This window comes from Erithacus rubecula, assembly GCF_903797595.1.
Source record: "Erithacus rubecula genome assembly, chromosome: 12".
Taxonomy (NCBI): domain Eukaryota; kingdom Metazoa; phylum Chordata; class Aves; order Passeriformes; family Muscicapidae; genus Erithacus; species Erithacus rubecula.
Genome location: NC_136664.1, coordinates 4,238,456 through 4,469,734, shown reverse-complemented (window position 1 = coordinate 4,469,734; position 231,279 = coordinate 4,238,456). Strand labels below are relative to the sequence as shown.

At 41.8% G+C, this 231,279-nt stretch overlaps 2 protein-coding genes across 5 annotated transcripts; both read left to right on the top strand.

The window, feature by feature from the left end:
* Nucleotides 1-14,637: 14,637 nt before the first annotated feature.
* On the top strand, nucleotides 14,638-142,504 carry CMIP (c-Maf inducing protein). Of its 2 annotated transcripts, none has more exons than XM_079315854.1 (21): nucleotides 14,638-15,085; nucleotides 82,296-82,421; nucleotides 90,712-90,762; nucleotides 108,601-108,762; nucleotides 109,927-109,968; nucleotides 112,579-112,641; nucleotides 114,004-114,084; nucleotides 117,292-117,395; nucleotides 117,929-118,033; nucleotides 118,803-119,156; nucleotides 126,522-126,587; nucleotides 127,674-127,700; nucleotides 128,150-128,198; nucleotides 129,650-129,757; nucleotides 132,178-132,294; nucleotides 133,711-133,851; nucleotides 134,760-134,807; nucleotides 135,542-135,688; nucleotides 137,348-137,453; nucleotides 138,480-138,550; nucleotides 141,388-142,504. In XM_079315854.1, the coding sequence occupies exons 1-21, from the start codon at nucleotides 14,798-14,800 to the stop codon at nucleotides 141,439-141,441; spliced, it is 2,310 nt and encodes a 769-aa protein (XP_079171980.1). In that variant the 5' UTR covers nucleotides 14,638-14,797; the 3' UTR covers nucleotides 141,442-142,504. The 2 variants fall into 2 exon arrangements, with proteins under 2 accessions (XP_079171980.1, XP_079171981.1); XM_079315855.1 differs by lacking the exon at nucleotides 14,638-15,085 and adding an exon at nucleotides 54,307-54,336 and having other exon boundaries at nucleotides 141,388-141,580.
* A 22,990-nt stretch (nucleotides 142,505-165,494) lies between these two features.
* PLCG2 (phospholipase C gamma 2) lies at nucleotides 165,495-228,951 on the top strand. 3 transcript variants are annotated; one of them, XM_079316529.1, is made up of 33 exons: nucleotides 165,495-165,588; nucleotides 175,389-175,622; nucleotides 187,413-187,553; nucleotides 189,930-190,023; nucleotides 191,158-191,205; nucleotides 193,774-193,858; nucleotides 194,600-194,683; nucleotides 196,060-196,103; nucleotides 197,212-197,284; nucleotides 198,152-198,253; nucleotides 198,401-198,519; nucleotides 199,416-199,501; nucleotides 200,421-200,541; nucleotides 201,599-201,767; nucleotides 203,576-203,680; nucleotides 203,874-203,963; nucleotides 204,518-204,696; nucleotides 205,077-205,277; nucleotides 206,516-206,635; nucleotides 207,665-207,845; nucleotides 210,179-210,247; nucleotides 211,384-211,493; nucleotides 212,291-212,387; nucleotides 213,294-213,360; nucleotides 213,613-213,770; nucleotides 216,404-216,506; nucleotides 217,463-217,672; nucleotides 218,245-218,390; nucleotides 219,390-219,504; nucleotides 220,669-220,836; nucleotides 221,137-221,225; nucleotides 224,557-224,741; nucleotides 225,435-228,949. In XM_079316529.1, exons 2-33 carry the CDS (start codon nucleotides 175,427-175,429, stop codon nucleotides 225,475-225,477), a joined length of 3,798 nt encoding a protein of 1,265 aa, XP_079172655.1. In that variant the 5' UTR covers nucleotides 165,495-165,588; nucleotides 175,389-175,426; the 3' UTR covers nucleotides 225,478-228,949. The 3 variants fall into 3 exon arrangements, with proteins under 3 accessions (XP_079172655.1, XP_079172656.1, XP_079172657.1); XM_079316530.1 differs by lacking the exon at nucleotides 165,495-165,588 and adding an exon at nucleotides 173,204-173,225; XM_079316531.1 differs by lacking the exon at nucleotides 165,495-165,588 and adding an exon at nucleotides 182,246-182,365 and having other exon boundaries at nucleotides 175,485-175,622; nucleotides 225,435-228,951.
* Nucleotides 228,952-231,279: the final 2,328 nt, after the last annotated feature.

Sequence of the window (231,279 nt, the reverse complement as noted above, 5' to 3'; positions counted from 1 at the left end):
AGCCCTCCCCTGTGGCAGTGGAGTTGTTCTGCCACATCAGCATCACTGTGACTCTGTCCAGCAGGAGCTGCCTGCACTCACAGGGAAACAAGCCTGCAGAAGCTACTCAGTGCAGAAAATTCTGTATGTAGCTGCTGTTACAGGCAGAAATGGCCTGGCTCCCAAAATGGGATGGTGATGGTGCTTGGGAGGGCAGTGCAGGTGAATCCCATGTCACTTCCCTCTGGTGCTGGCAGGTGATGCTGGCCTAGCCTAGCCTGGATACAGAGCTAACACAGCCAGAGCCACAGCTTCCCAGGGGTGCCAGGGTGCTTAAAATACACATGGACTTGGTCATGTACTATGGAGTGAGCATATCCTGCTCTCCTCTGCTTGCACATGGTGCCAAATCCCACTTCCTCTGGTGCTCTTTCAGTATTAGCAAGTCAGGTCATACGTCTGATGGGTCAGGGACAGGGAAGTCTGATCAGGGCCTTTAGCTCTGTGTACATCTGGTGGGGTCTGCTCCCTTTCTGTGGCTCCTCCTGGGCTCTATTCTTTTCTTCCTTTCTTTCTTTTCCCTCTTAAAAGGGAGTTGTACCTACAAACAGTAAGCAACCCTGGGACTGCCTCTGTCTTTGCTTTCCCCGAGATCACCACTGTTTGTGTTGCCATGCTGGAGAAGGAGACTGGAGTGTCATCCAGACATGTGACTTTTGGGAATGAAGACTCTTCATTGTTGTGATTTGTGTGGTTGGTTGTGATTTATAACCTGAGCCCTAAATAATAGGAGCTGAATCCATACTTCATTTGCCCCTGGTAGCTTACACTGGGAGATCTGTGCAGGCTACTTTGTCTTGCATTTTCATCCCAACTTTGGTGCAGCTTTCACATCACTGCATGTAATTATGCCAGCAAAGAGGGGCTGGGGGGTTTGAAGAGCTGAGGAAGGTTGCCTTGTCCAGCTCCTGTTACAGAGGCAGTAACTTCTGCAATGAGTGAGGGAGCAGGCAACTCTCCAGTCACTGTGCAAAGCCAGGGTGTCAGGCCACAGGCAGAAGAAAGAAGCAGCTGTGTCAGCTCCCCAGGTATTTGGGGATCTCTGCTCTGGTGCCACCAAAAAAATTACAGGCATTTTTCATGCACTACCCAGAGAACAACTGGACTGTTTATACCACTGTTTTCTGGAATGGGTTTACATGCCATGCATTCAAACTTTAGTTTCCTTTGTCCCAACGTCCCTATGCAGGCAATCCCTAAGTAACCACGTTGCCCAAAATTACTTGCCCACTTGAATTTGGATAAGTACATGCTTTCCCAGCTGGCTCATTGTTCTGCTGCTAAATATTGCTCAGATATCCTAGCCGTGCCAAGCCTGATTTTTATCTGTGGATTCTGCAAGGCAAGCTGTGCAATGCAAATTATTCCAGTGTATTTGCAGGTCTGTGCTGAGGAGGAGATCCCTGGAGCTTGATCTTTCTGTTTCCCAGTGAGTCATCATTGGTATGTAGGTTGTATTGCCCCACCACTGAGATATGAAATGCTGGGGTTTTGCAGGTCACTTGTCTTTTGTAAAAGAACACAAGGTCACAAAATTTCTGTGTGTGTCTAGCAGGAAACCAGCATTCCAGTGGTGATCACATTGCTACTTGTATGCAAACCATTCTTCCAAAATCTCACCCAAAATCTATCTCTAGGCAAAGGCGGTGTGCCCTCAAGGCTTCACACAGTGCTCAAGTGCTTAAGGAAGGAACTCTGACTGCAGACAGTGAGTGTTAGCATAGCAAAGTCTAAGGACAGGCAGCAGCTTTCTGCAGGCTCTTTTGTCTCAGGTGAGCACTTCAAACCTTTACTTTCACTTAATAACCCAAACAACCAAGGCAAGATGGGGAAATCTTTTGATAATTATAGATTCATTTGATAGGGTGCACACAAATGATTACTTGCAAATTTGATTAACTCTTGAAGTTGTTACATTCCAGTTGCTCTGGTCAAGTGTGCTTTCTAGATAGAGGAGGCAACTTTATCAGCTGCCTCTATGTGAGAGAGTTTGTGGCTTCCTTACACAGAGAAAGGCAAGAATAGGTTAAAAAAAATCTTCCCCCACATGGAACTGCTTCCCAAACAGGCGGCTATCTCTCTGCAGTCAGGCTGGGTGGATTAGCTGCTGTGCCAGGAAAGAATGATGATCCTCCTGCACCCACTCGCCTGTGGGGAGGGCTGACCCAGAAGGGAGCTGTGAGAGGGTAGGGAGTGCTCAGTGAGAGGAGGCACTTCTGCCTTGGGAGCAAATCAGAGCATGTTTGATCACTGGATGGATCTAGGACATCCCCACAAAGCTCAGTTCTGCATGAGAAGTCTTATGGATTAAATGAATGTCTGGATCCAGGGATCTGAATGCTTATGCTGTCTCTTGCTTGGAGTTTCCTCTGAGCTAATACACAGTGATGTCTAGGCCTGTTTTGTCACAGGCTTGGGTTTTAGCAAGGAAACTGCCGAGTTTCCTCTGTTTGCCCCTGCTTCATGCAACCTGTCCTATCCACAGCTGCTGCAGTGGGGAATGGTGTGGACACTTGTCCCTGCTAAGGCACAGAAGGACCTGTGTGGAGCCACAGCAGCTGTGACCTGGCAGGACAATGGACACGGGTTTAGAGCTTGCCACTGATGATTCTCTGCATAGAGTGAGGAGTTTTCAGACTGTTCTGGAGACCCAAACCAGGCAGTTTAGGTCATTTCAGCAGAATGCAGGTCAGGATTTGACTTCAAGTCCTTTCCATGTATTCACAACTAGTTTAAAAAAAATGCTGGCAATAAACAACAAAATGTTGCTCACTTTAGCAAATGCAAGAATAGACTCTTCTATTTTCATGCTTTATTTGACAGTGGTTTTTGACCAACTTCCAGAAAGGCAATAGTCAACCTAACTAGTATTTGTGACCTCCTATGAGCTAAATATAATTTGGATTTTATTTACCTCATAGTATTTCTTTAACAAGATGTGTAACTCACTCTCTGATGTGAGCTTTTCCTGGAAAAAAAGAACTCCCCACATTGCTGTCCTTCCGCAAAATAAATAAAACCTTTCTGTCCTCTTGCCACATTTAGATCTATATATATCCCTGGTACACAGAGGAGATATCAGCTTGGGAATTGGCTCACTGGGGGAAAATAAATGAATTTACAGTAAAGCCTGGTTATTGTTTTTAAAGACCTATTGAAAGGAGAAGACTGTTCTTAATTTTCTCTCATAATCTCATTTCAAGATGTTTAGCTCATAAAGTTCTGTTAGAACATGGGGCCTGGACTTTTATCTTTGCTCTCCAGTTGAAAGCCTGGAGGACACTCTGGTTTTTCACTCCTGGCTGTGGTCACGAGGAGAAGCCAATATAGGACAGGATTCTGTGGGCCACCCTGCACCAATTCCTTGTCCAGAAGTGAAAAGAGCTGTTAGTCCTGCCTTGTTTGCTTTGCACACCACACCCCTGCTTATTGCCTACAATCTAAATTACAGAGGCGGCCAAACTTGCTTCCTGTTCCAAACAATAGCCCTGGCTGACACATCCCCTCGTAATGCACGGAGCAAAGTGCTGGAATGGCCCTGGGTTTGATGAGCTGGAGCTGGCTGCAGAAGGGTCACCACTGCACCCCAGACAGGATGGAGAAAAACCTAGGGGCTGCAGAAAAATGTAGGGCTGTTGGTAGTGTGCTGTGGAAAGAAATTACTCTGTGGAAGATGTTAATTAGAGGGAAGATGTCTGGAAATATGGGGAAAACTTCCTGAAAAGAGCAAGTGTGAACAAGGTCATCAAAAGCTTATGATTTTAGTAGGAATACTATAGGGAATCTGGTTTGTAAGGTGTCTCAAGGTCTGAGTCATCCTTTTCTCTGTAAGAAAGATATTATTTTGTTGCAGAAAATATGTTCATTTGGTAGTTTTCATTTGAAGGATCGTACATGGTAATATAAGTTCTAATTTCCTCAGTTTGTTCTACCTCTTCTAGGAAATGTAGGCAATAATCAGAGCTGATGTTACTCATGTTAAGGAGCACCATAGGGAAGAGTTGTGCTATGTGAGAGTCCCTCTGCAAAGGATATCTAAAAAACTTCCCAGGTATTTCTCAGGAACTGTACTGGATTGCAGCCAGATGTCATGGAGGGTGTGGGTAACAAGCCCAGCATTTTCATGTACAGAAGTGTTGTGCTTGCAGTGTCTGCCTGACAAAGGCCACTCCAAAGTGGCATGGGCACCTTGCTGTCCTCAGAATACCTGGCTCCCAACGCTGGAAACTTCTCATTCTGGTATATCATGAATATCTGGTATCTGTGGTCTTGGGGTGTGTAACAGCTTCCAAAATGGGAATTACCTTCCTCTTGTTTGAAACACAGAATGTCACAGTGGGTGGACAGGGCCACTGCTGCTTCCCTGTGTTTCCCCTGGTGAGGTGCTGCTGGTTCAGTTGCTTACGCTGCAGCTGAACTGGGAGAATAGTGAATAGTGCAGAGAAGGGGTGGTGAGTCAGGCCCATGATTGAGTGCAGGAAAACAAGCTGTGTGTGCAAAGTGATCTGGGCACTGGAGCTGGAAAATCCATCCAACCCCTTGTGCTGCTGGTTTGAGGAGACTCGTGTTGTGAAAGTGTTCCTGGGCCTTTATTCACACTTATTTTTCAGGGGATGCTGGCATGTTGGGAAACTTTGCATTTACTTCCATTTTAACGTTCTTTTGTTCTGCATTCTGACTCAGAATAATACCTTTCCCTGTGAGCCAGAATTGCAGCTGGAACCAGGGTACCAGGATACCAGATATCTTAATCTGGTATCTTAGAAATCTACCTCACTTGACAGCAGTTAGAAATCATTTTCCCTATCTGTACCTTCAGTTGCTCAGGGAATCCTGGGCATATCTTGTGAAGGTTCTCTCTCCCTGTTTTTATCCTTGCTTTGGGATCAGATGACGTCTGGCTCCATTGCTTTCTGAGCCTTTGGGTAATTTACTCTTTCCATTTCTCTTCCAGCATGATCTATATGATCCTCCCCTGAGACATTTTAATGCCTGGAATGAAGTCCCCCATCTCCTCCGGAGAAGACTGAGGCAGATGATTAACTGTAGCCAATTCTACCCCTGTTTCTCTCTAAATTATCCCTTACTGTCTCCTCCTTCCTTCCCTTGGCTTTAACGAACAACCTCATGAAACATCTGACTTCTTGTTTTTTCTAGGGAAAAATTTTAAACAAAACCACATTCAGACACACAGACATACACACACAAGGCAGACAATGAATGCTCAGAGACAACCAGCAGCATGCTCACAGAGGCAGGATTATATACAGATACAATGACGTAAATCAACACCCAGAAGCATTTATTAAATTACCCAGATATATACACAGAGGGACAGGCAGATGGGTTAAGGCTGTATTTTTATTGGTGGATAAATGAAAACATCACTTTAATACCCACAGGAGAGTATTTTGGAAAAGCAGTGGCAGCAGCAGATATTAAAGGTGATAATATCTCTTTATTCACTCTTGGAGACTAATTGGCTTGTCCTAGGAAAGGTCAACTGCTGCTGCATAGCAAGTGCAAACCCATACACATTCAAAACCAAAAATCAGTGTGAAAACAGCATAGCAGTCAGTCCCAAAATCATCTCCTGTTCCCAGGCAAGGACTGGTTCCTGGAACTTGCATCCCCAAACTCCTACTTTTGATTGCTCTGGACAGCCATGTCTTCCTTTTCTCTTGCTCAAAGATGTGAGAGCAAACTGAATTCCTGTGTACAGTCACAGGAATAATTATTCCCAGAACACAGCTTCACAATTCTTACTGTATCAAATACACTTTTCCATGAATGCCCATCATCCTCAAAGTATGGAGCATTAGCTCCCACACCCAATTAAGGAGGCATTTTAGCCATAGATGTAAGTTAACTTCACAACTGAATGAATTGAAGTGGACAAATACCTGTCTTTTCAGGGTCACATGCAGTATTTCTTATCAGAAGCTACTGCTAAGCTAACTGTAATTTCCTTAGATGACTTTGAACCATGGGACTCACCTGTATCTTCATTATGGTTACAGTGAGGTGTAAGTTGTATACTATGAGGCCTCTAAACATGACAACTCAGCCCCATCACCCCTGCTTACACCTTCCTGCCCACTGCCCCACTCCTGCTAACTTCACCCAACATTTTCTTTGGTTCTTGTTTCACTATTTAATTCAGACAGTGTTAAGGACTGTAATGATCTTTGCTCTTGACTGCAGGACAAACAAGAGGCCAAACCCCAGCTGCCTGCACTCACAAACAAGGTCTGGAACACACAGAAAGTCTTTATTCTCCTGCTGTTGATAATGATAACCCAACCCTCCACACTGCCCACGTTCCATCCACTCCCTTTGCTCCCATCACCTGTGTGGCTGTGGTAAACAGATGTAAATTGATATCTGCCTTGGTGCAATTTGCTGGTGGAGTTAACCAATCCACAAGATGATTTGCAGCAATAGCTGTACCATCCCTAATGCTCTCAAGGTCTTACTAGAGGCTCAAGAGCTGGTGCTGGATAGCTAGTGCTTTCCTGCAGTGTCTCATTCTGCATTTTTATCTTCAAGCTTTCTATAGCATTAGTGAAGAGCTTAATCCAAATGTCCTTTTTCAGCTTCTGAAAAAATAGCCTTATATACTAGAAGAAATTTAGATATCATAGAAAACACCTCCATTTGGCAATGTTGTAGTAGCTCAGAAACTCTGATTTTGATGGTCAGCTGCAGCCTTTAGCACTATTAAAGATACAGGCATAAATTATTTGTTTTTCTTAATTTTTTTTTTTTTTGCTTATGATGTGTGATGCATTTCTCTTGTGTATATGGTACAGTCTTTCTATTGCTGATCATCTGTTCTTTTCAGAGAATTTTCTGGATTCATCTTCTTGCTCTGTTGCATTTCACCTGGGGACTGCAACTGCTCTAAGCAAATGACTGTTCTTACTCTGTTTTCTGTTGCCTTTTGGATTGTAAGGCCATCAAGTATATTATACTTTCAAGAAATAATCTATGCTCTGCTGAAGGGCAGGTAAAAATGACAAGGTATGTAATGACCAAAGTGTTCCTTTAGCTGGATCTGTGAATCTATAACCATGAAAGATAACCACATTAAATTGATGCACCTCTCTGTCCTTTGTATTTGTTTGCTTAGAGTTCTTAGGCCAGGGTCTGTGTTGGATGTATTTACAATGTTCTTAGCACAACAAAGCCTCCAGCACTGGATGATGTGCACTGTCATCAGATGGGAGTTTATACTTTATAGCCCAGCTCATATTGAGGTAAGGAAAGAACTGTGGAAAAGTGGGAGAGATTCAGCTGCCTTTTGTGTACCATTGTTTTGAAGGGATTGTAGCACAGGAAATTTCATTATAAAAATAGCAATTAAGGATGTTTTATCTTCTCTTTCTATGACACTGCTTCACCAGAGAACCTGTGATACTAATCCTGCTAATACCTGAAGCTTTTTCTATATTCTGCTTTTTTTCTTCCCCTTGGTCTTTAAAAAAATAATCCAAGTCTTTCAGAAGTTCATCCACTTCTAATTTCACTTCCCCATTTGTTGGTTCAGTGAGAAAAGCTACACTTCCTTAATCTGGGGACTACTTTTTTCTTTCTTAGCTGTTCTTCCTCTGTTTTGGGGAAACTTCACCTTATTGTGGCAAGCTCAGAGCTCTGCATCCTACCTCATACTTCCCTTTGACTTTTTATGCTTGGTTGTGTTACAGTGATGTTTTCTATGTGTCAAGAGCTAATAGAGCATTTCAAACTGATTAGCACTTGCAGCTTGGAATGACTGGTAGGATGTAATCTATTGATGAAATAGGAAATATGAGCTGGAGGTGGGAATAACAATGCAGCCAGTATAATGGAAATGGTGACTTTCCAGTGTGTCCTGCCAAATGATAATTTTTTACATACATCCTGATGGCAGTAAGCATGAAAGTAAATGGAGATGACAGCCTGAGGACAGCTCACCTTTTCCAGGGTTTTTTCATGCCTGGGTACGTGGGTGGCCCTGGAGGAAGGCCATAAAGAAGTTTAGGACTGTTGTAAACTGTTGGAGGGGTGAAGGTGAGGGATACCTTAGATGGTTGGAAGAAGCAAAGCAAAAAAAACAAATTCAGGCTCTTCCCTCTCTGTATCTTCTGCTTATCTCTTTCCTGCTGACTAATTTTTTTTTTTTTTTTTAGTTACCTCTTTATTTCTATTTGTCCAATTCAGATTTAGAACTGATGTTGTAACAGTTCCTGTTTCCACTTAAATAATCCCTTTACCACTGAAACTCAGTAAATTTTGCTTAATTTCAGATACATTCAACCTACTTTATACAGTGCTTCATCCCACTAAGTCAGATCTGGGAAAAGTCAGACTGGAGTGCTGCTCAGATCAGCAGATGGCAGGCTCCTTCTAGCAATTGGTACCACCAGCTTCATCCTACATCCCCCTACATTAGAGCATCTGATGATGACAGGCAGAAAAAAAAGTATTTCTGCATCATGCACTCAAGAGTGTGCATTATGTCAGTGAGGAATCAAAGATATATTTGTCCCCAGGGTCTGCACAGCTCGCAGTCAGCCTGTGCTGTAATGTGCATCAGCTGGGAAAGCAAGAACACAGAAACTGAGTAATTTTGAGAAGAGTACAAATTTGAATGCCAGAGATGTCAGAGAATTGCAAGCTCACAGCAGAGTCTGATTTCCCACTTACTACTCCTCTGTGAGGTGTCTTTCAGAATTATTGTTAGTCTCAGGAGTGGTTAATGAGAAATTTGAGAAAAAGGAAAAGCTCATTGCAAACCCAATCTTTATTTTATGTGCTTGTCATCAACGGTGCCCTAATCAAGGCCTTCCTTTCCTCAAGGGCAGCTACTTCTTACAGGGTGGGTTCCTTTAATCTTTATCTATTTAGGTTTAAATGTCCTGTCACCCCTTTTGGGAAGCAATTCAGTTGCCCAAGGTTTTATGACTTACTGAATCCTCTTAACACCATCACACTGATTAATTTAAACACACTTCAAATGCAGGACTTTTACTGAGAGTACATCTCTTTGATGTTATAGGTGTTTGCTTGAATGTGTTGTATCCCTCAGTTTCTCTAAAAAGTGGTTTAAAAGTATTTTTTAACAATACAGCATTGTTATGAAAATGAGCTGACTAGTGAGTCTGATAGCAGGAATTTGCTCTGAGTCAACAGTGGCAATTTGCAAGCATTGACTAATGAATTCCATAATCCAGGCAGCACCTCTGTGAATAAGGGAAGAAAGCTCCATTATCTCTAATATGCATCGAGGATCCAAACATGAGAGGAGCAGCTGCTGTGTAAGAGTCAGAATGGATATTGAATACAATTTGGGAATTCCTGGTCCTTGTTGCTCTGCTTGGAAAAACCATATGTATCTCACATCTCTGAGCAGACAACTCCCAGGGATGTGCTGAGCAGACAAGAGAAGTGTTTTGGTTTTGGTTGGTTTTTTTTTTGTTGTTTTTTGGGTTTTTTTTTGTTACAGAAAGCATGACTGTGGTAGGCCCTTACATTTTCTTAAGAGAAAATTTCAGTGAGAGGCAGTAAATGGAGATTTATCTTTTCTTCCCTCTTTGATTGATTGGGAAAAGAGTTTGCCAAGTCATGTGTTAATGTTGTAACACTGTAAAATGAACCAGGAGTAATTAATAGTGTAGTAAGTGATTATTATTCTTTTTCTTGTTTTCTCTTTTAAAGCATACAACAAGTCCTGCAAAGCCCCTGTGGGGACAGTGGTCAGCACATCCCCTGTTGGGGCATCTAATAATCTGTATCTGGCCCTTGCCACAGCTGCTCTGTATGGGGTTACACTCAGACAAGGTGACTTTAGCCAATATTTTTTTTTCCTACTTGGGTTTTGACATCTCAAGTGTTTTCTCATGGGTGTTCCAAGCCCCTCACCACTATGAAACCTGTGCTAGTGGCACTGAGCACTTGACACAAATTGCTGCTTTCTTTGCCTTCAGAATATCACATTTCTTTTAAGACATGGTTGTAGGTGGGTGTTACTAAGCTTAAGAAGGTATGTCAGGAGACTGCTTCTGTTTCAGCACCAGAAATGACCTCTGCAGAACACCTGATGGAACTGAATACAGATCTCCAAGAGACCAAATGCTGGAAATGCATAAAAAGTGGCAGTTTTTTCTTAAGACTGGAATCCCAGGTATTTACAAGTGTGAATACTCTTTCCTGGTTTTACAGACATACAACTGAGCAGATGAATATTCTGAATAATATACATCACAACAGAATTGGATTTGGAAAAGGGGAAAAATTCTGTTGCTGACCCAGAAGTCTTACCTGCTTTAAACTGGTAGGTTTATCTCCAGTGGGTGTATCCATGGTGGGTATATCCCAGGTTTCCAGGCTACAGTGTCTTTCAGGAAGCGATGCTTCTGTTTACAAAGCCTATTATGAAATGGCAGTGAATAATAAAAAGAGGGCAAGATACAAAGAAGTGCAAATGAAAGAGCAGAGTCCAGGAATAGGGTGCAGAACTGGCAGGTGGGTCTGAATTGCCCTTCTGTCAATGTCCTCTCTTCTGGAGAAAACATCTTTATCCCTGCTCATTTCCCTGCCAGCTGCACTTTTTAGTTTTGGTCCAATTGCACTGATAGTTCTGCTGAATAGAACAAATCTATCTCCTTCCTTCTTCAAATTTGACCTGTACCTACAGGCCCTGACTTAAAGTAGCTTCTACTTGACAGTAGTATCAACAATGAGTAAATTATTCAATTTTCACTTTCAGAGGTTGTGTTTCTCTTCTAGCACAGAAATGAAGTATTTCATAGAAAACCTCACAAATTCTTGAATTATTCAAAACTGGTATCATGCCCAGAAGCACCTTGTGAGTAGCTAGAGGTATATTTTCACTGATGTGCTTTTCATTGTGAATTATTTGCTCAGTGCTTATTATTTAAATGAATGATTGTCTCATATTCACAATAAATTTCTGGTTGGATTTGTTCATTTGGGGGGAAAAAAGAAAACATGCAGCAATTCCCCAAACACCACCTTGAAATACTGCCAAGCATGTATACCTGAGATGTCTGTTGTGCTGCATGGAGCCAGAAGAGGAAGTCTGGGAGAACAAAAAAGCCAGGATTGCAACTGATCCAACTTCTGTTTGCTATAATTGATAGGAGATATGAGGAAGGGTGTTAATTTTAATGTGTTCAGCCCTGGGTCACACACGGGCTATTTATTGTGGGTTGGATGGCTAATGTGCATTTTGGTGAGCTGGGCAGCCAGCAGCCTGTTTCAATTTCACTTGTCTAGACAGGGTTTTGGGTTGCCCTGTTCTGGCAGGCAATGTGAGATTTCATGCCTTGATCTTATCGTGCTATGCTGAGTTTACTTCAGAGAGAAGAACACCTGCAGCCTGAGAGTGGGGATTCAGGGGGAGCTGCAAATGCACAGCACATCTGAGGATTTGGACCTCTGTCCTTGACAGGCATTGCTAGGAGTGGCTTTTGCAGTGTCTCAGTGGATTTCAACATTTTGGAATGGTGGATTTCCAGACTTGGATCCTTCCAGGTAACCCATGGGTTGATGACTATAGACCAGCCTTGATTTTTTGCTGCTTTCTGTGGAACACAAGTGGAAAACAACTGCTCTAATTTGCCAGGAAATTCACTTGAGGACACTAGACTCTTACATAATGTCCTCCTCGTTGTCGAGCAGCTCTCAGAGAGGACAACTGTGGTACATTTAAAGCAGTGGTTTGAGCAGGTGGCTCATTCCTGGGTTGGACTTGATGATCCTGGAGGTCTCTTCCAATCTAGTGATTTTGTGGAATCACTTTCACTGGAATAGTCCCACTGGTTGTATTTCTGAGTGAAGTGCTGGTGCAGGTGAGTGTATGTGAATAGTCCTGCTATCGACACGATTATCATTTGTACCAGAACAGTGCCTCAGGTCAAACAACAACAGGTCTCCCTTGTACCAGGCACCCTGTGAACTGGAAACAGACAGTTCCTGCAGCGAAAACTTGCATCTAAACAAAGCTGTCCTTCTCTGTGTTGGTTTGCAAGTATTTTTTATTACTATTTTTATTGCAGTTCCATCCATATTTATAGGTATGAGTAGATCTGGGTTTGTCTCAGGGTAAATGCCTGCATCACTCACCACTGTATCTGGTGTACAAAGCTCTGTGGGAACTGCCTATGTTTACTGCACAATGACCAGTCACTTTGCTGAAGTTCAGGAGGTAAGTGATTACCAGCACCATGAGATACTGACAGTTTGAACCTCTATAAAATGGATTTTTGTCTTCCTGTTGGTTGTATTATTTATGTCATTAAATGAGTGGCTTTCTTCTAACCTTTGTCAAGTTCCATAATTCTGCATTGTTTTATCAATTGGTACTTGGGAGTACTCTGGAGACTTCCTTGCTTTTTAGAAATAGTTTTGATGCTGACATGCAACAAAAGCATCCTCAATTTTGCTAGTAATTGATAGGTTAAAAAACCTTCCTTTCTGAAAGTGTTTAGACAGCAATTCTCCTGTCAGATGCAAGCCTATTTCAACAGAACAGCACTGTAACAACACACGTGATGGACATGCTCGCTGTAATTGTGGTCCAGCCGCTCATGTATTGTCTTTGACAGCAGCGACTACAAAAGGCTTTATGGCAAAGGCTCCCAAGCCCTTCCAGTAGCAGCTTGCCTCTCCAAAAGATAATCTGTGTGTGACTCGTGATGCGAATAGATCAGATGAAAGAGCTTTCTCTACAGCAGCTGGTGACGCTGCCCACAACTGCTGGCACCTCTCTTGGCATGGTGACCTATGAGATGTCACCAGAAACCAAGTCAGGGCACACACTCTGCAATAATCGGCTCACCACAGAGCAGACCCTCTCCCAGCCTCCCTCAATCAGAGGGGAACTTACACTGTTTAAGTATTTCAAGTATAAAGCTTTATACTTTCTCTGAATATGTTGCAAGCACAATCTAAAACAGCCCTGTAAATTTCTTCTAAATTCTGGTTCCTGGTAATACCCACAGTTCAATGACACGTGCATGTATTAGATAAAATATATTTTCTTTAATTGGTCCTAACCTTGTTGCACAAATGAGGAAATTGGAAACAAGACCTGAGTTCTACCACTGAGAAAAAAGCAAATATCGATGGTATCATTTCTTTGGGCATGGCATCCCTGTTGCACACAGCATCCCCTCAGCTGTTAGAGGGCTTAGAAGGGAGTTGGCTTTTTCATTACTTTTTTTTTTTTGTTTTTTTTTTTTTCTCTAAGAAAGGATTGTGCTGCTTTATGGACGATCAGAGGACATTCCACACCCTGCTCATGGTGTGAGAAGGTGCAGCTCTCCCTGGGCTTCCAAGGGCTGGCGCACTGGGAGCGCAGCCGTTCCCAGTTTCCCCATAAAGGCAGAGCAAAGGGAATATCGCTACTGAAGCGCCAGCAGCCTGGCACGGGCTTCCTCTGCCATTCTCTGCAGGGGGTGTAAAAGAGCTTAACGCTGGAGTGAGGATGCTCAACACTCACCCTGCGATGATCTGTCACCTACAAGGAGAGGTGGCCACAGCCCGGGCTCCGGCCAGCGCAGGGCTGCCAGAAGGGGACACTGACCGCAGAGTCTCCGCCTTCCCTCAGGTTCCACCGGGGCTTCTCCTCATGGTGGAGGGGCCTGGCGGTGCCCGCGCGCCTCCAGCCCTGCCCTGCCCCGATGAGCCGCGCTGGGCGAGGTTTAGGCTGGACGTTAAGAGGGATTTCTTTACAAAAAGGGCGATTAGACATCGGAAAGGGGTGCCCGGGGAGGTGCTGGAACCACCGTCCCTGGAGGTGTTTAAGGAAAAGACAGGACACGGCACTGGGTGCCGCGGTCTGCTCGACGAGGCGGCGTTCGCTCGCAGGTCGGACCCGAGCATCTCAGAGGTCTTTTCCAGCCCGAACGATCCCGGGGCTCCGTGAGGGGCGCGGCGCTCCCCGCGCACCTCCCGCGGCCGCCGCTGCCCGGAGCGGCTCCGCGGCCATTGACGTCAGGCTGGGCGGCACGTGACGGCGGCGGGGCCAATCGCGGCGCGCGGAGCCGCTCCGGCAGAGGGGCTGTGTCGGCAGCGCCCGCCGCTCCCGCCGCCTCCTCCTCCTGCCGCGGCGGCGGCGGCGCGCGTGGGGACCCGCACACACAGACACGCACACACAGAGGCGGGCACGCTCACACACACACTCACACCCGCACCCGCTCCCACGGGCGCGCACCCGCACCCACATACATGCACGCGCGCCGCCGCACGCTCCCGCGCACACGCCCCGGGGGGAAGGAAGGAGCCGCGGCCGGACGCCCCGCAGCCCCCGACGCCACCGCCGCCGCCGTCAGGAGCCCCCCGCGCCGCCACCGCCGCCACCACCGCCGGCTTTTGTCCGCCGCCCCCGCGGGAGCCGACCCTCCGCTCGGCCGGCGCCCGCCCGGCAGCATGGACGCGGCGCTGTGACCCGCCGGGGGCGGATTGGGAAGTTTGAATAAGGATTTTATCGCTTCCCTTTCCCTCTTCTTCCCTCGGTGCGGCTCAGTCCCTACCCCCATCTTCCCCGACAGATTTTGTTGTTATTTTTTATTTTCTCTTCAGCGCGTAATTTTTTTTTTTTTTTAATTGCCGCGTGGGGTTGGATTTTTGTTTTTGTTATAGTTTTTATTTTGAATTTTATTTTGTTTGGTTGTACCCGTCTCTACCCGCCGTAGAGACCGGTCCCCGCGGGCTGCCGAGCGCCACCCCCGAGCCGGCCCGCGGGGCTGCCATGGATCGCTCCGGCGGGGGCAGCGACCGCAGGCAGCCCGAGGAGAGCAAGCCGCTGCTGGGCGAGATGTCCGCTCCCGAGGGGAATAAAATGGGTGCCGCGCCGTGCCGGAGAGCCCTGCTCCACTGCAACGGCATGAGGTACAAGCTGCTGCAGGAGGGGGACATCCAGGTGTGTGTCATCCGGCACCCCCGGACGTTTCTCAGCAAGATCCTCACCTCCAAGTTCCTGCGGCGGTGGGAGCCGCACCACTTGACCCTGGCGGACAACAGCGTCGCCTCGGCCACGGTAAGAGCCCGGCCGGTGCGGCGGGGGCGGCCGCGGGGCACGGGCGGTGCGCGGGGCCGGGATGCCCGCGCCCTCTGTCCCCGAGCGCCGGACCCGCCGGTGGGCGAGGGGGGATCGGCTCCGCTGGGTGCCGGAATGCCGGCGGAAATCCTCAAAGGATTTTTTTTTTTTCCTCCTTGTTCGTAATCCTGTGGATGTTTATTTTTGCAGTTTCGGTGTTGTTTTTTTAAAAATAATTTCCTATCAAAGGTACTATTTCTGTTATTGTTGTTTTTGAATCTTTTTCTCCTTTTTTAAAAAAATTAAAAATTCCTTTTCCCTCAACACGACATACAATCACCATACTGAGCCCTTTCTATCCGAAACCGAAGTCGGCAGATACCTGCTGGCAGCTTGGCCAAGTTGGAGGTGAGGGAGGTGGAGGATGCTTTTAAATCGAGAGCCAGGGCTCGGCTTGTGCGCGGACTTTGCTGTGATTCAGGCCTGCTCTGGGGGCTCCGTCACATAACCTGCCCAGATACAAGCGATGTGATTGGAAAATATGGAGATTCCTTCAGGGTTTTTCTTCCTGCTGGAAAATGATGCAAGAGAAAAATGCGAGGTGGTGATATCAGCGTTACAGAAGATGTACAATAGGCGGATACAGCCTTGAAAAATATGATCTATGTGTTCGTATCCAACTTAAAATTTAATGGCCAATATTGCGTGAATATTTGTGGAGTATACAGAGTGATTACACAGATTTTATCTAATAGGCGATTAACAAAACATATTTTACACTAATCAGTCGGTACTTGGATCCTGTCTTTTTTTTTTTTTTTATTTATATGTAAATGTCTCATTTTTCTCAATGGCTTCATTCTGGCCTTCCTATAGGACACCGATAGGAGAGAGTGGATTGGCTTTTGTGTAGATTTCTGTTAATGGTGTATTTCAATGGATTTCACCCAGCCTGTGGATTTCACCCAGGCACAGTGTGTGTAAATTTCTCTCCTGCATCACGCTCTGCTCTGCTCTGGAGTATTCAGAGCAGGTTTTTCAGTGGGAGCTACTTTAACCTTCAGGTAGGCCAGCTGCCTGTTCTCACAGAGCTCTTTTTTGTGCCACTATGACATCTCTGCTCGCCGTTTCCATTGGGCTCTCAAGGATGTTTCCAAGGGAATATTTTCTTTCTTTGGTAGAACTACTCCTTAAAGGGAGAAGGAAGATTTGGTTGAGCACTGCTGGAGAAAGCTCCTGAAAGACACAAGCACGAGGAGTTTTTGCAGTTCTTCATTTTGTTAAGATACCATCACTGAAGAGGGGGAGTTGAATATTAGTGGGGATGAGGCATTTCCCTGGCTCTATCCATAGCTGATTATTTCTAAGCCGAGGAGGAGGATATGGGTAGAGAGAGGCACGATCACGCTTCAGATGTTGTTCTCTGCAATGTGGCAATGCCAGGCATGAAGTTGGATTTTTACAGGACACGTCAAACTCTTCTGGCTGGCAAAGCTGTCACCAGAGAAACCATTTCTGAAAAGATTTCTGAAGTCCTATGGGGCTGTACTTTAATTAACGTTGAGGTGTTCTCATTCCTAATTATTTTATGTGTATAAATAGCAAGAAGATACTAGAGCATTGTGCGTAGCATTGCAGGCTCCATTTTGTTCAGCAGTGCTCTTCGTGCTTGGTCTTGTGCCTTATCATTTTTACCAATGCTAACTCACCCTACAAGTACCGTTGTACACAGAAATATCTGTGCTTATTGTTTCAAGTAGTGTCTTTGGTTTCCAGGGGGTAATTAGGGCACAAGGATAAGATCTGCATTCACTTGTTGCCTGACTGTGGCTAGGTTTAGCAGGTATTGGTTCTATGATACCTTCATTTTAGTCTTTTTCATTTTGAGCTGGAAAGGTGTGATTTAAGCAATATCCGTGGTAGTTTAACCTCCATCCCCTACAGAAATGGGGTATAGGCACTGTGCCAAAACCTCCTCAAACTGGAGGTAGATATTTGAATGCAACTAATTTGGTTTTCAAGAGCTAAAGAAAAATATCCATTCTGTCCATTGAAAGTGGCCGTTGGGTGCACTCAACAGCTTTGATAACAAGGTCGTTTTTACACATGGGGCTTTCGACAGGCAGGATGCTTTATGAGCAGCCAGTAATTAACCTTCACATCATCCCTTTGCAAATCCTCTGGCATGACGAGTTTTACTGCATTCTATAGAACATGAATAAAATTGAACGGGAAAATAACATCACTTTGTTTTGCATTTGAAAGCAAAAGTTGTAATGACAGCTAAATCCAGATCTGGCAAATTATGTCCCTGAGTAGAGAGGGTAAGTTATTTGTTGATTCTAAGCACTTTTTATTCTTTTTATTGTCACTTGAGACATATATTTCAATTAAATTCTTCTCCCCACAAGCTCTTACTTGTCAGTCCCTGGGCTGCAATATAGAAGTTAGCATTAGTTTGTGTATGGATTATTCATCTATAGTTTATTCCATGTGAGTCTGAACACAGAGACTCTACCTGCATTTTTTTGAGAAATAACTGGTTTTGTTGTTTATTTAGGCAGCTATGATTTTTGTGCTGACAAGATAGTTTTTGGTAGCAGAAGGCCTATGCAAGAATGCAGTGGAGCTACTGTTAGGCCATCTTATTTTAGCATAGTTCAGGGAGGAAAAAAAAATGTTCTCGATAAAGTGCATTTTTTGATATTATGACAAGTGACTGTTTCAATTAAAATAAGTCCACGTTAATAAAAAAAATAATAATAAGTGTATTCTGAATTGGTATATGCACCACAGATGTGGAAATACACTAATTTGTGGACAGTCCCATAACTGTAGGTGTTAGGGCTTAATCTGATTTATGTGTGTTTCCATTGTTTGCTTCATGTGATTATTTCTCAAAGAATTGCTTAAATATAGCACAGTGTCACCATTACAGTTTCACTCGCATCATGTCCAGGGTTTCATTCTGGTTAAGGGTTTTTTGGAGAAAGTGAATACAGATCTGTAGCTTTTTTTTTCTGTTTTGTTTTCTTACTGTGAATGCTAAAGTCCCAGTAGGAAATTTTGACACTTAGAAACTTTGTTTGTCAGACAGCAGCTTGCCTGGGGATGAATTTGACTTTCTCCCCCATGGGAAGAATAATGTTTATTTTAAAAACACCTACCAAACTCACATGTAGCACCCTTACTAATTTTTTTTCACCAGTGAGATCTGTCCTTGCACAGCTTGAGGAGCAGTGATAGTAAAAACAAATACAGAAGTAAAGTCCAATTTAATATTTCTTACTTTTTTTGGAGGGGTAGGGTTGGAGGTGGGGTTAGGAGTAACCCTTTCTTCGAGAGAAATGTACAATTTGATTTTCAGTAGTTCAAACATAGGTGTCATGATTGTTCTGTGTCTTTAATCTCCTTTTGCATTGTCTATTTCATGTCCATGTGCTGCTTTTCTCTTTCATTCTTTCCCTTGCACCAGTAGCTGTTGAGGACAATCAGTTTTAAAGTCCTGGGTTGCAGGGAAGAGTTGTGATACATATGTATGTGCAGCAGACAAGGAAAGAATAAATAAGTGATTCATTGTCTCTGGCTGGGGATGACCTCTCTAATTCCCATCTGAGAAGATAAGGCTTTATTGAAACCATGAAGTTACTCATTAATATCCCTCAAGGAGGTGGAAACTTTGGCTTTTCCTGCCCATTTCACGTTTCTGGATTTTGCCTTGGCAGGTGGGTTGGCTGTAATGTAAATGTTTTGTTCAGAGCTGATGACAATCCTGAAAAGATTTGAGTTTCTTTTAAACATTTTGCTGTACAGACATGATGTGTGAGGACAATAGTTTATTGACAGGCTGGCTAATTGTAAATGCATTTGCAACAAGAATGTAAGTGGATTAGGGAACTGCATTTGTGTTTTCTTCTAGAGACAAGAGCATACCCAATTAATATTAAATGAGGCAGGGCAGGATGATCTGTTTCAAGCAGGAGAAGTGGAGTAGAAAATTGTCTTCTAATTGTTTTTTAAAATTCAACAATTCTGGTACTGCATGTGTTTCAGCATGCTATTACATGTCTTTCCTTCCTTGTTTTGGTAAAGATAGAGCAAAAATTCCTATCAAGCTGGACTCATTGTTTACTTTAGCACAGATTCCCATTAGTTAGAAAAACACACTTAAAAATTAAATTTCCCTTTAAAAACAATTAGCTCAAGTGGGAAGTATAATGCAGAGCTTAAAAGTTTCAAAGCAGTCTTACAAGAAGAATTTTTTTAAAGCTTTCCTGGAAATGAAATATTGTAGTATTTTCCAGATTGCAAGTAGAATTGGTTTGAATTTATTATAATAACAATAAGAATAATAATCTGTTTAGAAAACCAAGTGCTGTGTTTAAGTCCTGCTCTGTTGATGAGGCTCTACAAATGTGACTTTAGATTGGTGTGTCTGCCATCATTACATGTATAAATAAATATGAACACATAAATAACAAAGCAATTTAAGATTTTTTATTGTTTATTACAATAATGGAAAGATAAATTTCTGTTTATATTTAATAATTCTTGTGGTTTACTGTTGCAGAGGATGGCTTTCATTTGATGAGAAGTGGTACCTGCAGGTTTTGGGTCTATGTATATTTGCCTGTTGTGGGTTGTTGCTGTCTCCCAGGCATTTGGTTCAGGTGCATCAGAAAGAACACTGAATGTCATAATTTGCATAAAAGCCATGACAATTTGTAATTCTCTGCAAGTTGAGAACAAATTACTCCATGTTATCTGTACTGATGAAATTGATTCTCTTTCACAAGTGAAGGCAGGTATGTGCCTGTATTAAAACAACCCTAATTTTTCTGAAGACCTGGTGATTTAATGGAATGTTGCTCTGCTGTGACAAACTTATTTTATTGCTGTATTAGTTAGTAGTTTGACATAAGAAAACCTAAAATGATATTTCTTTAAACTTGTTTAATGCCTATCAAACATACCTTTGCATATATAGTTCCTGCAGTGGTTAAAAAGCATATTTATAAGTCAGTAGTGTTAAGGTATGTGTTTATATGTCACAGAGCTTATATAAAATATGAAAACAGAAGCTATATTCATTGACAGAGTGAGAGCTCTCAAGGCTATTAGTGTTAGCACCCAGCCAGTAAATTTTACATGTTCAGGAACATAAATAAAAAGGATACTCAGAAATACTTGTGCCTCATTTTTCCTTTTGGCTGAGGAGTAAAGATGTGGTGCTAGTAACGACGTGGTGGTAATAGTCCCCATGGGAGAGACTGTAAATTGCCTCTGGTCCTCAGTGGGAGCTGATCCTGCATCTTGGAAGAGCCCAGCATCCCTCACAGGGATGGGCCTTTGTGGAGCTATGAGGTAATACTTTATTTTTTATTTTTTATCAGTGGAACATTATAACTGTGATTATAATAGTGATGGGCAGAGTCTGATAGATCATCCAGAGTGGGGTGTAGTCCTGCCAGGAAAGGATGTGCTGCCCAGAGCAGCTGTGGCTGCCCTGGAAGTGTCCAAGGCCAGGTTGGACAGGGCTTGGAGCAGCCTGGGGTAGTGGAAAGTGTTTCTGCCCATGGCAGGGGGTGCACCAAGCAGATCCTTAAAGGTCCTTTCTGTGAAACTCAACAAGAATGTTTGGTTTTTCGGAGCTGAGAGGCTTTGCTGAGGGCCCCATCTGTGTCGATGTTCCAGTGTAAGAGGCTGGATTTGCTTTGTTAGCAGCTGTGGCAGAACAGAGGCTGAAGCCTTGTTCCCACCAAAATCATTCACAGAACTGTGGGCACTGAGGCACCTTTTTGGAGGAAAAAGGTGGTAGGTTTAGTGCATAGAAAAGAGTGATTTTTTGGGAACTGTTCAATTTATTGTGTATAATTTGTTGGTACTTTTGAGGTTCCTAGGTAACAGATGAGTTTAACATGATAAAATTTCCTTCTATGTTAATAAGCATGGCTAACCTAATAGGGTTTAACTCATCTCCTCATATAGGATACATGAGAAAAGAGACCTACCTCAAATAGTTCAAGTCTTTTGGAGTCTTTAGAAGTAATTAGCTTGTGGGTTGCATGGGTGGATTGTGGCTTATTTATTGGTGTTTTGAGCAATGCTAGTTGCATCAGTTTTGTTCTGTCTCTTCATAGATAACATAGTGCTCAATTCCACAAGCAGCCAGGTGTGTGAAGATGATTGATACTTCAGCACATATAATCCATTCAGAGAGCTTGTGCATGTATGTGCACTCAGTAAAATAACTTTTTTTTGCACCATCTGCCGGTGCAGTGTCATTGGCAGCAGTGCTGGCTGAGTCAGCCCTGGCCTGTGCCATTCGTTTCTGCATCTGTGCCATACCCTGTCAATCCATCTTTTGTAAGCACTTAACAGTTTGCAGGGTCAGGTTGAGAAAAATCTCTGTGAGCTGGCTTGGGAATACTCTCTCTGTTTGAGCCTTTTGCAGATTTGTTGTCTGTCTTTTCACTGGATCAGGGAGGTATTTCAGTGCATAGTCCACCAGACTGTTGAGGAAGAGGAGAGCGGGAAACATGGTAGGCTGGAATTGGTGCCAAAAAAAATGTATTATTAAATCATTGCGTAAAATTTTCCTGTTTTGCACAGTATTTAAGAATGCAGGGACAACACCAGGAAAGGGAAAAGACAATTGAAAAGCATACATTATAACTGAGCACGTCAGTGGTGAGTGAAGCTTTAGCTCTTGTGGTTGTGGAGGAAAACACAAAAGTCAGAATCAGATGCTAATTTTAAAGGCCTTTACTTCATAGGCTTAAAAATGAGGAGAACTTAAAGTACTCTCCAGGTTTTGGAAAAAGGTACCCATGTTCTAGGATTTGTGGACATTTTTTGTTATTAGTGCTGTCATTTCCAGTACTTAAAGTGATTTGTTGACTTTGTCCTTTGGGCTGTCCCATGACTGATGGGACAGGGCCAGTAGAATGGGAAATACAAGCAGGTAACCTGCCAGGTCACAGTCTGTGGTGTCCAGGGCATGAGGGTATGGTGTTGGCTGTTCTTCTACTTTAATCTGAGTTTTTATTAAGCTTTTAAATAATAATAAATATCTTTCCTTTTTTTGAGAAACTTAATAAAAAGGTGTATGTTTTTTCTGGATTTCAGTGTTTCTGCTAGATGTGTGCCATTGCAAACTGAGCTTAAGAAACTCGTCGAGTTGCAATTACTCAAATCTGAACTGGAAGTACACTCAGTCACGTACATTCTTGGTCTCGCTCTGTTGAAATCAGGAGGGTAATTTGAGGAGAGGGATTACCATTCATTGCCTGTAAGGTGAATGGCAGGATGTGCTGTTCAGCAGGAGAGTTCAGTGAGGGATCAGCGTGCAGCTCACACTTGGCTGGGGCTCATGGCTGACTCCTCTCTTAGCCTGCACAGCTCTCAGAGCCCTGTTTTCTCCCTCTGCTTGGCAAATCTCGAGGTGCCAATGACCTGCAGTGGCTGGAATGGCTCTTCCATGAGCAAGAGGGTTGCTGGAGCATTCCCTGTTAGGCAGAACTGGTGTTGCTCTGTCACTCTGGTGCCAACACTTGTCCTGGTGGAAAGTGAGTTTGTGACATTCAGCTATGGGGAAAACCTCACTCAGAATCTTCCACTGAATCCAATCACTGCTGCTTTGTGGGATGTGTGCCAGCTCTGTCCTGTCTGCCTTCCTCAGACAATAGAATTTTATTAAGGAAAAAATGCTGCTTGCAGCAAGTAGCTCTCTTTTCCCCCATTTGGTCTCGAAATTTGCTGAAATGCTGCTGTGGTATGTGGTTGTGGCTGAAGTTTGCAGGGGGTGGATCCTCTACAGGGGCAGCTGCTCCCAATTCCTTGAAGGCTTAGGAAGATGGTGCTGCTGCTTCTGCTGTTATCTTGCTTGATATTTGCACCTGTGGCCATTTTCACTTCTGAGGCTGTGGCAAAGTGAGAGGTTTAAAATGGACTAAGGCTCTCCTGGAGCACCTCTCTGCCATGTCTGCTCAGAGTATCTGCTTGTTTCAGGGGTAAGAGCTCTTGCACTTTTCAAAGTATGCTGCACTTCCCTAAAGTTCTTGTTCTATGACTGAGGGATTGTGTGATTTTCTCACTGGATGAAAAATTTAAAAGGAATAATTGCTTTCATTGATTAAAAGAGTAATTACCAGGGCTTCAAAAAAGATGACTGAAAATGGTTATCTAATGCTTCTTAAACTCCAGATTGCTAATTTCTTGATATTAAGAATGAGAATTTTGAATACTTGGCGTTGTCACTAAAGAACTTTTCCTTCTTGGATTTCTAGTGCTTAAAGAAAGGCTAAATAAAATGAATTTTTTTTTTCCTTTTGAAATATTTTAAACTCAGACCTTATTAGCACACAGCAATGGATTTAGGTTTTGTAAGATTTTGTTTTCAGAGATGCCACATATAGTACATTAAGTGTTGCCTGAAGAAAGCTGAGATTAAGCTGTATCAAAGGGCTTTGTGGAGAATAGATAATTGTATTCCCAAATGCCATTCTTTTACATTTAAATTTTGCTTAATGTCATTCTTAGACCTAAAGAGAAACTGTATTAGCAGATGAGAATGAGAAATAGTATTTATTTCTTAGAAATAAGTTGTACTTATTTTGAAGTGTATGAATGTCCATGCATATTTTATGGATGAGATTTCTGATGATGTAAATCCAAAGGTAAGGCAAGAATTTTGTAATCAAAAAAGTAGCCTCGTTTTTTATTTATGTATGGACAATTAGCATCAACTGAGCAACATTAGGTAATTGCATTTGAAGTGAGACAGCTCCAACAGTTTTTAAAAGAACATCTTTTCCCCCTAAATCTCCTAAGTTACCCCATGGTGTGTTCTCTGCAGTACATTTCAAACAACACTGAGCAGGTATTTCTCAGTGGTAGAGCTGAGATATTGTTTGTTTTGTTTTTGTTTTTTTCCCTCAGACTTTATCTGTTTTGGCTATTTGAATATAAGTGGTTGGGATTGGCAGGTGCCTGTTACCATGGCTGGTTCCTACTGTAATGGGATTCTGTTGTACCACAAGAGTTTCTGGTTTGCTACTGTAATGAAATTAGTGAGTATTGTGAGCAGGCTGTTTTGGCTGTGTAGAATAAAACTGAATGACTTAGTTATCCATTTCCAGGGATGGGCATTATTTATAGTAAAGTAGAGACTGCTTTAAAAAAAAAAAAAAAATTGAAACTTGCCAAATGGACTCCAGCTTTTAAAATCAAAATACTAAGGGTGTGTAGGTTTTTTCCATAAATATGATTCTCTGTTTGACCTGTGAACAAAAAAGAAGAGGGATTATTTTTGGCCTGTAAAACAGGGAAAAAAAGATTTTTGGATGAAGGTATAATATCTTCATTCTAGTAATCCTTGGGTTTCAACTTCACTGTGCTTTATGGTCAGTGTTTTTAAATGCAGGGAAAATGAAGACTCAGATACATGTAGATCAGAGATGTTTGCCACTGTTGGTTCTTGCTTAGTTTGCAGTTCCTTCTTAGTTGGTGTGTGCATCTGGAGATTGGACACCAAGGATCAGTAGAGCCTTGCCCTACTGCTCCTGATAAATCAGTGCTGGGAGCTGGAGCAGAAATGATTTTCCTTTGCATTGTCTGCTAGGCTGCCTCTTCCCTCCTGATTTTTGATGGCTATTCATTTCCTTAATGGTTGTAAATGTCATTAAAAATCAGTGGAAGCGTGGGAGAGTGACTGACAGCAGAATGTGGCCCAGAGTGTCATGCTCCTCTCACTACCCTTCAGTCTTCCTGCAAGGAAATATCTGCTGGGAGCCAGGTGCCAATCAGTTCAAGTCTTTGCTTTCTGCAGCGTGTGTGCTTTGTGTATTCTCCTAATAGTCACTTCTGACAACCTACCACTTTGCTCTTGCTTCAGAGGCTGTTAAGACTGAATTCAGAAATAAAGAGTAAGTCAGGGAAACCTTGACTGCACTGAAATTTTCAGGATGAGAATGAGCTTGCAAAATTGTTAAAGAAGCAGGGTGTTGTGATTCTTTTTTGTGAAAAGATTGGCAGTTCTCTCCTTTCTCAAACCTTGAATTTACTGTACAAACTTCTTGATGTTGAGCTCATAAATTTAGCAATCTCTTGGGAAGAATATGATTGCAGAGGCATCTTAAAACACCGTATTTCTCTCTGGTACAATGTAAGCTGTAAGAAGGTAGGAAACTGAAAGTAGAACTTTATGTGGACTCTTAAATAGAAGATCTGTGTAAGATAATGCAGTTCTGCAGATCTTTCTTCTGGTGGCCATGCAGTTCTTTTGCTGAGGATGTGATGTTGCATTGTTCCTGGCAGCTCGAGGGGGTGCTTGCACAAGGAGAGGTTTCTTTGCCTGGGCTGTTGATGCCAGGCAGGGCATGGGATGTCAGTGAGATTGTGTGCCTGCCTCGAATGCTCTGATGATTGTGCTGTGCTGTCATCTCAGCAGCTTGCTCAGTACCCTGCCTCTGAGAAAGAGGCTGGGAGGGGGGATGAAACCATGAAAGGCCCAGTGATTCTTGAAGAACATCATTTACTTTTGCAGCAGAGATTTCCATCTCCTTCAATGGACTGTGTTGAATGAGATCCATCTGTGCCCTTGTCTTGCTGCTCAGTGAAACACCCATGGTTTGAGTACCTGTTGATTCCTTGTGGAAGCTTAATCATGTTCAATGAAGCAGTTGTGTTCCTTGTGCACAGGAATGTAGAACAGAGAGGTTTATTTGGGTGTCTGGAGGAAGAGAAAACAATGTCATGTCACAGATGTCATTCAGTCATTGTTCAAACCAGAAGAAAATCTATGACACTGCCTTTAGTAAATAGTTATAGTATCACAATTACTGAATTGGAAAAGGAGTTTTAGCTTATTCTTTCAATGCAGGAACACTGGTAATTCTTCAGATAATCATTACTGAAGGAATAGCCACTCCAGCTGTGTAATAAGGGCTTGAAGTAGTATTCCCTATCATGTTTGGAATGAAATGCAGCCTCTATATGGAAGAGTGCAAATAGATACTGCACAAGTGCGAATTATTCAGCATTAGTTTTTCTTTCTACTCTTCATGTTCTTTCATATCCTCTAGGTTTTTTCTTTCTTGAATTTTTTTTTTTTTGTTTTTGGGTCAATGCTGTTATGGTTACTTTTGAGGAAAGATTTTTAATTTTAAACTGAAAATTAGCAGGAGCCATGGAACAGACTCTTCCCCTCCCAGAGGAGCAAATGGTTTGAGTGGAGTCCTGGCACTGAAAAATCTCATCTACTTTGCAATCAAATAATGTGGACATTGAAGCAAGCATAAAACTTGTGTTGGCACAGACCTTTGTTACTGAAGGTGAAAGTGGGGACATGGTCAACATGTCTTGTCTGACTGAAAACATTTCCTAAGGTTGGGTAATTAATCTTTTGTGATTGCTGTGAATGAAACAGGAAATAAGGCTGGAAAAGCTTGAAATTAAATGAAATGTGCAGGGCCAGACATGCACTTTGGTATTCAGCATTGACATGACCCTTCCAGGTCACCACTTTGCCTTTGCGGCCCAGCATTTGCCCTGAAGACTGCAACATCTTCTTTCTGTGGAGTTTATAGTGAAATATTTGTTGACAGTGAGACATATTTCTAGTGGCTTCTTGCTTAACACTAGTGTGCACTTCTTTTGGTGCTATATGTCACTGCCTCCTTTGAAATGAATCTCCTGATTTATTGTAAATCATTTCAAATATCCCTGGTGACTTAGATTGACTAATGTACTTTAAATATGGTGAAATCATATAATCTGTTGTGGGAGTTGACTGTGATCAGATAGACAGCAGGGAGAAGTACTGAGCCCTTGCTGGTGCTTACCCAAATGCAGGAGCAGGTCCTCTGTGATCTGTGCCTGTGGATTGGAGTGTGGGTTGGCCAGTTTTAAACCTGGGATGAGTTGGGATTGAGGCAACACTAAATGTACATTATCTATGTGTTGTGTTCAGGGTGCTATAGCATGGCCTGAGTGGGCTTGAGGGAGGAAGGGAAAGAATTAAAGCAGGAGGCTGGATGGAGCTGTGTGCTCCAACTGGAAAGGGAAGTCTGGGTCTGTGGTTGCTTGTGACTGGAAGGTTTTGACTCATCTCTTAGGGATGCTGTCCACAGTGCAGCTTCTTCTGGTGGGGCAGCAATAGCCCACAGTGCCATTGTACCTTCCCTTTTGAACACGGTTAAAAAATGAAGGGAATGTTTACGTTTGGTGGGTTCTGTGTTTCCTAATGCCTCTTCTTTTATCATACCCACTTTAATTGAGATAAAGATGTAGTGCTGAGTAACATTATCTAGGTTTAACGTCAAGGGTTGGGGAGGTTGTGTCTCTACTTGTCAGATTTTCTTAGCAGAAATAAGAGAACAAACTTACCCTGTGCATCTTCTTGACTGTACAGTCTGTACCTGGAGATCTTGAGTGCTGCTGTCTTGAGACCTTTGTGTCTGATCTAAGGCTCTTGCTGTGCTCAGATTTCATGTTACCCGTTTTTTTATTTTGGAATTGTAAGAGAAACGTGTACAAACAATGCTCTGCTGTTTCCAAACACTATGAAGTTTCCCCCTTTGCTTCCTGTTTTTGTGGTGTGTTTGTGAAAAGACCTTGTCTGCTTTGCACTGGAGTTAAGTTTAATGTAAATGCATTCTGCATCAGCTACTGTGTGTTCCAGCATGCAGGGACCTGAGCTGCTCTGCAGCAAGCGTCATTACTCTTTATTTATGGTAAGACTAGATTAAAAAAGACTGCTGCATGCAAAAGTGAAAGCAGAGGCAGTGTTAAATTGTGCAGTCATGAGCTTATTTCCCTTCCCCCCAGTATGCAATTCAGTTAGTAACCTAGTGATCTATACATGAGGCTTTAATTGGATATATGCCCAGAGTGCAGATTAATATGGAAAAGCTATAAAGGCATGGGTTCACAAACTTTATTTGACCACATGAGGACTGTCTGTGTGATCCCATGTGGAATGTGAGGGATTCTCAAAACAAAGAAATACCTTCATGTATTTGGGCAGATCTCTGTGTGAACCACAGGAGAGAGAGGTGATGTCTCTGCCTAAAAGCCAATAGCCTGTTCATTAAATAGGATTTTTTCAGCCTTAGGTGGGACTTGGGTGCATCTGTGGCCTCTGTGTAATTGACTTGACTTCTTAAAGTTTAGTTTTGATAATTGCTGGAGGTTTCTCTTTACAATTGAATATAATCTTGGCTGCCTTTGGAGATAAGGGGGGAGTGTGAATCTCTCTGTAGTGAAGTAAAAACAAGCAGATGTCTGACTGCAGCTGGCTAGAGATAAATCATTTCATATAAACTTGCCTGGAGAACATGATTTTACTCTTCTGTAAACCTACACTCCAGAGGGAGGGGAGAACCCCCATTAGTCAATGACACCCTCCTGGCCTAAAATTCCAGTTATTCTAGTTTGCAAATCACATGAAACACAGACTACTAGCTGTATTCAGCAAAGGCTTTCTCAGTTTTGAAACCACTTGTAACACAGATTTTGTGTCTTTTCTGGGGATTTTTTTATTTTTAATTAAAAATGCAGTATTCCTAAATGTGTAAAATCAGCCACAGTCATGTCCCTATATTCTCCAGGCTAGTTTAATATTGGCAAAATCTCTTTTAAATTGGCATGGTATTAGGATAAATAGTTTGGTGGCTTGGGAGGGCCCAGTTGCAGACAAAGCTGATCTTCCTGACCCATTATATCATGGAGAGCAGTAAGGCATTCCCCTATCAGAACTGCTTTTTCCTCCTTACCCTCTTCTGCATAGTTGTTTGGCACATGATTCAGATTCCCTGAAGGTGGTGGGATGGAAATGTTACCTCCTATAGCATAAGCCCTAATCAACATGAAGAGTGGGGAGCTGATGGTAAATATACTCTCATGGTTTCAGAAAATAAGGTAACCTTAATTAAAGTTCTGTGCAAGTAGTTTTAGTGTTTGATTCCATTTGCCTGACAAAGGCAGGGAATAGTCCTTAGCTCTCTGCCTGCAGCAAGAATATGGGAATTGGAGTGACTCATTCTCAGGGACACAGCAATGGGAATGAGGCACTGCTGTGGTTGCAGATAATTCCCTGGAAGTCTCCGTTGTGCAGAATGCATTAATTGAAGAGATTCATGAGCTGCTTAATGTCACATCACTCCATTTCCTCATCAGGGAAGTCTCATCTGTATAGGAAAAAGCCAGGATCTCTCTGGTAGCAAGTACATCTTGACCTTTGAAAGAGGTTGTGTGTGTTGTCCATCACATTTGCCCTGCATTAAACCTCTCGAATTTTCACTTGCCCTACTCTCTGTCAGCTGTGGGGACAAAGTCAGCTGTGTAAAGATGTGCATTTCTGAGTGCCAGAAATGTGAGCAGTGGAGATGAGGAGGGAGCTGTTTGCTGTGGGTTCTTCAGTGCAGTGCAGCAGGAGGAGAGTGGTTCCTGTTTGGAATTGATCAGCACCTGCACCCATTGCATTGACCACAGCAGTAGAAGCACATTTTTATGTTCTAGAGAGAGGATGTGGCATGGGATACCCCTGCAGAGACCTGGAAATGCAATGATACTTCCACTGGAGTGGATGGGTGCTTGTCTCCTGCAGACAGTAATGTGTTCCTGGTGGGTAGATCTGATGCCATGTGTAGGCAGCAGAACATAAACACTGCAGCCCACCATTTGCAGATTTCAACTGGAGAAGAGAATGTGCTACACTTATGGAAATCAGTCTTGCTGTGTGTGATATCACAGTTTTCAGAGTTAGATGTATTCTGGTTTTGCCCAAGTGCCTGTTTTTCTTCCTTTTTCCCACTGCAGGCTTAGGTGAGGGCTAGTTCAGAGTGGGTCTTGTGGCATTTGCCATGTGACCTCTTAGGCTGTGCTTCAGACTGAGTTTTTGTTAGTTTTAGGGCATGGCAAACATTGCACAGAAAAATACAGTTTACCACTTACATAGTTGCTTGTTAAAAAAAAAAAAAAGATACACTTTTCTTTTGACTAGAAATTAACCAAAATCTAGACTCCTGCATCTTGATTGAATTTTTGGGTGTAAAGTTTGTATCTTACATCTTTTGATTTGGTCAAGCAGAGCTGGTCAGTGAAAGGAAATGCCCTTTCCTGTGGCTTCATGTGCAGCTATCTAGAGTTTTGGTAGTATCAGTGATGCCTTAGGGCTGGACTTAGACACTTTTTGTCTTTCTACCATCTGATTCCACCAGGAGGTCCCAGTGGTTTCAGTTGTGTGACTCGAGCTCACACTTGCCATGAACAGCCATTACATGTTAGCTGTGCTCTTCATCTGTGGCAGGCTGGTTAAGAAATAAGAAGTACCTTTTATATCCACTGGTAACTGAATTTTCCTTCATCTGTGCCTTTGGGAACATTTCATTACTTTGCCTGGCAGTGTATCACTACTTTGAACTGTGTGTGGAAAAATGTCTGAAGCAAATTAAACAAGATGACTTGTGAGTAAAAGATCAAGTCAAAACACTGAAGAGATGAAAATCATTGAGTTGATGAGTGCAGTCTATCTGTGACTGGGAAACCTTTAATGATGCCTGGAGAAAGGATTGACCATAGTAGACAAAGTTGCACTTGAGGTTTGACTTTAAAAAAAAAAAAAAAAAATCAGTCTCTTTATTCCTGTGATTTATTATTTCTGTGGGCACATGGCTCGAGGTGTTGCAAGCATATGGGGTCTTAGTGGAAGCCACAAAAGGTTGCCTATCTCAACAAAGTCCAGCTTGAGACTGAATCTCAGAAAATTAGGGTGGAGAGAAGGGGAGAAAAAATATTTTTTTGGCATTTTATTTGTGGCTTGGCATGTCTAGATCCTGGGAGTCTGTTCTATTGTTTTTACTCATAGCATTTTTCTCTCTTGTTGGGAATCACTAAGAGTGATTTGGCATCTGTGCCATACTAGTAAAAACAATCCTAACTACTTACAATTAATGAATTGTGAAAGCTGCAAGTGAGTGATTTGAGGGGATGGAATAACAACCATAAAGACAATATGAATTCTGCATTGACTGGCAGTGTATGCCAGAGAAAGTGCTGCTTTACTTTTCTGACACTGAGTTGGTTTAGTGTGTGGACTTCTAAATAAGTAGTGCTTTAACAGAGTGTATCAGTTGCTTGAGCTGAAGCCCATGTCTAGGATGGCTTGGTGTTAAAGCAAAAAGCCATATTGAGATCCAGCAAGGGAAAAGAGGATATGAAAATGGTACTTTAATTTTTCTTATCAACAGTTAACCCACAACAAGATATTTAAACAAAACAAATTACTTGGACTCATTATTAAAGACATTTTTTTGGGGGGGGAGGGAAAACAGTTTTTTGAGTTTTTAGGCCAGTCTTTGAACTTTTTCTTTGGGATGTATATGTATGTCTAGTTTAGTTGAGGACTGATAGCACAGGACTTCCTTTGCTTTGATTCTTTTATTGGTTGTCATAGAAATGTGCCAGCCCCTGTCTCTCACAGATGAGCTCACTAAGTGAAGGGCTGTGCAGGGTGAGTCTGGTTTCAATGAAGATGTTTATACTTGAAGAACACAGATGGACTTAAACCACAGCCCAGAATCTAAACACCCCTGAGCTCCTGGGGGAGGGGAGTGATAGGAAATTAAATCTGGATTTTATAGCTCAGGCCTGCATCTGTCCTCCTTGATTTGGCTTTATGAGTTATTATGGGGAAGTAGGAGAGGAATATTATCTGCTGTAAAAAGGGTTTGTTTGTTTGTTGTTGGATGATGGGGGAAGATGATTTTGTATTTGGCCCAACTCTATTGGGTTGGAAAGAACTTTCTGCCTTGGTGTTGTTGCATGACCATCACAGCTGAGGTTAACTGGTAGCAGAGATACTACTCTAAAGTACAGTCTTTAGCAGGTATTTTTTTCCTGTTGTTTCTATACTCCTGTACTCTTTGTCTTTTGAAATAAAATATTTTGAATGAGAGCTGACAGTCTGTCTCCTGCAACTGCACGTGAAATGCTGTGATACAGGTTTGGTAGAAGTTTAGAAGTTGGTGCAAATGACTGCAGTCAGACCCATGAAATACCAAAGAATTTGCAGATGACACAACTAATAATCTTCAGTGAGGTGTGTCACTGAGCACTGAACAAATGTAGTGTAGTCAACAGAGAACGGGGGAGTGTTCAGTGCAGGAAAAACGTTCTTTGCAGGATTTAGTCTCTGGATTGTTTGCTTTGCTTACGAGCATAATTTTGTGAATTCTTTTTGCTTCCAAGAAGCCCATTAATTCTTTACTTTCATCTACATTTGGCACTGTCAGAATGTCTCAGAGGAGCTTAGGTGTAAAATGACAATAGCTACAGTATCTCCAGGGTTTTCAGGTATCCAGATGATTTGTTTATCTGCCTGTCTTGCTTTCCTTGGTTTTCTATTCCTGGAGCTGGGCTGCCGGAAATGATGCATGTTGCTGAATGCAGAATAGTCCTTGCTGTGCCAAGGCATGTACTTGGAAGAATGGGATACTATGTCCTATTAATTGGTATAAATAATCAAGGGTATGGAATAAATGAAGTACTGGCTTTTAAAAAGATTTTTTTAAAGTGTATTCCTGGCAAGTGGTAGGTAATATGTTTTCAGATGAAATCCACTCTTACCAGAAGTTTTCACTGTTGGAAAATAATTTAAGGACCTGCCACTCAAAGCTGCTTGAGTATATTTGAGCCTCAGCTTTGGTCATAGTTGAATTCCACACTCCTCTCCTAGTACTCTGGTTTTGCTTATTTGCTCATAACTTTCCTGCTTGAACTTGTATTGGAAGACAGGTTAGGCTAGAATTGCCTTGCCTTTTAAGGAAAATTATTTTTTTAAGCTAAAATGGATTCTTCACATGGTACAAGCTTTGGGAAATGCAGTTTCTGACCAGAGGAATTCCTTTTCTGCTAGCCTCACCTGTGTTTTGTGGGATCTTAAAAGGTCTTTTAAAGACTTTGCTCTGTCAAGTCATCCTCAGAAAGGGACTCTGTGGTGAGTGGAGATGCAGTTTGTGTGTGTTGTGTGCTGTGGACCCCAGCCCTTCACTGGCATCTGCTGTCAGGCAGCTCCACTTGGGAAAGCTGGAGGTGAGGAAAGTGTTGAACAAAAGCAAAATGGTTGATTTCCCCGAGGGCTGCAGGGTCCTTCCCCAGCAGGGCCAGGGCTCCTGTGCTCCTCCAGCTCTGCCACTGACTCACAGCCCACCAGGCAGAGCCTGGGGAGCCCTGCCTGCTCCCCTCCCAGAGATTTGTTTCAATTTTGCTTAATCAATTAGGCAGCATCAATTGGAATTTTTGAGACAAATTTGTTTGTGAAAGTACTTGGCTTTCTGAGAGAGCTCTGTGAATAATTTGTCCTGTTTTTCTCCTACTACCAAACATTGACCATAGCTGTTTCTTTTCCTAAATTCATCTCCTTCCATTTATTTTTGTAAGGGCCTTTCTGGACATGGAGTGCACAACTGATTGCATTGCATTTAAGGAACTGTGAAGTGATCAGCATGACTTCTGCCAAATGCATGGAATTAAGATGGAAACAATTAAATGACCATTTAAAAATATTTTTTCCAGTTACATTCTAGGACCCAGACCACAAGAAGATTTTTTGGTAGTGCCACTGTTTTCAGTGTGCCTTGGATAGGCTAAAGCATTGTCAAAGCAGAAATATTAAATGATCAGAGAGGCTGTGTTTTTATAGGACACATTTGCTGTCCTGCTTGCGTGAGAAGTTTGCAGTGATGCAATAATATTGAAAATTATCACTTTCACTGTAGGAGCATTGATGCACTGCTATTGGGAATTACTGCTTTCACTGTAGGAGTGTTCATTTTTCTTCTGAGGTAATTAAAATAATCTTGTTTTTACTTTTGTAACTGGCTTAGGTTGCTCTTCTTGGGGGAGGGGAGGCTTTGGGTTTTTGTTGGTGTTGGGTTTTTTTTCCCCACTTTTAATTTGAAACACAGTTTTAACATTTGGATTGTTTGAAACAAAAACAAGAGAAGTCCCAACATGAGCAGCGAATATTTTTAAAGGACTTTATGGCTCTAAGTTTCTAACACAGTCCAGATGTCTCCTATCTCTGCTCTTTCTGTAGCATTTTCTGGCACAGTGTCATTGGATTTTGAGCGTGGTCCAAGCTGTGTGCCAAGTCCTGAAATAAAGTAAATCAGTGAGTTGTTCTTGGACGTTTCTCCTTAATCCAAACCAACCCAAATCAAACTTCAGCTGTGACCTCAGGACTGCACATTCAAATATTTTCCTTTGCCTCCTCAGTTTCAAAGTAGCAAAAGCAGGAGATTACCACTTTGCAGTATTTAAACAGAGGCTTGTGTGACATCCGTGCAGCTGAAGCAACTGCTTTCCTTGGGACCTGATGCTTGTTAAAACAGCAGAGATGTTCTCCAGCACTGGGATTCTTCACTGGGATTCCTTTTGTTGGGTCAGGATGCAGGACCACACTGGAGCAGGATTTATTTGCAGGCATACATTGTGTCAACAATTAGGTAGCAACCAAAGGAAATACTCCATGGTGCTCTTCTGCAAATACTTCTGCCTAGATGTCTTGGAGAAATTATTGATAGAAGACAAACCTGGTAGCACCCAACACAGCATCAGAGCTAAGTTTTGGGATAAAGGACTGTCTTTTGTCTTTCCTTATGCAAGCATGGTCTCCTTTGGAGCACTCCAGTGAAGCTGGAGTCCCATGCAAACAGACTGTGGCTGAATGGGCAACCTGCCTCTTGTCATTGAACATTCTGATGGCACTACAGTCTAGGTGGGGAAAAAAGTATTGTCAAGGTGGTGTTCTTTTTAACAACATTTTTTTTGCTGGACCAAAGGAGACTCAACAGTACATGGCACAAATTCTTTGTAGAGTATCAGTGTGTTTGGGGCCTGCTGGTTGAATTTTTTTTCTGACTGGCCAAGTTTAGGTAAGTTTAATTAAATTGTATCTGTCGTCCAACCCTTCTTTAGACCTATCTTTCACTGAAATTGATATGAAGCTTTCCTTTGGCTTATCAGGATTTGCACTGGGCCCTCAAAATGTGTGTGATCTGGGTGTTTTGGTGTAGTTGATGATCTTTGGCACAGACAGTGATTAAAGCAGGCAGGATGCAGGGGTCTGGAGGCATTTCAGAGAGTACTGCCTTACAGAGGGGAATGAGAGTTTCTAGCATGCTCTGTCTTGGCCTCAGTTCAGGATTTTGGGGTCCTCACTGCAATTGTATATACATATTTAGCCACTCAGGGAATACTTTTCTGTAAGTAAAAGCTCCTTTTGAAACTAGGGAGTAGTATATTGTGTGTTATCAAGGCTGGTAGGATTACTTTATTTTCATTTATCAGTTTTGTTTCCCTCTGGTCTTATAGCTAGTGTTTGTCCTTCTGTCTGGATTCTCTATAAACATGAAATGGGTAACTAATGAATCCTACCTTGGGGCCAGAGAGCACAAAATTTACCTTTCAGAAGTAACCAAAGCAGCCATATGCATTAAAATAACTTCAATTTTCTGAAATACTGAATTCTCTCACTTGAGCTAGTTGTTTACCAGTACATTTGTATGCTCTGGTAGCAGTGGGACATGAGATTACCAAGTTGTTATACAGCAGTGAATACCAGGGGCATCAAGTAAATGAGTTAATGAGCTCTTTTGCAGAGAAATGCCATTAAATAAAGATTTCAGCCCTTGTAATTCTTTCATTGCTTAACAGCTTTGGTCTACAGATGACTGATGCTTCCTGTGAGAGGCTGTGTTTGGTGCTCCCCTCGTGGATGCTCAGGACTGTTTTGCTCTCTATGTGGAACATCAGGCAAGGACTGAGCAGTCACCCTAAGCTTCCCTTGCTTGTGCACTGGGCAGGAATGTTTTCCCCAAGTGTGGACCTTGTCTGAGCTCCAAGGCAGAGTCTCCCAGCTCTGTCTCTTGGCTCCTTGCACAAGGGCTGGACCTGATTGTTTTATAGAGTGACCTTTCCATCAGGGCTGACCTGCTGAGCTAGCTGGCATGGGATCAGGAAACCAATTTCTGACTCACTCTGAACTTCTGCTAAATTGTTGTAATACCATCACCCTTAAACATAGAGATCTCCACCATATTTCTCCCTTTAGAAATCACCTGGATATAACAAACTAGGCTCCCTTCTTTGTCGTGTCAGGAAGGACATGAAGTTGTTCTTCCCTAGAGGAACTGGGAGTGAATTTGCCAGAGCAGGAGGTATGTGGGAGGTTTTCTTTCTATCAGTGCTACTCAGAGCTTTTCACTGGAAACAGTTTAGCCAAGATGCTGGGAGAAAGGCTGCAGTGGCACAGCCTTCATATGTGTGTTTGCAGATAGATAAAACTGCTCAGGAGATCTTAGAGCTTTCACAAAGGGATGATTTGAGATAAAGCCCTGTCAGGGAATATGATAAAAGAACTGAAGCTGAAAATGAAAGAGCTGTTGGGTGATAAGAGGAAACTCCTGTGTTTTGAGAGCTGGACTTCAGCTAGATAAAAATCTTAAAAGCCCTATGCAGATCAGCAGAGTATTGGTCTTGCCTAGGTTTCACTTAATTTTCTGTCTGCCACCCAGCCTGGAGGAAGCAGTTTTCATGCTTCCCTGGCAGCAAGATTTTTGAATGTGGGAAACCTGATAGTGTGTCTGCTTAACTACCAGACTTTGGCCTGGTGCCCTTTCTGGTTTCCTTATGGGGTAAGTGCAGTGATGGGAAGAATGTGCTTCTTACACATGTAGTCATCTCGATGATAGTAAACTGTGACACTGATACCCTGTTAGCCTCCCCTGCCTGCACAGCCACTGCCACGGGCTGGGGGTCACTGGCAGCATAGCAAGAACTCTTCTTGAGGTTTGGAGTGCCAAAGGAAAACTAGAAGTGATTTTTTTTTTTTTTTTGGTCTGATTTGTTTTTTTTGAGAAACTGTAGATGTTCGTTCTAAACTGTCAAACTAATGTATGTTAATCTAATTTGCTCCATTGAGACTTTAGCAGTGGCTGCTAATGTGCAAACAGAAAGTCTCCACTGTGTGCTAGCAGCAGTTTTATCAAATTAGTCCATTTTAGCTGTTCTTAATACAGCCAGTTTGCCTGTAAAATATTTGCTTGGGTGTTTAAAAAGCTCTGCTACAACCATTTGAATGTCTTGGAGTAGATACAAAGAGACCCCCATGAATTCTGGATGGTTCTCTTTACAATTTTACATTTGCAAAATTGCTTTAGTATCATTTTGTGTGATGTTCAGGTCAATGGAAGGGAATTTAAGTAATGCAAGTAAGAACAGCCACCCGCTAGGAAGCCCCAGCCTGGATGTGACTGATGGTTTACTGAAATAGATGTGTAAAGCTTGCCAGACAACAACATGTTTTGAATTATAAAAATATAAACTGAAAATATTAAGGCCATTAATTTGTCCTGCAGACAAAAGGCTCCTAAGATTGAGAGAAAATAGTTCTATTAGTTTATTTGAATTATAATGTTTGCATTGTTTGTTTTTATTTGGGGTATGTGTTTAGAAAATCAGCTTGATGGGGATGTTGCTGGTTTCAGACTTTCCTTTCTGGCAGTCCCAAGTGGAAATGAAACTGTAGGTGTCAAGCATATTAAAATTTAATTTAAGATCCTGGGAAATCAACAGCCAGGACTTGTAGATCTTGATACTGCAAAATGCTGCATGCTGGGAATGGAGTGCTCTGCAGTGGGCAGGGTGGGAGCCAAAAAGCAATCAGGGCAGGTAGATGTGCACTGGGAAGTGATTTGGCAAACACTCATTTCATCATGACAGTGCTGTCTGTGATGGTAAATGCTTACAGGATCCTTAGGAGCTGGTCCTGAGCTCCAGCCACAACTGCAGTGTAGAGCTGGATGCAAAGCCTAATTCAAGTGGGGGATGTTTGAATTGGCTGCAGTGTCCTTTGGATTAAATCTTAAGACTTCAGGACTTGTACTTCGTGTGTAAGTAATGTATACACTGAGGAGCATGATTTCTAACAGTTGTTATTATTGGAGAGTGCTTTGTTTTTCTGCTGGAAGAGTAATTTACAAGAAAGAATAGTTCTGAAGTATTTTGGAAGTTTTGTATATATTGCATGTCAAATGGCAGATTGTTTATTGATATGGGATCACACAAAGGGACACTTACTAGCACTCATTAAAACTGGTACAGTTCTGCCACTCCTTCAGTTACCTGTTATCCCAGTGAAGCTGATAAATCATGACATTGTTTCTCATGACACACTTTTTAATTGGTAAGTATTATCTGTGTATCTTTGGTGGGGAAGTGGAGCCATGTACTGTTATCCAAAACCAAATCCAAAGTCTCTGTCAGAGGAATAACAACTTCAGAAGTTCAAGTTAAACAAAGGAACTGAATGAATATTGGGAAAAAAAAAGATTGTTTTGAATAGAGACATTTCTAACCCTGATACAACTTCTCTTAAAATAGCAAGGTAGAGAGGTCTGTTATTACAGACACTTTTGGCAATTTAAGGGTTTTTGAGCCAAATTGTGTTCAAATCATACAAAGATTTAAAAAAAAGGTAACTGATGAGCTGTTCTTAAAGGCATATTCCCTCCTGGAAGTGCTCAAGAAATTGGACACCCCCTACATCATTAAGGTTTTTTGAGAAATAATGTTTCTAATACTTGGTGACAGGTTTATATCTTCAGATCCTTGTACAAACATGGAATAAAGCATTTAACTATGTGCTACTGGAAAATAAAGTTTAATGTTCAACTGTAGTGCCTCATTCAGCCTTTTCTCTTTTCAGTTTCATTCACCAAGAAATTTTCAATGAAAGGATATTTCTTAAGTCAGGGGTGAAGATGTTTTCCTCTGTCTTACATGTTGCTAATCTGTTTTCCCAGTCACATGTATGAATGGATAATAGAGGCCAGGAAAATAATAGGCCAGCATCAGTCAGTATCTTTATTTCCAAAACCCCTCACTTGTCAGATCTTATATTTTGCTACTTGTTTGTAGTCTATCTTTGAGTTTTTTGAGAATTTTAGAAAGCAGGTTTTCACCTTATCTGGTGAGTATGTTGTTAATAATTTCCATGTGGTACCAGAAAAGTGTCTCTCCCATTTCATTAGCATTGTTGTTGGCAGTTTCCTAAAGGGTTCTATTGGTAGGTCTCCATTTCTGCAGGGGAGTGACTTGGAAACCCCCTAGTTACAGCTATGGAGAAATTAATATTGAACCTTCCCAATGTCAGAGGGAGGCTAAGAAAACAAGTGTTGCAGATTTACCTGAAATTACTTGGTTAGGAAGAACCTCTGCTAAGAATGAGAGAGAGGAAAAAAAAAAAAAAAAAGTGAGCAATTCTGGTTGGAAAAGTTCCTTTAACTCACAGGATGAATATGATGTCAAGTGTGATGTTTTCTCCATTTCACTGAGACAGGTTTTTTTTCTGTTTCTCTGTATTTTTGCAAACAGCAGTAGAGGAGTAAAACCACTGGGGCTGGAACCTTCTGAAAATGAAGACATTTTTTCCTCACTAGGAGTTGCACTGCACATGAGGAACTGGCTCTGGCCAGAATTTCAGACATTCATTGGCACTGTATTATTTAAAGAATTGCGGGCATTCATTCTCTTTCACCCTGAACAGGCTTTTGCTGTACTTGTGGTCATCCTGAGCAAATCCTTCTGCCTTTATTTGTGTGAGTTTTTTACTGTATTAGGCCAGTAGCATTCAATAAACAATGTTAACTCTATGTAGCTGTTAAGTACACTGACCTTTAGTATTGGTTTGCACAAGCCGTGCACAATGAGAGTCCCACTGAAATACCACAGCTGATTTAAGCAAATTGCTGTCCTGCAATCAAAATATGGCATTTCTAATACTGAACAAATGCCTCATCAGTTAGAGGGCTGCTATTTCCCAGAGCTAGTTCTCTCTTTCTGTCTTTTGATGCTTTTTCAGTCTTGGTTTCCTCACCTGAAAAACAGAAATAAAAGTTGTGTCCTCGGGAATAACCAGGTTAATATTTGCTGAGCGTGTTGGAGCTGCATGGTCCCATGATACGGGGTCAACGTGACTATTGCTAAATCGCACTCCAGTCAGAATTACAGTCATTAATAGCCCGAGTCTGGGGAAAGAGTCACTGCAAATACTGTAACAGCTACTTTAACTGTTTCCTTTTAAGCAAACAAAACCTCTTGACGTTTCTGCTGAGCAAGTCATAATGGCTTAACTTATTAAAATGCTGCAGAGTGTCTTGTTCCTCACTGGCCACAGTAGCCTTTTTTTCTTTTCACTGAACCAACTGATTAGAGAAATTCCACCAAAAATGATGGCAGTTCTTCAGCTCAGTGGATTTAGAGAATGGCTTTCTTGCTGTTCCTCCACTTTGTGTCCTGAGAACGTGCAAGCTACAGCAGTTGAGCAGCAAGAGAAAAGGGGAACCCAGAATCACTGACGCATGTTCTGTAATTCTACTTCCCATTCTCAGTGTCTTGGCTTTGGGTTTTCAGCACATGAATCAGCTTTGTCAAGGGGAATGCCTTGTTTTAACTTTAAAAATAAATTAACTCTCTGTTTTCTGGTGAGTTGTTGCTACTGTAGCAGATATCCTTTGAGAGATGAGGAGCAGGAAGAGGCTGCTCTGTGCACATATTCAGGCAGCTATTCTGGGTGCTCACACTTTCACCATGACAAATCCTGTAGAAGAACTTGGGGTTTTTTTTTTGGCTTCCAGACATCCCTGTGCAATATGCATTAAGATGAAAAGAGTGAGACTACATGTGCATTAACCTTATTCAAGGTGATTGAAAAAAATGGGAGGGGGAATATCCACAAGATCCAAAGAGGTCTTGGCTATAAAATCAGTATAAAATAAATTTTTTAGTATCTTGGATTTACCATCTGTAAAATGAAAGGAATATCTCCATGCTTAATCCCCAAATAAATAGTGATCAAATAACAGAAGAACAAAAGCAAATCCATCACTGGAAAGAAATAGTAGAGCAAAGTAAAGTTGGAGAAGCTGTTAAACTTCTCAGGTATGATCTGGTGAGAAATTCATCTGTCAATTCTTTCCTTTGTTTCTTTCACAAAACAGAAAGTGTTTCCATAGGGGAAATGAAATGGGAGTGTAAATATTGCAAATGAAAAGCACCAGGAGAGAGAAGTGAAATATTCTAATATGGTTAAGAAATACTCTAATATAGTTAAAATCTGTATGAAAGCATGAGATTATATTCTTCTCTGTGGACAGCTAAGAAAAGGAGGCTGATTGCCAGCTGAATGCATGTTTTTGGATGAGTGTGTGCTTGCAGGTGACAGATGTTGGGAGAGGGGAAGTGGGGTTAGTCCTTTCATGTGACTCTCATTTTGTGGGTCTTGGCTTTCTGCTTCATGAACTCTTGTGAGAGATGTGCAGGGTGAAAGGTTTATTAGTCAAAAGATTCAGGAAGTAGGTTCAAACTGAAAGATTACCACTAACCTTATTCACAGCCATCTCTTTTCACTGACTTTAAAAAAAAAAAGGAAGAAAAAACCCCCATCAGCCACACCTCCTACTTAGTCTTCCCTGGAATGGACTGCAGTAGGCAGCTCTGTTGTGTTTTGCTTTTTCTCTCAATTGGAGCTCTGATGTTGCTCAGGCCTTTAATTAGGAGGGCTTCTCTCCAGATTGACACTGGGACCAAGATGAGCTTGGAACAGAGGGGTGAATCTTATCTCATTAATTTCAGTCGTTGACCATAACCAGCCCCAAATACATTATTTCTAGGATCAGTGCTGCCTTTATTTTTTATTCTATCTTATTTTGTCCTGTTGTGAGGATTCTGACTCAATAGGCAAGCAAAAATAACCAGAAACATCAAAGAGGGAGTTACTGGTACCAGGCTGAGATTTACAGCTAAGGTTGGGTTTCTTTCACATGTTGTCAAGGACTGAGAACCTGGGGATTTCATGGTTTGTTTTAAGCTTATTACTCTGTACTGTGAACAACAGAGTTATATCCCCCCAAAATTACCAGCCAGTCCCATCACTCTTCTACACCTGCTTGATTTGTGCAGCTGCACATTTTGATTAAGCATGTGATCAATCTGCAGATCTTTCATAAAATAATTTTATTTACTGTATGGTTAATTTTAGCTCTTGGTTCTCAGTTTAAATTGCAAAATTTATGCTTCTCATATTCCCTTGTGAATGGGTAGGAGTTGAGGGTGCTCAGCCTTTATGGGAAGCCTCTGCAGTTCGCAGGATTAGACCACAAAGTGCTGTGGTGCTTAGCACAGTGTATATAATTAGAATCGCCCTGAGATATTTTGGGTGGAAGATTATTTGGGGAAAAACTGGGGGAGTTTCTGCTTTTCTGGTGCAGAGAAAAAAAGAAAAAGAAAAAATCCTTATAACTTCAGGCTGTGAAGGTTTTGTTTTAGCAGTTGGCCTGTGATGGGTGTATCCTGTGAGGAAAGAAATGGTGTTTATCTAAGATGTGAGGCAGTGAATGACAGGACAAAGGTTAGGTGTGTGTTTAGAAGGCTGGGCATTGATTTCCTAAAGATGTTTTTTCCAAGCTGTAGCTATCAGGGAGCAGGGACCTCCCTCTACACAGACATGTTTTGATCAAAAGTCACTGAAAAAGATATGTCAGTCTCACTCTTAATCTCTTATGCAGAAGTGATAATGCTGTCATCTCTCTCATACTTCACTGGAAAAAGGTTATGTTGATGTCTGGCTCAGTGATTTTGCATGGACTTCACCCTGCATTTAAGATAATTGCTGCAATACATTTCTGCCTGAGAATAAATTGATTTCTGAATGGCATAATTATTTCTTCACTGCTTATCAAACTGGTCTCTCCAGGCAGTTTGTTTAAAGATCAGATTCTTTATGCTCATGGGGGCACTGCAGGAAGGTTTGTTAATGGATTGGCAAACAATTAAAAAAAATCCCAAATCAGAAGACACAAGGCTTCATGAAACAGATCCTGGTAGCTATTTGACTATCATGTTCAATTAAGCTTCACATTCCCTCAATTTTTAATGATAATGCATGGTCTTAAATGGTAACTTCAGAGGGGATAACATGTCTTTATCAGTTCTGTTCTCAGCACTGCTGAGCCAGTCCCTACTGGCTGTGGGAAAAGTGATGCTTCATTCTTGCAGAAAGCCCCAGTATCCCTTTGCTCAGTCCTTTCAGCCTTGCTGAGCTGCCTTAGATAAAAACAAAAGCAAGAGAGAAGCAAGAAGTGGATCTGTTGACAGCTATGACAGAGATCAAATTCCAAACCAGGCCATGGGATTCCTGAGAAGGGGCTACTTAAACAGAACTCTCCTTTGATTAATTGGAGATAGGGTGACACCTTGGACGTCAGAACTGTATTTGAGCTTGGAATCAGACACAGAGGGTCAAAGAGATGAGATGCTTAAGGGCTGAAATGTGATCCCTGCTGCTTCCCTCCCTCCTTTCTCCCTCTCTGGCTGCGGTACAAATCTGCAGGTCCTGCTCATGTGGCTTTGTTTTACATTCAGCACTAGCTCTGCTAACCACGAGTTCAGAACCTTGCAGCTGAATTGGTGCCTCTTCTGCACTGCATGGACTTCTCTAGCACTGACACCCTAGAAATCAAACATTTTAACAACATTGCAGCACTCTTAGTTCAGGCTTTGGAAACTTCCTCCCATTGCCCAACTTAGTCTCTGAAAATTGGCTTATTTTGCCTCAAGCATGTTTCTCAACAAGGACAATGTTTTTTCAATGGTTAATCACTTTTCTTTATCTTCTCTGATAGTAGCTCTTCTACTTGTGGGGTTTTATTTTGGTTGGTGGGTTTTTTTGTTTTTGTTTTTTTTTGGTTTTTTAGCAAGTGTAGATATTAAAAAGACAACAAAGCAAGGTCTTGAAACTCAAGATTTACTGCCTTGTTAGTGGATGCTGTGAAGCAATAATGCAAGGACATATCCCAGAATATATGTAAAACTAGCTTAAAAGTAAAGATTCCCTCCTCAGCAGACATAACTTGTCTGATGAATTTTCCCCTGGGCAGATCTGAGAGATGTTGATAGGGGCACTGTGGGATGATGACAGTCCTTTGGCAGGTGTTTATCCCTGTGGGTTCTGGTTGGGTTCCTTTTTGAGTGCTGTTTTTGTAAAGTTCAAATTAGTAATATCTACAACATCCTATAGAATTTCTCATAAGCAAACATTGGAAAGCTGGCTGTTGGGAGAGCATAAATTATTACATGGTATGTTTTGGAGCAGTGTCCTGGGAGTCTTGGCTATGTTTTTGTTAACAGAAGAATTATAAATGCAGTTCTACCCTAAACTTTGTCAAAATGCTGGGAAGTGATTTAGTGAAGTGAATTAGTGCTGCTCCCATAACACAGGGCCATTAAACGAGGGGTGCTTGCAGTACATACCAGTGTCCTTGCTTTTATAGCTTCTTTTCTTATTTGAGGTGATCCTGCATTGAAAACTATCAAAGAGGAACCACCTCTTTGGAAAAAAGAGGCAAAAATGGTGTTTGTGTTATGGCCAGAAGGGCTCTCTGTGTTAGTGTTGTCTTTACCAAAGAAATAATTATGCAAAAACACATGCTAAGAATAACATGGTTGAGGCATTTGATTTACTATCTGAGCATAGTGACCAAAGTTTGAACCCAACATGCAACTGAGAGGCCATTTAAAACAATTAAGTAGTTTAAATGGGGAGACATAAAAGGCAGCAGAAGTGTAACTTGCCTTGTAGTTTACCTGTGGCCAAAGACCTTTTCACCTTTCTGTGTGCTGTAAATGGGGGATCTCCCACAGGGTTCTCCCAGTCCCTGCCTATCTTTGAAAGCCTGTTCCAAACCCCTGGGTTTTATCTGCCAGTTTACAGTCTGCATTTCAGTAGGGTTTGAATCTGAGCAGCAGAAGAATTCAGTCCTGCCTCGTGTGTGATGTGAGTTTCCTGCTGCTGGTGCTCAGGTGTGTGAGCAGGACCTTAGCAGGAGCTCTATTTGTGTGTATTGACCACAAGAAGAGATTAACTCTAAAGGTTTGCTTGTTGTTAAGCTAACTAAAAGTTTGTTAGTTCTTACAGTTTTCACTGGTGATGCCAAACAATATAAAGTTGTCTGGTCCTGGACTTAGCTGGTTTTCTTTTGCTCTTTTTTTTTTTTCCTTTCTTTTCCTTCATGGCTTTTGAGACTGGCCTTAGCATAAGCCTTGCTCTTCTTGTGGCTTTTGGATCATTCTTTGTAAAAATGAGAAGAACTGAAGAGTTACCATGGAAGCCATGCAAATGGGATTTTTGGAGCACAAGTCAAAATGACAGGGAGACAGGACTTTTTAAGAATAAAAACCTCTTTTTAGCTGCTCTTGTTTGTTTATAGACAACACATGTTTTTGTTTACATACATGGTCTCCATAAATAATCCATTTTTGTATGTTCTGTACATTGAGCAATCTATTTTACAGACAATTGAAAAATCTAACATTCATTACATGGTTTTTTTTGGACTGTTGGGAAGATCTCAAAACTGGAGTGGTTTCATAATCCCACGGCCTCCCACAAAATTATTTTGCTAAAACTTTGGCTTTCTCTAATGTGTGGTGTTCAGGTTTGGCAGCACAGTGGTGCTTTTGTTGTCCAACTCATGCAACAGTAGATTAAAGTGAGGCAGACCTGTGTGCTAGAAATAACTAATTCATTTGTCCCTGGAGCCTTTGAGGTTTTCATACACTTCTGAAGTAGGGTCACTTGTCTTCAGCCCAGTACAGTAAATGAGAATGTTTCAGCAGTTTCTGTTTGTATTCCCTGTATCACAGTGTGAGCCCCAGTCCTGGAGCTGCTGGCTACAGGTGCAAGCACCAAGATCCCTCTGCCAGGATTTTTGCAGGCAGTGGGGAAAGTGATACCCTGGTCAGTTCAGGCCAAGGGTTGCACTGAGGTTTCTTCCTTAATCCCTTGTGATGGGTCTGATACAATAGTCTTGTACTGTTTCTCTATTATTTTAATCCTACTTCTCACTGCACATTTTGGAGCTATTGAGCCCAGCTTTTCTCCAGCTGCTCACACTCCCTTCCAGGCCTAGTCTGAATGCACATTCTTTGTTTTAGGTGTTGTATTTATGGTAAGACATGAGAAAACTGAAGGATGGTAGTGCTGTGGAGGAATATGCTGCCCTTTTCTTCCCTTCATCTTGGAGCAGTGAGAGACCTTGGGTGGGCATCTTCCCAGACTTAGGTGAGGTGTTGTGGCAATTGCACAATTTAGGTGTCTCCCAGATGAAAATACTGCATTACCTAATTTAGAACAGGTCAGGAAACAATATGATGCTGACATTGCATTTTTTCCACTTGTGTTTTGACGTTGGTTGTTTCCTTCTAGAAGAATATGTATCCTTGGATAAGGTTGTTTGTGCCACATAAATAACTGTGTTTCAACTTCTTGGGCAGGTCTCTGATCAGAATAGAAGATAGTCCAGATTATTCCTATTTTACTGGAAAAGCCACACTAATTTAGTATCTCTGTAGGATACAGTTATAATTAGTAAACTGCCAAAAAATGAAAACACAGTAGGGATTCTTTTTTGTGTATGAGAATTGAACACAAACTTGTTCAGTCCTTTTCAGGCATACTGTATTCATTCCTGTATTATATTGATTACTGGCCATGTTTTTCCTGACATCTCAGAATATGATTCATTGCTATTGATCTGCACGGAAACTTGGCAGGAGGTTGAAAAGCAAACAAGCAACGTGACCTGGGCCCCACCCTCATGTACTGTCTCAGATTTGACTCTGCCACCCAAATCCTGACTTCTTCATGGGTCTGGCACTCACTGAAGATTGTTGTTTCCTCTTAAATTAGCCTTTTGTACAAGTGATGTTCATAGAGGGTGGAATTGGATCCCCAAAAGCTCCAACCTTGGTGATTGCTTTTAACTGCAGCTGGTGCTGCTCAGGCACTGGAGGGTCTGTTACAGACACACATGTTAATTATTTCCTGTTTGATTTAATTTTAGGTGAACCAGAAGTGGGGTATGATTTCAATAAAAAACAATGCCAGAGGGGTGAAGAAGGATTTGTTGAGATGCACAAGGAAATATCAAGTCCTCAAAACGTAAGAGGAATTAGTCATGGTTCCTCAAAGATAGGCAGGAAGTCACTTCACCTTTCTAATTAATCAGTATTAGGTTAATCAGTTATTCTTCTCCATCAGGAAACCTTTGAGTGGGTGTTTACTTTTGGTCCTTGCAGTTGATCTCTCAGGACATAAGTCATGTTTGCATGTCTTATGGTTATAACTGTGCATAGCTGAGTGATAGGCCAGGAATTTCTGATTTGCAGCTGACCTGTGCATAGTTGTCAGAATGGTATTTATTTTCTCTTTCCACTTTTATTTCATCTCCTGTAAAACAGTATTAATCTTTAACTCTTTGCACAATAGATTATGGAAGGATTACTCATCCAGTGTTGTTGCACTGGGCTTATCTTCAGTGCAGTAGTCACTTAAATGAGCACACACATGTCATAGAACTGGGATGGAGAAAGGAGTGACTGTGCTCTGAGACATCAGGAGCCATGTGAGGGGACTGGCTGAGCACAGGCTGGTTCAGCAGGAAGTGGTTGATGAGTTACTGGTGTTACAGGGTGAGGATGAAACCTGAGTTACAGTTTGTGCTCAAAACTATCATAAAGTCTTTACAGGTGGAACCTGTAACACTATTTATTTTTACTATGGAATCTGGTTTGTTCCTGTGTCCAAAAAGAGACTTTACCTAAAATGTAACAATGCAGTCAGCAGAAATTTTAAGGAGAAAAAGCTAATTAAAAAAAAAAAAAGGCAAAAAGGCAAAAAAAAAACCCCACACCAATTAATAATACCTTGTATTAAATCCAGGTCAGTATTGACATACTAATTTGAAATCTTCCACATCAAACACCAAGCCCCGTGCTGAGTGTGGAAATATAAAGCAAAATGGTCCTTTTCCAAGTCCTTCAATAACTGTAGCCTATTCTTTGAATATGTTGGTACACAGATTCCAGGTTGTGTCTGGACAGGGTTAATGTAGTTCTAGCATTGAAAATAATTTTGGAACAGAAGGAGGAATAAGACAACTTACAACTAGAGTGTGATAAAAGTTTCTTCAAAGCTGAAAGCTTACTTTTTGGGCCTTGGATTTTATTGCCTAGTTTGTTTTTTGAATTTTATTTTTATTCCAATGTAGTTTATGGGGTTTTTTTGTGGAACTAACCTACATGGTATTTCTTTCTCCCCAGAGGAGCTGTGAATTGCTGGAGGCTGGAAAATTATTACAGGGGCAATGACTGTGTGATTAAAAAATTATTTCAGGGGCAATCACTGTGTTTGCCTGTTCTGAGATGCTTTGCTAGAGGTGCACTGGTGGACAGTGCTGGATGTTTGAGCTCACCAGTAGCAGTTTCTTCTATTCCCCCTCTGCCAGAGGGCGAGTCTAGCAGTGGATGTTGGGAAAAATGTCATCTAAAAAAACGTGTTTAGTTTGGTCAGGGTATTCCTGTGGACTGAGGGAGGCTGGGTGTGGAGTCTGTGCATGAAGACATTTCTGCATAGCTACGTTATTGCAAGGTAAGCAGCAGAGAGAAAGTACAGTTAATTTGTTCCTCCTGCATGATCTCATTTGTACACTGGTAAGAACTTCATAAAAAGTAGGAAATGGGACAGAGCAAAGCTTGGACCAGAAGCTCCATGTTTAAAATTAAAAAACCTGGCTTTACAGCTATGCAGGGCTTGCTTTTGTTCTTTTCACCTCTGTCTGGTTTGAGGGTAACCTATGTTTGCGTGTTTGTTTGCTTTCCTTTTTATCTTATTTTATTTATATTTATTTGGAACACTAAAAGGTTACCACAGAGTAGTTTAAAAATGAAAAGTGGGATGGTTTGCGGTGAAATTAATATTACTTGTGCCTCTGAGTTAAATTTCTTTGTCGAATCAAAATTTTCCTGCAGGATAAGAACAAGAAACAAACAAACAAAAAAATCTTTGGTTAAGTGCTGTGGTTGTACAGGAAGGAGAAAGGAGAATTACAGGGAGGTACTGGCTCCTAACTCAAAGTTCATTTTAAACTTGGAGATTCTTCTGCTAGTGAAGCAGTGGCCAAACTTCTGATCCAGATGGAGTCCTGACAGTAATTACTTGTATGTGTGCTCCAGTCATCACTGCTGCTCTCCCAGCTATTCTGGGAGAGACTTGGGTGGTTTTGTCTTAGATATCCCTTCCTGCTCCCTCTGCTTTCTAGGCATAGCATGGCACTATTTTGTGGGAGTATTGATCTTTGCTGGCATCGATACTGCCTGTCTGGTGTATCCTAGAACCCAGTAAAGTTAGGGTTTATTTTTGTATTTCTTTGGAAATGTTTTTCTTATTTTTAGCCTCCCCTGTAAATACCCAGAAAATGTTAAAAAATCAAGTGAATTCACTGATTTCACAGGTCATTGTGTTATCACATCTTTGTGGCTCAGGTTGCATCTCTCTGGAAATGCCTCTTCTTTTCACAAGCACCTTTTGGTGAGGGGTGACTGCTGTGACCAGGTGTCAAAGTCCTGGCCTGGCCCTGGGTGTATTTTATGGGGAGCTGTGTGCCTGGAAGTTAAATACTGAGCAGTTGTATCACCTCTGTCCCTTTGTGAGTGTGTCCCCAAGTATTTGTGTCATCTAAAAATTCAAACAGAACATCAGATAACCACGGTAATTATCAATATTCTTGGAGGACTTAGATCAGAGGCCAAAGAACAAACTGGTGATGGAGGTTCAAATATCACTCCTGGGATGCAAGATTGAATGCAGATGGGACTGGGGACGTCAGCTGGATTTTCTGTAGGCAGGGGCTGCCCTGTGGTGAAATAGGGTGGTGACCTCATCGTGACGCCTTTCACCTGCTCATATCTCTTCAAGTTCACCTTTGAAACAAGTCACCAGTCTAAATTCTGTTGTGACAACCAGAGTGCAAGCAGGCTTTGTTAATCTGTGTTCCACAGGGATGCCAGGCGGCTCTTTGATGTCAAAAGTGATTGTTTAACAGCTTTTCTCTTACTTTGTCACAGTGTGGCACAGGTCGAACAAAGTTAATGAGTAGTTCAGCAGCTGAGGAGAGCAGTGCAAGTGCCCATGTGACAAGTGTGGCAAGTGTCTCAGATGCCCTCCATGCCCAGTATCACCCAGGGCTTGTCCTGTGGAGAGGGTACCAAGCTTGGGACTGTGGGTGAGCGTTTGAGCTGCTAATGCTCTGGTACTCTCTATCAAAGGTGGGGATGTGGCAGTGCAAGCCAGAGAAAGTGAAAGAAAAGCAGTAGTTAGGGGAAAAAAAATTAATTCCAGAAATAGAGAGCTCTTCCCTTTCCTCCCCCTTTCTTGGCCTCAGAGAAGAAACAACCAGAGTTTATATAACCATGTGACAAAAGAGTTACCTGAAAATGCAGTTTAGAAAAACCTGTCATTAATTTTAAATTTATTTAATGCTGTGCTGAGTAGTGTGCTGAAATCTAGACATTTTGATCAGAACTACAAAATACTAGAATTATACATGGACCTATAAAAAAACCTGTGTGTTATAGATGTTCAAGTGATGCCAAACTGTGGCAGCCTGTCACTTTTGCTTGCCACTGAAATTGATTGCAGAAGTTCCTTTAAATTTCATTGAAAGTCCTGACACACAAAATTTTATGAGGATATCAAACTTGCCACACTCCATGCAGTTATCCATATTCTGCTTATTCTCTGCCTTCCAGCAACCTCCCCTTCAGCTTGTGGGCTGCAAAGTCTTTTACTATCTTGAGCTCAAAATTCAATATTGGAGTTAATTTTACAGCTGGGGCTCAAATATACAGAACTCTGCATCCATTGCCAGTTTATCTTGGTCATCATAAACAGTAAAATGTGTGCAAATGTGTGCCCTCTGACAGCTCTTTATATATATGAGGTTCATGCCTGTAAGTGCTGCCACTGAAGTCAAGCACATCCTTTTTAATATCTCAGGTCCCCATTGCTTTGGGTTGATTTGCCCAGCATGACTACTGCAATGTTTTATTCTTTAGTTTCTTTACATTGTAGGCTTGCAGTGGATATCACATTTCTGATATCTGAGTATTGTGGAAACAGAGTTTTCTTCTACTACTACATATTTATTCTTTTATTGTTGGATATAAAAATGTGAAACTGATAATTGCAATAGCAATTGATCTTATAGTTCAGATTTAAAATATTTGATTTAAAAAATACTCCTAATCTGTCCCTCATCCTGTTTAAGTATCAGTATCTGATTTATACTGTGGAGAGGTTACTTGTTTTAAATCTGTTCATTGAACTCAGTTTATAGAGTTATATGCCAGCAGAAATTGAAACTGCTGCTGTGGTATTGGCAGCTAATTGAATTGTGGATACTAAGAAATGAGTAGCTCAGCTTGACTTCTTGGCACTGCAGAATTTTTATCCTGGTTAGTAATTTTGAAGACTTGCTTTCAAACAATGGTTCAATGGGCGCCCTCACAAAATTGTGTGGGTAGTGATGTCAGAAAAATTTACCAGCTGCATGTTACCCAAAATCCTAAATCTTCTGCCTCAGAAATGTAAAGAGAATGAGAATGAGAACTGATCTATGGGCTTTGTAAGAATGCCAGTTAGCAGAAACTGAAGGAAATACTCATTTGACTTCTTGGTAGCAAAAAGCTAATGATAGAAAATGGAGTGGTGTGATGGATTTTTAATAGTTCTTTAAATCTTGACCAGTACATTATATTCCATGAAAGGAACATATGACATTATTTGGCTTGCCATTATATCCTATAAATTTGAGTAAATATACTAGCAGTTAGCTAACACAAATAAAATGGATAAGAGTGGTCTAGTAAAAGCATTGCCAGAGGAAAAAGAGAAGAAAAAGGGAAAATTGCAAGTAAATATATTTAAAGGCACTAGGAGCTATTATCTTCAAACTTCATTAACTGCTTTCTTTTCCCCCCTATTTAAAAGTATGTTACCTCAAAGGTAATTTGTTTCATTCTCATCTAACATTAATGGTATTAATTTTTAATTAATCTAACAGTAGCATTGTCCATCTGTCAGTGCAGACCTAATCTGTTAAACAGATAAAATCAACATGTCTACAAGTTCATTGTAGGTTGGCAGGCAATAGTTGCATGTGTGCATTCAAGGTTCTCTATTAAATAATGCAAAGACTTTATACAAATACACAAGTGCAGAGACTTTTAAAACCAAATGTGGTAGTACAGAACAATTGATAAAGTGTCCCAGCTTGTGGTTCCAGTGTGCTAAAGCTGGTGATCTTCTTGGCCAAAAGCTGAAGTTGTCGTCCCAAAAACACCCATTTTTTCGTGGTGTGGAGCCCTTGGGAGATGCTGATGAGCAGAATGCTTGATGTTTCTCAAATTTGGCTTCTATTTTGACATCCTTATTTGGAAACCTCATCTCCTCCATGTGCACCACCCCCAAATTTGGATCACAAAAGGCATTTTGAATGGAAACAATTGCTGGATATGCTTTGCTTTCACACTCTTTAAATTTGGCTGGGTGATTGTGAACAGAGCAACATTTATTTGTGTCTGTGGGAGCACTGAGCAGCTTATGGAAATGTTACTTGTGCTACTAGGGGCTGAGAACTGCACTCTGTTAAAAGAAGCAAGTAAGACAACTATTCCGGTTTTCTGTTTGGATGCTAAAATGTGCTTTTGAACAACAGTTGGATTTAACACTGTGTTTTTGGTTTGGACAGAGATAAGCATCGGTAACAGGAGGAGAGCAGCTCCCTTGGCCACAGTTGAAACAGTGTGTAAATGGCCTTTATGAAATATGAGATGATGTGTCTGCTTTGTACACAGGTACCTGTCTGGTGGGAGCCAGAGCAGTGCTGTCTCTAAAAAGCAGGCAGGTGTGGGTTTAGGTTCCTCTGGAATTTTTAGTTTTGCAATGAGCTGCTCCAGCTCCTAAGCAGGCTCTTACATCCACACTGCTCCAGGTTTGAACTGGGTTGACTAACCCAACAATACTTCAGTACTTTTATGCTTGAGTAACTCAGGTCCTGTGTTCTCAGCTGTTGTTGGGTTTGGAGAGGACAAACCACTGAAACTGGTCATTGCTGCTTGAAATTGTTTGCAGCCAGGCTTGACCATAGAGGAAGTGAACTGCTTTTCCATGTTGTGTATGGAGGTTTATGGTTGGACTCAATGATCTTAGAGGTGTTTCCCAACCTAAATGGTTCTGTGATTCTGTACTCTTGATTTCAGCTTTAGCTTCCTTTTCATCATCTGCTTAAGCAAAGCTCTTCACAGTTGTGCAAAGGAGCACACTGCCAATGCTGAATCAGATTTTAGGAAAGAAAATGTGTGTTTCAAGGTATTTCTGAGCTGGTGGAAAAGGCCATTGCTGCAGTGGCAAAGGCTGTCAGCTGGGAAGTGTCTGTGTAAGAGCTGGCTGGAGCTCCCCAGACCTCCTGTCCTGTCATTCCCACTCCCACACCATCCTTTGCTTGGGTGGTCCAGCTGTTTACAGGCAGCCTGGTGAGAGAGGTCAAGAAACTCATCAGTGCTGGAAAAAATGAGGAGGGGGGATTATTTTTGGCCTGGATCAGTTCCCTGATCATCTTTACCTTCCAGGCCTGCAAATGGTTGAAGCAGCCCAGCTGAGGGTCAGTGGTAAAGCAGAAATGGGTTAGATCACAGCTTTGCCTGAGAGAAGCAGTCCATTTTCAGTGGCTGTAGGTTAAATAAAGAGCTCAAGGTTGGCTTCTCAGCCAGAGGTTTATTTTTTGTTGTGCTGGCTCACATAAGCTACAGAAAAGGACCTTACCACATTCATTTTCCAAGCACCAAATTCTCTTTAAAAATAAACCTCATTTGATAGCTCAGTGAATCTCAGTGCTAAGCTTTTTGGCAGGGATGGGGGCTTGGGTTACCTCATGTTCATCCAGTTCTGACTGCATTAGGACAAATTCAGCCACATGAACTTCATTATAGGTGCATGTTCTTGCCACACTGTTCCTGTAAAGATTATAGATTAACTAGAGTTCTTTGATAACTACAGTTTATTATTGGGAATTTTTAGAACTAAAGTTTTGCTTGAATTCTCTTCTTGAAAAAAAAAAAAAGGAAACAAGTTTAACCAAGGATGACTGGAAACTGAAACAGAGGGTTTCTGCTCTTTGCTCTGTCACTTCTCCATTGGTACCCAAATAGCAAGGAAAGATGAGGAACTGCCAAACCAGCTCCCAGTCTGCTCCAGAAAGACAGGACTCTTCAATTGCATGCTGAAATGCCAGGTACATTAAAATGCTCATCTCCTCCCAGCTGCTGGGAAAGGTGTGGTGCAATCTGTGTGTGTGTGAGAAGGCTTGTTGTTTTTTGGTTGTTGGGTTTTTTTTTTTCCTTCATCATATATTAAAATTTGAAGGCAACACTGCAATTAGAGAAGATTAACTTGTTGATGTCAGATCTGCTTTCAGGGTTGCTGTTCTGTCAAGCCTTGAGTTATGAAAGTAAAATGTAAAGGTGGGTCCATGACCTTGTATCCCAGGGAGCATCTCCCTGAGCTCTTGTCAGACTAAGGATTTTTCTCTGGGCTGGAGTAGAGAAAAGCAGATCCTGGCAGCCCCTGTAGCTACAAGTCATAATGACAGTTGTAGACTCACCAAATACCCTACACAATGCCCAGGACCACCTGGCATGTTGTATTAGCTTTTTAGAGAAAAAGCTAAAATTTTGGATTTTAAATCTAAATTTTTCTTCACAAGGTTATTGTCAGACGTTGCTAACCAGCTCTACTTCTTTGCAAAAGAGAAATGTGCTTGCAGTTTCTGGACTGGTGATAACTGTTACAGAACTAACTTCTGGGGAGGAGTTGCTTCCCCCAGTTCATTGGAAACTAATTGTTAATTGTTGCAAACTCCAGTGAGAGCACCTACCCTGAGATCACAAAAGTTTCACTAATATGTGAGTCTGAAACAAATAATACCATATTTGAGCTCACTGATTTGCTGACATGGATGCTGCATTGCATTTCCAAGCCTGGTGCCATGTACCACACAAGGGATTTTACCATAAATAAGTAAATGATTGGCCAGTAAAAGCACATTGAAAAGGGAGTTGTTGTTTTGTTGCCTTTCCCCAAATGACTGTTCTGAGACATTTGGGAAGAATTAGCAGACATTTACCCAAGTTTAGACCCCAAATACTCTTCATCAGCCAATACAAATATCTGCAGCCGTGTGGATATGGAATGTGTGGTGGATCTCTCCCTGCTTGAGTGTCTGTGATGAGGCAATATTATAAAGTTTATGCCAGAGAATAATTTATTTATTTTCTAGATGGGCTCTGCTGAGGTGAAGTAGTTTGCCTGGTGGCAGCAGACCTGTGGTGGTAAGAGACCTTGCAGGGGAACATCCAGAGAAAGCTCAATTTATCTGGCTGTCTCACTGTCTTTCACTGAGCTGAGAAATTGGCATCTGTGTTATTTGCTTTCAGTGCCAGCACTGGCTGCCAGGAACTGCTGCCTGGCTGGGTAGGGCTCTCTGATGAGTGGAAAACCAAAGGAGCACAGAAGAGCTGTTAATTACTGCAGATAGACAGATCAGCTTCTCAAGGGCCACCCATGGCCTGGGCACACCAGTAAAAAGTGCTTGGGCAGCAAGTACTTCACTGTCTTTGCCCTGATCTAGGTGCACAAGCAAACTTTTTGGGCTGTTTTGATGCAGTAGTGAACATGTCTGATTGTGTCACCATCTACAGGAATGGCCAGAAAGAGGACTGGGGGAACTCCTGGCCTGTCAGCCTGACCTTGGTGCCAGGGAAGCTCATGGAGCAGCCCATCCTGAGTGCCATCACACAGGACAGCAGGTGAATGGAGATAAATCCAGTTGGGGCTGGTCACTAATGGTGTTCTCCAGGGCTCAGTATTGGGCCAGGTCTCTTTAGTGTTTTTATCCATCATCTGCATGGGGGAATCAAGTACACCCTCAGTAAGCTGGACAGGTGCTGGTCAGTCTCCCAGTTAACAAACCATAGGACAAGAGGAAATGGCCTCAAGTTGTGCCAGGGGAGGTTTGGATTTGAAATTAGGAAAGATTTTTTTTGGCTGGAAGAGTTGTCAAGCGCTGGAAAAGACTGCTCAGGGCAATGGTGAAGCCATCATTGCTGGAGGGATTTGAATGATGTGTTGATGTAGTAGCTGAGCACATGGGTTAGTGGTGGCATTGGCAGTGCTGGGTTGATGGGTTTACTCAATGAATTTAGAGGTCTCTGCCAACCTAAATGATTCTGTGATTCTGTCTTCTGGGAACTCTGGGAACCTTTTCCTGGAAATAGAAACAAAAAATTTGTTTTCTGTGTTCCAATGTGTGCTGGACTATAGTTGTATGGATAATCTTTTCAGCACTGTCTGAAGTTTCAGTTTTTGAGAGAGTGGAGTGGTAGAGACCAGACTCGATGTGAATGCTGCAATGTGGTGTGGCACTCTGACATTCTCATAGAATGGTTTTCGATAAAAGTCCAGGCTGATGAAGGTCACAACCTGTGTAATAGATCCCAGCAAACTCCTGTCCTGGGACTGTTCAACTCCTCAGTCAGCTACATTCAAAATATGCATCACTCCCAGTCCAGCCCTTTCCTCCTGCTCTGCTCACTCCATGTCACACACCTTTCAGCAGTTCAGGGCAGATGGAGATGAATTTGGCCATTGCACCGTGTGCCCGTGTCTAGGGAAGGTTCTTGGATTGGCACAAAGATTATACAAAGACTATATGATACCTCTGTTTTGCTGTGTAGATTATGTTTGATTCCAGAAAATGGTGTGAATAATCTGCAAATCACCAAGCAAGGAGTAGGGAGGATTTAAGGGCATGAACACAAATGCACGGTGTTCTCTACAGTTGCCAAAGATGTAATTTGCTCAAATTTATCAGGAAATGTGGGGATTGTAACTTCTGTTGGTCATTAAAAGAAAGTGTTAGTGTTTTAGAAGTAGGTATGTTTTCCAGCAAATGTAATGGTAAAGTAAATTTGCTGTGGGAGAAAAAATATTTCATGATAGTTGGGAGTATACTGAATTGAGTCCTTTGAAGTCCTTTGAACAAATTGTCATGACATGTCATTACAAAGTTAGATTTATTTAATAGTTTTTTTTCACATAACTCTCCAGTGGTGAGTTTTGTAAATTACACTTTGTATGCATCTGATTCAAACGAACGTCCATATTTATACCATTTCCATTAACTTTTATCCAGTTCTGAGAATTGACTCTGGATGAAGTATAGTAGAAATAAATTTGAGGAAGAGTTATTTGCTGTTTCTCACACACCTGGGGTGTGTGGCCTTTATTATGACGTGCTTTACCAGTACAGGAGTTGGGTGGAGGCTATAATCATTTTACTGTTTGGTGTGGAACTTGAACATCTAGTCATTTCTAACAATATTTGACTAAGAGTAATCTGTGCTTTTATGACTGCAAGGATGCAAATCGTGAAGAAGATCCTTTCTTATTTCAGAATCCTTTGTGTACATACATTTGTGCATATATATATGTGAGTATATATATGCATGAGTACTTGGCCTGTGTAAATAGGAGGGAATTGCTTGCTGAGGTCTAATCTTGTATTCTCGATGTAAATATTCTCATATGCTCTATTCCCTCATTGTTTTTCTAACAGCTGCTATCCTCTGAAAAGAGGCACTGGAGCATGAAGGGAGGGGGGATCTCCCATGCTGTGTGCTAATGTACCATAATTGTTCATGTTCATTTTTGGTTTGGTTGTGAACGCAAAGCTTGTAACTCTTCACATCTGTTTTGGGCATTTTCATCCAAGGATGTGACAAAACTTTAATGAATAGCTCCTTTTACAGTTAAGTTTTAATGGCCTGGTTTAATTGAGGGGAAACTGATAGTCTGGAAGATAAGCACTGAAAGTGCCACGGGCTGGTTGGGTGACTCCAGTGTTGGATCACTGGGTTAAGATACTTAGGAGTTGTTTTCAGAGGAGCCACTGTGATGGGGATTTCAGGAGTCTGTGTCCTGGATGGCTGGGTCCTGTTGGCTGGAATGAGCATGAATGTCTAGTCACCAAGAAGTAGTGGAAAATTCCAAAAATGTTTGACTGCAAGAAACTTGGTCATATCTCAAGTATTTGATAGATCTGAGTGGAACTTGGCTCTGTGCATTAAGTACAAATGAGTCTCTTGCTTTCTTTTTGACTTTTTAGTCTTTGTTTGACAAGATTGAATGAACAAGGGACTCTATTTAACTGTCTGTTAGCATGATTTAACTTCCTAATTCTTCTCTACTTCCCTTTTATCCCCCTTTTATTCTTTTACAAGCTGCAAGGTAGTTTTTCAGACCAAAGTTGATTTAGGAATTGTGATGAGGTTTTGGTTAATTGCAGGCCTTAGAAATCTGAGATCCTGAAATGTCTTACCTGTTACACTTGTTGCTCATTTGATTGTTTTTTGTCAACATCTTGCTGTTTCTACCAGGATTTTTGACACATAGAATTTGAACTTGTTTATCTTTTGCACAGAAAAGTAAACATTTTGCTGGAGGCTGTCAGCAAGGACAACAACACCAATCTCCAATCAACAACTTTTACCACAGGTTGGGCAGGAAGCAACACCCATGCTGTGCATTTTACTGCCTGGCCCTGAGAGCAGGCACGTGGCAGTTTCCAATCACACAGCAATCGATTTTTGTTAGAGGCAGCAGCTGTGTGTGAGTGGGAACCCTGAGGTGTCTCTTCCTCCTGCTCTGGGTCTCTCTGCCTTTGTTTGCTCACCAGCAGTGCTGACCTTCAGATCATTTCTCTCATCTTGGCGCTGACCTCTTGAGACAGCAGCAGTTCATAACACAAGCATCCCAAAAATGTAGAGCTATATGGAAAAGTGAATCACCCCATGTTGCCATTGCTGGGAAAATTGGTCATTTCTTAGGGGATCAGTGGGATTTGATGGCTCACCTGCCCATCTCTGTTCCACACACACTGCAGTGCCTGTTTTTATAGTGGAAGTGAAAGACTCCTCCTTGGTGAGCCTTCTCTTTAGGTTTCTGTTTATTTATTTAATTTATCTTCGCTCTGTTGCTTCTCTCTGCAGGTACTTCGTACTTTTAAAAACAGAAGCAAACATGTCGTGTTAGCCACAGCAGATAAAGCAACTGTGTAAATATACTGTGACCACACTTTGGAGCCCCTTTGTTGGAACAGCCACTTTATGAGTGATTCCAGTGTTCCTCAGCAACCAGCCTTGGTGCAGGAGTTCTGCTTTTCAATTCTCTGTGTGGGCTCACCTTTTTGGCTCAGCTGGAGGAGAAAATGTGTCTGCCATCAGATTTTTTTTTTCCTTCTTTTTCAGATAAAATTATTTAAGATAATCTTATCAGTGACTGATATTTATAGATCAGGACTGGACAAAAGGGAAGTGCTCATCTTTGTTGTATTCACCACTGAACCTGCTAATTCAGGTGTGTGTGGTGATGGTCAGCTGTGGGCTCAAATGCTGGTGAGCTGGGAACAGTTTTGTAGATTTGCATTCCAGACTTGCCATTTTGGTACAGCAGTAAAGGTCTGGCTGAGACAGGAGTCCTGGGTGTGGGCTCTGCTGTGAGGATTTGCATGAATGCAAGAAGCCTTTTACTGGTATATCCTTTTCCTTGAATTAAAATCAACATTCAGGACATCAGGTGGCTTTCTTAAGTTATGAATCAGGGTGTGACCACAGGATTCCTGCAGCCTTCCCTGATACCCTCCTGATGCTGTGCCATCCAGTTGCTGGTGGAGATGGCAGCAGATCAATTATCCCTTGCCTTGCCCTGCCCTGAGTCAAGACTGAGACACTGAGAGCCCTGTTTTGGCTGTGTGAGAGGCAGAGTACCTTCATTGCCTGCTGGCTCCTGGCTCCAAGCCACAGCAGGCTGCCCACAGGCTCCAGCGCTCAGGGAAGCTGCTGGGACTGCAGAGACTTCTTGATGTTGGTGCTCCTCAGAGTAGCTGGTCTTACGTGGTGCTTTTGGCAGCCTGGTGCCCTTTCATCTCCTCCAGAAGGAATGTGGAAGTGCACCACAGTTGCACACATGATAATGTGTGGGTTACCCTTGTTTGCAAGAGCTGCAAATTTTTTGTTGTTCTTTCTCATATAAATACTAGCAGATGTAACCAGCGGTCTCCATGAAAGATTGGCATGAGGAAGGGAGCCTTTGCATTTAAAACTCATCTAAATATATAAATTCAAATAAACATTTTAACAAGAGACAGGCAAACAGTCCTGGGGGAGTGTTCTGTCCTTTAAAGACTGAGCTTTTTTTATTTTCCCCATTTTATTCTCTGACAGATGCCAAACACGCAAAAGGAGGATTTCAATGATGGCATGTGGAGCTGGTGTATATGACTGCTTCTCAAGCAGGTTGTTTTTCATTTCCCCAGTGCCAGCCCTTTGGGGAATACCTTGTTCTGTCACTCTTTAATGGTGTTGAAATAGCGGGCAAAAATGAGTGGAGTGCAGTCTTAATCAATTGCAAAACTTTTTCTAGAGCAGTTGTAACAAAGGATACAGTTCAGTTACCTGTAGGTAAGAGTGACCATTTATGTACTTAGAGATACCATGGGCACACACAGGTTGACAGATACAGCAACCTCTTGCAGATCTGAGCCTTCTGCAAAGGCCACAGTATCCTGTTGTGTCCCAAATGGAGCTGGACATCTGGGCTCTTGAGGACAAAGCATTTTGGGAAGTGCTCTTGGGGACCTGTGGGCAAGCCATTTATTTAACCTTCTTAATGGTTTGCTCTGTAAGAAGAGATGATTTATTTCATGCCTTAGCTTTGCTGCAAAAGAAATGATGATGATGCCATAACCCATTTGAGCTGCTACCAGGAACACTAATGTGGATCAAAAGCAAAACAGGCCTTTTCAGTTTCTTCTAGATTTATATACTCTTTGTCCTTCCAGGGAGGAGAAATTTGGTTTGATTTGATTGTTTAAAGTGGTTGGCAGGATTTGCACCTCATTGCAAATCATAAAATAAATTCCCTTGTGGTTATGTTGCTGCTTCTTACTTAAATGGTTTCTGTGGCCATTTAACCAATAAATTTCAGTAACAGCTGACATATTTGAGATAGAGGAGGAAAAAAAACCCCTTAACATTTAGGGCTCCATCAGAGACTTTTACATTACCTTTTCATTTTGAGTATCTCATCTTGATGCAATTGTAGGTTATCCAGACTAGCATTAACCCTTTGGGTAGAAGGAAACGTGATGCCATTACCTGTGTCTTTTTCCTATATTTTTATCACATTGCCAGTCTGTAAAATGTCCCTTATCTATGTTTTTCTCTGTATAACAGACATGATAAAAGAGCTCTGGCTGGGTGTTGCTTTACAATTTGGTGTGTATATTTCACCCAGTAAATTCAACCTACTGGAATTAATAATTTCTGAGAGGATTCACTGAGATTTACTTACCTTCTTTGTGTTTTAAATTGTTGTCTAGAAACACAGTTTGTACTATGCCTCAAGTACTATGACCAGCTTTACAAAAAGATAGTAACATCAATTTCTGCTCCATTTGTTGTGTCCTGTCCTTCTGCAATCTGGGGAGCTGGGGGGAGGAACAGATGGGGAGACCATCTCTTCTGCAGAAGCGTGGGTGAAGGAACATTTCCCTCTGTGAGCGGCCACGTTTCTTGGCCACTTCCTGGAGAGGAGCTGCCAGCCCCTTGCCAATGAGCAACCAGAGCCCTCAGTAAACACACCAGCTCCTGTGTGCAAAGGGATGCAAGAAGGGGAGACCTCAGCTGAGCTGAATCAAACATCAGACCTCCCCAGCCGTGCATTGCTTCCCTCATTCCTCTCCCCTCTTCCAGGAAACCAAGGCTGCCTCTGTTTATCCGCACCCTCATCACACAGTCAGAAAGCCCTGGGCTTCAGTTTCCACTTCAAAGGCAGTGTTGGCTGCTGTGCTGGAGATGGAGCCTGATAATTTTGGTTGTGAGTGGCTGGTGTGTTCCAGGGGCTGGAATTCCCGCAGGCAGCCTTGCCGGGTGAGGTCATCGGCGCGCAGCGAGGGCACGGCGCTGGAAAAAAGGTTTCCTTGCAGTGCTCTGCCCTTGTGGTGAGACCACCTCTAAGAGATCCCGTGCCAGTCATTTCTGGGCTTTTCCACAGATGCTCTTTGAAAAGGTGCCAGCTGCTGCCAACTGCGATGGTGGTTTTTGTGCTGTGTCTACTAGTAATTGAAATCAGGGAAACCCTGTGGGATTTGGTTCTATAAGGAAAGGAAGAAGTGTGTATGTTGCATTACACTACACACCCCAGTAAAGCCAATAGATTGTGTGTGTGTGTCTTTCAAGAGAAAGCATTTGGCGTGGTCTAACTGGTACGTGCAACCATATTTTTAGATTTACAGCAAGGTAGCACTGGAAGAAACCAACAGCTTAGGATTTAGGTTTTGGGTGCTGTGTGCAGTGGCTTGTGCAATAGTACAGCTACTCAGAGGATCTCTTGAAGTGTAACTGTGCTTGCTCATTCAGTGGTCAGAGTACAGGAAGTTCATGTTGGTGTGTGGTGGATTTTTTTTAAAAGGTTTTGGTAAAGTAATAGATACATCATAGGAAATGACGTGGCTTCTAGCTAATCCCTGGATTTGTCCTCTACTTTCTTCTGAAATGCAGCATTTACTTTAAAGCTGTTATGCAGCTATATAAACCAAAGTGCAAATGTATGTGTTATACTTTGGAATCAAACCCATCCTGTCTTATTTTGAGCTTTTGAGAAAAGTGATGCAGAGTTTTAATTACACTTCCCAGCCATGTAAATTGTGGAGTTAATTGTATACATCAGCATTGTCTGACCTAGTTCTGCTACTGTGACTTTCATCTGTGGATATCCAAGTGCCTTGCAAAGAAAATTCCTTCGTTTGAGGAGATGGGGGACCTGGGACACAGAGAAGCAAAGCAAATAACCAGCCTGACAGTGACTGAACCCCAAGGGGCAGCAAGGGTTTCTGAGTCTCAGTGGGCTAAGTAGTCCTTACCTTTTGTAAAAGTGCCCACCACTACTGACTACTTGCCTGCCCTTGCTCTACGTTGCTGTGTAGCTGTATATCCATCTTTTTCTAGAAAGATGGATTTTTTTTCTTAGCCTAACTGAATGGGTATTGTATGTAGTTTCCTTCTAAGCCATTCAGATTTTGTTATAATTTGTAGTTCTGGAGATTGCTGTTGCATGTAAGGTTTGTGTTTTCTGTTGGGTTTTATATTTCCTTTGATACCTCTGACACCTCTCGTTTTCCCTAGGGCTGGCAGTAGGATAGTAGGGAAACAGAGAGGAGTCATAATGCATTTCATTTTTGGCCTTTTTTTTTCTGAAATTGATTGGTGAAATAGTGGCTTTGTTGACATACAGACCCGTGACGTAGGTAAATAATTTCACATATGGTTAGCCAAGGCTTTGCTTGTCTAAGTGGAGGGTGGTTTTTACTGTTTTGCAATGTGTAAGCTGATCTTTTCTCTGAAATTGAAATCAAAAGGTAACTTTCTGATAAGGATCAGTGGCAGTTGCACATTGCTCTGAAATATATCTGTTTTAGCCCTAATGAAAGATGTTTGCTTATCTGCTTCCAGAATCAAATGTTTCTGTTTATCTACAGAGCTAGAGTATCAACAATTCAGACTTCCACTACTACACATCCTATCCCTTGCTCACTGGGGACAGCCTGTGAGGTCAGAGGTGCTTCAACACTCCTGACCCAATTTTTCCTTTGGCCTTCATTCTGACTTTGCTCATGTCAGTCTGTGCCAAGCATGATTGTGCTAGACAGTGGTTTTTACCAGCCTTTTTTCATACAGAAGCAAATAGAAAGCTTTGCTTTCTATTTGTTGTGTTCCAAGATTTTAGAATAAAGAAATTAAGTGGGATAGACGGCAAGATTTTGAGGCTGAATGACGTTGCTTTCCTTCTGTTTGTTGATAACCAGCTGTCACTTTGCAAAGCCCCAGTGCTGTGTTCCTAACAAGAGTTTTCATATCAAGAGCAGGAGTGTGAATGCTGTCCCCTGGCCTAGGGGAGATGTTCCTCCTGAATTGGTCCACATGGTGTAATGCACAGTGATATATCCTGCATACTCTTGCTGTGTGAAGCACCCACAGTCAGTACTGATGGGCACGATGGTGCTTGGGATGTGCATCTTCTATGATGCCAGGGTGTTGCCTGTGCTTTGTCAAAAGCTGACACCAGTAAAATTTATGGACTGGTTAAGCTAAATGAACTATTAGTTGTGTTTCAAGTAATTTGCATTTTAAACTGGCCAAAACAAGGGGTTCTGCTTGCTGGTGCAAGTGACCTACAGGAATATTTGCAGCAGTGGAGTGCAGGGTGTGTGTGAGAGCTGGCTGCCCTATGTTCAGGATAGTGGTGGTATCTGCACTTTACTACCCTGGCTGTGTGTGACAGCATCCCAGGAGCCCTTGTGATTTATTAGATGTTTTCTTTGTGCTAAGGAGGCAATGTTGGTTGAGAAACCTAGGCTTGGTTGTGCCTTCAAGGATGTGGAAGTCACAGGCTGGGTGGTTGCTTTGTAAAACGGGCACGTAGTGTAAGCCTGAACCACACCACGTTGTGAGTGCTGCTGTCCTTGCTTTTGCCAAGTTAATTTAGGCAGTTTGAGAAAATAAGCTCAGCTGTTGTGTGCTACTTTGTGATAAGGCATCTTATGTGTGAGATTATTTTAGTTTGACAGATTCTTTGGGGCTGTGCCTTTTTTGCTGTTCTATAGAAAATGAAGCAGCTAGTTCTCTGTGGTGGCGAACGGGTTTGGGTCATTAATTTTTTAATTTTTTTTTTTTTTTAATTTGACATACTTTGTTTCCTTTGGCCAAAAACAAGAGAAACTCTTTGGTGACAGAAGACAGTCTTGAGATATTTCAAAATGAGCTAAGCAAGAAATTCTGCAGGTGATACATTACTAGGCCTAAGGCACGGCCTAAAGGAGGATGTATGAAACCTAGAAACCCTCAAGAGCCTTAAAGGTCAAAGCAGCCTGTTAAAATCATCAGAACAGATTTCTGGAAGCTGGGGCAAAGTTGCTAGAAGGGCATTAACATGCTGGTCAGCTTGGGAGCTGATGAGCTCCCCTCCCTTGTGCAATGAGAACAGTTGTGATTTTCCAGTTTGGATTGTTTGGAAGGTCTGCCTCCCTCGCTGGCTTCAGTGCAGATGTCAGTGAGGTTACAGGAGCACTGTGCTCGCTCTGCTTGCTGCAGTCAGCCTGGCTGAGCACAGCTCGGAGCTCGGGTCAGCCTCATCTCCCCGGCACGGCTGGCCGAAACCGGGCTTGGAAACCGGGCTTGGAAACCGGGCTTTAACACCGAGCCCGCCGCCCCAGGCCTGCTCTCTGCACACTGCTCTCCGCTTTCTCAGAGAATAAGGAGCAGAAAGTCCGGTTGCTGACGTCTTCGAGCTGCTGCTGAAGCAATCAGGGAGCGCTGGCGGCGGAGTTGAGCTGTCCCTCGCCGGGGAGGGAAGGGAAGGCCGTGTGAGGGAGGAAGCTCCGAGCGCTTTCATAATCGGCGCTGGGCAGGCAGCGCGTCACTGCGGACAAACGGCTTCAAGCGGCGCGCACGCTGCGCTGATAGGCAGCGGTAAATACGAGTCTCCCTCCGCCCTGCGCTGCTTTGTTGCTGGCCAGGAGCTGATACTGCTGGAATGTGGAGAGCTGGTGGTGGGTGTGAGAGAAGCCGTGGCCGGAGGCCCTGGCTGCTGTGATGCTGTGCAGTGACAGCTCTCTCCTCTTGGGCAGTGGTTCCCTGGCACCTGAGCTTGCTTTGGCTTTTCAGAGCCAAAAGCTGAATGAACACAGCTGCTGTGAACACAGAAGGGTCTCTTGTCCCCAACCAGAACATCAGCCATATAGGCGTCATCTGTTGTCCAGGCTTTGTCTGATGTTCAGTGGATAATGAAAAAACTCGTCTTGCCTGCAGGAGATGGATTGCAGCCATATATAGAAATTATCTGACTTATTTTTTTATCCCCCTCAACAAAAGAATTGGGGAAAAGTGGTTCTTTTTGATTACGTATTGTTATATATTTGGTTACGTTTTATGGTCTTTATTTGGTTACGTGTTCCTTATCTTTTTTTCTTTGTAGTTTGGAGTCTCCAACATATATATGTCATAAGAGCTTACAATTCAAAAATTAACATTATGCTGCCTGCTGTCATTGCTTTTGTGACAGCACAAAAAGCTGTGGAATAACATGAATGAAAGTTAGTGAATCAAAGTGGTAAAGACAAGATATTATTCCCAAGAATGATTTGTGTCAGTTCTAAAAAATAATTTTTCCCTCAGGCTGAAAAGGAGAAATAGATGTCAGAATTCAGAAAAAAAAAGCTTTTATTTAACAAAAATAAAGCTACTGTTTAAGTGTTAGTTTTAAATGGGAAGCAAAGCATGAAACCACAGGCAATTTGTGTGTGCTCAGTGTTGCAAAAGACACAAAAGAAACTGCCAAGCACAGCAGAGCCGAGCTTGAGGGGCGAGTGTTCAGAAAGGGTGTCCAGAAATGCACAGCAAAATCTGAAAAGAATGCTGTGCTTTTCTCCTTGTTCTTCTAAAGCATAGAGAGTGGATGTTAAACTCCCCTTGTGTGTATTTAAGGTCACTATCTCTAACTCACACCCTTGTGTACAGGCACATTCTGGTTAGGAGTGGAAGCATTTGCTGGAACACATTCAGAGAGCCCAGATCCTAACTGGGTGTTGCTGAAATTTCCATGCTGATTTTTAAATAGTTTCTCATCTGCACAAATTAAGTTCTGTCATTATTTGTCTTTTGACATCGTAGACATCAAACTTCAAAGACTTTCTTGACTGCCAGATAAAATATTGGCATCCTCTAATTTCTAATCATTGCTAAAATGAAAGAGTGTTACAGGTTCTGAGCTGGAAGGAGTAATTCTTGATCATGTTAGAATACAACTGGAATGAGAAATCTCGTTTGCTCTTTGAGAATAATTTACAAAGAATTTGAGTAGAGCAGGAAGACTTGAGTTTTCTGTCAGTATTTAAATAATTGGCTCATAATTGGAAAAGGAGCCTGATTCTGTAGACACATAATTTGTTATTTAGCATTATAGAAACACATTATTTTCACAAAAGGGGATTAAAACACAGAGAATGAGAGAAACCATTTTCAATTCTGCTCCTTCTCACCATATGGTGATTTTACTCTTAGGTTTCTGTGAATGAGTTATGCACAAATTATGAAGTGCAGTGCTATAGAGTGAGAGCACAGAAGACCTGCCATTATGTTTGCCAGATCAGTGCTTTCAGTTTTTCAGTATTCCTTCCCTATTCAGAAATTTAAGGCTTATATTTGAACAGTGGCTATAGAAAGTTGTCCTAGATTTCCTTCTTCCTGTAGCAGAGATATTGTTGCGTGTTGATGAATTCTTACCAGCATTTGAGAAGATGCAATTTCTGATCAGTTTCACTGGGTTTGCAAATTTACTGTTCTGTTTGCTGGAGATTTTTGCTAGAAAGAAAAAGAACAACATAGCAATTTTTTTATTTGACTGGGGGAGTTTGTGCTTTTTTCAGCCTCTGCTTTTACCATTTCTGATGGATGGTGGTAAACTCATCTCTAAATATTGTTTTAGATAAACAGTAGTGAAAGCAGAGACTTGTAAAAAACTGTCAGATTCATGTAGTAAGTTTTTGTGTTTGGAAATCTACAGAGCTTTGGTGAGAGCAGCAGTGGCTGTGTCCCCTCAGCTGTGATTGCCATTAGCTTTGGGTCCCTGGTGCATTATACAGCACTAATTAATACTAAAAAGCAAACAAAAAAAAACATGCAGAAAACCTCCTAAGAAAAACCTATAAGGATTCCATAGGGTAATTTCTAACAGTTTATAAATACAGACTTTAGCATGGAGTTAGCTTTGTCTCAGGCACTCCAGTGAATCTGGGTTGTGGGGAGAGAGCAGGACTCCTGTTAACACTGGAAGAGATGATTTATGTCACTGTCTGCCAGTTCTGTAATCCCCATTTTAAATTCTGTTAAAACCCACTTGATGTCAACACTCTGAGATGCTGGATTCTCAAAACTTTTTCTGATAGAATCAAAATCTGAGCATAGAGGAACCTGGGCCTGGGTGACATTGAATGTTTGCAGGATGAGCATGAGCCTGGCCAGATGAGCAGGTTAGATCAGAAGTGCAGTTTTTGCCACATGGGTGTCTGCTTCTGGGCAGTGAACTGTCTGGGTTTGGCTCTGATGTCATGCTGAAATGCCAGGAATGGAATACAGTATAGAAAACAGGACACCTGATTTGAGTCTTAGCATTTGATTCACTGAGAGCTGGATTTTCCTGGGCTTGATTTAATTGTTCATTGGAACTGGAAAAGCAAAGACTCAGATTTATAAAATTCGTTGGTTTCATGTTTAATGATATCCCTAGAGCATTTTATGGCCATTCAGAAGAAAAAAAAAGAGATGTAGGAGTGTGTACTTCTTATTTTCCATAGTGCAGTTGCATATGGCTGTATTACATTTACTTGAGTTTTTTTCATAACTCAGAGGGACATCTTTAGCCTCTTGAATTCTGTCTGTAGGCTGAATTCACACCTTTGAGGCTTTCCTTTTTGGAGAGCATTAGGCTTGGTTATAGATCAAGACAAAAGTGTCATAGAGCATCACCTGAATCATCTCCATCCGCAGCCTGGTTCAGTCTCAACTTTCTTAAAGATGTGCTGATAGTTCAGCTGCTGATTTCTGTCTCTAGATAATGTCAGTCATACTAATGAATGTCATTAATTGATTAAAATGGCTCATGAGATGACTGAGGTTTCAAGAGTCCAAACTTCATGTATAATGGCAGAGGAGCTGCTGATCGCCCGTGTCTGACTGGGCTGGAGTAATCTCTGGGAATGGTCTCATAACTTGCATCCAAGATTCCTGTGGAACTGTCATTTTGAAGGCATTTTAATTAGATGTTGTGGAGACCAATTGATGTGGATTATTAGGGAGAAAAGTGAATTCCATGAAGCTTTAGTCACCATTGATTTCCTTTTTTTCTCTAGACCTTCAGCACCTGTGAACTGCAGATGCTCAGAGCAGGTTTGAATGCTGCAAAGAGGACCAATAGAATCAAGAGTGGTATTCATCCTGCAGCAGCTAGTGAAATGGATGAATTTTTGCACCTGTGTATATGCCTTAAACATTTTTTGGCACGAAAAGTGTCATCTTCAGCTCTTCTCATCCAACATTTTAATGGTCTGCCACGGCTATTTATGCTTTTGTAAGGTTGATGGACAGTTCTCATAACGTGCCTTGTCAATAGCTCTGTTTATTTGTCGTGGCAGTGTTGCAAGCCTGCACTACTTCATTCTCAGCAAGGACAATACAGTTGCCATTCTTCTTTGTTCTAGTATGATTTTTTTCCAGCTAGGAAAAGTGAATGGGTGCAGCATTAGTCAGGGACCGTAGTTTTTAACGCCTGAGAAGAAACATTGTGATTGTCTAATCTGACGTCTTCAAAACCTCATCCAGCAAGTTTGGCATTGACTTGTAATTTGCAGCTCACAAGCTTTTCATTCTGTTCATGAATGTGTGAGGGAATAAATGGCAAGTTTAGGGGTTGAATCTCGGTTCTTTATTCATGTGATAAAGGTTGTTGCAGCCACTGGTTGCTTGTCTCAAAGTGTGTCTGCAGTACCTGGGCTTCTACGTTAAGTGCACCAACAATTTTCCTAATGACTTGCCCAAGGTGCTTTTAGTTAATGAAGGACAGAGTTATGTTTCCCTTTCTTCACGTGAGTAAAACCCAGTGCAGCTACTGAAATAACCAGTTTGAGTCTTCATGATGAAGCCTTTATTCTTGAAAGTACCAGGACTTGTATTCATCCTGAAGACAGTTTTCTCTCTGCAGTGTTGTAGACTCTTGGGTGCATCTGCAGCTGTATATTTAGATCCAGATGTAATATTTCTAGAGACAATAATATACTTAATCTAGTGCTAGATTACTGCCAGGATTAGACATAAGGGCTGTGTTTTAAGAAGTGCTGGTAGAATTCAGTGGTATTTCCAGTGCATGTGCTGCCACTGAGGCACTGCTGCTGCATCACTGCCTCTTGCAGAGGTCACATCATCAGGCTGGAACATTGTGTGTCCAGCTCTGTGTCACAACCTCAAAAATGAACAATATACTGGAAAGAATTGGAGAAAAAATTCATTAAAATATTAATAAAAATAAATGAATAGGGAGGTGATGACTGGGGATATCTTCCTTATGAGCGGGCATGTAGAGACAGTGAGCTTAGATGAGATAAAAAAGAAAATGGGAGACAAGACAAGAATTTCAGGGGTGTGGTTTGTTCTGGCACTGGTTTTTGTGGCTGAGCTGCAATGCTCTGATATGCACTAGATACACTCACAGGCAGTTGCATCTTTGAAAATAAGACTCTCCTTCTTCATGCCTAATCCTTGCATCACAGGAATGGCTCCAAATGTGCAGTCAAGTCTTTGATCTGTGCTTCGAGAGTGGGACTGGCAGCAGATTGTTAGGATGGGCTGTGGAGGTGTTAGGATGTGGGTCAAACTAAAACTTGCTATCAGGACTTTGGATCTGAGTCTTTCTTTTTTGCTTTCCAAAGAACAAGATTTGAGGTTAAGGTTCTGAAATTAAATCTGAAGCAGAGAGGTATTTTCCTCAGTTGTTCTCTGAACTTTTGAGTTGAATTTAGGGATCCAAAATCTTGAAAATGTTGGAGTATTTGGAAATCATTTGCTATGCTGTTTACAGTGTTGAATTTGGTTTTGGTTTCTGTTTTATTCATTTCCAGTAAAGCCTGGTCATCTGTTGCATGAAAACAAGAACAGAATCTCGTTAGATATTCAAATATCTATATTTTAAAATTATATTTTTTCAGAAACAGAAAGCAAAAATCAGCAGGATAGAGAAAGAGACAGAGGTTACTTTATTTTGTAAGCTTTGCATTTCCTTTCCAATAATAATACTTCCCTAAAATGACTTGATAACATCTAGATTAGGCTTGCTGAGCACTTGAGCCTTTTTCAGAATTTAAACATGGATGCTGTGCCTTATTTTAGGAGGCTTTTTATTTATTTGACCTGTTTCTTTGTCTCTGGGGGAACTAATAAATGCTATATAAAATATATATACATATATATAAATATAAATAAATGCTATATAAAGCATTCTTCTGTAAAAGATATCTGGATAGATGTAAGTAGGAAAATGATGCTAATTACTCCTGATTTTCAGCCCTTCATACTCACTCTGCTCAGGTTGATTTGCTGGTAAGCCTCATTTTTCAACATGGTAGTGCCATGAGAGTCTGTTAGTGCTGTAGTAACATGTAGGCAAGGCAATAATTCCTAGGTCACTGTTAAGATTATGAGCTGTGCAGCAGTGGTGTCATGCAGTGACGTGGTGGCATTTGTGGATTTTAATTACATAGAGGAAGGCAGGAACACTTATCCGTGTTTTCCATTCCTGCTTTGAGTAAAGCTGATGCAAGCAGTAGTGAGCAAAATGCAGGATGTGTGTTCAGGTGTGGAGTTCAACCATATATCTAATTTGGGAGCTTTTGTATTCTGCTGAAACCAAAATGTGACTAAGGGGAAGCAGCTCAAGTTTTCATCAGTGTTTAGAGTCCACATCATAACACTCACTGGTGGCTGCATGAAAGACTGATGGATTGAATTCAGATTTACCATTAAATGCTAATGTACTTCAGGAGTAGTGGCTTTCTGTTAGCTTTCTGTTGGAAAATCTGTGGCCAGTTTAACTTTGGGCAAGCAGTTCACTAATGGCATTCAGATTTCCTTGGTGGAAATTTTTTTGACTAGTAGTAGTAACTGTTCATTGAGGTCAAAGTCATGAACAAGAGCACTTTCTTCCCTGACTGGAAAACTCAGTCTTAAAAATTTGTGTTTTTAATATTTAAGGTTTTATAGAAATTAGGTATTTCCTTTAGAGATAATAAATAAATTAATACAGTAATCCTGACAGAAGACAAGGATGTTGCTGCATAATTATGCACAGACCTGAAAATGTAATTGATCTTGAAAACTAAAACATAATTGCCAAAGGTGGGAGTGAAACTTGAAGCCATTGTGCTGACACAACCTGAAAGTTCAGCTTGTCTTAAAGGCTGGAGTTATTTTAAAACAGCTTTTTGATCTGGAAAGGGGGCTGAGGGAAGTCACTCTAATCTAGTATGCAAAGATGCTGTTTTGGGAGGGTATTTTTTCACTGGCTGTGTAACTCTGAAGTGTATAAGCCATCTCTGTGTTGGTTGATTGTGTGCTACACAATTTTTCCCAACGTCATTGTGGCTTCTTTATGGTCTGGGAATATATAAGTAGGGGCAAGTAGACAGGCAGAAGAAATCCAGAAAGCTGATTTTATTCCTGCAGCCTGGGAAGGACTTGTATTTGTTTCACCTTCAGATGTGCATTATTGGCTGCTGGCTGTGTAAGTGACTGGGCTTTTCCAGAATGGTATCACCCACGAATGCATCTGGATGGTCTGGTGTGTTGGGGAGCCCCTGGCTCGTCTCTCAGGCAGCAGCAGGCAGGGCAGCTTCATCTGTTTCTTTGCCCACGCCTGAGCCCTGTGTCAGAGCACGCAGAGGAAACAAGTGAGTGTGTCTCGTTGAGGGCTGAATCATCCCGTTGGAACAGAAAATGCTGTTGGAGGACTAAGGTGGCTTAGTTCTTAGTTTTTCAAAACACCCTGTGAGACAGAAGAGCAGTGGGTGATGCATTAGCTCCTGATAAACAGGGATTCTCTGGGAGGCATCTCTTCAAAGCTGTGTGCACTGGGATCCCTGGGGGAACTATTGCAATTCCTTGGAATTCTTCTCCAGCCTTTCGGGAGCCACCCAGATGAAAGGGTTCACCAGTTTCACAGTGCCTAATTGTAGGGCTGTTCTCTGTTCTGCTTTTCAAAGTGTGTCTGTGGAGATGATGATAAGGATACATTTCTTGCAAAAATAACTTGCTAGACTATTAAATGTTGTATTGAAACAAAAAGTTTGCTGGTTGGGTATTCCAGTTTCATACCACTTCATTCTCCATGAGCACAATGCCTTTGTGATTTCAGCTAAATATTTAATTACTTTTTTCTTAAACCAAAGTGTCACTTTCCTTTGCATTGTATCCTTTTGCATAGTAAGAGAACTTGCAAAGGTAATTTAGGTTCTAACTGGTGTTCTGTGTCCTCTCCATTATGCATTTCCCAGTTAACTGACACTTTTCTCCAATATTTACTGTGCTATTTCACTGCAGTTGCCCTCTCCTTCTCCATTCCCTCACTGTCTCCCTCCCTCAGAGGTATTGCACATACTTCAGTGAGCTCTATTTAAATAGCAGCACTCCCTCCCAGTACAAACAGCCAGTCAGATGTTAAACAATGAGGGAGACCAAGAGTGGAGGAGGTACCGGGTTGTTCCAGGCTCTGCAGGGGAGTTCCTGCTGGAGGGAAGGAAAGGGCACTTTCCATTGGTGTCATTCTGTAGTGTTGAGACAGAGTCAGGGAAAATCACTGCTGCAGACATGAGAGATGAATCTCATTTAAAATTAAGTAGATGTATCCAAGTTATTGTAGAAGGTAAGACAGGTCAGACAAAGCACTGTCACTTTAAGCACATTTTCCCACCTCCTCCTGTAGCAGAAGGTGATTCCAAATGGCTCTGACTCATCTCCAGGAGGTGCCTGTAGTTTTTTTTTCATAATAACAGTGTGAGTTTAGTGAGACTGTCATTAGCAGGATATCTATAGCTTTTTTGAAGGCTCTGCTGCATGTCCTGTCTCTTCTCTATGTACAGCACAGAGCTGTGTTAATATTTTTCCTGGGAACTCAAAACCTGCTCATATTTTCTCCAAAAACAGTGAGATTAGAGCATTCCCTATTGGGAATCCAGAAGCTTAGTTGGGTTACTGCACTCCCTGTTCTGTACTTCTTCATCAAATTGAGATTGGATGTGGTTTCCTGGGAGCTGCAGGGTTAGGGATGCATTAAAAAGAAAAGGGAAAATTTGTTAATGGAAATTGTTTGACTATTACAATGTCTAAGGGGTTCACTATTCTACAGGTAAAAGCTATAGGCATAAGTAATGTTGGAGAATGCATCTGGAAATGAAAACCAGAACTTAATGTATATTTTATTTATGCTAGGTTTAATTTCGCAACAACTTAATTTCTTGTAAATAAATTGTAGTAAGAAATGAGCTGGTGTGAGCATTGAGGAGGTGGTGAGAACTGTCAGTATTGCAGAGCCCATGATTCAGATTCTGTATTTCTAATGGGACCTGAGATCCTGGATAGCTCAGCTTCTTACAAATCCAGTAATTTAAATTCGGATGGCCTTTCAGGTTTGACGTCATATTCCCAGGTGACAGAGGTGAATGTGTTGCTTCCCTCACAGCTGCCTTCAGCCTTTTTGGGTTTGTAAAACCCTGAAATTTTCCATGGGAGGAGCAGATCCTTGCACAGCGGATGTGACCCTACTGATAACAAATGTGGTTTCTTTCTTCACCTTTGTTGACCTAACAGAGATACTGAACAGCAGACCTTTGTGGATCTCTAAACCAGAAATAAAAACCACTGCAAGTGTGAGGATGATCTGCAGTAGGAACATGCTCTTGTCTGTACCTAAACCAGTTGTGGAAAACCCAGCTGCACAGAGGTCTCCTGTTCACAGTACACAGCAGCTCCAGTTATTCAACAGACTGATTATCCAGGTGCCACCTTTGTATTTGAAACCAACTGATGACCTTTCATTCCCAGCTCCCAGGGCTGCCCCTGGTTAAAGCAGTCATTAAAGAGTGGCATTTTAATCTAGCATACATTGTGTCTGCTTGGGCTGTAATCCTTGCACGTAACCCTCTCTCCTCTCTCATTTAGCAGCACTTGATGCATTTCATGGAGTGTGACACAGCTGATTTGTTGAAAGAGAATTGATAATAGAGAGCAGCCTTGAACAAGGATGTGGTTTTGTTTTCTGTTAAATCATTGTTGCTATAGTGACCTGAGATCTGTTTAGCACTCAGTAGATATATCATATTCTGGGCAAAAGTTAGGGATTTTTCAATATTCCTCTAACAACTGTCTTACAGAAGTAGGTGTGTGTGTAGTCTTTCTGCCAGAAGTCCCTGGTTCTCTTGCTGCTGCTCTTGTTAGTACCTGCTGTATTTTGGCTGGTGGTGTCCCTTCTTTGCTGAAGTAATTTCAAAGAAATTGAGTTAATAGCATATCCATCTTATCAAGGTTGGGGAGTATTTCTTCCCAGAGGAGAGTTTCATGGGGTGCAGTCATAAATGCAAAAATATGAAGGACATGAACCATACTAAGGAGTGGTCATTCTTATGAAGTGATGACCCAGTTTTGGAGGAGGAGGATGTTTTTGAAGCTGATTCACATGGTTGGAGTCAGGAAGTCTTGAGTTCTTCTCCCACATCTCTCAGGCTTCTCAAGTTCCCTCAGGTGTGATCAAGAGTATGCTGCAGCTACAACCTTAACTGAGATTTTCTCCTCAGTTGGAAAGTGTGGGAGAGTAATTCTGCTCTTTGAGTTCTTTACATTCCTTAGGAGGTGTTGAAGTCTTCAGTGCTCATTAGGGAGTTGCTGCTCCAAGCAGAGATGCTCCACCTGGCAGGGCAGTCAGGCCAGTGTCTGTCAAAGTCTCACTGTGTCTGGCATGCTGTGTCAAACACAACTTCTCCCTTTCCACTCCTGATTTCCTGCCTGGGATCAATTCCTGCCCCTTGGCAATGACCTGGCAGATTTGGCCACTCTCTCAGTGGCAATCTGTGGTTTCTTAGATGGCCTTGACCTTAGAGCTTTTTTTTGGACCCCAGCATGGCAACCAATTTAACATTCAGTGCTACTGGAACTCTATGGAGGAATTCCCTTTGTTGTGTTAAGCTGGCCAGAGAGAAAGGATTGGTTTCTTAGTTTAGACAAAGCCATCTTGATAATTGGCCTCTTTGGAAAGTCTTCAAGATATGTCTTATTTTACTCTCAGAAATTCCAATAAGTGAACCTTCAGAAGTGCTCTTCACCTGGGTTTGACAGTGATATAGTAGAATGTCCTTTTTAAAAAAAACAACAAACCTAATCTATAGGAATTTCGGCTAAATAATAATTTTTTTCTACTTATTTGGCTCTCCCGTCATGGTACATATTTCATTACATGGCCTTATTTTCCCTTTTTCTTAATGAACTTCTATTCTGTGCTTTTAACTTGATTCAGATCTGAATTAATTTGAAGTTCTTCCCACTGCTGGTGTCTGCCACACAGATTTTGCATATTTTAAGCTGATATGTCCTAATGTTGAGACCAGTTTTTTCTTGTCAGCTCTTTGATGGACAGTTTTGGCCTGTCCCTTTGCTAAAGCTCCACAGAACTGATATTTCAGCCCCACTGCAGATTGGAAAGTTTTTTTTCCTGCACAGTGTGGGGTAAGCTGTTTCTTACTGGCAGTTCTTACATTTTTATCAGTTTTGTAAGGTTAATTAATGCAAAAGCCTCCAGTCTTGGTTGTCTTAAATATTTAGAGGAAAGAAAGAAATTTATGCACATTTTTGCTGCTGAGCTAGATTTGGTTGAACTTCTGTTGGATTTCTGAATTAAGATTCCCAGCTGGTGTAAATCAGTGAAGTTCCACTGATTTATTTTGGATGACCAGCTCTGTGGAGGATCTGGTCTTCCTCAATTAAATCTTGTCACTGAATTTGCACAACTTTGCACTAAGCATATGACAATTGCTGCTGTATTTTTGTGTAGAGAACATGGGATCTATTTCTGCTACTTTTTATCTCTGTGTAGCTATAAAGACATACAGGTATCTATGTATATTTGCACACACACATACATGCATGCATGTTTATACACACAGTCACCTACAGAATTGTGAAAAAACCCCCTCCCTCTTTTTCCTGTCATCACTACTGAACTAATACACCCTTGACTGACTGACATGGAGCCTCACTGAAGATTTGGGTCACAGTGCCCAAATTTGTTTCCATGTACCAGAAGATTTCAGACATAACCAACCAAAACCCTGCCAAGCATCAATATCCAACTTGGAGATGCTTAGGAATAATGAAGCTCCAAGCAGAAATAATTTAGATCTACCCCCTGGGGAGACCCCATGGTTCCATGGATTGAGCACCCATTTCACTACACAGACCAGGTGGAATAATTTATTGAAAATCCACATACTTACCTTGAGGAGTGGGGAGGGAATGGTGATGATGGTCAGGTTGGGAGGCTGGGAAATCTGATGGATTGGATGAGAATGTTGTTCCAAGAAAGCTCAGAATTACCTTTGTGCAGCTTTGGGGCAGAGTTGGGTGTCTCCTTGCTGTTAGTCTTTTTGTCTGTTTTGTTATCAGGTTAATCTCTGGGAGATTAACATCAACTCTCTCAAGTCATTATGACTAGTGAGCGTGGCAGTAAATTCTTCCATGTCAAGAAAAAGACAAATTGTACTGTACTGCATATTGTGGCATAGTACTACTAATTGCTGAACTTGATAAATGTCTTCTGATAGGTTCTGTAATAATGAGCAAAGATGTTAGTTGCCCTTATCTGAAATATCTCTATTGGTAGGGGCATTCTCTGGAGCCATGGATGTCTTCTAACAGAGATTTATTTCAAATCAGCCATTGTTTTCAGCAGTTTCAGAGTCCATTGCCCTGCAGTATCAACTGAATAGTCTCTACCCCCATCAAAGTTTTGAGAGCAATCAGCTCTTCTTATGTGTTATTTAGCAGGTCTGAATCTTATTTGTGTATGGCAAACTTTGATGTGATACAGCATGCTCAGCATCCTGGGCTGCAGCAGGAACATGGCTCATTCTTAAGAGCAGCCAAGAGAGAAATAAGCACCTGACAGCAGGATAGAGAGGGTCTGGAATAGCCCCATTTCCCCCCACCATCTGGAGTATTTAATTGGGAAAATCATTCTCTGTTGTTGTTGTGTTGGTGGGAGTTGTCAGTCTAAATATGCTTTAATGCAAATAACCATCTCTATTTGGAGAATTCATCTTTTCTAGATGCTTTCTTTAGAAAATACGCATCTGAAGATTTAGTGCATTATTATGAGTAAGTGCATACAAGCCTCATATTAACAATGGACATCATGTTTATTCTTTCCCTTTTAGAATTTCCCATGGAACAAGTGGGCAGATTTTTGCATTATTGAATAGTTTGCTGCTGCTGACTTTTCCCAGAAACACAAGAGAAATCCAGGCTTACGCAGGAGCCTGCATGTTCTTCCAGTTTTGGGAGCACTGGATTCCCCTAAGATTTGATTTTTAGAAGGTTTTGGTGTGTGCCTATTCTGGTGCAAAGTTTCAGAGCTATATGATTAATAAATCTTTATGGAACTGAAAAAAGACCAAGTTCTCACTGAGGTTAAAACATACCTGATTTCCCAGTGGAGAAGTTCTATGTTTCCTTAGGGGACTAAAGGCTAATGGGAAGAGAAAAATGTTTCCTTGTGGGGTTTTTGTTTGTTGTAATAAATTGCATTTTTGTTTATGAATCTCCTACAGTTTTTCAGAACATGTTCAACAGCAAACAGCCAGAAGTTCAAACTGTAATTGTAAATCTGTAAGCTGACATATGTAGATTCTGTGGCCAAACTTTCTTAAGTCAGGATTAATTTTGTAGAGTGAGGTAGAAAAGCCCATTATCTTGCTTCATAGATTTCAGACTTTGCCAGGAAATATAAATCTCCTTTCAAGAATGACAACTATAAAAATAAGAGTTCCTATTTTCTTAAATAAAAGCATTTTCAACTGAACTTGACATATTGCTGCTCAAGATGCTGTGGCTTTAGACTGTCTGATACCAATAATTAAAATGAAGTATTCAGGTCCTCAGCTCTCCCTTCGAAATGATGCTGCCCCTAAGTTATGTTAACATGCAATTTTCTGTTTTGTGTTAGAAATGGGGCTGAAGGAGCTCAGAAGTAATCTGGCAAAAGCTGGATGGGTTCCCTGATCTGCCTGACGCCACAGCCAGACAAATATTTGTGTGGGCAGAGACAAAGTGGGTGGATGGAGGTGGGAACACTGCTTAAGACTAGTGTTGATGCCAGATGCTTCATGGTGATCCACTGAGGATCCATCTCATTTTAGGTATTTTCAAACCTCCAAATGCACATTTCTGGCCTTGTGTGTTGTTCTGATTTAACTTTCCCATGGAGAGACCTGGGGGTGAGGATGCAGCTTCTGGGGGGTGGCTGCAAGCAGGAGCAGCTGCAGCATGAGAACGTGCAGCACTTGCACTGCTTATTTATCAACCACAATGATTCACTGTGATTGACGTTCACATACCTGAATGTCAAAATAACCTGTGTTTTAAGAGAAACCAGTGACTCAGGCTGTGGTTTTACCTCAGGCCATTTCCTGATAAATGGCTGAACTGTGCTTGGTCTTGGAAAAACACTGCTGAGGAGCAGGGCTCTGTCCTTGTATCTGTGTGTGTGGAGAGATTAGGGAAGGGACACCTTTGTGTGGGGCTGGCTTCCTCCTGTGAGTGCCATGAGGAGTACCATGGTCTGTGAGCTCTGGGGAGGCTGAGGGCTGATGCCAACTCTGTTCTGGGGCTCCTTCAGGGTGTTTCTACCCAGCCCTGGTGTGGGAGTGTGGTCCTCAGTGCTGGACAGCACAATTTTAAGGAGTGCTATATGGTGATAAATCATGTGCTTTAGTTGTAAAACAGAGGTGAAGCTGCCTATAACTGGTGTTTTCAGAACTGAAAATACTTCACTTCTTAGAACACAGTGTTTTTAGTGAAAGCAGAAGCAATGCATATGCTGATGCTTACTGGGATTGAAGTATATTTAGGCTGCTCTTTTTTTGAGTAAGATGGCAAACAACTGTATGTGTGTAGTATAGCTAGATAGAAGGTGTGGACATGGGATCATATGAATGCTACATAAAGTACCTCATTGGCTTGCATTTAGAAAGCATTATGCATTTATCTGCATAATTCCATAGTCTTCCCATCCTTGGCAAACTGCAGAACTCTGTTCCTCCATTCTTCTTGAGGAAAAGGACTGTCCTGTGAGAAGAGGTGTACACCTGGGATGAAATCACTTGTGTATGGCTACAGAGCTGTGGTTGAACTGGCTCAGTTGTCTTTAATGCTGTTTAAATGGATGATTTAAGGTATAGGAGAAGCTTCTCTTGGGAACAGATTCTGTGAGAATTCCTCAAATCCTCTTTGAAGTTAATGGAGGGTATTAAGGGCAGTCAGCACCTTCTTAAAAGAGAAATTTAAATTGCTTTGATTCATTTCATTTTATATTTGCATTAACTGGTTTCTGGATTTCTCCCTTCTCTAGTCTTTCAGAGCGTGTTTTTGGTAACTTTGCCCCCTGAGCATACTAGATTTTATGTTGGCTGTTTTGATATTTTTCCCTGAGTGTTGTAATGCTGATTACCAAAGGATCTTGGGCCTTTGGCTTCCTGTGAGAACGAGATAATTACTCTCCAGTAGGCAATGCATGACGTACAGTATCAGCATTAAGCCACTGGGATTCCAGTCACTAGTGTAGAACAATATTGTGGGTAAATGAATAAGCAGAAGTTTATCATACTTCCTGCATAACAAGGTTTTCGTTAAAGAGACAGTGAAAATTGTTTTCACCCAGGGCTGGTGCAAAATGAGCGCTGCTGCAACAACTGTTAGGGAAAAAGATATTGAGGTTGAGTTCTGTGGTTTTTATGGGTTTTTCTTGCTGAAAAGAAAAGCTGAATTCTTGTAGCAGCAAAGGTGGGTGACAGGGCTGTCACTGCATTTTTGGTGGATGACGTTTATGGGCTTGGAAACATGTATGAAGCACAGAACTCCAAAGCACGGTTTCCAGATGCACCACCTACCTAACTTATGGAAGAAAGTTGTACCAAATACAAGTAGAGACATTCCAAATGCAATTTGCTTATTTCACACTCGCCCCCAGGAATCCTGTGTTGTGATTTTAGGAGTTGGCCCTGTTTGACCCTGAAGTTGATGTGGTTTCTCCCTTGCCATCTTTATTTCAGGACTGTCAGTTAAAAATAACTTATGTATTGGGCACAGTGGGAGTGAGTTTGAGAAGCTGAAGTTATATGTAAATCAGTAATAGTGAGAAAATAATTCATAAATGTAATGAGCTCTATTCTCTTGAAAGACATGGTCAACTCTATGGTTTATCCATGAGGTGGGATTAATTATTTTTGTATGAAAATAGTTCCTCTGCCACAGCAATACTGATCAGTTCACTTATGCTGTAGCACAGCAAAGTAAATGATGTCTTTGGAGGACCTCTATTAAATATTCAATTACTTTAAAAATTACTTGCAAAAAGTACAGTGTATGTATGCATACTCAATAGATACACTGTGTATTTGCTTAAAGACATAATTTAATGTGTGTGTGCTTGCACAGATCCACTTATATTTCAGCTTATCTCAGAGATAATTGTACTTCTGTAATTCCTAAGAATTACAGGGATACTGACAAGGAGTTTAATTCATAAGTTTGTTTTCCTGCAACTATCAGTTTGTTGTACATTTAATTGCAAAATGCAGTTACTTATTTGTTTTAATTGTGCCTTCCATTTTAAAGTGGACATCAGGAAACCAGTACTTACTTATAGGCCAAGATGAGTATGTTGGTTGCTTTGCTTTTGCTTGAGTCTGAAACTCAAAGACTGTATGTTTGGAGCCCCAAGAACCACTGTCCAGTGAAGGAAACTGGATCTTGATGATGTGATTGATCAAAATTGCAGCTGGGGAAAAGAACAAGGATGTGTGGGATAAAGCAACCTTGCTATAGGACAGTGCTGATGTCTGTGTGACTGAGATACTTCTTCATGTATTGAGAGCATGTGCATGGACTGAGCCCTTCATAGCTCAATTCAACCTGGAATTAGGTTCCATTGATTTTTGGGTCCAGGACAGTTTAACATTTGTGTATTTCAGTCACCATAGACTGGCCTGGTTTTGTTTTTTTTATGAGTGATCTTAACACTTGAACAGGTTGGAGGATGGTGGTTGGATAGATCTCTCTCTTTAATGGCTTGGGTAGGAATTTTGCTTTTCAATTAGATTTTGCAGATACTTTCAACACCAAGAGCCATTTTCATAGTGCTGTTCTTACTTTGGAATTGTGAAACTTATGATGGCTAAGTAAACATTTTTTCTTCTTCTCCTTTGTTTTCTTGCAGCCAACTGGGTACATGGAAAACTCCATTTCCTACAGTGCTATTGAAGATGTTCAACTGCTCTCCTGGGAGAATGCCCCTAAGTACTGTTTACAGCTCACAATTCCAGGGGGTACTGTCCTACTGCAGGTACAGTCAACATAAAAGTACAACTTTCTCTCTTACTGTGGATCTCCTTCAACTTCTTTCTGTGTCCTGTGCATGAAATCTTAATTAGATGGACTCAGGAAAGGCAGAGAAATTGGTGCTGTCAAATTATCTAACCAAAATTTGTTCAGAGTGATAGCTCTGAAACTCTTTGTGGTATTTAACAGAGTGGAAATGTTGGGCCACAGTGATTAAATCTTCTTGCTGAATTTGTGCAGCAAAGTAGTGCTCTGTGTAAAGGCACATTGATATGGGCCTGAAATGACTGTATTTTTACATTTAGTCCTATTCCTGCATGAAAAAAGGTAAAACTGTCATCCTTTAATTCATATAGGAAACCCAGAACTTGCACTAGAACTGACAGATACCTATTTTTAAAAGATACTCAATCTTCACTGAAATATTTCAGTATATTTGTATGGATGTCTATATATGCTGGTTCTCTGAAGTGGTGTTTTCAAACAGAAGACACTGTGTTTACATTATTCCAGACTTCTTCATCCACTTGTGAGCCTTTATAGGCCCCCTTTGGTCACTGCAAGATTTAATGACAGAAAAGCACTCCACAGCACTGACCTTTGGAAATACTCTGGATTAAGTAGGAAAAGCTGCATGGCCCCCAAAGAACTTTGAAAGGTCGTAACTTAAAAATACCAAACTGGCTTCAACTTAAATCTTACTTGGTTCTCTCTCATGTTTCTCAGCATTGTTTTGAAGATTATCTGTTGCCCTTTGGGATTTTATTTTGTCAGTTGATTATACAGTCATGACTGGAGTATATTTATATTTCATCCAGGTAGGACTGTAAGGGGAAGGTAAGAAAGACAAGCCAGGATTTCCCAACACTTAGATTAGGGTCCTTGTTATTATAGAAATATTCCCTCCTACTGCATTAATGGAACTAATAAGACAGAAAGTTGTCTAAATTTTTCAAGTTGGATAATTTTGATTCTGCTTTTGCCATAAATTTCCCTAGTGGTGCTAGCATTTATGTTTATATCTGTTTCAACAGATGGAATAGTTCCACCTGCCTTTCCAAATTTTGTTTCCAAGTCTTTATTCTAAGTTTATGGCAGCTGCATTTTTGGGTCTGCTTAATGGGATGCAAGATAAAGTTTGAACTTACAGCTTCCTGCTGAATGGAAAGGAAATTGGTAGGGTAATCAAGCTGTAATCTGGAGAGCCTGACATTTGTCTCTTTTAAAAACGAAAAAGAAAAAAAAACCAACAAACCAAACACATAAATAATTATGTTTGTGAAACAGCAATGTCTTAGCGTGGATACTTTGGTATTTTCTTCAAAAAGATTGGTGTCCTTATGTAACCTCATTGGAACTCTTAAAGAAGTGGACTGAGCTGGACTTCTGTTTATTGCTGCCTGGCTGAGCACTCTGGATCAGATTACATTATGACTATGGGAATTTCAAGATAATTCAAAATACAAACTTTAAAAAATGTTTTTAATATGACTTGGTCCTTGGTGGTATCTTGATTCATCAGATGTGGTCAGATTGGAGGGACTATAAAATTAGATTTCCCTTATACAGTTGTAATGTGTATTCACAAATCCAAAACAGTTCTCAAAGTTATGTTTAGTCTGCTGAGGAAATCAAGCTGAAAAGGCTGGATTTATGAAGTAGTTGAGTTCATCTGAAATTCTCTAGTAAATGTAACAAAGAGTAGAGGTATCCAAAAGACACTTTAACTGAGGAGAGTTGAGAAAGTAGCCCTTGCATAGTTCAGTTATTTCCAGATTGAGAGACTCCAATACATCTCTGGGAAATTGTGACTTCCGTTTTTATGAAATCATTCTGCCCTGCTATTCTGAGCAGCAGCACACTCTGATGTAATGTCCAGCTCTAGTATCAGGAAGTGTATGATAGTGGAACAAGTCACACTAGTCCAAAACATATTCCCAGTACTGTTTCTTCTGAACTAAACTTTTGGTGAAATCTGTATTTTTATTTTTTTTCCAAAGCCTTTAAAAATGTGTGTCTATATATATGTGTGTGTGTGTGTAAAAATGTCTAAATGAATAGCTTTGACTACCCTGACTTTATTCCATATTTCTGATTAATATAGATTTTATATTTTGATCTATGTTTTTGCACATGCTGCATTGTAAATTCTTTACTACCATGGGATATTACTGACATGATTTGCCATAAAATGAAGCAGTTTAGTGCTTTGAACAAGTGGCTTTCCCAATTTTTCATTTCTGAGAAAAATTTAGGATTCTAATTTCTGCTTCACTGAAGGCAGTGTGGATTTATGAAAGGCTAGTCCTGCTTGACCAACCTGCCCTCCTCCTGTGACAAGGTGACCTGCTTAGTGGGTAGGGGAAAGGCTGTGGAGCTGCAGATTGGCAATTAGGAAAAAATTCTTCACCAAAAGTGTTCTCAGGGCATAGGCTGCCCAGGGAAGTGATTGAGTCACTGTCTCTGGAGGTATTTAAAAGATGTAGATGTGGCACCTGGGGACATGGCTTAGTGATGAGCCTGGCAGTGCTGGGTTAGACGATGGATTTGATCTTGGAGATATTTTCTAACTGGAACAATTCTGTGCGAGATGCCGCAGGAGAGCCCCTGTCCATGTTCAAGTTTTCATCCCCTCTCTCTGCTGTCACCAGGGTCTATTTCTGGCTTATTAGTGCACAGTAATGAGTCAGAGAGGGAAGAGTGCCATTACCTTTCCTTACATCATCCCCAAGCCCTCCCATGGCAACACTGACCCATCCCAGCCTATTTTAACACATGGAATCTGACAGGCAGTGCTGGAGGTGATGCAGCTCCTCTGAGGAAATCCAATCACGCTAACAGGACGTGTCTACCTGGGTTTCAGAGCAAAGCCTGGTTCTCAGGCAGCAGACAGCTTAATCCAGGCTGGGCTCACATTTAAAAGTCATTTTCATGTGTGGAATTCTTCCCACTCAGTGTTTATTGAATAAGCACAGCTATCTGAGTGTTTCACTGCCTGGCGTTTGGGGATTCCCATTATCCCATGTGGGAGTCATGGACTGTCAGGTTTCTGGGGATCATGGACTGTCAGGTTTCTAGACATGCTGAGGGCTTGTGTTTTCTTTCCCCCTGCCAAATGATGTGATCCCTGGTCCTGCCCATGAGCAGCAATCAAAATCTCAGATTTTTTTTCCTTCCCTCCAGTTGGGATAGCAGGTGTGCAAGAAGGTGTTGCTGAAGCTGGATCGTAGGCCACAAGCTCTTCAGGCCAGGAAATAGGAGCTAAATTTAGCTTTTGATAAGGTGTGAGCTCTTTAGTATCAGAAATAGGAGGGCCTCCTTGAGCTGGGCTAGGCTTCTGTTCTTCTGCTTTCCCTTTGTAAAGCACAAGGTGTGATTATGGTGTTGTGTGGATGATTATGAGGAGTATGCTACCCTTGATAGTGAAATAACTGGAAGAACCTTTTGAAACAGATTGAAAAAAAAAAAAACCTTATAGTATAATTTCATAAGCTGCTAAGCACCAAATATAGGAAGAGTCCCAGGAAAAAGACTTTGGTATTTAATTCATGACAGTACTGCCTTGCTTTCCTGTGGTCTGCTTTCTTTTAGTCTTAAAGCCACCACTTCCATCCCTGTTGCTCGTGTTGTTTTATTCATTTCTTGGCAATCGAGTGTAGTCAGAAGGAAAAACAAACAGAGCAGGAAGCCTTGACAAGCACCACAGTCACACGTTCAGCTCGGTGCTTGACCACACTGTTTGTGCCAGGGAGTCCCCACAGTCAATGTTTCCACTGGGTTTGCAGCAATACTTTATTTTAGTCTCCTAGGAGAACCTGCCTTTTGTTTCAAGTGCCAGTCCAGCCATTCTGCTGGTGTGGAGAGGTCATACAAGGACCACAAGCCAGCAGAGGCAGGGAGTATTTTAAGGAGGAGAAGGGCATTTCTAGCAATTCACAGCAGCTCTGTCTGGACCCTGGGTTAAGCCAGAAGAGTGGCAGGTTTCCCTTGCAGGTCTGCCCAAGTCAGAGCTGCAGCACTGGGATTTGCATCAGCAATGTAAAGGTTTTGTGCAATTGTGTGTGTGCCATGGGGCTTGGCTTCCTGCAGCCCTGGGACACTCCACTGTTCATGTGGCTGATAATAAAAGGGACAGAGAAGCCCGTGCTGTTTTATGAGTCCCAGTAATGAATATCAGCTGGAAAAAAAGCACATCAAAACTGCCATCCTGCTGACCAGAAAGCAGGCTAGGGAGAGGGAGAATCACAGAATAAACTCATGAAGAATCAAAGCAAAATCTGGGTCATCAAATCCCACTTATTGCCACATCTTTTCAGATGGCAAAATCCCCGAAAAACATATGTCTGATGGATGCTGTTGTAAGGAAAACTTGGGAACAGTTTGCTACATGGATGAGCCTGTTAATGTGTTCTTCTGAATAACACACATGCCAGTAGCAAGGAATGTTGTAATGGTAATTTACTGCTAAAGCAATGGCAGAGGTCTTCACCATAATTTTGGAGTGCTCTGTTTTTTGCAGTTTCAAGTGTTCTGTTTCTCAGTAACAGGCAGGTTCCTATTTAGTCTCCTCCTTGCCTGAGTACAATAATTGCAGGGGCTGTATCACTGGTGTGAAGCAAGTGTGCTTTTTAACAGTAAACTTGTATTCCTACTCATTGAGTAAGAGATGAAGTAGTTGGGGTGCAGAACAAATACTTCCTTGTTCAACAGAGGTATAAATTTGCTCATGTTGACCAAAGCTTTGCATTTAATCTCTTGCAGTTTTTCTCCTGTGGGCTGTGTTTTTAAAGCAGCAGAGTGTAAGCCTATGAGTAAAGTTTGTACTACAGCTGATCCCAGGTGGCTTTTCCTCTGTGACTGGACCTTTGCACCCCAAAAATGAGAATATAAAATCCTTCAGAACACAGTTCCAGGATCAGTTAATCTTAAAAAAATACTGTCAACAGTAGATGTTCTGCTTCCTCATTGGAATAATAAATAAGCTACAAGTAGTTTAATCTTCTTGCACCTTTGAAGAGTTTTACTCCCACATTTTCCTGTTTTCTAAAGTATTTTTCTACTATGTTGTGGTTGTACAAAAACTATGTGAGGCCTTGATTGTGCAGGAAGCTCAGTTGGACTGTGTGTCACTCATTATCCTGTTAAAGCCACTGCATTTGAGAACAAAATTATTTGCAGAATTGAGGCCTAAACATTCTAAACACACAAGGGGCCTAAACTTATTTTACATACCTCCATATGTAGAATTGTATTGAAGTGCAATAAAGAATAAGATCTTCATTGTACTGCAGTCCTGTCTCATTTCCTATTTGTGACAACAGCAGGCAAAACATTTCCAGCTGATTTTTTTTAAAGTTGGAAAGGTAGCTGTCAAAAGAGTGGGGCAGAACTGGACTCACTGCAAAAGCAAGGCTGAAAATAAGAAAAACTTTCCCTGTGTGGTCAAAATGCCTAAGGAAAGCCTGGTTTAAAGTATTTTCTGTCTCATTTTCTCCTTTTTATTGTACCCTAGAGATGAACAAATATAGTAAACTATGCCCCTAGCTGTGGTAAAAAACTGTAGGTGTTAGTTCCCAGAAAGTGATGACTTCAGTGCAGAAAGCCTGGGTTCTGTCAATGCACATCAGATAAAACTGTAAATGTCTATGTGCAGCCCCATAAATGAATTGTGGTTCCCTCTACTTTACACTGTGGTGCTCATTGCTCAAACTTGAGAAATGTTACTCACAATAACCTGAATGCTTGAGTAAGTCAGTGCCTGCAGAGTTGGCTGGGCAGCTGAGCACCCACAAGAGCTTGGTGGCTCTTTTTTCACCCTGGCATGCTATGAACTCACTGTTCCTTTGGTAAGAAAGAAATTCTCCCTGCAGTTCCTTCTCATTACAAACTTTAAAATGAGGAGGGAGGACCAGGGGATGCTGTGCAAGAGTGAGATCTTTGTTTTCCTGTGCAGAAGATCAGCATTTCCTGCAGGGTGCTGTGGTTTTGCTGGAGTCAGGTGGCAGGAAGGGTGCACTGGCAGGATTAGTCCCTGCAGCCTGGCAGAAATGGGGAATTCTGGTATCAGCTCCCTCAGGATAAGGGTGCTTGGGTAAAGTTTGCAGTCTGTGATGAGCTGGTGTAAAGAATGCTGCTGAAGTGGCCACTGGCCTTCCAAGCTTCTCTTGCCACTGAGTCCTGATCACTAGTAGAAGTGTGAGGATTCTCTTAAGGTTTGTTTTTCTATTTTCTGCTCACTTTTTCTTCTTTGTCTTGATTTTCCTGGGAAGTACTCTTGAATAACAGCCTGAGCTCTGGGTGTTGGGAGTGGTTCAGACTCCTGACCTAGACCCTGGTGCCAGTTTGCTTGATCCCTTCTCTGCAATAACTAATTCTATGTGTAGACAGTGCTTTGTCCCACTCTTGGAACCCAGTCACTTTGCTAATTTTACTTTTAAAGTGCTTTCTGTATATTGCTGCCATAGAGTTGTACAAGTCTTTCCTTTGCCAGTTTTGATTTTGTCTTGCAGCATTCTTCATTTCTTTTTCCCCCAGTATTTGCAGTTCACTTGAGCCTCCTGCTCTGCATGATGCTATTGTGCTCACTAATAGTTACAGCTCCAGTCACTTCTACCATCTATCTACACATAATATTCTCTAATTATTTGCAGTGGTCTCACAATCTGTCCTACTGACATCATTAAAGTATGAGAATAATGAGCAGGTCTCAATTTAGGGCTTCAGCATTTGCTCTTACTTTCAGACCAGAGCCTGAGTCAGGTTGACATTTTACCTCTTTGAGCAAAGTACTTCCTTCCCCTAGAATAGTTTTGATTTTTATTTAAATAACAGTATCTTAATACTGTGTAAATACTATGTAAATAACAAAACCATTAAATATTGGCTGACCAAAATATCCTGAAGATAGGCACTCCAAATGTTTTACAATTTTTCATTGCATGCAAAAAGAAGAAAATAGAAAAGGAAGGTTTTTTTTTTACATTTGTAGCAATTTCATATTCCGATATGTCAGCATTCTTCTTGAAATGAAAGGTTTTTGATAAATTCTGTGGTCAGCCAAGATTATTTACAATTTATTTATTCCTGCTTTATTGCCTCGGCATCTACTGGAGGAGCAATTGATTCTCATTAAGATATAAATAATATGTAATACGTATTCCATAAAAGGATACATACATATGTAAAAATTATACTATTCCATTTAATTCAGAGTAATCAATCCAAATTTATGTCACTGAACCATCAGTAGCTGACCTTGAGATTAAACATGTTTTTGGTAGCCATACAACATATTTACTTCTGGTATTTCTGCCATTATCAGTGAACTGAATGAGTGTTGGGAGATTAAATACATTCTGTAGTGTGGATTTTGAATACTTACCTGAAGAGTTGTTGGGGAGTGAAACTTCATAAATGATGCTCTAATTTGCCAGAAGCACATGCTTTTTGACTGGCAAAGTACCTCACCTTTAAAATTTTTTTTATATGGATTTATAGGCTAACCTGTAATTTTCACTGTTTTTTGCAAAACATTTTGAAACATGATTAAAAATTGGCAGTGTTAAGGTGGAGCTGGAGAAGCCAAAGGACATCTCTACCCACTCAAATATTTCAGACTTATGTCACCTTGTTAAGGCAGGCATATTTACGTCACTGTACATGCTTTTATATTTTTTGATACCAAGCCTTTTGACCTTTGGGAGTGTTGAACTATTTCTTCATTGGCTACGACCTGGCTTCACACTGGGAATTTCTGGCAGCTGTGCTTAATACAGACAAAAATGGGTGATGGCTGGGAGTGATTATTGCAACATCTATGCCTTTGGTGCAAAACAGTCTGTGCATGTATCTGCACGTCTGTGTGCTGTGCTTTTCACTGTTTTAATATCACTGAAGGAGCTAAGACATTATTTGAATTGCTTTGGGGCCAGCTGAGGAGCAGGACAAGAAAAGAAACCTGAGTATGGAAAAAACCCACCCCTCCTAGTAGAATGTCAGCCCATCTTCTTACTCTGCTTTTAGTGATTAATGGCAGAGGCAAATGCCCCACAGGCATTAGAGATCTGACCCACACCTGATTGAGTTCATGGAGGATTTTTCACAGTCTTTGGGCTGGACAGCATTTCATAGGAGATTAATATTTTGCAAGATTTTGGTTCAGTACTTTGTAATGCAGCAAGGTCTTTGTGTCACTGCTTTCTGTGAAAATAAACTGGTTATAATATAAAGTACCTGAGTGACCTGAAGCACTGGTAGAAACTAATGATTTTGTCTGTAACTTTTCCTCATTGCAGGCTGCAAACAGTTACCTGAGGGATCAGTGGTTCCATTCTTTGCAGTGGAAGGTAAGTTCTGTACTTCATCTTCCTTGTTCTCTGCCTCTAAGAGTACTTTTTAGAATTCCCTGTTTGTTCATTGTCAAAGCCCTGAATGGATAAAGTCTTTTCTAGCAGAAACCCTAAATCAGAACATGTCTGCACTTTTAATGTGTCTGTGCCACGAATGAAGTGGACAAATTAACTTGTTACACAGCCCAGCTTTATCAACATATGACTGGCTTTAAAAAGTACATAGGCAGTTAATTCACATTTGAACAGAACAGGGATGGGATGGTTTTAGTATTGTACTGTGAAGTGTAAGATGCTACAGTGAGTACACCTCATCATATCCTTTGGGCTCTTGGGATATTTTGAGGCTTTTTGTTTGTTTGTTTTTTATTTTCCTGAGAAGCTAGGGAGAAAGTATCTTTTAGAGTTGTTTACTGTATGTGTAACATCAATCAGTTATGGCTCAGTCTATGTTTATACTTTAGGATGATTTGGAATTAAATGCAGTTTCCATTTCAGAGACCTCAAGCCCTCATTTTCAGTGGGAGCAATGGACTGATTGCCCTGAGCAGGGAGGGTGGATCACAGTGACAATGTTGTCTTTCAAAAGCAGCACATTCCTCATCTAAAGCCATAGCTGCTGACCTTTCAGTGGAATCTGTATGGATCTTTGATGCAGCTGGAAACAAGTTTTGGCCAGATGTTGAATATGGTTGTCCTCCCTTTCCTGGCAGTGGGGAGCACAAGCAGTAGCTTTTCAGCTCAGGACTTGTCTTCAGCAGGGTTTCAGTGAAGTCAGCCAAGTTGGCTGTGCAGCTTATCAAGATTTCAGCCTGCTGACAGCAGCCACATGGAAAAATATACGGAAGTCCCTCCCACCAAACTGGTTTTCTTGTAGGTGTATTTGATAGTTGCAAAATGGTTGTGTGGCAAAACTGCAGTGTTGGTGTGCTTTGTGTAGCCATCAGTGTCTGGCAGAGTCGTGTTCTGAGCTGTTCCAGGTTCTTATCAGCAAAAGCCAAGTGTTGAGATCTCCTTTCCCAGACCACTGGCATATTCTCCAGCCTGTTACCTTGATTGCCCAGAGGAGAGTGGGACAGCAGTGCTGATAGCAGAAGGCTGGGTTGTGGTGTAGCACTTTTATTTTGGCCTCTTGACAGTATCATTAACACAATACCCAGCCAGCCTTGATTTCTCTGCAGCTCCTGAGGATAACAAAGCACTTAAAGCATGCACAGGCAGTATCTCCATGTGGCCTTTATATTTTCTCCTGCTTTGGCAGGCAGGGATGATCAGAGAGAGCATGGATAGAAGTGATGATGGAATTGCTTTTTCTACCTCACCCCCAGCCAGGATGGTTGTGGTACCACATGCTGGTGGCTCATGCCCACTCTGTTCCTGCAGTGAAGAGAGAATTGGGGTTGAAGGTGCAACTCTGGAAAACATCAAGTAAGATGTGGCAGCAATGCAACATGGCCCTACCATTCAACCCACCAAATAAATTCTTTAAAAAAAAAAAAACCAAAAAACGAAGAAAGGAAAAGAAAGCAAGCAAGCCAGGCTAGACAGAGTGACCTGGCATGCTTACATGCCTTTCAGTAAGCAAAGGAGCTTTGCTCTGTGGGAGTTGTTTTTAAAGGAGTATTTCTTAAACTTTCCAGTGCTCCTGACCCAAGCCTCTCATTTTGGGAAACTCTGAGTAATTTAACTTGGTGTGAAGTAAAATTTATTTTTGCTTCCCTGCTTCCCTCCCCACCCCCATTAAACTTGTTTCTTAAAAACAACTGAAACATTATCTTGATTTGAAAGCCCTTTCCTTTACCAAGAATAGCAAATAGTGTTTTCCCATAAGAACAGTGACAGGGTTTAGTCACTACCTGGGTACTTGGCACTAAGAAATTCCTCTTTGCTAAAATGGAGGTAATTTAGTATTTGGTTTTTGTTGCTTAATAGTTCAGAGGAAGAGCACCTGGTAACTCTCTGCTCTTTGGCAGGTTTAAGTGAGATCCCAATGGGCTGAAAAAGCAGGACAAGCTGTCAGTGTAGAAGGAAGTGAGGGTGTGCAGTTCTGTGTCTACCTGAGTGAAGTTTATCACTTTACTGGCCCTGTAGCCTATGTCTTCAGGAGCCAGGTGCCAAGGTTCATCTCAATCCATAATTTGTATGGTTTGATGATTAAGCAGGTAGTGAGGGAACCCACAAAAAACAGGAAACCAATTCTTCTGGAATGGAGCATTTACACAAAGCACCAGTTGGCAGAGAGATTGCTGCAGCTGTATTATAATTGGGTGGTTGTGCTGATGAATGATATATTTGTCCAGTGGTCTTACAAATAATAGGTCAAAACATTTCTGTGGGATGTAGAACACAGATGTAAACCGGTGCAGATAGCTGTAACAGTTGCTCAGGGGAAAACCTTCAACAGAGATGATCTTGCTGTTGTTTGTACTTGTGTGATGGGAGCATTTAGAGAGCCCAGCTGGACCCAGAGCCCCAGTGTGCTTGGCACGAGATTGAAGTTTAATTTTCTCCTGCCCTGCCCAAAAAGGCTGGAGGAATCCACTGTACAGACAGCAAACTGATATTGGGAGAATTTCCAGCAGTGGGGATTGCCCCCTCTTAAATTACAATTATGGGAGCAGATTCATATTCTGCCAATGTCCTTCTGACTCTCTTTCCTGTGCTTTTCCCTGACCTACATGGGAAATGGGTAGGAACAGTGAATAGCATGTCTCAAATATTCAGGGAAGCTCTGTAGGTTCAGGCACATACTTTGGTTTTGTAGGAAGGTGCTAAGGTCTGTGAAAGAGCTTTGATGTGGTGCAGATTTAAAGTTTAGCATGCTGTGGGAATTAAATTTGCCAACTGACACCCTGGAAATTATTTTTGTTTTAGACACAAACATGGAAATAAATATCAAGAATAATTTCTTCCTGCTACCCAGAGAATAATAAAAGACATGGTACAGTTTAAGAGAAATAAGAGAACCAAACACATAATTATCCATGTTTTAGATTCAGCTCCTAGAGGTTTTGTGTGTCATCCAGCTAACTAGTTTCAAGATGCTTACACAGCTTTTTAGTTGTGTCTTTTTCCTTGAATACTGTGCTCATTGAAGTCAGCAGGGGTGTAGGGACAGTGTGAGTGTTCCTATGTAGTCATCTTCTCTTTGGGTTTTCCATTTCAAACCCTCCCACTAAGGGTTACTCATAATTCCTCAATTAATCTGGATATCAGTGAGTATCTTGACTCCTGAAGGATTATTGGCCACCCCAGCCTATTTTTAGAAATCCTGATTTCCTTTGGGTTGTAGCTAAGCCAAACTATCTTTGTCCAGAAAATAAACAGAACATGTTAACAACTCTCCAGTTCCTCAAACATAAATCATTAATCCATTGTGTAAGGAAAGTTGCTCTCAACCAAGGAGGTTGGATTGAAACCATGATACATAATCTTTGGTATGTGGAAACTGATAAGTCATAGCAGTGTATCAATAAAGATAACAACACTTGCTGTGGATATGCAAAAGAGAATAACACATGCAGTTCATTGCCCTCTCTAGATCCAGGGCAGATACAGTGGTTACCAACACTTCTGTAGGGGATGGATACAGATGAACTTGGCTTTGAGGGATACTGGGACTAGTAACTTTAGGATACACATAACTAAGCAAATACATACTCCTGTGTTTCCCCAGCCAGCATCCATCTAATGTGTTGCTTGTTATGTGCTGCTGTCTTTGTGTGCATTTGTAGTGCTAAGCAGAAAGGTACCATCCTCTGCAGAAAGTGTGTAGCCCCATTAATCATTAAAAGGTACACCTGGCAGATTTTGTACCATGTTGCATTACAGTTAGAAAGATAACAGTAGGTTTTTCCCCAGGAATCCTTAGGTCTTCTCTCATGGTGCAGAGAACAGGTATAAATTTGCATTTTTTAGAATCCAGCAAAGTTCATGCAGGGCATGTTGTGTTTTTTGTTGTGCTTGATAGTAAGCCCTGAACAGTGCCCTCATTGTGGGGTGAGTTGCTCGTGTTTTCTGGTCAGCTGGGTGATGCAGCAGTCAGACATGTCAGTTGACAGCCTTTGGGGAAATGTCCTGAGTTGACACAATACAGAAAGGTCTGCAGGATAGCATGAAGCATGACTCAAACTGAGCTTTGTGTGCCTCTGACCTGGATCTTCTAGAAAGACTTGCCTTTCCTACTGATGCTTTTCACCAGTGCCCGTGTGTCCCCTGATGAGAGCTGCTGCTTGGTCAGGGAGTTTACACATCTCTTAGCAGGGACAGTGCAAATGTGTTAATTGTAGGATTGTTTAGGTTGGAAGGGACCTTTGAACATCATCTGGTCCTCTCTCCACCCATGCCATGCAGTGCAGGGTTTTCTTGGAGGGGGTAGGAGGTTGCTGAGAGGCTGTGAAGCCCCAAACCAGGCACATGAACTCAGCAGTGCTGAGCTGAGGCAGCCCCCTCCCCATCCTGCATGCATACACACCCCTGACTCACAGTCAGCACTTGCATTACCTTTTGTTTTAAAATCCATTTTCAACCCAGACTCCATGTTTTGAATCCCATGTATTAGGAAACTGGAACAATGTTGTCATTTGGGATTTGCAAACATTTTGCATTGAATACTAAAATAAGAGATGTTGGCCTTCATTCAAAAACTTTAATTTTGGATTAATACTTCCCTGGTTCTCATAGGGATTGTTCTGTCTGTGTCTTCAGGAAACAGATACTTCCATGCACAAGCAGCCCTATTAATTGCAAAGGGATTGACTGTCAAATAAAGTCCTACTTGACCTGAATGATGATATGGTCTCTGCTGTTTACAGTGACCAGGTTATGAATTTCTGTTCATTAGTATTGAATATTTTTATGCAATAGCCACAGATGAGTATCAGTTTTTGTATCAAATGGTGAATGTTCAGAGTTATTCTTCTTTGGAATTTAAAACTGTAAAATATTAAGTTAAGAGTGACTGTTCTCAAAAGTGTGGTAAAGCCTTCCTTGTGTAAAGCACCTTTACGGCTTTGTCACCATGGTAATGATTAAAAATAGTGCTGATACAGGAGTGGGGGTTATATAGAATTTAAATGATGATATTAAAGAAATTTACAGCTTAAAATCTCAGTAAATCTTGCCTTAAAACTGCGAGATCTGGAAAAAAAATCACATTGTATATAGTTAAAAGGACCAGTTTAGTGATCTAATTTATGATCTGAGAGAGGAAGGTTTGGTACCCTGTGACAATTCCATGGCCCTGTGCTCTGCTGCATGGTGAAAATATTATTTGAAGGGCTCAGCAGTTCTTTGGAGTGGTAGTTCTGGACTTCAGACCTCTCCTTAGTGGTTACCCAGCACACAAAACCATAACTCTCTTGGCTGTTTCTTTGCTTTCTTTAGCTGAAACACTGAGCTATTTTCACAGAACAGAGGAGTTTTCATTTTCTTTTACTTTGAGGTAAAACAATAAATAATTATGATACAATTAGGCCAACGATGTTTTTTTTTTTCTTTTTCCTTTTGTGTCTGTGTGCAAGTCAATAATATAATGATGGGAACCAAAGCTGTGGAATTAAGTTTTGCCTTTCAAAAGCCCTTTCAGGGCTTTGGGAAGCACTGTGGGCTTTGACACACTAGTTTTGGACAAGCAGGTTTATTGCTCGGACACATAGAAGGCAGCACACAAGTTTTTGGCTGGGTTGTACTCTTCCTTGAAATGCTTGGGCAGCAGTTATGGGAGACCATGAAGAGGTTTTTAAGATATCCTGCCTTTCCTCTGCATCATGATGCTGTTCTAGGTCAGATTTTGTACTCTGTAGGGAGGAGATGTGGGATCCAAGGGGTGTGTAAATGGATCTGTTTTGCCAAGGTACCAGTTTGAGCTTTCTGGTGAATCTAGTGAGATCATTTTTCAGTTTTTGATGACTCTTCTCATGGTGAAGTTGATGTTTGCTGGCGTGGTGTGTTCTTTTCTGTATGAAAGGTAACATGGAATGCAGCTCTGTGTGCCTGCTGTTTATCTGGTGCTTGATAAAACCACCCTGTGGTTATCTGAACAACCTCATTGCAAATTCAGGAGCAACATAATGGAAATTTTGCTGTACTTACAGCCTTATTTCCATAACATTTATTTTTTGTAATTAAGTTTGGAGGGATGTCTTTTTGTCTTTTTTTTTTATTTTCTTTTTGGCTTGAGATATCTTCATGAGCACATGAAGTCTGTTGCCTCTCTCATTTTCCAGCACAAGTTTGACAGTCTCAGGCCATCTGTTATCAGAAGTCACTTGAAAATTCTTGGCCTTGTTTTCTGTTTCTGGGATCTCATTTTGCTTGAGGTATCTGTGCTGCCACAGCAGAAAGGCACAGATCTCACTTGGGAGGTGGAAATGAATAGATGAAAAAGAGACAAGATGTTGACAGAAAGTTTTTTTTCTTCTATTCATTTTATGAAATTCTCTTAATGTTTTAAGAAATGGAACAGGTGGAATGGCTAGATTATTTTTTTTGTTCTTTTAAGCTTTCATTACCTTTGGACTGGGAAGATACCTCACTCTTTCTGGAGGGCCACTGGGGCAGGTTCCTCCCAGGAGGTGCATCTGCAGTAGTGGCAGCTGAGCACAGGCTGTGCTCTGTGTTGGCTTCACATGAATCACTTCCAATCTAGGAGCTGCATATCCATGTCAGCATAGCACTTTGTCCAGCCCAAGGAGGCTCTTGGCAACATGCTGGGATGCCAGCCTGGATCTGAGCTGCTGTTCTGAGCTGCCCTGCCCTCACCCAGCCATAGGCACACGTGCTTTGTGCACCCATAGCTGCCTCCTGCGTTGCCAAAATGGCCTTTTTTAAGGAGGCAGAACTCAAGCCAATTTATGGTCTAGTGGTGAAATTTGAGTAGAAACTAGATAGTTATTTTCTGTCTTGCTTTAGCTAAGTCAGGACCAGCTCTAAATTTTACCCTCTAGACTTGGATGCTATCCTATTCAAACTAATATTAGGTCTGATGATAGAGGGGTGTCAAAAACAGCTGAATAAACAGGTCAGCTTGTTATTGTGTGCTTAGGTCTCAGCTCTGAAGAGGAGCAGATACAATTGCTGGAATATGTTGTTTCTCAGGAATGCTGAGCTGCTGGCCAAGAGGGATCCTCGGGTTTTTATGCTGGTGAACTGCTCCTCTGCATTATTCCGGGGCTGACCTTATGACTAATTCTTTGCAATTCAGGATTTTGAGGTCATGGTGACCAAAAATTTCACCAAATTACAATTTCTCATCTATAACTGTCATAATATAGAGCTGCACCAAAATTATTCTCTTGTTCAGGTTTCTGGCTGCAGAAAAATCTGTTTTTAGGAGATCTCTTGTGGAGACAGGACAAGACTGGTAGGCTTTCCCTGGAGTGTAATTATCTTCCTCACATGATGCATTGGGTGTGAAAACCTAACTCTGGGAGATGACACATGCTAAGTGCTTTGTTAAGCTGCTGCCATGGGGCCCAGTTCTGCATTCTGGATGTTGTGAGAACTCCTGATGTCAGAAGACTTCCAAGACCCTGAAGGAGCAAAGGGGATCTAGGTGTTGTTCTAAATTTCCCTTTCATTTCATGCACCATTTTGTCCTTACATTATAGTATACATAATGTATTAGAGGAATTATAAAACTGCTGCTAATACCCCAAGAAAACTGTAAAATAATATATTGCAAGTGTCACAGCCTGGATCATCTGCCTAGTTCTTGCTGTAAACCTCATGTGTATCTTGTCTGTCACAGCTCCTTGCCTTTTTTTCCTAGAACACTGATGGTTTTAAAATTAGAAAAAAAAAGGTATCCTAAAGCAAGCATGTTCTTCATTCCTCTCTTCGTTCAGAAGCTGTTGCATTGCAGCTAATTCCCATTGCCTGGTCTCTGGTGCTCTTTACTGTCTTATTTAAGATGGGAATACTGGATAAGGTTATGTAACCAGGGGGGAGATCCATCAAGGACAGCAGGGATGTTGTGAATGATTCTGAACATGGGCAGTGATTCTGGGAGCACCCCAGTGATCCCTGGTTCTCAGCAAGGATGTGAGTCTTGGGATCAGAAAGCTGGGAGTCTTCATTCAGTCTTGTACATCATACAGCACTTTTACAAAGGAGAAGGAAAACAAGGAAAGTGCAGAGATCCAGTGGCATTTTGGTAAGCTGAAGAGTTGCAGGAGATTTGGGGGTTTGTGCTGATGTGGCACAATAAGATGTAATATAAAAACATGAAACAAAGTGATGGGAATGTTTCAGATGCAAATGCTGCTCTGAAATTGGGCATCTCCCTGTGAGAAACTGAAAAATTCAGTGCTCCAAAGCCCAGTGATCTGAAGATAGAAATACCCTGCTTTTCTGAAGTCCCTTTTAAGATGCTTGCAAGCATCACATAAGCATCCAGTCCCTGCTCTCCCTAAGGCTCTGCAGCAGCTTTCTGACACAAACATGTTCCTCGAGCCGTGCACATCTCTCTTGCTGACGACATTGATGATGCAGGTGCACAAGAAAGAAGCCAATTTCAAAGCCATTTATGGTGTTGAGGAGCTAGAAAATCAGCAAAATAATGCATCTGCCAAGGAGGAGAAAGTGAAACAGGTGGGTAAACGTCCATTTGGAAGATTTTGCTGACTGGTGAGAGGGGAGGAGAGCAGAAAAAGCTGAGGGTGTCCACTGCCAGCAGTAGAGAGTGGTAAGGAAAAGGAATGACGTGGCTTTTTAATCCATTTTGCATATCTGAGAAGAAATAATTGCTTTGTATGCTACTGGGTGCTACCTCAGCATGCTGGAATTTCCCAGAAAATAAAAGGGGGATAGATTATCTTTCTGAGGTTATCTTTTGTTAGCAGTTGCTACATTGTGCAGTGATAGCTGCTTGCTCCCAGATGCAGGTGCTTTCTGGGCTGGCGAGTTCTTCCGATCAGGGTTCTCACGTGCCTGAAATTACTGGCATCGGTCACATAGCCCTGCAGATGAGGCCACGTCCTGTTTTCCCAGTGATTTCCCAGCTCTCTCGTGCCTGAGTGGGATCTGAAGGGTGCAGTGCCAGAGCAGGTATGCCTGGCTGTGCTCCATGGTGGCCTTGTGCACAGCTTTTTGCTTTGCCAGACCTGGTCAAAGTGCATCGATGATAAGATTGTGCATGCTCCCTTTTTTCCTACACTGTATAGTTTCTCTGCAGTGGTAAAGTGATTTATTCCCACCATGGTCTGAGCTGGTGAATGCCAAGGCTCCACGGACACAGCCATCATATGCAGAACACAAAGGTAAAAGGTAATTAGGAACCTGGATCAGTTCAGCTGGGTATTTTATAATGTAATCAGTAACTGTAGGTCTCTGCACAGAAAAGCACACAGCAAGGACCACACCTAGATGGCATTTAATGTCACAGTGCCTTGTGTCATCTGTGCTCTGTTTGCTGCATGTCGAAACCCACAGTCACATGCTGTCTGCTGTGCTTTAGTTATTTAATACTACTTTTTGCCCCTGTGCCCTCAGTGCAGTTAGTCCACTGAAGGCTTCAGAAAGCGTGGAGGGTGTATGGTACACTGCTTTTTATATTCCTGCTTTTTTCTAATAGTCTGTTCTTTCCTTTTTTTTGACTTGGACGTATTTTTTCTGACTCTGGGTCATGCTGCAAATACAGGAGCAAGTCAGACTTACACCTCTCTGGAAGCTGTGGGTTTTGCCAGAACACTGAGATCCTGACATACACACAGTGGCCGTGTGGGGCATTTGCTGCCCTGGAGAAAAAGCCAAATATGCTGCAGCAGGGAGCAGTGATCCTGCGAGAGGAGGAGGCAGTTGTGTCTGAACACGTTTGAAACCTTCCCTCTGCCAATGAGTCAGAAGCTGTTCAAGTCCTGTAGCTCAAGCAGAGTGTCTGCTCCTGCCCTGTTGTGAGAGGCCAGCAACCTCTCTCTGCAGGTTTTTCTCACTCATTCTGCAGAAGATACTTAAGTAACTCAGGAGGGTTTGTAAACTTCTTCCTCACCAGCTTGCAGTTTGGAGAAATCTTTCCTGTATGCTGGGACAATTGTATTGATCAACTGTTTTGAAGTTTTTTCTCCTGCCCAAGATCAGGAGAAAAATATGTTGTGTAACTTTTGTGCGGTAACAAAAAACAAACTAAAACACCCAAGTGCTCGTGGGCAATATATTTTAGAATATTTCTTCATTTGGGAAGATATCACCAAATGGAATTTCCAACCTAAGATACCATCTTTGTCTCTACCAATGCTTTTTGCAAGCAGGGAGTGGCTTGTGCTTGTGCTGGAGTATCTGCAGTCATAGTGAAATTCCGCATAGCCAAAGCAACATTAAAAACAAACCCCAACTTGGCTCTGGTGCGAAAAATACGGAACAGCAGTTGCTGTGTGCAGGATGAAAGCTGATGTTTTGCCAACCTGAAGTGTAAAGCTGGTGCTGGAACTGGGGCCTGAAGAATGGGAGTGTTTGCCAAAAGGAAATGGAAGCAGGGATGGAGGGTTTCGGGGAATGCATCAGCATCGGCTATGCCAAGAAATGTCTCCCCTGTGGACAGGTCTGATTACAAGAGTAACCACATTAGCCCAGGCAAAGTGCAGCTGGAGCCACAGTTGGCCTTCTGTGTTTTCTAGCTGGGTTTACAGCATCTCAAATGCAGGATTGAGGTGGAGATGGGTTTGGCTCAACCTGCTGTGTTCCTGCATCTTAGGGACACAAGGGCTGGGCAGGGGTTTGAGAGGAAGACAAGGCACCAGCAGAAACAAAGGCCAGTTTCTTTGCTTGGTAGCAGGGAGGTCTGACAAGGACAACCTCTTCCATCCCTGCTTAGGGAGGCTAAAAGGAAGCCATGATTTTTGAGTTGCTTTCAATTTTTGGAGACACACACACACACTGCATTTGCATCAAGTTTGTCTTCAGTAGAGCTCATGAATTTCATTCTTTTGGTTTTCTTCCTTTTCCTTGGGTAGAATATCGTTCCCATTCCATCCTCTCATCCCCTCTTGTTACTGAAGGTTATCTTTGCAGTAGTGTTGAGCACATCAGAGAGCAGAAGCCCAGAAGGATGGGCAGTCAGTTGACCACTGTGTGCAAAGGAGGTGGATATATATATGTATATGTAGATAAAATATATAATGTGCTTCAGGAACAAGTTCAGTGCATTAATGTTGAGCTGCCCAGTGTCATGCTGAGAGGTGACTGAGGAGCCTGACTCCCCCATTGTCCCATGTCTACTTTGCACTTCTCTTGGTTCAAGCAGAAATGCATTTTGTCTCTGTTTCATGCTTTTAAAATTGTGTTTATTTCAGCATTTCTTTCCTTTGCAGTGGTACTGTCCCAGGGGTACCTGAGCAAAGGACAAGCCCTGTGCTTGTGGGAAGTGTCAGTGTGGTTGTTCCAGCTCGTGCCTCAGTAACAGCTGAACCCGCGTCACCACCTGCTGAACCCACTGAACTCTGTCAGCTCTGGAGCAGCACTGACCTGAGCCTTGGGGGGGTCTGCCTGGCTTAGTGAGAGCTGGAGCAAAGTGGCACACTGCTGGAAAAAGCCAGGGGAATCAGGGTAGACTGGAAAAGATGGTGGCCAGAGATGGTGAGATGGGGAAGCACAGCAAGAGGGTATCAACACTCAAACTGCTGCAGGCACAGTGCCTGCTGCCTGCCAGTGGTGCTTCTCCTTGGAGTGCCTGGATCCAGCAACTGCCTCAGAGGCCTCAGGGTCAGAACGCCTCAGATCTGCTCTGCTCCTGGCTTGCCATATGACCTCAAGGAAATCACCTTGGTTTTCTTGCTCTTTTTCTCCTTCTTGCTTTTAATCATCTAGACTGCAAGCTGCTCAGGACAGAGAATGTTGCTGGGTACATTTATTCAGGCCATAGATTCACAGGTGCCAGTCAGTGTAGTAAATAATGGGGATTTTACCAGGATCTTTTTTTATATGAGCTGGCAAAAACCAAAGTGTTATTTAGACCTTAACTGAGTGAGAATTGGAAGGACTCATCCTATAATATTTCTCTCCATTTCTCTGGTCTGTTGCAAGAAACTTGTGGGGAGGTGAGCTTCAACCATGGCAATTACATTCAGAGAAGCAACTGAAGCAGAGAAGTTGTTGCACTTCAACATTTTGCACTGGGTAGAATGAAAATACACAAAAAAGGCTGTGACCTGAAAACATGGTGGAGAGCAAAAGTTTACTGCTGCTGTTTTGCATCTATTTTAGAGAGCAGCACATTAGCCTTTCTGTACAGAGCTGCTCTGTACAGAATTTCTGTTGCAGAAGGTCAGGAAGAGTTTGATTACTGCAGCATGAGCAGTTTGAAGTCCCTGATTTAGAAAAGTTTCCATAATCTCATCCCAACCCCAGCCCTTTGCCTGGATTGGGACTTTCTATAGACTTAGTCTTTTCAGGTAGGTTTTTTTGGTTTTTTTCATATTGGTAAATGTTGCAGGTAGGAACATAGTTCCAAAAGCTTTCAGTGGATTCAGCTGGTGATTTAAGTCCATCTCTGACTAATAGGGAAAATTCTGATATCAGTAAGTTACCCTTAGGTATTTTTCAGCTTACCGTAAAGTAAGTAGTATGGGCTAGTATTAAAAGCAGAATATGGGTATGGCTGAGTTTTGGGATTCCTCTTTGTTTTCATGAAGATAATGAGTTAAAGGTCAAATTGGCAGCAGGTGATGCTGCAGAATACGTGGTGCACCTGGGCTTTGTAGGACAGGCCAACATGTGTGTTGAACATCGCCAGCAACTCTTCCTGTTCTTGGTTACACAGCGTTTGAACAAAATGTTCTGCTGCAGTGGAGAAAACCTTTCCAGAGTCTGCTCTCTGTGTTGTTTTTATCTCTGCAGATTTGCATCTAGCAAGAGGCACCTCCATTTTACATAAGCACTCACCATGGAAGTGTAACAGTAGCCTGTGTCATCCCTCCCGCAATGAGCTGGGGGGACCTTTGTGCGGGAGCCTGACCTTTCCCTCTTGCTGGAGCTGCTCTCGTTGCTCAGCAAGAAATAAACAATTGCTGGCACCCACAGCCCTCCAGGGCAGCGCCCGTCCCTGCAGGAGCTGCGGCCTGTCCCGTCCCTGCAGGAACTGCAGGGGCTGCAGCCTGTCCCGTTCCTGCAGGGGCTGCAGCCTGTCCCGTTCCTGCAGGGGCTGCAGCCTGTCCTGTCCCTGCAGGAGCTGCAGGGGCTGCAGCCTGTCCCGTTCCTGCAGGGGCTGCAGCCTGTCCCGTTCCTGCAGGGGCTGCAGCCTGTCCCATTCCTGCAGGGGCTGCAGCCTGTCCCGTTCCTGCAGGAGCTGCAGGGGCTGCAGCCTGTCCCGTTCCTGCAGGGGCTGCAGCCTGTCCCGTTCCTGCAGGGGCTGCAGGGGCTGCAGCCTGTCCCGTTCCTGCAGGAGCTGCAGGGGCTGCAGCCTGTCCCGTTCCTGCAGGGGCTGCAGCCTGTCCCATTCCTGCAGGGGCTCAATCCTGTCCCGTTCCTGCAGGGGCTGCAGCCTGTCCCGTTCCTGCAGGGGCTGCAGCCTGTCCCATTCCTGCAGGGGCTCAATCCTGTCCCGTTCCTGCAGGGGCTGCAGCCTGTCCCATTTTCCTGCAGGAGCTGCAGCCTGTCCCGTTCCTGCAGGGGCTGCAGCCTGTCCCGTTCCTGCAGGGGCTGCAGCCTGTCCCATTCCTGCAGGGGCTGCAGCCTGTCCCATTCCTGCAGGAGCTGCAGCCTGTCCCGTTCCTGCAGGGGCTGCAGCCTGTCCCGTTCCTGCAGGGGCTGCAGCCTGTCCCATTCCTGCAGGGGCTGCAGCCTGTCCCATTCCTGCAGGAGCTGCAGCCTGTCCCGTTCCTGCAGGGGCTGCAGCCTGTCCCGTTCCTGCATTCCTGCAGGAGCCTCCCTACTGAAGACTCTAATGATCCTTTGCAGGCTGCATGTGGTAAAGGGGGCAGAGAGCTAGAATTTAGCAGGCTCTTCAGCATTAGAAATGGCCATTAATTTTCTTTATGTAATGAAGATAGTATTTGCTGATGGGAGGACAGGTTCCCGAGAGTACAGAACGTTCCCTGGCTGGCAGTAGCAAAATAAGGATGAAATTTTGTCATCAAAAAGGCTAACTTCATTTTTCCCTTTTTAGATCAGGTGTGCTGTCCTGGCTGCTTTAAGATGTTCCTAACATGAAAGGTCTTGCTAGGGCTGAACAAGGCAAGTGTATGATGCTGGCTGATTTTGTGCATTAGAGTCCATTTTTCTTAGCTGTTGACTACATCAGTATTATCATTCTTGTCCAAGAAAGTGTTGTATGAGCAAGGGCTACAAGATGAAGCCATTATAGGATAGAGAAGCACATGAAGATCTTATTTGAAAAAAGCTGAAAGTTTCCTACACTCTTGAACTTTCTGTTCACAGCAGTGTTCAAAGGCTTTTGAGCACTGATGGTAAAACCAACTGCTTATAGATTTTTATCACATTTCCTTGCTTAATAACTCTAGAAAAGTAATTTTTAATATGTGGACTTGAGTTCTTTTCTCCTGTAAAAGACGATTGAGACTTAGGTCTTTGGGTTTCTGTAAGACTTAATTAATTAGAGTGATTTGAGAATGAAGGATGCCCTGTCAGTGTCACTTATTCTCCTCATTTTGCTTCTTCTGGGCACTTAATAAATTCAGTGGTTTTGCATTTAAAGTCAGCATGGTAAGATTTTGGAATGACACTGGCTGTGTGGCTTTGGCTGGTCAGTAACTAGGAGGGTCAAATTCCAATTTGGCATATCTCATTTTCACTCACATAAATTTTCACAGGAGCTGCTGCTTTTAGTGAAATCCCCCTAGGAACTGGATTCCTACCCTGATATTTTTTGTGTTCAGGCTATTAATGGTAAATGTGTGAATTTTTTTCAGCAACTGAAGGCATCTTTTACACTGACACCTGGGGGGTGAACCCCTGGATTGACATTCCTGTTCTCCGTGTGGGTCTTTGCCAGGCAGCTTTGTTTTTCAGCTTGTGAGTGATTGTTGCTCCCTGCTCTGGAGCCAGCACAGGTAGAATGGAGCAGATGGCTCAGTGTTGTCTAAGTGCTTGCTGAGACACAGCAAATTGCTTCTGTAACCCACTGATAGGTTTCAGGCTTTAATTGAGGCTTTCAGCAAGGCGCTCAACAGTGAAAAGCATTCTGCTGAGAAAAACAGCACTGTAACCATGGCCAAAGGTTCTGGACAGCAGAGTTCAACCCTCTTGGGGATGGCTCCTCTATTTATTTATTTATTTTCTGCTGCTTTCCCACCATCATTCAAGACTGCTGTAATGTCATTTGCAGACTGAAGCTCAGTCTGCCAGTGCCACTCAGTCCTTTGTGCTGGAAACGTGAAGCAGACACTGATAAGTTTGTGCCTGCATCAGGCTCAGTGTGTCTGCAGAGGTGGCTGTCCCTTGATGCTCCTTTGAGTCCCTGCCTGCCTTGAGCAGCAGCTTTGGTTCATCTTCCCTGTGTGGCAGCTGGTGAAGCTCCTGCTGTCTTCCCTCTTATGTACGTCAGCATCATCAGAATTCTGACTTTTAATGGATATCTCTAAAAGGGAAAGAAAAACTCCCTTGCTCCTCCCTCACCCCAAGCAAGAGTGGATTTGACAGCAAAAGAAGGATATTTGTGGTGGAGTTGTCTGAGCAGCGTCCTGTTGGGCAAGAGTTTCCTTCAGCAGCAGCCCCTTAGGCTGAAGGAGCTGCTCTGAAAATGAGTTGTAACTCACCAAAAAAGGGGCAGCCCAGAGAGGCAGGGATGCAATGGCCCAGTCATCCAACTCTCATCATCCCTGTCCCCACATTTTGTCAGCTTTGAATTCTGCTTTGAGCTTGACTTCTTCACAGTACAGGGCCAAGGAGGAAGTTTCAGCATTGGAAATTGTATCTCTTGAGCCAGCTTGGTTTAGTGTCCTCAATTAGTCAGAAAGGAGTTGTTTCCAGTTAAAAGACTGTATGGTTGTCTTAGATTTAGTGCTGGAATGGGTCTAACAAAAAGACCATAAATAAAGGTACTGCTTGAATAAGAGAAATTAAGTTCTATGATTGAAGTTTCCTAAGGAGTCCAAGAAATCTGTGATGTGGAGGTAGTGCTGGTAGCTTAAAATCACCATTGGATTTACTCTGTCCCAAGGAGCTCAAAAGTACAAAGATTTTTGTGCAGTTCTGAACTTGCAGCCACATTTGATAGTGTCCGCAGCATGTTTTTATGTTCCTTTAGCTTTTCAGTGGCTTAAAATGCACTGAAAGTGTGAAACTACACAGCCAATGTGCTTTTGTACTTGGCATGAATTTAATTAAAAAGATAATTGGATTGCTTTATCAGCCTTTACATGTCAGCCTAGTGCCACTCTCCTCTCCCCCCTCTAACAATGCTGACAAGCCCAGTGCATTTGAATCTGTATTTTTCTGCATTGTTCTCTTTTGTGTTCTTGGTGGGGGTGCAGAGGTGAGTGCTGTTGGGCAGTAGGTCTGCTCTGGGTGGGAAGGAAGTGGCTGATAAGCAGAGAGCCAGCCTGGTCAGATGGTTCCTGCTGGGGCTGCCCTGGGCCAGCACAGGGGGAAATGCCGGGAGCTGCAGAGCTCCAGAGCAAAACAAAACTCTCAGGCTGTTTGCAAAGCCTGTGTTACACTCAGGTATAGCCCAAAATGTGCAGGTGAGATCTGCAAACTGCACAAAATGGGCAGGTTATGTGATTTTCATGGAAATGCTGCCGAGGAATGTAAGATCCATTTTTAGTGCAAAACACTGATGTTTTCGTGTAAACGTGTGTGCCCAGCCAGTGCTGCTAAATAAACCTGAGCATGTGTCCAGACTTCTGAACAACCATTTTTGCAGAGGACCAGACTAATGCAAAGAGCTCATGCAGAGAGAGGAGTGGAGGGACATGTGAACTAAATACAAGTGGGATCCCTTCAGTGCACAGCTCCTTCCCTGCCCCTGGCACTGCCTCCACACTCTTGTGCAGCCCCTCCTGGCTCTCATGTGCCTTTCATGTTGTTTTCAGAAGTGATGTTTTAACACTCACCATCATTTCCTTGAACTTGTAAAGTGCCATCAAGCCACCTCTGGAAATTTGGGTGGTTGGGTTTTCTCTAAAGATTGTTTTTTATAATATAAAGCAGCTTCTGTTCCAGTAGTTTGTGGTCACATTGCTGCTGAGGAGTAAGAGTTGCCCTCTGCTTATCCAGCTGCTCTGTGGATGGGGCAGTTGATGAAATAGCTTGGACATGGTCAGGAGCCTGCAGGGAACTGGGGCAGATGGGATTAGGCAATCAGGAATGCTGTTGTATAGAAGATTTGGAGACTTTACAAGTTGGATTCTGTTACAGCTGGAGGATGTAATATGACTTTCAGGCTCCTTCAAGACAGGAAAAAAAGCCTCTTGATCTTTGAGGGTTTTTTGCTTTGGTAAAATAGATTTAAATGAATTCTGAATGTGAATTCACATTCACAATAAAGGATCTGTAAGAGTGATGTTTTGATGGCCTTTCTCTCCCCCTTCCTTAATGACTGTCTTAAAAAGAACTTAAGCTTTAGAAACAGTTCAGTAGCAGGTATTTGTTGTTAGCCTGAGGAAGAAGGTGTTTGCAAGAGGAGATGATGAAAAGAAAGATGCTCTGGAATTAAAAAACTAATTTTTAAATGAAAGAATCATGGTTTCTCATGCTTCCACAGAATAAACTGGTTTAGAGATAAAAAGTTTTCTTGTCCATTTAACTGTTTCAAGTACAGCTACTCAGCCACCAGAAAAGACAGAATTGCAAATACAAAGCAGCCCCCTTGGGCAGCAGGAAGCACAGCTGCCTTCAGGGTGTTGATGGTGGTGTCAGCGTGGCCCTTTTTGTGTCTTGCAGAAGAAGATTTACAAGTACAAGAAGGTGCTGAGCAACCCCAGCCGCTGGGAGGTGGTGCTGAAGGAGATCCGGACGCTGGTGGACATGGCGCTGACGTCCCCGCTGCAGGACGACTCCATCCACCAGGCACCCCTGGAGATTGTCTCCAAGCTGCTCTCAGAGGTATGGCCCAGCAGGGCTGCTGGCACTCACACATGAGACACAAACAGTTAAAAGTTTGGGGCTGGGTTTTATTTTAACTCGGGACTTGTCAAAATTCTGCCCGTGAGTCCGCTCGTGATTTCTGCTGACTTGAGTGGAGTTTGCACTTGCTGGGGAGAAGAAGAATTTGGCACATGTTATGTAGATTTCTGGGAACAAAACAAATCCCATTTATCTTGTGTTTGTTGGTTTGGTTTTTTTGGTTGGTTGGTTTTTTGGTTCTTTGGTTTTTTAAATTATCTATGGTAAATTTATCATGGGTTTAACTCATGCCTTAAGTCAGTGGTAAAGCTCCCTCTGACTTCTCTTCCATTGGCTTTGCTTCCATGACCAATAATTTTTATACCAATATATATACACACACACCAATAAATTACTTGTGTAATTAATTTATTTTTACTAATTCTGGTAAAGAAAAGCATTTTTCTTCAGAGTTATTTGTCTTCCTCCTATAACATCTGTTTCAAATGTTTTACTTTTCATGGACAGGGATCATAATGCCAAGCAGGGTTTTCATGTCTTAATTCTGATGTGACAGCAGAAGGATTTGATACAAGCAAAAAAATCCACTATTTTTTTTTTCTTGCAGTAGTCAAAAATCTTAACAACTCACACCAGTGTAACCTCTGGATGGATCATGCTGCTGAAAAAGCACAGAGCAAAATCTTCTGCATAGGTGGTAGCATAGGTGACTCTCAGTCAATTTATTGGCTTTTCCTGGTACCATGTTTAAAGAAAGAATTTTGGGAGAACTGGCCACAAAAAAAACCCCCGCCACAACAATCCTTTTAATAATTTTTGTAGAGATGTAGAGCTTATCCTAAGAAAACATTTTAAAGAAATATATTGCTGACTTTGCTTTTTCAAGTGATTGAGGCCTCTGGCATTCTGATATTTGTGTGCTGAGCTGAAGGGCAATGAAGGTTTGCACCACTCCTCATAGCAGGCAATATACCACCTCCTTTAGGAGAATAATTTAGTGCTGTGGTTTTTTATTCAGAAAATAAGCAATTGAGTCTTGAGCCTTCTTCTTTTGTCTGGTGGTAGCTGAGGACTGTGTGTGCTGGTGTACCAAGTCAAGAGTGCTCTTCGCTCACTCATCTTTCTTCTATTCAACTCTTTCAGAACAACAACTTAACCACTCAAGACCATGAGAGCATTATTGTGGTGAGTATCTTTCTGTCAAAAGCTGAGGACAAATCGATGCTGTTTGATAACAGTTCTCTTAATGCCTGTCTCTGCCCCAGTGGAGTAGGGCAAATGTGAATGCTTTTCCACCAATGCTGCTGAGCTTAGGCAGGAATGAAAACCATTTGTCTATTTTTTGTCATTTTTGTCATTTCTCTTTTCTTGTTTCATAGATGAATTACAGTAAAGCTTTCTGTCAGCCTGTGTGAGAGAGCACAGCATGTTGAGTGTTAACAGTCTCTCCAAATGGGCTCCTTAGGAGGCTACACAGCAATATCCATATCTATATATGTACTTTAAATAGTCAAACCCCATCATTTCCAGATGTGCCCTATAAAACCCTTAGGCTGAGTAGTTTCCTGAGGGGCTAATGCTACCATATACAGAATGTCTCCATTGCTGAGGGTATGTGAGCAAGGCATTGCTCTTGTGTCATTCCAGTTTAACTCCCTGCTAACTTATTTGTAAAAACATCCTCTCCAACATTTTCTTTCTTGTAGGTCACATGTATTTAGGCATAGAAATAAGTGAAGTGGCAGCTCTATTCCTTGTGAAACAAAGTATAAAATCTCAACAGTGTATCAGAGGTTGAACTTGGTTCCCCATCACTGTGATTTAATTTCTTTCTCTGGCAATTTTTAGGAGATTTTCCTAGTAATCTAATTTAGAGCCTCACCACCACCTGATTGTATCATAAATCTGTGACTCTGTAAAATTACAAGGTGTCAGGTATCTGCCAGTAGGTGTTAATTGTGTTTAACTGCTGTTTAAGGTACCCTTTTAGATGGAATCAGCCACTGAGATAAGTTTTTGAAGTAGAATTTACTTTCCTTTGCTATAGCCTTCATTTAACTCTAGTGCCAAGGGTAGTTCAGGCCCCCAGTTACAGCTTGTTGCTTTTGGGGAAGGATTTTTTTAATGAAAGATGTGAGGTGGCCTCCAAAGGTCCTTTCAGCCTGTGTTATCCCTCTGCTCTGGGTGATGGTTCTTCAGTTCAAGTCCTGCCCCCGTGGAGGTTGTGCCAAGCCATTAAGGAGCTGGCAGTTCCTGGGCATTCGGAGCTCACTGCCATTACCAGATAACCTGGGCTATTCCTGGAAAGAATTGCTAATACTGTGTGTTTATGTAGCATGTGGAAAGTACACAGTGCTTGGCCATGCAGATGGGCCCAGCTTTCCTTCTGTGGATGGTGCTGGGGCAGATCAATATCCCAACCAGCCCTTTCCTGCTCAGGATGGGGACACACGTGTTGCCTCGGCTGGGCAACGTGGCACAGCACGTGTCTGCTTCTGACCATCTGCTTCCTGCTTCTGACCATGGCACCTGTGAGCAAAACACAGGAAAGGTCCTTTCAGGCTGTCACTCTGTCACACTGACCACAGAGGCAGAGCCATTGCCTGCTGGAGTGTCTGTGGTGGTGTTACCCTAAAGCAAACAATCCCAGTTGGGTTCAGGAACGATCTTGAGCTCGTGTGTTGGATGGGGAGTGAGGATGTTGTGGGCTCACTGGATGAGGTTGTGTTCTCCATCAGTCCCCTGTGACTGGCCCAGCACCAGAGGAGGAGTGAAGTTGCAGAAGGATGGCACATGATAATGAGGATCATAGTTCTTATGTGTAGCCAGACAGAGCTTTGCAGATGTGCTTGTGTTTCCTTGTTAAAATTCACACTAATCTTGACATGTTTGTGTGTGAAACAGCCACTACAAGCAGACTCACAGGGCTGAGTAAGGAGATGAAAGGGAGAGCAAAAACCAAAGCAGGCTGCCTTAGTTAAAACCCCAGGTGCCATCCAGATAAAATATCTGGTGTTCAGTTGCTTAATACAAAATGTCCTGGCTGCTGTGTTCAGTGTCTTTCATTGAAATGGGTACTGGGAATCCCTGTAACTGAAGAGTGGAAAAGCCTGAAGGCACCACCACACAGAATTATATTATTCTGGTACCATTTTCTAGTTTACAAAGGAAGTAACAACAGCATAAGTTCATTACCCCCTCAGTGGCAGGTATGACCTCTAATGTGTTTACCCAGCACATTGGTTTGCGTAGCAACAAAGGAATGGTTGATCTCAGCTTTTACAAAGTTAGATGCTTGATTTTGATAAATAGGGTCCTCCCAGGTAAGAACAATGCTAGGTTGCTTTTAGTGAGCTCTTTCTTACAAAAAAAGAGCTTGAACTCCTTCACAAAAGATGTATGTGTGTGGTGGTGTTCAGTTTTTTCTTTTAGGGAGATGTTCTAACTCAAACAGTGAGCCAGATTCATCCTTGCTTTTTTATATCCTAAAGCAATTGGTCTGCTCCTGTTTCCATTTAAACCATTAGAAATATTGTACTCCTTTGCCTGTTTTACATATTTGCACTGATGTAGTTAAAAGCAGAGTTTTCCTGAGGATTCATAGCAGAGGTGTGCTTGAACTCACTTGTAAAATAAACACATGGCCCACCTCTAACTTATCTCTCTATTGTTTTGTCTCTTTCTAAAAGTGAGCATTTATCCCCTCAAGAAAAATACTTCCCTGCAATATGCTTTTTCCAGTTGCTGCCTTGAAATTCAATTTTTCTCCCTTTTTTTCTTCCTTTCTTTTTAAAGGCAATTGCACCTTTGCTGGAAAACAACCATCCTCCTCCTGACCTCTGTGAATTCTTCTGCAAGGTACAGCTTTGTTTTCTGAAATCTCATAGTTGTATATGAATGTAGTTCTTTGATCAGGAGGTTTTTTTCTTTAACTTCTTGCCTCCTGCCCAGATTGAGTTCAGTTTTTGGTCAGCAAGCAATGATACTGGAATGGTGAACAGCACCATTATGATAAATACAATCATATGCTTAGTATATCAGACTGTTTTGTCCTGATACCGTGTGAGAGTTAAAATTTTGAGACTCCCACACCTCAGTCTGGGTACAAGAGGTGTCCTACTGCATTCTGTGTTTAACTAATGCAGGAATCACTGGAGCCACTGTGTTCAGATGTGTGTAACTCACCCTTATGGTGTTTTGTCATTGGGTAATGGCAGTGGGAAGATCATAAGGACTCATCTTCTTTTCTGGTAGATCCATGCTCGTGCTGCATTTCGTGCCCTTTATCCATAAACTTCAGAGTACTTTGGATTGCAGACCTTGTAGATTTAAAAATACTACTTTTCCTCGAGGCCTGTTTGTGTTTGAGTTTCAAGTCTGCTTAAATTTGCTTACTGATGACTGGGTACACATTTGTCAAATATTCTGGATGCTGCTTGTAATTCCCATTCAGAGTTACTCATCAGCTGCTTCTTTCTACAGAAATAGAGTCAGGTGACAGAAATTCCTCTGACTTGCATTTTTATAAGCACTCTTAGGTCATCAGTGGCCTCAGACTTGATGCATTTTTATTCCTTATTTGGGATTTTTTGCCTTTGATCTCTCTCGGAGATGGGCACCTAATTGTCTGTAAATGTGTGTAGTTGCAGGATGGGAAACAGATTATGGACTTCCCAGAACAGAAGTGAACAGGGTAATGAGAAGGAGATTTATGTTCAAAATCAACCCTGTCTTGAGCAAGGGGTTGAACCAGATGGCTTTCAGATATCTTTCCCAACCTAAATTATTCTGATCATCCTGTGGTGGGAGTGTGGGTTGTTGGCACCATCTAAGATCCACCACAGGTTTTTAGCCTGGGTCCCAGAGAAAGAAGATTTGTGGCCTTACACTGCCTGTGTGATCATATATTCCTGTCCCCATCCCCTTTGTTTTTAAAACTGTTGGCAGTAAGACCCTAGAATGGTAGACTGCAGTGAGTTTTGGGAAGAATAGGTGACGGGGAAGGGGATTTGCAGTTTGTGAGCTCCCTTGGGAATCTTCTACTAGATGCCAGCAAATCCACAGGAAGGAGCAGTATTACAAGTACCTTAATCTCAGCAAAAATTAACTTCCCCCAAGGTTAACAAGATCCAAGGGGTACTGCACGAGTGGGGTGTGAGGCAGGGGAGCCCCATGTCCGTGAGTCCTGCAGCCCCACGTGTGCCCCTTTGCTCCCCGCAGCACTGCCGAGAGCGCCCGCGGTCCATGGTGGTCATCGAGGTCTTCACCCCGGTGGTGCAGAGGATTCTCAAACACAACATGGTGAGTGCTGCTGCCATGGCAGCTCCAGCAGCTTGGAGGAGTTTTACTGCCATACCTCTTGTGATCAGCAGCTGTTCTGCTGCCTGTTGTGTGCTGTGGTATGTAAATCTGCCTCCCAGAGTGTGAATGCTGCATGTAATTGTGTGTTACTTCGTCAGCGCAGAACTAATAAGCTTTCAGTGGGATCCTCAGAAACATCTAAGAAAAACCATTGAGGGATGTTTCTTTTGGCAGCAGTGCCAGCATATACAGCTCCAGCTCTCTCCCACCTGGCCCTTGGCTCCTTATTTACTCTCTGCATGCCATCCTTGCAGTTAAAACAGTTTAAAATCAAATAAATAACAAAAACAGAATGGGGACTTTGTTAATTTTGAGCTGGAGCCCTCGACACTTTTTCTCTTCTTGGTTTCTGTTTTTCTTCAAGCTCATATTCAGGAATCCCAGCTCACTGGACATCCTTATGCTTTTCTACTGCTATTCTTCCTTCTCATTACAGGGTATAGATACTCTGTTTTGTGGCTGTTTTTACCCAGACTTTCTCTCTTCTCATTGCTAATCAATTCCTTGTCATTGTTTGAAATAAATGCCCTGCTTTGCTTTTCACCGTGTAGACCAGATTCCCCTTCCCCAAACTCTGAAAATATTCCTACATGATCCATATTCCATTCCTAAAAGACATCTGGAGTACTTACCAGCTCTCCAGTTTTTGTGGCATATTAAGTTTCCTGACAATGTTTTTAAGTTACATGAAGAAATCTTACTTCACAATGCAGTAGCAAAGAATAACAAGTGAATAAAATAAAATATTTAAGGCAGTTGATTTGGCTGAGATCTCAAGGATGAACCTCTGTAACGTCATAATTAACTTCTTTTCATTAACATAATTTTAGAGACCATCCATTGTCATGCTGTGATTAGCATGAACCCAGTAGAAAACAGTTCATATTTCTTATTTTTCCAATCTTATTATTTAACTCCCTGAGTTTACAGAACTAGGTAGAAAGCCCAAGATGGCAAAAAGGTCATATTCTTGGCTCTGTGCCAGCACTCTGCAGACATGTAAACATTTTTGAATATTCTGTAGTGTTCAGTGAAATATTCTGTAAATGTTATTCTTGGATCCCAAACTGATTTTTTTAAAAGCATCCAGAGCTCTTGAGGGGTCTCAAATAAAATCTAAATGCATAGTGTAATGCTTGTATTTGGTTAGCTTCAGAGAATTGGGTATATTTACCATACTTAACATTTGCAGATTGAAAATCAACATGTCTGTACCGCAGTGTGTAGTCAGAGAATTTATGGTGTCAGGTATTAATTGGAGTGGATTTGGGCACTTTACCACTCTCTGGGGACTTCTGTACTGAATAGTGCTTTAGAGAATGTGTGTGTGTGTGCACAAAAATAAAGTTACTCTTTAGGAGGACACTAAACTTCATCACCACAGGAGGCCCTGTGCAGTCCTTGGGCAGGAGACTGAGCTGGTTCTTCCCACCTTTGCCTCCAGTTTGTTCTCTGGCCTTTGAAAATTCCCAACAGGTTTTACTCCACAGTTTTCTACCTATAAAATGGGAAAAGTGTGTCTCGTTTATCTCTGATTTTAGCATCTCAAAGGAACAAGGGTAGGTTTTTGTCTTGATGATAATACTGGTTCCATGCAGGACTGGAGGCTGTTGTGTGTATGAGGAGTGCTCAGCAACCTCCCAAACCTTTGGGCTTTAGCTGTTTCAATATAAGCCCCCTTTTTTTTTTCAATTTTTTTTTCTTTTTTATTTTTTTTGGGAAAACAGTATTGGTTGTGTGTATTGTTCTGTGTTTGGTATGTGATAGGGTGTTATATTAAATTTAGGGAGATACTTTATTTTACAGAGGTTGGCAATGATCTCTTGGACTTTGATTCCATCTTCGGTTAGGACACCTGGACAGGTTGCAGACTTTCATAAGCAGATTGCAGTTGCAAAAGCTGTCTTGCAAGGCATGTTCATGAAATTAATCAAATGTTCTATGAAGCACACACTGCCCTTGGATCAAGTATGTTTGCACCTGACAGAAGGAGCTGTTAAAATTTAGTGATGTTAATTGTAATGATGTGGACTTGCCCACAGTTCCTTTCTGGGTGAAGTTACCAGGCATCCATTCAGTACCAGCAGAGAGACACTTAGGGCTTGAAGGACACCTTGTTCAGCCTAAGCTTGTGTTCAAGTTTTTGCTCATTTTCTCTGGCTGTAAAACTTAGCAGGTGTTAATACAGGTTGTGCTATAGAAGTGAAACCAAAATGAGTTAACAGAAGGTTTCAGTGCTCTGGGAGTTGATCATCCCTTTTACAGACCACCACTGGTTCATTACCATTTGTGGCATTTTTTTAACATTTCAGTTGCCATGAATTTTTTTCAGGATAACTTCCACAGGCAGCTGCTGGAGGAGTAGCTGGGAGTGCCTGTTTGTCCTCAGTGGACCTTGTTCCCCACTTGGAAATTCAGCTCTGTAGTCCTGCAACACCTGTGTAATAAGGTTACACCTGTGTAAATGTGAGGAAATATGCTGTGGAATAACACTCACCAGACAGCAGAATTTATTCCTTTCACATCTAAAAATAGCATCTGATGTGAGGAGATGCAGGATTTCAGTTAGCAGGTGCCTGTCTGACTGCAGGATTTAAAGAAAGTGACTCTTGATCTCACCTGTCAAATTCACAGTGTAGCTGGAGTAAAATCCCTGGAGAAAAAGCAGATCTCTGGTTTTGTACTTGATTGCTTATTGATAGCATGTCAAAATGATTTTCTCTAAAACCAGAATAGATGCCCATGCCAAACATGGAAATATAATACATTTTTGAGTTTTATTTCTGAAAAACTCTAGTTAGGAATGGAAGCAAAAGTGCCAAATAAAAAAAAAATTTCAAAATCAGAATATTAAGTGAAAAGTGCAACACAAATGTAAGTATAGGTGAGATTTTTTTTTTTTTTTTTTTAGTTGTTTGTCTGATTATAGAGAACTTTGTTTTCCAAGTGAGTATAAAGGAAAGAAGAGATTGGAAATGCTGTCATTAGTGGGGAGAACATTACTTCAGTGTGCAGAGATGCTCTTCTTTTGAAGCTTGTCAGCATAATAGCAATGTGAATTCAGTTGTGTTTGAGCTGGTTTCTTTTGAAAACCCACAGTTTTGATGTGCATTCACCATCCTCACTGAGTCTCTCCTTCTTGGACAGGATTTTGGGAAGTGCCCTCGGTTGCGGCTCTTTACTCAGGAGTACATTCTGTCTTTGAATGAGCTGAATGCTGGAATGGAGGTGGTGAAGAAATTTATTCACAGGTTAGCTACATTTAATTTATGGTGCATTTCCAAGTCCATGCTTTGGTGTGTTACTTCTCCCAGCCCTGCTTTTCTGGCTGTTAACAGTAGCTGGTGTTTTTTGGTACTGGAAAACAGCAAATAAATTAAATCCATCAGGTAGTGTTGCTGAAGTTTCTTTTTAAAAATGCTAATTCTTAGGTAAGGCTAGGTTTTTCTACCTTTTTCCACCCTGCAAGCAAATTGACTTTGCTGTGCATGCATTCTTCAAATACATTTAGAGTCAAAGTCTCTGCAGAATGATTCAAATTAACTTTCAAGCTCATAGTGTTCACTTAAGTGTGAGATTTTGGGAGGACATCAATTAAATGGCTGATTCATCTTACCCTCATTCATAAATAGAGCCATTGGATTTACAGGTTAAAATATCTGTCTTATGTCCTTCTGGAGATCCCCCAAGGATGCCTATCCAGGTCTGTCCCCTCATTCTGTCTGACTGGTTTTGCCCACAGAAATCTTCTGGCAATAACATCATCGTGTTTTTTGTTTTTCAGCATGCATGGTCCAACGGGACAATGCCCACATCCCAGGGTCCTGCCAAATCTTGTAGCTGTCTGCTTAGCTGCCATTTATTCCTGTTATGAGGAATTTATCAACAGGTCAGTGTGAATTCCCAGCTGACCACGTGTTACTCTCTTCCAAACCCATGGGACAGCTTAACAAGATCAGCATGAAATGGCTGTGCTAGAAAACCTGAAAGAAGCTGAACCTTCATTCCCTGGTACTCAGCAAGGGAGGGATGAAAGGCAGGGGTGAGACCTTGAGGACAGGGTTGTGTGTAAATCCCTGTGTATCTGCAGCTTTGAACCCGAGCTGGTTTCACAGCACTGTCTCCGTTATTGTGGAAAATCTGAGTCCTCACTTGCTGCAAAATAGACACACGAGCCAGTTTCCAGTAGACACTGAGGGTTCCCCTCTGCTGTGTTTCCTGTTTGTTTATGCCTATCTGACTTTACTCATGGCAGAGCACGGACAGGGGCTGCTCCGTGTCCAACACAAATTCCAGACACGAGCGCTGCAGACAAATGTCTGGGCATGTACTATAGCCAGATACATACTTGGGCATGGATTCTGTTACAGCTTTGCACAACTTGGACAGGAAAGTTCACCTTTAGACTAAACTGGCCTGTCAATTAGAGTAATGAAAAGCTCAAATCTTGGTCAAATAGGGGATGCAGAGCAGTGGTATTGGAGCCTTTTAATGTTTTTAATTGATTTCAGTAATCCGATTGCCCAGAAGAAAGCCATCCGGTGGGCTGGAGTGAAACGCGATGGGAAATTGCAAAAAATCCTGACTTCTCAGTGTTGCACTCTCTCTCCCTCTCTCTGTCTGTCTACTGAAATTACTTGTTTCTTTTTAAAATGCAGCCGGGACAATTCGCCAAGCCTGAAGGAAATTCGGAACGGCTGCCAGCAGCAGTGTGACCGAAAGCCCAATCTCCCCCTGCGCCTTCTTCACACGAGTCCTGACCTGGTCTCTCAGGAGGCCTCCTTGACTGAATCCCGCCTCAAACCTGTTATTGTCACCTCCAACGAGATCCACGTGGAGGTGGAGCGCAACAACACGGCCAACCAGAAGATGACAGCTGGTGTGGGCAATGACAGTGAGCCCAACCTCATCGACTGCCTGATGGTCAGCCCCACCTGCAGCACCATGAGCATCGAGCTCAGTGCCCAGGCTGACAGGATCCTGGGCTGCTACGTGGAAATTCTCAAGATGCTGTGAGTGGGGAAGCTGTTTTGAACAGCTTTTAGAACAGTGTTGTCTTGACAATGGGGGGGGGTTTTCCCACAGGCCTGTTGTCTTCAGCATCTGTGGCTAGCCAGCACATGGTTATAAATCTTAGCTCCAGATCTGGAGAGTCCAGCCTTTGAAAAAGGCATCTGGCACTGCCAAGATGTTCTAAAAATAGCATTAGGAGGATGAAAATGGAAAGCTTATTTGTACAGTGAGCCTCAAGCATTTTACAGAAGACGGGATGTTGGTGCCAGTGGTTTCTGGTTTTGTTCTTGCCCACCAAAAATAAATAAAAAGACCCATTTGTCTCCTCCAGGGCTCTTGGGATTGCCAGAGACAGAGCTAGAAAAGGCAGGTTTGTGCTAGGTTCCGTGCTTGTGCAATGATAGGCAGCACCACTGCCCTGACTTCAGCAGGATTTAGGTTGGGTTATTGTTGCTCACTTAGCTGTTCTCCCTTCATGTGCCTGTCAAAGTTTTTTACTTATTCAGCTTTGCTTGTATTAGAGTGGAGCTCTGTCCAGTTGCTTTGGTACAGTGGGTCTGTATAGGCCCCAGGTGTTCAAATAGTCTTTGCCACAAAATGGTGACAAGGTGATTCCTGGCAGGCAAATCTAAATATCTTAAACAGGACTATAAAGGAAAATGTTCTTCAGGAAAAGCTTGGTTTTCTCTGGATAAATAAGTGAAAAGGAAAACCAGAAAGGTTGGGCTGCAGAATGGGATCTGGTAATAGAAATGCAGTAAAACAACTTTGTTGACTTTGACAGCTAGCTCTGATACTGAGTTGCAGTATGTTTTGTGGCAAACTGTTAAACTTGTACATTAATTATTTTTAAACAGTGCAAGGTTTAGTGAAGTCATGGTTGAACTTTTTAGAATCTAAGACGTGGTGGGTAAAATCTGGATTCTGCTGTAAACCATGAGCAAATGCCTACACTGCAGACAAATGCACATCTTGGGGTATGGTCTCAAGGAGTAAAATCAAGTCAAACTGCTGTGATGGAGGATTTTGTGAAGGTTTTGTCCCACAATTTCCTTTTTTTTTCCCAAATACACAGCACAAATTTGCAGCATCACTCTTCCACTTACTGCACAGCTGACTCGCAATTACTTAAGCACTCATTCAAAAGTGGAGACAGGACAAGTGAATACCAGATACTGTTTCCATTAGATTCTTGAGCAGGAAGTTGCTGTGAAGGCTAATTTTGTCTATTTTTTTCCCTGTGACCTGGGTTCTGCTGCCTCTAAAAATGATTGCGTTAAAAAAGCGGAGCGTGAGTTTGCTCCTAAGTGTCCACGCACCCAGGTGCTCCATTAAACACGTCGTGCATTTATTCCTGTCCCCTTGACTCTCCCTGTTTTCCATAAACACTGAGCACTCTCCCAGTCCTGATGCTGGTTTGGCTGCTGACTCACTAAGCATTGACGGTTTTGGTTTCATCATGCAGCTGACACACACTTCTAAACAAATTCACAAATGGGCATGTTCTTCCTCACAGTGTCTCCACTTTTAAACATTTGATATGCCAGGTCCCAATTTCCATTTTATTTGCTACACAAAGAACTCATTTCACTCCCTACCTTAAAATAATCTATTTTGTTGATGCGTTTCCTGTCTTTTTAAAAGCCAAGTTGTTCAGCAGCAGCAATGAAAACAGGAATGTGTTACTCTTAGAGGTGTTGTTGGTGTGGGGTAGCTTTTGGGCCCTTTTTCTGCTTGTACAACAGGGGTTCTGAAAGGTGAAACCCACAGGATGTGCACAGTGGGGCACCAGTGATAACACAAAACTGATGTAACTCTCCTGAGAGTGCCAGAGCCTGTGAGAATATAGGGCAGCTCCTAAGGCAGAGCCATGGCTGTAGCTTCACTCACTTGAGTTCCCTTCCATTCATGTTCATCCCTTGATTTCTTGGGTGCCTGAAAGCAGTAATGCAGAACCTGCTCCTGATTCTGCCACTGGATCACTGGGAGGTTTTAGATAAGTCACTTTTATATGCCTTATTTTCCTTATTTGTAAAATAGTGGAAAAGATTTGCAATGCTGTTTTCTTAAATGCTGAAACCAGTGATGGAAAAGCGTTCTAGAGGGGCTTGTAGTTATTACCAAAAATACAAAATAATGCTGTTGTGATGCTGATTACTTTCATGCTCTAACTCTTCTTGAACAAAGGGTTTCTGTTGAATGAAATACTATTACTGTACTTTGAGAATCTGAGAATATGAAGAAAGAGAGTAGAAGAACATGCCAGTAGGAAGAAAACATTAATTATAAAACAACTGTTATCCAGGAGCTGAGCTCTCAGCAGGCATTCAGTGGAATAATGTTCTTATTAATAACAGTGGTAAGCCAAACATAAATAAGTTGCTTAGCATTGAGTTTGATTGTTCTTTTAGGTGTTTGACTCAGTATCATCATCAAAACAAGAGAGTCACCAGCGATGATATCTTTTTTACATAATTAACTTAGGGCAGCAGGGAGTAATTTATTTAGGCAAATTTTAATTATTGGAAGTCTAGCAAATAAGAATTCTCAACAGTAGCTTCAATAGAGGACATTTTATTGTTTACCTAACTCTTACACAGTGCTTACTTTTTGGGGGAAACACTCACTTCTAATATTGATGAAGATGTTATTTACCAATCACTGTAATACTTCACTTTTTTGCACAGAAAGCTAAAAGGGCAGTTTAGAAAGTTTGTCTGTGGGGCTCTTCCAGCACCTAGAACATCTTTGACCCTTTTTCTCATGTAGTTGAGTAAGAAAACACAACTATTGCCTACTAGAGGAAAATAGAAAAGCATGATTTTAAAGATGTTGGCAGATGACACAAAGTCTGGGCAAATTTTAAAGGAGACATGGTCTCTAGGGTAACATAGTATTTTGGTTCTGCACTCTAAAGTGGATCAAACTTCTGTGTCAATATTCTGTAACTCATTCTGGACTCTGGTAGTGTTACTGACACCAGCCAATGCCTCCTGAATGCTACAAGTCTTAAACTTGAAAATGTAAAAAATGCACTAATTTAATTGACAAAGTTCTGTTCATCATATTAAATTAGAGACTCTGAGAGCATCTCAGCATTTCCCAGCTCCTCCTTGCATGTTAATGTTTCCATGCATTTGGGAATGTCTTGCACAGCCAAACCTGTGCTTGAACAGGATAACCATGGTTAGAGAAGGTTGCAGTAGAAGGGGCCATGTGTTCACTCCTTGGGCTGGAGAACTTCAAGGTTTTCTTTCCCCTGAATCACCCCACTGGTTCCAGAGGGTGGGGAGACACTTAAACTGTCTCTGCAGTGAAATCTGGGTCACCAAATAACAAGGTCAACTGGTTGTGAGAGCAGACCCCTCTTGGGGAAGCTCTGGTGTTGTATCATAAGCTGTTACCCTTTGTCTGTGTTATTCTTTGTTTCCATGGCTGCCTGTAATGGCAAGGGTCTGTCCAGATGTCCAGACACTTGTACCCCTCTCTGGGGCCAATGTCACAACCTGTTTTGGGCAACCTTGTGTTGCTGTTTCCTGATGCTTCCATGCCAACTGTGAGCAGTGGAGCCCATTTCTGTTCTCAGCAGTCAGATGAGAGTCTTTTTAGGGTCTTTCAGTGGGACTAAAATTTCTTCTTTTGAAAAAGCCAAACAAGCCTGGCTCAAAAGAAGGCTGAGCATGAAAAGGCACCTCACTGTTTTGCACATAGCAGGTTTGTACCTTGTATTGACAAGGGGTCTGAGGAGGCTTTTTGTCATCCTGTCTTGGCACCCTGAGCTAAACCTTACGTCATACAATTCAGGGAGTTACACCTAGAGCCTAGGAAAGAAGGGATCAAGTACATGCCTGGGGTTGTGGTCATATTATTATCTGACAACAGAGGTTACTTTATCAATCTGCTCATTCTGGAGGACAAGCTGCTTCAGAGTAGTTGCTCTTGTCTCTTCATTATCCTCCAAAACCCGAGACTTGGGGCTTGTGGTGTCTCTGAGATGAGAGCCATGGCTTTCCAAACACAGGCACCCTCTGGAGCTTCCCCTGGCTGCTCTGCATTCCCCAATAGGTCAGTGGCATGCTCTGAATATCCCAAGTGGATTATCCTGTGTCATGTTTATCGAGGTTGCCCTGGGCTGCTCGTATGTTTTGGATTGTTTGTGCCGCACATGACATGCGGGCAGGTTTTCATTTTGGTGAAAGGTGATCCCGGGGAAGGAAAGTGTATTATGTTGGCAGGCCAAGAGCAATGATGGCCCAGAGGCAAAGTCACTGCAGTGGGGGATTATTTAATTAATATGGCTGTTGTGTGCTCTGGCCAGTTCCCAGGACAGGTTAGGGTGAGGCTGTGTGTGGTGGCAGGTGATGGCTCTGATCTGTCACCCCCTGGCTCCTGACAGAACCCACAGGTCAGGCTGCAGCCTGGCTGCTGTGCTGCTCACCTAGAATTGCAAATCCTGCAAAAATCAGAGCCAGGGAGTTGTGCTCCCCTTTTATACAGGCAGTCCTGGGATTTGAGCTGTGTGATGAGTGTTGAGCCCGACACCCTTTGAAGAGCTGGGAAGGGAGTTTGTCACAGGCGCTGTCCCAGGATCTCCCTGCAGCTCTGGGCTCCCTCCTTCTCCTGGCCCAGCCTCTTTGTCTGGCTCATTGCAGTGGTTGTTAACTGCAGCCAGAACTAATCCATCTCCCTTTCTTTCCCTGCTTCAAACACGTCTGTCTTGTGTTGGAGCTTTGAATGGACTGAGGGAAAAAAAAAAAAAAAAAAAAAAGGGGGAAAAAAAGGAAAAAAGCAGCTGTCTGAAATGAAAGAAGAGTGCAGATGAGATGAGCACAGACAGAAGGAAAATGTTTTTGAAAAGGGAATAGGTGGGAGGAGGAGAAACACCGTAGGCTTTTAATAAGTAGCTTAGTTTTATTCTTGTGCTGTGTTTTTTTCATGTTTCCTAGCTCAGATTGAAGGGATTACAGGCTGTGCAGATTTTATGTTCAGGTCCATTTATGTGACCAAATTTTATATATTTCAATAGGAGATGGTTTCTTTCCTCTCTTTCTTTTTTTCTTCCTTCTCCTCCTGGGGAAGCAGACTGATTTATTTTCATTCCCCTCTCACAGACCTGCCCTGCTCCCCAGCTTTGAGAAAAGTCAGAGTGATACTGTCCCATTCTGTCTGCAGTTTCATTCTATTACAAAACAACTTTTTTCTTACTCTTGCAATTTCCTTTGAAGCTCAGCCATGAAAAATTGATTGGTTCATATTATTAGTAATCACAACTCTCCAGATTGCTCAAGAAGGAACTTCAATGGTGTAACACTTTAGCCTGAGATGGCTAAAGCCATCTAAAGTGGGTCTCAGTTTTTAACCTTCTGTTAGAAAAGATTTGTAGGTGCTGTTTCTCATGTGATATGAAGCACCTTTAACACCTCAGAATTTTGTAACTCAGCATTTTGACTTCCAAGTCTCTCTTGCTCAGAAATCTGCTTTTAGAGTTGTTTGTATCTACCAATAAAAACGTGTTGTTTTTAGAATAAAATCAGCTAGGAATTTCTAAAGGGTATGCGTATTTAAATAAAAGAAAATTTTCTGGACTATGTTCTCACACCTGACAAACATGGTGAGACCTGTGGCACTTCTCAGGGCTGCAGGTATAGATAGGTTGCATCAGCTCTCTCCTACAGAGACCTGGTATTTAGACAAGAGACTTCCAGCTGAACCTGAACCCAGGCCAGAGTTCTGTCTCACTCACCATTCAATGTGTCTATATGTCAGAAACAGTGAATAATCTTGTTAGATAAGTTTAATTAACCAAAGCTTTGAACCCAGAAAGCTCACCTTAGAGATGCTGGGTCAGAGGTTTCCTTGCCTTATTTCAGTTTATATGACAAGCCCCATCCTCAGGTGTGTATCATGACACACACTTTACACTGACTAAATGGAAAAACAACCCCTTTAATGAAGTCCTGCTTCATGTCTTGCTGTTCTGAGACATTAAACAGAGTTGATCATCTTCCTTATTTGTTCAGTGGCTAAGCAGGTGAGGGACTTTTTGTCTCTGGGAAGAACCTCATGAATAGGTGATCACAAGGTGCTGTTGTGCCACTGACTCACGCTTGCTTTTGGTTTGTGAGGCACCCCTTGTTTCAGATTTACCCCTAGTTCAGACCTGAGAACAGAATTTCTCATGGAGGAGAAAAACAAGTTCCCTGGCTTCTAGCATAGCTGGCATGGGCATGAGGTTTCTTTTTTCAGTTACTGTAACTTCACATGTGCTCTTCTGGTTTTTACTACACTAAACTGCTTTCAGGTCACAGTGGTTGGTTGCTTGCATGACATATCACACATTTGTGTAACCTGAGCTCATACTGCTCTTGGGCAAGTGATAACTGCTTCCCTGGTTGATTTTTATATCAAGTAAAACTTCTCTGCAGGTTGCTTTTTAAGAGTACCCTGCTCATGTATTTTTTTTTTTTCTGTGAACACATCTTTGTGGATAGTGCAGCGTCATGTGTGGTACTAGTTTATGGACATTTCTGGTTTATGTGCTTCAAAAGATGGACGAGACTTTTGGAAATGCATCAATCTTCAGCTTCTCTGAGCTAGAACTTTCCCTTTGCAAAACTGCATTCTTTTGGAACAGTTCCTGTGCATATGTTGTCTGTCTGTAATGCTATCAGTAGATACTGTCCATTTGAGAACATTACACTTCGTTCCTTCCCAAAGACACACCACATTTCTGTGCCAAGTTTCCAGTAAGCTGCAGCCAATACTCTGGTTTTTAACACTGAAATCCAAAAGGTAGCAGCACTAAGAGAAGGTGGCAGGCTCTTCTATGTTGTTTCTGCAGACATCTCCAGGTGTTTCAGCCCATATGAGATTCACTTCTGTCTGTACTCGTTACTAGTGGGACTCAGAGCCAGGTCTGGGCTTTGGCTAGTGGGTTTTGTGTCAGAAATGGATTTGGGAGTATCTTTGTTTTTATAAATGGGTTTATGTCTTAGAGCAAAGAAAATTTCCAGTTAAATGTAGAGAAGAGCTTTAAATAGCAGTGGCCTGGTAATTGCTCTACCAGCTTAGATGAAAGTATTGCTTAGTGATTAAATGTCAACAGGTTTCATAAACAGCAAATGTCTTTAAGTTGACATAAAGAAGGCCTCTCTGGAGGTCACTGTAAATACCAGATTTATTGTGCCTCAATGGAGAATATGCTGAAAATGGAAAGGGAAATGTCACTGTAGATTTTGAGAGTGCTTCAGTAAACCAGAAAGGTTGTTGGTGCCCACAGTAAAAAGCTTTTAACTCCTTGAACTAACTGTTGGCAAACCATACTTAAAACCTGGAAACCTATTAACAAAATGTTCATTTTGCAGGTCGGACTATGATGACTGGAGACCAGCCCTGGCCAGCTTGCTTCAACCTATCCCATTTCCCAAGGAGTGAGTGTGCACTGTCTTAGTATTTATTGGCTTGTTCTTGTTGCTGTTTTTTTTTTTTATGGTGAAATATACGTCAAGTAAAAAGTGATGCTAATAGGAGCTTTGTGCCTCTAGTATTGATTTAGAAACTGAAGTTGATTTTGGCTGATGCAGAGGCATGTGAAGACCTCCCCATGTTCAACTTCCTTCCCCATTTCTCTCAGATGATCCTGAAAAGAGATCTGGTTAACTAGAGACAGGCAGACAGGAAGGGAAGGAAAGCTGCTGAGGAGGAGAGCAAAGTGAGAAATTTAGTGGAGGAGGATGATTTACTGGCGTCACAGAGACTCCTGTCATTTGTATTTTGCATTAAATGAAGAAGCTGCCCTGCGGATCAGCCGAGCTCCCTTGGAAACCTATTAATGAACAGTGGTGTTTATAAAGTGCAGACCTCCATGGACAAAAATTACAACCTGTAATTGTACAATTTGCTGGCTTATCACATCCCCTAATGACCTGATGTCTTGAATCACAGAGGTCTAATCCTCCATGCCAGGTTACCTGGGCTACAGTCAGAGCTTGGAGATAGGTAACAGAGGCATCATTACCTAAGTCAAACGTGAGTCTTGGGGGAGCTGTAAACCATACCATGATGCAAGGCACTTCACAAAATGACCATTAATTGCTTTACTGATGTATGATGCTAATTAGCTGCGACCAAACCCTAATTGCTTTGCAATTAAAGAATACACCTGGCTCTTGGAGGTAGGCAAAACTCTGTTTGTAATTATATAATGGTATTGTAAGTCTTCTACTTTCTTCTGACCCAAAGCTCCTAAAGATGTCAGTCAAAGCCTTATCTAAGACAGACTCAAGAAAAGCTACAAGATTTTTTCCAAGTAATTTTCCCCTCTAGGTTAATGAAAGAGGCTTTATCTGATTTTTAAACTATTTTTTTTTTGTCTTATGTGCTGCAGTTGCTTAGCAAGTCCTTTTATTATCTGGAAAGAACTGAAAAGTGCTTGTTTGGTTTTTTGGGCTTTTTTTGTCCCCTCTCTCATTTCTCTCAGATCCTCATACTCTTCTGTTTTCTGTTTTAAATTTCAGGGCTCTTGCACATGAGAAATTCACAAAGTAAGTTTCTGGGGCTCCTTTGTTTTATTGAATAAATACTTGTACTAGTCAGTAGTAGCAATGATGCATTATTCAGTATTGTGTCTCCAATGGCTTTTATCTGTGAAGGGCTGTAGGCATGTTCTGTTCGCAGTAAAAAGTTTTCTTTGTAATTTATTGTGCTAGCAGGAGCCCAAGGACTAAAGCCATTGGGTGCTGATAGAATTTACAAAGGAGTTTGTCAGTGCACATCTCTGAAACATTTTCTAGGCTATTGTGAACAGACACTGTCCTTAGTAGTCACTTTTAGGCGTTGTATTTCCTTTCTGTGGGGGAGAGTTCAACTTGTTTCTCTCTAAAGTGCATTAATAATATAATTTTAGGTGCTATTCGAAAGAAATGTGGTACTTGTGTGAATACTGCAAAAAGCAACTGCTTATTCTTGTCCTTCTTACTCTTATTTTTTTCAGGGAGCTGAAATATGTAATTCAGAGATTTGCAGAAGACCCGAGGCAAGAAGTGAGTTTGCTGGCAGTTTACACAGAGTATTAGTTGGAGGGATTGCAACTGCACTTGTTCAGATCTCTCCTTAAGTAGTTTGTTCCAAAACACAGGGTGGTTTTACTCTGCCTGAGTGTCTAAGGAGTAGTGGCCACTCAGGGTGGTTTATGTGTAAAGTTTGTGTTGTCACCACCTTATCTGGTATCAGTTGATGTCCTTGATCTGCAGTAAACTGCAACCAGCAAGATTTTCCCCCTCTGTGGGATCACTCAGAGCTTTTCATCTTCTGTACAAAAAAAATGGAAGCAAAATCCATGTATCCATGCAGCTTACAAAATACCAGGTTTTATGCAGCTGTGTTTCAGCTACCTTGTGTGCAAATGACCATAATTCTCATGAATTGGCAGCAGAAAGGGGGTGGGAGGGGTGTTACTGGGGTGAGAGTGGTGCTGCAGCCTCGTGGTGGCTGCTGCACTCAGAGCCTGCTCAGCATCATCAGCTTTGGCTGAGTCAGAGGGAACCTCTCATCCACACTGATTCTTGCTTTTGGCACAAAGGCAAGAAATCTCCCTCAAACTGTGGGTGAAGCTGTATCATCACTGCCCAGAACTCCTCATTTTCATGGAATTAGCTCTTGTTAGCAGTAGTTATCTTTGTCAGGAGAAACCTTCTTGTCCTAGAATGGCATCAGGGTTTCATCTACCACTAGTGTTCTGTGCCCAAAGGAAAGAATTTACCTCCCCCACACAAACACACCTCAAAAATTGAAATGGAATGTCTGTTTCTTCAAGTGGAGGGAAAAAAAAAAAAAGAAAAGAAAAAAATAAAGCTTAATTATGAGTTCTCTATTAAATTGTGGGACTAAATATAGTAATCTCTACAGTGGGCCAAATTTAGACGAATGGTTGCTCACTGGTGCCAGTTCTCCAGTGCAGCTTCCGTGTTATGTATCCCTGTTGAATTTTCCCTGTGGATTTCCTTCACCCTGACTCTGGTCAAATTTTATTAGAGCAGGAGTAATAATTTTTAATTATTGGAACAAGCAAGCCATCAGCCACCACATTTGGTATGCAGATCACATCAGATGTATATACATGCTGGGAGGACAGGGGGGAAAATGATAGAAGCTGAGAAATTTGTGGGGGTTTTTTGTTCAGTTTTTTGGTGGTGTTTTTTTTTTTTTTTTTTCAAGTGAAAGGAGCTGTTCCAGATTAGAGCCATTTTGTGTTTGATTTGTGTAAAGGGAATGAAAAGGGCCATGCAGTAAGGGAGGATGCAGCTTCCCTCTTGGTTATACCAAAAATCTGGATTCTGGGAGTGGAGACTGGCCTGCAGCTCTGCAGATTGCAATATTAACCATGAACTTTCCAGCAGTCCCTGGCTTTGCAGCTACTTTTGGCCTGGTGTGGGGAATGCTGGTGGTTATTGGCAGGAACTGTAACCTTCCCAATGTGTTGACTTCTTGGCAGGTGCACTCATGTTTGCTGAGTGTGAGGGCTGGCAAAGACGGCTGGTTCCAGCTCTACAGCCCTGGGGGAGTGGCCTGTGATGATGATGGAGAGCTCTTTGCCAGTATGGTAGGTGCCTGCAGTAATGTGAGTTCAGAAACTTCTCTGCACTAACAAATGCCTAGGAGGCAGTAACAAGATTTACTTTTTTTTTTTTGTTAACAAAATCAAAACTTTGTTAACTATGGGTGTTCATCAGAAAACCCAGGTATTTCTGCCACCAAATCCAGTCACAGGTTGGCTAGCATGTTAGTGTTCTCTTTTTGAACCTTGGCATGTTTTCTCACTGGTGCTGTAATACACAAACCATACTTGTGCATATGTATGTATTTCTGTATTTATAGATACCTGTCTTTGTCTGTCTGTATAAAAAACTCTCTCAGGGAATATGGAATACTGGGAGACTGACTGTTTTGTACATCCACATCTATAGTTTACATTTTTAGGCTACCCTGGAATTTAAAACCAGCATTTACATTGACTTAATCAAAGGATGGATGGATAGATATAAAAAGGTGTTATCAGTGTCTCTACCCAATTATATTGTTGTGAAGAGGTGTAATTAGAAACCAGCATTCCATTTCCAGCAGTTATTTCTTTTGTAATTCTGAGAAGGGCTAGACAGAAAATAACAGGTTTTAATCAGTGATATGATTTAAGCACTGTCTTTCTGTGCAACCTGGGTCAAGTCATGTAGGTCTCTCTGTATTAATTCTCCATATGCCAAGTAAGATGGAAATTATAATAGTGCCCTTCCCTGGTAAGGGGGAAAACATTATTTGAAGTTGACTTTGGGTACATAGTCAAGTGACTTTTTACACTTCATGCATCTCCCACATGCTAAACATTTTGGGACAAAAGAACATAATGTCTGCCTATACCTTTAAATTCAGATGGATCAGATACCTCTGAAACTGATAATGGAAGAAGAGTGTTTACCCCTCTTCACTGTTCATCTGTCTTTTATCTTTGAAAAGAAAATTTCTTCAGAACTGTATAATTTCTCCTGAGAGCCATTGTGGTTGAAGATATTTATGAGCATCAGGAGATGGTGTGCATGAGAAAGCACAATGCTAACACACATTAATATGCAGTTCTCTGTGCCCTTTGCAAGGATGTTGATAAATACTTAAAGAGCTGCTAACGACTAACCATGAAGTTGAAAAAACACCCTGTTCTGAGATGCACCTTATGTTACTTTACTGTCAGTGTCAGTATTTTCCATTGCTCAAGAAAACCTCTAAAAAACCTTAATGAAAACTGCATGAAATTAAATCCCTTTTGGCTTGGAGGTTCACATTTTTAAAGGCCACCTGAACTGATGGATGCTTAAGAAAAATAAATTCTATTTTTCTAAAGAGCTTGCTCATAATTAAGCCGTGATTCATATAGAATTGACCTCACCATGGCATGGTTGTGATATTTTCAGCAGTATTGAACATAGTGCAGGCAATGCCATGAGCCAGGGGGGCCACAGAATGTATTTACAAGGTTATTGTAGGATAGTGCTGATGTTGAGTCCACATAATGGAGCTCTTCCTGCCTAGGCTGTAGCAAAATGCAAATTCTCACGTAGTGCTCTGCAGCAAATGGTGAATCAGCCATCTGGGCTATGAAATAAGACTTTCTTCTAGGAACCCAGACTTCCCTGCATTTAATCTCTAAGGATTTTACAGTGGAAATATTATGACCAACTTCTTTTCCGATAAGAGACATATTTGATTTGTACGAGTGGCTTTGCATCTCTGCCATAGGCATTCCTATGTGATATCACATGGTGCTTTCTGGAGCTTGCAGAGAGTCTGCAGAGCAGTTTTGTCAGCTCAAGGACTCGAAGGAGTGTCACTCAGAGGATGTTCTTTCCTTTCAGGGAAAACTGAGCCAAAGAGAAAGCAGGGTAGTGGCCCAAGAGCATGAAAACCCATGAAGTCATCTCTGACTTAGTACTCAGGACTGCCAGATTTTCTTAAAGCAGTCCTTCCTTCCCCTGTCTGTTCGTCCTGAGCAGGTGATTTTGTCTGTCAGCACCCCTTAACCAAGGGCAGCAGGTTGCCAGCAGCACTGCATTTTGCCCAGACACCCAGCCCACACAGCCCCTGCTCCCCAGCTGCCATTTCCACAGAAACCCAAGCGCAAACAGGCGCCAAAGCAAAATCCCCGCTGGTTTCCCTGGGGCTGGGCTCACCAGCTTACTGGGAATGGGGGCAATGGCACAGCTGCTCTGATGTTTCCTGGGGAGCCTTTATCAGGCTGTCAGCTGGGCTCCTTCATGGAGAAAAACTTCCCACTCTCTCAGATCTCACTGGGCATCAGCACCTTGGAAAAGTCACTTCCATTCAGCAGTAAAGCTGGTGAGACACTGCAACCCCAACTGTACAGAGAGCCTTCATTCCTTTGGGTTTATTGCAAATAGTTAACACTTCTTGACTGTTTAACAGCAGAGGTATATGTGTTTCTTAAGCCTAATTTTACCTCTGTTTCTTGAACAGGTTCATATTTTGATGGGATCCTGCTACAAAACAAAGAAATTCCTGCTTTCACTGGCTGAAAATAAACTGGGGCCTTGCATGCTGCTGGCTTTGAGGGGCAACCAGACAATGGTAGAGGTAAGCCCTAAAAACATGTGGTGATAGAGATTTAAGAGCAGTGTTCAGGTTTTCCCTCTCTTTCCCAGAACTGGCTCTAGCAGAGTTCAGGTCTGTGTTATATCACACACCAACAGTGAGTGGTTGTGTTTCTCTGAATTAAGGGAAACAGAATATTGTTGTTCTGTAGATATGAGTGTGAATTAAATGAAAAGTGGGTGCATGAATTTTTGGAGAAAGAGATTGTTTGCTGTAATGCAGTTGGAGAGGTTAGGATGGGAAATAAATGGCCATGGTGGTGTAAGCTGTGGTGAGAGATCACAATTCACAGCCACAAGGCTTTTCCATGATGAAATGAATCTTGTCTTGCCATCTGCAAGATGAGCAGTGCACAGGAAGTGCCTTTATCAAACCTTATTTGCTTGCATTAATACACATTTTTATGCTTATAATTTGTTATTTTTGTTGTGCTGATAGTTTATATGTATTTTTCTGTGTTTCTTAAGAGAAGTTTCCTGATAAATGTCATTATCAGCAGAAGGAGAGTGGATAAATAGATGGAAGGAGTTACAGTTTTTCATTGACTTAGATTTGTGCATGCTAATTTAATCCAGTAAATAAAGGAGCATGCTGCATGCATTTGAATATAATATTGCTGGATTTTATTTTCTTCATTAAAAATAATTGAAATTGTGGAGGGAATAAAAGCTTTGCATTTTAATTGCAATGGCATGATACATGAAAAGGAAAGGCAAGCATAGAGGGGCAGCTTGTGTCCTAAGCCTGTGTGACCCACTGGAATCATCCCTTGGGATGTGACTTGCTCCTGGCAGTCCCTTCCTCAGGGTGAGCTGGGTGTGTTCCCAGAGAGCTGGGGGATGTCCTGGCCACCCAGCCCAGCATCCTTCTTTTCTTGGAGCCTCTCTGCCCTTTATCCATCCTGCCTCGTGGACTGGGTGCACCTTACATGTGTTCTGCACTTCAGCACTTGGGGATGGAGAATCCAGCCCTTAAGGAGCTGCCTGGCTCTGCTGCTGCTGGTGTGCAGTGTCCCAGCTCTGCCAATGCCCAGCCCATGGACCTGGGAAATGCTGGATTGATTGTGCCTGTTCTGGAGAGAGCTGTGGCATGGAGCCATCTCCCAGGTCTGATGCAAATAATTGCACCTCTCACTCAGAAGGAATGAGTACTAATGGGAGGCAGGATAGACAGGCTGGCTTTTGGAGATTACAGTTCATTCTTTACAAATAAAAAATTAATTTCATGTGTTGGAAGGGCCATAAATATTGCTATGATATCCTCTAATCTAACCTCCATAATGCATGCTCAAAAAAATTACCCAGGAATTTAAACCATCATACCCAGTGTAATTAGGATATTTGAAAGAAATGGAATGAAAGCCCTGCACTGACCACTCTCCTTTTGTTCTGCTGCTAGATTTTGTGTTTGATGCTGGAATACAACATCATTGACAATAATGACACCCAGCTCCAGATCATCTCCACCCTGGAAAGCACAGACGTGGGAAAGAGAATGTATGAACAGCTGTGTGAGAGGCAGAGGGAGTTAAAGGAGCTGGTATGTCACCCTGCACACATTGCCATAGCACAGTGGGCTCTGTGCTCTCCACAAATGGAGCTACAAAAGAAAGACAAGCCGGGTGTGAAATTCCCAGTTAACAACAGGATGGGAGCAGCCCTCAGAGGATTTTACTGGGAATATATATACTGTGTGATATTTACTGATGTGACTAATCCCATACTATGTTTATGAATGATATTCAATAACCTGCTTAGGATCTGTGTGAAGGAATAAAGGTGAAACCCTGCTGTCTCAAGATCCTACAAGTCAGCTTGTCAAATTCTGCCACCTTTTGACATATGAGTAGCAAATGGTGCTGGCCAGCATTTCTGAATGCTCTGGCATTCACAGCATTTCACCGAGATGGTCTTTGGGGTCTAGTTCTCAGAGCTAGAGCCTATAGAGAAAGATTCTTCCTGATTTTAAAGGGAGGACCTACAGATTTAAAATTGACCTGCTTGCATTAGCACTTTTTCACCTGTGCAAACATACCCACAAACTTCCTCTTCCCTCTTTCACATTTATATTTGTCTTTAACCCCTTCTCCCAGCCTCAGAAGTAGATGGTTTTTTTTGAAGTCAAGCAAATGATTTTATCAGCTGCACCATCTTAGCACTTTGCTCACTTTGCCCAACATTTTAAAACTGTTTCCTTTAAAGTGAAAGTAGCCAAATGCTGGCAGGCTGAAGCAAATGGCATGAAGACACACTTAGCTGTGGTTAGTGAGTGTCCCCTGGGAAGCAACAGGCACACTGAGTGCAGGGAAAGCAGGGATGAGGTGGAAGGGCTGGCAGGAGGCTTTGAAATGGGAGCAGGGTTTGTGCTAGTGAGGAGCTTGCTGTACTTCAGTGAGCCTGAAATGTAGAATGGCAGCTTGTTTGACCAAAATATCTTCTCTTTTGCAGCAAAGAAAAGGTGGCCCCACAAGGTTAACACTGCCATCCAAGTCCACAGTAAGTTAATCATGTCAATAGAAAAGCAAGCTTTGTCTTTCCATATTTAAACACTTGATTTATGTTTGCCATGTGGCACAGTGGTTTTGGGCAGTTGAGTGAGGAGCCATTCCACTTGTTCTGTCAACACAACTGGAGTTCACACAACTGAGGGCACATTTCTGCTCTTGGGTCTGTGCAGCAGTTTCCAGCACCAGCAGCAGGCTGTCACATTTATAGTGCTGCTCAGATTTGGAATGGCAGCTCTGGGGACAGTTTTGCATTACAAAGGCAAACTTCACAATGTCCAGTTCAGGATTTTGGTTATGGAAGTCTCAAAGAGACCCAGCACTGTTGCATTTAAGCCTGGTGCAAAGCCTGACTAACTTCACTAAGGCCAGGTAATGGTGCTGAGCACAGCTGGTACCTGGACCTCGTGGTTAAATCTTCATGATGTTTAAAGACCCATCTTCAGCATGTGCTCTGACACTGAAGCTTTTATGTCTCATAAGGATACACACGCAAAGGACATTTTTGTCCTAATGTTTGGACAAATTTTTCCCAGGGTGTGTGAAGCAACACTGCCACAAGAGCCCAGCTGCTTGCCAAACAAACAGAAACTGCTCTGTGTGGTTCTCTGTAACTGTAAACAAGTGGAACAGTTGTGCAACTCACTCTGGTTCCCAGTGTCAGTGGCACTGGGCACTCCCATCCTGGCCATCCCATCTCCCTCACCAGCCTCTCTCTGCTTCCAGGATGCTGACCTGGCCCGCCTGCTAAGCTCAGGGTCTTTTGGCAATCTGGAGAACCTCAGCCTGGCCTTCACCAATGTGACCAGTGCCTGTGCTGAGCACCTCATCAAACTGCCTTCACTCAAGCAGCTGAACCTGTGGTCAACTCAGGTAAGTGCTGTGCAGCCTGGAGCAGGAAGCAGTGCTGACTGATTCCGAAATTCCACCTACGTCAGCACAGGAAGAGTGTGTGAAGAAACTTGCTTAGATGACTTTGTCCTCCTGCTATTTTTACAGGGCCTTCCTGTGGTTTAGCTCATCTTGCCAGCTGATTTTTTTTCTCTTCACTCCTTTTTTTTTTTTTCCCTTCCAATTTTTAATTTTTGTTTTATTTTTTTATTATAAAGTGTTGCTGCTGTCTAGGGTTGAATGTTTCAGTTGGGCATGGTTGCTGCTGTGTACTGAGTAGAACCTGTGCTGCTGTTCATCTGGGAAATGCTTCTGCTTTCACCCAGTTAGTTAGGATAAAAAATGATGCTGTGCAGCTTGTGTGGTCAAGCAAAGCACGGATTCCATGCAGTTCAGGCAGTGAATTGCTTGAAAGCTGGTCAACCCAGCAGCAACAAAAAGAAATTCAGATAATGAATAAGCAGAAGGAAATTATACTGAGAATGTGATCATGTTGTAAGCAAAAAAAAGACCCAACTTAACTGAATAAATTATTCTGTTGTTGATTGAAGGAACTTCTAAAATTAAATTTTTCTTCTGTGTTTCCCTGCTGGTTTTGCTCTCTGAGGTTCTCCACTGAATAGGTTTTCTCCATTTTCTGTTAGCACCTATTTGCAGTGTTTCTGAATATACGATTATTGTCAGTGCAACCACAAAAAGCAGCATTTTTTTAACCAAAGTGTCATGGAAATATTTTGTTTTGTTTTCCTAATTACTTTGTATCCCAGAAATGCCCCTTTTTGCATGGGGAATATGAAGTAGAAACTGATTGCTCACTTGTTTTAAGGCTGTTTGTATCTCCTCCAAATTTCTCTTAACAATGTAACTTTTGCATTTGAAAAACTTTCATGCTTCTTGTTCAAAATTAGTCTGATTTCATTGAACAAAGAGCCTACTTTTTGTGGGGGGTTTCTTTTTATTTAAATTAAAATAAAACTGTTTAGATTCCATTTTATTTTGCGATATCCTGGTTCCCATTAATCTAGAATTTAGAAACAGCAGAAACCAAGTGGGTCAATAGAACAATTACCAATCAATAGTGCATTGTTCTTGAGACCAAAATAGCTAATTAATACCACTTGCATTGTGCTTTTTTTTGTGTGATGTGGTTGGGAACTGGCTGAGGCTGCCATAACCATCGTGTATAGCCTGGGTGGGAGCCCACTCGTACAAAGTCCAGCCTTCAAAGGCACCACTCTAATTAAGGGATGGCCTGTGGTTGAGTGCACACAAGTCGCTTAATTTCTCTGTTCCCTGCCTGTGAGACGGGGATAAAACTCTTTCTGTTCCGTCACTGGTGATGGTGGTGAGGGAGGGGCTCCCACCCTGTGAGTGGCTCAGTTTGCCCTGGGACTGGTGCCCGTGGGTGCCTCAGTTTGCTCTGGGGCTGGTGCCCGTGGGTGCCTCAGTTTGCCCTGGGGCTGGTGCCTGTGGGTGCCTCAGTTTTCCCTGGGGCTGGTGCCCGTGGGTGCCTCAGTTTTCCCTGGGGCTGGTGCCCGTGGGTGCCTCAGTTTTCCCTGGGGCTGGTGCCCGTGGGTGCCTCAGTTTGCCCTGGAGCTGGTGCCCGTGGGTGCCATCTGACCAGCTGTGTCTGTCCCGCAGTTCGGCGACGCGGGGCTGCGGCTGCTGTCCGAGCACCTCACCATGCTGCAAGTGCTCAACCTGTGCGAGACCCCGGTGACGGACGCCGGGCTGCTGGCCCTGAGCTGTGAGTGACCAGGGCTGGGGACGCTCTGCCCTCTGAGCAGTTCAGATCATCCTTCTGCATCTCTCGGTGCTACGGCGCTGAGGTTCTGATTTAGGCAATTGGGACGGGCTGTGGGGTGGTGAAATGAGCCTGGTGGCACTGGGTGGCTTCCTGTGGGCTTTGTCCTCCTGAGCTGTACTCTGGATCTTGCCTCTGGCTTCACTAATGGCACCTGTCCCCATCTCACGTGGTGATCTGTTGCCCTGGGGCTTCCCAGATTTCTTCCTGTGGGTATCCCCTCTGGGTGGGACCTGCCTTTGTGGTGCAGGAGGGGAAGATTGCAAATCCATCTGGCAGCTTCTGAGTCAGTTCAGCAGCTGTGTGCAGCAAGTTCCATACTCCTGGCAATTTTTGTTTCTTCATTTTTGGGGAGGTGAAGCTCTCCCTGCTCTTAGTTTAAACAAGGCAAGGCAGAGCAAGGCATTCAGGATTCCCTGAGCACTGAGAGCTGCTCAACGTGCTGGAATGAAGCTCCTCCTGCACCCAGCAGTGCATTACAAACCTCACTGCTGGGCTTGGAGGGCTACTTTAATAGGCTTGATCCTATGCAGACGTGCCAGACAGGCCAGTAGTTATGGCTCATCTTAGGAAACTATTCTACTAAGTACTGGAGCCTAAAATGGGAATGGGGGGAGGAGAGGGAGGAGTGCCAGATCAGCGTGGCCCCTGCTAGCACCACACAGAGCACTGAGAACGGGCACTGTTCAGAATAATGTGCAGGAAACAGATTATGGGGAGTTGACTGAACTCCTTTGAAGTCAGCAGTCTTAAGCATATGCTTAATGGTCCTTCCTAAATAGGGACTTTTTCCTGGATGGGGGCCCAAACAGCTGTTTATCCATTTGTATTTCTATATTTTACACTATTCAGCTTTTTCCTGAGAGTGCTGTACATAGTTATATCTTGCTTATGCTTTGACCTACTGTAAGTATGATATTTTAAGAAAATGCAGCATGATCATAAATATCTGTGTGTTTTCTCTTTTAGCCATGAAGAGCCTGTGTAGTTTAAATATGAACAGCACCAAACTTTCAGCAGATACCTACGAAGATCTCAAGGTATTTGTGAATTGCATCTTCTAAAGATAAGAAGTAGCTGTAGCAAGTGCATGGTGGTGATGCCTAGGGCAAGGAGAACTGACTCTGTGGAGTGGATAGTATGAAAGTTATCTGAGGAGGGTAAAGTGGATTGTTTTGTGGGTATAATGACTGAAAGCAGCGTTGTGATGTTGCTGGCTTTGATGGACCCAGGAAATATTTTATATACTGAATGGAGAAGGATGAGATAGAATCAACAGCTCAATCTTTTTGCCTGTGCTCTCAACAGTAAAGGCTTTATCAGTAAAAGTTTCATAAGTAGAAGTATACTGATTGTTTCTGATGAGGATACAGAGACAGGTACAATCCAGTGCACACCATATCCTGTATTGTTAACAGGACCAGAAGTAACTTGGGTGAGCAATATCATGAAGCTTTGATTTGGAATGCAAAGGGGGAACTGAAAGCATTGAGGATGATGCAAATTTATCTTGACACCTCTAGGACTGGAATTGGGCTCTGAGCAGAAATGTCTGCACAGATGCCCAGTTCTGAAATTTGACATATAATGTCTGGTTTTACTGTGAGTTTATAACCACTTAGGCAAAATGGTGCAAAGAACCAGGGCTTAGCTCCAGGTGGTTTCAGAGCTTGCCTGAGATGTGTTGGCTTTCATGACTTCACATGGACTTTGCCTTTGTTCTGTGTGAGTTGCATCTCCCAAAATCTTACCTTAGAGACCCAAGGACTCAAGATGAAACTTGACATTTGCTTGTCTTGGATGTTGAAACAGACTGGGCCACGTTTACTTAAAAGGTCACAACCTTGGGTTGAGTTTGGAACTTGAAGCAAGTCTTGTAATTGCTCTGCTTTCAAAATTCACTGCAAACATCTATCTTTGGTTCTGGCTGTGGAGCCAGGGCTCCCCCAGGGACTCAGCTGCAATGCTGCTTGCATGGAGTTTTCAAGATCAAGTTTTAAAAACTTGTGTCACAATTGTATATGCAAAGAAGTCCTTGCAATTAACATCTGGCTTGCAGATGGGTTCACACAATGGAACTTGTATCAGGCTCCAGGCAGTTGCAGACAATCAAGGTCAATGTTGTATTTGGCCCAGGGCTCTGAAATCCCATCTATTGAAAGGCTCTCCCAGTCCCACTCCTGCTTCTGAGCCCCTTTGCCACTCACTTCTTACTGCAACTCATATTTTCCTAACTGGTTCCCTCTGCTCTGGTATGGCATTAATAGTCCTTAGCAGCCATACAAGAAAGTGACTTGCCAGGGCAAACAGCAAAACTGCCTGTGAGCAAAGACCTGATGATGGAAGAGAATTCTAAAAGCTGAGGAAACAGGCAGGCATCACTTTTTACCCTTTCACCTCTTCCCACTGACATTTATCTTGGTGGCCTTGTTTTTTAGGGCTCTGTGTCTGTTCAAAGGTAGTAGTTTCTCTCCCTGGGGCACATGGTTTTAGGCTTGTTAAGAGCAGCTCAGATTTCAAAGAACATTTTTTTGATACAATTCTTTCCTTCTTCTCACATTGGTCTGCGAGAGCATTTGGGGCACAAGCCAGTGATGACATTTCCTCTCAGCTCCATCCCCCACCCCACTAAACACACTTGCACACACACAGACACCCACATATGTACCAGGCAGGCTGAACCAGACAATAAATAAACACCCACTACTGAAGTCATTATTGCCTAACTGAAAAATTATTTGCTGGCAATGTCTGTAGGATTATGAATAGCTCTTATCAAAATATGCGTGCACATAAATCAAGGAGTGAGGTAATAATGACTCCTAGAAACTTCCAAGTCCTCAATTATGCCCTGGCCTAATTAAACATGTTTATTTGTTTTGAGACAATTAGCTGTGCAGTTATGGTCAGAGAGCATGGAAAGGGGATTGGGGAGCAGGAGCAGCAGAAAGAGCTGATCCCATCTGCCTCGTGTGGGGTGATCCAGGAGTGAGATCCAGGGTGATCCAGGAGTGAGATGGCCAAAAGCAGTGGAGCTGTGGAAGGGAGACCACTAAGACATCAAAAGTTGCTAAAGCTCCATGAATTGTTTTAGTGAATGGAGGGTAAAATGAGCAATGAGGAGGCTGAAGGAGGAATGTGTCTCTCTCTGCTGCAGTTTGAGTTCACTGCCTTCATGGCCAAAGTTGGACAGGCACGTTTTGCTAATAATTTGCATAAAGAATGAAGATCAGGGTATGATCTGGACCTGGTGGCTGGTGCATGGGTTTTAGAGCAGGTGGGACTTGGTCCTGGGTGTCTGCAAGGGCTCAGCATCATGTGGTCCCTTGGCCACAGCTGCCTCTCCCAGCTCAGTGCTGAGCTCAGCACTGTGCCCAGTGTCACTCCTCTACCTGCACTGGCACATCAATCCTCCCAGTGTGCTGGGAGGTGCTTTGGCCCTTTCTGTAGCCCTCCTCCAGATTTGGATGCCAGCTCTGAGTTGAGCAAGTGCAGGGGTTGTTTCCACACAGGAGCTGCCAGGCCAGCAGGCTGTGTCTGCCCTTTACCTCTGCTGGGCTGCCTGTTATCCTCAGCACCCGTGGGGCTCTGTGCTTGCCTTGCCAGGGGTGGGGAGGAGCTTCCATCCTCTTTTGGGACCCACATTCAAAATACAAGTACAATCTTCACAACTGCAAAGGCCCCAGGCTTGCTGTCACACAAAAAGTCACAGGACACAAAGGGTTTTTTTGGCCTTTACCCCCCAAATTCCTCCTCAGATTTGGATACCACTGCTCTGTTGGATAAGTACAGGGAATAATCCCACACCAGAAATTTGACAGGAACTTTTTGCTGAGCCCTGAACACGTTGCTAACTCTGACCTTTCCTCCCTCACAGGCTAAACTCCCCAACCTGAAGGAGGTGGACGTTCGCTACACCGAAGCCTGGTGAACTCTCCCTGCCTCCCACTCTTCTCTTTTGCTTCTCCTGAGAAGGAAAAGATTTTTAAAACAGACAGATTGAAACAAACCAGAAAATAACTTTTGGCCAATTCCTGTAGAGCAGTGAGTCTGGGAACTTGGTGGCAGGAGTTGTGGTTGTGGGGTAGCAGAGTGGAGTTGTGAGTTTTGGGAGGACGGGGCAAGCCTGCACCCCATTGGATTCTTTCAGCTTTGTGATTTCAGAATCAACATAATTCAAATTGAAAAGGAAACAAACAAAATAAGGACTTTGTAGCAGCAAGAAGATTATAAAGAGGAAAAAAACACCTTTGTGGATTTTATTTGCCTTTGTGTTTTATGCCGTGTGGAGAAAAAAAAAAATTCCTTTGTCCTTACTTACTTGGGTTTCCCTGGCTGGCACCCAGCCAGCCAGAACTCCTGTTTCACCAGTTTTGCTCCAGAAAATCAAACTTCAAAAATCTCAAGAGAAGAAAACCAAAACCAATATGATTTTCACTTCCCTCCCATGTCCTTGCAGTTGTTATGCAAAGTAATTTTGTTGTACATAAGATTTACATAATGCACCTATTTAAGAAAATGGTTCACAAATAACAGGTCTGGGACCTGTCTTTTATTTATGAAATGTTAATTCTTTTACCCTTTTTTTGCGTATAGTACTGTATAAACTAGTTTGCTGTCTTGTTGTTATTATTATTTTTTTTTTTAAGGAAATGTCCTCCTTGAAGAATTACCTTTTAGTAATGCAAACTGTATTATACTCCCTCTTTGTCAACATTCATCGCGTTGTCTTTTTGATTTCAAAATGCCTCAAATGTTATCAAATAGGAAGGAAAATCTTTATCAAGGGGGGCGTGGCTGTTGGGGGAGGGAGTGCAGGGATTAATAAAAGTCACAATTCCTTCCAAAGTCTGCAAACTTTCTTTAGTCTTCTAAGCCATGTCAGGTTTAAACACGGGAGATGGGGACAAGAGGTTTATTTTGCCAGTGGGGTGTTTGCAAACTGTAGATTTTACAAGTTGCCTCTGTTGTTTTCTGTTTACGTCCGATATTTCAAAAAGAGAAAAAAAAAAGCTCTCCCTCCATTTTGTGCATCAGCTTTTTCTGTTGGGTTTTTTTTTCTTTTTTTTTCTTTTTCCCCCTCCCCTCATCCCCTGTCCTGTGCCCCCTCCCTGCCCTGTTCTGTGCACGCATTGTTCTGCATGTTCCTCTGGGGAGGCTGAGGAAATCGCGGTGTTGCTGATCCGATAGCTCTGACCTGTCTGTAAATGTGACTGCTACATTTTTCAAATTCCACGGTTGCTTAGAGGATGATTTTTTAAAACTTGTGGTTTCTTTTATAACTATGCTGTTGACTTTTTTTTTTTTTTTCATAATGAGCCTTCATTGTACAGAGCTGCTTATTTAAAAAAAAAGTACAAAAACAAAACAAAAAGGTTTTTCCTCTGTTTAACACTTTTATTTTATTCTTCAGCACCTCAAGGTTTCACATACAGCCAATGTAATTTTTTATATAAATATATATATATTTAATCTTATTCAATGGAAAGCCAAGCTTTTGTTCAGGTTTTTTTGTTGTTTTCTTTTTTTAAAGTTTGTTGCTGTGTAGACAACCCCATCCCAAATGATGTTGTTTTTCTCTTTTTTTCTTTTCTTTTTTTTTTTTTTTTTTAATAATGAAACAGAAATTGAGTCTTAACTCATGTAATGTGTCAGGTTTTTTTTCCCCCCTTCAAATCCCAGACTGTATGAAGATGCAGTATGGGAAGGAAGAAGAAGAAAAAAAAAAAAAAAAGAAGAAAAAAAATGCCAACATTTTCCTTAGCACTGTTGCTTTTACCAATGGTTTACTACTACTGTTCTGTAGCTGTGTACAAAGAGATGTGAAATAATTTCAGGCAAAAATAAACTGTAAGTGAATATCTTTTAGCTGCGTGCTTTGTGTTTTCTTTGGAGGAGGCTTTGGCTGGCTGGTGATGTGGGGATGCTGTGAGAGGTGCAGACCCCAGAGCAGGGGGACCAGCAGAGCCACCAGGGTGTTTGTCACCACTCCCCAGGCTTGAGGAACCACCACCTAGAAGGGAGGAGGAGAAGGAGGAGGACAGCTCAGTTCTGTGTTCTTGCATCTCTCCCCAAGCCTCCAGAGGCTGGAGGAGTCCTTGGAGTGGCCATCAAAGGAGTTCCATGGGTGAGGGAGTTCTTTGCACTGATGTAGGCAATGAAGGAAGCACTGGGGCATCTCCAGGCTTGAGGGGGGGTTCTGTGCATGAAGGTGTGTTTTAGGGCAGCCTCCAAAAGCAGTGATGTGCTGTGTTTGTGTTCTGCTGTCCTGGATGAAGCCCTGCAGGGTGTGTGCTGGAGGCAGCAGGGACCCAGCAGGAGCTCCATGGCTCTGCCTCCCTCTCTGCACAGCTCCTGAACTTCTTCAGCTTTCAAACAAATGGGCCCCACTTGAAACCAATTCCTGCAGGTGTTCTCAGAGCTGCCTTCATCACCTGTGCTGCCTGGCTTCTGTACTCTCACTTAAATCTGTTTCTGTTCTGTTCCACAAAAGAGACTTCAGGATATGATGAAACACGAAGGTTTGTACTGTGCTTCCAGCCGAGCTAAGAATGCCTTTATTTTTTTTTTTTTTTTTCTTCACTGTAACCAAGCTGAGCTTGTTGGCTTTTTTGGGTGTTTCCCCTTGAGCAGTCACCACTGTGTATGGGCTGTCCTGCCGTGGCAACAACAAGGACTTCACAAAACCTTTCTGGACCTGGAAGAGGTGGAAATATTCCCAGGATGTTGTGTGAGGGACTGAGAAACTGCCAAGGAAGGAGAGCTGTATTGGTGAGATGAAGGTATGTGCTGGATACAGCTGCTCTTCCTGCTGTGGACAGTGCCCCCTCCCCCAGGCTCTGCCTTTGGGGGAGCTGCTGGCAGTGTTTGGGCTCCCCAGCCTCACCTGGGTTATCAGCACTGGGAGAAGCCTGGACATGGACGGAGCTTTGCTGAGATCTGCGTGGGAGTGAGCAGGGAAAGGCGTGTGTGAGATCCCACCTCAACACCTGCCTGCTCCTGCCTTCTGCAGCAGCCTCCTGAAACTCCTGCTCTGTGCTTCCTCCTGCTCCTGAGACAGCAGAGTGTCCCCCTGCCATGGCAGCAGCCTGAGCAGGGTCTGGGTGAGTGCTCAGGGTCTGTCCCCCTGGCTGGAGCCATCTCTGTGCCAGGGCCTCGGGCTTGTGGCAGTGCCAGAGCAGCATTGTGAGGCTCAGGGCTGTGTCCAAGTGAGGATTCTCCTGTTCTCACAGAAGGTGAGGATTGCAGCTGTAATAGAGATGCTGTGTCTGATCTTCACTCTGGTTTTCCTCAGCTTTTTGTACCAGAGCTCTGGGCCTCGTGGCTGGCTGGTGGTTTCCCCTGGATAATGATGCTTTTCTGCCTGTGCCCAGCTGATAATGGAGCCGTTCAAAAGCTGCCTGTTCCCTGTGGGAGGTGACTGCAGCCCATCTTCCCGGGGACTGGCAATGCCAGGGGCTTGTCTGACCCGCAGCTCTCGCCTTTCAACCCAACTCAGCAGCTCTGCTGAGTCCAAAGAGCACAAAGCCTCAGCACTGCCAGGTTCAGGAGCAATTTTCTCCTGTCCTCATTAAAGCCCTGTGGTTCTCCTGCCTCCCTGCTGCTGCCTCCTCTGCTCACAGCTACCCTTTGAGTTTCAGAAGACCAAGCACTGAGATGAATCTCACAAAGTATCTTTGCCTCTGGTTTCCCGGCTGTGTGGGCTCAACTTATCTGTTGCTCAGAGATTGAAATATACACCTAAAACCCTGAGAGTTCTGGATTTGCTTGTAGGGGAGTGATGAAACAGCTGCTGGCCTGAAGGATTGTCTGGTGGGATTTTTACCAGGTAAGAGTTGGTATGTGCTGTTCATGGGATCCAGGTGGAAGCCAGGTTATCACAAGCCCTCCAGCACTGAGCACAAGAATTGTCTCTGATGCTCCTTTTGCTTCCCAGAGAGCATCAAGCCTCTGTTCAGGTAAAGTCCTCGTGGCTCTGGACTAGCAGTCCCTGAATCAGTAAAGGAATCAAATAGGAATGAGGTAAAAGCAAAGCAGAACAGCAGCAGCTGGGTCTGTTCCCCTTCTTGGGATTTCCACTGATGGCTGGGAGCAGCAGAGCCCTCCTCTCCCATATGTACAAGCACTTTTAATCCTTGAAACTTTCCAAACATCTATAAGTAAGTGCTGCTAAGGGCAGTGCTGACCTCTCCCAGCCCCTGAAACACTGACCAGCTGTGCCCATTAGAACACATCACTCAGTAATATTGCTGTCTCTTGAATTTATAATGATTTTTTCCAACTAAATGGAGTACACATACCAAAATATTTCTTTTAAGTGGATATTACAATGCATTTTTTTTTCATTTTCTTTTCTATTGACAGAAGAAAAGCTTAAGCAAGTGTTTGAGATTAGCCATTTTTATTAATAACAGATTTGGAATGTCTTTTTTGCTGGTAATATCAAACATGCAAGTATTTTTCCTGCTAGCCTGACACCTGCTTTTTTTTTTTTTTTTTTTCCAGGTAATCTCACTTTCATTCTTTTCACCAGCCAGCTAGAACAAGTAGTGTAATTCCTTTCTGATTTTTCAAGTAGGCCCTATCAGATTTTAATTACATACATACCCAAACCTCACAGATCTGCTGGCCAGGGATGAACCTTGTTGATGTAAATATCTTTTTCCTACCAATCTCTACAAAGATGCAAACAGAGCTCTGTGTAGGAAAACAGAGCTCCCAGTTTGTGGTCAGACCATTAAATTGGTCTCAGCACCTAAATTCACCAGTTTGCTTCACAGATCTGGTAGTTGATATAGTAACCAGTTTCTTGTTAATTTTTCTTCCAGCTGGGATAGGATATCAAACATTAATCCTTTAATTCTTATGCAGTATACTTTTGAAGTTGAGTTCTTCACAGTAGATACTGAGATACTTTTAAATCATAGCAGGCTCTCCCACCCAGAATCCCCATTTTTAAATAAGCCTTTGCTATGAAATCCCTGCCTTTGCATTAAATTACAAAAAAGTTATTTTAAAAAGAGAAGTTTGCTTTGAATATGAGGTCAGAGACCCAATGACTGTCTTACTTTAATAGAAGTGTTGCTGCTGTTTTTGGTGTGCACTGTACCTCCTTATATTGAAATACTGAAACCTTGGCTTAGGGACACTTTTCTTTCTATATTTTACCTGTTGTGATGACATTAAGGATAATTAATGGTACTGACTCATTTGCCAGGTGCTTTATGATCTTGGGGCTAGGTTTGGTTATTCACTGCTGCAGGGGGGCAGAGTCTGATCCCTGAAGGTTGCAAAAACACATTCATCAGGAGCACTTCAAATTTCAGTTTGGGCCATAATGTTAGAAACACACAGTCTGTGGTTGATTGTTGTTTATGGAAGAGAAAAAGTATTGTAAACTTGTCTATTGCCTAGGGTTTTATGTTGCTGTCTGATTCTGTTTTAGCAGCTGTCTCCCTTCCCTGTGGTTTTCTCCAGGTCTGAGATGAGCAGGGGCAGGGCTGGGGGAGCATCCCTGTGCCTGGGTGGGGCCCATCAAGATCCCCTTCATGGTAAGGAAAAGAGATTCTGCTCTGCAGAAGTGTGGGAGCAGGATTTGTCCATTGGAGCAACAACAAAAAAGTCAGACTTTTATAAAAATCCCAGCTACAGCTGAAATAAACCTCCCTGTGACCTGGAGGAGGGGCTGTGTGAGGGGCTGTGGGGCCAGCTGAGCTCAGGCACAGCTCCTGCCCTCACTGAGGTGAAATTCTTGTTTTAACATTGCAGTGAACTCGGTAGAGTATTTTTGGCTGGAACAGTCTGACCCAGACTTCTGCAACAGTCCACTATTAACTGATAAGTTAAAGGAGGCTCTGGGGGAATGGTGGATGTGGCTAATGGGGTGGAATCCATCCCTGGAGCTGAGGCTGCCAGAGGGCTGAGCCTGGTAAAGATACCAGGTCCTGCTCCTTCACAGTTTTTCTTCAGGAAATGTGCTGGGTGTCATTGTCAGAGAGGTTTTTGGTTTGGAGGGCAAAGCTCCACTGTGCAGCCAGAGCCTGCTGACACAGATCACATCCTTCATGGAGATGTGGAATTCCCTCTTTGGGGTCTGTCTGGCACCCCTGACAGGAGGGTGAGAGGTGGTGGCTCTGCCATAGTGCCTGTGACAGTGAGAGCTGCAGGAGCCCAGAGTGCCAAGCCTCTGCCCAGGTCACCTCCTTCCCATTTCAGGAGCTTCCAAACCACCTTTCTTGAAAATTCAGTGGATTTATGAGGACAGGGAAAATGGGTCAGTGCACAGAGGGCAGAGCACAGCCCTGCTGGGTGTTTCCAAAATGCAGCCCCAGCCCACTGCTACCAGTGCTCCCAATACCCCCAAATGATGTGAGGAGGGGCTGGTGGACATCCCTGGGTGTTTCAGCAGACCCAGCCAGGGTCATTCCTGTGGGAAACTCTCAAAAAAATAAATAAAAACCCCAAACCGGGGGGGGGGGGGGGGGGGGGGGGAAGAAAAAGAGAAAAAAGTTGCAGTTGAGGTTGAGGCTGCTGCAGAGCCGATGACATCAATGTTTCCATGGTGACAAAATCTTCACTTAGGTATGGTGAGTGCCCCGAGCCCGCGGCTGCCAAGGAAACCCGCCCGTCCTCCTCCTCCTCCTCCTCCTCCTCCTCCTCCTCCTCCTCCTCCTGCTCTCCCTGCCCAGGGGCTCTGAGCTGCTCCCTGTCCCGTGTGCAAGTTCATTGCTGAATTTGTCCATTTTTTGTCCCCGCTGCGGTGCCGGCTCGTGGTGGGAATGGTGAGGGAGAGCTGCCATCAGCAGGGACAGGGGACATGGTGGCTCTGGCAGTGTCCATTGCCACACCACGGGTCACCTGCTGCCCACTGAGGGGCTCCAAGGTCTTCAGGTGGCCAAACAGAGCTCTGGGCTTCCTGCAGCTCGTGGGTGAAGTTGTTTTGGGTTTTGGGGTCGGGTTTGGGCTGACACCATGCACAGGGAGCCCAGCCTGGCGTGGGGACTTTGCTGGGACATGGTGCAGTGGCTGGAGGGGTGACTGTGGAGGAGCAGGTGGGTGGGATATTTTCTATTCCTCCATGTCCCCAAATACAGAACAAAACAAACCCATCTGTGGCCACTCCTTTGCTGGGAGGTTGTCCCAGCACAGCAGGGGTTGGGTCTGGGTATTTTTTTTTGCTATGATTCAGGTTAAATCCTTTGAGTACCCACAGCATCAGAGACCACCCCCAAGGAGAATTCAGGAAATTCATGACATGACAACAGTGTTTATCCTCCCCCACCATCACGCTTTCCCTCCTCTTCATTAGTACAAATGGGAAGCTTCTCCTGAAGTTTGGTTATTCTCTAGAAATGCTCTGAATTCAAACAAGAGCAGTCATTAGTCACCAGGGTGAACCCAGGGCTAAGATACAGTGAATGATGTGATGAAAAATAATTGGCAGAGGTTTGGGTTTGAATAAAGTCCTGATTTCAGTGCTGTGCTCAGCTGAAGCTGTGCCATAGTTGGCCAAATGTGAGCACCCTGAGCAGTGCTGCCACAGCAGTCCTGGCAGCCCAGAGGGTCCCCACAGGCCTCTCCACATAGTGACAGGCTGGTTGGTGGCTGGTGGCCAAGGGCTCTGTCCTGCCATGGATTCATCTCCTGTGAAAAACTATAATCCACATCCCACGAAAGCTGATGAAAAATGTTCTTTTCTAGCTCATTTTATGGCAGACCCCAGTGTTTAAACAGCAGTCTGGGAATCTTAGTTTGGTTTTGTGTTTTTAAGTGGATATTGAGTGATGGATTGTGTCACAGGATGCTACTGCATCACTCCATGTGTGACCATGACCAGCCCTGTGTGACCTGACCAGGGACTGGCTCCTGGCCTGTCTGCACTCCCAGGTACAGCTCTACTTGGATTTTAGAAGCTGGGGGTTTGGGTCTTGGTCAGTCTGTTGTTATTTCAGGAAAAGAAAAAAAAAAAAGCAACCAAGAAGCAGCAATGTGTCTAAAAGAGAAACATCTGGCATGTGAGACAGTTCTGGCTCTGGGGTCTGAGATCCATCAGGCTCCAGGTCACTCTGAGCCAGCAGCTGGGAAGGAAAGGAAAGGGAAAGATCAGCAGAGCTGCCAAATCCCAATGGCATGAGGGAGCCAGCCTGGTGCACTGAGGCAGCAGTACAGCAGGTGACCAGGGCTGACCATCACCTCATGACACTTTTATTTTGGGGGAAAAAGACACAATTTACCAGGAGGCAGAACTGTTGCAGCAGGTTCTGCTGCTTGAGTCTCTAAAGAAGTCCAACAGCTTCACAGTAAAATGGCTTAATTTTATCCCGAGCTGTGGTAGGAGCAAAGGTGATTAACTAACAGCAAATCTCTTCAGAAAATGAAGGATTTTTTTAGCCCCAAATTTTTCAGAATAATTATCAATTTATTGATATGCCTTCAAAATAATTATGAATTTTACACAGTGCCAGACCTCCACTACCCGATTTCTGGTCACTCGAGAGGAGTGTAGTCAAAGGGAAATGACTCACAGCTGCCTGTGGTTGAAATTAATGAGATATTTATCTGGAAATATTCTTGTCAGTGGCTTTTCCTTGTATTTTGAGTCAGGAAAACAGCATGGAAAACATTGCCAGGACAGGGGTGTCCTCACTGTTGTGGATGCAGGGACAGGAGGTTCAGCTCTGGTAAGTGGAGAATCAGAGGAGTGATGGGGTGTAAGGCCAAGAAACCCCTGTCTGAATGTTCCAGCTGCCTTGCTGCAGTGATAACCCCACAAATGGTATTTAATGAGGACAGAAGGGAGAAAGGAGATGATGGAGAAAACCAGAATCAAACCTTGGGCTGGCACTTTTTTAAAAAAAAAAATTCCTTGCCCATCCCTAGAAAGCCCTTTCAGACGCTGCATGATCTTTGCTGCAAGCAGCAGCTCTTGCAGGAGATTTAAACAGACGTGCAGGAGAAATCCTTCCCCTGCCCGCGCCGGGGTTACCCCGCGCCTCATCCTCCGGAGAGGAGCAGAGGGATGAGCTGCTGGATGGCTGCAGAGCCCCGCTCTGCCAGCCAGATTATCGATCCAGAGGAAACGTTGGCGTTTCAGAAGCTTCCCCAAAAAGGCTCGGAGCCCACTCGGCTCCTGTGCGTCACTGGGGATTTTTTTATCCGCGGGTTTTCCGGCGTGTTTAACGCAGCCGGGTCGTCCAGGAGGGACCCTGGCAGAATCTCCCTGCTGAGTGACTCACGCTCGCACATCTTGGGAATATGGGTTGACTTCAACATACTGCACTTTTCAACTCTGATTCATGCCACCCCAGGAGAGTAAATAAGGCAACTCCACACACATCTCGGCCGTGACGAGCTGCCTTCCCACTGAAAAGGTGTCAGGACGAATGGCGCTGCCAGGGAATGGTGTCACCTATAGCTTAGCCAGCAATTTCCCAAATAGCACAAAATGTCTCTTTGCCTGTACACCACGAGTCCCCTCCCAGCCCGGGGTACCTGCCCTCTTGCGTGTTGCAGGAGATCTTTACTAAACCAAAGATGCTGTGCTAAGTCCAGCAAGTTTTTGGCAGGTTTGCTAAAGGGGACGTTTATAGGTAGTCTGGGGTTGTCACTTTTCAGGCAGATCGTTTCTCTGCAGATCACTTCATAAGGGTGACTCAGAAAAGCAGAGAGCCTCGCTTGTCTGGAGGATTCCCAAATTCAGAGTAAGCCAGGTCACTGCTGCAGAAGGCGTTATGTGATGTGTTTAGCACCACAGAGACAAAAATCAGGAGAATATTTTTTTAACACCATCTAAATGAATTATGTATCTGAAATCAGTTGTTTGGGGAAAAACTCCAACTGCCATTACAGGTACCTGAATGGTCGTGAGTCACCAAATTACATCCTTGGGTTGGGGAAATGGGGAGCTGAATAAGAGGATGTCTTGTTGCCTGTTGAGCCAGTAAAGCAATCCAGATAAAGCACCTCCTGTACCAGTCAGATGATTTCTTCAGTACAATTTCACTCCAATCCTGGCTTGCATCTTTGCCAGGAAAGTGCCCAGGTGCTCCTTACAGCTCCTGTTCAGCCCCTGCCCTGGGTCAGCTCTGGCAGCTCCCTCCAGCACATGGCTCTGCAAACCCAGTGACTCAGCAGGAATATCTTAGCAGAAATCATCAGAAGAAGGAAGCCTTAGACATCTCCTGATAGCAGATTTTGGATTTGTGCTTTTTATTTAGCCTGATCTGTCACTGAGACAGTGTAGCTATCGGTCTGTGCCTGGAGGGAGGTGGATTACAGGTGTTTTTTCTGATTGCAGGTTGCTGATGTGAAGAAGTGAATGTGTTCTTAGGCAGGTTAGCCAAATGGAGAGGCAGAAGCTATTGTATAAGCATTAAGTGAATTGGGGGCTTAATTCCCAGAGAATGCCAGCTCCTCTGGTTCTTTTCTCCCTTAGGCTTTAATAAAAATCTCTGTCTTATCCTGAAACCTGCAAGAGAGGAATATCCCCAGCAGCACAATTAGTGCATGCTATGCCACCTCTTACAGTGCTGTAGTATTGTCTTTCTTTCAAAGTAAATAAAGAAAGAAAGAAACCCCCCCTCATTTGATTACATGTTCTGTTCTTTCCTCCAGCCTTGTCAACGTGAGGCACAGAGATTGCCTAATCTGCTCTTGTTATTTCATTATGTGACTGTGCTGGCTTCTGGCTGAAACCCATCAGGACTGGCACTGCATTCCTGCCCAGCCTGGGGCTGGCACTGCATTCCTGCCTGGGACTGGCACTGCATTCCTGCCCAGCCTGGGGCTGGCACTGCATTCCTGCCTGGGACTGGCACTGCATTCCTGCCCAGCCTGGGACTGGCACTGCATTCCTGCTTGGGACTGGCACTGCATTCCTGCCCAGCCTGGGACTGGCACTGCATTCCTGCTTGGGACTGGCACTGCATTCCTGCCCAGCCTGGGACTGGCACTGCATTCCTGCCTGGGACTGGCACTGCATTCCTGCTTGGGACTGGCACTGCATTCCTGCCCAGCCTGGGACTGGCCCTGCATTCCTGCCCAGCCTCCAGGCACCTCCAGCTCCAGTGGCCATGGGAAGGGTGTCCTCACAGTCTCTGCCAGCACCAGGGTAAGGACATGGCTTGGATGCAGCTGTGGAGTGAAGCTCTGGGTCCCCAGCATCTGGGCCTGTGGTCCCCAGGGAACATCAGCCAAGCCCTTGAGGAGGAGGCAAGTGAAGGCACTGGGTGTCCACACCCTTCCTGGCATGCCCACTCCCCGGGAGTGCCCGTAGGGTTTGTGTGGTGGTGTTCTCCCTGTGCTCCCAGGATCCTGCTGCTCCCAGGGTGTGCCAGGCTCAGTCCAGCTGCAGGGTGCTGGCAGCTCCTGGTGGGAGCTGAGCCCCAGCCCTGGCACAAGCTTTCCTCTGGCCAGCCAATCTCTCCTGCCCTCAGTTTCAGCCTGCTTATGTCTGGGGATGGTGTCTTAATCCAGCTACTAAAAAAACCCAGTAAAATGTCCTTTTGCTAAAATGCTGCTCTAGGAAGAACAGAGGAGCCCAGCTGTATGGCTCAACAGCACAGATAAGAGTTGAGCTTCAGTGATGTTATAGCAGATGAATTTATCCTCTCAGCCTTAGTCAAACTGTCTGCATACCTGGTCTCTAAATCACTGTTTTCATTGTCGTGTTACTTATCTCTCTCCCTCACAGAGCTATTAAAGTCCTGGGATTATGAACATAAAATGTGTCTCCAAGACTGAGTCGTGCCCTCTGCTGCTGAGTTTCCCCACGTGAGGCTCTCAGCAGTGTAGCTGTGTAGGCCAGAGAAGCAAATCAGGAGAATTTGGTCCCCTCAGCTTGAGCCTTGAGGCACATGGTGCTTTTCTTCCTCTGCCACTTGCAGGGAAATGAGTCACCATCAGGATGTCTCTTCTGCGTGAGGCTGGTGCAGCTCTGGGAGATGGACCCTGGCAGAGTGATGGAGGTTTGATGGCACTCAGAAAGAGCCACTTCCATCACTAGCTCTGCACAAGCACTTTGGCTCTTTACAGTTTTCATTAGGTGAGCAGCTGCAGAGGCACAGGTTGATGTATTTTCCACCAAGTCAGTCCCCTTTTCCTGTGTTCTGAGCAGCTTTGCCTTGGGGAATGGACCTTGTGGGGCTCCTGCACTGAGGCCAAATTCTTCCAGCACCAGGATGGTAACACATATGTGGGGAAAAAAAGGATTTCAACTGAAATTTGGTCTTAGTGTTTCTTAGGCTTTTAAATTCACAGAGTGCTGAAAGATGAGGTGCCTGTTTTCCTCTGTTCTCATTTCATTTTGTTTCCTTTGTTTGGTCCCCATCATAGCAGCTCTTGGGCCCAGGCCCAGCACTTAGCAGCAGTAGCACAGGAATTGATTTCAGCAGAAGCAGACAATTTCCTAAATTATTAATGTTAATAGTGGACAAACCACAGGACACAAGCAAAAATATACAGAACAAAGAGCTGAAGAAAAGCAAGAGGATGGCAGTTGTAATCATCAGTGTGATGAGAGACAGAACAGGGATAGACAGAGATATGTCCTGCACAACTGGGACCAAAATGGAGCACACACAAAGAAGGTTTGGGGAAAATCCAAAAGCAAAGCAGTGCACTCCTTGGAGAGATTCCCAATTGCTATGGATACATGCACTGTTATTATCAGGGTTTTATAATGAGCAGCTCAGACGTAGAAATTTCTACCTGGTGAAAGATCAGTGCCCCATGCCTGGATCAGAAACATGCTGGGGGGCAGAGGAGACCCCAGGGTTGTCCCCATGCTGTGCCTGAGGTTGCCCAGTCCCTGTGGCACAGGGGAGCTCGTTGCCAGCCTGCCTGGTGTGTCCTAGTTGTGTTTCTCAGAACCCCTCCGTGCTTTCAGCTGATTTGCTTTGACATCAGCAGCCGGCAAGAAGTTCTCTGTGTCGGGGTGCGTGGGAGTGCTATGTGACACCTTAATCATGCTAAACAGGAACACACATTCAGATTTCCTCGGCATTTCAAAGAAATGTGATTTCCTTTGTGCTGCAAAGAAAGAGTTGACTTGATTGCGACTCTCTGTGGAGATCAGCTCTGGTGCCTGTGAATTAGGGTGCCAGGATCTCATTCTGGGGGAAAAAAAGGGAGATAAAACACACCAGGCTTTTGAGCTGTAGCTGCTAGGGTTAAGTTTCTTGCTGGTGACTGGGGTTCATTTGAGGAGACCTGTTTAATTTAATTGGCCAATGTATCGAGAAATCAGATTTTGTTGAAAAATTAGAATTTGTACACCATCAAGTACCATATCATACTGAAATATACATACTGAAATATCATACTGAATCCCAACTTTGGAAACAATTATTAGTCGTTTAGCACAGGCATGGGAAACTAATGCAAAGTCCAAATGAGTGATTCACTTGTTAACTTTTTTTCTCCTCTTCGTATGGGTGACAAATATTTAAAATCTCAGTGAATACTCAACTAGGGATGAATATAAATGAGTACAGATATAAGTGAGCATTTGCTGACCCAGATGAAAGGAAATTATGGTAGGGAGAAATCATGAGACACCTGCTAGCACAGGGCCCAGTGAAGAGTGATGGTGACATAGGGTGGGATTTTATAGCTGGTGTTATTTGTGCTATGTGGCAAGGCCATAGGGAAAGCTGGATGTGCTGGTGTGTTCATCCTGCTCACAACCTCGCTAGCTCAGCTTTGCTCATCCAGATGCACAGGACTGCTTGGATACTCCACATGAAAACATTTTTAATTTTCTGTGATTTTAGAGATAACCTTAAAACCAGTACATTTGGTAAACTACCACTTAGAGTAATAAGCAGAACTCCTGTTGGATGTGATAAATGAATTTGAATGATTATGCTCAATTTAGCAAAGCACTGTGTTCCTGCTGGATGTGTTCCCAAAGCATGGGACTGAAATGTAGCACTGTCCAGGAGTCCCTGTCAGGGCACTGAGGTTTGCCATGGCATTCACCAGATATGTGGTAATTATTTCTGCCCAACTGTTTCAGTTTTCAGCACCAAATTAGCTGTTGCCTAACCCCATTCACATAGCGTGCAAAAAAGTAGGTCACTCAAGGCAGCAGGTATTGCTGGGCTTGGAAATCCACTGCTGCACTTTCACAGTTCAGCAGCTCCTCTAGAGGAGGATCACATCTGCTGTCACCAGGCTCCTACCCGAGCTGCTGCCTCAAAAGAGCAGTGACGTGCATTCCTCTCCCCAGTGCAATGTGAGGGCGCTTTTCCTTTCCCAGGTGGGCTGCTCTGAGACAGGGAATGTCCCCTTCCATCTTCAATGGCAATGATCTTCCTGTTTTAATTGACAGCTAATAATAATCTCACCTTGCTCTCTGAATCAGGGTCTGGATTTCCAGTCTCAGACTGGGAAATGGCACCTCTGCTCAAGGGGAAGCTGGAAGGAGGATGAATCTCTTTGGTCTCCTGTTCCTCTGTGATGCTGCACAAGTAAGGTGCTGCCCAGGATCAGGATAAGCCCTGCTCCCTGTGGCTGCCAAGGCCTGCAGGGTGGTGTCCAGGGACAGCAGGGTAGTCCCCACAGAGGTGGCTGCTGGTGGAGCAGCACTGCCTTGGAAAGCAGGACAAACAGAGTGGCAGAAGCAGGGTGGGCTTGTCCTGTGAGCCTCTAAAGAGGAGCTCAGCACTGGATTGACAACTTTGGATGTTTGTCCAAAATGAGCTGCTCTTTCCCACAGTGCTCAGGCATTCTCCTCACAGGGATTAAGGCAGTTTGCATGATCAGTTCTTAGCACCCAGCCCCTAATAGTTTGTGTTCTGAATCCTGCCTGCTGGGCTGGGTTGCCTGCCCTGGTCATCTGCAGGAAAACAGAACCTTTCTGCAGCTCTCTCACTGCATTTCCACTCAGTCCCACACCCAAACGGGTTTCTCTCACTTCGTGCTCTTGTTCCATTTAAGTCTCCACATTTTGTGCCTGGCTGCTGGACTGGAGGCACCTGCAAACACCAAAGGGTTCTCATCCCTCAGTTAAAGCACATCCACTTGCACTGGCACTGGTTGGAAGGCAGCCCCTGCTCCTTCTCCCGGGTGGAGCGAGGGGCTCTCCCCCTTCCCTTTGCCAAACCAATGTTGTTTTAGAGCTGGGGTTAAGCAGTCACATAGAATTACCTGGGTAAAAATACAGTGCAGGGAATGTTAGCTAAGCTTCACTTAGATCACTGCAGATGTGTTATTTTGGGACACATTCATACTGTGCAGTCCTTATTCAGACGATTGACGTAATTTTTTCCATAATGTTGCTTTTATTTGAAATCATATCTATACATCTTGTACAAATCAAACTAATAATAAGCATTTCCATGTCAGACTCTACTTATGGATTAATTTTGGAATTTAGTTTATAGACATGACTTGACTTCAGCGGGATTTATGTCCCTAAAAGGACTGCAGCAACAGGGGACAAATGCTAGAAAGTGACTTTTTGTCTATAATTCAACATATTTGTTTGTGGAACCCTGAACAGTGTTCTAATATTTCATCTGAAAACTGCCTTGTCACCTCTTGATTTACAACATTTTCCTTTCCTTTGCCTCTCTACAACTTGGTATTTCTTACAAGGCAGGTATTGTCAAATCTCTTTCTTGAAACATATAATAACCACCTTTTGTATTGAACAGGAGTATAAATTACTCAGCTTATATGACAGAACAGAAAATAAAGAGTTGAGATCTGGCAGAGATGCTGAAGAGTGATGTTATTATAACCTTACTGTGAAAGATTTGCCAGCAGAAAGTTACATATCAGTGAGGTAATCAACGACAATATTCCCTTTATTACACCAAATACCAGAAAAGATTATTGTAGGATATATTTCCAGATAAATCACAGCTCTCTTATTGGGATGTTCAGTAGCCATTCTTGTGCATCACAGATGGGATTCAGAGCTTAAATAGACCCCAGGCAATGAAAGACACATGATCACAGGGGTTGCCTGTCAGTGTCACAGATGTATTATTCAGATCTTCTTGGGAATTTTCCCAAGATGTTTGTTTTTAAGTGGGAAATATCATTCCTGCAAAATTAATATCTCACAGATTTTCAAATTTTCCTTCATGAAAATTACACCAGGAATGGAACAGCTGTTTCAATGTGGAATGGTCTGGATGAAACCAAATCACAGTGCTTGGCTTGGAGCAGTTTCAAGCAATCACCCATCCTTGCCTGAGCTGTTGACAGATGTGTGGGATTTAAGTTCTGATGCTTTGTCCCCTCAGTTCCTGCAAACAGGCTTGGCTCATCTCCTGGCTGAAGAAGGGCACCCATCCTGGCAGCCAGCAAACACCAATTCCCTGGGCAAAGAGGGGCAAGGAAGCAGAATGTACCCCTGCAGGAAAAGCTGAAGATTTTGGTTGACAGGGGGGAAGATTACAGGGTCGAGAGACAACTTAGAGAAAAGCATCCACCTCTCCATGCCCTGCCTCAGACTCAAACTGCTCGGCCCTCTTTGAGCCTCCGAATCAAGAGCAAGGGTAATCAGGACAGCCCAACACAGACACGGAGCAGCCCAAAGCATTGTCCCGCTCGGTCCTTGGTGCCTTGGATCCCTGTTTTCCAGGGGATGGCGGGGTTGGCCAGCCCTCCCCGAGCATCACCTGCAGCACCCGATCGATAACGGGCAGCAGCACCGTCAGCGCTTTCCGCTTGATTTATCGCTGCTTGTAAACATCAGCTGACTTAGGATGGAGCCTTAGGATCAGCCTGGCTGAAGTGGAAGGAAAAAAGAGCTGAAAGCCCTTGGTCGCGTTTACTCGCGGCGGGGATTTGGTGCACGGCTCCACCTCTTGGCGGCTTGGCAGAGCTGTGCCTTGGCCTCGCAGGGTGGCAATGACAGCGTTGCCTCCGCTCAGCGTCACCAAACCAGACTCAACTGAGACTCTGGAAATCACTCACGTGCAGCTGGAATCCCGAGCTTTTTCTGCCTAAGGGGTGAAAGTCGCTCACAGGTTTTGGCTGTTCTGTATGGTTTCCCGTCTCTGCACTGTAGGTGGGTGAATATCCTGGAATCAGGTTGGCAAAACCCTCTGAGATCCTCGAGTCCAAACATTAGCCCAGCACTGCCAAGCCCACCACTGCACCACGTCCCCGAGAGCCACATCCACACGTCTTGTAAATCCCTCCAGGGATGGTGACTCCATCGCAAAAGTTTAAAAATGTTATGACCTCAGGAGAGAATTATTTATGGTCCGATTCTCCGGACGCAGGTTCCTCTCCGACATCCCATGGGATGCCCAGCAGGGGTGGCAGGAGTCCCGGTGGCTGCGGGGCAGGGGCCAGGCTGGCCGGGACAGCCGGGGTGTCCCCGGGGTGTCCCCGGGGTGTCCCCGGGGTGTCTCCGCAGTGTCCCCGCAGTGTCCCCGCACACGTCTCCGTGCCGCGATCTCTGCTGCCCTCGCATGGCACGGCTGGGGAAGGAACGAGCCGGCTTTGGGCACGTTGGGGTCTGAGCAGGACATGTGCCATCAGTGACCGCCACTGGGGCTGGCTGCCAGTGCGGAAAGTGCTGATGGTCGCGACCCTTTCCGCGGTAAGAACAAACAACTCTGATCATCGCTGGGCTGTGTCACATTCAAAGCTGTGCTCCATAATAAATCTGGGCTTCTCTAGGAACGGTCTTGAAATACAGACCTAACAAGCCAAGCCATCAATGTGCATGTGTCCAGGCAGAGAGTCCTTGTCTGCTCTTTGGTAAGTGTTTTTTTCTTTATAATGTCATTTTGTTCTTCTCTAATGCTCTCCATCCAAGGTTATCAGGAAGCTAATCAGCTAGACTTCCCTAGAGCAAATCATTACCTAGCACAATATTATTCATCCTGAAGACCAAACACAGTTTCAAGCCCTTCCTTGAATAAGGATTAAAGAAGGCTGTTCCAACCTGATGGTAAGAATAAAAATTTCTTTTGCATTAGGGTCTTCTTACTGCTGTTACTAGCAATAATTGTGTTTTATAAAAGTATCAAATCATAGCTCTAGCTGTCAAGAAAGTCTGAATAGACTCCACTTCTCAGCTATGAGAAACTGGTGCTCTGAATTTCTCATACTCAATACCATTTCTAGCTATAAATTTGTAGCTTTAACTTTATTTAAGCTTAATTTTAATACAAGGCTGTTCTTGGTGCTCAGTCCCTGTGGATAAATCCCGTGGTGATGTCTGCAGGGTGATGCACACCTGTGTGCTGCTCTTGTGGCAGTTACCAAACCCCAAGCAAGCTCCTTGTACAAGGGACAGTAATGCACAGCAGGCAAAGGACTGAACGTGCTGTCCCATGGGATGTGTGCCATATGCAAATATGGGTCACATGTGCAAGAGCAGATTCGAGAAGATAAGCTGCTAAACTGGCCTATCTCTGGGAGAAAATCAGGCAGGCAGACTGAAACAGCTGAGCTAATAGTTAAACTGATCCTTAATCCATCTTTGCCGTAAACTATCTAGAAAGAGATCACTAGGCACTTAGTAGCCTGCATGGATGGGGTAAATGATAAAACCTGAGAAAAATCATTGGGAAACTGGGAAAGTCATAATTTAGAAACATCAGAAGTACTGGAATTGTATAATTGTATGATTGTATAATTGTATAATTGTATCCAGTGCAAGGCACATGGCTCTTGGTGTGTCTGGAGGTGACTTTGCTGATGCAGTTAGATTTAGTTGCTCACTTATGAGTCCCCCTTGAAAGAGACCAGTTGAAGAGAGCCAGTGGGTGTGTAGCATGAAGAGGCACTTAGGAGCCAAGCCAGAAACTCGTACAGTTCCACTGAGCAACATTTCTCCTAAATGAATCCCGAGCAGAGAGTCTGCTGATACAGGATGTAGGCAGTGAGTGGCATTGTGGTATCACAGAAAATGCAGCAGAGCAACAAACTAGGAGGATTAGACACAGCAGAGGGACAGAGAAGAGGCTAAGGAGGGGTAATTCTCAGGATGGAGATTCTACCTGTGTTTAGTGCTCTGTTTGTATGCTCACACATGGTAAGTTTTATACACTGCAGCTAATGGAAATCAGTGAATCTTGTGCTGCTCCTTCACCTCTGCCCTGCAGCTCCCAGGGATAAGGAAAGCAGGCATCTCTCCTCTCTCCCTTTAGACTGATTTGCCTTCAGCATGGCTCCTCAAAATGCACTGCACAAGCAACAGATCTTAGTGATGGAAACCCCTGGTATGTTTGGACTCACTGAACCATTGCTAGTTTGTCATTAAAAGGGAGGATGGCATAAATGGTCCTAGAAGAATGCACATAAATCCTGCTAGGAGTAACAAAGCAAGTGCCAGAGTAGCATGGATTTTAATGTCCTAGGAAAGGAGAATTTTAGGAATTTGAATCATGCAAAAATGCTTGCTAGTTTTCCTGGGTCACTGGCTTGAAACTACAGCAGCCAGGGGCTCCTGGAAGGTTGGCTGAGAGCTTCAGGCAGGAGTGGAATTGGAACTGGAGCAAGTTGCCTGACTGATAATCACAGTCCACACACCACAGCCTTCCAGCTTGAGAAAGTGTAGTAGAAGTATAAATGTAATGGGACATATATAAATAAGAATACTGCTTTGGCAGTCTCCTATGTTATATTCTCAGTGGCAGCACCTGTAAGTCATCAGTTCTATAACCTGTAAGTGCAAGATAGGGCCAGTACTGTTTAAAAATTTAGTTTATCATGCTAATTCCAAACCTCAGTGCTGTAATATTGATTTTCTTTTTATTAGATAATCCTTTTCAGTTTTTAAGTACAGCAAGATAACTTCTGATAGCACAGATTCCATCTGGAGTAAAACAATAGCAATATAATAGTTGTAAAGATAATGCTGCATTGGTGGCAGAGCCTTGTTGATAAATAATGTACCACAAATACTGCATCCCAAACACTGCATCAGAGACGCTGCCTCCTGTATTCCTGATCCAAAATCTCAGCAAAGTGAAGTATCCTCCTCTCCATTTTGCAGCTGGGGAAGGTGAGGCACAGGGTGATTTGCCCCAAGTCCCCAAGGAGCAGTTGCAGGGCTGGGGAGAGCAGTGTGGCTGCAATCCCAGGTGAAGTGTGTCCTGCCATGCAAATCCCAGGCTGTGCAGACCAGCTGCTCCCATGCAGGGACTCTGCTGAGGGATGGGGAAGCTCCCATTGCAATGAGATGTTCTGATCCTTTGAGAAAGGCTCAGTCTTTCAGAGTGCTGCTGCTCTCTCAGGATGCCCATGCAGTGCTTTCTGCAGAAAGTTGTCCCCATCCCCTTTGTGACATCAACCTCCACCATATTTGCACTCCAAACAATCTGAGGGCAAATAAGGAAGGAAAACAAAGAGGCAGCTGATTTCCATTGAGCTCATGGGTTTCTCCTGGATACTTTGCAAGAGTTTTGTTTAAAACAAAACTGGCTTCCACCCACAGTGATGGGAACAAGCCAAGGAGCCAGGACCACTCTGTGTGAGTGCAAGTGGCCCAGCCATGGTCACACAGCTCAGGTGGGGTTTGGGATGTGACCTGGTGCTATGAAACCCCAGCACAGCCTCCATGATGCCCTCTGGTTTATTATTCTGCTCTTTGTTCTCAAGAGCCTGCAACAAGCCCTACAGAAGTAAAGAGGATCTGTTTTCTGTGTTTGGGATTTTAGGGTATTTTTTTAAACAAACTGTTGCAAATCAGCTGCTAAAAATGTGTCTGTCATTTCTTTAAAAAGGCATTTCCTGTAAAATCAGCTGGGATTGTGACTCTGCCCTGGCTCTCCTCTCCTCTGCAGTAACCCAGCACTTTGATACAAAAAGTATGGCCATTTCTTCCTTGTTTTTTCTCAACTAAAACATATCCAGAAAGAGTGCTGGTTTCCTTCAGTCAGAGGGAAGACTAATTAAAAAACATCTTTATTATGCTGGTAGGACCAGCCTGTCTCTCAAATATTCATTTTTCCTTCTAACAGTACAAATGAAAAGGAGGTAGTGTTGAATCAGGGTGGTGCAGGGACTCCACACACACACTGAGGAGCAACTGCAGCTTTTTTTTCTCTTCAGCTGATCCAAATTTTCCTGCAGAGCATGATTTTTGATAGAGTGATTAAAAACCGTTTTTGAACAAGCCTGGGGAGGCAACAAAATTGTGCTCAGTACACACATAAATAACGCCATGATGTCTGAAGGTCTAAAAAATATCTGTAAAACATATGTCAGCAAGAAATAGCATTTCCAAGGCAGCTCTGCTCTCAACTTTACTGCTTGAATATTTCAACACAAATTATTAGTGTGGATTTTTTTAAATCATCATGGAGGTTTTCAAAAAACTCTTGCTTGGTGATTCTTTTCATGTTTGCAAAATGTTTTTTAAAAGTGAATCATTGACAAATTTCTTACTTTTTTTTTTTTTTTTTTTTTTTGTCACGTCAACTGAGATATATCTTATTGTATTTTAAGTTGTTCATAGGTGTCTTGGCACAACAGATTTTTCCTTTTCTCTTTGTCAACACAAGAATCAGTTGTTGGCTGGCTGGTTGGATTTTTCATTAACGAATTTCAAAACACAGTGCTTTGCTTAATTACAGTCTCTATTTTCAGCTTCCTCATCAGAAGGTAGATGTAACTGTGTAACATGCAGATTGAATTCCAGGTATTTCAGCCAACTATGCTGTTCAAGGACTACTCTTGTGAGCTTCCTTCTGTTGCATTAATTTTCCATGCCCACTTACAGCAGTAAAGATTACCAGCTTGTTTACTGCTAAAAAATAACAACCATAAAAGGCCAAATTAAAAGCAGTTTTGTCACTTCAAGAGCTGTATCTCCAGCTGATTCTCCTTTTCCCATTACCTGCAATATTTACAGTGTTAGTTTTGGAATTCTGTTTTCAGATTTCTTTCCTCTCTCCATGGGGCAGAGATGGCAAGAGGCAGACGAGGACAGCAGAAACTGCCTTTCTCCACAGTAAGTGCTGGGTGAAGATGTGTGTAAAACTTCAGCCTGAAACAAATTATGCCTCAGCTCTTCACCTGTGGGAATAGAGTTAATAATATCTTATTGTCTTCCTGTCCTCCTGCTATTATCTGTGCTGCAATCCAAAGGAGCATCTGGTTTGAGTTATTTAGGATTTCTGTTAAAACTGCAAATGCAAAGTATTCCACTTGAAGTGATATTCTTCAGAGTGTAACATGATGTTGATACCTCAGCTAGCTGTAGGTGAACTCAAAGTTTGCATTTTTTAGCCAAAAAAAGTTTTCTTGTATGCTTTTTCTCTCTGAGAGAACCACAAAACAAAAATGCCTGTCTTTTAAATTCTCAGCCCCACACTTCCTGACTGACCCAATATGAACCACTGCTGCTCTGCACACATTATTTCCTCTCTTGGAAAAAACAAAAAGAACAAAATAGCCACAGCCTTGCATTTCCATTGACCTTATCTCTCATCTTTTGAGGTAGCAAGCTGCTCTTCAGAAGAAGGGAGCTGAGAGCAGGGCAGAGGTGGAGGGTTGCAGACATCACCTTCTGCAGCTCTGTCCTTTCAGATTCTGCTGCCTGACCTCCCCCCTGACACCAGAGCTCCTCGCTGGTGGCCACTGTGGTACGAGGCTGGAAGCAGTTTGTTATATTCTTTCTGTAGTATTGAGGATGTTCTTTTTTGTCTGGCAATTTTCTTAATGAAATACCTCCTTGCTGCTATTGCATTAAAGCCTGGCTGTTGTCCCACTACAAAAATCACCAAAAAGCAACTTTAGCTCTCATCTTTGCTGTATAACTGAGGCTTTCCTGCCACAGCAGTGGCCGAGGTCTTCTCAGCCTGCTGGAGATTGTCATGGAGCCAGCAGCTCTGTGTGCTGCTGACTGCCCCTTTCTGGGAGCAGGATTTTCTTACCTTTCCTTTATAAGGAACCTCTTCTCCAGTTATATTTCTGCATGGCTTTTTATTTTTAGTTTTTTATGTTTTCTTTTTTGTCAAATAGTGTCACGTTTTGTTTTGTTTTCATAAAATATCTCAAAAAATGAACTCTGTTTTGCCATATTCAAACTCTGTTTTGATATAAATATTTGTATAGCATTTCAATCTGTTAAAATTGTATTTATTTCTAAATAGATTTAGTTACAGATTTAATTATGAATTCTAATTATTATTTGCATGTACATCAATTGAAAACTGGTATTACTCAGCTTCAATGTATTCACTATTTTTAAAATAAAAAAATAAAATGAGTGCCAATTATCAGTTGTTAACAAAGTGAATCTTCTCTTAATCTATTTCCCTCCAGAGTAACAAACTAGGAGCTCTTTTCTGGTCTAACTTTTAAATCTGAGGTTCCATGCTTAAACCATTTTCTCCTGACAGCACGTGGCTGAACACAAACTGAATGTTTGCATATATATTATAAATGCATATCTTGAAACAGATGTGAATTTTTTTCAGTTGGCAGGGTTTTGATTTTTTTTATTCCTAAGGATTAAAAATATTTTGTATTTCCCATAAGCTCAACGAGCAGAATCCCTGAGACTATTAGCGTTCGTAAGAAAAGTAAATTATAAACTCCTTGGATGTGGAAAAAACTTGAAACAGAAAGAAAGAGCATCCCAAAAGTATAGTAACCAGAAGGCAAAGAATTTGAAATTTGCCTTAGACAACCAGAAGCTGTTCGCATTGCTGACCTCAGGTGGGGCATCATTAACATATTGCCAGGCTATTAACACGATACAAGTGAGTGTGAAAAGGGCTCAGCCCATCCCGGTGTTAGAGATGGAGAGAGTCCTGCTGGTTGGAAGTGACATATTTCAGAATTAGTGCTCCACTTTTTTCTAAGAACTCTTTTTTTCCCCTTTTTTTCCCCTTGCTAGCAGCAGCCATAACAAAATTTGTCCTTGCGAAGAAGTGAGTGTCATCAAAGGTGACATCTTTTTTCTTTTAAATTTTAAATTAGCTAAAAGGCCCAGGCTGTTGAAAACTTGATTAGAGATTTTGTATGCTTAAGGGTTCTTAACAGTGTGCTTTTACCCAGGTGGAGTAGGAGTACAAAGAGGAAGAAACCTCGGTTTGACACTGCCTCACTAATCTCAGCAGCATATCACTCATTATTCTGCACAGGATTAAAGGTAAGCTCTGTATTGCTGCCTTTGAGACTCAGCAGGGCAGTTATCCTTTGCAAAAATGGGGTTAAATAATTCCCCACGTGTGGCAGAAAGTTTCTGGAGAGAACACAGTTGGATTTAAATTACTTGGCAGAGCCTTCAGTGCTCCAGCCTTTGTCTTCTCTCCTGTAAAATATTCTAGCTTAGCTCCAGGGAAAAAAGGAGTTTCTTAAAAATAAAGGAAAATTTAAAAGCATTTTTTTGAAAAAGGGAGTGGTATTTGAATATTACCAGTCCAGTCTGAGAAGGAAATAAGAAACAATTTTTGTATGTGTGTGTGTGACATTTTTACAACCATTACAGGCACACACAAGTCCTGGATGCTCAGCTGAAGTTAACCAAGATATTTTTAATTGGAGATAATGTCAAACAAGCACTTGTAAATTCACATTGTTAGGTTCCTTATTCTAGACATTGTCTCCTGTTAAATGAAGAGTGTGTTAGAAATTTTTCATGGAAAGAAAGTTTGTTTCTTTTTGTTGCTTTTTCTCTGTAGAGTTCAAATTTTGTGTTTATTTTTAAAACATCGCATAGAGTATCTGAGTTCAGATTTTCAGTCAAATGTTAGTGAGTGAGAGGTGTTGTAGCTACTGCTTACAGACATATTGTGTAGTTTCTGAATTTTGCACAAATATAATCTGTTTGGAGATGTAAAAGAATATTTTTAATATGTTAAGTGAAATAATAGTATTCTACCTGTATTGATTTTTATACACACACACACGTGTTTGAGATCAGCAGCCATATGGGGTTGTTGATATCTGCCTGCATTTCTGAAAAATGGTTCTTTGCTCTTCTAAACCGAGGCTCTTCTGAAGCTATAAAGGTAAATTTGCTCCCCAGGATACTCAGCAGTCTCTTAGTACAGACCATGGTTGTAGAACACCCCATGTCAGCTCCTACCTCAGTCTGTTGGCACTCAGGATCTCTCAGACTGCTTGTTGAAGAGATGCTTATCACAAGAAGTGGAACAGAAGGTTTTGACCCTTTGACATGACTCACTCATGTCATGTTATGACTGAGGTGCAGAAAGATAACAGCAGTTGCAAGAGTGATTTGCATTCTATACAAATGTGCTGATCCTGGAGATAGAACCAGATGGATGCTCTTCTAAGGCACAGGCATCTCAAAGGCATATCCCTGTAGTGTGTCTCTATCCCTATTCAGAAATTATCACTTAAGGATATCATTACTTTTTCAATCATATTTTGATTTTAGTGAGATTTTGACGTGTTTTTACAGGATTACATGCTTATCTGCATTAGGACCAGCGTGCTCTCACCATCCCCAGAGAATTCTTGTTCTTTGATTAACTAGAGGGCTTTTCTAAACTTTTCTGATGTAGCATGTGTCAGATTAAAGCTGATCTCTGCATGAGTGATCACAGATGCAAGGAACTTCTCCTCCCTTCCTGTGAAGGAAGGCCTTGCACAATAATAAATCCCTGCAATCAGCCATGTAGAAAGTAGAGAAAAACCTGGGCTATCTCTGCTTGATGATCCCAGAAAAGCTTCCACCAGCAGCAGCAAAATCAGTGTTAGGAAGAGCTCAGCAGAATGAGGAAAAAGGAAAATTTAACTCACAGGGATGATGACTGAGAGCAGGAGGCTGAAGTAGATGGTAACAGAGCCTTTTCTCTCCTCAACTCACCCCTGGTGCTACTCTGTAGAGGGAAATAAATGAAAGGCTGAAAGTTACCTAGGGGGGAGAACTGGACTGTTTCTTGCTGAGTTAGTTACAACTCACTTCATTTAAAACCATTGTCAAATGTTGGTTTTTTTCAGTCCTTCCCACTCAAAATCACATTATTTTTATGACAGATTTTTATGTAGTTGGCTGAAAAAGCTCAGGAGAAAATTTTCTCTGGTTCCCTGCAGAGTCTTCTGCAGTTTTCCTTTTCTGCTGAGGCCTTGTAACATTGGTATCAACTCACTGTTGATAGTACTGGTAATGAGCTGCTGGCATTTTATCACTGTGGATGTAGTGATTGTATTATTTAACCCTTCATCTGAAGGTGGGGTTGCAGGCCCTTTAAACATACTGATGTTTTCTGTGGTCAAAGCTGGCTCAAGATGCTGAGTAAATAATTCATCAGTGTGTGTCTAAAAATGCACTTTGACATTTATTTCAAATATTTTCACATGCATTTTTTTAAAGGTTTTTATTGAGCATCCCAAACCACACAGCAGAGTTTTCACTCAAGTGAAACTTTTGAAACTATAATTCTGGTAAATGAAAAGGTTTCTTTTGGCACAGCAAGCTTTGCTATGAGGAAATGCCATTCCTCAGGACATTAGGATAAAACCTGGAAGCAATGGTCTGCCCAAAGCATGTAATTGCTGTGAGATTTTTGGCAAACCTCCTCACCCTCTGTGCCTGATGCCCTTGAAAGTAGGATATAAGGATTATTTAAAAAATGTTTTAAATTAAAAAAAAAAGTCATCTACAAATGCAAATTGTTACAGAAATTTTAAGGGACAGCATTGTATTTTGTGGATGAAGCCAGTGAGCAGTAATTCCTCAGAAAAGTTTTTAAATGCAGATTTTGCAAACAACAAGAGACAGGGTGACTGAACTGAAGAGTAGCTCAACATTTGAGGCTCAGACAAACATTTCAGTAGGCAACAGGCCAGCCACTTACAAGTATAACCTCCCTTCCTCCATGTCAGCTTTTCTGTTGTGACCTTAGTAGTTTAAGTCAATATTTACTTTAAATATTATGATTAAGTGACAATAATTTACCAAGATTAGAATGCAACTCTGATAAGAATGGAGCCAAGTACACATAAGAACACTTTCTAAAAGAGATCCTCTTCGAGGAGCCTGGGCTGTGTTATGCTGAGAAGATGTGCTGGGGGTGTTGGATCTGTCACACTCTGTGATGATGTTGAAACTGGACATTGCTCTCAGAGATCAGCTTCATGCTGTAAAGGCCCTTTGAGCCCCTGGAGAGGATCACTAACACCTGATCAAAGCTTCCCAGAGAAACTGGGAAACTATTGCCATGAGGAGCTGGGGTGGCACAGGACTGCTCTGCCAGTGGCAACTCTTCCCTCCAGCAATTGTTAAGTATGCAAGTTCTCATGACAGGTTTAAAATCAGTTTGAGTCCTGCAGATGAAAAGTTCATAAAGGCAAACCATGAAAATGAAGTTTCCTTTATGAAACATCTGGTTATAAGTTTTGCAGCTCTAACCAGACAATCTAGCTGATCTAATGTACATCCTGCTAAGGAGTGCAGATACCGTGGCTGTTAAAAATCCTTTGGCTAGAAAATGTCTCTGACATGTCTCTAAAATATTTGTTCCTCCTGCCTAGTCACTCTTTAACATTTCTTACAATAGATGGGGTAAAGCTTTTCAAATTCTGTCTTCTACACAAAAGTTGTTTTTTCTTTGTAGCTCCTGTGAGGAAGTGGCACCAGTTTTGTGATCCTTATTTATTATATCCATGAGGATTTCTAGCCAGTCCTGTGCTTCTCTTTCATGCCTTGCTTTATTCTTCAGGGGAAGCAATCAACTCTTCATTAGCAGATGTAAGACAGGGTTGAACTTTTCAATGCTGCCATTAAGAAAGTGTCAGCATGAACACTATAAATTCCCTTTCTGAGGGATTTAAGACCAAAATGTAAAATTATACTCCTAGCTGAAAAAATCGCTTTTCAGATCTTACAGTATGAATTGTGATATTTTAACAATTCAAAGGGTCTTTGAAAATTTTAAGAAGGAAGTTAAACTGAAAAGAAAAAAGAATAAAGGAAGGAAGATTTTATTCTAGTGGTAAACCTTCTTTTTAAACATACATGCTTTTCTGGGGCAGATTCTTCAATTCAGAGAACTAATTTTCCCACACCTTTCCTCAGCATATATCTACAGGCACTTTTTTTTCCCCACAAAAAAAGGACTGGAGATGTCACCTGATAGTTATCTGTGACTATAAGATCCATAATCCATATAGGAAGTTATGTCTGCCAGGAAATTCTCACTTTTGAGCTTTGGTTGTTGGACAGCAGAGCTGCTGATTCTGATAACTCCAATCTGTTGGGATTATGAGGAAGTTTGAGTACTCTTATTTTGGGTCTAGTGAATGTGCTGAGTAACAGCTGGCATTTCAAAGAGTTACTCTTTTATTGGTTTGGTTTTAAGGATTGCTTACTCCATCTGAGATTTTGTTACACCAAGCAATTCACAGGATTCAGTGCTATGATCCCCACTGCAGCTATAACTCTCCAACACACATATTTTCCCTGGCTATGTAATGACCCTTCAGCTTTAAAAGTGTTTTATCAGATAAGTCTCAGGTCATGCAAGAAAGGCTGGAAATGGGTAGGTTTTATTTGCCCTTCCAAAACACCAATGAGGCACAACCACAAGTATGTCCAGACCCAAGTTTTTCTTTGCAGCAATTATCTACTGCAGCAGCTCTAAATACCATAAAGATGAGCAACTCTGTGCCTGTGTGGCTTCTGGGTTGTTCAAGGGTGGTTCCTGTGCTGAAGCTGTGCCATATGACTGGTGAGGAGACTCTTGGTACCTGGCCAAGTGAAGCAGGACCAGGAGGGGCTGCTGGGCTGGTATTTGCTGGAACTTGGATTCACTGTCAACAGACTCAGATGACTCCTGGATCTGACAGCTGACATTAAGTGAATACTGCCATCTCCTGCTTGTAAAATGCCCAGGATTACCTGCACCCTTCAGCTCTCTGTGGTGTGAATGGATGTTTGGGTATTAGCTTCTGCAGCTGGGGAAGTTGGCTGCTCGGCTCTTGTTTTTTTGCCACATTTCACATAATTTCAAAGGCTGCCTAAACATGAAACATTGAAGGCTTTAAAGATGGAGAGCTAAAAATAATGTATGGCAGAGACACCATGGTGTGTTAATAAATATTCTGCTATTCTCATTCATTTACTCCTGTTAAGTGTTCTGTGAATTTGTAACTGAGTCACATATTATAAAGAGAGAAACTTTTGCCAGGTTAGACATCTGGAAAAATGTGACAAGTCTTCACAAAATAGCAAACAGTGATAACATTGCAATGAGCATCTTTTTGCTTTGCATTTAAAATGAACCACACCTTTTCCAGGTATTGGGTTTCAGGCTTTTCTTCCTTTTGTGGTGGTATATTTTGAATGTGTTCTTCAGTTCTTTTCTGATTGGTCATACTTATTTGAAACCCTTTGGTACTTTTGGCCGTGATAAAGGCTTGTTGACTTGCCTTTGGGAAGTTTCCCAAATTGTTCCTATAAAAGAGTTGGACAAAATCACCATTTTCTTCTTCTGTGTAGTTAGGGAGTATTTTTGGTGGAATTTAGTGCAGAACCCCATTGCAGATATGATTTTGTTTCAGTAGTTTCTGCACGTATAGATTGAAAATATCAGTTAATGTCTGATTACTGTTCAACCATTTGTAATGCTGACTGAAATTATAGAAAACTATTTTTCCCCAATAGAGTAGATTAGTCTGTTGAAAGACCTGTGCTTTTCACTCTCTTGTGTCAGCCACCCATATTGGAAGGAGGGGAGAGGAAGAATTATCTCCATGAAACTTAATGTCAGCTTTTGGGAATCAGCATTTGGAATACAGGACCTGCTGCTGTAACATGGCACAGCCCTTGCAGAAATGGCCAAGATCTTCCCTGCAAATGCTCTGGCATCCCTGGCTTTGGTTTCTGGGCATTTGTTTTGGTGTCTGCTGAACTGGCATGACTTGTTCCCTGTGATGACCTTGTACACCTGCCTATGGATGTAGGAATTTTCCCCAAATTTATCAAATTGGTCTGGGGCAAGACTGATACACCAAGCTGAATGGCTGTACTAGGGATTGACCCGCAAGTAGGCTGTCCTTCTACCACTATTCTGAATCCCAACCTGGGAAATACTTCTAGCATTGCCAAATTCTAAACTGGCGTGTGATACAATTGTAGTGGATCACTTGGCAGTCAGTTTTAACCCGGCAAGGTAACTCCAGCGAGAGCGGAGCTGTACAGCCTTTTCCTCAGGCTCGAGCAGAACATCAGACTGGAGCAGAAGATCAGATCAGAGTGGAGCAGAACAGCAGCTCCAAGCGGCGGGACAGCGGGCCCTGGCACAGGGGGCTCGGCGCCTCAGGGGCCGGCTGTGGGCACGGGGCCCTGCGGGGACAGCGCCAGGCTCCACAGCAGCCCTGGGGCAGCCAGAGGGACGGGGCGAGGAACCCCGGAGAGTCCCGGCCCCGCTTCGGCGCCGAGGGGGGCGCGGGAGGGCAGGGCCGGCGCCCCGGGGCTGAGGGGAGCCCGGCCGGCGGCAGGGTCAGGTGGCGCCGCCCCTTCCCGCTGACGGCAGAAGCAGAGCCCCGTAGGCGCCGCGGGAGCAGCGGGAGCAGCGCCGGCTCTGCCCCGCGGCCGCACCGAGCCCCCGCCGCCGCCGCCGCCGCGCAGGTGAGGGCGGCCCGGCAGCAGCAGCAGGTGCCGCGGGGCTGGGGCGGGGCGGTGCGAGGGACGCTCTGGGAGGGCAGGCGGGGGATGAGCGGTGCCGGGGTGCAGCGGAGGGTGAGGGACAGTCGTGCCAGGGGCCGGCGGGCACTTGGGCTGAGCGCTCCCTGAGGTGGCCCTGCCGCCCCGCACTGTGTCTGGCCGAGCCCGGCGCAGCGCAGGCTGAGGGAGAAGAAGGAAGGAAAGCTGGGCAGTGGCTGACAGCAGCCCGGCCGTGCGGCCCTGCCCGGCTGAGGCCCGGCCCGCCCGGGGCAGGTGGGTTCCGCTCCCCTGCTCGCCCGCCAGGCTCTGCGGCAGCAGCTGCATCGATTGCTATTAATTATTAGTGCTGTGGTACCGCGCTGGTGTGTGTACATCTGGCGAGGCGATGTCCTAAATCCAAAGGCAGAGCTTAGGGCACAGGATGCAACAAACCTTCTGCGATGCCCAGAGCGCATGGGAAAATTTAGAAATCTGCTGGAGATAAACTTTGGGCTGCACTTCTTTGTCAACTTTTTGTGTGTGGAAAGCACCTGCTGTGTCATATGGGTGAAATTATAACAGACTGTGGATTTATCAGTGGTTATCCAAGATATTCTTTGCCCCTGGTACATTTATAGCTTGCCGTTTCTGGTTTTTCCTTTCTGTTATCATGAAGAGAGTTACAAGCTGTTACAAGTTACACTGATCTTCCGCTAAGAAGTTGGTTAAAGTCTGAAGTAAATGAAGTAAAACTAAGTGGAAGGGTAGTTTAAATAGATTTATTTTATTTATTTTTTTTTTTTGTCCATGTTCACTTGGTTACTTGCAGTGTGTCTTTTAGATTTCTTAGTTGGAATCAGTCAGGCTTTTCAATTAAAACCTATCAGAACAGGTCTTGCACAAACAGTAACAAGTGATCCAAGTTTTGCATAGGGTACAGGACACCTTCAAAGTTTAGCTCATGTAGTTCTTAGAGTCAAAGGGAAAGAGTCATGTCTGTGTCTAAGCTAGAGCTTGAGGCATGTTTTGGTGATTATTAACGTGCTGAGTTTTGTAAGTGATGCTGGATCTTTCCAATTTAGGCTGAAGTAACTTTTCAGCAGAAGAGCAGTGATACTTCCATTACACCCAGCATCTCGCAGTTCACACCCTGCTGGGTTAGAGGCATCCAGGTAATGGGGTGATGAAGGTCATCACAGAATTCTGCTGCATGAGTAGGTAGAAAGATTGTTAATTCAAATTGTTGTGCAGTGATGGGTGTAAGGAAGGCTGAGGGGCACCTGTGGGCGAGTGTGAGACAACTGATATTTGAAGGTCAAATGCCAAGGGCTTCTCTTAGTTCTCTTAGGCAGCTCTCTGTGATGTTACTCTTCAACTGGAGCAGGTAGCCAGAACAGTCTAGGAGTGGTCAGTCAGGTTGATCAAATATTGCAATATTCTTTCCACCCTAAGTCAAAAACTTGGCTTATGACTTAGGAGTTAGGTTAGATGAAATCCACTGTTTTCTCTTGTTTCAGCAGAAAGAACTCCTCTAAAAGGGGAAGTCCAATATATTACATTCAACAGAAACTGTTTAAGGAGCCACCTCTGAGAGGCAGTTCCTTTGTACTAAGGGAGCTATCTCTCAAAAAATCTGCTGCATTGCCCTTTATAAAATAGCTGCCTTTAGAAACTTCTTTTGTTGGTTTTCTAAATCATAGTTCATTTAACAGCTATACCTTGTACTGTAAAAGGCAAAGCTGATGTTTATTTTTTATCATCTCGTGAAAAACTATACTCATTTAAAAGTTCAGTTGTAGTGTAGTGTTGCACAAATGCTTAAACCCTGTCCCAAATAACAGCATATTTGTTTTTTCATAATTCTTAATGAAAAGAGCAAAGTGAAGAGACGGGGTTTCTAATTTTTTTTTGTCAGGAAACAGACACTGTTCAAAGATTTTAATTTAATTTTTTATTTATCCCTCCTTTCATTTCTTTTAACAAGAAATTACCATGGCTGTCTTTTTAGATTCAGGCCTGTCATAATTTAAATGGTTGATTATCTTCAGGTAGTCTAAAAGGATTAGTTACGTTATGGCTAAAAAAAATATAAAAATAAATCTGCTGTTGCTTTCAACACTTGAAAGTTGTTCACTCCCTCCCAGTTGTAGGATTGGGGTATATAAATTTCTTCCGTACTATAAGGAAAGAAAACTCAATTTTTTTATTACTTTAACAGGCCAATATAAAACACTAAATAGTGTGTATAATGTTTTACAAACCATGGAGTGGCTCCTGCTGTAGAGCCCTTCAAGCTCACGGTTGGCAGTGCAGAGGTAAGAAGGGACTCTTGTGGCTTCTCTGTTAACTTAAAAAAAAAAGCATTTATTGAAGTGGTAGAATTCAAAAAGGAATTGGAAAGATTGTACTGGGCAGCTGGTGAGACAGTGTTCCAAGGCAATTAATTCAGTGCTGTTAATGAGAGGGAGCAGTCAGGAGCCACTGGCAGGGTGGGGGGCGAGGGCGGGCAGAAGTCACCAAGGGGAAGCGAGAAGTGCCACGGTCGAGTTGGCCATGAACACGGAAACTGAAAGTGCTTGTGATGGAGAGCAGTGGGCTGGGGAGAGAGGAAGAGAAGCTGAGGCTGCGTGCACAGAGCTTCTTTCAGCCTGTCCTCCCAGGCCTGGGGTTAAGGGGCTTGGCTGGGAGCTGTGGCACCGGCCCCTGTGTGACACTGATGCTCATTCGTGGGTGACAGAGCAGGCTGCAGTTCATCCTGTTTGTAAATAATCTCACTGAGGATCATCAGACTTGTAATTAGCTGTTTGATGAAGTGATCTAATAGACCAGATATATTTGTGAGATCTGCTCTGTACACATCCCTCTTTTGGCTCTTTTGTGCCAAGATGTGTCCCAAGTGTGTGCACACAAATATCTGCCACCCAACATGTGGGTAAGAAAAGGCAGCCTGTGTAGGAGAAACAGAGCCATGAAGTTTTAAAAGTGCAAAAACTGATGTTTAGATGTTGCCAGCACTTCAGTGTTTGTATTACTCACATATTCCCTTCATTACAGTTCTCAAAAGGACAGTTACCTGCTTCATATTCTCATGTAGGTCTCATCCAGGTTTGAATTCTAATACAGTGCAGGAGTTGACACAAGCTGCCCTCTGTGAATGCTGTTTGTACCTCCTTTCAGGGTAAACCAGCAAGGGTTAATGTTGGCCATGTACCTGCCTTGCATTTGCATGGGCAGGAGTCTTTGTTAGGTATCTTAACTACATAAATATAATCTTTAAAGAAATGAAAATGCTCTTTTAAATATCTATTTTTGTCCCGTATATTTTTTCTCTTCAGGACACTGAAGACCATAAAAGATTGATTAAAAAGAAAAAATGCCCAGAAAGAATATAGACTATGGAGTGCTGCCTGAATATGAGAAAAGCCAGATCAAAAGGACTTTGGAATTGGGAACTGTTATGACAATATTCAGTCTAAAGAAGAGCAGTCCAGAAAGGAGGACTATTCAAGTGATAATGGAAACCAGGCAGGTAGCATGGAGCAAGACAGCTGACAAGATTGAAGGTTTCTGTGAGTATTTGCAATGTGTACCTCTTTTAGTAACTTGGAGTTGCTAATAAATTGATGTACTTGTCAAATATTAATTTAACAAGCCTTTTGTTGACATTATGAAGATTTTGGCTGAAAGAGTTTGGTAATTTGCTGAGAATATTTTAAATTGTTGTAATGTAGATGAAGAATCTTCTGCAGCTCATTATTTATGTAGCTAACACTACTTAAATATGACTAATATGCTTTTATCCTTAGCCTTGTTCTCAAAGTTTTAATCCTTGAATATGATGTTTGTTTTCTGAATTGACAGACTGTTTTCCATCATTATGTCTTATAAATTCAAGTGAGTAATTATTCTTTACCACTTTTCTCCAAAAAAAAAAAAAAAAAAAAAAAAAAAGAAGAAAAAGAACCAACCAAGCACCTTCAAATGCAAAGAAACTGAATTCACATTCTGGTATTCTGGGGCAATTTGCTGTCTCAGGATGGAAGCCATTATTTAGGACCATCATTGGAAAGTACCAATGACTTAGGGGAATGAAGCTGTGAGATATGAGGTGGTTTCAAGGCCCTGAGGTGGTATTGTCTCTTTAGTTGATATTGGAGCTGTCTAACAATTTATAACAAGGTCAGGAAATAGAAGAGGAGTGTAAGGCTAGATAGGGCTGCAAAAACTAGAATAGAAGAATAAAGTGAGACTAATCCTTAGTTTTATAAACACAGCTAATGTAGAGAGGGCTCACCCTGGGCTTTCTGTGATTTGTGCACCTCAGGGTGGTGTAATGTATTTACAATGCTTGCATGTGATTGTATGGTAACTTTTTAAAAATTATTGTGAGCATGATTCTACTCTACAGCTGTAAAGAAATGTTTGTCCTCAGTATAGGAATAGAATAGTTTGTCTGAAATGACAGAATAATTTATTGGTCTGTTAAGGTGTGGAATTTTAGAAGGTTTTGTTGGGTTTTTTTTGGTAAACAAGGTAGATCTGTTGGTCTGTAAGGTTCCAAAGATAGGCACTGAGAAATTTTTATGATTTTGGGATTGCCTGAGCAGTTTCTCTTCACGCTCCTGACTTAAAAGTATTAAATCTCTGCTACTGTTTCCATTGATTCCTGTCTCATTCCTCGTGGAGATGGGACCTGCAACTGGAAATTGATTTAGGAAATAAAGACTGTTTCTCTGGGAAGATGTTCTTATCATTGGTGGTGAAAATATGGTCATATTCAGTATTCTGGGGGAAAGCACACAGGGCTGGACACCCAATTAACAGGTACTCTGGTTCATAATCTTTCATTGCCCCAGTTTCTTACTTGACAAATGAGGGTAATTATCCTTTCCTATAATGATGTGTGTGAATGCAAGTGCAAGTGTATTGCTGATACTGTGCCAAAAAAGAAGTCCTGAGAGTGCATGTAGAATTCAGTTAAGAGAGCAGTGCTTGAATATTGTTTAGCAAAAAAAGCCTGGGGTTTACACACAGGGCAATAAAATTAAAACATAGTAGAAAATGACTACTCATTGATGGAAGATCTCAGAATCCTCTGGTCAAACCAATCTCTGACCACATCTTCTTGTAGCCATTTGCCCAGAGGGGACAAATTTAAAGCTGAACATACTGTGCATTCCAAATGTTTGTCAACTTTTTCAAGTCCTGTCTTGTAACCACCTTTTAACAAAGCTTTCTGGGAGTGGTGTGTGTTTGTGGTAATAAATTAACTAGTTTGCTCTGTGTATGGATTTTAATGCTTTTAAAAGAAGGTGAACATTGTAATTTCACTCTCAAACCTGGGTGATCCAGCAAGGTAATGCCTTGGCTTCCAGACCCACAGGCACTCATTGCTAGAACAGAGAATATTGCTCCACACCTGTCACCCAAAAGCCATCTGCCTCTCCACAAAAATTTTGTAGCAGGTTTTTTGTTTTTTTTTTTTTAATTGAGCAACACTCCAGTGATGTGTATAATGATGGGAACTTTAGGTCTGAAAATATATCCTAGTTAAAAGCACAGATATGCAAAATATTGCTTTATTGTCTTAAAAAGCAACAAATTTGCCCCAACATGACGTATTTTGCAGGTATTGTTCCAGAATATGTTATAAACAGTTGTTTCAACTCACCATGAACCATATCTGGTCTACTAGAAATGAAAGTCACTGCAGTTTTAACTTGCTGACAGTGTTTTTGCTGAAGAGGAAGGAAGTATTTTATTTAGTTAGTTATTTGTATGTTGCTGTTACTTCTTTTGACTGAGACTCAGGCTTTCTTTTTGCTTGAGAATAGAAAAATTATGGGTTTGAATCTTTCCTATTTGATAATAGAATAAGCAGCCTCTTGATTATAGATGTGTATATGGATGACCCCAAATATATGCTGGTGGATTCTGTTGGCTTTGTCACAAATAAAATCCACATTTTTGTCTCTTGATTTTTTTTTGAAAGTGGTTGAGGGCAGAGAATTATCATCTCAAGTATTATATTAATACACTTATGCTGTACAAAACCTGATATTCATGATGTGATCTTAATGGTTGTTATTTGCATGTGTGTCAGTCCTAAAACAATTAATATTCAGGACGAGTGGGAAAGTTAAGATGGTTTCCTGTTCTGTGTGTGCTATTTTAACTCAAGTTTGGCAACTGATCTTTACAGAAGGCAGAAAATTCAATGTTTGCATCTGCTATGGTTTATGTTTCAAAATCAGATAGTAAGGAGAGTTCTTTAGCTTTGTGACACAAAATAAGCTGCTAATAGATAGTGAAGATAGAGTCCAGCTTTCATACTATATTTTAATACTTTGCCTTTGGCGATCAAGAATTTTTTTTTTTTTCTCTCCCTAACTGCCCTATGTAGTGTTGGGAATTTTGGATGTTGTAGTGTTGATTTTCTTGCTGATGGACTGTAAATGTTTGAAGAACACTCATATTCCTCTAAGCCAGAGTTATATTTATTACAATGACCTTTTTTCAAGTTTGGTTAATGTTATTTTGGAAGTGATTTAACTTAAGCCTCACAATAACAAAAAGGCAGCTACTCTTATTCTGGAATAAATTGACCAGAGCAACAGAGAGATGTAGGATTAGCTATACTTACATAAATATTTACACAACCCCATGGGTCCAAAAGTGGCACTGCTGTGTATTTTAAATTGCATTGCTTATGAAAAGGCTCCTTTTGTTGAAAACCTGCCAGCATATCTTTTTAGAGTGGAGTGAAAGGGTTGCTAAAATGAAGGCTATTTCCTGCTCTTTGCAGATGTATTTCTCTGGATGAGAAACTTCAGAAACCTCTTCCTAGGCTCAGGTCTTTGGTGTGGTAAGAAGTGAAGATTTACAAAGGGTAGGAAATCTGGTGTAAATGATCTCTGTCTTCATTGTGTGGTTCAGATCACACAGTGTCCAAATACTGGAGATTTTACATTGACCTTTTGAGAGACTTGAGTTGCCATACACGAAAGGAATTTCTAACAGAAAGGAGCTGGGGAGAAACCTCTGTATTTTCCCCTAAATGAAAGAACACAGGTAGGTTGTGTCCTTTAGAGAAGGATATGTTATTTCAACAGTAGACCAAGAGGCACTGAATTTCTGACTGTGCCTGACAGAAGTTTGAGGTGATGTTTTCACAGCCCAGTATTAAGCAGTTAAATTCCAAGCTTAGTCTCACCTGTCTACCCAGACAGGCATTTGAGAGAATAAGCTTATTTTTGCTTGAGAGGAGGAAAGCTTGGTTTCCTTGTACAGAGGGATTTCATTTGCTTATTTAACTTGTAATGGACTCTTTTCTTGCAGAAAGGAATCCCTGCATATTGGGTGGGTAACTATGAAGCTGTCACTTGTCAGCATGGTCTGTTGTATTGTCTTGCCTCCTTATAGTTCTGCTGTGTGTTTTTATTTGTGTTTAACCTTTTCAACTGTGTGTAGGTCTGGATGGGTGCCCATGGGTCACACACACCCAGGGTTGGCTGTCCCCACCTCATGCTGGACACACTGTGGCTGATGTTGTGCACACTGGACAGCAGCAACAGGCAGAGGGGAAGGAACAGGTAGCCAAGGGAGGGCAGGATTTGCCAGGACTCTGCTAAGACACATGGCTGACACCTGAGGTTTGCAGTCTGAGAGGACATTCCAGAACTCCCAAATAAGGCCTCTCAAATTGTGGTATAGCATTTATATGCACTTGAATAAATCAGAGCCCAAAGTTAAGATATTTAAACTTGTAGAGCAAGCAGGTGGCGTGGTGTAAATCTGATCTGTTATGGATGTTCCATTCTTTCTCAGATGCAAAGTGCTTTCAGGACAATTATTAAGGGAAAGCTCACAGTGACTAGAGTTGGATTAGTCACTGGAAAATGTGTGTGTTTCTGAATATTCTTCCAAGAATCCCTTGAGTGAAGGGATGATTCACAGCCAGGAGAATTTATACTCTCAGAAATCTGTGGTGCCATCCTTCAGTGTGCAAGTGTGTGATTCTCTGTAATACAAGCATGCTCATTTCAAGGAAGATTCTATTTGAGGACAGAAGATGATTTCTCTGTTTTTGAATATCTAGAAATTTAGTTTTTTTCACAAGAAGAGGTGACCTGCTTTTGTAACATTATATAAACCGTATTTTAATTCTGTAATTTTTGGAAAAGAAAGATCACTTGGTTTTTTTCGTGTTCTTTATTTATTGCAAAAGACTCCATAATAAAAATATCTAGTGACAATTTAGTTGTGCAAGCTCATAACAAGAAATAGTTTAAAGCATCAGAGGGCCATATTTAGAAAAAGTTATATATATATATATTATATCAGCTTTGAAACTGCTCTTTCTGTATGCAGAGTGAGAGGTCAGGGGGTAGGTAAGGTTGAAAAAGAAAAGGAAAGAGAAATGTTAGTATTAATTTGTTCTGAAAACTTTCTCAGAGGATGAAGTACCTGGATTGGGGAGTGGCAGAGATGTAGATGTCATGTTGGTGTAATTGCAAAATTATGAAGCAGTGGGATAAAGGCTATATATACTTAAATTGAAGCTTTTGTTCCTTGTGACACACCACAGTACAACAATAGCAGCCATTTCTATTTTCTGCAGCCCAGACCTTTATTCATGCAACAGGACTATCTTGTATCTTTTTAAAATTTATAACAGAAATCTGTGTTTGACAATGCATAACATACTATTTTGGAATTAATGTGAACTCATTTCACATTGTCTCACTGCTCTAGTTTTATGTGTAATAATATTTTCCCAGAGTCTGTAGGAAGAAATGACCACTTTTAAAATAAATTTGCCATCTCAAAGTAATTTAGCATTACTGATTTTTCATTTAACCTACAGAAAAGAATTATCAAGTGTTAAATTCACTTGAGATTTTCTTGCCTGCTGAAAAGAGGCAATTTTACAGAATTTGTCCTCTAGAGCATAATCAAAGAACCCAGACATAAAACAAAGTTGAATTTTCATGTTTCACAGGTAAAGTGAGTGTGGAAACTAAAAACAGACTTACTAAATTCATGATAAAAGTAGAATTAGAACCTGTGGGAACTGCTGTGTTTTTTCTCTATCTGTAAGATTGTCCTGCACCTTCAGACTTTATTTTACTGCCAAGCAGGAATCACTAATTTCTGCCAAATGTTGCACCTGGATATTTAATGATCAAAGCTCATTATAGAAGCAGTGCATCTGTAATGGGGTCATGTGGATAACAGCACCAGCCAGGCCACATTCAACTGACAGGGTGAGGAGAAATGCAGGGATCTGTATTTTAATTTAATGGCAGCTTTCTGTGCTGTTCTACCTATCAAGGGTTAGAGTTTTTTTATCTTCATTGTTTTATTTTGGGATTTTTATCCGGCAGCATCTTTGTCTTGAAATTAAATTTCAAAATGTTGCTTTTAAAATATTTGCTAAAATCACTGTCAAAGACAGCAAATTTTGTTGCTATGCATCCTTTTGGCTGTCAGATACATTGGGGAACTTCAAAAACTAACACTTAAGAGAGTATTCATGCATGTGGCTCACATTCTTAAAACATTGGGGTTTTTTTTCTGTGTGTTAAACAGCTGAGTAATTTATTTAGTAGAATTGTTAACATCAATGTAAATTTGTTCTGTGGTGTAAAACTTTTTTTTTTTCTCATTGGAGAAAATGGTATAAACATTTACAGATCTGTACTTTTGTGGGAGAAGTTATGAGCATCTATATATTCTGGTGAGGAATGTGAAATGAGTGCTTAATTTGACTTCAATACTGGACTTGATCTTGCTGATTTCTAGTAGAGACCTTTGTTTTCCTTACTGCTGGCAGAATCTTTGTCTGAATTTCCTCACTGTTTCAGACTTAAGGTAATAAATAAACTTAACTCAAATTGAAGACTCAGAGTCTCTCTTCTGTCATTTGCTTTCTGTATTCTGAATACTGTTAAAGAACAATATGTCATTGCAAAGTGAATCCACTTCTTGCTCTTTGTGAGTAGCTTCACAAAGGAACATTAAAATTCACCTTTTTTTTGGCATGTTTTGAAATGGCTTATTTCAGTTGTTAGCCAGGGGATCTTTGTGTAAGTCTTCAGCTGAGTACATGAAGCTTGGTTTCTGTGGTCAAATGAAAAAATGAACATGTGTAGCCTCTAGCTCTTTTCAAATAATGTCTTCCCTTTAGCAGCTCAGTTCTGCAATGTCTGATGCTAACTTACAACGACCAGACTTCCTGTCATGGCCAGCCAGCAAAACGGGGATGGAATGAACTGCACAGACCTCAGCACCCCTAAACTGGTTGATCAAAGTGAGTGTGAGATGTAGGTACTCCAGCCTTTCCCAAAGTCAGGTTTACATGCCAACATTTTTGCTTTGTTTTGTTGCAAGGTGCTTTTATGAGCACATATGTAAATTTTACCCTATTCTTATACCATTTTGTGGAGGTACTCTTTAATTTTTAATATGAAAACAGCATCCATGTGTACAGCCCCTTGAATTCAGAGCTCAGACTGTAATGTGGTGCTGTACTGTGCAATCCAGTGAGAAGTTATGAATTCAGTAGCAATTTGTTGTTACTGTACATGCCAGCTCTGCTTGACCTGATGATGTAAAACCCTGTGGGTTTAAAAGGTGCACTTCTCTAAACCTTATGTCAGTCACTCAGCTAAATCCCCAGGGGACCCCTTGGAAAGGTACTCACGGGTGCTTTCTCAAGGTGCACTGCTCTGTTTCTCATGTTTCATCCTTGTAAGTGTGTTTTCAGAAGTTTTGTGGCTTATCTGTAATGACTAATGGCTGCTGAATGTCTGAATAAACATTTCTGTTTATATGAGCTGAATTACTTTCTCTGCCACATCTGCACTGCCATGCTGCAGGACATTTCTGCTTTCTTGTGACTTTGTCCTCTGAGAGAAGCCTCACCTTGTTCCCTCTAGAGTCACATATGATTTGTGTTTCATTGCTGCTCTGAAATAAAGAGGCTGTTAAAACACACCCTGGGTAGTTAATATTTAATTCTGCAGAAGTGAGAGCAGAGCTGTTGTCCTCACTAACTGCCATGAAGTACATTTGCAAAAGGACACTAAAGGCTTTCTTCATTCACTGGGCACTCATTTGCACACAGCCTCTGTTGCAGTGGGCAGTTTCTGCCTTTCTAAATGAAACCTACTTTGGAATATTTTGTAATGCAAATTTTTGGGAAAAAAGATCTGGTTCTGAGTGTGGAATGTTGCTATACATATATACACATGAAAATGCAATTATATTAATAGAGGGCATGGTCACCCCATGTCTTGGTGCATGTAGCTTGGGTGATCAGAGTCCTTTATTTTCTGTTTCAAAACATTGCCAGTGGTTTCCCTTCTTGAGACTTACTGGAATAATGCTCACAGCATGATTTCTGACTCTGTAAGCCTCCTCTGAATCTCCCTGTAGGCTTTTTCTTTTCCTTCATTAAGTACATGACTGAGCTCTGATCCAAGCACCATTTGTGGCTGTGGACACTGAAAGGCTCCTGGGGAATCTGGGCTTTGAATCAGGAATGTACAGAACTCTGGAGTTCATAATGCCAGATTCAGGTAAACTTTTACACTGTTAATGCAGACTTTTCTATCAAGGGTACCTTGATGGGTTGACAGCCTCAGCCTGATGTTCCAGCCTAACATTACTTGATTTAACCAAAGGTGTTCTTACAAACTTTCCTTCCTCCAGTGAACTTAGATGGAAGTTCCAGCTCACAGAAGGTTCTCTGCTGGTGGCACTGGCTGGGTTGTTTGAATGGAGATCAGTGGAGATGTTGAGGCTCAAAAGTTTATAGATAAGTTCATGGCAGGAAAGAGCTCTGTCAGGTGCACTGGAAGGCACTGAGCAATTAATCTGTGCAGTATTAGGAAAGTATCTATGTAGTAGTGTAATGATCCATTGAGTTAATTTGTTGATTTGCCAACCAACACAGGGAAGCAGGAGGTGAAGTTTGGCAGCTTCAGGCTCTGAACTGCAGAGGCTGAGTCAGCATGGTGATTGAAGGTGCTCTGGAGTCTGGTGTCCTTAGAGAGCCACTTGAGGGAGTTGTCAGAATCAATCTGTGACTGATGAGACTGCTGAGGAGATCCTTTCAACCTGGGGAAATAGTCACATAAAGGAATGGATGAAATGTAAACTAATTGGTGGTTTTAGAGTGGCACTAGACTTCTATAAATGGTTTGGTTGTGCTGCAAGAGTGCTCTCCTTGTCTTGCTGGATGTGAGTCTCTACAGGACATACTTTGATTTATGTCTCCTTGGGAAATGTTTTAATCTCCTTTCTTGTGTAAATTGTACCTGCCAGTATATTGGATTTGATTTGACTCTTCAAGGTGTGTCTGTCCAGGTCTGTGCTTTTTTGGGATGTATCAGGTCCCAGGGATCTGTGTTTGTGAAGCCAGGGCAGGATTGGCTCTTCAATTTGCAAGTGGAATTTGGAAGGAGGAAAGCTCCAGTACTTCAAGGCATACAAAGAGTGTTTGAAGTGCTGCTCCTGCAGTTGTGGCATTAATATGAAATTACATTGTAATTGTTCAGTAACAGATTGTGCTGTAAAAAGTTCATGGTAACTGTGTAACAACTAAGTTGGTACAGTTAATTTACTGATCTGAGTCTGCAACTTGTTACAGCTTTTCTTGGCCTGCTCCTTTCTCAGTATGGTTGGAATCAGCCATTCTGGAGTTACTGGGCATCACATGGAAGGTGCCAGGTGACTCCAGGATACCTGTGGAGGCTGCAGAGCTTAGTGCATGACCAAATTAATGCTTGGTGTTCATATCCCTCTTCTCTCCCTTTGATTCTCTACATTGGCTTTTCATTCAATAATGTAGAGTAATACAATCCTAAGCAACACTATGAAATGTCATTAAAATGCAGACAGGTGGTTTCTATTCATTTTCTGAAACTATAATGTGTATTATATCTTTATTTCTGTAAAAATGTAAAGAATGTTTAATAAAACTTGTGTTTTGTACCTGTTTAATGTATTTTCTAAGGAAATGTAATGATATCTTGCCCAGATTTTATCGGATGTATAGAATATGTTGCCTGAAAAGAATAGGGATGTTAAATTTTGAATTAGAGTTTTTAAATATAAATATTTTTTTCTCCTTTCTTTCACCATATTTTGTTCTCTTGCTGAATCATTGCTCTATTTACTGAATGTTTAGCAATTAAGGTATAGTGAAACTTTCTGAAAAGCCAGTTGGAGAAGCAATAACATGTCTGAGCATACAAAAATCCTTGTGCCACTATGTGTATACACATAGGTTCATGCAGGAGAAGGGGATGGTGGGGCAGAAAGGCTGTAATGCAAGGAGAACTGTAGTGAGTGTGTGTAACTGAGGGGAGACATTGAGTAAGTTTGTGTGCTTATTTCAGAGGTCAGTGTGAGGTAAGAACCCCTGGAAATGACAACAGCAGTGCAGGTTGTGAAATCTCTTTTATCACTGCTTCTAGTTTGTACTTTGAGAGGCCTTTTGTTGTGTTATTCATGTGTGTGAATTTAAAGGATCTGGAAGGAAAGGTGTGATTCACTTTGAAGTAAAAACTGTTTTTCAGCAGGGGTTTGCTGGGTGAAAGGAAAGCAGAGAGGTGACAGGGATTGCACTTGCCAATGGTTAGAAGGAGCCAGCCTGGTGTGCAGTCCCATGCCATTTACTGCAGCCATTCAAACTCCTGCCCTCTCCATCTGGATACTTTCTATCTCTGCATTCTGATTCTTCTCTGCTGATATTAATGCAAATTGATGGCTTAAGATCAGCTTCTTTAGATGGTGACATTTAGAATGGTAATTTGGGCACATCTTTAAGGATCTAAGTGAAACTGAATGGTAAGGGGATCAGAGTCATCATTAGGAGCTTTTGGTTCCTGGTCATTTATAGGCACAATGTGAATTTATTTATTAAGTTTGCTTCTAAATTTAGGGGTCTTGACCAATCAGATATGCAGATTTTAGGAGATGTTTTCATGGTTTAAGAGGGAGGCTGAGACATTGAAACCTTGAGAGTAATGATTCTTGGAAATACTAATTTAAGAAAGATGCTTGTATCCTATAATTAGTTCAAGTTAAACTTTGGCATCTCATTTTCACAGTGTAAGTTATTTAATGACTGTGAGAAAGGAGTGTCTGGTAGAAGTTTGGCCTGTGATACTTTGCAGAAAATAAGAAGTTCCAAGGTGAATTAATGTTTCATTATCAGGATTTTGTTGATGAACTTCCTTGCTTGTCTGTCCATGTTGGCATTATTGAAATGCAGCATTACACAGGTGGAAGCTTTACCATTGTTCAGCTCACCCTTGTCTGGCAGCAGAGTTGCTGTTTCATTATGTTGTTAATGGTCTTCTGTTACTGATGAGGTGCTCATTTAAAACAGGGGGTTTATATTGTGACATTCTTAAATGCATGGACATAAACCCTCAGCTATTTTCCTTGGATCTTGCTAGATAATTTCAAGAGCAGCCATGAAATGTTTTTCTTCACTCTTTGTCCCATAGCTTATAAGTCAAGACTGTCCAGAAGTGGAAAGAGCTGTTTATTTCTCTGGTCCACAGGCAGAGCAAAACCACTTCCTCAGTTTTCTAATAAGTATCTTATCTTGAGAGCACACATATTTCTATTTCAGTGCTGTCTCACTCTTGTTCTGCAGGCCCTGTAACAAGGGTTTAAAAAAAGGGAGCTGACTTGGGAGAGTGTGCAGGGTTCCCATTCTGCTGTGCTCCAGTGCCTACCTGTGTTCTCTGGAGGGCTGAGAGGTGAAAGTGATACAACAGGTTATCTTAAATAACACAGATCCCTCTGGAGCTGGCCATGAGAAAACTCACAAACATTTTAATTATTAAGCTTGATTTTCTCTTTATATTCCTGCTTCAAATGTTTTTCTTGAAAGTATCAGTGACTGTACTAGCTGACAGGTCAGCTGGCTGTCTAAGATATGTGTACCTAGTTTAGGTAGAATTGCATCTTTTCTTTTTTGTTTCTGAACAGTTGTCAGGACAATTGGAAAATTATTTGCTTAGAGTTAATGCCATTTGTGAAATCACATTTTCTCTGACCCAAAGGGCCATATGTATGCACCTTGTCCTTGGAAAATTACTGGTAGAGAAATAATAAAAATATGACATGTTATTTTTCTTCTTCTGGTCCTTTTCTATTATTGTCTGTTACTATTCATTTGTGGATTTATGGATTGCAAGCAGGCACAATTTACATTTCATGTCAAATACAAATAATTTTAATATATATTTATTTTATATGTGTGTGCATACTTTGAGTTATCCATCCTGCCATTTCAGGCTCTGCAGTTGTGTTGACTGAATGTTGTTTCCTTTCAGTGGATCTGATGGAAATAAAAGAAATTCGCCCAGGAAAGAATTCCAAGGACTTTGAACGTTGCAAAGCAAGGCACAGAGAAGAACACTGCTTTACTATTTTTTATGGTACCCAGTTTGTCCTCAACACCTTAAGTTTAGCAGGTACTTTTATCTTCTTTTTGTTTGCTTAAAATCTGGAGCCAGACCTTTTTCTCAGCCCTTCTTGTCTGTGACCTGCTGCATTTGGAATGTTTCACTTTCAAGTGGTGTGTCATTTCTGTTTTTTTCTAGCAAGGTAGACTTTTGCTAGTTAAATAATTTTAGTGAAGTTATCAGCACTGAAGAGCAGAGGTAACATTGTCCTCTTTAAAGACAGCTATTGAGTGTGGCCAAAATATTGTCCTAACACTTCTAGTCTGGCCAAAATGATTTTGGATATAATAGTCATAAAAGGTTACACTGCAGCCATATCACAGAAATTTTCCTATTACCTATGAGCAATTGCAGACTAATTTGGAAAAATGTTTTAATTTAGGTTGTTTGTGTGCATATCACCTGATAATACTCAATCTCTTCTAGATAAGTACTAGGGGACCATAAATAAAATCGAAAGGTAATAAATTTAAAATGAAGAAATTTGTGAAACAAAAGGAATTTGTACCCTGTATCTATAGAAAGGATTGGAACACTTTTTATTACAGGAAGATTATCCAGGGTCACAAACCCAAAAATTTTGAAATGAAAAGAGATACAAATTGTTACAGTGCAGGCTGAGTACAATTTCTGACTAGTGGAATTTATGAAGTGATTTCTTTTCTAAAAAGTTTGTAATGGGTCATTGGTTCAGGACCATACAGACAATTTATTTGGAGTTGTTCTCTCTGTCTTGTGCAGGAATATGCTTACCCATTTAAATCTTTTAACTGAATTGAAAAATCTTAATGTGAGAAAAGGGTAGTGCTCTTTAAGTGTTTGAATACTGACAACTTTTATTTTTTTATTATTTATGGGATGAATTTCTTATAGATTGCAGTGTTAGATAACAAGTTTTTTGCACTCAGATGCTTTTGAAATGAAAGACTGCTTGTGACTAATCCATTCTTAGATATTTTAAAATAAGTTTTATATTGTGGACTGAAGTATCTGAGAATTTTGAGCAAGTGGCTGAGCTTACATGCAGCTGTGCCAGGGACTCCAGCTTGGTTTCCTCTGACAGTCCCAGTGTTTTGAAAACACTTGGTACCATGAGCTGCTGCTGAACTGCAGAACAACATGATATAACTTTCAGTTAAGGGGGAAATCCTTTTCCTTGCTGAAGGGCTTTGTGGTGGTTTCTTAAAACAATATAAAAGAATTGTTCCTTGAAGGGAATGGTAGCTATCATAAAGGGCAGAATTGTCTTGGGAGAAGAATTGGTTTGGCAGTGGTAGTGGGTGTTCTTTCTGAAATTGTAACTAATTGAAAATCATTTCCATGGGGAGCTGAGGCTGGGCTCCAGCTTCATCCTTGGGGGATAAAGCATTGTTTGAAAATATGTTTAAATAAAATGTAATCTTCACCTTTTGAGAAACTGGTTTGCTTTGAAGGCTGATAAAAGATTTCAGCTCCTGTGTGAAAATAATTTTTCAGAGCTGTATAATTGAAGAATGCCTTCATACCATTTCAGAGCCAGCCTGCTAAAACAAATGGACTTTGCCCAGCTGAGGGCTGTAAAGATCACATCTCATGCAAGGTTTTTTTCAGCTTAGCTGGCATTTCCTAGGGAAAGCTGTTCCCAGCAAGCAGTTCCTCATCTTGCTTCTGTTGGGTTGAAGAATTACCAAATGCAATCATGATAAATGATGGGAAGGACTCTTCTGGTTTGGGAAATGGAAAGGCAAACTAAATTTTAAACAAAACAAAGCAATGACATGCTAATTTGAAGGGTTGGGAGGAAGATGGAACTGGCTTCTAGCTAGGCAAAGTTTTTTGACTTGTATTAAAATGTTATATATATACTACACCAGTTTTGTACAATGCTCCTTTTCTGCTGTGGTGAGAGGCATGGTTAAGAAAAATGGAAAGTGATTATATCAAAAACCAGTATACTGCAATTTTGTTGCAGGTTGCTGAGAGTATAATGAACCAGTTTTTTGCTATAGCAGTACTGAGTTCTTTTGCCTGTGCCCTTCAAGTTGCTCTGATCTGGGTCCTGGGCTTTTGCCACTTTGGAGACAGAAGAAAATAAAATTAATTTTGATTGTGTTACCACAGAAGCTCAGCAGTAGTTTTACATTGTTTTTGTTGAAATATTGAAACTTTCCTACTTGGATAAACAGTCTTCTAAAAGCAGGTATTTTTTGTCAGAGCTTACCTATGCCCAGATTTATGCTGGTTTTTTTTTAGTTTTATTAGTGGCACCATAAAGTATGCAATGAGATTTGTCAAAGAGGAAGGTTAGTCAGCAGCTTTGTATACTAGGGTTTATCTAAACAAGTTATGTCTTGGTTTTATGTTGATTTTATTTTGATGTTTACCAGAGCATGTTATTTTTTTCAGCTGACTCTAAGGATGATACTGATAAATGGTTGTGTGGCTTGAATATATTGTATCAAGAGGTCATGAGTGCCCCCACACCTGCAATCACAGAGAGGTACGTGGACATATTTTCACTTTGTGAGACTGGGAATTGGAAGAGGAAAATCAGAATGAAGTTTTTAAGGTGCAACAACTGGTGCTTGCTGATTACACTAACAACACTTTTCAGTTAGTGTATGACACTGAAACCTCATATGGAAATTCTCAATGTCCATTTTGCTACATAGGTGCTCTGGAGTCACACTCTGCTTCATACACTAATGTGAACTTGCACTTTGTTCTGTGCACCCAAAATAAAATCTGTTCATGACATCACAAGAGCAGATGGTGTTTGTGTGTTGGCTTCTTGGAAAATTCAAAAGTCAGCCATATGAAGGTGAAACTGCACCTTTATCCTTCAGAGGATGTTGTGTGTGAAATGCTCAGGCTCAGATTGCCAGCTCTGTGGACAAGGTTTCAGTCATTCAGTCTCCATATTGCATGTCTTTTCATCACTGCTGGCATTTTGTGACCACTGCTGTTAGTGAGGATGTCTCTGCCCTCACTTGCTCCCTGACCAAACTGTGGCTTTGACACTGGTGTTATCAAATGAGAGTGATTCCTGTTGAGGCTGAAGATCAGCTTAGCAGTGCATTCATATTTTTAGATCAAAATTGTGTATGTATTTATTTACTATTGGTGCAACTAAAAGTATTTTACTGTGTATCTAGAACTGATATGCACTGTAATGAGGATTTTCTTTTAAATTCTCTAAACCCCTTTCTCTTCCTTCTAGTTTTTAATTTTTATGCATGTAACAGATATTTGAGCCAGCAGCTCACAGATAAATCTGGCAGAAATCATTGGCTTTTTGGAGTTACTCCAGTTTAGATTAGCTGAAGTTTTGGCTCACTTTATCCTCATACTTTTTTACAGCTTCTGGTTACTCATTCTTTTCTGTCCTGCCCACCCTTCCCCTTCCTGTGTTGTTTATGTGACTTTAAAATGCATCAGAAGAGTACATATTTAGAAATGTGGTTAAAAAAACTGGATCCTTGAATGTTGCACTGGTAAGGTTTTTGCTTAGGTAAAAGAGATGAATCTTATGACTTATAAGTATTTCTGTTGAGTTTTGTCTATGGATTTTCAATGGTCATTGGATGTATATTCTTTATAATTCTTAGATTTTTTTTTTTCCCTCTTCTACAAGCTGGCTGAGAAAGCAGATCTATTCCGTTGATCAAACTCGAAAAAATAGGTAAGAGACTCTGCCTTTTTTCAGATGTTCTTATTGCAGATTCTAACATGGAATCAAAAGAAATAAAGAATTAATTGTCTGAACTGTGGAGTATGAGATCCCTGAAAATGGCTTTTGCCCTTGCTTTAGCAACTTGAGTTTTGCCTTTTGCTAAACACAATGTGTTCTCAGCATTCCCTCAGATTTATGTACATGGTATAAAGAGGAAATAAATGATGACAACTAAGTATTTTAAATCTTGGCCTAGAGTTACTTTTCCAGAATGAGCAATGTGTTATTGTAGAGACTGAGCTCAGCTGGCAGCTGGCCTGGCCACAGGCTTGTCTCTGCCTTGTATTTGAGCAGAGCAAAGCCAAAGAATCACCTCTGACCTGGTGCTTCTGATGTGAAAGAAGTCCCAGGGGTTCTGGCTCCCAGTGTGATGTGTGGCTTCATGTGTTTGAGTTTCAGTAGTTCCTTTCAGGTCCGTGTGTGATGTGGCTTTGTAGCTTTTACACGCAAAGGAGACTTTAAAAAAACATGAATTCAGCTGCACACCTCTCCTTAGAGTTGCCAGAAATCGTGTGACACTGAGAACAATGTTAACTTTTCCTCCCTTCTGTGTTATTGTTTTGTCATGGTTTTTCTCTTTGTCTGGAACATACATTTTATTCTAAAGTACAAATTTGTGTAGAAAAGCTCATGCTTTTCCTTTCATGTCCACCTTTTCCCAAAAGCAAACTGCAGTGAGGTGTTTCATTGTGTGGCTGAGGCCATGGTATTGCAGGAAATCACACCCTTGTGCAGACAGCCTGTGGCACTGTGCAGGCTGAGCTGAGATCCCATTTCAGAGCTGTGTTTCCTCAGCTGGCCACAGTCCCATCCTTTGCTGGATATTGACTTGTACCCCCTGATGCATTTTGAGAACTAATTCTGCAATGGGAGTGTGTTGTTGGGGTTCACAAAGCAAAAGAAGATGTAAAGATGGGGCAGCTGTGGCTGACAGAAGGTATCTGCTGAAGAGGTTTCATTTGTTGCCTTGGGATTGTTTTATTGCTACAATGCAGCTTGGTTGGGAACAAGGAGACTTGCACTGTGGAGAGGGCAGTTTTCCTTCTCTTCCTAGATGGATTCACGCTTTTAGAAAAATTCAGAAAGGAGTTTGGACCAAGGTCCATTGTGTTCAGAGCTGTGGTTTTTAGGGAGGTTAATTGTAAAGGTTGGGCTAGCAGGCAAGTCCTGTTCCACAGGTTGATTTTTTTTTTTCCAGTAGTAATGAAGTCCCAGCTCTTTGTTTTCTCTTGCACTTGTCTGCCAGAGGAAATTGCTTGTGCTTGGTGTTTAGTGTACAAATGGAGTGCTCATTTCTTGCTTCTAATAGTGTTTTTTTCCAGAGGTCTGGCAATGAGGCAGAAAGCCAGGAATTTCCTGAGTTCTAATCTGGCTTGGGCATGGATTTCAGCTTAGTTCCTTCTTGCTTTGCCTCTTTCCCTCTTGCACAATGGAGATGAGAATATCTTATGGGGTAACTCCTAACATGGACAGTGTAGAATGGAAGTGTTACTTTCATCTACATGCTAATTGGTTTTGGTACTTTCAAGCAACTGTTCTGACCCTGCATTTGCAGAGATTTAAATGCTACTGAATTGTCCTGTAGGTCAAGGCAGAGTCCCTCAGTCTTGTTTTGTTGGGTACTGTTGGTATTATGTTAATATTTTGTGGGCTTCAGAAATAGGACCCACAGGTCTTTTACCTGTGGTCTCTTGACTTGCTGCCTTGCTGTTATCTAGAAAACCTGAGAAACCTTGAGAAAGCACCCGTGAGTACCTTTCCAAGGGGTCCCCTGGGGATTTAGATGAGTGACTGACATAAGGTTTAGAGAAGTGCACCTTTTAAACCCACAGGGTTTTACATCATCAGGTCAGGCAGGGCTGGCATGTACAGTAACAACAAATTGCTACTAAATTCATAACTTCTCACTGGATTGCACAGTACAGCACCACATTACAGTCTGAGCTCTGAATTCAAGGGGCTGTACACATGGATGCTGTTTTCATATTAAAAATTAAAGAGTACCTCCACAAAATGGTATAAGAATAGGGTAAAATTTACATATGTGCTCATAAAAGCACCTTGCAACAAAACAAAGCAAAAATGTTGGGACTTTGGGAAAGGCTGGAGTACCTACATCTCACACTCACTTTGCAAGATGTTTTCTGTGTCTGTAATCCAGTTTCAGTGGAAGAAAGGCAGCAGTTCATCTGACCGTGTATAAGCATCTACATTAGAGCTCATCATCTGATTAATTAATTTAGCTTTGATTAATTGCTGAGAGAGAAATACATGTCTATGCAACATGATTCTTTTAATTCCAAATTAATTGAAATGCCTGTTTCTCCATGTCCAGCTTGCTTCCACATAGGTGTTAAGTTTATAAAAGTTTCCAGGCATGTGAGATGAGCCCTCCCAAAATGTTTCAGTAGTCACATTTTTGTGTTGATAGAAAATATATGAGTAGCTGACTAGACACAGCACAACTGTGGTGATTTTGCTATCATTTTTTTTTCTCCTTTTTTTTTTCCCTCCCAGTATCAGTCTTAGAGAGCTGAAAACTGTACTTCCCCAAGCAAACTTCAAAGTCAGCAGCATGAAGTACTTGAAGGATAAATTTGCGGTAATTACCTGATTACTTAAATGTGTTTGGTATTATCTGATGAGTGTTGATGTTTCTTTTTAAGACACTTTTTTATTTTTTTTTCTCATATCATGTACAGTTACATAAATTATATTGATTAATTATCAGCTTAACTTTGCCTATATCTAAGGGTATAGGAAAATACAGACATAAATGTTCTTTCTTTTCATTGGGTGGTTGATCAAAGCCAACATTGGGTTTTGGGCTCTAGTACTGAGCAAGAACATAGAAAAGTATTTTATCTTCTGCATGAATTTAATCTTAATTTTTTTTTCAATGTGATCAAATAATAACCTCTTCTCTCCAACTAGTGACAGTATTAATAACTTTTGAAGGCCATTCCTACAGGAACCTTTAATATCCCCACCCTTTCCTGCTTTCCACCTCTCCACCCTTAAAGCAGACATTTTTGCTTCTGCTGCCCCATCTAACGAGTAAATGAGGCTTTACTTCTGTCTTGGTCATGGAAATGGAGTGAGGGTGCAAAATGCAAGGCCAAAGTTGGGGGCTAGGAGCACTATGGCATAAATCAACATCTGTTTTCTTGTTTGTATTCTTAAAAACATAAATAAATTTTAAAATCCAAGTGGTTAAAAGTAAATAAAGTTGGAATGGAACAGAATGCATGAGAGAATGCCAACTGGAGTAGGAGTTACTTGTTCACTGTGCAAGTGCAGTTCAGGGAATTCTAAATTCACTGCATGCTACTTTCTGTTGTAGGAAATAGGTGCTCACAAGGAAGAGCTTACTTTTGAACAATTTCATTTGTTCTACAAGAAGATCATGTTTGAACAACAGAAATTGGTAAGCTTTCCATAAATAGTCTTCATACTGTTCAATTGCTGCATCAGAGTAGTGAGAGCTGGTTATCTTTTTGTTTATTACTGATTTTCTTTTTCCTCATTCTTGTACCAGAAGAAGGGTGCAGTGTACTCCATGTGTAGATAACAGTCACTATCAGCAATTGGCCTAAGGAGATGAACAAGTCATTTGTGTTGCTTCTTGAGTGTTGGTAGCAGAGATAGGCACAGATATGAGTGAGTTTCTCAGAGGAATTCCTTTTGTGAGTTTGTTCAGAATGCTGAAAGTCTTTTTATTAGGTTTGGCTGTTTTTTTTTTTTTAACTGGTAGAAGCAATTCCATATTCCAGATTACAAACAGCAAAGTCCATTACAGGACGTGCATCAGACAGTCCTTGGGAGACACAAATGCAGTGGAATTACATTTTAGCTAATTTAAGTGGGCAACTGCCTTGCTACTGGTTCCTTTTATTTGCTGTACAGATTAATGAAGCTGGTGGAAACTGCATACTTTTAGTGACTCTGAAAGTTAGGAACCCTTTACAACTATGTGTAAGCACATAATTTGAAATTACTTCCATGAATGTCTTTCTTGACTATGTGCTTATTGAGGATTCAACTTTAATTTTGCAGATGCTAAGCTAGAAGCTTCAATAGTCAAAGTCAATGCTGATTTTCTGGCAATACAGCTTGTGCTGTTTAAAAGTGATGCTGAAATCATGGTGAAGTGATAAAAAACCTAGATTAACTGACAAGGTTTTAGTTTTGGCCATGAAAGTTTTGTTAATTAGCTGGATCAGAAAGTTGAAGAGTAAAACACAGTAAGGAGCCTCTCTGCTTTCCTTAAGCTCCTGTTATTGCCCTGTGTGAATCATTGTAAAGAAATTTCTCAATTTGCTTACAAGTGCTTTGGGTCACTTGATAAGTTTCCTGCAATCTCTAATGATGGTGTGCCAAGCTAGAAACTATTTAGGTTTTATATTCACTTGAATAAATGTGATGGATGATACTTAATTCCAGTTTTTCTGGGATATCAAACAGTGAGAGCTTCCCAGAAATTTGACTGTGTGTATAAAGTGCTTTATCAAAGCAAGTGTTTTGTCTGAGAATTGTGTTCACATTGAAAAGCCTGAAGTGCAGTTGCTATCCTTTGCATGTTTTACCAACCTTTGTATGTTTTTTCTTATGCATTTAATTAAAAATGTGGCTTGTGAACTTGCATGCAACTTCTCTAGAGCTGACAGGCATTTATTTCTGCTTTCCAAACAATGGACATTATTAGATAGACTTAGATAGAAAATTGGATATTCTTTTATTATTTATATTTTTCCCCTTTTTTATGTTTGTTCTTTTTTTGTTTGTTTGTTTGTTTGCTTTAAGATTCTTGATGAATTCAAAAAGGATTCCTCTGTTTTCATCCTTGGGTGAGACTCTTCATTTGTATTATTTTTCTGCATTTTCACATAGTTGTAGTGTTGCAGGATTGTTTTTAAATTACCTCACTGTTTGTTTATTTATATATTTTTTGTTCTGATGTTTTAGTAAGTGAAAAGAAATCATTAATATTCTTGCATTCAAAAAGGTGAGCTTACATTGGAAGTAAGTCCTGTTGATGGTTTTTTTACTGATTTGGACTGAAGTTGCTTGACCTCTCATTTTATGAAATGCTGAGCAGAGCTATAGAAGGACAATTTGATGAAGAAATTTTTTGCTTCAGTCTGGATAGTGGTGTTATGCACAGGCCTTGCTTAGACCTGAGCTGAATGCTGGTAGTAATGGTTTCTGCATCTTCCACCTGATGGACTTCAAAGTTTGATGTGTACAGCATGAAGAAGGTCCCAGGCATTGCTAATCCATTGATTGTGGATTAAACCAGTTTATTTTAGATTATCTTAGAATATGACACTAACAGATTAAGAAAGTAACTTTAAAATTTTGCTCTGAGTGTACCAAGTATTTCCATAGCTCTGGGTCATATAATGAATTAAACTGTGAGGCTGCTTAAAAGCACAGATTTATAAACACCTTCCTGACACCAGGTGCTGCTGTGTTTTGTCTTACAGAAGACAAATCAGTGATGTCACTTTTCCTTGGTGCAGCTGCACCTTGCCCCCTTTTTCAGAAGATTTTGGTCTATCACAGTAGTTCATCTAAATATTACAAAGAAATAATTACTTGTGAAATGTGGATCTGTAATAATTTAAAACAAGATTTTCCATGTGCCTCAACTAAACTTACCAATGCCCCTGTCAGATAAATGCAGCTCATTTGCTACAAAGCAATGACTACAGATTTGGTGCTTTTCCCAGTGAATCCCTCTCAAAAGTACATCAGGAGGCTCAAAATACAGTAATTGGATAATACAGTATTACAAGCCTACTCTAAATCCCATTAAAATGATAAAAAGTCTCTTGCTGGTGACTGCACTTGTATACTGTAAATCCAAGATACAAACCCATGTCATCTTCTGCTGTAACATCTGATTAACCTCTCTTATTTCTTTAGCTTCACTTTCCCTTTCTTTTTTTAAAGAAATACTGACCGTCCAGATGCTTCAGCAGTTCACCTCCATGACTTCCAGAGATTCCTGCTACACGAGCAGCAGGTGGGAAGGATGCAGAAGTACTGAACTCTTTTTCTTGGGGTTGTATCACAGAATTCTGTGCTCTTTAAAAAGAAATGTGAAGAGTCATAGAATATGATTGATGCCACTGTAATACTGGAGCTTGGAAAGACTTCTCCTTTGTTGCCATTGAAGTCTAAAAGAACTATTATTTTTCATCTATGTAAAGCCTCTGAAGGTGCACCAGAGGACAAGAGAGAGGACAAAGTAAATAAGGTTTTAACAAGCCTCCACTTAATCGTGTAGATAAACAGACAAGGTTAGAAGTAAATGCTGTGTGCAGTCAGAGATGAATGCCTGGCCTGCTCACTGCTGTCACCAGAGGGGCACTGGGGTAATACTTTGGCCATGGCCCCATTTTTGCAGCTCTCTCATTGCTGCCTGCTGCATTCCAGTCAAAGGTAATTTCCTGTTGAATGAAGCCAGTTAGATGTCCCTTGCCAGCAGGCAGATAAGGGTGAAGGCAGGGACTGGAGCTGTGTCTTCATGGATTTCTAAAATGTTATTTAGCACAGAGTCCATGTGAAAAAACGGTGCAATATTTGCTAGACACTGCTGAGCTCCAGGTTTGCAATTGTAATTGAAAAGTGAGACCTACACTTCCTGTGTAATCTTGCTACTTTCTTTTTCTCCCAATTTTACTGTTTTCAAAGGATGTTCAGATTGCACTTAGAAGTGAGAGAGATTATAGTTAAGGCATGTCCAAGGAGGCCAGCCTTTTTCTCCCTCTCAGTACACATTTGTGCTTACATACTGTGTATCTCTCTGTAGATCTCTCTGTTCCTTGTTTGATTTTTGTACTAAAACCACTCCTAAATTTTTATTTTACTGTATTGCAATTATCTGAAGGAATCTTGGGCACAGGATCTCAGTAAAGTCCGAGAACGAATGACAAAGTTTATTGATGACACTATGAGAGAAACTGCTGAGCCTTTCCTCTTTGTTGATGAGGTAAGATAATGGCACTTTTTAGTAGTTCTCCTAGACTTCTTTCCCAGAATTTTTACTGGGTGGTAGGACCTTTTGCTGCATTGCTGGGTCTCTTTTATTTTCATAGTGTAAAAATATTTAAATTCAGTCTCTTTCTTTGTATTGTAGTTCCTTGCTTACCTATTTGCAAAAGAAAACAGTATATGGGATGAGAAATATGATTCAATAGATGTTCAGGACATGAATAATCCTTTGTCCCACTACTGGATTTCTTCCTCTCATAACACGTAAGTTACCAGAAGTCCTGTTGTCTACCCCAGTTCAAACAAATATAGCAATGTGAGAGAGACAGTAAATTATGCCAGAAATGTGCTGTGTGGATGTGTGAAACCTTCCTACAGTGTGGTAGAAATGTGGCAAATGGGGTTTTTGGGACTCTTTTTTTCCTCTTCTCATAAGGTTTTGAGATATAACTCAGCTCAGCTGCCAGAAAACCCAAGTCCTAGTAAAAATTAAAAAGTATTGAGTTGAAACTGTTCTGAAAGCCTCTCTTCTTTCAAAAATTTAAGTTACTTCTAATGTGGCTTCTTTTTTTTCCCCAAGCACCAACAGCCTCACTGAGCTCATGTCAGAATTCATTAGTTGTACAAAGTATGTGATGATGAGTTTGAACTGTCTTCAAATGAAGGGGATTTGCTCATCTGGCATTGTAGTGGAAAAAGCAACTAAGGAGAGGGAGGAGAGATGAACAAATAAAATAATGCAGGGAATGAAAGAAAATGGTATGAATATAGCATACAGGTGTATTTTGAAGTATAAGGTGTGATATCACTCTAAATTCCTTCCACATCCCTCCCATGGGCTCATGCCTGAGCATGATGAGGTTTAGATGGGTTTCAAAGCTCATTATTTGCTCTCTAGAAGGATGTCAGAGTTGGTTGCTGTTTAAATTGACCCCTTAATCTCCTATAATTTGGTCTATTCAAAAATCTGATAGCATCAGGTTCAGCAAAGTCTGGTTCTTTCATCCAAATTAAAAAAAAACAAAACAAACCAACAACAAAACAGCAATTAAAAAAATCAAGATACATAGTCCATGACAGGAGGCAAAATGTTACCCAGTGAGTGAGAACTAGTTGAAGTTGACTACCTGTCTTTTTAACCATTTCCTTTTACTCCTTAGATACCTGACAGGAGACCAGCTTCGCAGTGAATCCTCCACAGAAGCTTACATCAGGTGCCTCAGGATGGGGTGTCGATGTATTGAGTGTGAGTAAAGAGCTTGTGGAGTGGTTTGTAACATCTTATCTGTACAAGTGGTTTCCCCTGTTTACAAAGAAAGAAAAAAGAACTGAAATCAAGAACTGTTTGTTTTCTGAATTGGAAGTTAGTCATATAAAAATCACTGATTCCTTAAATTGTTTTTCTTATGCCTCACCAATGCTTCATTCACTTCCTCTGCTTCTTGTTCCCAGGCAGTTTTAAGAGAGTCTTCCTAAATCTCCTCTCACTTCACACAAAAAAATTCAATCCTGAATCTATATGAAAGCTTATTTTTAAGCTGGATTTAAGCTGGAGTACTTGTGCAGCTTAGATAGTTTATATACCTTCATTGAAATACAGACAAGCCTAGGGCATAGAGATTTTTTTGATCTGGCATCTTTTGTCATCCTGTTTAACTTGCTTGTAAATCAGTTCATGTCTTTGTTCTCCAGCAATTGTGTATATGTCTTCAGCTCTGTGTTTGTGTTCCTTATTCAGAATTTTCACTTCAATATCATGTTGTTTATTTGACTAAGGCAAGATGTATCTCAAATTAGAGTTTCAGGGTTGAAATCAACAAAAGACAGCAGCTCTCAGCTTGTCACTTGTCGAAGTAATTTATCCCTGGAAAATTACTGTAAACTAGTAGATAGACACTACAGTTGCCTGAATCTCTTGTTTCCAGATTCCCACATAATAATGCTTTGGGAACATTTTGTAATGTATTTTATTTGTTTTGCTCTTACTTAAGTAAACTCAGTTTTCTCTGTGAGAGATATGAATTCATCTGATAGAATGTTCTATTAGAACATTGAGGTCTATAAATCAGTATATAGAACACTGAAGTTTTGGGTGCATTCTTCTTACCAGAGTCATTTAAGGAGCTACCTGGTCTCTTACTTTTTATACTGCTTGTGTTTCCTAGTGGATTGCTGGGATGGTCCTGATGGAAAACCCATCATTTACCATGGATGGACACGGACTACAAAGATCAAATTTGATGATGTAGTGCAGGCAATCAAAGACCATGCCTTTGTCACATCTGAGTAAGCTTTATTTTCCTTCAGCCTGTTTTCATATGCTTTGACCTTTCTGAACTTAATTGCTCTGTAATCTCGAGCAAAAAGTAATCAGAGGAAAATGGATTCCAGTAGCATTCATTATTGCCACATGTGGGTCTTTAATATATGCTGTTTTGGGGACGAGTCCCAGTGCATAAGCATTTGTTGCTAAAGAAGATAGTGAATAGCCTAAAGTGGTTTCCAGCTCCTTTCTTGGGTCTTATTTTATTAAGTTGGAAGTGATTGGAAGTGAAACTTCAAATTCTTAATTGTATGTCTTAAATCTTTAAAAAAGTTAACAAATAGTGCAATTGACAAATAATACATTTGTCATGTCATGTGGGGTTTTTGCTGTAGGAAAGATCTTAGCTGAGAAGATACAGAACTCATTGCATGATTCCTGAACTGGTAACATCAGTTTAGATCTGCATCTCTGCCCTTCTTTAACTTGTGATGAGATGTCCTTAACATGAAAAATACTACCCAATAACTGGGGAAGAAATAAAGCTGTCAGTGTCCCATTTTTCCATGTTACCACTTGGACACAATATTCTCCCATGTGGATAGTCTATGCACAGGAACTTTGTGTTGGTGACAGCCATTATATGGAATTCATTATGGTTTCAGACTCTTCTCGGAGCACATGTGAAGACATGATTTTGAGGAGAGGAGAAACAATTTTTCACATAATGGTGCTTTAGCAGTGAAACTATGCCCAAAGAGCTTGGAGGCAATCTTTGTCCTTTCAGATAGTCAAATCTTGGCTGGATAAAGTTCTGAACAACCTGATTTAACCTAGGAACTGGGCCTTCCCAAAGAAAGGGTTTGGATTAGATGGACCTTCACAGGTTCCTTCTGACCTTGACAACTCTGTCATTGCACATCTGTTATTATTTGTTGTGGCTATATCTTCCTTTTGTCTTGTTGTTTCCTTTAAATATTTTTCTCTCATCTGGGGGCTGAGGAAGGATGTTGTCTTCCTTGCCTTGCCAGCTGTACAAAAAGAAATTGTCTTCATTCACCTTGGTTTTGTCCACCAAAGATACCCAGTCATTCTGTCAATTGAAGAGCACTGCAGTGTGGAGCAACAGCGACACATGGCCAAAGTGTTCAAGGAGGTGTTTGGGGATCAGCTTTTGATGAAGCCTGTTGAAGCCAGTGCAGATCAGCTCCCATCACCCACCCAGCTGAAAGAAAAAATCATCATCAAGGTAGGCTTGCTTTGTGTGCTGGGAGATAAAGCAGGAAAACAAAAGCAGGAGCCTGAACTACTGTTCCTGACTTCACAGATTTAGTTTCAAGAAGTCCCTTGCTTGAAGTGTTTTTGGCAGTAATGTACAGTGTTCTGTAAAACTCTGTACTCAAGTGCTTGCTCTTGGTTTCCTTTGCAGTAAGAGCTGGCAGTTCAAGTGCCAGGTCAAACGTCAGCTCTTGTCTAAAGGTCTTCCAGCTCCTGAAATGTCACTGCTAAATTTCAACAAGGGGTCACTGCTGCAGATGTTCATCACAGACGTTTTACATCATATGGCTTGCTTAAAAGTGGTAGAAATATGTTCTTCAATAGGAAGATAGATCAGTATTACTATTTTTGTCTTCAGAGACTGCCTTTCATTCAAGTGCAACCCAAAGCTCTTGTGGCTGCATACTGAAGTTGTGAGGATTTCCCAAATTAATGAGTGTTTGCTAACTCAGTGTGATTTAAATATGCAGTTTAGTGAAACCCTGAGGCCCTGCTCTGAGAAGGCAGTCCCTGTTAGTGCTGGACCTTGTGGCAGTGCAGGTGTTTTATGAGCTCTGCTGTGCAACAGCAACACAACCAAAAGAAGATTTCTCAGACTGAAACTGTGGTATAAATTTTCAAATGGTAAAATTTGATGAAGAATCTCATGATCTCTGTAGTAAAATAATAATTTCTTTTGTCCATGATTCTGTTTTCCTGCTCTTATAACAGACAAGTCTTGTATTAGACATCTGAATGAAAGAAATAAGGGTAGATGGGTATAAGAATATGCTCTTGAATGCAAGATTGGAAATAACAGAACCCCACTATTAGGTGGAAAACTTCTGTGCTTAAGTTTTTGGGGACTTTTTTTGTTCTCTCCAGACTGTCTGTTGTTTCCATGCAGAGCAGAGAGGGGACTTGCATAGGCACATGGTTAATAACGTGACAGATCTGATTTAAAGGGAATTACAAGCTATTATGGGTGTGCACAGAGAACATGCATATCACTCTCTGCTGTCTAAAAGAGCATTGGTGAGTCTTCAAATAGATCAGCACCTGCCAGTGAGCTGGTTGTGCTGTTTGGCTTTTGTTTGGAGAATGTTGTCAGTAAACAGTCAGAGGCAACACCTACTTCACTGGCCTGTGAGATTTTTCAGCTAGGTCTGTCAAACTGAAATCAACCAGGAGAAGGCTGTGCAGAACTGAATGTGGTTAAGGTCTGATATGAGAGGATTAATCCCATCATTAATTGCAATTAAGTAATTGATATTGCCTGTGGTCCCTTGAGACACTTCTGTGAACACTAAAAAAAGTAGAACTTGACCCCTTTTTTCATAAGGGATTTCCCTTATGAAAAACTAGTTTTTCTTGTAAAAGGGTGAATTCCTCATTCATTTTAATTCCTTATCTTTCCCTTTTGTTTTGATTTTTGTTCCTTGTGTACTACTTTCTGCAGAGGGATTCCTGTTTATCCTTATTTCTAAGTATGTGTCACTTCTTGTTTTCTGTTCTCTAAAGAATGGTGAGATCTTATCAAACTACTTGTTTCTTCACTGCTTCAATGATACCTCTACTAGGCTTTTTTTTAACCTTTATTATGGGATCTAGATTTTAAAGAAAGAGGTTCCAGCCCTGTTGTACCTTGTGGAACAGCTGCTGTTATGTTGACAGAAGGTGGCTGTGCAATGGAGGGAGATACTTCTAGTAACACTGAGTGTTCTGAAACATTATGACCAATTTAATGTGTGATTCTCTCTGAATGTATGAATATTTTTATTTTTTTTTCTGGTTTTTAAGCACAAAAAACTGGGGCCAAAGGGAGACATTGATGTGAACTTGGAAGAAAAGAAAGAAGAAAAGAAGCAACAAGGAGAACTTTACATGTGGGACACAATAGAACAGGTACCATTTCTATGGCATCTATTACAGATGTAGCTGTAATACGGAACATTTACATGAATTTTCTTAATATTTCTGTAAGTACTATTGAAAGAAAGTTGGTTTTTTTTTATTGTTGCACCCTGTTTTGAGATTGTGCTTGACAATGATAATGAGTTTCCCTTTGTTAATGGTTTTAATCTCTCCCAACTTTCAGAAATGGACTCGGCACTACTGTGCTATTGCTGATGAGAAGCTTTCATTCAGTGATGATATAGAACAGAGTGCTGATGAAGATTCATCAAAGGTGATGGCTGTGTTTTATTAAGCATGTTCTTTTTATTATTTCAGATTATTTCAGTGTCTACAAATGTATATTTTTATGCTGATGAAATGAACCTATGTAGACATTCTATATCAGATAACAAGTGTGGGGATAAAAAACTATAAAAGGATCTTTGCCAAGGTCAACTCTAGTTAACCTTATTTTTAATAAAATAACTTTTTCTCTTGGTTAGTGGAGGTTGCAAGGAGGAGTACAAGGCCATTGAAATATAACTTCAGTACATCTATGCTAATGTTGATTTGGGCACTAAGTCTTTTAAGCATTATTGCAATTCTCAAACTAAGCAGAATGAACTAATATGTGTTGTGTTACTAAAATAACAACTTGGCTGTTGTGGATGGTAAAGGCAGAGTAATTATAAAGGTGATTGGCTGGAGAGTTCAGGCCTAGAAAGACCTGAAATGCTGAAATAGTTGATTGTTATATATTACCAATAACAAGTACTTAGTTTCAAAACTATAAAATTTCATAAAATTAGAAGTGTGCTATAAAAAAATCCTTATTTTCTGGTCTAGGAGGTGAAACGAACTGAACTGCACTTGAAAGAGAAATGGTTCCATGGGAAAATGAAGGGGGGAAGAACAACTGCTGAGAAACTGCTTCAGGAATATTGTGCTGAAATGGGTGGCAAGGATGGGACATTCCTGGTTAGGGAAAGTGAAGCTTTCCCTGATGATTACACCTTGTCATTCTGGTATGGTCATTTTCATACATATCTAATGGGGGATTTGTTTGTCTGGGTTTGGTGTTTGCTTTTTTCTTCTGGTTGGAGCATTACAAGGAATGGTGTCAGATGGATTTCTGACCCAGAAAGCTGTCAGAGCAAATTTTGCAGAATAAATTTATGCCAGATTTTAAACTACTGTCAGTTGAAAATGACTATTTTTAGTCCTGTAATCTCCCTTGTCAGAATGTTTGTTGCTTGTTACTTTGGCTGTTTAACGAGATGACACAGATTTCTTGCTCTTCACAAGCTCCCCAAGTAGTTGACCAGGAATGGGTGGGAAAATGCTTTGAAAGAAAAAAATCTGTTACAAACCCTGTATTTCCTTTTTGCCCCCTCTACTCCTTCAGGAGGTCAGGCAGAGTCCAGCACTGCCGGATCCGTTCCACCAGTGATGGGGATGCTGTGAAATATTACCTGACAGACAACCTGACCTTTGACAGCATCTATGACCTCATCCAACACTACAAGGAGGCTCACCTGCGGTGTGCTGAGTTTGAGCTGCGCCTGACCGACGCCGTGCCCAACCCCAGCCCTCACGAGACCAAGGAGTATGTATAGAAACCAAGCACTCTGTCATGCCAGTCTCCTTGCTTTGCTTTAGGTGGGGGCTTTGCACTGAAAATTCCCTGGATTCAGGAGTGCACTTCAGTGTTGTTTGTCCGTGGAAGTTTGAGGAATAGGCTTCCTGAAGGATGCTAAGGGAAAACACTGACTGTGAGAACCTGGTACAACAAAGAGTGGTCACTGGAAAAGCAATTTCCTAGAAGCAACTGGAAGAGCAATGAGAACTGTAATGCTTTGGAAATGTGCCAGTTCTTCTTTTGTCTATGCAGTGTTTTACAACACCCAGTGGGTTGGGTTGGATGTTTAGTAGTTGGCTGTGGTTTGGCAACTAAGTGGTCGTGGTCTGTGCCATCTGGAAGCTCTGTTACTGGGGCACTGAGCCCAAACAGCTCCATTTGCCTAACTCCACCCTCTACCTCACCCTGTCAGAGCTGGTTAGGCTGACTTCACCCTTTGAGATAGGAATGAAGCGCAGTGTTTATTTACAGCTGGTATTTGCCATAGATCCTGGGCAGAGCTTGCTCTTGTTTTTTGGCAGAACATTGTTATTGCTGTCCTTTGTTCTGTTTTCTTTGCAATATTTGACTTTAAATTTTATTTTATTTTATTTTTTTTTTGGCCTTCCTGGGATCTGGAAGTCACTGACCATCTGTAGATAACTTTGGAAACCAGTGAGAGGGGAAGGAGAATTTAAGGGTTAGACTTTCCTGCCTTTCTGCATAAACTGGAGATACACTGCCAATATAAGTGGCCACAGCTTCACTAAAGGCACATTGGATCCAAGACAGGTCCATCCCTATGGTGAAGGATGAAATTAAGTTCTGAATAAGAATTCAAATGCCTGGTGTCTTTCTTTTGTCTATGTTCAGGCTTTATCTTAAATCTACTGTGTCAAAATGAAATAAATACTGAAAATCGAATGACAGACTAAAAGCAAGATGCAGTGCCTTTGTTTCAGGAACAATGTAGATTTATGTTTTATGATTTCAAACAGACAAGGTGTTCTGATATATTCTTGATGCTTTAATCCAAAATAAACTGCTGTCTTACAAGGTTTTGTAATAAACTGCTGTCAAAAGTGCCAAAGTGGGGAAAATCTAATGCATAATTTTTCTTAGAATGTTTGAAGCTCTGTTGTTAATAACACTGTCTGTTATTCTCCAAAAATGACATTTGACAAGCCTTGTAATGCTTTGCCCATTGTGGTTTTTCACTGTTGCAGCTGGTACTATAACAACTTGAGTCGGGGTGAGGCAGAAGACATGCTCATGCGCATTCCTCGGGATGGAGCCTTTCTCATCAGAAAGAGAGATGAGCCTGATTCTTTTGCCATGACTTTCAGGTAAGGAAAGACAGATAGGACTAGCTTACCTAGTAACCCAGTGATATTTGCTTTTCTTTTTTTAAAAAATAATGGTCTTTTTAGAGTCATGCTACTCTTGCTTTTAAATTTTGAATAATTAGAGTGGTTGATTTGTGCAGCAGGTCCATGTGTGAAAGTGTGTTTGTGCAAGGGGTAATTTGTGACTTGCCTGAACCTTTATGCTTTTATAAAGATTGTTTGAGCATCAGCAGTCCCATTCTTCCCATACAGAACTGTGTGTGGCCCTTTTTTCATTCCCTGACTCCTTGCTAAGGAGTGTTATTCTGAAGTTTCCTTCAAAACTACAATGCCAGGTGCAGTTTCATCAATGATTCTATGTCTTTATCCCCTAGAAATCCTGACCTGTCATAAAACTGAAATGTCGAAGTGAAATTGTTGGCTCCTCTCACCAGGGGAAGTAATTTTGAACAGTTTTGTGGTTCTTGTAATAGCATTAATTAAATATATAGAATTGTGATGTTCTGCATCGTGCCTTGAGATCAAGTTGTGTTTCTCTGAAAATGCATGGTTCAGCAACATATAAGTTGGTTGCTTACATGCCTTATTGTGTATTGAAGATGTCCAAAATTCTCCAGTCTCCAGAGTACTTTGTGGTGAAGTTTTCTGCTGTTACCAAGGTGGACATTAAAGTAACTGGAGCTGCAACATCTCAATAAAACCATTTCACACCAGGGAAAACAAGAAGTACCAAAACTTCAGCACAAAAGGATGTAGAGGCCTTTTTGGATGGGATGGTTGTCAGTGGATGGCTTTAGTGTACATCAAGGCAAACACAAACATTCTGTTCAATCACAAGAGATACTTTTTTCTTTAAAAACGGATTCCTGTAGCTATCAAAATAATTACACTAATCATAATAACCGAATAAAGAAGGCTTTGTTAGAGAGAGAAGTCATTTCACATGAGGAAGGCTCACAGAGAGCCGTGGTGCAGTTCAGGGCCCTGCTGAGCACTGCCAGCTGTGCCAGCTGTGCCCTTGTTCGGCAGAGCGGAGGGGAAGGTGAAGCACTTCCGCATCCAGCAGGAGGGGCGGCACTTCGTGCTGGGCACCTCGGCCTATTTCGAGAGCCTGGTGGAGCTGGTCACCTACTACGAGAAGCACCCGCTCTACAGGAAGATGAAACTGCGCTACCCCGTGACAGAGGAGCTGCTGGAGCGCTACAGCACGGTACTGGGATGGACTGGGATGGGCTGGGATGGACTGGGATGGGCTGGGATGGGATGGGATGGGATGGGCTGGGGTGCACTGGGATGGGCTGGGATGGACTGGGGTGGGCTGGGATGCACTGGGATGGGCTGGGATGGGATGGACTGGGGTGCACTGGGATGGGCTGGGGTGCACTGGGATGGGCTGGGATGGGCTGGACTGGGGTGGACTGGGATGGGCTGGGATGGGATGGGATGGGATGGGCTGGGGTGCACTGGGATGGGCTGGGATGGACTGGGGTGGGCTGGGATGCACTGGGATGGGCTGGGATGGGATGGACTGGGGTGCACTGGGATGGGCTGGGGTGCACTGGGATGGGCTGGGATGGGATGGACTGGGGTGCACTGGGATGGGCTGGGGTGCACTGGAATGGGCTGGGATGGGCTGGGATGGGCTGGACTGGGGTGGACTGGGATGGGCTGGGATGGGCTGGGGTGGGCTGGGATGCACTGGGATGGGCTGGGATGGGCTGGGGTGGGCTGGGATGGACTGGGATGGGCTGGGGTGCACTGGGATGGGCTGGGATGGACTGGGATGGGCTGGGATGGGCTGGGATGCACTGGGATGGGCTGGGATGGGCTGGGATGGACTGGGATGGGCTGGGGTGCACTGGGATGGGCTGGGGTGGGCTGGGGTGGGCTGGGATGGGCTGGGATGGGCTGGGGTGGGCTGGGATGAGCTGGGATGGGCTGGGATGCACTGGGATGGGCTGGGATGCGCTGGGATGGGCTGGGATGGGCTGGGATGGGCTGGGGCGGGCTGGGATGGGCTGGGGTGGGCTGGGATGGGCTGGGATGGGCTGGGATGGGCTGGGATGGGCTGGGAAGGGCTGGGGTGGGCTGGGATGGGCTGGGGTGGGCTGGGGCGGGCTGGGATGGGCTGGGCTGGGATGGGCTGGGATGGACTGGGATGGGCTGGGGTGCACTGAGGTGGGCTGGGCTGGGATGGGCTGGGGTGGACTGGGATGGGCTGGGGTGCACTGAGGTGGGCTGGGCTGGGAAGGGCTGGGGTGGGCTGGGATGGGCTGGGGTGGGCTGGCATGCACTGGGATGGACTGGCATGCACTGGGATGGACTGGCATGCATTGGCATGCACTGGGATGGACTGGCATGCACTGGGATGGGCTCTGGATCTGGTACAGGATCTCTAGGGGAGGTTGAGCAGGTCACTTCCTATGAAATTGAGATGGCTATACTGACTTCTCTCACAAAGATGTGAAGAACAGCTTCATGTTTGATTAAAAGCCAACTCTTGCCTTCCCCATGATTTGATTAGAGAAGCCTCACTGTGTACTGTGGATCATTGCCCTGCTACAATGAGTTTTTGATAATTGCCTTGCCTACAGTTGGCCCTGTCTTCTATTGCTGAACTGGGCATTGATCTTAAAATGTTCATGCAGATGGCAATCGCTAAGTGCTTCATAAAAAAATGAAATATGAAATATTCTGCTTTGCCTCTCACTCTGGACATTTCAGGGATGGTGTCTCATTGTGGTAAAAGGTAGCTTTGACAGCTCACTCTGAGATAAGCATGAGGAAATCTCCCCAGGAGATTTGTCTCCAGCCATTGACTAAACTAGGAGCCTGGATAATTAGCTGAGGATAAAGGGCTACTTTCTGGATGGATGTGTTTCATTTTGAGGGAGCTTTGCTTTGGAAAGCCTGAGGTGCTGTCTTCACTTTTCAAGTAAATGTCTTTTAGAAGCTGCAGGAAACTACATCTGGCAGGTCTGAGAAAATCAAAACCTGGGGATTTTGTTTTTTCTGGGCAGACTAAAAGGGACTAAAAAGATTTTAGACCTCAGGATTTTTTATAACGTTGCCTATAGCAAAGGTTCTGTATCTTAGGACTGAGTTCAAATGGAATCACAAGGGGAGGATAAAATGAAAATTATGACTGTATATTGTTGTAGAGTTATCTAATAGTGAAGCCAATACTGGTACTAAAGTACTATAACACAGAAATCACAAGTGCAGGTATTTATTTTCTGGTTACACATAGAAGAGTACTCACAATCAAAAAAACATTTTGACTGAAGAAGAGATACCTTTATGAGGTATTGCTGTTTCATTGGATTTTACTGTTCATTAAACTGAGGCATAGGTAGATAAAATAACACACTCATCTTCAGTTATGTTCAACTGTAGAAATGAGCAAAACAGAGGTGTCTGGCTTCTCTTCTGTTGGTCTATGTGCTGTCAGAGGTGGTTTCAGAAATAAATGTTCTATAAACATGAAGTAATTTTATAACTTTGATTCCTGAAACTTGATTATTTTTTGTTTCTTGTTTTTAGGAAAAAGATATTAATTCTCTCTATGAAGTCAAGATGTATGTGGAGCCCAGTGAAATCACCCCAACAGTGGTATGCTTTAAGAGAGATATTCACACTTACTGTAGCCTTGTGAAAATTAGACTTATTGGTTTCCTGTTGGCAGTAATAAAAAGAATTGAAAGCATCAGGCTGCCTGGTTTAGGGGGTACTGGACAACTGAAATGTAAAGTGTGTGACTTTTTTCTATCTTCTTGTTAAAATTTGTACCTACACATTTTCTTGTGCACAAATCCTGTAGTGATTCATTCAGACTGGGAATCTGGACATGTTCTGCTTGTGGGTCTGTGGAGGTGATTTGGTTTGGTGGGCCCCCAAATTAAATAACTGTGAGAGGCTTCAATTTGAGAAGGCCACATCTTCATGGAGAGAAAATACAACATGAAAACTTCTGTATTTGTGGGTGTCTGTTCACTCTTCTTCCATTAGCAAACATGTTCTGCATGCACAAGTAATTGCAGTTTATTCTATAAAAATGTGGTGCCTTTGATCTATTAATGAGTTATTAGAGTTTTTATCCTTTATATACTGTTTTAAAAACAAGTATTCTAGCAAACATTACTTACCTGTGATTCTTGCTAGTGCCTGCCTACTTGTAAATACTCATGAAAATCACCTGCTTGTAAATTTTGTGACTAATTCTTTTTAGTCTGTTTGGCCAGTGAATTTGTATTGCTGCTGAAGCATTTGGGTAGTAGTAAATTCAAGATAAAGGTTTAGCTCATCCTGCTAAAACTGCATGTCTTCCTAAAGGAAATATGACCAGCAGGATAGCTGATGTGGTTTTGAAGTAGAGGTTTTGTAGGCACCTAAAAGCTCTAAATACTTATGAATATGTGTAATAAAAATAGAGGATTTGTATTTCATTAAAGAAAAGAATTGGTTTTATGTTTTCTACCTTAATTATGTTTCAGCATCCAAAAAAGATTTTTCTTTTTTCTTCTTCCTTTTATTCCAAACTGATAATTGAATAGCAAAGTAGCATCACTGACTTCCACCAATAGATGTCACTCTGGAACTTCAGTATTTTGTTTTCTAAGCTTCATAACAACAACAACAACAAAAATTTCCAATCCTTCCTATTTTTTTTTTTTTGTTTTAAGATTGCATTATTGATTATGTTATGACCTATCCCCCCAGATGACCTTTTTGCTCTGTTTTTCTTAAAGCCTCAGAGAACAGTGAAAGCCTTGTATGACTACAGAGCCAAAAGGAGTGATGAATTGAGCTTCTCTCGAGGAGCTTTAATTCATAATGTCACAAAGGAAACTGGAGGCTGGTAAGGACAAAGATTCCACCTGGGAGAACTTCTGGTGACTTACTAGATGAAGGAAAAAATCAGCTTTGAGTAGTAGTTTTTAAAAACTGCCTGTTGTCTGATTGCTGCTTATTAACTGTGCCCTTATACATCTTTATGCCAGTGTATTAATAAAAAAACCCCAAACACAAAATCCCCTCATCTTCCATTCTCCTTTCACATCTTTCATTTTTCTATCCCACAGCAATAACCTCAGCCTGCAGAACCTTCATAGCCTGGTATATCCCATATTTTTTCCATACTCCATCCATCCTTCCTGAACATTTGTGTGCTCTGGGAAGTCATTGCAATCGTTGCTCTACTTCTGTCCTTGCTCTGCTAAGCATTTCTCAGGAATCAAACCCACCTTTTTTAGTGCTCTGTACAGTCTCCTTTCATAACAGTTTTTTTTTTTTTTTTTTTTAGCTGGCTTGTAAATTGCTTGGAAAGCTTGGGAATCTGATGTTTCCCTGTAGTTTCTACAGGGTAATCAACCACATAATAGTATTTTTAGTACTGGAGGGGGAAAAAGCCTCTTAAGTCATTAATTGCAGTTTACAGTAACTGTAATCCCTCTGAAATCATCTGTTACTACAGTTAATGTTCACTTTGTTGGAGCTCTCAGCTACTTCATCATTTATATTTTTGGTGATAGCCAGCTAGACAATCTAGTATGGTGTATTAATGACCAATTTCTTGGGGATTATTGCTTCATTAATGGCCTTTTGAAGCTCTTTAACTTTGTTTTTCATTCTCTCTACTTTTCTATTTAAATTCAGGTGGAAAGGGGATTATGGAGAAAAAGTCCAACATTATTTTCCATCTAATTATGTTGAAGATATGTCATCCCATAACTCTGCTGAGCTTGAAAATCAGGTGAGAGTTATTGTTTATCTGCTACACTTCCTTGGCTACCTACTGGAAGTCTGTTTTATACACTAACAATTCCATGTGCTGTGTTTGAGAGTGCAGAATAGAGGATGGATGCATTCTTCATTGTTCTCTGCTGCTGAGTATTTTTGTCAGGACATCCCTTGCTGAAAGCAATTTAAGGAGATAGAATATCTTGAGTTGGAAGGGATCCCCACATAAAATCATTTATGATTTTGCAATAGCTGAATTGGTGAAGTTTTAGGAGATTCTGGTTGTTTCTTGCTAAATATAATCATAAACAATTTAGATTTTCATAGTTTGGCTGAAACTTAATAAGTTTTCATGTAAAATCACTGTTTTGATATTTGCAAATAGGAAAATTATATGTCCAAGCACACCTTACTACTCATTTTACTCTCCATTTATCAGGTGTTTATGCATAAACCAATGATGTTTGTCAAAAGAATCTAAAAAATCTGGTCCCATGTCTTGGACAAAGAGCTCTTGAACAAAAGAAACCAGAACTGAAGAGTAATGAGTTTTGACATTTTTGAATTTTAAAAATAAAACATTTAATTCTTTTGATCTTCTCAAGCACTTCCAATGATTTTCCAAAAGTTTTTGGAGAAAACCACATTACATTTCCTCCTTCCTGATTATTGTAATCTTAAGCAGACTTGAAAAATTGTCTCAGGACAGAAACTACTACAAAGTAGTCTTGTTTTGACTGCTCTCACTGAAGAGATTCTTGTGTGTTTTTTAGATATGAAAACAGGCTTTCAAACATTATAGTGAGCGTGCTTTCAGTAAAGCTAAGATTAGATTTAATGGTGCACATTTGTTATTTGTTAATGTCCTGTGCATGTTCACTCAAGAGATTTAGGGCCAGATTTAACTCATGTTTTTCAGATCATTGAGGACAATCCCCTGGGCTCTCTGTGTCGTGGCATCCTGGTGCTCAATACCTACAACGTTGGTGTGTATTTTCTGATACTTATATATGGACTCCTGACCTTTCTCTATTGAGTAGCTCTTTTATGTTTAGCAGGAGAGATTTTAAAAAAAAACAAATCCAACCCCTCAAACACCTACTTGTATTAATATAGCCAGCAGAATTAATATGTTGAAACTTCATAATACTAAATGCTGCAATAAATCAACAATGACACCTTAGAGAAAGAGCTGTTGGATTTCAGTATAAATTTCTTGCTATGGTATTACCTAACAGTGAAAATGGCACAAGGAAAACACAAAAAGCCTTTTGTCTTCATTCTGGAACCTAAGAATCCAGAAGATCCATGTGTTGAGTTTGCAACTGATAAAGTAGAAGAACTCTTTGAATGGTACCAGAGTATCCGTGAGATCACTTGGAAAACAGCAGAAGAGGTATTGCTCCAAATTTATCTGTTGTTTTATTAATGTAAAAATATTCACAATAGCTTTTGTCTTTAGCTGCCCTGTACTGTTAAATGTTGTTATCACATGGTCCTTCACCCTCTTGCATATTGTTGTTCATTTTATTCATGTTGTGCATCTTGTTCCATAACCTCTCTGGGGAATAGTACATGAAATAGCATTTTATGTAAATTGATGTCAACAGGAGTTTTCCAGCAGAGTGCTGTCTGTGTTGCACCCTGCCCCTCAGTGAAGTGTGCTTGCTAGGCCAGAGTGGATGCCACTACAATTTTCCATCTGGTCACACTGGTTCACCCCAGTGTTAAGCAGCAGAAGCTCTGATATCAGGCTGTTCTTTTCAGAGCTGTGAATCCACCAGTGAGGATGTGTGAAATCTGAGCTGCCATTCCCTGAATTCTTCTTATCCTCTTTGCTAATTCTTTTCCAGTGGGCACTGATAGAGGATTGTTTGGCTAATTCTTTATTTGTAACTAATAACCACATTCTGGACTTCCCATTTCTTCAGTAGTGGTATTCCCAAATGCTTGCCTGAAGATTCAAGGATTCTACCTAAGTTTATAGCTTCTATGTCCCTCTACTGCCACTTAAAGACATTCTCCAGGACTTGCTTTTGCTGTTCTGATGTACTAATTTACCTTCCTGTGATCTTTTCTAGTATTTAAGAAGTCTCTCCCTTGACCAATAAGTCCTTAATTTGGCTGTGCTTAAGGATACTCTTTTTTGTTGCTTTTATTCACCCTTTATTGTTAAGTGGGTGATATGGTTGATGGGAAATGTGTTTCAGTATCATGTTGGCTCATGCTGTTTGTCTGTCATATGGAGTGGAAGTGCTCTGAGGGTTGTCCTGATCCTATTTTTAGCAGACAAGTTGATTTCTCAAGCAGAGGACTGTAAATACTGCAAGGGGAGAAGCAACAGGAGCTGTTGACCTATTGTTGGGGGAGGAGAGATACAGTTCTTGTGCCAAGCTTTCATTATAAAGTAAAAATGAGAAAAAGAGAAACATGACCTAGAAGAAGTGTCTCCAAATTGAATGTTTTTATGTTACAACAATGACTCTTCAGGAGCTTGGCAGCTTTTTCTCTCTGTACAGTTGGAGAAGTATTAAACAGTCTGTGTTCAAAGATGCTTTAAAACTCATTTCTGTCAGTTGGGAGGCTTTTCTCACAGCAAGGCCTCTATGAAGTTCACATGATAGACTGACTGCTACATGGGGAGGGGATGAAGATGAGGAAAGGTCCTTGTTGCCAGTACAGTTAACAGGCTGAATTTTGGGGAAGGAAAAAGCACAGTGAGTTAAGACTGTACTGCAGTGTGGTACAGGGGGATTTTGTAGATGAGTTTGGTTTTGGGCAATGTCTGTTATGCACAAAAAATGAAAGTAAGCTTCATGTCTCTTGTAATCTCTGCTCAGTACTGACACTTGCCATGCTCCCTGGGTTTGCTGTTCCTTGCTCTCCTGCTTGGTTATCTCTGGAGGCTTCTGGCTAGAAATGAGTCCATGCCACCAAAAAGTGATCTTTTGCTGCTCACAGCTCCGGTTACTGTTGAGCAATGTCTGGGAACTGTGGTGCATCACTAAGTGACAATGAGATTTGTGCAGCTTTTTCCCAGGGTTATTTCTGAGTCCAAACACTGTATTTCTCTTTGTTTTCTTAGACTTTAAGGTATAATCTCTGGTTCAGTGAGATATTCTGGAAACCTGTGGCTGCCTAGTTCTGATTTTCATTCCTTTTATGTTTGTCTTGTTGAGGGATTTCTTTTGGAAGGCTTCCTGATTGCTGCTGCTTCATCTTTTGTACCAAAGCTAATCACTGTTCAGTATGGGACTCTTCTAACCTGCTTTATCCTGTAGCTGCTTCTTATGCCTGAAAAGCCTCCAGCCCAAATGTCTCCCTCCACTCAGGACACATCTTGCTGCATTTAGCAATTCCCAGTCTGTGCTGGCAGGGAACACTGCTCAGCTTCCACAGAGCAGGTGCTGCAAATATGGAAGAAGAGAGAGTGGGTTTGGTACTGGGGATTTCAACAAGATTGCACCTGATTTTCCATACAGAACATGATGGGTTTGATGCATAAATAGAAGACAACATAGGAGTGATGCTCAGAGGGTTTGAATTTCACTGTTTGGGAGTTACTAACAAGACTTAAGTTCTGCCAAGGATTATAAATAGATACAGAAACACTTTACTACCCTTGCATTTTTTCTGCATACATTTGCATTTATATGAGGTATAGGGTTAAGAATGTAACTAAAATTGAGTTGAGTAGAGTCATATTAAAAGAAAAAAAATGTTGCCATGATTCTGAGCATGACTGCTCAGAGAAGAGCTGAAACCCTTGCTGATAAAACAGCACCTTTTACCCCACAAAAAAAAAAAAAAACCCCTAAATGTACATTCCCTACTAAACCTCACCATTTGGTTATTACCTGTTCTATGAGCTGGGTCTGAGAGTGCATTGCATCTGTACAAGTGTATAAGGTATTAGATAGGAATCTGGGCACCAAAAATTAGAGTTTAAGTTCATTACAGTGCACCCTGGTGCTACTGTGCCATAATACTCAGTGTTCCCATAATCTAAAACTTTTTAATGTTTTCCAGGAGAACAGAAGGAAATACTGGGAAAAGAATCAGTTAATTGCTATTGAATTATCTGATCTAGTAATCTACTGCAAGCCAACAAGCAAAACCAAGGACAATTTAGGTATTGCCTTTAATATTACATCTGATTTTTACCCTTTCTGCTATCTTTACAGATGTTAGTTGAGGTTTTAAGTCTGAAGATAAAAATCTGTCCTACTGGAAAAAAAAGTTTTGTTTCACAGGCAGCTTTCAATAGCACTTTGAAATTGTACACCAGGGAAATTGGTGCTGTTCATCTATCACAAAAGAACTGTCACAAATTTTAATTAGTTAACTAGAGACACCCTCTCAGATGTATATTCTGTGGGGAAGCTCACTAGTTATGTGTCAATTGATTTTTTTGAGATTAAAACCTCTGGCTGAACACTTGTGATTTGTTTGTAAAAAACCTTCATAAATAGGTTTACTGTGAATTTTTTAATTTTACTGTAAGAACATTTTTGCCAGGACTAAGCTGTTTGAATGATGTATGGCTTCATAATATAACTGGGCCTATGTAAGTGCAGCTGTGGATTCTGACATGAAATATGTACTTTTTATTCCAGTTTTTTTGTCACTGCTGCTGGAGAAGCCAGCAAATGTGCCCTTTTTCTTTAAGTTTCTTTGCAAATGTTTTTTAATAAGCTGTCACTACATTTAAGACATTATAATTATAGTTATTTTTTGAGGCATTGGCTAACCCTGGCTCACCCTTTCTTCTCCCCATTTAGACCCAGGAAAAGATGTCTCATTTAAATATGTGTTATAGTGATCAGAAGTACATTATTAGCAATGATGAGATGAGAACATGACTGCAGGCTCTTATCTGCCCTTCTATACAGCATGTGGCAGAAAGGCAATTTTAACTTTCAGGCTTGATTTTCAGCCACTTTGCTATGTCTGCTTGAAAATTATGCCAATTATTTCATTAAAGAACAAGGCAAAACAAAGTAAAACAAGTGTTGGTGAAAATACAGTAACAATGTCAACTTCTTTCTCCCTTTGGCAACCACTTTTCTTCCTCCTCCCCCTGTTTAGAGAATCCTGATTTCAGAGAAATCCGTTCTTTTGTGGAAAACAAGGCAGAGAGCATTGTTAAGCAGAAGCCACTGGAGCTGTTGAAGTACAACCTGAAGGGCCTGACCCGTGTCTATCCCAAAGGACAAAGGGTTGACTCATCCAACTATGACCCATTTCGCCTCTGGCTTTGTGGTTCCCAGATGGTGGCTCTGAACTTCCAAACTCCAGGTAATTTTCCCTTTGAAAAAGAGCCTAATCCACCTTCTGGTTCACTGTATATGAGCCTCTTTATGGCCCTTCTAATCACCATCCTAATTATTTGAACTTCTCTGGAAGAAGCTGTGTTTGAAGTTTGCTTTTTAATGTGTGGGTTGCCATCCAGAGCTGGGCCTCAGAAATACTTCTCCAAAAGCCCTGTCTCTGAGCCTAACTGCCCCCAAGCCCTGAAAGGTTTGTTTCACCTTGATCTCTTTATGGTAAGCAGAGATATTTACAGTGAGTTTCAGATGGATGAATGGCTGGGCAGCCACAGGAAAGGCTGTATTCCACTTCCTGGTGAATCAGTTTATGATACACTGATAGGAAGCTAATTGGGGATAGAGATGGGTTTTTTTTTGGGATTAGAATTGATGAAAAATGGCCTGTCAGATTCAGTTACTGAAGGAATGGAGTCTCCCACCTTTCCAGATCTTTCTGATGAAGTGGTGACCAGAAAGAATTGCAAAGAGGAGCCATGAATCTGGTATTTCTTTAGCTTTATTCCAGGAAATGTTGTTGTGACTGTTTAACTCTCTCCCCAGATAAATACATGCAGTTGAACCATGCCTTGTTTTCCCTGAATGGACGCACTGGCTACGTGCTGCAGCCAGAGAACATGAGAAATGAGGAGTATGACCCAATGCCAAATGACTCCAAGAGGAAATTGCAGATGATTATGACAGTGAGGGTAAATCTCTTTTGTAAATTGTTTTTTTTTACAAGTCATAAATATCTATAAAACTAAAGCTATTATGCTTCAGAGCAAGATCTGACAGCTTGTCAAAATACTGTTTTTAAATGTCAGTGTGTGTGAGAATGAAGCTAACTTCACTGCTTCCTCAAAAGAAATACATGTCTTTTTCTTGCTGATGAAGAGTCTGCTATAGGACTGAAAACACAATACTGGGATGATTTTGTGTAATTGCTAATAAATACATCAAATGCACTAACTTGAATTTCCAATCAAATGGGCTCTTAGTAGAAGGGACCTATTGGAGATTGATTAGCAGCAAATTAACTACTTCAGGGATTTTGAGTGTGAAAGGAAGATATTTATAATGAAATATAGAAACTAAACAGAAAACCTAATAAGCTGATCCCCTACTTAATATTTAATACACTATGACTTAATCTGAATGTCATTCTCATTTTTCTTTAAGAGATGAGTTGATCATTGGAAAATTTTGCCATCTTGACTGGGTGCCAAACAGTGGCACTTGTTTTTGTTCTTGCTGTGGAGTAAGATGGGTTTTTTAAAAGTATGTTTTCTGAGAAAGAAGAAACACATTATTGTCTCTGAAGTTTAAAGGCGAGGTAAACAGGGCCTGTGAATGCAAAGCAGAAATGTCTTGAAATGGGTATGTAATAAACACAGAAGAAAGATAACAAAACTTGTGCTACAGGCCTGGCCTGGAGCTGCACACTGTCTGTAATGCATGTCAGCTACAGTGTCTTTTTTTTTTTTTCTTACAATAAAAATCACTGAATTATCCAGACTATGGAAGGTACAGATAATATTTGGTGACAAATTATTTGGTGTACATGCAAACATATTCAAGAGAGAGATTATGTGCTTTTCCATGTTCTGGATTTCTCCCCCCTCTAGTTCTGTAAGCTGTCATCTGTTCAGCAGCAATGATGCCAAGTTTCCTTTGGGTGTGGTGCTAATTTACAGTTGCTTTTGCAGGTTTTAGGTGCTCGTCATCTCCCTAAACTTGGTAGAAGCATCACCTGTCCCTTTGTAGAGGTTGAAATTTGTGGGGCTGAATATGATAACAACAAATTCAAGACAACAGTTGTGAGTGAGTATCTGTGGGTTTCTGTGTTGCAGGGATATGGTTCTACTTCCAGGGTACTTAAATAAAGTGAGCAGAGGATGAACATTATGGGGGGAGTTTGTTAACTGTAGCTCTGGACTGATAAGTCACAAAGTCTTGTTCTTTTGCTTATCTTGGGACCTGCTAGTTTGAGAAACTTCAATGTATATCAAATTTAGAAAAAACAGTACTGTTGTGATTTGGGAAAAAAAGAAGTCCCCTTCTATTATGTTATGCCCATGCATAAGTTTGTGTATTTGCACATTTTAAACAATTACTGTCTTGGGAGTGCCTCCAACAGTGCTAGTCAGTTCCCAAAAGTCTGGCCCAAATGGGGAGTTATTACTGTGAGCTCCAGACTGTGTTTATTTAAACTGGGTTCTGAGACTGGCACCCCCTTAGAGGCAACTTGGATGTATAGGGCTGTAAAATAGTTTAACTTGAAATGCATTAGAAGTTTGATGAAAGCTTTGTCCTGGGGAGGTCTGGGTAAGGAATGTGTGTGCATGAAATTAAGTGTGCTGAAATGGAGCAATTTTTCAGCCACTTCATATTTCACCATTTAGTATTTCTGGATGCAGCAGTGTTCCTCTGGTAAAAATCAGCCTTTGGTTCTGATTATCCAAAGCAATTATACCAGTGGAATATAAACACAGCATCAGGAGCAGAATGTGCATAGTGACTCCTCAATACTTCAGAGTTTTCATAATCTAAATTTTCTGTGGAAAGTGACCAAGATTTCGAGAGCAAACTTCCTGGCTTTGTCACATATACCAAATCTTGGTGTTCTGTACATAACTAGAAAAATTGGACCAAGATACATGAGTCTTCCTAGTGCTTTTCCTGCTTTCTCGAGAAATTAATTAGCTTTCTTTTTTCTCTTTACAAATAAATGTCCAAGGAGGTTTGATATGTTTGAATACAAATAATTGCTTTTCTTCATGCATTTTCATCCCTGCCAAGTTTCCTCCCACCCCCACCACCAAGTAAACAAATACAAACTTTCTGAAGCAAGGTTACAACATGAGACAGATGGTAAATAGGATTTTTGGGCTTCTGTATCCCTAGAAAATGTCCTGGGATACATACTCACATGTGAATGAAGTGAAATTATTGCTTCATACTGCAAATGTTTCCTTTTCATTACAGATGACAATGGCCTTAATCCAATTTGGGCACCTAATGCAGAGCAAGTGAAATTTGAAATTTACGACCCAAACCTGGCGTTCCTGCGCTTTGTTGTGTATGAGGAGGATATATTCAGTGATCCCAACTTCTTAGCACATGCAACTTTTCCCATCAAAGGAATCAGATCAGGTGAGATCAGTGGTTATAATGAGCATTACTGAGCTGTGCCTTCCTTTGTGATGCCAGACTCCTTCCTGCTTGATGAAGCTCCTTCCTCTGGCTTTAGTTTTCAAGAGCATGTGAAATCAGGTGTTTCTCAATTTTTCCAGTCTTGCCTTTTGCTTCTCTGCAATTGCCATAGTGGAGCCTGCTCCTGGCAGAGGAGCATTTGAGCACTGAAGAATGTTCAAAGTGTGCACCATTTCTGTGGCTGGAAATTCCCCCTTGATGGACTCTAACTGCCCTTTGTTTTCCTTCCCCCTGCCCCAGGTTTTAGGTCAGTTCCTCTCAAGAATGGCTACAGTGAAGATATAGAGCTGGCCTCACTTCTGGTGCACTGTGAGATGCAACAAGTTTTGGTGAGAAGCACTGGGGTTTGTTGTGTGCACTTAGTGTGTCTGTTAACCAGTTCCTTGAGGAAACCAGGAACTGAGGATTCAGATTTCTGTTCTGTGTCTGATGTGCTGTTGTCAGGCATTTCTTCTGCAGGTACTGGAGAAGACAGATAGCACAAATTGAGTTACTCTCCCTCTGGGTGGACAGATTACACGGTTGTTAAAAGAAATAATGCACAAACAAAGCCTCATTACCTCCAATAGTTTTTGCTGTAACAGCATGGTCGTTGTCTTTTCTTGTTAACTGACTGATGCCACACAGAGCTAGCTAAAATCAGCTTTGGCTTCATAGATTAATCTCTTTTTTAAAGGTCCTACATAAAAAGAAATCACTTCAGCAATAGAAGGTAGTGATTTCTTCCAGTATTTCATTAAAATAAACAACCCATCAAGTAGAAGACATATCTGGTTCTTAAAGAACTGCTAATCTGCTCCTTTTAAGCCTCTCTAAACACCTACTTGAAATAGTAGTATTTTAAAACACATAGGGGAAAAATAATGATGCTCATGAATCCAGGCATTAAAGCAGCTGATCTGTGAACAGTGTTTGTTGGTGTTCCAAGGGTGCTGCTGTATATGTTGATTTGTGGGGTATTTCTCAGACTCTTTCTCAATAATAGATTACGTAATTTAAATGCACTTTTGATATGATGAAAGTTTAAAGATGCTTCTGGGAAGTGGCTGTTTCAGGGTACTTTCCAGCACCTTTCTGATTCAGAGAAAAAGTTCAACTTCTTATTTGTAGCCTGTCAACTCTTTCAGGCCCACGCTGAACTTCACATCAGTTACATTATTTTTCTGATTGAAACATCAGCTCCTGTGAACTCTATGTCATTATGTCTCTGGAGAGATTTGTTCCTGCAGTTGCATAAACTGAACTGTAAATTTCTGAATTCAGTCACATTTTTCTTCCCAAAGGAGTAGAAGCCTTTTTCAAACATCCTTTGTGGAGGTTTTTACGAAGCCACCTTGTAACACCTGATGTAAAATGACAGTGTGTGCAATGACAGTGTTTGAAAGCTGTGGTAGTTCCTGTAAATTCCTCCAGTGAGCCAGCCAAGAGTTCTGAAAGCAGGAGAGGATTAGAAGCTGAGGCCAGGGATATGTGTGTGGAGACCTGTGTCCTTTCAATATAATATTTAAATTGTTCATATGGTGGACTCAAGTCTCCTGGGGAAGGCCTGATAAACTGCTGGCTTTGGGCTTGCTGCCTTTGAGAAAACTGACAAAGTCAGCATTGCTTAATGCTGAGCATGGACACCACTTGTGGGTGGATACATTGCATATCTCCCCTGTCTTGGTTTCCCTTCAGGAATGCAGATCATTATTTGCCTGGGGCAGGAGCAGCTCTCAGAGTGTTGTTCATAGCAGCAGTCTGTCCCCCAATCTGTCAGCACTGACTCCTTTGACAGTAGCACATTTCACACTCTGATCCCCTTCTGCTTGTAAAGCCAAATGAAGCTGCAGCTCAGCTTGGTGTTTTTGCAATGCCTGGTGGTAATGCAGTGGCAGGACAACTTCCAAAAACTTCCTTTTGTTTGGCAGCCTGCCACAAATCCAGATCCACCACAGTTATCAACTCTAGAACTTTTGCCAGGTCACTCAAGAAGCATCAGAAAAGATCAAGGCTGCCTCTGTTTCTCTGCTTCTTTTTAAAAAGTCATGGCCTCCATAAAATAATACCATTTAATATAGGGCCTGTTTACATACAGAGCCCAACTGCATGTGCTTGGAGATGAAATATTAAATTATAATGAGGAATTACAGATGGCTGTGTAGTTTATCAGAAGGAGTAAAGCAAAAATATTGTAGACATAAGCATGCACATTTGTGAATTATTATATGGAGCCTTACGTAGTTCCTGTACAACTTAAAAAAGGTTTTTTGATATTGTAGGAATTGTACTTTACTGAGGTGGTTGTTGTACTTAAAAGCATGTCTTATTAGCTTGAAAATTGATTTACTTCCTTCAGAAAGTGCATGTATTTCTTCAGTTTTTTCTGACTACAGTCAGCCTCAATGGTGTATGTGTTCCTGATTAAAAGATTGAAGTGGACATCTTAAAATGCAGTTTAAGCTGTACCTTTGTGCATACATTTATTTACAAGAACTAACAGTGGTACACACATGCATCTTGATGATTACACCTGCAAACTGGTAATTAGAAATCTGCATTTCCTTTGTGATTTGGGAATAAGAGTTTACTTTACAAACAAAAATTAAATAAATTACTCTTTAAATCTTAATCAGTAGCATAGCACTGAGGCTGTTTCAGTTACTCCAGCCCATGCTTGCATAGGAATATGTTTCAAGAGGAAAAAGGGTTTAGGAAAGGATCTTGTTGCTGTAACTGACCCCCCTTGGGTGTGCTGCTAAGCTATCAATTTTCCTAGATCTGGACTGAATGCAGAAAGAGGCATTCTTATTAGTATGCTGCCTCTGAAAATGTTTGGATTTATTACATTTATTGATTGCATGTCATTTCTTGTAGAAGGAGTATCTTGTTTTGCTGCTGATGGGAAAATTAAGACTTCAGTCCTGCCAGTTCTATTCCCCACTAGTAACTCTAAAGAGGCATCTTCTGCATCCAAATGTTTGAAGTATTAAAATAATTTGAAGTCCTAAAGGGAATCATGATGATTGTTTATGGTTGTGGAATATATTGAGACCTTTTTCTGTAGGCCACAATAGAAACTCAGACCTACTCAGTTCCTTTGCAGTACTGAACTGCCATAGTTACATAGAAATACAGGCTCTGTCCTTCCTTCTTGACCATCTGAGTACTTGCTGCTGTAAGGGTCCTATTTGCCAGTCAATAATTTGACCTTTAGTCTACATTTCAATAGAAAATCCCCAGGATTGACACTTTGATACACAAATATGATGAAAGTGCCAAAACCTAAACATTTTTAAAATGTGTTGTTATTATAACCTGATACACTATTTTCTGTTCTTTCCTCAGCAGATTAGCATGCTCTGTTAGGGAAAAATATTCCAATAGAAGTGTTTAGATACACAAAGTTTGTAATCTGTGCTAGAATGTCCCTGCTGCCCCTGTCAGAGGGTGTGGCTGGTCATACTGTGGAGCTGAGAGGTTTTTTTTTAGTGCTTTCTGAGTTAGCTTGTTTCCAGAAACATTCCAGAAACATCCTATCAAACTAATTTTATAAAATGTCCTATGCAGTTATTATAATGTAGTTAGGAAAACAAACTCATCCTCTAAACTCTCTGGATTATATGTCATTTTGAGTATGTTTTTTACAAACTTCCCTTGTTTTCCAACATCCCTTTGAAGGAAAGTGAAGAAGAGCTTTATTCCTCGTGTCGGCAGCTCCGGAAGCGCCAGGAGGAGCTGAACACCCAGCTGTTCCTCTATGACAGCCACATGAACCTGAGGAATCCCAGCAGGGATGCTATCCTGAAAGAATTCAATGTCAATGAGCACAAACTGCAGATTTATCAAGAGACTTGCAACCGCAGGTGGGTTGGTGATCATTCTCCTTTCAGAGACAGCTCTTTCTAGATAGGATTTATGGTAAGGAAACCTCAGACATATCAAAGGGAGCATCTAAAGAGTGGTGAGGGTAGAATGAGCTCATCTGCAACGGGGAAGGGCTGTAGAGAAGCCAGGCTGGACTTCAAGCCACTAGAGGCCAGCAGAAGCTGAGGAATGTGTGCTCAGTGAGCTCTCAGTGACACTTGTAATCCTGTCAGGTTTTGTATCCTCTCTGCTGCTTTCCAGGGGAAAGCCTGGAAGTATACACAGACAAATAAATAAACCTCTTCACTCTTGCTACACTATCAGAGTTATGTCTCTGGAAATGTCATGCACACATGAGATATGTGGGAACAGATACACAAACCACAAAAGATAAAACCAGTATTGAGTTGTAGCAGCACAGCATTGTCAGTTCAGTGTCAGTGCATTATCCAGAGCTTAGGGGAAGGTTCCTTCTCCTTTGCTGCCACCTTTGGGCTGGGTGTGAGTGAGATAGAGAGGTTTTATGTTCCAAGAGGAAGTTTTGAGTAGATTGCATGACCTGTTTTTTTTTGCAGTGCTCATTGCTGATACATTACTTGCTGTTGGTATCCAAGTGCATCGAATTTGGTAGACTGTTTTTTTCTGAGAAATTCCTATTAGGCTTGACTTTTTCCTTTTTTTTTCCCCTTAAGATTAAAGGAGAAGAAAGTCAGTAACAGCAAATTCTACTCTTAGAGCCCATCATTCTTTGATGTGTGCTTTATGGTGCAATTCAGGAAGAGATGGATTTATCCTGGTCATCCTACTCAGTGACAGTCTCATCAGATGGGACGACTGGAAGAAGAGAATGAAGAGGAAATATGGATTTCCTTTGTAAATTCTTCTTTTAAGAAAAACTGTTTTAATACCTAATAATTTATATTCTGTACAAAGCATACCCTCTGTGCAGGCCAGAACTTCTGTATTCAAGATTTTTAAAACTTGAGGATGTGTAGTTGGATGGACCTCACTTTATCAATACCTGAAGTACAAATCATCTCCTGTATGTGTGTACATGGGCTGTAGATAAGGCAGTCACAAAAATTTGCATGCATGGAGTCACACCACTTGAACAACCTGGCTCCTCAAGATTAACTAGTAGTGAGTTTTTAATTTATTAAATGCTGTAAAAGCACTTCTACACCAGCATTGTCACGTCATGTATGTTACAGTCCTCCAGACAGCAGATTGTGCTGCTGATACTGTATAAAATATTTTGGGCAGCTATTGTCTCTTATTAAAAATTTTCTGTTACATTTTCAAGAACAAGATAATATGTTAATTTGTTTGAAAGCAAATACCCTCTTTGACTGTAGTTGTGTTTTTCCTGTTGAACTCTGTTTAAAGGTTTAAGAAAGGAGCAATGTGTGAACCTCTATTCATAGCCCCTGTGAACTCCTGTTCACAGCCTCGAGGCACTGGAAGGAAAAGTTTTAAGATATGCAGTAGGAGATACATGTTTGCAGAAAGGGAAGGTATTTAATATTCTGAGAAGCACTTATTTTGTACAGTATCATTTCTGCAAATCCTTTCAGCTGCTAATGTGCTTAGAAATGAATTTTTAAATGAACTGTCAATTTTTAATCTTGCAATCCTACATAGACGATAGTCAAATGATAGTGTTCTGTAAATGTAGACCATTTCCCCAAAACATAACTAATCCAAGAATGATAGTGTGCACAAATATAGAGGTACATCCTTCTGGTGCCTTTAATCAAATCAAGAACATGAAGCTGCAGATGAGAATACTTGTTAGATTAGCAAGTGTATTTTCCTGCCAGAGCAGAACTAAAGGCCTTTGATGGAATATTTAACAGCAGTTGTCATAATTTGTGTATGTGTTGGTCCTTTGTGCTAGTGCTGTATTGTTACCATCAAATTTCTGGTTGTCTTATCTCTACATGAGATGAGTTTTGCTATCTATATTCCCAACTTTAACATTCAAATGTGTGCAGAGGAGTTTAGTTTTTGGAGTGACTGCCTGAGGCACAAAATGCTGCTTCCACAGAGCTGTACTTCTGATCACAGAGGACTTGCACAGATTTGGGATTCATGGCCTGATGCAGCTGCCTCAGCAATTTTCCATTTCTCTTGCTCCCCACGCTGTGACTTCTGTTGTTTCAAGAGGCCTTAATTGATGCCATTGTGCATTCACAGATGATGGTTTGAGGAACCCCCTTGAGGTTTTAGCTATTCTGTAAAGACAGTCTTGTCTGAGAGATGAAAGTGTTATAATAGTGTATCCCACAATGGGGTGGCTTCTGTAAATTTTTTATTATAAAGAAATTAATTACTAATCACCCAGCTGAAAAACAGAGAAAAGTTAAAGGCAATTCTCTGCTTTTCATCCTCCTTCCTGAAATCTCTTCAGTATACCCAGCTGTGATTGACCTGTTCAAGATGGATGTAAATCCTGCTCAAACAAACAAAAAGTATCACATCAACTGTGGATTTGGGAGGTGGAGCTGTAACCTAGACTGCTGTATAGAGTTGGTTTTATCTTCATTATCCAGGTGTGGGTTGTTCTGCCTGTTGGAATTCTGTTTAAGCTCAGTTCCAGAGCAGACCCAACCAAACTGTCCATTTGTCCTGGCTTCCTCCATTGGTGTGTGTATTCCTGACACAGCACAGCCACTGTGTGATGGACACAGGAGTGAGTCATCATGCTGCTCTGGTGCAAATATTTAAGAGTTAGCTCATTTTGTAGTCCTTTGAATAGTCCTGTGCACATTCTCCACTCACACATAACACCAGGAGTTATAAGAGGCAGTATTCATGCATTTTGTTTTACAGTAAGACTTTTCCCCAGACTATGATGTTACACTGTGCAGAATGAAAATACTGCAGTGATTCTTCTGCTGACTTGCAAGTGGTGGCCAAGGCTATGTTCTAACTCTTCTCTTGGTTCTTGCATTCTGTGTTTTATCTCCAAGACCTCACCTCTCAGTTCTTCCTTGGGGCAGACTGTAGAAACTTTTATCACAGTTGCAACTGTTTGAGTATGAAAGTAAGTTTGAATGTGTGTGCTATTTTTTTTTTAATCCAGGAGGGAAAACATTTATAAATTTTTGAAGTTAACAATTGTTAATTGTTATATTCTTATACAAACTGTTTAAATCATTGAAATAACTTATTTTAATAAATAATTTTTGATATCTCACAATTATGGGAATGATGCCAGGTGCTTCTTTAAGTGTTGCTCGTTGAATTTCATGACTTTTGCCAGTCATTTGAAGCAGTGAGTTTTTTGAAAAGTGATCTGCTGATATGGTATGGTATGTATGATTTGGCTCTACTAGAGGTTGGAAGAAGGGCATTTCTTGTTTTTAAGATGAACTGACTTAATGATTGTTTCAGGGGACATGGTTATCATTGCACTTCTTCTGGCTCCAAACACACGAGGCAGAAGGAAAAGGTCAAAGATTGAGTTTAACTTGTGACTCCAAACCAACCTTTTCAGTGAGAGGCAGATACAAACTCCAGCTCTAGTGAGAATCAGATTTGTGTGAGCCTGAACAATAAAATCTGAGCAAGGCAAAGATTCAGTCTGTGGTAATTTGGAAGAACAGTAATATTGATATTTGCAAAAAATTTTTCTCAGGACACTTTCTGTCTGTGAGGATGCACAGGGAAAACTGCTGGGTGAATGCATTCTGTGTTTATGTGGTGATTTTTTTAATTGTTGGGAGTCTTGAGAATGCATTTTTTCTCATCTTCTAATCAAAATGATATGCTTATTGAACATGAATCCATATGAGATGTGTGCAGCCTAATTATTCTAGGTCATTAAATCAGCCAAAGAGTCTTTATCCCTTAGTGAGTATTGGTATACATGAGTTCTGAAGTAAAAAAAACTTGCTACATTTATGTGTTCTGTTTCCTCTATTGCCACTTTTTTCCCACCCCAACATACCTATATATTTCTCTGGTGAAAGAATTTTGCTAGTTTTGCAGTTCTTTAACCTTGGAGAAGTGAGGTGGTGTGAGCTGTGTACCAGCCATTATCTTTGAATTCTCCAAACCAGTTGTAAAAATGAGGATGTGGTGTGGAAGCTGAAGTGCAGGGGTTGGGTTCTGCATTGTGTCAGCATTTTTAACTGCAGTCAAACTAGTTGTCTTTGTTCCAGACTGCAATTCCCTTTCTATCATGAGGAACAGAAGTTAAATATCATGAAAATTAACCTTCAGAATCAGTTCAGAGATGAATTTATCTTCTGTCCATAATAGTATTTATAAACATGCTTAGCTATTAGTTTTAAAAGAATTTAAATTAAATTAAAAGCAGTTTAATTGATTGCTAGTCTACATTTTTAGCTGTTACTCCAGCAAAACAGGGAATTGTAAGCTTGACTAAAGTAAAGCAGTAGTTTTCTCAGCATTTGCATACTCCTGAATTGCAGTTTGATCCTCAGATTCTTTACATTATGTGCAAATTATCAACATTCAGGACCCTTTTCTCTGAGGAGCACATAGGGAATTATTAAATATGCCACTATACTTTGGAAAGTATGTGGAAATCAGTAATAAATAGAAACAAAGGGATTTTGGTTGGGCCCCTTAGGACAAGGGCCTAGAAAAACATGGTTTGATTAAGCATCTAAAATAAATATCTTTAAATACACATAAGAAGTACAAGTTTTCATGTATGTCTGGCAAAGTTGAGGTGTTGTGTCTGAGGTTAAGCAGCTGACCAAGTATTCTTAAACATCAGCATCATTCTTTGTCCAGTAATCGGTTCAATTTTTCAGTCATTTTGAGGACTACGTAAAATGGAATCTGAGCTATATTTTCATTTTGCTCTTTCAATTTTTAGGTGTGTTTCTAATAATTCAGTTTCAGGAAAACAGGTAATAAATGAAAATTTAAAAAGAGACACAACACTTGAATTAATTACCCTAATTGTGCCCAGCTATTCAAACATGAGGAGTAATGACAAAAAACAGGAAAAAGGAGAGAGAATTCTCATTGTAAGATACTTCAAATAGATCAGCTGTGGCTGTCTTTATAGGGATGGAATTTTCAAGCAATTTTAGAGTATATTCTTCAGCCACATATTGCCTGTTTTCATTTTGGAAAGAGTAAGTGTGTCCTTCACTTCTGCTGTGGTCAGGACTTTGGTTTTGTAATAGATGGAGCTAATTGACATGGAATTAATGAATCCCAGTGCACTGATGATGGCTCTGGGGTGTGTCCCCACATTAATCCCATGTGCTGGAGCACACTCTTGGGCCATTAAGACAAAATCCTGCTCTGTTATCAGGGAGTTCTGTCCTTGACTCCAGGAAGATGAAAAGCTTCACTTGTTGAGCTCAGCTTCTGCAGGACTTCTGGTATTTGGGGTTTTGTTGGGCTATTTTTGTCTTATCAGGAGCTGCCCTACCTCCAAAGCTGTGCAGGGCCTGAACCTCAGCTGGTGCTGGCAGTGTGGATTTAGGATTCATGGCTTAAGGACCCTTCCATAGATGGTTTTCACCAGCCCCACTGTTGAGATAATTATAAATAGCAGTAGCTGAGTTTTGCTAAAAGATTACAAACAACAGAGAAAATTCCTCTGGGGCACAGGAGTTCAGTTCCCTATGTTAAAAACAATTTTTTTTTACAAGACTTGGCATGAAACACTGATGCTGTTTCTGTGCAACAGGCTTGTGCGATTTTTTCTACGTTTTGGTTTTGTCTTCTGCTGGCATTAGAATTTTTTAATCTACTTCTGATAACATTGTGTCAAAGCCAGAGAACTTAAAGGGGAAAAGAACAAAGTGGTTTCCACTTGAAAAAACAGAGCTGTTGGAAAGAGAGCCTTGGCCCAGGGCTTTCATGAGGTCATGAATGTCTTTTTTCTGTTTTATTAAAAAGAAGATTTCTTCTTTCTGCAGATGATGTTGTATATTAATGACTCCTGGAGAGCTGCCCTTGTGCCATCAGTGCTCAGTTGGAGGCACATAAGCTCTTTATAAGAGAGTGCAACCCTCCTGCTGCACAAACAGCTTATTTGCTATTAGAGAGGGGAAAAAAAGTGAGTTCTCTCTTGAGCTGTCCCTCAAGCCAAGTATTTAGTTTCTTTCATGGTGTACTTACTGGTAGGGGAATGAGGGAGAAAAGTCAGATTTCAAGCATAAAACTACAAAAAGTTATCAATAGTGTGGGCTGGATTTATTTTTTATTTTTTGTTTTTTTGTTTAAAGGTAAACTTATCAGGAAGAGAACTCAACAGTCAAAAAAAAAAAAAAAAAAAAAAAGCTGTCTTCAGTCACCATGAGCTACAAAAATCTGCATCTTCTAAGCAAGGGTAGCCATGGATTTCTAGCTTGGTTCCTCTATTTAGGCCCTCTGGTTTTCTGAGAATTCTTTAACAGTGCAATGGAACTGCTCTGCTTCTTATTCATTACTTCCCCATTTCAGTTGCAGCACAGTTTACCAGAAGTATCTAGAAATTACTATTAAGATCTGTGTAGCTTCAGCCATTAAATTGGAAAAAGTTTAAATTCTTGAAAGATTCTG

Coding starts and splice junctions, on each gene's coding strand:
- CMIP (XM_079315854.1), top strand. CDS start 14,798: ATGGATCGCTCCGGCGGGGGCAGCGACCGCAGGCAGCCCGAGGAGAGC. Junction 90,763..108,600: donor TCCATTCTTTGCAGTGGAAG/GTAAGTTCTGTA, acceptor TGTGTCTTGCAG/AAGAAGATTTACAAGTACAA. Junction 127,701..128,149: donor GCACATGAGAAATTCACAAA/GTAAGTTTCTGG, acceptor TATTTTTTTCAG/GGAGCTGAAATATGTAATTC.
- PLCG2 (XM_079316529.1), top strand. CDS start 175,427: ATGCCCAGAAAGAATATAGACTATGGAGTGCTGCCTGAATATGAGAAA. Junction 197,285..198,151: donor TCCTGCTACACGAGCAGCAG/GTGGGAAGGATG, acceptor AATTATCTGAAG/GAATCTTGGGCACAGGATCT. Junction 207,846..210,178: donor TGCTGGAGCGCTACAGCACG/GTACTGGGATGG, acceptor TCTTGTTTTTAG/GAAAAAGATATTAATTCTCT.